This window comes from Lynx canadensis, chromosome D4, assembly GCF_007474595.2.
Source record: "Lynx canadensis isolate LIC74 chromosome D4, mLynCan4.pri.v2, whole genome shotgun sequence".
NCBI classification, from domain to species: Eukaryota; Metazoa; Chordata; class Mammalia; order Carnivora; family Felidae; genus Lynx; species Lynx canadensis.
In genome coordinates, this window is record NC_044315.2 from 1,365,692 (window position 1) to 1,649,488 (window position 283,797).

General features: G+C 51.2%; 2 protein-coding genes and 1 non-coding gene across 7 annotated transcripts; 2 read left to right on the forward strand and 1 right to left on the reverse strand.

Annotated features, from left to right (window-relative positions):
- The first annotated feature begins 55,198 nt into the window (after positions 1–55,198).
- FAM120A (family with sequence similarity 120A) lies at positions 55,199–151,239 on the forward strand. Of its 4 annotated transcripts, XR_003964193.1 has the most exons (19): positions 55,199–55,706; positions 72,495–72,741; positions 76,524–76,606; positions 91,237–91,365; positions 91,897–91,993; positions 103,453–103,550; positions 103,776–104,056; positions 112,677–112,764; positions 114,664–114,891; positions 117,150–117,324; positions 126,371–126,620; positions 133,292–133,406; positions 138,452–138,661; positions 140,084–140,267; positions 140,767–140,904; positions 142,874–143,015; positions 143,451–143,547; positions 143,870–144,155; positions 149,330–149,413. XR_003964193.1 is itself a non-coding variant. In XM_030293668.1 (18 exons), exons 1-18 carry the CDS (start codon positions 55,233–55,235, stop codon positions 149,639–149,641), a joined length of 3,348 nt encoding a protein of 1,115 aa, XP_030149528.1. In that variant the 5' UTR covers positions 55,199–55,232; the 3' UTR covers positions 149,642–151,239. The 4 variants fall into 4 exon arrangements, 3 of the variants coding, with proteins under 3 accessions (XP_030149528.1, XP_030149529.1, XP_035920225.1); XM_030293668.1 differs by lacking the exon at positions 143,870–144,155 and having other exon boundaries at positions 149,330–151,239; XM_036064332.1 differs by lacking the exons at positions 55,199–55,706; positions 143,870–144,155 and adding an exon at positions 56,907–56,978 and having other exon boundaries at positions 149,330–151,239.
- Positions 151,240–160,408: 9,169 nt separating this feature from the next.
- On the forward strand, positions 160,409–237,140 carry PHF2 (PHD finger protein 2). Of its 2 annotated transcripts, none has more exons than XM_030293671.1 (22): positions 160,409–160,539; positions 196,744–196,829; positions 202,281–202,395; positions 211,410–211,570; positions 213,521–213,662; positions 216,285–216,471; positions 217,309–217,471; positions 218,098–218,185; positions 218,547–218,653; positions 219,825–219,916; positions 220,703–220,792; positions 221,608–221,976; positions 222,762–222,881; positions 223,053–223,168; positions 224,647–224,825; positions 224,903–224,973; positions 225,689–225,849; positions 229,950–230,224; positions 231,412–231,507; positions 231,773–231,882; positions 234,296–234,647; positions 235,198–237,140. In XM_030293671.1, the coding sequence occupies exons 1-22, from the start codon at positions 160,442–160,444 to the stop codon at positions 235,284–235,286; spliced, it is 3,267 nt and encodes a 1,088-aa protein (XP_030149531.1). In that variant the 5' UTR covers positions 160,409–160,441; the 3' UTR covers positions 235,287–237,140. The 2 variants fall into 2 exon arrangements, with proteins under 2 accessions (XP_030149531.1, XP_030149532.1); XM_030293672.1 differs by lacking the exon at positions 160,409–160,539 and adding an exon at positions 195,518–195,601.
- A 13,041-nt stretch (positions 237,141–250,181) lies between these two features.
- Positions 250,182–250,266, reverse strand: TRNAG-UCC. Its single transcript has one exon. It is a non-coding gene; the product is annotated as a tRNA-Gly (tRNA).
- Positions 250,267–283,797: the final 33,531 nt, after the last annotated feature.

Below are 283,797 nucleotides of genomic sequence, written 5' to 3' on the forward strand. Positions count from 1 at the left end.
AGGATCGCCTGGGTGATGCAGTCAGTTAAGCATCTGACTCTTGATCTCCGCTCAGGTCATGTCTCACAGTTTGTGAGTTCAAGCCCTGCATCGGGCTCTGCGCTGATGGTGCAGAGCCTGCTTGGGATTCTGTCTGTCCTTCTCTCTGCCCCTCCCCTACTTGTTTTCTCTCTCTCTCTCTCTCTCTCTCTCTCTCACTCACACACACACACACACACACAATACATACATACATAGATACATAGATACATACATACATACATACTTAAAGGTGCAACTTCTTACAAGAGACTCAGTTTAGATCCAAAGACACAAGTAGATTAAAAGTGAAAAGGGGGGAAGATCTATTCTATGTAGGTAATAATTGAAAGAGAGCTGGGGTTGCTACCCTAATATTAGACAATGTAGGCCTTCAGTCAAAAATGATTACATAGGGAAATGAAGGATGTTATATATTAATAAAGGTTCCATACAGCAAGAGGATAAAGAATTAAAAGCATCTGTGAATGTTATGGCCACCCCAGACAAGTCTGCAAGGGTAGGTAATGCTTCCCTATGCAACCCCTAAAAAGACACTGTTATTTCCCATTGAGGTGGGGAAAGGGGCTGGGAGGGCTCTTAGAGCAACAGCAGTTCCTAACAGTTTGTGCATTATTCCCAAGTCTTCCAACTTGGAAGGCCTGATCTCCAGGTCAAACCTCTCCTGTGCGTTTCCAGACCCACAGGTCCAACTGCCTACTCCCCTTCTCCACTCAGACACCTCAAGCCCATCTTAAAGATGTTCAACATTTTCAAGACGAACGCCACCCCCCAAACTCCCCAGAGCCTCCTCCTGATGTCCCCAGTTCCATGGCTGGCACTACCAATAACCCCACTCATTGCTCAAGCCAGGACCTTCCTCTCTCTTTGTTGCTCGTATTTTCCAAATCCAGGGCTGCAACAAGCCCTGTGGACTTTCCTCCTAACCATCTCTTGAAATCCTCCAATCCAGTCTCCCCCTGTGACCTGGGCGGTCCTTCCAGCTTGCAGACAGGATCCTCTGTCTGTCTCAATGATGCTGCAAGACCAGCCTCCCTTCCAGGACCCTGCTCACCGTGCAAGCTCCTGCTTGCTCTGCCGCCCCCTCACTTTTGGAGCCTGGACACCTGGCTGGGTCTCTTTGGCTCCTCAGGGGCCAAGCTCCCTTCTGCCACAGGCCTGCTGTGCCTACAGTGCTGCTGCCCAAGCTCCACGCCCTCGGGAATCCCTCTTGACCCCAAATCTGGGCCAGTGTGCTGTGTGCTGTGCTCCCATATGAGTGTGGTTCTTCCCTTCAGGCCACCAGTCTCAGAGTGTGATGACACACTCTTACTGTGATAGTGTGTAGGGCTTGCCCCTGTCACATAGGACCCCTGGGAGCAGTTCCTGGGTTGGTGCTTCATGTTATTCCGTGGCACCTATTGGATAGATGTTCTGTAAACACCGAGAGTAAGTGGACGGGAAGCTAGAAGGCGCTGGCAGGGAGCGCTGATGCAATGAGGGGTGAGCAGGTAAGCTGGCCACAGCCCAGTTCCTGGGCAGGAGAGAGGAGCTAGATGTGAGAACAGGTGCCTGGGGACCTTGGGCAGGGTTAAGTGAAGCCGTGGCTGCTCAGGGGGTTCAGAGATGCCCGGGTCCTCGTAGAAAGGGCTTTACCTGCAGGCAGCACGGTACTGGAGGGAGCGTGCACGTAGCATGGGCAGCTGCAGACGGAGGGCTGTGTGGAAGAAGGGGTGTGGGTCACAGACCAGAAAGAAGCCAGCACACTGGCACATTCCGCATGTTCTCCTGCAGGCCTGGGCCAATTGGCTGGGTCACGAAGACGTACCCATTACTTAGTTTCAAGAGTTGAAGTTCCGGGAGGTGGAGTGACCGCCTGGTGGTGCCAGAGTCCACGCGGAAAGGCACTCCTGTCTCCAGGTGCTTCCCTCACACCCCATGTCATGGGTAAAATGGGTGGGGTGAAGACGGGACCCCTCCCCACCCTTCCCACCTTCTTCCGCCAGACCTGCTGAGGCAGGTTCTGCCAGCCCTCTCCCTTCACTCTGAGATTTCGGGCTTGAGCAGCGAGGGCTGGAAGCCCTCCCATCGATACCCCAGGTTCCTCCTGTGTCCGTTTCCTGTGGCTGCTCCAACAGGTACCACAGTGTGTTGACTAAACCAATAAAGTTTATTCTCACAGCTCTTCGGGCCAGAGTCTGAACTCAGCATCACTGGGCTGAAGTCAGCGTGCTGGCAGGACCATGCTCCCTCCAGAGGGTCCAGGGGAGGATGTGTGCGGTGCCTCCTCCAGCTTCTGGTGGCTGCCAGTGTTCCTTGGGGTGTGGCCACTCCAGTCTCCAAGGCAAGAATCTCCAAACCGCCCCCTGCACTTCTCCCTGTGTGTCAGGGTCCACCTAGAGAATCCAAGATAGTAACCCCATCTCAAGACCCTTAATTTGATCACACCGTCAAAGTCCCCGCCTCTTTTTGGAGCCATAGAAGGTATTCCGAGTTTCCAGGGATTAGGACGTGGTTATCTTTCGGAGGGCCATTATTTGGCCTTCCACACCTGCTTTATTTTTTTGTATTCTCTGTTGGATGTATCACCACCTGATATAGGGATAGTGTTTTCTGTATATATGGCTAGAATCGACTCTATGGGGGCAGGAACCTTGTCTGTCTCGTTCACTTTGTCTCTAATGACACAGCACCCACACATAGTAGGGTGCTCAATAGATACTAGTTGAAAAAATGCTAGTTGAAAATATAGAGACTAAAACACCATTGGAGCGAATAATGAAAATTCAAACTACAATGAAATGCAAAAAGCAATAGCTCTTCTGTGTGCTACAAATATGCAGTGTCTGTCTGAGGAAGATTACACAACTGTGCCTCGATATTCATGAAATGCACGCGAATAAATGGAGAGACCCTCAAGGTGTCTGAATCAGCAAAGATGCAATATCGTAAAATATCAACTTTTCCTGTGTGGATAAAAATCCCAGAGGAATTTTTCAGGGAAGTTTCATGCGGGAGAATAAATGCAGAGATGAGATGAGATTGTCAGGAAAAGTGGACATTATAGAGCTTACACCACCTGTTGTTGTTAAAACATTTAGTAAACCTATAAAAAACAAAATAGTAGTGTCCATTATTTCACGGAAAATTCCTAAGAAAAATTAATGGAAGTACATATAAAACTTATAATGAAGGTTAATGTTAGAGATCAGAAGTTTAGAGAGAAATGCTTAATGAATGTCTTGAAACATTAAGCAATTCCCTGAGGAAACACAAAAACAAGTGAGACTCACCTCCTGCCGCAATTAATGAAGCAGTTAAGGTATGGGATCTGGGTTCAGACCTCTGCCCCAGGACTTACTCTCTGTGCATCCTTGAGACCACTGACCCCTCATGGCTCAAGTCGTAGTTGCCAGTTCCTAGTAACAGGGAAAAGTCTCAATACGTCCAAGGTAGACTCGGGAGGACGGCAGTTGAGTTGGGGAGCGGAGGCCTAGGTTTAGGGGAGAAGGCACCATATGATTAAACACAGGGACTGTCAGTGAGTTTTGCAGATTAGAGGAGGGAGATTAGGGAGGCAGATTAGAGGTGTGTTTTACATTACGGAAAACATGTACACGTGTACAGAAATATATCTGCCATGCGTGGACCCGTGATGGGATTGTGCCGCGAGTGGGGTACGATTTATTAGATTCTGAGCAATAAAAACCACCGTGGAAAACTCCTTGCAAGTGTCGTAAACATTTAAACATACCCACACTTACTATCCTCAAAAAACCTTGCACAGAAATGTTTACAGCAGCTCCATTTTGACCGCCCCAAACTACAAAGGCCTCCACTGCCCATCACCAGTGAATGGAATGTATGCAATATATCGATAGATCTGCACAACAGAGTGATCGAAACACCGATCTTTTTCAGCCTGAGAAAGCTCTCTGCTTGGAAGGGCTCATAAGATCCAATTGGACACACCCAAATCACTCAGGAAAACATCTCCATTTGAGGGTCCATAACTTTAATTATAGCTGCAAAACCTTGGTTGCCATGCACCACGGAACATTGACGGGTTCTAGGGGATGAGGGCACGGACATCTCTGGGGAGGGGACCTTATTCTGTGCATCAGCCGCACTGTGGTTAAGTCCAGAAGGCACTGCTGGGGAGGCAGCCAAGCCCAGGGCTTTGCACGAGGACGCCGGGTACGGCTTGCGAATGAAAGACAGATCTGCTCTTGGAATAAGTAAAACTGCATTATACAAAACCTGTGCCAAATTACTCAAAAGCGGCCAGCTTCTACCTTGATGTGATTTTTCCTTCCTTCTTTCCATTATTCTTTTTCTCCCTCTCTCCCTCCATCTCTCTCACCTGTCAGGAAGCTTCAGTTCATGATAATCACTACTGTATCCATCCATACTTCCAACCTTTCCACGGAGCACACTGATTATCAGTAAACTGCCATAATCAGTTTGCCTCCTTGGGAAGATGTTTGTTGACTGATAACTGAACTTATCTTCTCAACCCATTTTTTAAATGTGTGCCAAGGGTGACACAGTCAGAGAAACAGATGACGCTGGAAATAAGCTCCTTCGAGGAAGGCTTGTTCACACCAAGGGGCTGCCTACAAATGTATGGGTGTCAGGAACGGTAGCACACACTTGAGCCACTGGGTGGTGGACACAATCATGCGCCCCAGAGACGTCCACATCCTAGCTCCTGACCCTGTGAGTCTATTCCCTCACATACGGCCAAAAGGGCTGTGTAGATGTGGTTAAGGAGAGGATTTGATGGGAGAGTGTCAGGCTTACCAGTTGGGCCTGACGAACTCACAAGGGTCCCTATGGAAGAGAGGCAGCTGGGTCAGAGGAGGAGATGCGATTTCACCCAAGCAGGGATGAGGGAAAAGAGGTGATGTGTTGCTGGCTTGAAGACAGAAGAAGGGGCTGCAGAGAGGAATGCAGGGGCCTGTAGGTTCCAGGCAGGCGGGAAGATCCTGCTACTGGAAAGGACAGGAGGAGCCCCCGAGGGTGTCTGACATCCTCTTCACACCCAGACTGTCGCTCAGTGAGACTGATTTTAGAAATGAAAACTGACGAGCTGATTCTGAGGTTTATAAGGGAAGTCAAAGAACTTGAGTGGCCAAGGAGTTTTCAAAAAAGGAGGAGTTACGCTACCTGACTTGCAGATTCGAAACTTGTTAAAAGGTAACAAATTTGTGTGAAGCTACCAATTTGTAGCTTGTTACAGCAGCAACATGACACTAATACAGGCACGAGCCTGGGGCCAGTGGCAGCCCAGCCATTACGCCTCCTTGCTCGAAGGGACACAGGAAGGTTTGGTGGAGGGACCCTGAGGAGACACTATTTAGACTCAGAACAGAAGATGAACATGGCTTGAAGCCCAAAGACAGAGCCAGTTCAAGGTGACGTTGTCAGCAAGGAACCAGGGGCTAACTTCCCTGGGTCAGACTCCTTCCCTCAGTCTCGCCTCGGCTTCCCCAGAGGCTGAACACAGAGAAAACTGGAAGGAAGGGGACATCCTGGAGGCCAACACTTCACAGCTTCTGCTGGTGGCTCTGGCCTCCCACCTGAGTCCCCGGGCCCAGATGGAAAATGCATAAACGAGCCACATGACACCCCCCACGCCCCGCCGCCAGGTTGTTGGTGACTCTGTGTCTCTGCCTGTACGGTGACTCCTCCCAGACACATTCCTGCCCTCTGCTTTTCAGCCCACTCCAACTCCATAATCCCACTAACATCCTGGAGAGCCCACGTCTGCTCCCAGAATGGACGTCGCCTGGGACAGCACAGGGTCAAAGCCCCACCGAGACCCGCTGAACCGGAATCTGATTGGAACAAGGTGTCCAAGTGATTGCCACGCTGCTAAAGTGCAGACAGTCTTGTAGGCCACACCCCCACCTGGACGTTATGCCACCACCCCAGTCCCCACCCTGCTCTCCTTTGTGTGCCTGTGTAGGGATCTTCGGGGTGTGTTCAAATGGCGTGTGCGGATGTGTCCTTTCCCACATTGCGTATCTAAGTTCTCTCTCAAGACTGAGAGCTGTCTTGGGGGGCCTGGATGGCTCGGTCGGTTAAGGGTCGGTTAAGTGTCCAACTTCGGCTCAGGTCATGATCTCGTGGCTCCTGGGTGTGAGCCCTTTGTCGGGCTCTGTGTTGACAGCTCAGAGCCTGGATCCTGTTTCAGATTCTCTCTTTCCCTCTCTCTCTCTGCCCCTCCCCTGCTTGCTCGCTCTCTCTCTGTCTCTCTCTCAAAAATAAACATTAAAAAAAAAAAAAAAAAAGGCTGAGCTCTCTCTACGTTTCCACCTCGTCTGCACTGTGCCTGTGTGTGCTTGTGTGTGTGGGTGTGTTTGCATCAAGGGAAAAAGTTTCCCTGCGTTAGTTCAGCCACGATGAAACAAAGAACATCTTTGAAGACAACTCGATGTCGAAACATGGAAGGTAGGAAACAAACGCTTGCAAACTAGCAGCTCCCCTAAGGTAATCTGTGAACAGAAGCACTAAACCAATCACAACACGAAGTTGGGATGGAGTGGTTTGTAGTTTATGGACCTTTGCTTGTGTGTTTTCCAAATTCCAAAATCCACGAGTTACGTTTACGTATAGACGGGTAACAACAGCAAGACGGAGTTTGCTGTAAGGGCCCCCTCCCATGTCACACGCCCCGGAAGGTCGCAGCACTGACACTGTGCAGCTCCAGGGGTCACAAGAACCACGCTGACCGAACCTTTATCGGAAACCACCACGTCACACTCATGCGCTCTAGGGGACTGCGCGAAGAACCGTCAGCGTCGCCAAAAGAAAGAAGCACTGCGCTAACCTAAGAGAGCAGTGGGCGTCGCACGGCGGGGGGCGGGGGGGGGGAGAGGAGAGGCGCAGGCGCCGTTGTGCCCTGGCGGCGGGCGTCCAGGGCCCGGCTGCTAGCAAGTTGCGTCAGACCTGCAGGCGACCCCGGCCCTGGAGGCCTCGTGGTGCACCTCCGCTCTCTCCTGGGGCACCGGGGGACGCAGGGCAGCCCGTGGCCCACGCGGACGCCTGGGGGCTGCAGGAGGAGCAGCAGGCGCACGGGGTCCCCGGGGCACGGGCGGGACCGCGGCCCCGAAGGCTCGGCCACCCTCTGCCCGAGGTGGTGGCTTTGCCTCCTCAGCCCGCAGACCTCTCTCTCTCTGCCCGCAGAGCGGCACTCCGGCTCTGCCTCTGCCGAGGAGATCCTCCTGGTCGTGGGAGGAGGTGCTTCTCCGCAGTTCTCTGCGCGGGCCCTCGGCCGTCTTCTCGCAGCGCTCGCCCACGTGACGGGCGACGGCCAGCCCCCGGCACGCCTCCGGAAGCCGCGTCTCCCCGTGCACGTGCTGCGCCTGCGCCCCAGCCCGCTTTCTCTCCAGCTGCGGGACGTGCTCTGCCCGCACGTGGGGCGGGACCGGGAGCGGCAGCTGCAGCTTCTGAGCCTCCCGTGCCAGCTGGGCGTTCTCCCCGTGCAGACTCCTCTCAGCTTGGAGCCGACTGGTTTGTCCCGTGAGCCCCGCGATCCTCCGCTCTCCCTGCCTCATTTCCCCGGACGGCTCTTGTTTCTCTGCTTCGGGAGAGCGCGAGGGTGCTTGGAAGTCACCACGGCCGGCGGGGAGGAGCCGAGGGTGGAGGGACTGCTGACGGGTGGCCGCGGTCGTCTCAGGTCTCTGCCTCCCTGCTCCCCGCTGCTCCCGAGCCCCCCCCCCCCCCCCCGCCTTCCATGTGAGGCCCAGGGAGCCCCGGCCCGGCCAGCATCTTCCGCGTGTTCTGGTCCAGGGGGTGGAGTTGGCTCCAGTCTCGCGGCGACCCGCTGGCCTCCTGGATTCCGCAGCTCCCGGCGTCCTTCGTCCTCCACCTTTGCCTGCGCTCTGCGCCTGCAGCTGGCGGGTTCCTGGGCCCGCGGGTGGGCAAGTCCCTGCGGGTCAGGGCTGTCATTGGAGCCGGCTGTTGTTTTCCTGCCAGGGGGCTCTCCACAGTCCCGTGAGGCTCCTGAGACAGTACTTCCCTCCTTGCCCTGAGAAAGGTTCACAGTCTGGCTCTTCCCGCCTTCCTTAAGCAGTCGCACCACGTGCTGCACTGACCACCCGCTGGGATCTCCAGTCAAGGCAGCCAGAGCCACGATTTGTAATGTGGGAGGGCCGGCCTCCCCCCCCCCCCCCACCCCCACGACCCGAAGGATTCAAGGGCTTGTGTCTCTGACCCGCTCTCTTCCAGGCCTCTCCCGGTCACTTCACCCTGGCACATCGCCTCCCAAGCAGCCCCTTTGCTCTCCTTGAACCGTGTCGACTCGTCACCAGGAGCACCACCACCGCAGTGTGTTCCAGGATGTCCCGGCAAAACCTGAGACTCCCAGCACCTGAGCCACACTTCCGTACATCACCAGAAGGCCAGCCCACAGCTCTTCCAGGACCCGCTGGGGAGACACTTCGGTGGCCACCAGCCGGCCGTCCATGTCCCTCCAGGGCCTCTTAGCTCTGCCTCCCATCACCAGTGTCCTGTGGCCACAACTGGCCACTCTGAACCCCGAGGATGGTTCTGCCGACCATCCTCTTGGCAACCAGGGCTGACCTCATCCCCCCTGTGGAGGGGGCAGCTGGGTTCTAGAAGACCCCGCTTCCTGCCTTTGCTCTGCTCACTGCACAGACAGAAATGGAGACTACTGAACACGGTGAGTGGCGGATGTGGACGTGCTGGCTGCAGCCTGGAGCTCGGGCCTCTCTCGGCCCACTTGGCCCTACAGCACTCCTGGAGGCTCACGGCAGGGCCACGCCTTTCCCCTTCTCTGCACGTGTGTGTGTGTGTGTGTGCGCGTCAGGCAGGGGACTTGTCCCTCGGTGAGGCTAGTTGCCCCCATTCTCAGAAGCCTGGTCCTGCTACAAAGGTCCCAGGGTCTCCCCCTCTGAGGCTCCCTCTGTCGTGGTCTTCGGTGAATGTCAGTGGGGCTGCGGCTCCGGACCGAAGGTTGTCACCAGAGCTACCAACCCAGAGCATAGATTTCCAGTTGTAACGACACACGAGACAAGGTGGAACCGGCAGGCTCTGAGAGTTTTGTGGAAGTTTGGTGCAGCCTGTTTCCCACGTTGAGTCCAAGTGTCCCAGAAGTGGCGATCCACTGTTCTGGGGGTGACACGGTGACCCACCCTCCTTCCCTACTGTGGCCCTGCCATCCTTAGCTCGTTCTTGTCCAGGTGTCCCTGGGGACAGTCTCAGCTCACGGAGTCATCTGTGGAAATGGCCCCTGTGCAGAGTCCGATCCTTCTTGCCTGAATTTGGTGCCTCTCATTTGGTTCGACGACGTCTCCCTGTCCTACCCTCTCTAAAGCAGACCCGGGCTCAGAGCCTCCTGACCCATGCCCTGGATGGAGCCGTGAGGGTCTTGACCCCAGAGCCCTGTCCGCAGAGGAAATGAGAGAAGCTCCAGCTGAGGCCATGGGGGTTTCCTGCGGGGGCCCTGCATGCAGGAGAAGAGAGTCTGCCAACTGGGGTTGAGGGGAAGAAGAGGGCAGAGCCCTGAAGTGAGAGGCATTTCTCCTTCTCTTCGTCTTAAGACTTTTTCATTTAAGTTTACTCATTTATTTCGAGGGAGAGGAACATAAGCAGGGAAGGGGCAGACAGAGGGAGAGAAAGAATCTCAAGCAGGATCTGCACTGTCAACACAAAGCCTGACATGGGTAGTAAACTCATGAACCATAAGATCATGACCTGAGCCAAAATCAAGAGTCAGACTGAGGATGCCTGCGTGGTTCAATCGGTTAAACCTCGGAGTTTGGCTCAGGTCATTAATTTGGCAGTCCATGCGTTCAAGCCCCATATCGGGCTCTGTGCTGACAGCTCAGAGCCCGGAGCCTGCTTCAGATTCTGCGTCTCCCTCTCTCTCTGGCCCTCTTCCACTCATGCACATGCACACGTGCTCTCTCTCACTTTCTGTCTCTCAAAAATAACTAAACATTTTAAAAAAGGGTCAGACCCTGGGGCGCCTGGGTGGCTCAGTCGGTTGAGCGTCCGACTTCGGCTCAGGTCACGATCTCGCGGTCCGTGAGTTCGAGCCCCGTGTCGGGCTCTGGGCTGATAGCTCGGAGCCTGGAGCTTGCTTCTGATTCTATGTCTCCCTCTCTCTCTGCCCCTCCCCCGTTCATGCTGTGTCTCTCTCTGTCTCAAAAATCAATAAACGTTAAAAAAAAATAAAAAAAAAAGGGTCAGACCCTTAACAGACTGAGACACCTACCTGCCCCTATCATGACACTGTTCTTAACAGAAGTTTTAGGTTAAAGGGAAATTGAATGGGAAATACAGTGTTCCCACCTACCACTTTGCTTCCTCACACATTAGGACACCATCTTGTGTGAATGTTACAGTCCTTACAATTGATAGTTCAGTATTGACACATTATTATCAGCTAATGGTCATAGTGTTCAGTAAGGGTCACTGCTTGTGCTGTGCAGGTCAATGAGTTTGAGAAAAGTCCATGTTTATCCTCCATGACAGGATCATAGGGAATAGTTTCATTGCCCAGAACAAGCCCCGTGCTGCACTGCCTCTGCCCTGGCTCTGTCTCCTGCACTCCCCGACCCTCTCCTTGTGTCTTATTACCGGTTTTACTTTCATTTGCTTGACGTTGAGTGATGTTAAGCCTCTTTTCTTCAGGTGTCTGTTGGCCATCTGGATATCTTTTTTGGAGAAATGTCTGTTCATGTTGTCTGCCCATTTTAATTGAATTATTTATTGTGTTTTTTTATTTGTACAAATTCATTAAATATTTTGGATATTAACTCATAATTAGATATACTATTTGCAAATATCTTTGCCTAGTCAGTAAGCATGACTTTTCATCTTGTTAATATTTTCCTTTGCTGTGCAAAAGACTTTCAGTTTGATGTAGTCAGACTTTTTAATTTTTTTCTTTAGTTTCATTTGTCTGAAGATGCATATCCAGAAAAATGTTGGTAATGTTGAGGCCAATAATATTACTGCCTATGTTTTATCTTAGGAGTTTTATAATTTCAAGTTTCACAATTACACCTTTCATCCATTTTGAGTTAATGTTTGTGTATGGCATAAAAACTTAGTCCAGTTTTATACCTTTGAATGTAGCTATCCAGAGTTCCCAGCACCGTTTGTTAAAAGGACTGCCTTTCCCTGTTGTATACTCTTGCTTCATTTGTAGTGGATTAATTGACTGCATAAGTATGGGTTTATTTCTGGGCTCTCTATTCTGTTCTATTGACCTATGTGTCTATTGTTGTGCCAGTACCATACTGTTTTGATCACTACAGCTATGTAATATATCTTGACATCTGAGATTGTGATACCTCCAACTTCCTTATTATATTTCAAGACTGTGTTGGCTATCCAGGATCTTTTTGGTTCCATACAAATTTCAGGATAATTTGTCCTAGTTCTGTGAAAAATATTATTGGTATTTTGATAGGGATTGCATTGAATCTGTAGATTGCTTTGGGGTGGTATGGGCATTCTGACTATTAATTATTCCTATCCATGAGCATGGTATATCGTTCCATTTGTTTGTGACATTTTCAACTACTTTTATCAGTGTTGTATAGTTTTCAGTGTACAGGTCTTCATCTTCTTGGTTAAATTCATTCCTCAGTATTTTATTCATTTTGATGCAATTGTCAGAAAGATTGGTTTCTTATTTCCTCTTTCTGCTACTTCATTATTAGTGTATAGAAATGTAACAGATTTCTGTATATTGATTTGGTATCCTGCAAGTGTACTGAATTTATTAGTTCTAATAGTTTTTTTGTGTGTGGAGTCTTAGAGTTCTCTCTATATGGTATCATGTCATCTTCAAATAGTGATATTTTTACTTCTTTCCTACCAATTTGGATGCCTCTTATTTCTTTTTGCTGTCTGATTGCTGTGGCTAGGTCTTCCAGTACTGTGTTGAATAAAAGCGGTGACAGCAGGAATCCTGGTCCTGTTCCTGATCTTAGAGGAAGAGCTCTCAGTTTTTTACCATTGAGTATGATGTTATCTGTGGGTTTCTCATATATGACCTTTATTAGGTCATTAGGTATGCTTCCTCTAAACACACTTTGTTGAAAGTTTTTGTTGTGAACAGATATTGAATTTCGTCAAATACTTTTTCTGAATTTACTGAGAAGATGAAATGGCTTTTATCATTCATATTGTTAATGTGGTGTATCACATTGATTGATTTGTGGATATTGAATCATTTTTATATCTCTGGAATAAATCCCACTTGATCATTATCAGTGAGCCTTTTAATTTTATTAGTAAATTCATTTTGCTAATGTTTTGTTGAAGATTTTATATTTATGTTCATTAGGGATATTGGCCTTTAGTTTTCTTTTTTTGTAATGTCTTTATCTGGTTTTTGTATCAGGGTAATGTTAGCCTTAGAGAATGAATTTGGAAGATTTCCTTCCTATTCTGTTTTTTTTTGGAATAGTTTGAGGAGGATGGGTATTAACTCTTCTTTACATGTTTGGTAGAGTTCTCTTGTAAAGTCGTCTGGTCCTGGAGTTTTGTTTGTTGGGAGTTTTTTGATTACTGACTCATTTTGTTTTTACTAGTAATCTGTTCAAATTTTCTATTTCTTTTAAATGTATTCTTGTAAGATTGTATGCTTCTGGGAATTTATCCATTTCTTCTAGATTATCTAATTTGTTGGCATACAATTTTTCATAGTAGTCTCTTATAATCCTTCATTTTTTCTTGGTGCCATTTGTTACTACTTTCATTTATTTTTTTAAGTTTATTTATTTTGAGGGGGAATGGGCAGAGAGGTAGGGAGAGAGAGAATCTCAAGCAGGCTCTGTGTGGAGCCCAATGCAGGGCTTAATCCCAGGAACCATGAGATTATGACCCGAGACAAAATCATGAATCAGACGCTTGACTGAGCCATCCAGGTGCCCCACTACTTTTTCATTTCTAATTGTATTTGTTTATATCATCTCTCTTTTTTCTTGGTGAGTCTGTTGGATCTTGGTTTGTCAATGTTGTTGATCTTTTCAAAGCATCAGCTGCTAGTTTCACTGATCTTTTCTATTTTTTTTTGTCTCCATTTCATTAACTTCCCCTTTGATCTTTATTATTTCCTTCTTTCTACTAACTTAGGGTTTTGTTTGTTCTTCTTTTTGTTCTTCTTGTTTGTTCCTTTAGGTGAGGAATAAGCTTGTTTATTTGAGGTTTTTCTTATTTCAAGGTAAGCCCGCATTGCTATTACCTTCCCTCTTACAAGTGCTAAGTGCTATTGCTGTGTCTCAAAGATATTTAACTATTTCATTTTAATTTTCATTTTCCACCATGTATTTTTTTAATTTCCTCTATGAATTTCTTACTGATCCATTGATTATTTAGTAGCATGTTATATAGCCACTATGTATTTGTGTGCTTTCCAGATTTTTCTTTTATAATTGATTTGTAGTTTAATTCCATTGGTTGGAAAAGACACATGATATAATTTCAATCTCTTTTAATTTATTGGGATTTGTTTTGTGGTATAACATGTGATTTATTTTGAAGAGTGTTCCACGAGCGCTTGAAAAGAATGTGTATTCTGCTATTTTGAGATCAAGTTTTCTGAATATATCTGTTAGGTCTATCTGTTCCAATATGTCATTCAAAGCTCCTGATTCCTTGTTGATTTTCTGTTTGGATTATCCATCCACTGATGTTGGTGGGTGTTAAAGTCTTCTACTATTATTCAGGAGTTAAGATAGCAGAGGAACCAGAATTTCCCTTGTCCCTCAAAACACAGCTGTCTTGAGATCAGATCACTTGGAACACACAGGAAATCAATCTGCAGAGTGGCAGAAAGATCTCCACAGGTGGAGGGACACAGCTTGGCAGGATCAAGGTACATGTATGTGAATTGGGGAAGATAAAACAGCGTAGGCATGGAGGGGAGGGTACCCCTTCTGCAGAGAGACGAAAGGGAAAGACAGAGAGTCTGTGGAATTGCTGTATTGAGTTAGTACAAGAGGAAAACCCCTCCAGACCACAGACTGGGGAGCGAGAAATAGGGAGAGTGCCAGGTTCTATTTTGCAGTTTCAGGAGCTGAAGACCAGAGTTTTCAAAAGTACATGACTTTCTCCAGGCTTCTGACTTTCTCTAGACTGAAGTTGCCTTCATGTGTCCATGCCTGGAGGGGAGGGAGCCAGCCCCAGACAAGGTAGTGATCTCAGGGGTGCACTGGGAGAGAACAGTCCTCTTCCTCAAGTACTGTGAGAAGAGGGTTTATTGCCTCCCCAAGGACAAAAGACCCTGCAGGCACCAGCCAAAGTTATTTTATCAGCAGGACAGAGTGGCACTTTTCCAGAACACGTCTGTGGTCTGTACAGTGCAGGGCCCTTTAAGACGTCAGGGTTTGAAACACAGCCAAGTGCCTAGGAGGCGCAGGAGACTGTGGAGCAGGACAGGCCAACAGCCCTGCTACTCGGTGAGGGCTGCCTGAGCAGCATGGGTTGAGACACCTGGTCAGGGGAGGAGAGATTGGGGTGTTGCCATTTTCCTCCCCATCACCAACACAGTGGGGTTTCAGGGAACAGCACAGCTGCCCACAGTGGAGGTGGGACCCACTTATACCAAACCCCGCCCCTCTGTGTCTGGTAACTGCTTATCTAGCGGAGTGAGATTGACCCTGACCCAACCAGGCAGCTTCTCCTCCAGATCAGCACAGGCACCGGTCCCATGTGCCAACAGACAACTGTCCTGGGGTTTTGCATGTTACTCTGTCATTTTCTATTTTTTCTTTTCTTTTCTTTTCTCCTTTTCTTTCTACCTTCTTCTTTTTTTCTTTTGGAATCAGGTTCATAGTTTCTGATTTGGGTTATATATATATAATCTCTTTCTGTTTTGTTTGTTTAACCAGGCATTTATATTCTATTCTTTTTACACTTTTTCTATATCTCCTTCTTCTTTATTTTCCTCTCTCTCTGGATTAAGCCTTATAATTTTTTTTTTATTCTCTACTTGTTCTTTTTCTTGCCCCTTTCATTTTTCTCTTTGTATGGGATCAGGCCTCCCCCCTTTCCTTTTTTCCAGGGTTACTTCAACAAACAATCAAAGCACACCTGCTAGAAGGTCCAAACACTCCACCACTACGAGCAAGGAGGATCTTTGTAGAGGACTGACTAGTGGGATAGAGCAGCCAAATGCAACAAAAGAGTGCATACAACATACTCCAAAAACACTTCCTGAAGTACCAGGCCCTGGACAGTGTATGGTCCCTTTTTAATAGAGCAGTACTCGCAGGTGCAGAACACATTATACGCTATTAAAACACACAAAAGACAAAAACCTAGCCAAAATGATGAGACAGAAGAATTCTCCTCAAAAGAAAATCCAGGAAGAAATGATAGCCAGAGAATTGCTCAAAACAGATATAAACAATGTATCTGAACAAGAATGTAGAATCACAGTCAAAGAGTAATAGCTGGGCTTGAAAAAAGCATAGAAGACAGCAGAGAATCTATCGCTGCAGAGATCAAAATCCTAATAGTCATGATGAATTAAGAATTACTCTAAATAAGAGGCAAAATAAACTAGATGCAGGGACAGTGAGGATGGAAGGAGCAGAGGAGAGAATAGGTAAAATAGAAGGTAAAATTATGAAAAATGATTGAGCTGAAAAAAAGAGGGTAAGGAAATTACTAGACCACGAGGGGAGAATTAGAGAGCTAAGTGACTCCATGAAACAAAATAATATCCATATCATAGGAGTTCCAGAAGAGCGAGAGAAACATACAGAAGGCTTATTTGAACAAATTATAGCTAAGAACTTCCCTAATTTATGGAAGGAAACAGGCATCCAAGTCCAAGAGGCACAGAGAACTCCCTTCAAAATCAACAAAAACAGGTCAACACCATGACATATCATGGTGAAACTGGCAAAATACAAAGATAAAGAGAGAATTCTAAAAGCAGCTAGGGACAAATGGGCCTTAACCTACAAGGGTAGACACATAAGAGTAGCAGCAGACCTGTCCACTGAAACTTGGCAGGCCAGAAGCGAGTGGTAGGAAATATTCAATGTGACAGATAGGAAAAATATGCAACCAGGAATCCTTTATCCAGCAAGGCTGTCACTCAGAATAGAAGGAGAGGTAAAGGCTTTCCCAGACAAACAAAAACTGAAGGAGTTCATGACCACTAAACCAGCCCTGCAGGAAATCCTAAGGAGAACCCTGTGAGCGGAAAACAGTGAAGACTACAAAGGACTAGAGACATAACCACCAACGCAAACCTACAGGTAATACAATGGCACTAAATTCATATCTTTTAATAATCACTCTGAATGTAAATGGACTAAATGCCCCAATCAAAAGACGTAGGGTATCAGAATGGATTAAAAACCAAGATCTATCCAAATGCTGCCTACAAGAGACTCATTTCAGACCTGAGGACACCTACAGACTGAAAGTTACAGGATGGAGAACCATCTATCATGCTAATGGACATCAAAAGAAAGCCAGAGTAGCCATACTTATATCAGACAAACTAGATTCTAAAACAAAGACTGTAACAAAAGATGAAGAAGGGCATTGTATCATAATTAAGGGGACTATTCATCAAGAAGAGCTAACAGTTGTAAATATTTATGCCCCAACTGTGAAAGCACCAAATAGGTAAGTCTTCTACTATTATTGTATTACTTTCTGTTTCTTTCTTTATATCTGTTAAGAGTTGCCTCCATGGTGGGTGCATAAGTATTTACAATTGTTATATCCTCTTGTTGGATTGTTCCCTTTAACATTATGTAGTATTCTTCTTTATATCTTATTACAGTCTTTGTTTTACAGTTTATTTTGTCTGATATAAGTATTGCTATTCCAGCTTTGTTTTTGCTTCCATTTGAATGATAAATGCTTTTCCCAGCCTTCACTTTCAATCTGCATGTGTCTTTGGGTCTAAAGTGAGTTTCTTGTAGGCAGCATATAGATTGGTGTTGCTGTTTTATCCATTCAGTTACCCTGTGGGGTTTTTTTGAACATTAATTTCATATAAATTTAAATAATTTCTTGATAGGCATGTACTTATTACCATTTGTTACTTGCTTTTTGGGTGTTTTTATAGTTCTTCTCTTATTCTCTTCCCTTGTGGTTTGATGGCTTTTTGTGTGTGTGTGATACGTTTGGGTTTCTTTTTCCTAATATTTTGCATATCTATTACAGGTTTTTGAATTATGGTTAATATTTGGTTCACATATAACACCATATGTTTATAGAAGTCAATATTAAGTTGATGGTTGCTTAAGTTTGGAACCCTTCTTAAAGCACTAAATTTTTACTGTTCCTCCTTCCCACCTTTTATGTATATGGTGTCACACTTTACATCCTTTTATTTTGTGAATCCCTTGACTGATTTCTATAGATATAATTGATTTTACTACTTTTGTGCTTTAACCCCTGTACTAGTTTTATAAGTTATTGATCTGCTACATTAATTATGTTTGTATTTATTTTTGATATTTTTTTCCTTTCATAATTTTCTCACTCCTCATTATGGCCTTTTTTTTTCCACTAGAAGAATTCTCTTTAATGTTTCTTATAAAGTTGGTTTAGTGGTGATGAAGTCCTTTAACTTCTGTTTGTCTGGTAAATTCTTTATCTTTCTTTATATTCTGAATGATAGCCTTGCTGGATACAGCATTCTTGGTTGCAGCACTTTGAATATATCATGCCATCCCCTTTTGGCCTGCAAATTTTCTGATGAAAAATCTGTTTATAGCCTTATGTGTTTCCCTTGTATGTAACTGTTTTCTTTTCTCTTCCTGCTTTAAAAGTTCTCTCTTGGGGCGCCTGGGTGGCTCAGTCAGTTGAGCATCCCGCTTCAGCTCAGGTCACGATCTCGCGGTCCGTGAGTTCGAGCCCCGCGTCAGGCTCTAGGCTGATGGCTCAGAGCCTGGAGCCTGCTTCCGATTCTGTGTCTCCCTCTCTCTCTGCCCCTCCCCCATTCATGCTCTGTCTCTCTCTGTCTCAAAAATAAATAAACGTGAAAAAAAATTTAAAAAAAAGTTCTCTCTTTATCATATCCATGAGATACCTAGGGATAAACCTAACCAAAGAGGTAAAATATCTGTACTCTGGAAACTATAAAACACTGATGAAAGAAATGAAGATGACACAAAGAAATGGAAAAACATTCCATGCTCATAGATTGGAAAGAACAAATATTGTTAAAATGTCTACATTACCCAAAGCAATCTACACATTTAATGCAATTCCTATCAAAATACCAACAGCAATTTTTATAGAGCTAGAGAAGAAAATCCTAAAATTTGTATGGAACCACAAAAGACCTTGAATAGTCAATGAAATCTTGAAAAAGAAAAGCAAATATGGAGGCATCACAATTCTGGACTTCAAGTTATATTACAAGCTGTAGTGATAAAGACAGTATGGTACCAGCAGAAAAATAGACACATAGATCAATGGAACAGAATAGAAAACCCAGAAATAAACCCACAACTATAAGGTCAATTAATCTTCAGCAAAGCAGGAAAGAAAATCTCAGGGGAAAAAAGACAGTGTTCAATGAATGGTGTTGGGAAAACTGAACAGCATCATGAAAAAGAATGAAACTGGACCACTTCCTTACACCATACACAAAAATAAATTCAAAATAGATTAAAGACCTAAATGAGACAGGAAATCACCAAAATCCTAAAGGAGAACATAGACAGTAACCTCTTTGACATAAGCCATAGGAACTTCTTACTAAATATGTCTCTTGAGGCAGGGGAAACAAAAGCAAAAATAAACCATTGAAATTTCATCAAAATAAAGTTTCTGCACAGGGAAGGAAACAACAAAACTAACAAGCAACCTATGAAATGGGAGATTTTTGCAAATGACATATCTGATAAAGGGTTAGGATTCAAAATATATAAAGAACTTATAAAACTGAACACCCCAAACCAAATAATCCAGTTAAAAAAATGGGCAGAAGACATGAACAGACAATTTTCCAAGGAAGACGTACAGATGGCTAACAGACACGTGAAAATATGCTCAATATCACTCATATTCAGGGAAATGTAAATCAAACCCACAATGAGATATCACCTCACACCCGTCAGAATGTCTAAAATCAACAATACAGAAAACAACAGGAATTGGCAAGGATGCAGAGAAGTGGGAACTCTTTTGCACTGTTGGTGGGAATGCAAACTGGTGCAGCCATGGGGAAAACAATATGGGAGGTTTCTCAAAAAGTTAAAAATGGAGCTGCTCTACAATCTGGCAATTGAACTACTAGGTATTTACCCTAAGGATACAAAAATACAGATTTGAATGGCTACATGCACCCCAATGTGTATAGCAGCTTATCAACAATAACCAAATTATGGAAAGAGCTCAAATGTCCATTAAGCGATGAATGGATAAAGATGTGGCATATATTCCAATATAATGGAATATTACTCAGCCATTAAAAAGAATAAAATCTTGCCATTTGCACAATGTGGATGGAGCTAGAGAGTATTATGCTAAGTGAAATAAGTCAGAGAAAGATGAATACCATATAATTTCACTCATATGCAGAATTTAAGAAACAAAACAAATGAATGTGGGGGTGGGGAATAGAGGGGCAAATCAAGAAACAGACTCTTAATTTTGGAGAACAAACTGGTGGTTACTGGAGGCAAGGTGGGTGGGGGAGATGGGTTGGACAGGTGATGAATATTAGGGAGGGCATTTGTGATGAGCACCAGGTGTTGTAGGTAAGTGACGAATCACTAAGTTGTACACCTGAAACTAATATTGCATTGTATGTTAATTAGCTGGAATTTAAATAAAAATTTGGAAAAGTAAAAAAAGAGAAAAAGTAATAACTGTAGTATTCACTTTTAAAGCCAAGTCTATACATTCCAATATAATTTGCAAAATAGTCTTTGATTATATTTAGTACAGTATACAAAAACCAATACAACATGAAATATTTTGTTTCAGGACAGTTATTTAATGGAGAGGTATTTGATGAGTATGTCTTTTTTGAAAGACAGATATGGACAATATCAAGCCAATAGGACTCATTATTTTCCCCTTATGATTGATAACACAGTTTGATTGGTTGATAGCACTCTTTATTGGAATTATTTTCTTACATTTAAAAAATATAAACTAAAAATCTTAGCTTTGTCTTATGAAAAATTAACGTTATTTATATTTATTTACAATTTTATTTTTATTTAATAATTACATATTTTTTATGTACTTGTCAATTTTCAGAAGATAGAGAGTATATTCTTCTGGAATTTAGAAGAGAATTTCATGCAGGGCTTATTTAGTGAGGTGTGACAAGTGTTACAGAAATGAAAAAAAGGATGTTGAGGGACCCAGGGACTAGCAAGTGTAGGAAGTTGTTACCAAACATAGCCTGAAAGTGCAAGTGTTGGAAATGATGTTCTTGATCAGTGAGTGCTGGAGCTATTGAAGAGAGTTATTATCTGAGTAGGATTTAGTCCCTGATAGACAGGGAATGTGTGGAGATTGACCCTGAAATCTCTTCCTCTTTCCCTTTGACTTTTACCCATTGACCAAACCCAACCAAAGCAGACAAAGAAGTAAAGCCACTTGATTCAGTCTACAAGGATCAGTCTCTGATGCAATGAGCAAAGTAGAGAAGGACAGAGGATGAACAGAACAGGGAGAGCCAAAAGGAAGTTAGTAAGCTATGTTAAAATACAAAGTTACCTCTGTGGTCTTAATATGAGAGATTTTGAAAATTATTAGGTGGATATTACCAAGATGGTGACCCAGGAAGCTCCTGAATATTCCTCCACCCTTGAAGCAAAAAATACATGGATACACACAAAGAAAATACCTTTAGGAGAAATCCAGAAACTAGCTGAGTGACTCCTACACATCAAGTGACTGAGAAAATACCCACATTGAAATAGGTAGGTAAGGCTAAGACACATTCTTACCATAAACCCTACATCTAGCATAGCACCTTATACTCAGGATGAAACCCACAACTCCCAGCATCTGCCTGAGGAGTGAAGAGTTTGGATCATGCTTCACGCACCCAGCCTTTAAGGTTACCACCTATGGTATGGGCCTTTAAATCACCTAGCTTTGATAGTGAACAGGGCTTGCATTCATGAGTCCCACAGAACCATAGAAAACAAAGAAGTATTTTGTTGTCGTTGTTGAGGTATAACTGACATATAACATCATATCACTTTCAGGTATAAAGAAAGTTGCACTCCCTGCAACTATACCCTTGGGCTCAGTGTAGAGGGAACTGGTAAAAATGTCCATCTCCCCATTTCTCCCTGCAAAGGAATTGATTGCATACTTTTCAAGCTGCTGCTTAAGTCAGGTTTCTCATCTGCCTTTGTGTGGGAGCTCCCTGGGATCCACCCAGAAGCTGAGAGAACTGGTGGTCACCCTCATTTTCCTCTGGCTTATTCCAACAGTAAAACCAAATCTCCAGCTTCTCTCTAGAAAGAGCTTTTCATACATCTAGCACCCCACCTGTTAAGGCTGCCATCTAAATGAAGAAACAAAATGAATATATTATAAATAATAGAGCAAGAAAATCTCTAAAAACTGACCTTAATGAAAGGGAGATAAGTTATTTACCTAACACAGGTCAAGTTAACAGTCATAAAGATGTTTATCAAGGTAAGGATAGAAATGCTTAAACAAAATGAGAATTTAAATGAAGAGAAAATATTAAAAAGTGCCAACAGAGACCATAGTACAAAAGAATGAAAACTACATTGAAAAATTCAATAGAGAGATTCAATAACAAATTAGATCAAGTGGAATAAAGGATCAGTGAACTCAAAGTCCAGTGGAAATCACCCATCAAAGGAGGGAGGAAAATCAAGAAGATAGTTTAAGGGACTTATAGAACACCATGAAATGGATATACACATTATATGTGTCCCAGAAGGAGAAGATAAAGAGAAAGCAGCAGGTAGCTTTTTCAAAGAAATAATGGCTAAAAATTTTCTAAACCAAGGAAAAGAAACAGATATTTAGATTTAGGAAGCTGAAAGACGACAACATTAATACCAATTCTTCTCAAACTCTTCCAAAAACTTGAGGAGGGAACACTTCAGTACTCATTTTATGAGGTCATCATTACCCTGATATGAAGCTAGACAAGGACACTACAAGAAAGAAAATTACAGGTCAATATCTCTGGTGGACATAGTTGCAAAAAATGTTCAACAAACTACTAGGAAACCAAATCCAAGAGTGCATTAAAAGGATTATACACCACAATCAAGTGGTATTTAACCTTGGGATGCAAGGATGGTTCAACATATGCAAATCAATAAATGTGATACACTCCAGTAACAAAATGAGGGATAAAAATCATATGATTATTTCAATAGATGCAGAAGAGGCATCTGACAAAATGCAACATTCTTTAATGATAAAAACTCAGTAAATTAGGTATAGATGGAATGTACCTCAACATAATAAAGGCCATATTTGACAAGTCCACAGCTAACATCATACTCAATGGTGAAAAGCTAAAAGTGTTTCCTCTAAGATCAGGAAGAAGACAAGAACATCCCCTATCCCCACTTCAGTTCAACACAGTACTGGAAATCCTAGCCAGAGTAATTAGGGAAGAAAAGAAATAAAAAGCATCCAAATTTAAAAGGAAGAAGTTAAATTGTCTCTACAGAAGACATGATTTTGTATACAGAAAACTTGAAAGACTCCACTAAAACCCTGTCAGAACTAATAAACTCAGTAAAGTTGTAAGATACAAGATCAGTACACAAAAATTAGTTGTGTTTCTATACACTAACTATCAGAGAGATAAATTAATATAATCCCATTTACAATAGTATCAAAAGCAATATAATACTTTGGAATAAATTTAACCAATGAGGAGAAGGATCTGTACACTGAAAACTATAAAACACTGATGAAAGAAATTGAAGACACAAATAAATGGAAAGATATTCTGTGTTTATGGATTGGAAGAATTAATATTGCTAAAATATCTATACTACTCAAAGAAATCTACAATCCCTAACAAAAGAAGTAGATTCCTATCCTTATCAAAGCAATTCCAATGGCATTTTCTTTTTTTTTTTTTTTTTAATTTTTTTTTCAATGTTTATTTATTTTTGGGACAGAGAGAGACAGAGCATGAACGGGGGAGGGGCAGAGAGAGAGAGGGAGACAGAATCAGAAACAGGCTCCAGGCTCTGAGCCATCAGCCCAGAGCCTGACGCGGGGCTCGAACTCCCGGACCGCGAGATCGTGACCTGGCTGAAGTCGGACGCTTAACCGACTGCGCCACCCAGGCGCCCCCCAATGGCATTTTCAATAGAAATTTCAAAAAATCTAAAATTAATGGAACCAGAAAAGACCCTAAAAATCTCAAGTAATTTTGAGCAAGAAGAGCAAACCTGAAGGTATCACTCTTGCTGACTTCAAAGTATGTTACAAAGCTACAGTGATCAAAACAGCATTATATTTGCATAAAAACAGATGCATACATCAATGAAACAGAATGGAGAACCCAGAAGCAAACCCATTAATTTGCAAAAAAAGATGCCAAGAAAACACATGGCAAAGGATACCCTTTAATAAATGGTGTAGGAAGGGGCACCGGGGTGGCTCAGTCAGTTGAGGGTCCGACTTCAGCCCAGGTCATGATCTCACAGTTCATGGGTTTGAGCCCCATGTTGGGCTATCTGCTGAAAGCTCAGAGCCTGGAGCCTACTTTGGATTCGGTGTCTTCCTCTCTCTCTCTGCCCCTCTCCCGCTCATGCTCTCTTTGTCTCTCAAAAATAAATAAACATTAATAGAAAAAAAATTTTAATGGTGTTGGGAAAACCGTATAACCATATGCAAAAGAAGGAGACTGAATCCCTATCTTATACCATTCACAAAAATCAAGTCAAAATGGATTAACAACTTGAATGTTTACAGTGGATAAGCTTTTTATTTTTTTACAAAAATATTTTATTATTATTTTTTAATATAATTTATTGTCATATACATACAGTGTATACAATGTGCTCTTGGCTTTGGGAGTAGATTCCCATGATTCACCACTTACATACAACACCCAGTGCTCATCCCAACAAGTGCCTTCCTCAATGCCCATCACCCATTTTCCTCTCCCCCGCCCCCCCATCAATTCTCAGTTTGTTCTCTGTATTTAAGAGTCTCTTATGGTTTCTTCCCTCTCTGTTTGAAACTACTTTTTTCCCCTTCCCTTCCCCCATGGTCTTCTGTTAAGTTTCTCAAATTCCACATATGAGTGAAAACATAATGATATGTGTCTTTCTCTGACTCACTTATTTCACTTAGCAAAATACCCTCCAGTTCCATCCACATTGTTGCAAATGGCAAGATTTCATTCTTTCTCAGTTCCAAGTAGTATCCCATTGTATATGTAAACCACATCTTTATCCATTCATCAGTTGATGGACATTTGGGCTCTTTCCATAATTTGACTATTGTTGATAGCGCTGCTGTAAACATTGAGGTACATGTGTCCCTATGAAACAGCACTCATGTATTCATTGGATAAATTCCTAGTAGTGCTATTGCTGGGTCATAGGGTAGTTCTAGTTTTCATTTTTTGAGGAACCTCCACACTGTTTTCCAGAGTAGCTGCACCAGTTTGCATTTGCACTAACAGCACAAGAGGGTTCCTATTTCTCCACATCCTCGCCAGTATCTGTTGTTTCCTGAGTTGTTAATTTTAGCCACTCTGACTGGTGTGTAAGATGGTCTGTCTCAATGTGGTTTTGATTTGTATTTCCCTGATGATGAGCAATGTTGAACATCTTTTCATGTGTCTGTTGGCCATCAGGATGTCTTCTCTGGGAAAGTGTCTATTCATGTCTTCTGCCCATTTCTTCACTGGATTATTTGTTTTCTGGCGGTTGAGTTTGATAAGTCCTTTATAGATTTTGGATACTAACCCTTTGTCTGATATGTCATTTGCAAATATCTTTTCCCATTCTGTCGGTTGCCTTTTAGTTTTGTTGATTGTTTCCTTTGCAGTGCAGAGCTTTTTATCTTGATGAGGTCCCAGTACTTCATTTTTGCCTTTAATTCCCTTGCCTTTGGAGATGTATCAAGTAAGAAATTACTGCAGCTGAGGTCAAAGAGGTTTTTTCCTGTTTTCTCCTCTAGGGTTTTGATGGTTTCCTGTCTCACATTTAGGTCCTTCATCCATTTTGAGTTTGTTTTTGTGTATGGTGTAAGAAAGTGGTCCAGTTTCATTCCAGTTGCTGTCCAGTTCTCCCAGCACCATTTGTAAAAGAGACTGTCCATTTTCCATTGGTTACTCTTTCCTGCTTTGTCAAAGATTAGCCGGCCATACATTTGTGGGTCCAATTCTGGGTTCTCGATTCTATTCCATTGGTCTATGTGTCTGTTTTTGTGCCAATACCATACTGTCTTGAGGATTACAGCTTTGTAGTAGAGGCTAAAGTCTGGGATTGTGATGCCTCCTGCATTGGTTTTCTTTTTTCAACATTACTTTGGCTATTCGGAGTCTTTTGTGGTTCCATACAAATTATAGGATTGTATAATTCAGCTCTGAGAAGAATTCTGGTGCAATTTTGATTGGGATTGAATTGAATGTGTACATCGCTTTGGGTAGTATTGACATTTTAATAGTATTTGTTCTTCCAATCCATGAGCAAGGAATGTTTTTCCATTTCTTTGTGTCTTCTTCAATTTCTTTCATAAGTTTTCTATAGTTTTCAGCATACAGATCTTTTACAACTTTGGTTAGGTTTCTTCCTGGGTATTTTATGGTTCTTGGTGCAATTGTAAATGGGATAGATTTCTGGATTTCTCTTTCTGTTGCTTCATTATTGGTGTATAGAAATGCAACTGATTTCTGTACATTGGTTTTATATCCTGCAACTTTGCTGAAATCATGTATAAGTTCTAGCAGCTTTTTGGTGGAGTCTTTCGGGTTTTCCATGTAGAGTATCATGTCATCTGCGAAAAGTGAGAGTTTGACTTCTTCTTTGCCAATTTGGATGCCTTTTATTTCCTTTTGTTGTCTGATTGCTGAGGCTAAGACTTCCAACACTATGTTAAACAACAATGGTGAGAGTGGACATCCCTGTCATATTCCTGATCTCAGGGGGAAAGCTGTCAGTTTTTCCACACTGAGGATGATATTATCTGTGGATAAGCTTTTTGACATTGGTTTCAGCAATGAGTTTCTGCATTTGGCACCAAAAGCATAGGCAACAAAAGCAAAAATAAACAAGTGGACTACATCAAACCAAAAAGCTTCTGCACAGCAAAGGAAACAATAAAAAATATAAAGGCAATCCATGGAATGGGAGAAAATATTTGCAAACCTCATATATGATATAGAGTTAATATCTAAAATATAAAAGAAACTCATACAACTCAATAGTAATAATAATAATAGTAACCCAATTAAAAAAGAGGCAAAGGACCTGAATACACATTTTTCCAAAGAAGACATACAAATGGCCAATGGGTACATGAAAAGGTGCTCAACTTCACTAATCAGGGAAATGAAAATCAAAAGGAGATATCAACTCACACCTGTTAGGATCTATCATCAAAAAGACAAGAGATAAATTCTGGCGACGATGCAGAGAACAGGAACAGAAACCTTTGCACACCATTGGTGGGAATGTAAACCAGTACAGTCACTATAGAAAATAGTCCGGAGTTTCCTCAAGAAAATAAAAATAGAACTACCATATTTTCCAGCACTTCTGGGTATATATCCAAGGGAAACAAAGTCAATACTTTGAAGAAATATTAGTACTTCTATGTCAACTGCAGCATTATTATAATAGTCAAGGTATAGAAATGGACTATCTATCTATCTGTCTATGAAGGAAACCCTGTCATTTGCAACAACATAGGTGAAACTGGAGGGCATTATGTTAAGTGAAATAAGCCAGACAAAGACAAATAGTTTGGTATCACTTATATGTGGAATTAAAAAAAAAAAGTTGAACTCAGAAACAGAGACTAGAATGGTGATTTCAGGACTAGGAGGTGGGAAATGGGAACAGGTTAGTAAAGGCTACAAATATTGTTATAAGATTAATACATTCTGAAGATTTACTGTACAGCATGGTGACTACAGTTGATATCACTGTATTGTGTAAGTGAAATTTGCTAAGAGGGTATATCTCAAGCACTCTTATAAAGGTAAAGGCAGCTATGTGAGGTGATGGATATGATTGTGGGAATCCTTTGATAATGTATACATATATCTTTTTTTAAAAAAATTATGTTTATTTTTGAAAGAGAAAGAGAGAGAAGAGTGTGAGTTGGGAGGGGCAGAGAGAGAGAGGGAGATACAGAATCTGAAGCAGGCACCAGGCTCTGAGCTGTCAGTGCAGAGCCCAATGTGGGGCTTGAACTCAGGAGCTGTGAGACCATGACCCGAGCCCAAGTCGGATGCTTAACTGACTGAGCCACCCAGGTGCCCTGACAATGTACACATATATCATGCCATCACATTACACACTTTAAGTATATTGCAATTTTATGTGTCAATTTTACCTCAATAATGTTGGAAAAATTATTTAAAATAACACACAGGGGTGCCTGTGTGGCTCAGTTGGTTAAGTGTCTGACTCTTGATTTTGGCTGGGGTCATGATCTCATGGTTCGTGGGTTCAGGCCCCACTTCAGGCTTTCTGCTGTCAGTGCAGAGCCCTCTTTGTATCCTGTGTCCCCCCCCTCTCTGCCCCTCCCCTGCTCACACTCTCTCTCTCCTTCTCTCAAAAATAAATAAACATTAAAGAAAAATTTTTTAAAAACCACCTGCACAAAAAACGAAAATAAAATTCCTTAGTGACCACTGGACTTGGGATAATGCTATCTCCCATTCAAACTATTCTTCAGGTTTTTAATTCAATATTTTCTCTAAATTTAGAAAGGCTATGGGCCAAAGCTACTTGGTGGTTCTGCTTGAAAAGAATCTATATTTACATATTTAAGATTTTCTAAAGAGAGTTGGAACTTTTAACCTCTTCACAACTGAGATAAAACAGGATTATTTTTCTTTAAACACTTTTTCTCTATAGTCTTAGCAATTTAATTTAGGGGAAAGTCTAATTCTTATAACAATACTAAACTTCCCATTCAATTTGCTGAATTCTTTATGCTTCATATCTGAAATTTAACAATGTATTAGTAAAATTTTAGTGTTACTTTCTTTTATTACCTATAAAAGGCAGCATTTTTAGCAAAATGCCTTAAAAGTATTAATAAAAATTGACTTCATTATCATTTTTTACTTTGAGTTCATTGAACCATGTGGGAGTTAATCTTTTGGCCCTTACACATGCAGAACTCTTTAGGGGTCAGTGTGTGTTTTGTGCATGGAAGAATTAGAGAATTGGGCTTTTGGTTTATTTCTCCAACATTCATTTGAATTGCCCTTGCTTCATTTTCAAAAAGTAGTTTCCTGGATCTCTCTTCACTTGTGTACTGCAGTCTCTCTTTCCCTTTGTGAATTTGGACAATTCATACCCCTACCCTGTTGGTTTCCAGAAGTTCTGGTCTAGGAACCATTGTTGCTTAGCAACAGGTTAATGAGCTCTTCTTTTCTGTGGTACACTACAAAAGAGCTGATGAGAACCTCCACATATGCATCAAACAACCACAGACACTGTTTCTTAAGCTGTATTATTGATGGATTGTATGATTTTGTCTATCTTTAAACTGCAGCAAGATAGAAAATGTATGTTTTAAAATCAAGTGTTTCCTATTTACATAACTTGCTTGACTTGATTTTAAAACAATTTTTTTTCTTAAGAAGAATCCTTTTCATTGAAATAACCTAAATCTTTTCTCGCTATGTTTAAACCAAAAAAAACCAGGCATGATTTTAAGCTGATTACAAAAATTCTTCCAGGATACCTTTTCTTACCAAAGTTTGCTTCAAAAAAATAGCATTTTGAATAAAGAAAGTAATGACAAATTAGTCTTTGTATATCTTAAATCAAATTTAAATATACAGCAGAAGCCAACTTGGGATTTGGAAATGCAGTACACCATATTTTGAGAAATCAAAACCTTTTCAAAAACACCTTTAGGAAATGCTAAAGTTAGGTTCTACTGAACTGGGGAGCAAAGGGAGCAAAGGCAAAGTTTGGTGTTTTCTCATTTAGTAATAAAATATCACAACATTGAGGACTCTTCACTTGCCAAACAAACTGTTCTAAAAATCCCTGTTGCTAGGGAAGCACATAAAAAAGAATGCTGAGGGGCGCCTGGGTGGCTCAGTTAGTTAAGCGACTGACTCTTGGTTTCGGCTCAGGTCATGATCTCATGGTTCAGTTCATGAGTTCAAGCCCTGGGCTAGGCTCACTAATGACAGTGCAGAGCCTGCTTGGGATTCTCTCTCTCTCCTTCTGTTTCTGCCCCTCCTCCAGCTCAATCTCTCTCTCTTTCTCTCAAAATAAATAAATAAACTTTAAAAAAAATGCTGAAGTCACTTGGAAAAAATTACTTGTTTATCTAAAAAATAACAATAATAAACTCAAGGGGCACCTGGGTGGCTCAGTTGGTTAAGCGACTGACTTTGGCTCAGGTCATGATCCCACAGTTTGTGAGTTCAATCCCCAGGCTCTGTGCTGATAGCTCGAAACCTGGTGCCTACTTCAGATTCTGTGTCTCCAACTCACGCTCTCACTCTCTCTCTCTCTCAAAAATAAATAAAACATTAAAAATAATAATAATAAACTCAAGCTTAAATTTTATAAGATTTTAAAAGTTTTGATACTTCTTGTGCTGGCCAAGACAGCATAAGCACACTATGGCCTACTTCTCCCACTCATTACAACTAACATTTCTGGACAAAATTATATATCAACTCCCTGTGGACTCTGAAAAGTAAATAGTGACAGAAAAATTGGAGGGTGGGAATCAACACTCAAGAAGAAGTACTCTTTACAGGAATGAGTTTCCCAGACTATTCCAAGCTTTGACATGAAAGTGGTCCCAGTCACAGAACTCCCTCCCCCCTCCCCCGTTGTCACATGCAGCAAGAACTCCAAGAAAAGCCCTGTCTTTCTGGCCAGAGGTCCAGGAAAGGATTTTTTGTGAGCCAAAGAGATTTCAGGGGGAAATCCCTGTGTGTGTTCGCACTCTCTCTCCTTGATAGGTAGATAGATACATAGATGGATGGATGGTTGGATGGATGGATGGATGGATGGATGGATGGATGGATGGTCAGCTAGCTAGCTAGCTAGCTAGCTATAGATATAGGTTTGGTTATAGATAAAAATAGAACGTATCTTGCTCTTTTTTTCTTTCTCAGCCCTACTTGAGGGAGACCCCATTTCTGGAACTATGAAAAGACAGGATGGGCAACAAAAACTCCAAAAAGTTTCCTATGATTCAAACAGTGTATGTTGGGGAATTTATAGGGAAGAGAACTAGATAAGAGGAGCCCTCAATGCTGCACATGACCTGGTGCAAGTCCTGGGCTCAGACCTAAGCTGTACATGCACAGACAGCCCCAAAGATGTGAGCAAAAGCTCTGAAATCAGAGCTGTCATTGGAACCACCATCCACAGAAGGAGACATGGTTTTCAGTCTGTATTTAACTGGGTTAATTGCCTACTTAAATCAATATCCTCCAGGGGATTATAACAGGTTGCAGTGTCTGACAACATAATATTCAAAATGTCCAGGATACAATACAAAATTCCTGGAGACACAAGGAACCAGGGATATATCATTTATTCACAAGGGAAAAGACAACACATGTCAAGCCAAAAATGATACAGATTTTCGATTATCAGGCAAAAACTTGAAAGCAGCTATTATAATTATAATATTATAAGCTCTTAAGATAAATAGGAAGAAATTCTTGGCAGAGACATAGAATTTCCAAGTGGGAATTTTGGAACTGAAAAATATAATTTCTGAAATTAAAAAACATGTAGTATATGGGCTTCATAGCAGAACAGATATCACAGAAGAAAGAGTCTGTGAATTCAAGACAGATCAATACAAATTAACCAATCTGAGAAACACTGAGAAAAAAAAGACAAAATGAACAGAGCTTCAGGAATCTGTGAGACAATGTGAAAAAAACCCCTAGTATTTTTGTCATTTGAGTCTAAGAAAGATGGGGCAGAGGGAATTGGCGCAGAAAAAAATATTTACTTTTTAAAAAAGAAATAATTACTGAAAAGTTAAAATCTGGTGAACAAAATAAATGTACAGGTTCAAGACACCCCGCAAAATCCGAGATGCTCAGTTTGTCATAGTCTAACTGCTTAAAACCAAAGACAAAAAAATCTTGACTGCAACCAGAAAAACAAAACATCACATCCAATACAGGGAATAACAACTTGAATTGCAATAAGCACAGATGTCTAATAAAAAAATCACGTAGGCCAGAACACAGTGCAACAATACCTTTAGAGTATTAGCGGAAAAGAATCATCAGCCCAGAATGATATGCAGCGACAATGGATTTCAGAAATGTGCTGGTTCTAAGACGTGTGCACAGTTTCACTGACACTCTTTCACTTAAATAGTGGAGCCTAATTCCCATCCCCTTGGCAGTGATCCAGTACTGGGGATTCACGTCTAGTTAATGTTACACGGCGGAAGTGACACTTCATGATTGCAAAATTTCAGTTACCACCCTCTAGTTGATAGTGGGCATGGACATCCCTGGAGTTTCAGTTACCACAGCACAGTAACCATGTAACAGCACAAAGCACAAAGTTGCCGCAAACTGCTGTAGCTCCTCGCGAAACTGCTAAAGCCGAATGCTGAACGACATCGAGATAGCTGCACTAACGCTTCAGTGAAGCTTGATTTTAAACCACGGAACCTTTTCCCTCTCTCCCGCAAACCTGCCCATCTCGATTCTTAGCTTTTTGTTCCAGGAACCTGGTACCACCCTGAAGACATGATGAACAAGGCTGACGGCAAGTACGCAATTTGTGTCCAAACCAGCTAGCCCCTGTATTTTTCTGTAAGACCCCAGCCCCTTCCTCCAGGTGGGCTTGCAATTTTGAAGGCCTTAGCCCGCAGCAGCCTCCCTGGCCTGGCCAGGCAATGAAGCCATTATTCCTCTTTGTCCCAAACTCTGTCTTCATGTTATACTTTGGCTCCAAAGCACAGAGGTCGGTTTTTGACGACACTCAGTCCACCCGTCACTGTGTAAATAACAGATGGCGTCATGCTCAGTGACCCGTGAAGTCACTCCTTGCAGAGTCTGTTGGTGACCGGTCACCATGCTCCTCAGTTGACGCACAGACGGTGGAGCATGTGGTTGTGCTGCCCCCTTATCTCCAGGGATAGACCCACATGACAGTTTATAAAAGTGGGTCAGTGAAGGTGAGAATTTGAATCCAACGTAAAGGGGGTCGTTGGAGAAATAGCGGACCATAGCGTGCCAGCGTTGCCGTATTGCAGAGCCCCAGATGTGCTGTCAGAGGGACGAGTCAAGGTGAGGGTATCAAATATGTCAGGAAAGGGCGGTGACAAAACGTGTGAGGATGTCCCGTTCAAGTCACCTGGAGACATTTTATGACGTTAAAAGCACAAAGGAGAAAATGTTGAAAGCAGATCCGGACTTAGAGGATTATGACAAGCTGTCACATAAGTCGTACAACTTATGAAAAAGGCAAGCACTCCTCAAAAGACTCTTAATAAACTTCTTACAAAGACAAAAAACACCACTTTCTCTGTATTGCTAGTGTTTGCAGTTGCAGGGTACAAAATAAATATTAATTTTACTGTCTTATTTTCTTATACATTTATAACTGACAGTATACTTTTTTAATGTTTTTAATTTTAATTTTTAATATTTTCTTTCTTTATTTTTTTGAGAGAGAGAGGGCGCAAGTGAGCGAGGAGCAGAGACAGAGGGGGAGAGAGAGAATCAAGGCTCACCCGAAGCGGGCTCAAGCTCACCCTAAACGGGGCTCAAACTCACAAACAATGAGATCATGACCTGAGCCAAAGTCTGATGCTTAACTGACTGAGCCACCCAGCAGCCCCGAGTTTTTAGTGTTTTTATGAAACTTTCTAGAAGTCACAGAAACTCATAATTTCACTCATTGATTACTACGATTGCACAACACAGTCTAGCATGCCTGGCCATTTTTACAGTTTCATACTGCTGCGTAAAGCAAAGACTGTCTGCTTTATTATGTTGGGAGACTCTGTGTGCTCAAAGTCTAAACAGTTCTCTGGAGGATGCGGATTTTTTTGTTTCAGCCGGCAATCCCTGGGTTAGCCTCACACCACACAGGCCTATCTTGCCCTCTGTTGGCGGTGGTTGCAATGCTGGTTAATTTTCGAAGTGCTGCTGCATGCAGCTCCTGGCTAAGCACGGCCATGTGTTTGCTCGCACACAGAATTGGGGAGCTCCCTTTCCAGCACTCTCCTCTCCAGGATGTCTCCCAGACTCTCTGGCTTCCAGAGGCTGCTTTACCTGGTGTTCTTGCTAGAAAGATGGGGTTTCTCCCTGATTATTACCCGCCAACATGCCCCATGATTTTGTCAAAAGGAACTGCCCTCAGGCAAAATGAAAGAAAACGGAGGAAAAAATAAACACACATTTCATCCACATTCTTCAGACCACAGGTCACTTCTTCCTGCCTTCCGGCTAAAAACACAGTCCTCTCAGGGATGCTTCACAGCTAGGGTAAAGTTCAGGTCAAGACAGAGAGAAAAAAAAATTAGGAAAAGACAGATATCACTGCCATACTGTGTGGCACACAGGAGCCCGATAACCAGACTTTTAAAAGAAAGTTCCAGACTTGTTTCCTATCAACAGTGTGAGAGTTCCAGCTCCTCCACACCTTCATCCTCACTTGGTAATAAGCACTGTTAATTTTAGCTGTTCTAGGAGGGGTGTGGTAGGATCTCATGGTGGTTTTTAAAAAGCTTTACTGAGACCTAATTCACATGTGATTCATCCATTTAAAGCTTGAAATTCAATGGTTTTGGTATATTACAATACTAATTTGTTTTCAATTGTGGTATGGTAAAATACATATCAGATAACATTTCTCATTTAACCGTTTTTAAGCGTACAGTTGGCTAGCTTTAATTGGATTCACAATGGCGTGCAGCCATCACCACTCTCTACTTCCCAGACTTTCATCACCCCAAACAGAAAATGTACCATTAAGCAATAACTCCCATTTCCTCCATCTCCCCAGCTCCTGGTAACCTCTGATCTGACTTCTTTCTCTGTGAATTTGATCATTCTTCATATCTCATTTAAGACAAATTACATAATATCCTTTTGTGTCTCACTACTTTCGCTTTGCATATTTGCTAGGCTCATCCATGTTGTAGCAAGTATCAGTACTTCCTTTTTATAGCAGAATAATATTCCATTGTGTTTATATACCACATGATTGTGGAATGATTGTGTTATCAGTCCATTCATCTGTTGATGGACATTTGTGTTGTTTCCACCTTTTAGCTAGTGTGGATAACTCTGCTGTGAACATTGGCATACCTGTTTGAGTCTATGCTTTGCATTCCTTTGGGTACATACATAGGAGTGGAATGCTGAGTCACATGGTAATTCTATTTTTACCTTTTTTTAACTGTTTATTTGTTTTTGCAAGAGAGAGCACATCGCGGGGGGAGAGGCAGAAAGAAGGGGACAGAGGATCCGAAGCTGGCTCTATGCAGACAGCAGAGAGCCTTATGTGGGACTCGAACTCAAGAATCCACCATGACCTGAGCTGAAATTGGACACTTAACTCACTGAGCCACGCAGGCGCCCCCATTTTTACCTTTTTAAGAAACCAAAAAACTGTTTTCCATTGTGGCTTCAACATTTTTTATTCCCACCAGGGATATATGAGAGTTCTAATTTCTCTACATTCACATCAACATGTAATATTTTCCATTTTTTAAAACTGTAACCATTCTAGTGTGTTTATCTCAGTGTGGTTTTGGATTGCATTTCCATAATGACAAGTGATGTTAAGTATCTTTTCATGCTTATTTTCCATTTGTATATCTTCTTGGGAGAAAATCTATTCAAATCCTTTTTACTTTTGAATTGTGTTTGGGGTTTTTGTTGTTGATTTGTAGGAGGTTTTTTAAGTTTTTATTTAAATTCCAGTTAGTTAACATATAGTGTAATTGATATTAATTTCAGCTGTACAATACAGTGATTCAACACTCCATACAACATGTGGGGCTCATCACAACTGTGCAGTCCTTAATCCCATCACCTATTTCACTCATTCTCCCACCCCACCTCCCCTCTGGTAATGATCAATTTACTCTCTATAGTTAAAAGTCTATTTCTTGGTTTGCCTCTCTCTTTTTTCCCCTTTGCTCATTTGTTTTGTTTCTTAAATTATACATATGAGTGAAATCATATGGTATTTGTCTTTCTCTGATTGACATATTTCACTTAAGTGTTATACTCCCTAGCTCCATCCATGTTGTTCAAATGACAAGATTTCATTCTTTTTTTATGGGTGCATAATATTCTATTTTATATATATATATATTATATATATGTATATATATATAATATATATATATATATATATATATATCACATGTTCTTTGTCCATTCATCAGTCGATGGACACTTGGGCTGTTTCCATAATTAGGCTATTATTTGATAATGCTGATGTAACCATTGGGGTGCATGCATCCCTTTGAATTAGCATTTTTGTATTCTTTGGGTAAAAACCTGGTAGCATAATTACTGGATTGTAGGGTAGTTCTATTTTTAACTTTTTGAGGAAACTTCATAATGTTTTCCAGAGTGGCTGCACCAGTTTGCATTCCTGCCAACAGCATAAGAGAGTTCCCTTTTTCCACATCCTTGTCAATATGTATTGTTTCTTGTGTTGTTTTTAGCCATTCTGACAAGTGTGAGGTGATATCTCATTGTGATTTTGATTTGTATTTTCCTGAAGATGAGTGCTATTGAGCGTCTTTTCATATGTCTGTTGGCCATTTGTATGTCTTCTTTGGAAAAATGTCTGTTCATTTTTTCTATTTTTAATTAGATTATTCATTTTTTTTGGTATTGAGTTGTATAAATGCTTTACATATTTTGAATACTAACCCTTTATCAGATATGTCATTTGCAAATATCTTCTCCCATTCTGTAGGTTGCCTTTTGATTTTGTCGATTGCTTCCCTCGCTGTGCAGCTTTTTTATTTTGATGAAATCCCAATAGTTTATTTTTGCTTTTGTTTCCCTTGCCTCAAGAGACATATCACTAAGAAACTGCTGTGGCCAATGTCAAAGAGGTTACCACCTATGTTCTCTTCTTGGGTTTTTTAAAATTTTTTTTTTTTCAACGTTTTATTTATTTTGGGGACAGAGAGAGACAGAGCATGAACGGGGGAGGGGCAGAGAGAGAGAGGGAGACACAGAATGGGAAACAGGCTCCAGGCTCCGAGCCATTAGCCCAGAGCCTGACGCGGGGCTCGAACCCACGGACCGCGAGATCGTGACCTGGCTGAAGTCGGACGCTTAACCGACTGCGCCACCCAGGCGCCCCTCTTCTTGGGTTTTAATGGTTTTGGGTCTCACATTTAGGTCTTTAATCCATTTTGAATTCATTTTTGTATATGGTGTAAGAAAGTGGTCCAGTTTCATTCTTTTGCATGTTGCTGTCCAGTTTTCCTAACACCATTTGTTGAACACTGTCTTTTTCCCATTGGATTTTCTTTCCTGCTTTGTTGAAGATAAACTGACCATATAGTTGTGGGTTAATTCCTGGGTTTTCTATTCTGTTCTATTGATCTATGTGTCTATTTTTCTACCATTACAATACTGTTATAATCACTACAGCTTTGTAATGTAACTTGAATTCTGGAAGTGTGATGCCTCCAGCTTTGCTTTTCTTTTTAAAGGGCACTTTGGCTATTCAGGGTCTTTTGTGATTCTATGCAAATTTTAGGATTGTTTGTTCTATTTCTGTGAAAAACGCTGCTACTTTTTAAAAGTTTATTTATTTATGTTTGAGAAAGAGACAGCATGAGTAGGGGAGAGGCAGAGAGAGAGAGGGAGACAGAGAATCCCAAGCAGGCTCCACACTGCCAGCGCAGAGTCCGACGCGGGGGCTCGACCCATGAAACTAGGAGATCATGACCTGAGCTGAAACCAAGAGTTGGATGCTTAGCCAACTGAGCCACCCAGGCGCCCCAATGCTGTTGTATTTTGCTAGGACTTGCATTAAATGTGTAGGTTGCTTTGGGTAGTATAGACATTTCAATAACATTTGTTCTTCAAATCCATGAGCGTGGAAGTCTTTCCATTTCTTTGTATTATCTTCTATTTCCTTCATCAGTGCTTTATAGTTTTCAGAGTACAGGTCTTTCACCTCTTAGGTTTATTCCTAGGTATATTATGGTTTATGGTGCAATTGTAAATGGGATTGTTTTCTTAATTTCTCTTTCTGCTGCTTCATTATTAGTGGATAGAAATGCAACAGATTTTTGTAGATCAATACTATATCCTGTGACTTTATTGAATTTGTTTATCAGTTCTGGCAGTTTTTTGGAGGAATCTTTTGGGTTTTCTATATATAGTATCATATAATCTGCAAATAGTGGAAGTTTTACTTCTTCCTTACTTACCTGGATGTATTTTATTTGTTTTTGTTGCCTGATTACTGTGGCCAGGACTTCTCATACTATGTTAAATAAAAATGGTAAGAGTGGAATCACTGTCTTGTTCCTGACTATAGAGGAAAAATTCTCAATTTTTTCCCATTGAGGATAATGTTAGCTATGGGTTTTTCATGTGGCCTTTATTATGTCAAGGCATGTTCCCTCTAAACTTACTTGGTTCAGGGGCGCCTGAGTGGCTGTTGGTTAAGTGTCCGACTCTTGATTTCACCTCAGGTTGTGATCTCACAGTTCATGAGTTCAAGCCCCATGTCAGGCTCTGCTCTGACAGCATGGGGCCTATGTGGGATTTTGTCTCCCTCTCTCTCTTCCCCTCCCCTACTCATGCTTGCCCTTTCTCTCTCTCTCTCTAAAAATAAATAAATAAAACCTGCTTTGTTGATGTTTTTTTAAATCATTAATGGATACTGTATTTTGTTGAATACTTTTTCTGCATCTATTGGAATGATCATCTGGTTCTTATCCTTTCTTTTATTAATGTGATGTATCACATTGATTTGTGAGTATTGAACCTCCTTGCAACCAAGGAATATATCCCACTTGATTGTGGTGAAAGTTTTTTTTAATGTATTGTTACATTCAGTTTGCTAATATTTTGAGAATTTTTGCATCTGTGTTCATCAAGGATATTGGCTGGTAGTTCTCTTTCTCAGTGGTGTCTTTAACTGGCTTTGGTATCAGGGTAATGCTGGCCTCATAGAATGAATTTGGAAGTTTTCCTTCCATTTCTATTTTTTGGAATAGTTTGAGAAGAATAGGTGTTAACTCTTCTTTAAATGTTTGGTAAAATTCCCCTGGGAAAACATTTGGCCCTGGACTTTTGTTTGTTGGGAAATTTTTTTTATTACTGATTCAATTTCTTTGTTGGTTTTACGTCTGTTCAAACTTTCTATTTCTTCATGTTTCAGTTTTGATAATTTATATGTTTCTAGGAAGTTGTCCATTTCTTCCAGGTTGTCTAATTTTTTTGCATATAATTTTTCATAATATTCTCATATAATTGTATTTATTTGGTGTTGGTTATTTCTCCTCTCTCATTTGTGATTTTATTTATTTGGGTCCTTTGTCTTTTGTTTTTGATGTGTCTGGCTAGAGGTTTATCAATTTTATTAATTTTTTCAAAGAACCAGTTCCTGTTTTCATTGATCTGTTCTTTTTAAGTTTCTATATCATTTATATCTGCTCTAATCTTTATTATTTTCTTCCTTCTCCTGGCTTTAGGCTTCATTTATTGTTTTTTTCTAGCTCCTTTAAGTATAAGGTTAAGTTGTTTATTTTAGATATTTCTTTTGTCTTGAGGTAGGCCTATATTATCTATACTTCCCTCTTAGGACCGCTTTTGCTACATCCCAAAGATTTTGTACCATTGTGTTTTCACTTTCATTTGTTTCCATGTTTTTAAAATGTTTTCTTTTATTTCCTGGTTGACCCATTCATTGTTATTTAATCATTGTGTATTTGTGCTCTTTCCAGATTTTATCTTGTGGTTGACTTCTAGTTTCATCGCATTGTGGTCAGAAAAGATGCATGGTATGCCTTTGATCATTTTGTATTTGTTGAGACCTGTTTTGTGACCTAATATGTGATCTATTCTGGAAAATGTTCCATATGCATTTGAAAAGAATGCATATTCTGCTGTTTTAAGATGAAATGTTCTGAATATACCTATTAACTCCATCTGGTCCAATGTGTCATTTAAAGCCAGTATTTCCTTGTTGATTTTCTGTTAGATGATCTATCTATTGATGTAAGTGGTGTGTTAAGGTCCCCTACTATTAATGTATTATTGATTAGTTCCTTTATGTTTGTTATTGTTTTATATTATATATTTGAATGCTTTCATGTTGGGTGCATAAATATTTACAATTGTTGTATCTTCTTGTTGTATTGTCCCCTTTATGATTACATAGTGTCCTTCTTTATCTATTATAGTCTTTGTTTTAAAGTCTATTTTGTACAATGTAAGTATTGCTACTATAGCTTTCTTTTGACATCCATTTGCTTGGTAAATATTTCTCCATCCCCTCACTTTCAATCTACAGGTGTCTTTAGGTCTAGAATGAGTCTCTTGTAGGCAGCATATAGATGGGTCTTGTTTTTTTTTTTTTTTAATTTTTTAAATGATTATTTTTGAGAGAGAGAGAGTGCAATCAGGGGAGGGTCAGAGAGAGAGAGACACACACAGAACCTGAAGCAGTCTGCAGGCTCCGAGCTGTCAGCACAGATTCTGATGCAGGGCCTGATGTAGGACCTGAACTCATGAACTGTGAGACCATGACTTGAGCTGAAGTCTATCACTTAACCACTGAGCCACCCAGGCACCCTGGGTCTTGTTTTTTTAATCCATTCTGTCACCCTATGGCTTTTGATTGCAGCATTTAGTCCATTTACATTCAAAGTAATTATTGATAGATATGTATTTATTGCCATTTTATTACTTGTTTTCTGTTTCTAGAGATTTTCTCTGATCTTTTCTTGTCTTTGTCACTTTTTATCTTTCCTTTCCACTCAAAAAATCCCCTTAATATTTCTTGCAGGACTGTCATGAACACCTTTAGTTCATTTGTCCGGGAAATTCTTTATCTCTCCTTCTATTCTGAATGATAGCCTTCCTGGATAGAGTATTCTTGGCTGCATATTTTCCCCATTCAGCACATTGAATATATCATGCCACTCCCTTCTTGCTTGTGAAATTTTGTTAAGAAATCTCCAGCTAGCCTTATGGTTTCCCTTTGTAAATTGAGGCTTTCTTTTGCTTTCTGCTTTTAATATTTTTTTCTTTATCACTATATTTTGCAAATTTGATTATAATATGTCTTTGTATTGGCTTGCTTTTGTTGAATTTGGTGAGACTTCTTTGTGCCACCTGGATCTGGATGTCTGTTTCCTTCCCCAGATTAAGGAAGTTTTCATCTATTATTTCTTTTTTTTATTAAAAAATGTTTATTTAAGAGAGGGAGAGAGAGAACGAGAGAGTGAGCAGGGGGAGAGGGGGAGCAGAGAGAGAGGGAGAGAGAGAATCCCAAGCAGGCTCTGTGCTCAGTGTGCAGAGCTGGACAGGGGTCTCAATCTTACAACAGTGAGATCATGACCTGAGCCAATATCAAGAGTCGGAGGCTTAACCAACTGAGTCACCCAGGTGCCCCTTAAGCTATTATTTCTTAAAACAGTTTTTCTCCTCTGTTTTCTTTCTCTACTTCTGGGACTCCTATAATATGAATATTATTCTATTTGAGGGAGTCACTGAGTTCCCTAATCCTATTCTTGTGTTGCCTAATTCTCCCTTCTCTCTTTTGTTTAACTTCATTACTTTCCATTACTTTGTCTTCTAGGTCATTAATTCATTCCTCTGCTTCTTTCAGTCTGCTGTTCATTGCATCAAACCTGTTTCTAATCTCATTTATTGCACTCTTCATCTCTGATCATTTCTTTTTTAACTCTTTTATTTCTATGGTAAGAGTCTCACTGATGTCTTCTATTCTTTTCTCAATCCCAGTAGTATCCTTATGATTGTTGATTTAAATTTTCCATCAGGCATGTTACTTATATCTGTTTTGCTTAGATCTCTGACCATGACCTTATCTTGTTCTTTCATTTGGGATAAATTCCTCCATCTTCACATTTTGTCTAAGTCTCTGCCTTCTCTGTGTTAGAAAAGCCAGTTATTTCTCCTCCTCCTGAAAGTAATGGCCTTATGAAGAAGAGGTCATGTAGTGCCCAGGGCCAGGTTCTTCAGGGCGTGTCTCTCTTGTATGCTGCATGCACCCTGCTACTGTGTTGTGGCTGCTCTACCCTTCAGGCCAGTCTTGTGCAGATGTTTGGTCCCTGGAATGAATGTGATGAGTTTTAATTAGGTGTGATTTGGTCTATTTGTGCAATGAGACCTGACACCACTGCCACCATAACAGGCCCTACAGAACTCTCTGTTTGGGAGATGTGGTGTCAGCAGGTGTTTATGCTGGTCTTCTGGGGGAGGGGGTCTGCCACACTGGGACTGAGGTAAGCATGACCAAGAAGGGCAGTCCCGACAGAGCACAAGGGGGTGGGGCTTGGTGTAAGCAAATTAGACTGCCAGTGTCAGCACTATGCTGCTTCCCACAGGTGACTCTGTATTATGCCAAGACGTTAGGGAGGGAAATGATGCTGGCCTGCTCCTTTGTTCCCAGAGAGGCATCTCTGTCTATGCTGCCTCTCAGGGAAGCATTCCGAGAAGAGCTCATAATCTCCCCACTTTGTGCCCCAGGCACCTTCAGATCCCTGTTTCCATGCTGTCTGCCCAGGGTTTGTTTGCCTACCTTCCCTCCAGGAGTAGGGCAGGGCCCTCAGGGTTCTATCCCATCCAAGCCTGCTGACCTTTAGAACTCTGGCTTTAAGACCAGCTGGCTATAAGCACACACAAAATTCAGTCTTTCTTATTTTCCAAGCCAATGGCTTTGGGGAAACATTCTCCTTGTGCATTCTCCTGTGTGCCCCTCTCTCCCTCTCACCCTTTTCCATGACCATGCCTCCCTCCTGTCTTCTCTAGAGCACTCATTATGTTTCTCCCCTAAACCACATCTCTGCACTTCCTACCTTCTTTGATGTGGCCTCTTCTCTCCCTTTAGTTGTGGAGTTTGTTTTTTCAGACTTCAGATCAATTTCTGGGGTATTAGGATGATTTGATAGTCATCTAGTTTTGTTTGTGGGATGAGGCAAGCCAGGGTCATCCTACTATGCCATCATTTTCCTCTACTGAGATCACTCTTGTTTTTCTAAATTTTCTGATTTCTTAACACTTTTGCTGTGTTCCATAAGTTTTTGTCTGTTGTGTTTTCATTTATATCCATCTCTAAATTTTCTCACTTTCCCTTGTGAATTCTTCTTTGATCCATTGGTTGCTGACAAGTGTGCTGTTTTAGTTTCACAATTTGGTGAATTTTCCAGTTTCCTAATGTTGTTGATTTCTGCGTCTATTTCTATTGTGGTTGGTGAAGATACTTTGTATGATATTTATGTTATAAAATCTATTGAGACTTAGTTTATGGCCTGATATATATATATGGTCTGTCCTGGAAAATGTCCCAAGTGCACTGGAGAAGAATGTGTATACTGTTGTTGTGTGGAGTGTTCTGTAGGTGTCTGTTAGATCTATTTGATACATTGTGTCAAGTCCTCTATTTTATTACTTATGTTGTCTTGTTATCCTGTCCATTATGGTGAGTGGGATATTGAAGTCTCCACTTATTATTGTAGAATTCTTTCCTTCTCCTTTCGATTCTGTGAATTTTTGCTTCACATATTTTGATGATCTGTTTGGGTACATAAATGTTTTATGTACCTAATGTTTTATTGAAAATTTTATGAGTATATAATGTTCTTCTTTGTCTCTAATTTTTTTGACTTAAAATTTATTTTGTCTGCTATTGGTATAGTCACTCCTATACTTTTTGATTACTATTTGATTACTTTTTATATAATATCTTTTCCATTCTCACTTTCCAGTTTTGTCTTTGTATCTCCAGTCTCTTATAGAAGCATATAGTTAGATCATGTGTTTTTAATCATCCTTCCAACCTCCATCTGTTGATTGGAGAGTTTAATTCATTTACATTTAAAGTAATTTCTGGGGCTCCTGGCTTGAGCGTCTGACTCAGCGCAGGTCATGATCTCATGGTTTGTGAGTTCTGGTTTGCTGCTGTTAGCATGGAACCCACTTTGGATCCTCTGTCCTGCCCACTCTCTGCCCCTCTCCTGCTCATACTCTCTTTCTCTCAAAAATAAATAAACATTAAAAAAAAATAAAGTAGGGGCACATGGGTGGCTCAGTTGGCTAAGCGTCTGACTCTTGATTTCAGCTCAGGTCATGAAGTCACAGTTCATGAGTTTGAGCCCCACATCAGGATCTGTGTTGACAGGATGGAGCCTGCTTAGGATTCTGTCTTCCTATCTCTCTGCCCCTCCCTAACTTGATCTCTCTCAAATACAAATACACATTTAAAAAATCTTAAAAAAATAATTACTGATAAAAAGGTACTTCTGTCATGCTACTTGTTTTCTCTATGGTGTACAATTTTTGTTGTTATTTTCTGCATTTCTGCCTTCTGTCTTTTGGTTTTTTGTTGTTGTAAAATGCTTAATTTCCTTAATTTCTTTTTGTGCAGTTACCATGGAGATTACATTTATCAGCCTAAAGTTGTGACTTTCTAATTGCAATTTATAGCTGCTTAACTCCAATAACATTCAAAATCTCTGCTCTTTTACAGCTCTATTCTGCCCTTTTTAGGTGTTGATGTCACAAAATTACATCTGTATACATTGCCTGCCACAATATATAGTAATTTTTTCAAATGCGTTACTGTCCTAAATCATGTAGAAAACATTATTTGGAGTTGTAAATCAATGGTACAGTAATACTAGCTTTTACACCAATAACTGTTCTTTCTTTTAATGTATTAGTCTCTTAACTCATGTAAAAACCAAAAAGTACAGTTACAAACCATTATTACAATAACACTACCTTTTAAAGATGCCCCTGTATTTACTTTTATTGAGATCTTTGTTTCTCCATATGGCTTTGAGTTACTATCTAATACCATTTTGCTTCACCTTGCAGGACTCCCTCCAGCAGCTCCTGCAGGGCAGGTCTAATGGTCATAAACCATCTCAGCTTTTATTCTCTGGAAATGTCTTGATTTTCCCCTCATTTTTGAAGAATAGTTTTGCTGGATGTAGGAATCTTGGTTGATAGTATTTTTGAGCACTTTGCATATATTGGCCCACTGTCCTATGACCTCTACAATTTCTGATAAGAAATCTGCAGATAATCTTATTGGAGAACTTGTATGTTATGATTTCTCTTGCTGCTTTCAAGTTTTGTTCTTTGTCTTTGTCTTTTGAGAGTTTGATTATGTGTTTCAATGTGGGTCTGTAGCTTCATCTTACTTGGAGTTTGTTGAGCTCCTTGGATGTTTATATTCATGGCTTTCGTTAAATTTGAGAAGTTTTCAGCCATTATTCAAATGTTCTCTCTGCCTCTTTCACTTTGCTTTCTGGGACTCCCATGATAAGTACGTGGCTACATTTTGTGTTGTCCCATATTTCCTTTAGCTCCATTTCTTTCCTTCAATCTTTTTGCTTCCTGTTCCTCAGCCTGAATAATTTCCATTGTCCTATCTTCAAGTTCACTGATTTTTCCTTTTGCCTGCTCAAATCTATTTTTGAATATTGCTAGTGAATTTTCAATTTCAGTTATTGTACTTTTCAGCTTCAGAATTTCCCCCTTTTTAGGTTTTCTCTTTATAGATATGCCTATTTTGTTCACACCTTGTTTTCTTGATTTTCCCTACAAGTTCCTTTAGTTCCTTGAACATATTAAGACTGTTGTTTTAAAGTATTCGTTTCATATATCTTATTATTTCAGGGGCAAATTGTCAAATTGTTTTTCCTTTGCATGGGCCACACTGTCCCAATTCTTTGTATGCTTTGTGTGGATTTTGGTTGAACGCTGGACTTTTGATTCTAATAATCTGGGAAGTCTGGCAGTCAAGTTTTCCCCTTCCCCCAGGGTTTGCTGGGTTGTTTGTTATTGTTTTGGGGATTTTTGTTTTTGTTTGTTTGTTTGAGGTTGTCTCTGTGCAAAGGATCAGCCTGAGGTATAAATATAATATCTTCTTAGGTCTTTTCTGAGCCTTTCCTTGGGCAAGTGCAATCATTTTTAAATTTTCTCTAGCCATGCAGTTATTTTTGAATATCCAATCTTTAAAGTCTGGCTCATGAAAGGGGAAAGGTGAACATTGAAGGGGTCAGAAAAGAGCACTGGCCATTTAAATTTCCTGGAAGTCAGCTCAGCCAGAGGGGGAGGAGCTTGTAATGGGGGGATCATGAGGGGTATGGGGAGGGGTGCAGCAAAAGTGGCTACCTATCTTTTTGCATCAGAAGCAACAATCAGCAGTGAGAATACAGATCACCAATATTTGGAAGACAGGGCCCTTTTTGTCCACCCTCGCTCCTAGAGGCTGTGTGTAAGCTGCTCCAAGGACATGCACACAGCTGCCTGCCATGTGGCTGGGGTGGGGATGGGGTAGCTGCTACTGTGTTAAGAGCTGAAATTGACCAAAATTAACCAAAATTTACCATCCAAGCCTTCCTTTCTAAGTTGCAATGCTTCAAAACTTCCAGAATTCCAAAATAGTTACATCAGATTCTGCCAGTGCCATTTTTGTCTAGATGGGAGACTGATTCCTGGTGATCCCTACTCCACCATCTCCGTGGAATCATTATCTAGGTTAATTTTATCTTACTATTGAGGGAAGACTTTTTTTCAGTCCTCTAGGTGATGACTTTGGAAGATGTGATTTTCCAATCTGTTGAGAACAGGCACTACTTCTGGTTTTGTGTGAACCTCAGGTACTCTGCCTTCCCACCCTTCCCAAAGTTTTTTCCTCTGCCTTGGGTAGCTTGCTCACATGCATGCACTAGTCAATTCTCAGCTGAATATTTCAAGATGATCACCTGCAGATCTCTCTTTACAGCATTCCTCTCTCCAGTATTCTACCCTGAGAATTCAAGCCACTTTGTCCAACTCAGATTCCCAGTTCTATCCCCTCAACTTGAGGAGGCTACCAGGCTCTGTGGGTTCCCTTACTTATATCATGGCCCAGAAACTTCCACCAGGGCAGTGAACTAAGTCAATTGTTGGGCTCACTCCCTTTGTTCTTCATTTTTCAAAGATCTCTGTTCATCATTGACTAATGTTCAATGTCATAAGAACAACTGTCCCCCTTACTTTGTCTCAGTTTTTTTGGTTGTTGTTGTTTCAGGTGGGAGGATAGTCAGTCCCTATTACTACATCTTGGCTGATAGTGAGGCTGAAGGTCTAATTTGAAATTAGTATCTTCCTCACATGATCTCTTAGGACATATTCTTTGATTTCTCCATTGGTACTAATCAATATCTTTCCCAAAGGTTGGCTTTGGTCAGTCTAACTTTAAGAAAAGGGAAGAGAGATTTAGATAAGGTGATGAGTGTTCTAGAAACCAACGCTGAAATCACAAACCGGGGGCTCGAGGGCAGAATCCAGCCCACAGCCTATTTTGCTTGGCTTAAACAGTATTTTTTAAATGGGATAATTGTAAATAAAGATCTGGATTTCTGGCTTTCCTGAAAAATGTGAAGTCTGGCAATGCTGGCTCAATAGTCCTTTAAGGTTTTTAAAGTTTGTGCATGCACCTCTGCAGGCGCTGGAGAAATTATCGAACACCATGCAGGCATTGAAAAGAATTAGAGGGGTGCCTGGGTGGCTCAGTAGGTTAAGCGTCTGACTTCAGCTCAGGTCATGGTCTGGCAGTTCGTGAGTTCAAGCCCTGCATCGGGCTCTGTGCTGACAGCTCAGAACCTAGAGCCTGCTTCAGATTCTGTGTCTCCCTCTTTGCCCCTCCCCTACTCACACTCTGTCTCTCTCTCTCTCTCTCTCTCTCTCTCTCTCTCAAAAATAAATAAACATTAAAAAAAATCTTTCTTGGTAATAAAAGTTATCTTTATCTTTTATCTTTTATAGTAGACTGTGAACTTTTGGAGAGGAAGCTAGAAATCTGAGTCACAACATGTACTTGACAAATATAAAAAATATGAATGCTTAATAAGCATCTACCTAATGGTTAAATTCTTAAAAGTTAACTTTATTTACCATAGGATTGCTAGACTTATAGGTCATAGAAATGTCATGGAAAAATAGCATATGTTTATAGCTGTAAGGAGTTTCTTAGGAGACCTTTGTGAAAAAATACAGATACTAGTTTCTTAATTAAGTGAATCATGGTGAGTTAAATAAATTAAAAAAAAAAAGACAGATGAATCAAATTTAGACCTGGCCAGTTCCTTACACATGTGGCTCAGCAGTGATGCAGCATATAATTTCACTTAAGATTTAGAAGGCATGGCTTTATAGTAACTGTGTCTTTTAAGGACAGGGTATAGGAAAGGTCTTATCATGTATGTCATGAACACTTGTCTATTTTGGATATTCAGCATTACTTTTCCCTTCCTAAGGTACATAGATGTCGTTCTCAGAAGTTGTATATAGTTTTGGTGAGATGATCAATCCAGGTATACACTTCTTCGTATTAAAATCAAAGGAGCCATATTCTTTTTGCTGTGAGGCTGGAGACATTTGGTCTATTCAACTCTTTTTTTTTTTTCCCCCCTATGATTCTGAATCTTAAGCAAGTGACTACAGGACAAGGGAATATTGGAGTTCATTATGTTACCTTCAGTGCCCCAAATGTATTTTTACATGACTAGTGCTTGCCATCCCTCATTTCTGCCCACTTCTAATCCTGGTTCCCCAACTTTTGTAAATTGACTTCTACTTTTTTTTAAATGTTTTATTTATTTTTGAGACAGAGAGATACAGAGCATGAGTGGGAGAGGGGCAGAGAGAGGGAGACACAGAATCCTTAGCAGGCTCCAGGCTCTGAGCTATCAGCACAGAGCCTGATGCAGGGCTCAAACCCACAATCTGTGAGATCATGACCTGAGCCAAAGTTGGACACTTAACCAACTGAGCCACCCAGGTGCCCCTATAAATTGATTTCTGAGTCCTTAATATCTGTATAGTAAATGCCATTTTGCTTATGTTAGAGGGAGTTGTTTCAGTTGCTTGTAACATAAGAGCCCAAACCCTACAGTGTAATATGTTATCTTGCCTGTCCAGTTGACCAGGCTGTGTAGTTGGCTACAAGTCAATGTGAGCAACGTGGGAGAGAAGTCTGCTACAATGGTTAACACAGGCTTGGGCTGCATTCACAGACCTACCCAGATCTCAGGATGTCAGTCTTGATGTACACTGTGCTGATCAGGCAACAACTTGGGTATCTGGTGTGAGCAAATATTCCTAAGACTACTGACACACTGGAAAGGCATATCTTATGTATGTCCTAGGTGGCAAGAGCTCTACAAACTATGTGATAGAAATAGTGTGGGCTGAAAAATTGAAAATGCAGGGTAGGAGCGTTATAATTTCTATATTTCTGCAAGTGCTAGCCATCCATCAGAGCTGAAGGGATTTTTTTTAAGAGAAGGCAATTTGTAAACTATAAAGCATTGTGCAAATGTGATGTTATGTTGAAGTATTACTAAGTAACTTATTGAACAAATTAAATGTAAGCCAATACGATGCAAGGCTGATGCGATTGCTCAGCTCTTTAGGAATTAAGATCTTTCGATATAGTAGCCACTAGCCACTTGTAGCTATTTAATAAGAATTAGGTGAAATTAGAAATTTAGTTCCTTGGGTTTCCTGGGTAGCTCAGTCAGTTAAATATCTGACTCTTAATTTCGGCTCAGGTCATGAGCTCGTGGTTTGTGAGTTGAAATCCCACATTGGGCTCTGTGCTCATGGTGTGCAGCCTGCTTGGGATTCTCTCTCTCTCCATCTCTTCCCCTTCCCCACTTGTGCATACTCTCTCTCTCTCAAAATAAATAAACTTAAAAAAATTTAGTTCCTCAGTTGTATACATCAAGTGCTCACTAATTACATACAGCTAGCAGTTACCATATTGGACAGGATAGCTCATTTTTCCTCTGTTACAGAAAGTTCTATTGGACAGTACATCTCAAGAAAAACAAATGCTAGGATAAGATTACTGAGTCTATCGTCTCTTCTGTTTTAATGACACGGAATAGTTTATTTTGAAATATAGCGTTTCCTGGTTTGACAAAACTGGAAGTATCTGTACTGAAATCCTTACTCCCAGTTGCACTGACGTGGAGATGGATGCCCTAGCCCTTCAGCCAGGGCTGGGGCTGCCTGTACCCCCATCTGCGACTTGCTGCAGAGAGGGATGGGAAGAGACAGTGGTGAATAGAGAAAGAGCAGCTGTTTCTTGCTTTCAGCTCTTCCCAGGCTCAGGCTACTGCTCCCACCCTGAAGGCATCTGCCTGTAAGGCAGAACTGTCTCCCTGCATTCCCCAGGCACTTGTGCTCTGTAGCTCAGCAGGCAACCCTGACCTCTTCCTTTGGCAGCAGAGTCTGTGCAGGGACCTTGGGCTCAGTTTCCAGAGAATGACTGTGTGTTCCTGTGTTCGAGGCTACAGAGTCTCTGGAGGCAGTGGGGTTCGTGTGTTCCAGCCTGGTCAGGCCTGTGCTCTCCATACTCTGGTGTGAGAGAAGTGCTCCTTTCAGAAACATTTTATATGGTTTGGACAAATGTAACAGATCATTTAATGATGATAACTAGTCTCTAAATAATTAAATCTTCAAATGGTTTTGTACTTAAGAACGGAAATTCTTAGTTTAAAAAAATAAACTTCTCATTTTGGTGTATATCATGCTGGGAAATAAAACTTAGTTTACAAAAAAAAAAATCATAATTTTGAAGATTCCATCAGGCAGTATTTAAGGGATGACTATTAAGGTCTTCCATCCAAATAAGAGAGACTATATGCCCGACCGAGTACTGTCTTCCAAAGCATCCCTTGCATGTTTGTCCCCTTCTCCTCAGCAGCTCCCAGTGGTGAGGGTGGGAGTAAAGACAATTTGATGCCGGAGTGTCCCATGTCAGTAAGGACGGACGTCTGGAGAAAGAGGTCTTTGATGCCCAGGAAGTGTTGGGAAGGTGGCTGGACATTCCCACTAGTGGTGGAGAAAGGACACAGGCAATCAGTCCTTTGCAGACTTCAGAAAGAATGGACACCAACAATTGTAGATTTTCCTGGGAAGGGAAAATTGTGGTGATAAGGAGTGCAGTAGCCCTTCAGCTAAAATGGTCACCAACCGGGGGTGCCTGGGTGGCTCAGTCGGTTGAGCGTCTGACTTCAGCTCAGGTCGTGATCTCACTGTTCGTGGGTTTGAGCCTCGTGTCCGGCTCTGTGCTGACAGCTCGGAACCTGGAGCCTGCTTCGGATTCCGTGTCTCCCTCTCTCTCTGCCCCTCCCCCACATGCACTCTGTCTCTCTCTGCCTCTCAGAAATAAAGAAAACTAATAAAAAAAAAATTAAAAAAAAAAGTCACCAACCGATGATGTAAAATGTTTCTTGCCATGCATTTGGGAACTTCCGCTACACTTGAAGAGTGCTAGAAATGTGAATTTATAGAAATCTGTTTATATTTTCCCATTAACTTACAATTAAAACATTTTTTTTTACAGTTATTTATTTTTGAGACACAGAGACAGAGCACAAGTAGGGAAGGGGGGGGGGGGGGGGGGGGGGGGACACAGAAACCAAAGCAGGCTCCAGGCTCTGAGCTGTCAACACAGAGCGGATGCGGGGCTCGAACCCACAAACTGCCAGATCATGACCCGAACCAAAGTCAGATGCTCAACTGACTGAGCCACCCAGGCACCTGACTTATAATTTAAAACTATAATTGTATATGCCTGTTTAAAAAGTTATGGTTGAGGGGCGCCTGGGTGGCGCAGTCGGTTAAGCGTCCGACTTCAGCCAGGTCACGATCTCGCGGTCCGTGAGTTCGAGCCCCGCGTCGGGCTCTGGGCTGATGGCTCAGAGCCTGGAGCCTGCTTCCGATTCTGTATCTCCCTCTCTCTCTGCGCCTCCCCCGTTCATGCTCTGTCTCTCTCTGTCCCAAAAATAAATAAACGTTGAAAAAAAAAAAATTAAAAAAAAAAAAAAAAAAAGTTATGGTTGAAAGAGAAAATAAATTCACACCTGTGAATGGGACTTTTAATCCATATAACTAAAAACAAAAAGCACTTTCTAATTCCAGAATACTAAAACAACAACAACAACAAAATCTTCAAGACTGTAGATAGATATATATATACACACACACATATATATATATACATATACATACACTTCCAGGTCATTTAAGTTGACAACAGATTAGAGCCTTAGTACTAGGTAAACATTACAGGTTCAAATCCCAAGCAGGGATTAATTTGTTTTCTGCCCAGGTCACGGATTCCATGCTTAGCTGTTCCAGCCTGCTGTTCTCCCAGTATATGCTAGTGATTATACGAGTGGGCGCAGAGCCAACTTTCACCTTCCTTGAAGCAATGAAAACTTACCTTTTATTGCTGGTGGACAGAAGTCTCAACTAGGTAGATTATTAATTAAAGGTGTTATTCTACTATAAAGCACTTTACTTTGGAAAGGATCAGGTAAATAAGACAGACAATATTTTCCTACTTTACGCTGTAGATGAATTGATCAATAATGAATTGGCTGAAAACATGAAAGAGATGAAAATAAGTATTTGTCATTGATTTTCCATGCATTGATAATTTTGCACACCATGGGCTCTTTATCTATTAATCACAACTTTTTTCTGAGATTTCATTTTGTAATTTTTGTGAGGCATAGGGCCTTGTCCTTTTTAGCGTTATCGTTTGTTTTTTCCGATTTTTCCCTCACTTGTATGGCAATCTCCTGGTGAAATTAAAAGTTTTATCATGTGGGGTCTAAGTGAATTGTCCAAAGATAAAGTGGTTGGAAATGAAAGTCCCCAATCATAAGTTGTCATGTGCTGTGAACCCAAGAATATATTATAATTTGTTACTAAATTTTAATTACAGATAATTTACTGTAAAAGTAATGATATTCAAAAAATTTAACTGCAACCAACCCCCAAATCTGAGTTGAGGATGCAGATTACATAAAAGATGTGTCAGCCAAACATTTTAACAGCCACTAATAATGTTAGTCAAAAAGAGAAAAAATTAGTTTTTTAAAAGGTGAACACATAAATAGGGCAAATAAGCATAATGAATTTTATATTTTATACTTATGAAAGTGAATTTTAAAGTTTCAAAAAGTAAAATAACTTGTCCATGTTCTCAAGCATAAAGTCTATATAATTATAGTTACGCAAAAGTATTAAATATAAAAGCCAACATTTACAGAGCATTTGCTGTGTGGTAAGCACACAGATTATCTCATTTAATCCTATAACAATCTGAGAGGTAAGGCCTATTAACATCTTCATTTTACAGATGATAAAAACCGAGGTTTAAAAAGGTTGAGTAATTTGCATAAGGTCACAGAGCTGGAGGAGACAGATGTGGCAGTCTGACTGCAGAATCCTAGTACTTCACACTGTCTTAAGGTGAAAAAAACTTATTCCCTGAATCCCAGATACTGGCACTAAAGCATTTAAAAAATTAAAAGCAGGGGCACCTGGGTGGCTGAGTTGGTTAAGCAGCTGACTTACTGCCCAGCTGGTGAGATCGCTGACAGCCCAGAGTCCGCTTGGAATTCTAGCTTTCTCCTGCCTCTCTCTGCCCCTCCCCCACTCGCACCTTCTCTCTCTCTCTCTCTCTCTCTCTCTCTCTCAAAATAAATAAACTTAAAAAAAAAAAAGGTTGTCTTTATTTATTTTTTTAATGATTATTTATTTTTGAGAGAGAGAAAGAGAGAGAGAGCAAGAAGAAGAGGGGCAGAGAGAGAGGGAGACACAGAATCCAAAGCAGGCTCCAGGCTCTGAGCTGTCAGCACAGAGCCCGACGCGGGGCTCCAACTCAGGAACTGTGAGATCATGATCCTGAGCCGAAGTCCGACGGTTAACCGACTGAGCCACCCGGGTGCCCCTAAAAAAAAAAGGTTGTCTTTAAAAAAATAAATAATTAAAAGCAAGCATGTTTAAAATAAGGGCAGTACATAGTGAAGGTAAACATGGAATGCGGTGCTATAAATGAAAATACAATGAGTGATTGAAACTATCAACCTGGTAAGCCTGCAGTGGGTTACAGAAGGAAATGTGGCTGCTTCTGGGGTGTCAGTATTTAATGTGGCCTTGAATGGCTAACTGCATTTCTAAATAACACGCAATCCTGGCTTCAGCACTAATTTAGTGCATGGGTAAGTGGCTTAGCTTGCACAGTCTGTTTTTAAAAAATTAAACGTTTTTATCAAGATACTAAGAACATTTTACTTATGTATATATCACACTGGCTTGTATTTGAGGTGAAGCTATAAGAAAAGAAATGAAAAAAATCCCACTTGCCTTTTCGGGGACAGAGTTTGGGGGCTTCTTGGAGCCGCATGGGCGCAGGCTCCATCTGCTCTGCACCTGCTGTCTGGGCTCGCTCCTCTACGGAGGTTTCTTCAGAAAAAGAACAGATGGGAGGGCTGGAGGTAAGTAAAAATGCCACTTTCAAACCCTGAAGAGTTCTGAGTTTCCAAATGCTTCATTCTGCAAGACATTAATCTGTTTTTTAAAATGTTTTATTGCAGCGCATATGCTTACAGCGTTAACCTCATTTTACAAGCAATTGCGACAGAGATCTGGGGCAGAAATCACGAAAGGATCTCCTTCCAGAAGATGCTCCCAAAGCGACCGGGGTTTAAACCGCTGTTCTTGCGAGGGGCCGCCCAGCCTCTGGGAAGCCAGGAGGTTCGCAGTTGGCACCAACTAGAAAGGAGGCACTTGGGGCGCTGTGACGGACGTGTCCCCGCTCAGGGGTCGTCAGTGGTCACCTGGCACTAAGCCGCGGGGCTACACCTGACCTGCGAGTCTGGCGTTCAAACCGGCTCCTCGGTGGGTGGGCGGGGTCTGAACCGCCTGTCCCTCCCCCCGCCCCCCCCCCCCCCCCCAGCCCGCTCTCCCCGAGAGGCCGGGGTCCGAGGCCACTCCGGTCGTCAACCGCATCTGCAGGGTCCTGTCCCTCGCTAACCAAAGATGGAGGGAGCCCGTCCCTCCAGCCAGCGCACACGCAGGAGCGCAGGGACCTGGTTGCTCCCTCCACCCTGGACACAGCCACCTGCTGCTCCTCGCTCACCCCGACCTCCAAGCTCTCACCCGCCTGCCCCCTTTCCCTCCGCAGTCACCGGCCACAGCGCTGGTTTCGCCTCGGGGTGACGGCTCCTAGGGACCGGACGGGGTCTCCTCAGGGTGACGGGACCCGCGAATGGGGACGGGGTCTCCTCAGAATGACTGGACCCGGGGACGAGGACTGGGTTTCCTCAGAACGATGAGACAAGCGGACAGGGGTCTCCTCAGAATGACGAGACCCGGGGACGGGGTCTCCTTAGAATGACGGGGCCCGCGGAGGAGGACTGGGTCTTCTCGGACCCGCGGACGGGGGTTTCGTCGGAGTGACGGGACAAGCGGACGGGGGCGGAGGTCTCCTCCGAGTGACGGGACCCGCGCGCCCCGGGACGGCGTTTCCTCAGAACGACGGGACCCGCGGCCGCGGCCGCGAGGCCCCCAGGGCGCCCCTCCCTCCGGGCAGGCCGCGCGCCCCTCCCCGCGGGCCGCCCTCCGCCGCGCGGCCGGGATCCGGGCTGGGTTCGGGCCCCGCAGGCCGCGGCGCCGCCTCTTCCGCCCTCCGCCGGCCCGCGTGCGTCAGCCTGCGCCGCCCCGCCCCGCCGCCGCCGCCGCCGCCGCCGCCGCCGCCGCTGCCGCCGCCGCCCGCGCGAGGCCGCCTCAGCCTGGCCCGGGCCTCGAGCGGCGCACGGCGCAGGTCCCTCCCGCCATGGCCCTGGGAGGCGGCAGCACATGGCGGCCGCAGCGGCCATGAGCGCGCCCGCGGCCCGCCCCGGCCCCCCCTAGAGCCCGCCGCCGCCCCGGCCGCGCCACGGCCCCGCCGCCCCCGGCCCCGCCGCCCCCGGCCCCGCCGCCCCGCCGCCCCGCGCCCGCCGCCGCCGCCATGGGCGTGCAGGGCTTCCAGGACTACATCGAGAAGCACTGCCCGAGCGCCGTGGTGCCGGTGGAGCTGCAGAAGCTGGCCCGGGGCAGCCTGGTGGGCGGCGGGCGGCAGCGGCCCCCGCACACGCCGCTGCGCCTGCTGGTGGACGCCGACAACTGCCTGCACCGCCTGTACGGCGGCTTCTACACCGACTGGGTGAGCGGCGGCCAGTGGAACCACATGCTCGGCTACCTGGCCGCGCTGGCCAAGGCCTGCTTCGGCGGCAACATCGAGCTCTTCGTCTTCTTCAACGGCGCGCTCGAGAAGGCGCGGCTGCACGAGTGGGTCAAGCGGCAGGGCAACGAGCGCCAGACGGCGCAGCAGATCGTCAGCCATGTCCAGAACAAGGGCACCCCGCCGCCCAAGGTCTGGTTCCTGCCGCCCGTCTGCATGGCGCACTGCATCCGCCTGGCGCTCATCCGCTTCCACGTCAAGGTGCGGCCCGCGGGGGCCGGGGCCGGGGTCGCCGCCCCCCCGGGATGGGGGGAGGGGCGGGAGCAGGGCGCAGGCCGGGCGAGTCCGGGGTCGGAGGGCGCGGGGGCGCAAGATGGACGCGCGGCCTGGCGCCCGGCGGGCGGGGGAGCCCGGAGCCCCGGCCGCGCCGCGGGCTTGCGAGGTGCGGGCCCCCCCCCCGCTCCCCCCGCTCCGGGCGCGACGCTCGTCTCGCGGGTGACCGTGCTCGCGCAGCAACAGGTTTTCGGTGCGAGCGAGTGGGCTGCGCGGCCACGCGAGGGGGTCCCGGCGGGGTTGTGCAAGCCGCCCGCTGCTGTCACACGGCGTCCTAGCCGGGGACAGCCTGCCCGGGGCCTGCCGAGGTGCACCGCTTTCGAGAGAGGACACGCGCCTTGGGTCCGGGTTCCCTCCGAGACGACACTTTTGAGAGAAATTGTCCGAGTTTTGTGTGCGCCAGATTTCAAAGAATTGTGAGACCTGACATGACGGAATCTCGTCAGTTCTGGGACTTACAGTCTTGGGTTTTGTGCATCTGTTGCGAAAGGCGTAGCGGCAAGAGTTAGGGCGAAGGGGACTGGGAACCCGATTTCCAAGGGATGATGTCTCCGCACGGCGGGCCTCGGCCACTTTGGGCCGGGCACCCCGGTAATCAGAGCTTCTGCTGTCCCTTTGGCAGAGGGCTCCTCCACGCTGCACCCGGGCCAAGGGCAGCTTCGGGACCCAGCAGCCACTGCAGAGATAACATGCAAATCAATGACCCTAGGCTTCGTTTGGATTGCTTCCTCGTTCATTGCTTTTTGTAAAAAACTGGGGGGCTGTTTTGGTTTTCTGGCTCTTGCCATCGTGTCTGTCTTACAACTTGTTTGTCTTGCCATTATTTCTGCTTGCAACCGCTTGAGCCCAAAGTTTTCTGAAATTCAGTCTTCCTGACTGCCTGAGTTGAGATGGTGGTGGGGAAGCCTAAAGTGATAGCGGAAGTCCCACCCCAATCCTGTTGCAATTGGTGACGGGGTTTGCGAGTCTGCGGGTCGAGGCGGCTGGGAGATCAGGGATTGGTGTGTGGGCCTGGCAGAGACACAGCCAGCGTCCCCTGGGAGTTTGGGTGAGAGCCTAGGGCTGCTGGCATTTTCTGCCCTGGAGCCCGGGCTCAGGGAAGTAAGGCAGCCTGGACTCCCGGCCGCGATCCACCTCCTGAATATGTCGGGGAAGTATTCCGAGAGGAAACTAGCGCTGAAAAGACAGGATGAGCTTTTGGTCAGACGACTTTCAAATACTAGGAAGGATTGGGTTCGGTGTGTCTGTCTTTGAGAGAGCTGCTGAATTCTTTATTTGACTGTAAAAAAGTTTATCTTTGCATCCCTGTGAATGTGTGGCTTGCCTACTAGGTGCTCAGAAGTTTGACCAATGTGTGAATGTTTGGAAACTAGATTTAAGATAATTTCTTCCACTTAGCTTTCCAGAAACAACACGATATTTTTTGCTTTAGTTAAGCTTTTGATTCCCAATATAGAAGCATAGTATAGTTAGTGTTGGTTCCTCAGGTTAGTACAATAATAAGTCGGTTACCTGGAGGCCGCTTGACCTGGCAGTCTCACCGTTTTGGAAGACGTCTAAGAAATTTAGCTACTAGAAATTTCTCAGCAGCCAAACAAGAGGTCAGGAAGTTTTGGTACTGTGACCCCCCTCCCCCCCCCAAAAAAAAACCCCACAAAAAACAAAACCAAAGCTTTCTCTTTCCTCACCGGAGAAGCAAATCTTCTCCTTATAGACTGCCCTCTTCTTTTCAGATGTGGTTCTGATAAGCTTGGTTATCTGTTTCTAAGGTCAGCGTGAGAAAAGGGTGTAGAGAAAAGTCTGCCAGAGGCAGGAGCACCATTAATAGCAAGAAGTGACACTTCAAAAGGGAGAAGATTAAAAAAAGCCGTAAAAACCAGACATAATTCTGGGGCTACTTTGGAATAAGGGGAACAATTTTATGTATTTGAGGAGCCCCTGAGGGTTCTCTTAAGAGAATGGAGCGATGTGTACTATTTTTAAAAGATGCCCATTAAAATGTTTAAGTAAATTAAAAGCATGAGAACATATCACTGTATACCTGTTAGAATGGCTAAAATAAGCCATACCAACACTACTAAGTGCTGGCAAGAATGCTGAACCTCTGGAAGCAGTTCACGTGGCTGGTGGGCATGCATGCGGGCGCACCACCCTGGAAAACAGCTCCGCAGTTAATGTTAAATATACATTCACCCTGCGACCCAGCAGTCCCTCTCCTGGGTAATTACCTAAGGAAACTTTTGTTCATGCAGGAACCCTACTTTGGTGTTCCTGGCAGTTTTATTCATAATAGCTAGTGCTGGAAACAAACGAAATATCCTCTAGTGGGTGACTAAACAAACTGGTCCTTCCATAGGGTGCAGTCTTCCTCACCAATGAGAGGGAGGAAGTATTGATACAGATACAGACAACTACTGGGGTGAATCTCTAAGAATTTATGCTGAGTGAAAGAAGGCAGGCTCAAAAGGTGTGATTCTCTTTCTATGACATTCCCCTGAAGATGAGGCTGCATTGATGGGGACCAGATTAATGGTTGCCAGGGGGGTGGGGTTGGAGTCGGGCGTGGACATAAAGGGACAGCAGGAGCTTTTTGGGGTGATGGAACTTTTCTGTACCCTGATGGTGGTGGCAGTTACGTATTTTAAAACATACAGCTACACATCAGAAGTACGTAAAAGTTCATTTTACTGTATGATAACCACAATTTTTTTCTATATAAATTATATAAAATTGACAAAGGAATTGACGTAAAATCTCACTCTATATAATGTTGGGCACATGAGGCACATGTCTTATAAAAATCTGCCATCTTGTTGGCCTCCTCTGGGCTTTTGTAAACTGGCAGAAAGGCTTAATTTCCTGTCCGTTTTGCTTAGAGAAATCTTTTTTGACTTAGAAGACTATGTCTTTGATAGAGTAATAATTGTAATTTTTTTTTGTACAGTAACAATTACATATTTTTAACCACTAGAAGTTGGCGTATGAATCGGCTAATTTTGTTGAGGTGTTTGAACTGCCTGGCCTGAACTTGGCTTCTGCTAGGTACTGGGAGTGTTTCCTCTTGTGTATTTTGAGTCATCACAACCTTTGAAACTTCAGTGAGGGACTGATTTATTTAAAAATCTTGGTGGCATTAAATCCCTAGACCTTTTCTCAGTGATCCTGCTGCAAGACTGGAGTCGGTGCGCGGGTTTAAAATGAAAACCTTCAGATCTTACCCTGAGTCGGGGCTCTAGCGTGTTTACTTAGAGCCGACATAAGAAAGCCGAGCTGCTGTTTTACGACAGTGGAAGTCTGTGAGTGAGATTCGGCTGTGACTTGAGATTTGGGGGATGACAATCCCTATCCTGGCGTACCTGGTGGGACAGGGACCGACTTGGGGACAGGAACCGACTTGTCGGGTGCCTGCCCTTGCTGGGCCCTTTCACAGAGCTATCTCATTTGGCCTGCGCAGGGTTTTGTTACTCATTTTGTATGGAAAGAGACAGAGTTGCTGAGTAGGCGACATCAGGGGACAAGTAACCAGTAACTTTCTCAAGAGGGAAGTGCGGAGTTGAAGGCAAAGTTCAGTTTCTTTGTGTAAGAATGCCTCGGGGGTGTGCCTGCCTGCAGTTCACTCCCAGGTCAGATCCCATAGCACAGCGCCTCTGCTCTGTTTTCCAGCCACTGTGGGAGTGGGAGCGGCAGGGTTTCTGCCCAGAGACGCTAAAAACCAGCAATACACCTTGTTCTCAAGGACCTCAAATTGACCAGGGAATACTTAGGTTCAAAATTGGCCACATTACAAGTAAAACCAGTCATCCTTTTAAAATCCTTAGTTTAAAATATTTATTTTCTTCCATTGTACGGGTTTTAGGCTGGCTTATCTCAGCCTAAGGTCATCAAGGTTCATCCATGTTGTCATGTTGTGTCAGTTTCCCTCCTTTTTAAAGGCTGAGTAATATTCTGTGGACCGTCCATTTGGTCTGCCCACAGAGGCTTGGGTTGCTTCCCGTTTTGTCTGTTGTGAATAATGAAGAATGCTGCAGTGAACTTGGGTGGGCAAAAATCTGACCGAGTCCCTGCTTTCAATTCTTTTGGAGAAGTGCCCAGAAGTGGAATTGGTCGTTGTATGGTAATTCTGTGTTTAATTTGTTGAGGAATTGCAATGCTGTTTTCCACAGCAGCTGCCTATGTATGTTTTATATTATACTTTGCACAATAATATACTACCAGTAGTTTCAATTTCTTGACATTATGATCACAGACTACATTATTCAGCTACTTGCTTTTTTTTTTTATAAGGATGTAAAAAACTTCCCATGTCTGTATGGTTCTAATTCTTTTATTTTTTATTTTTTTAATGTTTATTTATTTTTGAGAGAGAGAGAGAGACAGAGAGACAGAGAGACAGAGAGACAGAGTGTGAGTAGGGGAGGGGCAAAGAGGGAGACACAGAATCCGAAGCAGGCTCTAGGTTCTGAGCTGTCAGCACAGAGCCCGATGCAGGGCTTGAACTCACGAACTGCCAGATCATGACCTGAGCTGAAGTCAGACGCTTAACCTACTGAGCCACCCAGGCACCCCTCTAATTCTTTTCAATGCCTGCATGGTGTTCGATAATTTCTCCAGCGCCTGCAGAGGTGCATGCACAAACTTTAAAAACCTTAAAGGACTATTGAGCCAGCATTGCCAGACTTCACATTTTTCAGGAAAGCCAGAAATCCAGATCTTTATTTACAATTATCCCATTTAAAAAATACTGTTTAAGCCAAGCAAAATAGGCTGTGGGCTGGATTCTGCCCTCGAGCCCCCGGTTTGTGATTTCAGCGTTGGTTTCTAGAACACTCATCACCTTATCTAAATCTCTCTTCCCTTTTCTTAAAGTTAGACTGACCAAAGCCAACCTTTCCCCTCTGTCTGCCTTGTTCGAACCCTTTTCAGTCATCAAAGTGCTCCCGTTTCCTGGGGCTCCCGAAATAAGATAATAGTCTGGTCCTCTCCATTACATGTTCTTCCTTCTCATAATCCCAGCGTCGCCCCTTTGAGGGTACTGCTGTCCGTGTGCTCATGCGGCACCTGCCTGGTCCCATGGCCTGCACAGACCTGACGGACAGCTGGTGGTATGCGCTTGAGACCGAGTCTACCAAGCCCCATTCACACAGCTGACCACGCGCCCCCTGCCTCCTGTCCTTCACATCCAGTGGCCGTCGTGTTTGTGTTTGTGTTTGCGCTTTAGCCACCCCAGAGCAGGACCCTGTACTCAGTGGGAAGCTTCACTGTTGACTTCAAATGTCATCTCCCCTCTGCAGCCCGACCCCTTTTGAGCTGGTCTTCACCGTGTTTCTGTTCCACCCTTTGTGCACTTGGTCTGATGCTGCTTGTAGCCCTAGCTGGTTTGAGTCTCATGACTGTCCACTTCGAGGTTATGCCCCTTGCCTAGAGTCCCCCCCTGGTATTTTGAGCCCAGCCCGCCTGTCCCTCCACCAGCCCGGCCATCTTCCATGTGCCCCCCTCCTCCTCCTCCTCCTCCTTACTCCAGTACCACCACCATGTTAACTCACCAAGTGGAGCCACTAGGCCTAACAGGCGCTTGTGCAAATGCATTGGTGGTTGTGAAACCAGATTATCACGTGTTTACCACTGTTCAGAAAAAATGATATAGGATAATAAAATTGAGCAAAAAGTACAGTGCAAGACTTCTACTAAGGGTAGATACCGTTTCAGTCACCTGTGTCTGGGCAGTCGTCAGAGTCGCATCTGCATTGTGACTGGCCTCCCACACCTGTCTTCACTGGTGGAACTCATCCTGCACACCATGTCGTGCCGCCTGTGGGCCCCTCAGGTCAGTCATTCCTGCCAATATCTTGAACAAACCATGAATCCAGACTCTGTATTGAGGCTCAGACCCTCCTGTGATCTGAGCTCTTTCCACCTGCCTGCGTGGCTCCCGGTTCCTGTGTTGTGCTTCATCAGTGCTCCAGCCAGCCCACTCACTGCTTCCCCAGAAACGGCCTGCTTCCCTAGAAACGGCCTGCTTCCCCGCTCTTCTCGAGGTGCTCCTTCGTGTCTAACTGCCCACATCTGCTGGTTGGAATTTTGCTCATACTTTAAAGCCAGCCCATCTCAGGCACGACCTTCCTTCACAGAGCCTCTGATGTTCCCAGAGGTAGGCCAGGGACAAGTGCAGCGCCCTGCTTTCCTGTGTTCCACCTTGTTGTGGCTACCTGTGTGCGTATCCCCAGCTGTCAGCTCCTGGAGGGCTGGGACTCCGTTCACTCCTGCGTGGGTTTAGTATGGGTGCCGAACTTTTTAGTCACATATTTGCTTTGTACTATTTATATAGACAGACAAATTTCATTATTTTCTTCTAACATCTGGATCAATGCCATTATGTAAGATTTATTTTCTCACCTTAAATTTCTGATAATCTCTTTTCTGACCGGTTCCCAGTGATGATTCTTCTTCCCTTTGGCAAATATTGAGTGCCTGTTACTGGCCAGGCATGGAGGAGCGACTACATAGGAAAGAAAGGAATCCTCCAAGGAACTTAGTCTACTGACAGGGGCTTGTTCATGAAGACTTCTCGAGTGTCACCATCTTGAAGTAAGGTAGATCGATCTGAGTTTCAACTTCATAAATTCTGAAACTTAAATTTTCATGTATTGGAGGGGCACGTGGGTAGCTCAGTCAGCTAAATGTCTGACTTTGGCTCAGGTTATGACCTCACGGTTCGTGACTTTGGCTAAGGTTATGACCTCACGTTGGGCTCTGTGCTGACAGCTCAGAGCCTGGAGCCTGCTTCGGATGCTGTGTCTCCCTTTTTGCCTCTTCCCTGCTTGCACTCCGTTTGTCTGTCTCTCAAAATAAATAAACATTAAAAAAAGTTAAAGTAAAAATTTTCATGTAATGTATTTTGGAGTAAGATTTTTAACAAGGACAGGATTGCTAGGAGTTAGCTGAAGCTTGAGGAGATTAGTATAGTAGGCTAACTAAACACTGAGGACAAATAATGTTGGTGTTTCTTTTTTTAAAATTTTAAAAAAATTATTAAATTTTTAAAAAGTTTATTTATTTATGAGAGAGAGAGACAGACAGCATGAGTTGGGGAGGGACAGAGAGAGAGGGAGACACAGAATCTGAAGGAGGCTCCAGGCTCTGAGCTGTCAGCCCAGAGCCTGATGGAGAGCTCAAACTCACAAACTGTGAGATCATGACCTGAGCTGATGTCAGATCCTTAACTGACTGAGCCACCCAGGCACCTCAGTTTTTAAAGTTGATAAAGTTTAATTTACATGTTCGTTATGACATCCACACTCTTACTTGTTTTTTTAGTGGAGAAAGAAAACAGTTTTATCATTGGATAAGCGGTGGCATCAAGGCAATCTATTAAAGAGATCGCAACAAAAAAAAGAATCTCAGCCTGTCACATGGCCTGCAGCCACAGTCTGTGCTAATGGTGCGCTCTGATGTTACCATCTAAAGGAAAAGTAAAACCTCTGTCTTTTGACAAGTAGGAAGTTACCTCTTGGAGGCAAGTGTCTAGGCTTCCTGAGAGATTGGGGAGATGGGACACAACCCTCCTTTTATTATTATATGTTTTTAATTTTATTTTTTTTAATTGTGGTAAACTATAAAGTTGGTTTTGTTTTTTTGTTTTTTTGTTTTTTACCGTTTTAACTATTGTTAAATGTACAGTGCAGTGTCACAGAGCACGTTCACTGCTGTGCAACTGTCCTCATCACCCATCTCCAGAACTTCTCATTCTCCCAGACCTAACCTTGTCCCCACCAAACACTAACTTCTGTCCCCCACCCCCTCCCAGCCCCTGGCACCCACCACCTGCTCTCTGTCTCAGAATTTCACTGCTGTAAGGACCTCATGTAAGTGGAGTTGCCCAGTATTTGTCCTTTTATGACCAGCTTACTTCCCTGAGCATAGTGTCCTCAAGGCTCATCCATGTCATAGCAGGTCTCAGGATTTTATTCCTTTATAAGGCTGACTAATATTCCATTGTGTGTACACACCACATTCTCTTTATTTATCTGTCGATGGACACCTAGGTTGCTTTTGGCTATTGTGAATGATCCTGCTACGAAAATGGGTGTACAAATATCTGTTTGAGTTTCTGCTTTCAGTTCTTTGGGAATATGCCTGGGAGTGGAATTCCTGGATTGGAGGGTGGTTCTGTGCACAGGTTTTTGAGGAGTGGTCCTGCTGTTTTCCATGGTAGCTGCGCTATTTTACATTCCCACACCCAATGTGCGAGGCTTCAGTTTCTCCACATCCTCATCAATGCCTGCTTATTTATGTTTTTTTTTTGTGACAGTAGCCATCCTAAATGGGTGTTGAATGGTATCTCATTGTGGTTTTGATTTGCATTTCCTTTATGATTAATGAAGTCGAGAATCTTTTCATGTGCCACTCCCTTATTTAAAAAAAAATTTTTAATGTTTTATTTTATTTTATTTTTATTTTTTATTTTTTTATTATTATTTTTTTAATGTTTTATTTTATATTTGAGAGAGAGAGAGAGACCATAAGCAGGGGAGGGGCAGAGAGAGGGAGACACAGAATCTGAAGCAGGCTCCAGGCTCTGAGCCGTCAGCACAGAGCCCGACGCGGGCTCCAACTCAGGAACTGTGAGATCATGATCCTGAGCCGAAGTCGATGCCCAACCAACTAAGCCACCCAGACGCCCCTCCACTCCCTTATTTTAAAAGAAATTATTTTTCCTGGCTTTTAAGACCTCTGCAACCAATTCTTAGAGAATACAAAAGAGATGTGTAAAGTAAGAAGCTGTTCAGCTCTGATTCCAGATTTCATGATGGGAGAGACATAGTTTTAGACCTCTCTAACATATGTTATAACTTTAAATTGCTCTTTAAACAACAATAAAAACCTTCCACCAAATCGGAGTTAACTTTTATGTCCTTGTTCCTGTGCTGGACTTGAGCAGGATCTCACCCACCAAGGACCTGGTTACTAGAGCTCAGATCAAGGTGTCGTTTTTGAAAAAACAAAAGAATTTAGGTGACTCATATCCTCTTATGTTCAGGTTAACTGACATCTTCGAAATCTCATAGGTGGCAGGAGGGTGTGTCGCATTCTTCCCTAAGCTGGCGTAAAACCATTCTAAACAAAGACCTCACACGGTATTTTTTTTTCTTTATATCAGAAGATCTATTTAAGACAACTCACTGTGTTTCAGGTCCCATATGTTTGAAAAGTGTGAAGAAGCCCATCCTTTCTCACACAGCTTTCTTAAAGACAAATGGTAGCGGACTTTTATCAGCACTTATTGATGAATGACTGAGCTGTTTACGGGTAGTAGCTCATTAACTGTCGCTGCTGCCCTGTGAGGTAGGGAGGGCATGATTTGCAGATCAAGAAGGGAAGGTGCAGGAAGTGTTAGAGCAGTGGGGCTCAACCACCTGGCGCCAGAGACAGAAACCTTCCTGTGCCAAGCGCCTTGACCCTGGAGATTAGGAGTATGTAGCAGTGTGAGCTCGTCATCTGACGGGACCGTCCCCATAGCTGTTGTCAGCATTAACAAGTAGCTATACTCTCAGAGTTAGCTTGGGGAACTTTTTGGTAAGCATTTCTTGTGAAAATACAGAGTTCTAATGGACATGCCTTTTTTAATGACACGCATGAGATGAGAAGATTCACCTGGGGTTCGGAGGCTGGAACACGGCCTCGTCAAGTCACCGGGGCTCAGTGCAGCGTCCCTCACTGGGACCAGCGGTGGGCGTTTTGCCAGCTGCTGAGGCTCTTCCACCCCGATGGTATGTGTTTCTGGAACCAGGTGGGCATGGAGGCAGGTGAGGCGCTTTGTGCTTCCCGCCTGGTTCCCAGCCAGGAGCCAGAGGCGGTGCTTGAGTTGTGCGTGCAGGGGCTCTGGGGTGCACCCCACATCTGCCCAGCAATGGCAGCCACAGCGAGTCAGTGAAGGCCTAGTGCCTTTAAGGTGGTGGTGGTCTCGGGGAGCCAACCCGGGGTTTTCCTTACTGAGGCTATACACAATTCCAAGTTTGGCTCACTCTGGGGGAGGGGAGGCTTTACCCCCTACTACCGCTCGCTTGTAGGTAGGAAGGTCTCAGGGCGTTGTGTTTTAGCTTGCTTTATAGTTTCTTGGAGTTAAGTTGAAATAATTATCCCAGTATTGTATGTGATAATTTTTACTCACTTCTAAAATTAGAATTAAGAACTAGGTGTACCAGTTTCGTTGTATTGCGCCCAGTTTGCGCCTGGAGCTGGAGGCCAGGGAATCAGAGAAGCAGGTGTTGTCCATGGGCAGGTCAGGTGGGAGGCGAGCCCGGGAGCACAGGGTTTGCAGGCTCAGAGAGAAGGTGCTCGGAAGAGAAGGACAGCCAGTGCCTATCAGATCCTGCTTCTCTGAAGCTTAACCTCTGGCATTTAAGTAAAAAGAAATTGTTTTTTAGTTTTTGAGAGAGAGCAAGAGCGAGAGTGAGAGACAGAATCCCGAACAGGCTCCATGCTCAATGTGGAGTCTGACATGGGGGTCCATCCCATGACACTGGGATCATGACCTGAGCTGAGATCAAGAGTCGGACGCTCAACAGACTGAGCCACCGAGAGGCCCGTGTGACATTTAATTTCTATCTTTAATTAAATAATTACTTCTCAAGTCCTGTTTTGATGCAGCCTAGACCCTTGTCCTGTCCCCAGCTGACCTTGCACTGACCCAGTCCTGCACCCCCGCTTTGATCAGGCTCTGTGATGCGGGTCCTGAGGCGTTGTCCACAGGCCCTGGGCAAGTGGACTTGGTTCACGTGGTTGTGGGTCTGTAATGACCCAGGCTCACCTGTGGTGGGCTCTCCTGCTTCCCGAAGCCCCACCATCTGCGGAGAGATATGTTTTCACATAATAGGCTCTTTGACTGTGCTGTTCATGCCCGTTAATGCTTTGTTCACCTGGTGAAGTAGCTTAAAATAGTCTTCCAGCTGGTGTCTTGTAGACTGTTGACTTTTTTCTTTTTAAAATAAACTTCTTACTGTGGAATAATTTTAGGTTTATAGAAAAGTTGCCAAGATGGTACAGAGAGTTCCTGAATATCCTTCCCTTTGCTTCGGTGCGTGGTAACAGCCTGTGAGCACGCACAGTCGTCAAAACTAAGAAGCTCGCATCGGTGTGCACGGTGAACTGGGGTGTGCTTCGTTCCCATCTCTTCCCTCCTTCCACCTGGGGCCTTTTAGGCTCTGGGCTGATCTGGGGTGCCCTGTGGCCTTCAAGTGTCTCGTCTCCCCGGGCCCTTCTGGGCCAGGACAGCTCTCAGCCTCTGCTTCTTTGGTGACCTTGGCACTCTGGATCCCTAAGCAGCTGTTTTGTAGGCTGGCCTCCAGTTTGGGCTGCCTGATGTTTTCTCGTGCTTTTTTTTTGGGGGGGGGGGTGCCCCAGAGGTGCAGTGCCCTTTTGTCGCAGCGTACCATGCTGGAGTCTGCCGGCCTCTGCCCCGGGACACCACTTCATCCTGTTTGCTGGTTTGCTGCTTCGGAAGTGGTCTTTTAGGGCAGCCCCTATTTGAGGGGCTGGTGTGGGTGAGCTTCAGCTGCTGGGGAGGGATTTCACGTTATTGCTGGAATTCTTCTGTAGGGCATCTTCTTCCCCTTTGTTTGGACTCTTATAGGCCCATGTATCTGTCTTATACTTTGGGGGAAAACCCAACATGACATTCTTTATTTTCTTGCGCACGCTGTTCCAGCTTTGGCCATTGGGAGTCTTTCGGGTGGGTTCCTGTGTCCTTCATTTTCTGAGCACCTCTTTCCTTTCTGGTACACAGGTATGTGGCTGCAGGCCTGTCTTGGATTTCCCTGCCCCAGCATCACCCATTTTTCTCAAGGGCCCTGGTTCCATTTAGTGAACGGAATTTAGAAACCAGATGGAGGTGGGGTGTTCTTGCTCCTAAGGTGTGGCTTTTCAGCCCTTGGTTGACAGCTGGGAGCTGTGCATGTGCTCACTTACGTCTGATGATTTCTCTGCCTGTCTGTGTTGTCACCTACACACCAGTTCGTAGGATGTCTCCATGGCTCAGCTGGCACCACAGGGTTGTGCCAGCCTCCTCCCTTTGCCCCAGTGTAACCCCGTTCTCTCACAGTGGGACACCTGGCTCGTCCACCACACATGAAGTGGTCTCAGTGCTGTCACCTGCACCCCTACACCCTCGAGATACACGTTACCAAGAGGGGTCAGTCCTGTCTGATCTGGTTTTAATTTGCATACATTAAAGTTCATTCTCAGTGTGAGATGTGCAGTTGTATGAGTTGGACAGTGCATAGAGTCATGTGTGTCCACCACCCAGACCTCTGGCTCTTATATGTGTCCTCTTGTGGTACGGCCCCAACAGGCTTTCATCACTTGCCTGTTGGGGAGGATTGTGTCTCTGTCACCTTGTGGTCTTGAGGCCATGTTGCCTTTCCTCAGTAAAAGGCATGGTATTTTTTTTTTAAATATAATTTATTGTCAAATTGGTTTCCATACAACACCCAGTGCTCATCCCAACAGGTGCCCTCCTCAATGCCCATCACCCATTTTCCCCTCTGCCCCACCCCGCATCCACCCTCAGTTTGTTCTCAGTATTTAAGAGTCTCTTATAGTTTGCCTCCCTCCCTCTCTGTAACTTTTTTCCCCCCCTACCCATCCCCTATGGTCTTCTGTTAAGTTTCTCAGGATCCACATATGAGTGAAAACATATGGTATCTGTCTTTCTCTGCCTGACTTATTTCACTTAGCATAATACCTTCCAGTTCCATCCATGTTGCTATAAATGGCCAGATTTCATTCTTTCTCATTGCCATGTAGTATCCCATTGTATATACAAACCACATCTTTATCCATTCATCAGTTGATGGACATTTTTTTAAGTTTATTATTTTATTTTATTTTTAAGTTTTATTTTATTTATTTATTTTGAGAGAGAGAGGGACAGAGAGAATCCTAAGCAGGCTCTGTGCTGTCAGCACAGAGCCTGATGTGGGGCTTGAACTCACTAACTGTGAGATCATGACCTGAGCTGAAATCAAGAGTCAGTTGCTTAACTGACTGAACCACCCAGGTGCCCCAAGGCATGGTGGGTTTTAATGGTGGGAGACAATACCAGCATTTTGGAAGTTGAAGGAAACTTAAAGACCTATGAATTGTACATTCCTGGCTTGGCAGATGAACTTCAATCCAGAACTGGGACCTAGGTGTTCTGGTTCTGTCCCCCTTGCCAGCACTCAGGGTGCCTGAGGTGGAACCATGAGCAGAATGGGGGGGGGGTGGCCCTCCTTGCTTGAAGGGTTTGAAGTCTGTGCTCATGGGCTTGGTTCCTTCATCTTTTGTTTTATGAAGTTAATTCTATCGGACAGCTATTTGTCTAATGCTGGGTATACTTTGAGGGAGGATTAAGGTATTGTTAATGATTTGCAGATTAGTGTTGTAGTGAATTAACAAGAACTCATTCACTTTGCCTTTTTTATAACTTTTTATTTTGAGAGAGCTAGAGAGAGAGAGAGAGAGAGCTCTCATGCACGCACTTGAGCAGGGGAGGGGCAGAGAGAGAGGGAGAGAGAGAATTCCAAACAGGCTTTGTGCTAACAGCACGGTATGAACCGTGAGATCATGACTGGAACCGAAACCGAGACTTGGATGCTCAACCAATTGATGAGCCACCCAGGTGCCCCAAGTTGACCAGTTTTTTGGCCATTGAAATATACACACTTACTGGCAGGCTCAGGGGTGAGCAAGGACGTCACTAATACAAACATATCCACTCCTTACATGAATGAGTGGCTTGTAAATTGTCTCTGTCTACCCAGCCATCCTCTTTGCTAGCTATTTATTTATTTATTAAATTAGAAAAAAATGTTTATTTTTGAGAGAGAGAGGGTGTGAGCAGGGGAGGGACAGAGAAAGAAGGAGACACAGAATCCAAAGTAGGCTCTAGGCTCTGAGCTGTCAGTACAGAGCCCAACGCGGGGCTCGAACCCATGAACTGCCGGATCATGACCTGAGCCGAAGTTGGATACTTAACCAACTGAGCCACCTAGGCGCCTATTAATCTTTTTCTTTTAAGGAAGTTTTCATGGAGCATAATTGCACCATCCCGACAGAACTGGTGGCATTTGCTTTCTCCCTCCAGTGCTTTCCCACGGACGCAGCTCTGCGTGGCTGTGCACAGGGGCTTGATTCTGAACGGTTTGCTTGTGGGAAGCCTTCCCCACGTTTGCCTCCAGCACGGTGGACTGCCCTGTTGACCTGGCTCATGGATGTTTACTCCCTTTCTCCTGAGGAAGCCTGTTCCTTGGACCCGTGTTATGCTCCCCACACTTGTTACCAGTGCACTGGTTTCTTAGGCTCCCTTTCATGGAGTAAGGTTACTGGGTCAAATAGTGCGAACGTTTTATGGCTCCGGAAAAATGCAGGTTGTTTCCTCTGAGTTTTACTCCCATGGTCTCCCGTGCTCACCTCGGTCAGTGCACCTGCTCTTCCCCCTGGAGGGCCCGTGTGGGCGATGGCACAGGGCTGGCCCTGCTGCCCTTCCGGGGGGGGGGGGGGGCTGTGACCGGCCTGTGGGTACTCAGGAGCACTGCCCCTGCCTCAGTGTCCCGGGAGAGCGGTTTCATAAACTCCCTCCCGGGACACTCAATATTGAGTGTACGGTGTGCGGCTCCTGCACTTAATTCTGTGCCCTGTCCACAGGGTGCCCGGCTCTGGAGCAGGCAGCCACGCTGCCTCTTCACCTCCTTGGAGGGGTGGGGGGCGAGGGGTGGCCACTCACAGTCTCCTCTCATTTTGGGGCTTCTGGGCAGATTGTGAAGATTTATGATGAAGGATGCCTGGATGGCGGCCGGGGGTCGCTCGTGGTTTAGAAGTACTTTAGGACATCGCTGTCATTAGAAAGTTCTACGTCCTGAAGTGATGGGGGTTGGAGGCTTGGGCTGGGAGATGTGGAGCTGGCCTGATGTCAGAACTTTTTAAAACTATACTTTTCCAGGTTAGTGAAGGGACGAAACTGCGTTCTTCTAAGACCTTGTTGTTAGATGAAGGGACAAAACTGCGTTCTTCTAAGACCTACAAGTGAATTGACTGTATGTTATATTTTTGTTGTGAGGTAAAACATTTTTATCAAAATATTTATCAAGAGAATGCAGGAAGTTACTTTTCCTTTAAGTATGCATATTTCCTTTCAATATGCCTTGCTTCTGAGTGAGATTTCGTTATAACTAACTTTCCAACAAAATATGTGACTACTTGTCCTGTGAAATTTGGTGAGAGATGGGAGAGATTGTATGGCCCTACCCAGCAGGTGACCAGTGAGCATTCACTATTTGCAGGTAATCTAGTTTTAATTTTAATTCAGTATAGCCACTCATTGGACAGTATAGTTCTAGAAATTTATGTTTGAGTAAATTTACATTTATGTTTTTCACCTTTAGGGCTCCTTGGGGAGTTAATTTTCCGTTGTTAGCTGTATCACCGGATTTAGTTTAAAATTCTATTTTCTTTCTTTTTTTTTTACATTTTTAAAGTAGTTTTTTTTTTAAGTTTATTTGTTTTGAGAGAGAGTGTGAGAGTGAGCGAGCACAAGCGTGGGAGGGTGAGAGAGAGAGAGAGAGAGAGAGAGAGAGAGAGAGAGAGAGAATCCTAAGCAGGCTCCACGCTGTTGGCACAAAGCCAGATATGGGGCCCAAACTCATAAACTGTGAGATCATGACCTGAGCTGAAATCAAGAGTCAGACGCCTAACTGACTGAGCTACCCAGGAGTCCCTAAAATTCTGTTTTCTCAAATACCTTAACTATTGTAGAAACAAACAAACAAACAAAAAAAACCCTGCCAGATTTCAGTTGGTTAAATCAGTTTGGGAAACAGGAGAATTGATTGACTTTATATATTTTAGGAAGGTGGTTTTCAATGCCTTTTGGTATGTTTTTGGGAGCAGAGAGATTTGCAGAGCCTTTTACTTTTCTCCTGGTACTGCCACTGCCCTTCCCTTAGCATGCTGCCGACCCGGAGATACGGGGGGCAGACCACTCACAATGAGAGAGCCAGTAAGTACAAGGATAGAGGCCATGGCTTGTAGTTTTCATCACTGAGCAGGCAATGAGGTTAGCCCTGGTCCCCATGGCGGTCCTGTGCTGGGGCTGCACTGCCAGCTCTGGTCCTTTGCACGGGGTAACCACATTACAGTGATGTTTGGGGTAAATGTCCACCCTTACTACTATCCCCATGTGCCAAGTGCTTTAGGGTGTAAATAACTAGTGGATTGGTAGGTGGTGGGTAACATGTGGCTTTTGTGTAAAAGACAAATCCTTCTGATCTATTTGACTTATTCCTACTTGGAAGAAATTATTTGGTTTCCCCAGGGTGGCTGGCTTCTCTCTGTCTCTTGCTTTGACACTTCTTTATTTTCTTCTTCTGTCCCTTTTTTCTCTTTCTGTTTTCCTTCATAATACTGTAAAGGGAATCAACTGGCATTGTGTATTTTGAAGCAGGTGATCTTTGAAACGGAAAATTAATTTGCTGGCTAGCTGGGATTTTGGTTACTGACCAGGAGATGGTTCGCACAGAGATTTCTCATGTGCGCCATGTGGCGTGCCCTTTATTGTGGTTTTTTGACTCTTTGGCCCTTTTGGGTGTTTCTGTGTCTGGGATTTGCAGGTTTTGCACAGGGGAGTCTGTGTGGGTGCTGCAGCGGGGCGGATCTGACCGCGTGCTCTTCTCTCTTGCACAGGTGGCTCAGAGCATTGAGGACCATCACCAGGAAGTGATCGGTTTCTGTCGAGAAAACGGCTTCCACGGCTTGGTCGCCTATGACTCCGATTACGCGCTGTGCAACATCCCCTACTATTTCAGTGCCCATGCCCTCAAACTGAGCCGGAACGGGAAAAGTCTCACCACGAGCCAGTATCTGATGCACGAGGTCGCCAAGCAGCTGGACCTGAACCCAAACCGTTTCCCTATCTTTGCCGCTCTGTTAGGTAGGTGGGCAGTGTGAAAACTGCTTCGTTTGATAGGGTTCTACACTAGAAACACACTAGTATTTAAAAAAAAAAAGTCAGTGTTGGAATGTTGTGGATTATACTTAACCAGGGAATGTGCCCCTCCTCAGTAGTATTCCTTACTCAGTATTATTTTTTGGTGCAATTGATAGTGTGCTTCTTTTGTTCATACGTATTTATTTATGTGTTCTGTTCAGGCTGAAAAACTAATTTTGGGAATAAATTCACTGATACTTTGGGGAAAGTGACATTTTAAAATCACAAATGTTAAGCACATTCTCACTATGGAAATTAGACATTTAACCCTTTGGCACAAATTATGTTTGTTTCAGAAGAAAATACGTTGTGCAGTTAGCACTGTCGCTTTCCTGCATGTTGGGGACGCTTACTGCTTTGAAAGGGAAACAACAGACATAAGCTATCTTGCCTTGTTTCTAACACCTACATTTCAAGTAGATGTATAAATATCTTTAAAAACTTCCTTGGAGGAATGCTTCATGCTGGATGCCTAGAAAAGATGAAATCTTGTTTTGATTAAAATTTGATGCATTTGTTCCTGTAAAAATGACTTTCCGATAGGTATTATATTCTCTGTCACTTTTGTTTGCAGTTTGCAGTTTTTTTCTTTCTTTTCTGTCCATCCTGGTCTGGTACAGCGTGCATATCCACAGCTGCTTGAATACCCAGCTCTAAAGGCTGCTTTTCTAAGAATCATGATCACGGACGGTGTAGGTGGGCGTGCTCCGAGCAAGGCCCTCCTGTGATTGTGGCCTTGGGCCACAGTGGCAGGTAGGGGGCCACTTGGGACACACAGGCGGTGTGTGTGAACGCTACGTGGTCTCCAGATTAGTGGGGTCTTCCTGTGCATTCTGTTTTCTCTGCATTCTGTTTCCTCTGGAGCATGTAAAACGGCAATTATACTGTGGGCTGTTTTTAGATTTCTATGTATCAGATTTTATAAACATTCCAAAAAGTTTTACACAATTAAAAATTACACTGAAGGAGCCACAGTTTTTCATGTATTATTTGGGGTAGCATTTCAAACTGTGTGTAACCACATTAGTCAAAAATTCTGATTTTGAAAATTGTCCTTGTTTGAATCTAATCTCAAATATATGCTGTTCAGTACTTGGTATTTTCTGTCCATTTCTGACTTGGGATTTTGGAGAATTAAAACTAATTTTCTAAGTATAGTTTCATATTTTCAAATATTATAATGTAAAAGGTATTTCTCTGATGTTAAAAGTGATTATGTAGATGGGGATATTATGAAAAACTTTATATTAAATATTATACAAAATGACTGCGGCATATTAATTGAACTTAAATGAGTTGGAAAATTGTATGCTTCTAGAATATTGAATCCCTTAGCTAATTTGCAATATGGGAGGGTATTCATTTATTATATTTAAGAAACGTTGAATATATTTTTGTGGAGATAATTTAAGCTCTGTATTCTTCTAGCTAAATTATTATGTGAAATTTTAAAATAAATGAAAAGCAATAGTTAACATTTTGAATAATCTAATAATGAATTTAGGGCTTGGAGTTTCTATAAAAATTTAGATAAGTTAAAAAAAATTTAGACAAGTTATAGGTAAGTTCTTTTTTTTTTTTTTTAATTTATTTTTTATTTTTTAAAATTTACATCCAAGTTAGTTAGCATATAGTGCAACAATGATTTCAGGAGTAGATTCCTTAGTGCCCCTTACCCATTTAGCCCATTCCCCCTTCCACAACCCCTCCAGTAACCCTCAGTTTGTTCTCCATATTTATGAGTCTCTTCTGTTTTGTCCCCCTCCCTGTTTTCATATTATTTTCGTTTCCCTTCCCTTCCGTTCATCTGTTTTGTCTCTTAAAGTCCTCATATGAGTGAAGTCATAGGATTTTTGTCTGTCTCTGACTGACTAATTTCACTTAGCATAATACCCTACAGTTCCATCCACGTAGTTGCAAGTGGCAAGATTTCATTCTTTCTGATTGCTGAGTAATACTGCATTTTGTGTGTGTGTGTGTGTATGTATGTGTGTGTATATATATATATATATATATATATATATACACACCACATCTTCTTTATCCATTCATCCATCGATGGGCATTTGGGCTCTTGCCATACTTTGGCTATTGTCGATAGTGCTGCTATAAACATGGGGGTGCACGTGTCCCTTCGATACAGCACACCTGTATCCCGTGGGTAAATGCCTTAGCAGTGCAATTGCTGGGTCATAGGGTAGTTCTATTTTTAGTTTTTTGAGGAACCTCCATCCTGTTTCCAGAGTGGCTGCACCAGCTTGCATTCCCAACAGGTAAACTCTTAATCGGGTAAACATTTTTAGTTTAGGTTTGGTGTAAAGGTTTCAGTGTTCTCAACTGAGAAAGGATATTTCCTTTCCCTTGTTGTAACAGGAAGAGCAGCTATAGGAGTTGTTTTGTTGTAGAGGTTGGGTGGAATATTCAATTAAGTATGTGACCCGGATTCTAACAGACTGTTACTGATGTTGGAATTGACTTCATATTTTTTTTCAAATAGAAGCTTCACAAAAATCCAAGACATGTCCTACTGCACAGTGAAGTTCTGTGCAGGTGTGAGCACAGGAAAGCAGTGCGGAGCTCAGTGGGACAGTAGGACTTAACTCTGCTCCTCTGGATTCATGGCAGTTCAGGACTCCTGGATTGTATACTTGTATGCTTAGAATATTAAGATTAATTAATGAAGAACTCACCTTGTTTCGCTTTCCGTTAGCAGGCAGTTAATGAATCCGGCTTCTCCGTGTGGAGGGGACTAAATCATGATCTAAAAAATCACAGAATTATTTAGGAAGTTACCACTTTTAAATGTCACCGAGAGAAGTAACATACAAACGATGTTGGTATGCTGGCATTCGAGAACTACAGTGAAGGGAGAGTGTTCCCCAAAAATGTGGTTTCTCAACTGGATGCAATTCTTATTTTTTTTTTTTTTTTTTTTTTTTATTTTTTGGGACAGAGAGAGACAGAGCATGAACAGGGGAGGGGCAGAGAGAGAGGGAGACACAGAATCGGAAACAGGCTCCAGGCTCCGAGCCATCAGCCCAGAGCCTGACGCGGGGCTCAAACTCACGGACCGCGAGATCGTGACCTGGCTGAAGTCGGACGCTTAACCGACTGCGCCACCCAGGCGCCCCTGCAATTCTTATTTTTGACATAGCCCTGGTGATCGGGCACCCAGCCGAGTGGCATTCCTGGTGGTAGGGTGGGCTGTGCTCCGTCATCTGTTTGCGGGTGGTGGTGGAAGTGACCAGAGGAGGTGTCACAAATCATTAACCTAGCTCAGAACGATTTTGTAACTGTGCACTCTGTCTCTGCTGTGGAGCCCAGGTGACAGAGTGTGGTTTGAAGCCTGGGGTCTCACGAGCAGATGAAAGCTGTATCCGTTACCCCGCATTGTCAGACCGACCTGAGTACCTGGCGGCCAAGCGGCTCAGGTTCTGTACAGTTTGTTCACCTCGAATGCTGTGGGAACTGTCCCGTCCACATCATGCGGCAGCTGCAAGAGATCTGCCTGCTGTGTGTGGTTCTCTAGTAAAAGATGAAGAAGTATTTTCAGTTTTTCTGTGGAAGTTTTACGTGATGTGTCAAAGGAGGCAGTCTTGCGAAGTCCTCGCAAAGTCTGAAGTGAAGCTGCAGAGGTAATCTGCAGATGATGATGCATATGGTGTTGCCGGCTTGCCCCGTGTCGCTGACGCCGTGTTCCTCACTGTGCCGTGTCTGTGTTGCAGGGAATCACATTCTACCTGATGAAGACCTGGCTTCCTTCCACTGGAGCTTGCTTGGCCCAGAGCATCCTCTAGCCTCACTTAAGGTACAAGTTCATTTCTTCTCCAACATGGGTGGTCATCAGCTTTTGAGTTTGCTGTAATTTTAATATGTGAATGACGTTCCTTTATTGTTGAAGGAAACAGCTGCACAGCTAGGATCGCACCCATCCCCTGCCTTCCGGGTCCGCACCGCCTTAGAACACACACACACACAGCCTCCCTTATCTTGTTCCCAACCCTGCACTTTAGGGAAATTCGTGAATGTCCTTAAAAATTCTCTTAGAGGAATTCACACTGTGTTCCTAGGTAGGTGGAGATCTTTTAGCTATAGGTTTTTAATACTGTTTTACAAACATTAATATTTTCAACAGGTGATACAGTTGGCTGTTACTTGGATCATATCTTAGCACATTTTGATAAATTTCATAACTTTCTATAATATTCTAAAATTGTAAAAGTCCAATTAAGGCTTTAATGTTTTTTGAGTGATGGAAGAGACCCAACCAAGTTCATCAGAGAGGTGTTCCCTTTGTACTGGTTTTGAATGCTTCGTCTTTTTTATCTCTCTCACCTTCCTGTTGCGACCATGATGAGCGTGGGAAAGCTGTGCTTCCCGCTTCTCTAACGTGGGAAGTTGGAGTCTAACGTGGACTCAGAGTCCCCTTTCCTGGTGGATCGGCACCGTGACCACAGCTGCCATCTGTCAGGTGCCGATGGGAAGTCTGCTGGGCAGCCTGGGCCTCGGCTCCTGCAGTGAAGGGGGCTACTTGCCATGCTTCCCGGAGGCACAGCTCCCTTGAAATTCTGCCTCCTGTCAGAATTACCTTCCCTTCACAAACTGTCTCCATCCGTGTTTAGGTTCAAATTGCTTTTTGTGATTTAACTTGGAGTGAACTTTGGAGAAACCTGATCATTCAAGGGAAACTCCTTATTGCCTCTTTGCTCTGACTCCTCGCCACCTGGACCCCGCTCTTCGTTGTGCTAATAGTTCTTGGGCCCTGGGTTTTCACCTTCTGTCAAAGTCCGTTTTTCTCCTCTTGTTAGAAATTACTTGTTTTCCTTGCTTTTTCTGTGCTTGAAGGAGAGTAGCTTTCTCCTGCTGTTGGCCGCAGTGCTCTTCCCGTGTCCTCATGGATGAAGTGCTGCGGTCTGTGGTCCAGGTGGCCCCACTGCTGATGTATGGCCTGCAGGCAGGTGCACTTGCGTTAGGTGTTGTGCTCCTCAGGTTTGCCGAACAGGAGCTTTTGTAAGTGGAGATGAAGGGAAGCCTGGCTTAACACAAGGTTCGTGCAGTTGTGGATAGCGGCGGAGAGGCTCCCGGGACCCCAGACCATGTGTGTGAGTCTTGGCCGAGCTGGCCTTGGTCACGTGTCAGAGGTTAGACGGCAGCACTGTTTGTGGGATTATTGGGGAACCAGCTCAGTCTGCTGGCAGGTCACTAACATCATTAGAGTGTGTCTTTCCTAATTTTGTGTTAAGAAAAATGTTAAGTATGTAAAAAATTGAGATGGGCAACGTCCATCCATGTATCTAATTGGTTCTACAGTTAACATTTGGCCAAGAAGTAGATTTACATCTGTCTTCGCTTTTTAACTCCACTATTTGGAAGTTGCAGATACCCTGCTGCTTCACCTGTGAAAACTTCAGTTTATATCATAATTACCTAAAATTAAGGCTAATGTGTCTTAAAGTTTATTTATTTATTTTGAAAGAAAGTGAGAAAGTGTGAGTTGGGGAGAGACAGAGAGAGAGGGAGAGAGCGAGAATCCCCAGCAGGCTTTGTGTTGTCAGTAGTGCAGAGCCCAATGTGGGGCTCGAGCACCTGAACTGTGAGATCCTGACCTGGTCCGAAACCAAGTCACTCGCTTAACTGAGCCACCCAGATACCCCGAGGCCAATCTCTTTCTTACTTCCGTTACTATTATCGTGTCGACTGCATGAACAGGAATTCCCTAATCACTTAGGATTAAGTTCATACTCAAATTTTTCCACTGTTCCTGTAAGGCATTTATGGCGTTGTTTGTTGTTTTCGTTTAGTCAGGATCCAGTCAGGTTTTATGCATTATCATCATGTGTATTTTGAATATCAGCTGGGGGTTTTGTGGTGTGATGGAGAAGCAAGCCGCAGTTAAGTTTTCAAGGACTTGATAAGTTGTGGGCATTTTAAAGTCACATTCTAAAATGCAAGCACATCTGCTTTGAGTTCACATATCGCAGAGCTTTTTTGTGTTAGTCCTTTACACACACCATCTGTGTGCTGCGATGTCATTTAGGCCCCGCGACACATGTTGGGAAGTGGGACGCGATGGTCTCCTTCCTCATGAACATCGCTGCTGGATCCCGCTGTCCGTATCCTGTATGCTTACTCCCACTCGTGAAAGTAACCAGGTGACTTGAGAATTTGGTTAGTTGTTGTGTGTAACCCTTTCTCATGATTTTTAGCAGTCTGTGGTATACACAGCTCTCACAGGCATCTGATTCGTGTCGCCAGGTGCACTTGTTGCCCTTCCTTGTCCTGCTCTGTAGCATTTCGCCAAGGTCATCCCCACCAGATTGTTCTTCACAGAGGGTGGGCATTACATGAACCCGCTGCCTAGTGAGCCCGCAGCACCCCTTGCCGTGGAGCACCACAGTCTTCCCCTTCCCCCTGTGACCTCCCCGTCCACAGCTCCGATTGTTAGGCGAGCACGCCCGGGGTGGGCCTGTGGGTGCAGCATAAGCGCAGACGACCCGGTTGCAGGGTGATCGCTGCAGACAGCAGGCTGGGAGGGGAGCAGAGCTCTGTGTGCCGTATTGATGATCAGGGTTGTGTTCCCCGCAGTGAGAGGGCAGTGGTGGACATACTCAGAACCCGGAATCTCCCGAGGGCAGTAGAAAAGCGGAGGTGAAGCAGCTAGGCAGGATCCTTTTCATTTCTTTCGTTTCCATAGAAGAGGTGCTGGGAAGGTGGCGTCATGTTTCTCAGGTTTGATTTGTCAGTAAAGAATATTTCATTTGTGTTCAGGACAGCAGGAGGCCATGTTATATGATGGAAAATTCCAGAACCCGGGGTGGGGCCTTTGGAGCCCGGGTTAGTCAGCCCTGGCGGGAGTACCCCCTGGCCATAAGCATGTGCTGAGTGGGCTTTCTTTAATGTGCTTTTTGAGTTGTTACTGCTGTATGATTTTGAGTCCTAGTAAGTGGTGGAAGTTTTATTTTGAGTAACCACTTAGTTGTTTTAATTTTAAAAATGTTTTTAGGTCGGACCATTATTTTAATGGTTTTCGTGTTCCTAAACTTCATGTTAATTTTCACGCATTTGGTGTTTTTATCCCTGTCAGTTGTTCTGACCCACAGGTGTCTCCTGCCACAGAGCCCCTTGTCCACCTGTTTGGTTGAGCCCCTTTGCAAGTGTGTGCTGGCCCTTCCTGTCCCCAGACCCCCCTCACGTGTTGGTCTCCCCCGTGGTGGACGGGCCTCTGTTCTGTGTTCGGCACCACACCCCAATTGTGGTCAGTGGGTAGTGCTGGTGTCCCCTACGCCCCCCTTCCTGCGTGGTGCTTGGAACACCCCCATAGCTCCCTGGCTTGCTTCCGCCTCTTGTGGAACTCTGTCCATGTTAGCCTGTGTGTGCCCTCCTTTCTGATTTGAATACCCTGCCTTCCTTCAACCAACGTTACCTCTCTCTGAGGCTTCTGGACACCAGGATGACCTGTCAGGTCACATCAGGAACATTTTATCTTAAATTTTATCTATAGACTTTAACCCAGAGTTCTTTGCTCTGAACATGTGTGCACACGTCTGTTTGGACCCGATTCCCCTTTCTCTCAGGTGTGTGCCTGGGGGCCGGAATTGCTGGTTACGTGAAAGCTCTGTGCTCAGCTTCTCGAGACGCGACCAGGATGCTTTCTGTTAGTGGCTACACCGTTCACTCCCCTCCCAGCGGCCTGTGAGGTTTCTGATTTCCCCGCATCCTCACCAACGCTCGTTATTGGCTCTTTTATTTTTAGCTGTCCCAGTGGGTGTGATGTGGTTTTGATTTGCATTTCTCTGATGAGTAATGATGTTGGACATCTTTTCCTGTGCTCCCTGACCATTTGGTTATCTTCTTTGGATAAATGTCTATTCAAGTCCTTAGTCCATTTTTCAATTGGGTTGTCTTTTATTATTGAGTTGTAAGAGGGGTCTGTGTGTGTGCGCCTTTTTTTTTTTCTTTTGTATTCTGGGTACACAGGTGTCACCGGACACATGATTTGCAAATACTTTCTCCCATCCTGTGGGTTGTGCTTTTAAAAACTTTCTTGATGTGGCTCTTTGATAATTCTTTTGAGATTCAATTCATCTCAATACCACCTTTCACTGCTCCTAGTGACTCCACTCAGTCACTTTCTGTCATTTAGGGGAGCCTTGGGGGACCTTGCCAGTCTTCCTCTTTACCTTGCAGAGCCCTTATGAGCTCAGTGCACAAGGGCAGCCAGACAACTTGGCCACACATCCTCTGCCTCCTGGGCCCAGAGTGCTGCCCTGGGTCTCCTCCCAGAAGAGCTCCGTCTTCCCTCCTAAACTTCACTACCCCTCCCTCTGTTACCACCACCTGCTGCTGGTAGTGTTCTCACGCGCTGACACTCGCTGTTGGGCCTCCGGGGGCCCGCCACTCACCTGCCGGTGTCTCCCTTCCCCCGGGAGCCCGAACCTCCCGGTGGGCCCTCGCCAGCTGGTTGGGCAGCTCCACCTGCCTCGGGCTCCATGTCCACCTCCTCCCTCGATGGGAGTCGTGGGCGGCGCCGTCCCTGGCTGAGACCACACCTGACCTGACAGTGAAAATGTACAGTCGCGGCTGAGGAAGGACCTAAACAAACGGAGATAAGCACTGTGCTCATGGATTCAAAGACTTACTTAGATTTTACTGCTTCCCTATCAGAATCCTAGCAAGCTTGTTTCTTTGTAGAAATTGAAAACTGAGCTTAAAATTCATGTGGAACTGCAGAGGACCTAGAATAAACCACAAGAGTGTTGAGAAGGGACAACAGAGTTGGAGGGCTTCACATCTCCCTGTGAGGCTGTGCTAACCCAGGAGGTGTGGTCCTGACACGGGCCGGTCACTGGGTCAGCAGAGCGCAGTAGAGCCCAGTGGAGGCCTGGACACATGGTCGGAAGGGGGAAGGGCTGGTGTTTTCAGTAACTGGACATCCCTATGCAAAAGTGAAAAGAATATAAAAATCAACTCCAGAGTAAAAATCAACACTAGAGGAAATGTAAGAGGAGATCTTTGTGACCTGGACTGAGGCAAGGATTTCTTAGTGAAGTGCATAAAAAGCAAGTGGCTGAGGGAAAGGAACAGAGTGTGTCTCTGGTAAGGAACCCGTGGCCAGAATTTGTAAGGACAGCACAGTAAGAAGATACAACCCAGCCAGAAAAGATGGGGGGACGTTTGAACAGGCATTTTCTGGAATGTTCAGTAGGTGCACAGAGGCCCTCCGCGTCATTAGGGAATGGCGGTGGGACCGCCACCGTGGCCACTGCTCTGACAGGTGATTGCTGGGAGCACAGCCAAGTGGCCACCTGGATGTGGCCGGGCAGCTTCTTACAACGTTGAGCACGCACCTGCCATGTGACCCACGGGACCTCAGACCGACCCCACGGTCAGCTGGTGAATGGTGGGTGGAAGAGTCACACAGGGAGGCCTGGGAGTGGGGAAGGAGCAGACTTTTCTTCACCGAAATGGCAGATGCCAGACACGAAGGAGCTCTCTGAGACTCCTGTGTGAGCCCAGAAAGAGTGGCGCTCGGAGAGGAAGCAGAGGGCGGTTGCTGTCTGGGGCTGGCTGTGAGGGCACGGGGGCCATGGGGCTGTGGAAGGGCTCTTTCCAACTGTGTGGCGGCGGCACTGAGGTCTGCCTTCCTCAGGACACAGTGACCTGTCTGCCTGAGGCTGATGGGTTTTATTGCACATAAAATACCTCTATAAAACGGATTTGAAAATCACGGTTCCCAGTGTGAACTGGACTGCAGGTGTCCGCAGGTGACCCTCCCTCCTGAACGTGTCGTACACTTGCATTGCTGTCTTCCAGGCTCTCCTGGTTTTACTGCCCCCACTTACAGGCCCTTCGCCCCATGCTGGGGCTGGCCCCGCTGCCCGTTCCCCCGGCCAGGCCCATGGCCATGGCCCTTTTCCGCTCAGTCCAAGGCTGGTCTGTGCTGTGTTCTCATCTGCGGCCCTGCACACCCGCCCCTTTGCTCTCGTGGACCTCGGTTTGTATTTGTGCTCCAGTCTTCCCCACCTCCTCCCAGCTCCCTGTTCCCCCACATGTCTCCTGAAGATGGTCTCTAGTAATGGGTCCAACAGCTTAACCCCGCGCTGAATTTGGGCCGCCACAGTTGGCCTTTGTTCAAGGCTGCTGAGGACACAGTTGACATCCATGAATTAATGAATGGTTTTCACCTCCCGGGGGCATGAAACACTCAACCCTCAGCCCCCCCTGCTCTCCTCACCCTGCAAAGCCCTGCCTTGCTTCCTGGACCCCAGCCTGGTTCTGTGTGCCTCATGTGCCGTGTCCCCTCCCTGACTCCTGTTGTGTGTGGGTTCCCCAGGGTCCACCCGCACCGTGCTGTGGCCTCCTGCTTTCTGGCACATGTCGATGACTATCCAGTGGACCCAGTGTCCAGCGAGACCCCTTCCCCGACTGCAGCGTGTGTCTCACCCCCACCCACCAGGGCATCTCTGTGTGCACACCAGATGTGGCACTCCAGCTTGTCCGTGTGGGTTTATCCTGTTTCTTAGAGAGTGATACCAACTGGCCCTGTGATGTCCAGGGTAGAGTTTGGCGGGTGTCTCTGATTCTTGCCCCCTCCTGCATCTGGTCTGACTCTTCCTGACCCACCCTGCCCTTCCTGACCGCCTCTGGTGGCACTGCTCAGCTGTGTGTGGAGCCCTGGGCCCTTAGGCCCCACTTCCCCACATCTGACATAGTCTGACCTCATACCTCTCCTGTGCCTGGTCTTTCCGTGGCTCCCTTCGTCAGTAGCGTGGATTTGGGTTTCATGGGTCTGTTGAAGAAAAAGGATGGGGGGGGGGAGGGCTACTGTAGTGTTGCCTGTTCTTAATTAACCATTTCAGTAGGAATATCAGAAGGAAAAGAAGCTCGCCACCTGCCATTGCTTCATAGAAAAGACATCTCAACCTTAGAAGAGGTGTCACTTAGAAGGTTGGAGACCAGAGTGTGGTCTGCCTCGGGGCCGTGGCCGCGCCACTCACTGGGTGCTTCCGCGAGTGCTTTGGTGGACCCCTCTGTCCTGTTGGGACATCCAGAGTGCACCACACGGCGGTGACATGAGGGTGAAATGCAGTGATGCTTGTCTGCGGGGTTCTCTGAGGGACCTCCTGGAGCCTGGCCAGCAGGTGTCTCCTTGTGAGCCTCTGACGTCAGGGCGTTGAGACGCTGCTCCGTATGTACCGTCCTCACACTTTGCAGCTTTCCTAATGGTGATGGAGGGGTCAGGTTCTGCTTCAGCAGAGCCGTTAGTGAAACTGGTGCCTTCCTCTCACCTGTCTTCCAGCGTGCGGCCAGGAGGTCGTGTGGGAGCCGCAGTACCAAGCCCCAGAATCATGGTTTTGTGGTGTGTTTATTCAGTTAGTGTGCGAGTCTGTGGGAATTGACATGGCTCTCAGAGCTCAAGCCAGATGCTGTGCAACGACCGGCCTGAGGGGGACCGAGTAGCCATGACAGTCACCCTGTCCTGGCAGGTGATGTAACAGTGATGTGCGTTCCAGTTTGCTTATGGCTTCATGTTGAGCAGTTAGCTGGATGAGAGGATAAAGAATTGAACATCCATGCACTTGCAGAAACATACATGATGGATGGATAGCATTTCCGCAAAGTTTGGACACAAGCTGAGAGAGATCTTCATGAAGGGTTTTTTTGTTCCTGTTTTTTTCACTTAGTCAAAATTTATTTTAGACTAACCAAAATGGTAGCACTGTACCTGTGTAAATGCTTGATGTAAAACTTCTTGAAAATGTTGATGTTATTACCTAATCCCTAACAGCACGCTATAAGATTTTCAAAAGCAAAATAAAATACCAGTGAACCTTGACATAATTATGATGACATAATTATTAGCAGAATAAAAATACAACTGCAGCATTTTCCAAACAAAACAAAGACACGAATCTGTTGTAATTTGCATATTTTTACCTTTGCTTCACTTTCAAGTATTTGGATTTCTAACATTTATATTTTCGAAGTATCTTTATAAAAAAATATTTTAAGTCACAAACTGTATTGTTTACCATAAACTAATGTGCTAGGAAGTCAAACGTCCAGCTACATGCACCCGTCTCCCCATCTGGTGTCCACTTTAGACGACATTTTCAAATGTGCTTTATAAATATTTTCGCTGAAGTCAGCTGTGCAGCCCTTTGTGCAGGTGGGGACAGCGCTTGTTGCTGTGGGTGCTCCGCGAATGTCTTCTTGTTTCCACGAACATCTGAGATTTCAGATTCCCATCACTATAAACAAAGACTTCAGTGGCCCCGGATCATCTATTCTGTATGAAGGAAACAGGATAAAGATTACTTTAAAAAAGTTTTTTAATGTTAATTTTTGAGAGAGAGAGAGAGAGAGAGAGAGAGAGAGAGAGAGAGAGAGAGATGGTGTGAGCAGGGGAGGAGCAGAGAGAGAGGGAGACGCAGAATCCGAAGCGGGCTCCAGGCTTCGAGCTGTCAGCATAGAGCCTGATGCAGGGCTCGAACTCACGAACCGTGAGATCGTGACCTGAGCCGAAGTGGGACACTTAAGTGACTGTTAAGTGCCCCATGTAAAGATTATTTAACCAACAGGTGAAACTTCACTGTTGGCTCTGTTGCCCGGGCCTGGAATACCGCATATCCTGGGGTTCAACTGCATGTGTGCACGCATCTGTGATGCAGTGTAATTGGCTCTTGACTCATTCCCAGGGTGTGTGCGGGGGTACATTTTCCTATTAAGAAGCTGGTGTACGTGAACCTGCTCAGCGAAATCGTATATCAGAATGCTGATGCTCGTTTCCTGAAGATGCGGCAAAGATGCACGTGCCGCACCGCTCACGGAGCAACGGGCGTGGGGCGGTGGGAACACATTGGGGCTCTTGTCAGCATGCTGGCGTGAGGTGCAAAGACAAGAGCCGAAGCGAAGAAAAATTCTCAGAATATTCGTTCTCTAAAAAGGAGAAAAAAGTTATCCAACACAAAAATATAATCTGGATTTGGGAACACCCATTTTCTTTGTTTTAAAAAGCAAACAAAAAACGTGAATGGGATTGAAACCTCCGAGGAGCAGGGCAGGATGTGTACAGAAATGGAGCATGGGCCAGTGCCTTGACCTCGTGAGAGAAACGACTGATTCTACAGCTAGCTTCCCCTTGTCTTTGTGGCTGTGACACCACGCGGGATGCCCCACGTCTACACAAGGTGGCCGAAGCCTTAGCCCACAGGACACTCACCTGCCGGTGTGCTGTCTGTCACCTCTGGAAGGGAGTTGCTGTTTCAGTGGAAACATTTCATTCCATCATGTGAAAGTCAAGGCCCTGTCAAATGATCCTTTCTGGTGGCACATTTCAGAAAGTGTTAGAGGAGCCTTTAGCGTAATCAGCATCCATCTGGGAGAGAGTCTTGGATTTTAGTGGAATCCTTTGCGGCTGTGACATAATGGATTTAATTTAACATTTGAAATGTCATGTGGTAACTGCACTGTGTCATTTATTATTGTTATTTTTTGATGTTTTATTTATTTTGAGAGAGACCACAAGCGGGCTAGGGCTGACAGAGAGAGGGAGGGAGAGAATCCCGAGCAGGCTCCATTCAATCTCCTGAACTGTGGGGCTCGATCTCACCAACTGCAAAATCATGACCTGAGCCGAAGTCAGGAGTTGGATGCTTAACTGACTGAGCCACCCAGACGCCCCTGCTTTGTGCCTTGAAGTGAATTTGTGGAAAAATGTTTGATTTTTTGAAATGTAACCGAGATGACATGACAGACTTACATAAGTAGTGAGACACTAGAACATGGCGGCTTAAAGTTGATTCTGTAGTGGGACCCTCGTTATTTCCTTTTTTAGGGATGGGAAGAGATTGTTTTCTTGCGGTGCCAGATGCTAACTCAGGTTGTGGCCCTTGAATAATTAGTACCATAGGGAGGGGAATCGGGGCCCTAAAGAGTCGGAGCCCATTGCTGCCTGTGACGGCCGCTGCTTGCTGCACTGAGAGGCGTGTGGCGAGGGCTTCCGTGGACTTGGTTGTGTCCCTGCACAGTGGGTGTGTTCTGTGCTGACACCACTGGATTCAGAGCAGCCCCAGCAGGGGCACGGGCCTGTGGGCATGTGAACGAGCTGCCTTCCTGAGCGCCTTCCACACCCTCCACCTGTCCTGACCCACGGGAGAGAGCAGCACAGTAGGAAACGGGCCCGTGGGGGAAAGATGAGGCTCCGTGTAGGCGGCCTCGGCTGAGGGAATTTGTGTGGAGGTGACTGCCAGCTCCCACCAAGCAGTGCCTGCTTATCACTGGTTGTCCTGTCTGGAAGCAGGGAGCCGCTCTGGGAGGTCTTTTCTAGCTCCAAATTTTTGTTCCTTTGCTTGCAAAGCAAGTAACTGACAATCACTGAAATTACTACAAAGTGCTGTAAAAAAGTGTATAATCATAAACGTTTGCTTTTTTAAAAAATATTTATTTATATTGAGAGCAAGAGAGTGGGGGAGGGGCAGAGAGCAAGGGAGACAGAGAATCCCAAGCAGGCTCTGCACAGAGCCCAGCATGGGGCTCTAACTCACAAACTCTGAGATCATGACCTGAAACCAAAATCAAGAGTTGGATGCTTAACCGACAGTCACCCGATTGCGCCAATGTTTGCTTTTTATTTATTTTAAAATTATTATTACTTTTAATTTTCTTAATTTTTTTTTTTTTTTTTTGAGAGAGAGAGAGAGAGAGAGAGAGTGTATGAGCAGGGGAGGGGAGAGAGAAAGGGAGAGAGAAAGAATCCCAAGCAGGTTCCATGCTGCTAGCACAGAGCCCAACGTGGGGCTTGAATCCACAAATCATGAGATCATGACCCGAGCTGAAACCAAGAATGATATGCTTAACCAACTGAGCCACCTAGGGGCCCCTGCTTTTTAATTAAACAGAATTTGCTTTCTATCCTTGGGCACAGAAGGTACATGTTTCCAATTTTAATTTAGGTATACTATTGCATTTTATTTAACTTTTGTCTTTTTTCCTAATGTTAAGCTTTGGGCTAAAGTTAAAGTACAACTGCTGAAAGAAAAGAAAAAAGGAGGGGCGGCTGGGTGGCTCAGTCAGTTAAGCATCCAACTTCGGCTCAGGTCGTGATCTCACGGTCTGCTGACAGCTTGGCGCCTGGAGCCTCCTTCGGATTCTATCTCCCACTCTCTCTGCCCCTCCCCCACTTGTGTGCGTGCGTTCTCTCTCTCTCTCTCTGTCTTTCAAAAATAAATAAACATTAAAAGAAAAAAAAAAAGGAGAAGTGGGACTTGCATTAAAATATTTTGAAGCCCAGGGGCTCCTGGGTGGCTCAGTTAAGCATCCGACTTCAGCTCAGGTCATGATCTCGCCATCTGGGAGTTTGAGCCCTATGTCAGGCTCTGTGCTGACAGCTCAGAGCCTGGAGCCTGCCTCCAGTTCTGTGTCTCCCTCTCTCTCTCTGCCCTTCCCCCGCTCACTCTCTCTCAAAAATGAATAAACATTAAAACTTTTTAAAAATATTTTGAAGCTTGTCGCCAAGGAGCAAACATTTCATTTGTGCGGTTTGAGTGTTAATTTTGATTTAAGATTGACAGTGACATCTTGCTCTAACTCTCCTGTAGTTGCTGCACTGATGGGGGAGCCGCATGCTCTTCTAGAGCATCTTTGGGAAGATTTAGCCGTGTAAAATGATGATGCTTTTTGAGGGTCAGCAAGTCCTGATGCATTTTTTTTTTTTACCAGCTGAGCGTCTGCAGAGATCCCTTTGTGCATGTGGCATGTATAGATCTAGAGAGCCGGGAGCCATATTTGGGGTGGCCAGGATCTTCAGGGACTTTTTTCTTTCTCCATTGGGTTGGTTCTCTTAGGACTCAGTTTGCCAGCCTGTGGGAACATGTGATTTCTCCCATATGTGTCACGGCAAGGTTTTTTCCCTTCATTTTCTTCTTTTTCTTTTTTAATGTTTTTTTGAGAGAGAGAGAGAGAGAGAGAGAGAGAGAGAGAGAGACCGACCATGCACCAGAGCCAGGGAAGGGCGGAGAGAGGGAAAGAGAGCATTCCAAGCAGGCTCCATGCTGTCAGCTCAGAGCCCAACGTGGGGATTGAACCCACAAACCATGAGACCATGATCTGAGCTGAAACCAAGAATTGGGCACTCAACTGACTGAGCCACCCAGGTGCCCCAACGCAATGGCAAGGTTTTTAAGGAAAGTACAAATTAAACATTGTCAAGAGTGTTAGAAGTTTAATGAATGGGATGTTTGCAAATATATCCATATTTAAATGTACCAGGAACCTTGCTACTAAAAGGAATTCTGTGGTAAATCCTTTTGAGAATTCTATAATCTCTCATTCAATGTTTTGAGGTTATAACAGTTCCGTCTGAGTTTTAGAAATTATTTTGTGTGCTCTTTCTTCCCGAATTAAAGCTTCTCATGTGCACTGAGTCCCCCGTTGTGTGCCCTGTGCCGAGCGCACATCATGCCATCCCCTGGGCCTGGCCAGGGCTGCTGGAGTGAGGGCATCCGGGTTGTGGGGACTTCCCTGCCCCTCAGGCAGCCTTGGGGGCGGGCGCAGACCAGGGATGGTCCACAGGAGCAACAGTGACAGATGGTCCCCTTCACTGAGGCAGGGTAGACGGTGTGCACCGAGGAGAGTTGGCCTGTGTTGCCCAAGTGCTCCTCCCCCAAGTGGGGCTAGCCCTTTTCATATTTTGTCCACTTTTGTATCACATTCGTTCTGTTCTCACCATGTCGTCATTGGTCTGTTCTGTATGTAACATCCTCACCCTACAGCCAGCTTGCCATTGTGGTCTGATCGTAGGGTCTCAGGGTGCTGGGTCGCACCTGCTCAGCCAGGCCCACGCCACACGGCTGTCCCTGTTTCCGTGTGCGTTCACCGAGGGGAAGATGTTCCGTGAGGACAGCGTGGGGCTTCTGTTCTGACTCTTCTCTCCTGGGCTGCCACCAGCTGGCCCTGCTCCTGCCCCGCCAGGGGACCATACACCCCGCCAGTGGGAGAGCAGACGGGACTTGTGTTCCTCCCAGACTGGCTGGGATGTGCTGTTTCTGGGGTTTGTCCCCGTGGAGCATGTGCGAGCCAGTGGGCTTTCATTTTCATGGGGTGCTGGGTTTCTAGGACTGAGCATGTGATCTATGTGCACAGATGTGTGCGTGGCTCTCTGCAGGCCTCCTGCTGGGATGTGCCTTCACGAGCACTAACGACCGGCACACTGGGGCCTGAGAACGTGACTCGGACGTGGCAACCAGTGCTTCCAGAAAACCTGTTGCTTGTGTAAAACGAGAGTGATTGTTGTGTGTGCATCTTGAAAATTTTCTTGATGACTTAAAAGTGTAAATGGTTTTCTGGTGGGTCTTCCATGTCATGTGCTCAGGCTCAGGTTTTCTGATTTTCTTCTTTTGTGTGTATGTGTGTTGTGTCTTAAAACAAGTCAGATTTGTTATCTTACGGTGCTGAAGGTCAGAGGTTCACAATCAGTCTCACTGGGCTCAATCAAGGTGTCAGCAGGCCACACTCCTTCTGGAAACTCTGGAAGGGTGTTTCCTGCCTCTTCGAGCATCTGGAGCCACCACACTCCATGGCTCATGGCCCTTCCTCACTTCTTACCTCTGAGGCCAGCTGCCCTGCTCCCCGTGCACCCTAGAGGACTGTGGTGACGCTGGGCTTACCTGGACAGTCCCACGCTGGTGGGCAGGAGTGGACAGCTCTGGAGGCACAGGGTCTTTAGGGGCCTTTGTGGTCTTTGTGGCTACATATAGGAAATCAAGGTTATTTCATGCTGTCGTTCGAGTTTTTTTTAATTGCCAGAAACATAATACCTGATTCATCTTTATTTCTCAGAGAAGGGCATTACTGTAGTTATAGCTGAAATTGAATGTTTTTTTATAGTTTTTTAGTTTTCACGAAAGAGTCTAAAGCCTTTTTTTTTTTTTATTCTGTTTACTTTTTGTAGAATCTGCTATTCTCGGGTAATATAATATTCCGACACTTATTCCGTGTGTCTTTACCAGACATGGCCCTCAGCATTGGCAGTCAGGGACACCCTCCCGTTTCCCTCCCGTTCAGAGCCGACTTGCCTCTCTGTGGTGCTCGGCACCTGGGCTGTGATCACCCAGCACTGCCTCCTTTTGGCTGTGCAGGAAGAACGGAAGTGTCCGTAGCCCAGCCTCTCGCGGCATGTTCACTATGGTGGGGCACAGGGTTCTGGGCTCGGAGTTGACGGGAGCCTGGCTGCAGACATGTCGGAGGTAACGCATGGCTGCCAGGCTCCGTGTGGCCTTGCTGGGTGGAAGTGGCTGGCTTGTATTTAATAGTTCCCGCACCAGTCTTCGGGCCGAGACTCACAGCAGGGTAACGAGGGGCTGTGTAAGGAAGCGCTGCCTGCAGCTTCCGGGCCCTGCATGCGGGATTCATGTGCTGACCCGTGTGCTTGTTTCTCAGGTCCGGGCTCACCAGCTTGTCCTGCCGCCCTGTGATGTGGTAATCAAGGCTGTGGCCGACTACGTCCGCAACATCCAGGACCCCTCAGACTTGGATGCCGTAGCTAAAGATGTGTTCCAGCATTCTCAGGTACGGGCTTGGGAGGACGCCTGTGAGGTCTGCTGCTCCCAGATTCTTTACCATGATCAGGACCTTTCTCCTAAGAAGACAGACCTGTCACGTGGGCTGAGTAGAAGTGTGGACATGACTTGTCCATCCTTTCGGGCGATGGTCAGGGATTTCTTCCACCTTTTTCTGGAAAGGAATGTGAGTGGGTCAGGGTAAATAGAAGATGTGAGGTTGGTGTGAACTCCCTGCCTCTCTGGAAAGGTGAAACCACTGCCCCATTTGCGGGAGATGGGAAGGAAACCCTCTCCCGGCAGCGGGGGAAGCCCGGGACCCCGCGGGCTGCGTTGCAGACCCGGCTCTCCTGACTGCGTGCCAGGAGTCAGTCTGAGTAGCGTTTGATTCATTGATTTTCCAGGAAGATTTTAACGTTATTCTAATCTGTTAGTAACTTGAAAGCTGCAGGTTATGACACATGTGCTGAATTGTGAAAGTATGTTCGTGCACATGACCAGTGGCATGTGATTTACAAAGGTTTTCCTACGTTTATTTCAGTCTAGAACAGATGACAAAGTTATTCGATTTAAGAGAGCAATTGGATATTACTCAGCGACTAGTAAGCCTATGGCATTTCACCCACCACATTACTTAGGTAAGTAAATCAAAGCCTCTGTGAGGGTTGCTGACATGCAGTCATCGAAGAGATTTAAATGTTGGCCCAGTAGTCTTGGAGGTTTCTTCATGTGAAGTGAGGCATCCACAGTTACAGGGACGCATAGAGCCGAGCCCCCTGGGAAGACTCCGTAGGAGCCCCTGCAAGGATTGAGGAGCAGGAGAAACGGACCTGGGAGTAGGGGTGGGCTGGGGGGTGTCCAGGCGTGCTCTGCGGGGATGCCCTCTGGGCCACTTCAGCAAAGCGGATGGCTGTTTTCTGTTTTGTTGCCTAGGTGTTTTTGTTTTTTTGTGAAAGACCAAATTCGACTCAGATTTGAAATCGGGCAATAAAAATAATTATAAGCCATTTGCCTGAGCCTGCTTGGGAGTAATGCTGTCATGGGAGGCTATGAAGCTGAGTGGACGTGCCGGACTCCTTCCTGAGTCCAGTGGCCTTTCTCTGGGCCCAGAGCCATGGAGCTCTGAGAGATTGTGCTGTTTGCCTCCAGTTCCTGGGGTGGTTAGCAAGCTCCACTGTTTACTGGTTTCAAAAGATTAATCCCAGAGTCAGAATGTCCCAGGTAATTGTTCTTTATGTGGTACGTTTGTTGGCTTGCTTAGGCATAGCGCTGCAGCAGTGTGCATGGGGGGCCCATAGGTCACAGGTGAGTGCTGGCTGCTGGTGGCAGTCTCTAGGGTGCCGAGTGGCTGAGGAGGGCGGGTGGCATTGGCTCTTCTGCTGGCCTGTCTGCTGTGACCCACGTAGGGTGGGGCTTGTCTTCCTGTGCCTGGGACATTGCAGTTTCTGAGTGTCACTGTCCAAGGCCATCAGCTACCAGCCATTGTGTCTCAGCACCTCGCTTTAACTCTCTGTGCACCGGCTCCTGCCCCTCCCCTAGCAGTGTCGGGTCGGGGGCAGCCAGGGCCCCACCGGCCACCTTTATCCTCCTGCTCCTTTAGGAAGGTATTTGACCGAGTGATTTAATCCAGGAAGAGCTGTTGAACCAGGACAGTGAGAGGACAGTGGTTTGGGGTCACTCTGCTGGACAGAGGGTGACATGGTGGGGCAAGGTCACATGGGGCCGTGGACACCGCTGGGACAGGTGACAGGCAGGGTCTGACGCCAGGGGCGAACATTCTGACCCCACGGCCTCTGGCCTCAGGCTTCCTGGTTACGGAGATGGCTGCCTGGATGCATGTTAACATGGAAAATATACATGACATGCTCTGTGACACTGTCCTTGTTCTCAGGGGGAGGGGGTCTAGAGAAGACAAGGAGCGGTCTGCAGCCACAGAGCTGAGGAGGAGCTCGCAGAAGGGTGTCCTTGCCCCTTGTGTGTCTGCCCTGACGCCTGGTCCTCGTGTGGCATGGTAGTTGAAATGGTCGCTGCGGTGCACCTGGGACTAGAACGTTGATTCAGGAGGGGGAGGCAGGATGGAGAAAAAGGTACTAGTTGGCGCTGGTCTGAGCTGCTAACAGGGTTGGCAGTGTGCAGAAAGACAGGATGGGTTTTAAATTAGCTTTTAAGTTTGTGCTGCTGAAAAAGTTATAGTGTCATATGAAGTGCTTTCATGTTCTTAAGTCATCAGACAGCACGTGAGGTAAGCATTTTATGGATGAAGGTGACACTCCCGGAACTTAGTTTCACTTCCTCTCAGTGGGTTTTGGAGAGCGGTGGTGGACTGGTGACGAATTTGAGTGTTTGGGGCGGTATTTTCCAGCAGGTCAGTGTGGGCAGTAACCAGCCGTATAAGCCTTCTCTGCAGCGTCTCCTGGTGCTTCTGACTGTGGCAGAGACCTCAGCCACGGGGCAGGGGTTTGGGGCAGCGGAGAGTGTGGGGTGGCAGGAGTGTGGCCTGAAGTGTGTGGTGACTCAGGACAGAAGTCAAGGGAAGACTGGGCAAGGAAGGTGCATTTCAAGTTGCATACACAATTTGGAGCCAGCAGAAACCGAGTCATGCGAAATTGCCTCTGTTGTTTTTTTTCCTGACAAATGTAAAGAAACAGTAATGTGAAGATAGTGCCTTTTGCCTGTTAAGTGCTGTTAGGTTCCCGCTATGGCACTGAGCAGGGAACGGAGAGCCTAGAAGGAGCAACTTGGAACTGGGGAGAGGCTTTCTCTGCAACTCAAGGTAGAACCCAACACATATTTTCCATAAAAATGTTTTTGTAAGCAGTAGACAGATCCGAAATGGTCTTTTTTGACCTTGGCCCGTTACATTATTGTCTAGGAAGACACATTCAGAATTTTCAACAACCACTGTTGGAAGGTAACTTTCTCATTCATTAGAACCTGTCTGTATTAATCATTTTAGAAACAGGAATATGTATAGCTTTATAGATCTTTTAAGCATCATGCTAGCCCTTGGAGGCTGTTGGGAGTGAAGATGGGGAGAGTTGGCTCTAGCCAGAGCTTTCTCAACCTGGTTGGAATCGAGGTTCTACCCCAGAACTGCGATATCCGGGTCTTCGCTGGGCCTCAGGAACCTGTGTCTTCCAAAGGAAAACCTCCCAAGTCTGGCCCAGGTCAGGTGGACCAGCGCTGGGCAGGGCTGCCGGGTTCAGGCATCTTCTTCTGAGCCCTGGTCCTCTGCAGCATCGAGGAAGCCTCTGCTCTCCACACAGGGGCCGAGGGTGTGGAGTTTACAGGGGGAGATGCACACTCACCTGCCCCGTTGCCCCACGGGGCTGGGAGGCCTGGTTTGCACAGTGTGTGGTCCTTTTCAGGGTGAAAGATGGATCCGGGGGCCCCCAGAAACTATCTGTTCTTAGGTGGGTTTTTAAAATCGGTTACAGGTGAAATTAGTATTTACTTTGTGGGAATTTACTTGTCAGAAACACGGTATTGGGACCGGGGACCTAGAGATGGTTATGTTTTGTGCTTTCCGCCCCAGCACACGGTGCCTGCCACGTCCACCAGAGTCCCCAGTCTGAATGTAGGCGCACGTAAGACATGTCAGAATGGAGTTGGCAGCAGCGTGTGTGGTTCCTGGATGAACCATACTCCTTAGACCCTGGCTGTGCTTCAGAATCATTGCTGGAATTTTTGAAAAAAAACGACAGAGCTGCTAGAGGCCCACCCACCTCAGGTCTGTGAATGGAGATGTTGTAGGCTCTAGCGATCCTGGTGTGTTTGTTCAGAGCTATGTGAGTGAAACCGAGGCCCAGTGAGTCTGAAGATACATGTGTGTTGTCTTCCTGGCCTCCCCCGTGAAACGTCGACGAGCTCCTGCTGCACATTCTTCAGAACCGCCGAGGTCTGGAGCACCGACAGCACCACGTGCTGGTGAGGAGGCAGCGCGGCAGGAGCGCCCAGTCACAGCTGCCGGGAACGCAGACCGGCCACCGTGGACGACCACGTGATGGTTTCTTGGGAAACTGCTCATCCTCTTACCATAAGGTTCCAGCAGTCACGCTCTTTGGTATTTACCCAGAGGAATTAAAAGCTTATGTCCACACAAAGCTCTGCACACGATGTATACAGCAGCTGCACTCACAATGCCATGACTTGGAAGTAGCCAAGGTGTCCTTCAGCAGGTCAACGAGTAAATAAACGGTAGGCCCTCCGGGCAATGGAATGTTCTTCAGCGCAAAAGAAAACGGGTTATCAAGTCATAGAGAGACGTGGGTGAACCTCGATTGCATTCACGAAGTGAAAGAAGCTGATCTGAAAAGGATTCCACCTGTGTGACATTCTGGAAAAGGCAGAACTGTGGAGACAGTAAAAAGCCCATGGAGGGATGAACAGGGGGATGATAGGATTTTAGGGCAGTGAGACTATCATGTGTGACGTTGTAGGGGTGGATGCATGTCCGTGTACGTTTGTCCAGCCCGTAGAATGAACACGTAGAGGGAACCCTAATGTAAAATGTGGGCTCTAGTCAATAAGCACGATGTGTCAAAATGGGGTCATCCGCGATGACTGCTGTGTCACACTGACTAGCAAGGTGTATGGTGTGTTTCTTCCCTGAGTTTTCCTTACACTTAAAGCTGCTAAAAAAATAATGTCTTTTAATTGAGAAAAATCTCCTTGATGCATCTGGCCCATGCCAGCACTTGCCGGGTGCTGGGCAGCGTGGCCGCGCAGGCATGCGGTCCGGGCCCTTCCTTGCACATGAGTGAGATGCGGCTCCCATGGCCTGTGAGCAGGTGGTTCAGACTGAACTGATGCTGATGAAGTCAGGCCCTGTTCTGCTTGTGGAACTAGTGTTTGAGCTGAGGTTTGAAAGTAGAGTAGGAGTTGAGCATGGTGATAATGGGGAGGAAGTCTTCCCTCAGAGGAGATGGAGGAGATGCGTGTGCGCCGGCCCTGAGGTGGTGTGCAAGGAGCCCAGGTGGCGGCGAGGGGAGGGGACGGCAGGGGCAGGGGTGCAGTTGGGTCCCGGCATGGCCCAGGCTTTAGACTTACCGTAGGGGCCGTGAAAGAGGGAACGGGTTGTTACAAGTTGCTTTGTAACTGTCACACACCCGTGTGTGTGTGTGTGTGTGTGTGTGTGTGTGTGTGTGCGCGCGCGCGCGCGCGCGTGCGTGCAGTCAAAACCAACTTCAGGGGAATGTTCCTGACGGTCCCTCCCCATCTCTCCATCAGGTTCCCTGCCCACCAGCTCTCCTAATTTTGTATCAGTGGTTCCCTTTGCTTTATCGTGTATACCCCGAGTGCTAAGTGGAGATGTGGAAGAAGGCAGGCTTCCCTGGGGGGCTCTGTGGATGGAGTGGCCCGGGTCAGGGAGCACAGGTGGAGCCAGGAGTAAGGTCGGCTCGTAGGAAATGGGAGCAGTGTGGCAGGAACTTGTGTGGTCGGAGGTGAGGAGGAGGCTCCCGGGGCTCCCCCAGGTGTGTGTGGCCCTCAGCAAGGTGCAGGGAATCGGAGGAGAAACCGGCTGCTACCACCCTGAGGGGCGTGGAAGAGGGTGGGGTAGGCGGCGGGAGCGGCCCACCCCCCAGGCCTAGTGAAGGGTAGGGCTCGGAATGGGAGCGGATCGAGCGGGCTTGCACTGTCAGAAGTGGGGGTCTCGTGGCACCTGGTGCACGCGTGGGGGCTGCGGCAGGGAAGTCGGGGATCTCAGAGGGCTTCGCAAGTCACCGGCCCCAGAGCCTACAGGCCAGGGGAGCCTGCCGGAGCAGGACTGTGCCGGCCTGTCGGAGGCGGTCTCCCGGGGCTGTGCCGGGACGGGAGCTGCCACCAGGAAGCCGAGACCTCTGGGTGCCCACGTCCTTGCTGGCCTCCTTCCACCAGACCGGCCGCAGGCTGTTGACGGCCGGTGATGGGTCTTCAGGAGAGCATACCTGCCTGCTGTCTCACCTGGGAGGAGGGGGACTTGCTGTTGGCGTCTGGGGGCTGGGGCTCGAGAAGGTGCGTGTGCAAATGTGAGGGAGACGAGGGCTGGTCGGTGACGTCATCAGACTGTCCCATCAAGTGGCGCTGGGCTTTCTGTGTTAACAGTCTCTTTGTAAATACAGCTCTACCTCCACACAACATACCTCCCAACACGTCGGGGCAGGGTCAGCAGATGTCACCCCAGAAACGGAGACACTGTGAGTAAAAGGATGTGGTCCCCACAGGACTTCAGCTGGTAAGACAGGTCCATCTCTAGGAAAGCAGGGTCGCCCAGGCATGACCACACAGATGCAACGGTCACGCGACCTGCTAGGAGCAGAGAGTGATGGCATCTTCACCTGCGCCAGTGGAGCGAGTGCGAGTGAGGAGCCCACGCTGCCCCGTTCTGCCCTGTCCGATGCCACCTTGGCTGGCCTGCCACTGCGCTCACCCCTGGGCCTCGGGGCCATGCGGGACGGCCCTACACGCTATACACGACCTGCCTGCTGCCAGTTGGCGGTGCGTGGCTCATGCCCATCGCCCCAATCACCATATGGAGGTCTGCCTTGGTCCCGCGGGGCAGGTGCTGCGCCGTCCTGGCTGCTGCCTGTGCGTGTCCCTTGGAGCACTTCCAGCGTTGTGCTATCGTAACGATCACTTTTTAGCATCCCCAGATGTTCCGCACTGTACTGTTGCTCTACTTTACTAATAAGTTTTTGAAATTTGGCATTTAAAAAAAATTTACGTGATAGTCATATAGTTCTTACTAAAGCCACCATTCCTGTGGTTTTTGCTTAAGCTTTTTTGTTACGGAAAGACTTTAAATGTGACAGTAATACAGAGGGCAGCGTCATGAGCAGCTGTGTGCCCACTGAATGGCTTTAACAGATGATAAAGTTTGTTTCACATCTTTCTTTAAAGAAATACATTATTAGGCTTTTCTGGAAGTCACATCTATCTACCTCAAGCAGGTTTTTATATTTTCCTGCCTCATACATATGGAGTAACAAATGGTGGTGTTAATCTGTAATTAAATGCCGTATTGTACGTGTCATTCTGCCCTTGCTATTTTTGGCGGTGTGTCCATGTTCATCTCTGTTTTTATCTTTTAAAAGCCGATGTGCATGGTATTAACGTCAAGCCCCCAGGGGTCTGACAGCGTATTCTGCCGCAGAGAACCGTGGTGTCTCGTGTGGAACAGAAGGTCTGCTTACTCTTCCTCCCTTTCGAGTCTTGAGCATCGTCCTCAGACTCACAGTCTTTTCCCAGGACCTTTCATTCAGATTTTTGTGAGTTTATTTTAGTCCATGTGCTATGAAGTGATACAGGCCATCTGGTCTCATGTCTTTTTGAAAGGTCATTTTTTTAAAAAACCTGAAAACCAGTCATTTTTTAGGAACAGAAACCGCATCTGCCTTTAGCAGCCACTCGGCAAGGTGTCTTTGGGAGGTGGACCCGCTCTCCGTGGGGTCTCCTGGTGGCTTCTCAGGGCGCGGTGACAGGAGGGCACGGCCTGTCCAGTCCGCAGTGGACAGAGACTGTCTTGTTCTGTCGGGCTCACACAGCCACGTGGATGGTGTGCCTTCCTGCCCCCGTCTCCATCGGCCCACATGCACGGCGTTCTTTGCTGCGGGGCGCTGCCATTCCCGCTCAGAGGGAGAGGGCCAGGGGCTAGACAGATTTGGATATGACTCAGGACACGTCCATCACTCGTGAGACCCCTGCTCTTGAAGACTCGGGCACCGCGTGAGCTTTGGCAGTGCTGCACCCCGTGAGGTCCACGTGTGCTGCCCAGACTCGGCAGTGGTGGAGGTGCTGGGTGAGCACCCCGCTGGCTCCTGGCCCTGGGAGCTCTGTGCCCACAGTGCCGTGGTCAGGAAGGCAGCCCTCGTCCTGGGGAACCGCTCGCGTTCCTGGAGTTTGGGGCTCCTGCTGGCCCGAGTGGCTTCCCCGGGGTCCCTGCTTCTTTCGGGTGCCCGCTTGCTTTCATTAGCAGAGCTGTGTGGAGCCTGCTTCTCTCCGGGTGACAGCCTCTGGCTCCTCTCGGGAAGGCCTTGCCTGGTGTCAGCTGCCCCAGCCGCCCTGAGCTCTGGGAGCTGGTGCTTCTGGAAACTGACAGCGTTCAGCCCCTCCCGCCTCTGCCTTCATGCCGGTCTTTGGCCCGTGGGGCCTGCCTTCCAGAGGTTACTCATCTGGAAGAGGATGGAAATAAGTTACACAAAATTCTCCTTCATGTGGCTTTATGTCTTAACTTCTGTAGAATATCACTATTGAGTAAATACATCCCTTTGAATACAGTTAATGGCGTTGGGAAATTTGACCTTTTTTGTAGGTCTTGAAACCTAGTATTGGTGATAGGGAACATATTGAGTTACTCTTTGAATCTGAATTTTCAAGTCTGTGTTTTTTATGCCACACCTGAAAATCGTGCATCGCGCTCATCGGCATTAGAGAATTTAAAAATTCGTTACTTTGTCACTCTTGTTGGTTTTGGCTAGCGTGGCTTCTCTGTGGTAACGTGCCTGGTGGTCAAGTCCGTGCTGGCTGGCTGGGCTAGCTGGTTCCCGGCAGAGCCTCCCGGTCGACACCGTTCCTTCCAAGATGTGTGTGGTCTTTAGAGGCCGCTGGGTGGCGGGGGGCGGGGGGGGGTTGCTGGCAGCACGTCATCCCGGGTGGCTCCCATGGCACGCTGTCCGGCCGCCGTGTGTGTTTTCCTCATCGTTCGCAAAGAAGTCTCTAAACGTTGTTTTCATCATGAGAACATTTTTCATACGGCGACTAAATGCCTTTTTCACGTGCCTCTCTCAGTCTGTGTAGTCTGCTAACAACAGCTTCTCTTGATAGAGCGTCTGTGACAGGAGAACAAGGACCCCCATGTGTAGCCGGGGTCAGTCCTGAGAGGCGTCCTTGTCACACAGCACAGTGCTCCGCTTAGTGGTGCGAGGGCACTGAGAACCAGAACTGGTGCACAGGGAGGCATGCCGCGCGCAGAGGCAGGCTTGGCTTATCGGGCGGTTCTCCAGCCTTCAGAGAAGTGTAGACAGGTTAATTCACTTATTAGACTGGGTTCTGAGAGATGAGTAGCTCACTTTGCAGGTCCTCAAAGGTTTATTGGAAGTCAGTGACTTCAGTATGATTTTAGAAAATGTTCTTTCTTTGGAAATCTTCGTTCTTAAATTATGGTTCGTTTTTAGGGAAAGTCTGTGCTTTTCAGGAAGTTTGTAGTGCATGATGGTCAAAATTTTAGGGAAACAAAAGGGTCCCCTTCCCTTGAATGCTGCTGTGTATTGGCATAGCCGATGTTCCCTGTGCTTTCTCAGAAGTTTCGTGGAGCAGGTCAGCCACAGGAGGCAGTAAATTGCACTTCTCACAGTAATTTGGGGTGTAGTGTTAGAGCTTGAATGGAGTTCATAGTGTTCTTTGCAACCGAATTTGGCCACAATTCAGAATCACCTGAGAAGGGACTTAACCAGTTACAGCATCGTGAGTCTCAGACTTTGAGGCTCTAATCTCCTGGGTCGGAACTGTTTGATCAGAAGTGTCTCCTCGTATGTTTGCATGTGTATATGTGTATGTGGGGTGAATATGTGTGTATGTGAGGTGAACATGCATGTGCATGTGTGTGTGTTTGGGGTGAGTGCGTGTACATGTCTGTGCAGCGAATGTGTGTGTGTGCACGCATGTGGGATGTGTGTATGGGTGAGGGTGCATGTATTTGTGATGAACACGTGCATGTACGTAGGGTGAGTGCGTATACGTGTATGGTGAATGTGCATATGTATATGCACGTGTGGTGGACGTGTGTGTGAGTGCATGCACATGTATATAGGGTAAGGGCATTTGTGTGTGGTGAATGTGAGCGTGTGCATATGAGTGTATGTGAAGTGAGTGAATGTGCATGTGTTTGCATTGAATGTGTGTGTGTATGTGGGGAGCATGAGTGTATGTGTGGTGAATGTGTGTGCCTGTGCATAAGTGTGTGTGTGGCAAAAATGTGTGCACGTGCACATGTATATGTGGTGAGCATGCGTGTGTGGGGAGTGTGCTCTGTGGTGAATGTGTGTGTGCGTGTGTGGTGAGTGTGTGTGTGGTGTTGATGTGCATGCATATTGAGTGTACTGTGGTGAGTGTGTTGAGTGTGTGTGGTGAGTGTGCTATATGTGTGGTAAGTGCGAGTGCAGGTGCATGTTTTGGTGAGTGTGCTGTGTGGTGGGTGTGAGCGCATGTGGTGAATGTGTGTTTGGTGAGTGAGTGCATGTGGGGAGTGTGAGTGTGGTTGTGTGCGTGTGGTGAGTGCAGGTGTGTTGAGTGTGCTGTGTGGTTAGTGAGTGTGTGTGTGGTGAATGCAAGTGCATGTGTGTGATGAGTGTGCTATGTGTGATGGGTGTGGTGAATGTGTGTGTGGTGTCAGTGCATGTGTGGGGAGTTTGTGAGTGGTGACCATGCGTGTTGTGTGTGTGTGTGTGTGGTGAGTGTGCTGTGTATGTGAGTGCGTATGTGTGGCGTGAGTGTGCATGGTGAGTGCATGTGTGGTGAGTACATGTGTGTGGTACGAGTGTGTGTGTGGTGAATGTGTGTGTGTGGTGTGTGGTGACCACGTGTGTGTGTGTGTGTGTGTGTGGCAAGTGTGCGTGTGTGGTGTGTGTGTGTGGCAAGTGTGCGTGTGTGGTGAGTGTGTGAGGGATATGCACACGTGCCAGCACCGTCACTCTCAGCTAGTTGCCCTGCAGTTGTGGAAGTGACATCTCGAGCTTCCCTCCCAGCAGGCCGTGGGCTAGGCACTCGGAGATGGGCCCTCGCATTGGACCGTGACCGTGGCCTCTGGGTGCGTGGGTACCGTGGGGGGGAGAAGTTAGTCACCGTCCGGTGCTGCCTGGACCGGGGTGGCTCTGGGAGCTCCGGTTAGGCACTGGGGGGAGTTCAGAGAATGGGAGGGAGGGAGGGTTTGGGTTTAGGGATGCTCGTTCGTTCTTATATTTATTTAAATGTGTCTCGGAGAGTTGGCGGGGCGGGGGGGCAGGGAGAGGTAGGGTTTGTGGGCTGCTGGTTTTCCTGGTGTTGCCCAGATTCTGAAGTTGGAGGAACGCTCTACCTGGTAAAGGATGTTGGCGTCCAGGGGTCTCTAGGCTTGGTTTTGTTGGGTTTCCAAACAAAGCTTAAGGAGGAGATGGTGTAGCCTCAGGGCCCCGTGTCTGCTGTCTGTCCCCACTGTTTGGGCTGTGGGGACACTCAGGGCTCAGGTGCCTGAGGCCTGACTTCATAGGCACCCCATCCCTGGCTTGTGTGGGGGAGCAGAGCCTTGAAGGGTGTCCTTCTCATTTTTATTACATTGCTAAGTAGTTTATGATATTTGGAAGTGTTCTGATGCTGAGGCCACGGGCCCCGTCAACACACATTGGTCACCACGTGTCATGCTGGCCGATGGTGCCCTCTCAGACTCCGGGAGACGGAGGTCGTGGGCATGCAGGTGTGCGGGCCCGCGGGCCCAGCCGATCATCCTGCCTCCCGTCTGATGTGGGGCCTGGTCCTCCGCACGCTTGTTCTCGGGGCTGTGCTGGCACGGTCAGCACGAGGGGTGGCAGAGTGAGTGCGGCGTCCGTAGGACAGGTGTATGAAGTCACGTTCTGAGAGCACAGATCCCAAGTTCGGTCCATGATGTATGTGAAGCGTGCGGCCTGGTTGTGGTTTTGCCTAACGGCCGCAAACTAAGTATAGAGGCAGCACCTGCCACATTTCACCGTTTGTATCAAGAAGCTTGTCAATAGCTGAAAACTGAATTTCAGTCTCAATAGGAAGATTCCATTGCCTCACAGACGTGAGGGGAAGGGTCTGTCCCCACTGTGTCCCTTCGGAACCTGTAGTCTTAGGGCTTTGAGAAGCCGGCAAGGGGCGGAGGGAGGGTGGTCCGGATGCCTGCAAGTTAAAATCCTAGCTTCAGTCTGTAATGTTGATCACCGTAAAATTAACTGTGTTTTAATGTTAAACATGAATTTCCAAAGGTGTTTGGGAAGTGGGATCAGTGTTGTGTTATCCCCTGAGGAGGGACAGGGCACATGGGGACATGTGCTTGCCACTCTGGTGTCCTGAGCTCGTGCTCTGCTAACAGCTGCGTCGTTTTCTTTCCTTGTCGACGGAACAGCCAGACCAAATCCGTTCGGAATGCCTGGGATAGTGCCACCGTATGTCCCCCCCCAGATGCTCAACATTCCGCAGACCTCTCTGCAAGCAAAGCCTGTGGTGAGTCCTCCCCCCACCCCCCACTTCCTGCTCCCAACCTGCCTGCCTTGGGGGCTGCTGCCCTTGGAAGCTGCACAGACATCCGATTTTCGCGAAAACTAAGATCATTTCTGAAGCTGTCAAGCTGCTCTGTGGAGCAAGTGCCAGTGTTCGTTGAATTAAAGCTTAGCCGAGACCAGGCAGTGCTGACCGGAGTGCGCGCGTGACCTCTGCCCTCTCTTTCAGGCCCCGCAGGTGCCCAGCCCAGGTGCCGCGGGCCAGGGTCCACACCCGTACAGCCTCGCTGAGCCGGCCCTCGCGTTGGAAACGAGTGGGAAGAGTCTGACCGAGCACAGCACCTACAGCAACATTCCTCACGAAGGAAAGCATACCCCGCTGTATGAACGGTCGTCCCCGATCCACCCAGCTCCAGGCGGCAGCCCCAACCACGTGGATTCAGCCTACTTTCCAGGGTCTTCTACGTCATCGTCTTCCGACAACGATGAAGGCAGTGGAGCGGCTGCAAAGTGAGTGGGTTGTGGAGCAGCTGTGGCTTCCCCGGGGTCGGTTGGCCGTGTCGGGCGCGGCAGGCAACCTGGGCTCTGGGGCGGTCGAGAGCTGAGCACGGAGGCGTGGGGGTGTTGTTTGTTGCAGGAAGGCGATGTCACTGTGCACGGGTTGGGCTTCTTGGACATGGGCGAGGGGCAGTCAGACGCTTCCTTGAGGCTTCACAGGCTGGAAGTCTGTGCTCGTCGGCCGCGGCCTCGGGCCACTCCTCTGCTGCAGTGGAGGTTTAGGAAAATTGGTTCGTGTGACCCCTTAGACGTGGTGAAGTTACCTGGTAAAGTGCTGCTGACTCTTCCTGTCCCCTGGCCTGGGGGACCCCAGTCTCACCCCCGAGAAGCATTTTAAGTTAGACGCTGGTGGCTTCTAGTCTTCGCTCCTGGATTGAGGGGACCTTGAATTTCCTTCCCTCCTGAATTGAATCTAGCAATTCAGATTTCAGCTCAGCAGCTCGTAGACGATTCCTTAAATCATGCTGTTCACCTGACTGGAACCAGAGAAAGCTGCAGTCAATGTTGGAGTCATTGCTGGAGGGGAGTTTTTTTTTTTTTCTTAAGTTTATTTTTGAGAGAGAGAGAGAGTGAGAATGAGAGCAAGTGGGGGAAGGGGCAGAGAGAGAGGGAGATAGAGCATCTCTAGCAGGCTCTGCACTGTCACCACAGAGTCACATGTGGGCTCAATCCCACAACTCTGGGATCGTGACCTGAGCTGAAATCGGGAGTTAGATGTTAAACTGACTGAGCCACCCAGGCTCCCCAGTAGAGAGGAGTGTTTTAAATGTGTGTCCCCGAGTAAATGAATTTTTAAATATGTAACTTGTTAGAGTCTGATCAAGAAAGTTTTCAGTGCACTATCTTCCTTCTCTTCCTAAAAACTCTTGAGTTTTGAGAAACCTGACTCACAAACAAGGAAGAAAAGGGGAAAGGAAAGGAAAGGAAGGCCTTTCTTATTTCTTCATCTCCTCTTCTTCACTGCACTCTGGCTCATGGCTGGACATCCAGGGCCCCTTGGCCCTCCATCCATGGAGATGGTTTCTCGTCTTCTGCAAATTCGCACTAGGCATGAAGGCTGAGGCTAGACGTCCCCTCTCTTGTTCTTTCCTCCATCTGTAGAGTGGATGCAAGTGTCCCCTGACCTCAGGCAGGAGTTACCGAGGGCTTTGCTGCCATGCAGGGGCTGTGTGCTCCGTGGAGCAGTGGTGCATAAGTCCATGCGGTTCTGAAATCCCGATGTGAAGTATTAAGCTGGACTTTGCATTCATTTTTCCCAGTTAACTTTCTGGAAAGGGCGTATAGTGGAGACTGAGTGTGACTGGGCCGGGGCCTGGGATCGTGTGTGTGCAAATGAGAACAGCTGGTCGAGTCTCAGAAGCCCTTCCGCACTGAAATTCTAAGGCACTGAGTTCTCTGTTAATAATTGGTACAGATTTGGTCTAGTGAGAGACATGCTTTCTAGATGGCTGGGAGCAAGGCCCAAAGCAGGAGGGTGTGTGCCTGGGCCACCTGCGGGGTCCCCCACAAGTGTGGCCAGCCGCCTCATGGGGCTGGGAGATGAGGGGGATACTTGCTGGAGGGCCCTCAGCTCTACCCTGACTGTGTCACTTGTCTGGCCCTGCCCTGTGCTTTCACGGTGCTCTTTGGGGGAGCTGCTAGAAGGGGGCTTCGTGTGTGGGGCAAGCATCCTCAGCCTCAAATGCAGACATTGGGAGGCCTTGTCGGCCTGTCACACTTTAGTTTTCTTGAATCTGCTTCGCCTCCCCGTTTATCGTGATCAGCAGACATGTTAAAACAGAGAGGAGGAGGGAGGGAGAGGAGGGGGATGGCAGTTGTGCCCGAGGCTTTGGGGCCAGACGCCAGGCGGAGCAGGACCTGGGTCAGCCCTCACAAACGTCCCTGGCCCGCATTCCTGGTCTCCAGCGTTTGCTCTCCAGCCTGAGCGTGTTGTGTGTTGTGTGCACTGGCCACGAGCACAATGGGGTGTCTCTATTCTGGCTCAAAATCTTGGTAGGAGTGGGAGGTCATGACTTGCTTTGGTTTGGACTTGAATTGGGACCTCTGGACTTGGATCTGTTGTTGGGATGGTCTTCAGGGAAGGAAGTACATTAAGCCAAGGGACACTGAGCACTTGCTATGCGACGGGAACATGGCAGCTGTTGGCATGTTTCTAATGGATGGTGCTGATAGGTGACAGGGAACACTACTGAACAAAAGCGAATCGACCTGTCCCCTCCCCCAAAGCATGCTACAAATGAAAAAGACAAGTATTTCAAGTAGGAAAGAATATAACATGCAGTTCACAGAAGAAACACAGATGATCAGGAAGCATAAAAGATGTTCACCCTCACCAAAGAAGAAAAAAAAAGAATGTTAAAACACAACGAGGTACCTTTTTGTGTAACCTATAAAGTTAGCAAACATTTATTTTGAAAGATAAAGTTCAGGGGATGCAAGGCTTCGGCAGACGGAGAGGCTCTCCTGGCATGTCCGGGGGGCACAGCTCCCTGCCCCGAGGAGGACATGAGGTGCGCCATGAGCACTGCAGGTGGCTGCGCTCACGGCCACTGCTCAGGTTCACACGGTGGCACGTGAACCACGCATGCTCAGCAGGCCCGCCCCTTATCCCCCTGCTTGCATACCTCGGTGGCAATCTTGGCCCTGGAGGCGGAGGGGCCATTGTTGTCACAGGTGCCTGCGGAGCCCCAGGCCAAGGGGAATTGGGCATCCTTAGTAGGCATGGCTGCCGCCCAGGCTGTGCTGGCTCTCTCACTGTGGCCCTGTTTCTGTCGGAGGACAGAGGCATCTGAGGATTATTTTCTTTCTTTTTTTTTTTAATTTTTATTTAAAAAAAAATTTTTTTTTAACATTTATTTATTTTTGAGAGACAGAGCATGAGCAGGGGAGGGGCAGAGAGAGAGGGAGACACAGAATCCGAAGCAGGCTCCAGGCTCCGAGCTGTCAGCACAGAGCCCGACGCGGGGCTCAAACCCACAAACGCGAGTTCATGGCCTGAGCCTAAGTGAGACGCTTAACCGACTGAGCCACCCAGGCACCCCCCCGAAGATTATTTTCAAGTGACGAAAAGAAATATTCTGCTTTCTAACTCCGTGTTTTTTCTCCTGTTTTATTGGAGTGTCATTAGCACGTACTTCTTGCTCTATTCTCGGTTAAGTCTTTGTGAAACGAAAACTAAGGCACTTGTCTTTCTTCCTGGCCTTTGTCAAATCTTTGTAGTGTTCTTTTGGTAGAATTAAAAAGTATGATGGAATCCTTGTGGAGGTGTTTGTCTTATATTATTTTCACATATTCATTGGCTTTTAGATACTGAATCTGTTCTGAGTTTGCTAATTTAAAGTTTTTAGTTCTTTGTTCTATATGTTTTTCTAAGAAATACGGAAATCTCTGTACAAAGTCAGAAAACTGAGACGTTAGAAAATACGGTACAGGAAGTCTCTCAGGAGCCACCTCTAGAGACACAGGTGTTTTCACAGACAGGTGAACACACAGGTACCTTGTTTTTCACTGCGTGTCCTAACGTGCCTTTCTACTCACGGGGTCTGATCTTAGGGTCAGCAGCTTGCCTTCTTTCTTACACGTGGTATGCTTCCGTAATAGTGTGTTCATGATCGTGTGTGGAGATGGGAGTGTGCGTGTGTGCATCGCTTCAATGTTTGGCTCTGATTACTGACATCTTGAAATGGATGTTTGAAAGTCCTGTTAGGAGAGAACATGAATATAACATCTCTGTGCTCTGTGGCGTTGTTTGTATGGATTGCTGTTTCGTGTTCCTGTGCACGTGGGTGTTGGTATGGGGTCAAGGTGGCATCTGTCAGATAAGATTTGCCGGCCCCTGTGAGTCCTGTGGGATCAGATCTGGGCTGTGGAAGGTCCCTGTCGGTGCCGAGGGCCTGCACACCACTGTGGGGACACGGTGCTGTGGGGACCCAGGCCCCAGCCTCCTGTGGCTGGTCGCGCCAGGTTTTGGTGGCCTCGTGGTTGTGTGGCCTGGAACTCACTGGGCCAGGCGTGGATGGAAAGCGTCTAGCGTGTTTGTGAATTGAATCAGCTGATGAGTAACCACAGTAAGTGATAGGTAGCATCACTATTTTTTCGAAACGCCAATTCCATTTTAATGTGAAACACCTCAAGAATTTCATTCTGTGCCCTTGACCTAGTGGCCCAGGAAACGTGCTTCCTCTGCCAGGTGGTAGTGATGTTAGGCTGCTTGTCTCCTATTCTTTGTCCTCTCAGGTTCCTTTCCCAAAGAAACGTGTGGTTCACAGAGAGAGCTACATCTTACCCTGCCTGATCGCCCCCAGCCCCCGACAGGCTCAGCACAGCTGCAGCCTTTTCTGTCCAGATTCTTACCCTCTTTATGTGCTAGACTAGGGCAGCATACCTTGTGTATCCTCATAAAAACAATTCTGAGTCACTTTTATGTGTTGGTCAGGTGTAATCCCGGAGACGGGTGTCTTCACGTGTCCTGGCCGTGCTCTGACATGTATGGGTGTTTTGTGTTGAGCTCGTCCGCCTGTGTTAGGGGTTTGAACCCTCCCTCGATGGCGGAGAGTCGTGAGGAGTCCTGGCAGATGCATGAGAGGCACACATGGACGTCCCTTCTGACTGTTGGGTAGGAATTGGAGCATCACTTTCCGTGTTCCCAACTTCGTGTGTGACAACCTGAACGTGTGACATTAGCTTAAATCAGGGCATTAGGAGAATGTCCTTGCAGGGGTGTTGGGGGTGTGACTCGTGGTCCCCCATCCCGGCGCCCAGTCCCCCGTGCTCTGTGGTGGGAGTCTCAGGCCTCCTCAGGGCTCTGCGGGGCTAGGGTGGGAACAGGTGCGCGTCCAGGCCCCTTCTGTCCCAAGCTGGGGAGCACACAGAAATGAAGATGTGTGCATGCCTGTTGCAGGCTGGCCACACTTGGTCACCACATCTGTGACCTCGTGCATACACTGGATATTTCTACTGGGAGTTTGGTCTTTTCTCTTTCTTTCCTGTTTTGTTGCCTCCCTTCTGGTTTTATTTGCCTTCGCTCCTTCATTCCTGTTGACAAGTCACTCAGCTCGTGGTCAGTGCCCCTTCGGGCAGCCTGCACCCACGTGGTGGTGACGTGAGTGAGAAGTCAGCGTGTGGGCCAGACGCTCTCACCTCCGGTGCACGCAGACACCAGCACCGCGCCAACGAGACCCACAGGCAGGAGGGTCAGGTTTGCTGTCTCCCCCGTGTTCAGTGCAGGATGACCCCAGGTGTTCTGCTGCAAAACGAGGCCCGCAGAGCCAGGTGATGTGTGCTGGCCTCTGTCCTCACCACTGTTCTGGGTGTGCTGATGGCCTGCTGCGACCCAGTCTGTGTACAGTCCCTTGGGATGGCCTCATCCCGTAGCGGCACAGGGTCACTGGAGGGATGGCGGGCCGTGGTTGCCTCCAGTCACTGTTGCCGTGCTGCACATGGGTCCTTTCCCTTCCCTCTGAGCCTGACTCCTGTCAGCAGGATTCAGTGTGAGCTTGCAGGCTTCCTGTGGCCTGTGTGGGTCCCAGCAGGTCTCTCCAAGGCATGGCCGGTGACAGGTCGCCTTTCTGAGCAGTTGTGGAGAGTGAAACCAAAATGTGTGTTCTTCGAGGCAAGGCGTCTGTCATACACCCAGTAGCTCGTTTCAAGTTGTAAAGTGACATAGTCATCCTAGTGAGATGTTCTGGACTTTAGAGAAACTGGCTTTTGACAAGATGCTTTTCAGGCAGAATTTTAGGTTTTATAGTATGGTTATTAGGGTGATTATCTAGATTAGGACATTACTTTTAGTTTGGTAGTGACCTATAAACAGTAACACTGGTAGTATATGTAAATGTAGGTTCTGTGTGATCTTCGGTGGGACAAGCTTTCCACTTCGGTGGCAAGTAGGGCATGGCCGCCCTGCCCCGCCCCGTGCTTGCCGGCGTGGGGCCCATCGTGAGGGTCGCGTGCTTACGGGGCTGTATGTTTGACGAGGCTCTGTGTTGAGCTTCGTGTGGTATGGAGGAGAAGTCAGGCTTATGCCGTCTCCGCCGTATACCTTTTGGCTGTGGTTCCGTGATTCCTTCTTTCAGCCGTTGGCTACCTGCTTGGCAGTGGCGCGAGTGCTTATCTTCACGGCGTGTGTAATCTAGTGATGGAAATGGACGACAATGCAGTGCCAGTGTGACACACGCCGTGAGGGACATGGCCGTGAGAATAGCAGACGGGCTGGGTAGGGAAGCCTGCAATGAGGGGACGTTGCCGCCAAGGCCTGAAAGATGAGGCGTCATAAATAAAAAACTCTTCTGTCGTGAAGAGAGGGGCTGGAAGTCCCGACAGAGTGCGGGGTCCCTCTGCCTCGCCAAGAGCCTGTAGGACACAGGACTTCCTGGAAGTCCGTAAGAAGAACATGGTGCACTTGCCGCGATGAAGGAGGAAGTGTGTGGACTATCTGTGCAGGCGGCCCCAAGAGAAGATGTCACATGTGGAGAGGTGCCTGTCTCCGTCTTCATCAGGGAAGTGCAGACCACCAGACCATGCTGGGGGTCACCGCACCCCAAGAACGACTGCCAGGGGAGCCACAGAAGACTGGGCGCATTCAGGGCGGTAGCTGGACCAGAGCCGCAGCGGCAGTGTGCTGTCCCGGGGGCCCATCTAGCAGGGATGCCGGGTCCAGGCCTCTCGACGCGGGTGGCGGGTTTCCAGGGTACTCAGAGCCTGGGAAAGCCCGAGTGTGCTGTGAGAAGTCTCGTAACCCTTACCCTTGGGAAGGGGTCTGGAGCGGGGCGAGGGGCAGCCTCCGGCCGGTCAGCCATGCCTCAGTTTGGTGACTTGCGTGCGTGCTCAGTTTGTGGACATCCGCTGAGCTGTGCCCTTGTAACTGGTGCATGTTTTTATAGGTATATCCTACTTCCAGTGTCTAGAATTGTGAACGATAGATGTTATGTTTCTTTATAAAACCTGTAAGTATCTGAGTAATTTGTTCTAAAGTTTCACTAGATAAATGTCACTGACTTCTTAGTGAAAAAGTACGTAAGCATCTCTATTTATGCCACGTTTTGGATCACTGCAGTGCCGCTAACCTTTCCTTCCCAGTGCTGGAATGCTCCTGCTGGACGCAGCACAGCTGACAGCTTGTGCGCCGAGCCCTGCTCCAGGCCCCCTGCCCCCACAGTTGGTGCCTTGTTCTTGACTTTAAACAGAATGATCTTGGAATGATCGTTGTGCTCCTGGAATACTCCCGTTCAGTTTGGTGCCTCCTCATCACAAAGGATCCTTCTAGTCTTGCAAAGCTGTGGCCTCAGAGGGTACAGATGACTCGGACCGAGCACTGGTCGCCCTGAGTCCTTGCAGAGGACCAGGAACTGGACGCCGGGCAGCTGCGCAGTGTCCCTTCACATGGCTGGGACCGAGGAGCCGGATCGGGCTCTGAGAGGTGCCGCATGGGGACTCTTGTTTACTGTGGGCGCCTGCTCCTCCTCTCTCCTTCTTTTTGCTGTTTGTTTGGTTTGGTTTGGCTTATTTTATTTTTTTTAGTAGCAGAACTGACATGAAGTCTGTTGGAAGATGGGAGAATTAGTGGGTCTTAAAAAAATCTGTCACTTGAGTCTGTTAGGAGGCAGGTCCAATAAATTGCGCTCTTCCCTGGCCTGCCCTGTGGCCAGCACTGATTTCAGAAGCTGGTTTGGGCGTGGGCCCTGTGGGGAGGGATGGGGGGAGGAGCCCTGCCAGGAGGCAAGGGAGGCCCATCTGCGGGGAGATCCTGTCCCTTCCCCGAGCCCGTGGTGAGCTTCCGTTTATGTTGTGGTCTGCGGTCTACAGATGAACAAAAACGTTTATGAAATAATGCCATGGGTACCCTGTTTACTGCATTCTGTTCCATTTCAGTGTTTATAAAATGCTGGTTGAACTCTTCTGGAGATACTAATGGGTCACAACCTACAGTTTTTAAAAAAATGCCGATTGGAATACCTCAGTCTGGCCTGTGAGATGCTCAGTGCTCTTCCCGCTGTCCCTTTCCACACCCTGATTTTTACTGCTTTCCAGTGGAAGCTGTCCCCCAAATCCCATTCTGCCACCCACTCTCTGAGCGCACTCCCTCTCCTGGGCCACGTCCCTGCGCTCCCAGGGCCTCTCAGAGAACAGGCCGGGCGCCCCGTGTCTGGTTTCAGCACGTGATACGTTACACGTATTTATGAATGATGAGGAATATCCGAGCCAGATAACATTTAATCCTCCTCTGCCTGATATCTCTCAGTGGAGTGTGATTGTTTTATCCTGTTTCTCCAAGACGACTGAACTCCTTGGAGGCAGGGCCGTGCTGCCCGCTCTGTGGCCCACCCTGTCATCTTTGAGGCGGGTGCTGAGGTTGGGTCAGGTGCTCTGTGTTTCCTCTTCCAGGGAGTGGCTGTTGCTGCCCAACCGAGTAGGCCGAAAGCACCCCCAGCGTAGGGCTGTCTCCGGAGGTGGTTTGTTGGGGGAGGCGAGGTCAGTAAAGCTGAGGTGTCACTGAGTCTGTGGGCTCCACATGGGCTACTGTGGTGGAAGGCCCACGCCGTTCAGTAACCATGTTCCTTTTGTTTATGTTCAGCCATATCAGCGGGAACAAAATTGGCTGGGAGAAGACGGGAAACCACTCAGAGCCGCAAGCACGGGGAGACCCAGGAGACCAAACAAAGGTAGCGGGTTGGCATTTATTCCTTCACGTTCTGACTCTTTGAGCCTGTGATGTTAGGAATTGGTTTAAAGCAGAGTACTCTGTCTTTTAAAGCATGTTATGAGTAAGAGACACTGGCATGGGGGTGTCACACATTGGGGGGATGGGAGGGGAAGGGGTCACATTGGTGAGGGGGTCACAGACATGGGGGTGGGGGTCACAGATGTCTGTGCAGGGGAGGAGGTCACAGACATTGGTATGGGGGAAGGGGTCGCAGATGTCAGTGTGTGGGGGGGTTGGGGTCACCAACATGGTGGGGAGGGGTTCATAGAGGTTGGTGTGAGGGATAGGGTCATAGATGTGAGGGGACGGGGTCACAGAGATAGGGAAGGGGAACGGGGGGCATCCTACTGTCTCACGGGGCGGGTTGAGGGCCTGGTGGAAATCCTCCCATCTGCTGGCACATGCTTTTGTCGAGACCCAAAGTCTTGCATGCAGAGTCCTCGCCTCCTGCAGGGTTTTGTGGGGATTAAATGAGAAATCACTTGGGATGTGCACATTAAAGATGAAAATAAAGTAAATTCCATTCCCCCTTTGGTCTGCCTCTGCCTGTTGCTAGTGATATCTAGAAATACCTTTAACTACAGTCACGTCTGTTCCCACATGCGGTCACTTAGGATGTGCCCGTCTCTAGCAGGAGTGGACTTGTTTTCTGCACAAGGTGACACAGTGTAGGAAATTCATTTAAGACTCTGAAATACTCTCGCTTTTGAAGGGTTATCCTATCAATAAGCAACAGAAATGCTTGCTGGATGCTGGTTTTTAGCAAAGCACCTTCCAAAATTTTTAGCTATTATTGTGTCTATATTCTGAATGGAGAGTATAGAAAACACTTATGAGTTATCCTTGAGTTTTTTTTAAGACCAGTTTTGGTGCTTTGTGTTTTAAAGGATAAAGTGAAGCACTTCTATACCATTGTAAAGAATAACGTTTTGTATCAAAACAGAGAAATGTGTATTCCTTAGATTGGCACAAAGTCAAGCAATATGCAATTATTATTTCCAGCATTTATCATGAGAAAGAATAACTCCGTTTATTGTGCAAATAATAATTGGTCTCAGCAAACAGTTTGGACTTGGCTACAGTTTATAAAGACAACAGGAAGGGTGTCCCTTTGCCCTCCATGTCCTTAGCTGCTGCCTGCCACCCTACATCCCTGAGTCCCCCACTCTTTCCTGTGCAGCTTGCACACATTCTGTTTTGGCGGTTGGTTGTTACTGAGTGGGTATTTTTTCATAGTGTTTTACTGTGTACATATTTCTGTCATGTAGGTCTGACTCCTCAGTTTTAATGGAATTAGCTTGTTTTTTGCTTTAATTTTTGGTAAATGGTTTCCTGTGCGTACTTAATTTGGGGCTTTGTAATGACAGAAGAGAATGCCCAAGTTAGGGTTTCTGTTTATTCTCCCACTGCCGGCCGTGGTGGTGAGGAGTAGGTGTGAGCCCCTGTTGTGTGCACTGCTGGGCAGGGACACAGCCTTTCCGGGCACCCCCTTTGTCATCTGGGCAGAGGACCTTGCCTTCTTGGCACTAGGCAGGGTCTCCACGGAACTTGAATCACACGGATGGGCCACATGGGCCACACGGAGCAGGTGGGACAGGGTGGCTTCCCAGGGGTCAGCAACCACAGAATGCCACTTCCCCCCTCAGGGGCCCTGGGGACTAGCCATGTGAGGGGGGTCACCCGGCAGAAGGTGCACCCCACCCTCCCCCCCCCCCCCCCCCCCCCCAGCCGGGCTCGGGGCAGCTCCCATCCCTGTCTTTGGGGAGTGGTCCTTTGCACAGGGGCACGGTGAAAGAAGGGAAAACATGAGCTGACTTGTTCCCCCCCAACCCCCCTTCCCCTGCCTGTGGCTCTGCAGACAGAAGGCTCGTCTACGGCCTCCTCGGGCAGCCAGCTCGCTGAAGGGAAGGGGAGTCAGATGGGCACTGTGCAGCCGATCCCGTGCCTGCTGTCCATGCCCACACGGAACCACATGGACATCACCACACCGCCCCTGCCCCCGGTGGCGCCTGAGGTCCTGAGAGTGGCAGAGCATCGGCACAAGAAGGGGCTGATGTACCCCTACATCTTCCACGTCCTGACCAAGGTACGGCGGGCGTTTTCTGTCTTACCAGGCAGGTATCTGAAATGGAATGCATTTCTGCTTCCCAGACCTGGAAAGGGCGGAAATGTGTACCAGTAAATGCAGTCGGAGAACTTGGGAAAATCTTACTTTCCCTTCCATTTGGTATAAAATACTTTTGAAACTTCAAATTAATGGCACATCGTGTTATTTTCTGACTTGTAAATTTATTTCTAATTTCAACATTTCTTGCACCATGTTGATGCTCTAATGTCAGGTTTAATTTGATGTCACATACAAGACCTGTTCTGTCATGTGTCCTGGAAGTGCCCCTCTGGAGTGGCCTCTGGAGGGCTTGCTTGTCGAGTGCAGCTTCTATGGCACTGAACAGAAAATCCAGTATGGGATTGTGTAACACGTTAGCGGTCAGAAAATGCAGTTTTCTGTTTACACAGTGTCATAATTCCACTTGAGTAACGTCTTAACAAATGTACGCTTAAATATACATCCAGCGTGGCATTGGTTTTGAATCCTGGTGTCTTGAATGGATCTATGTGTCCATTTAAATTTTCTCAGTGATTTGTAGTCTTTATGTTGGTGTTTATAACCCTGGACCCACAATTTAACATGTAACCTTGGTGACCAGATTTTTCATGTAAAATTGGTTTATTGCTATCCTGTATTTTTAACACCTTTTCATCGGTGTCTGTACCACCACAGATCATCAGATGTTTTTCTCCCTGTTTTGCAATCCATCTGTGGTTTGTAAAGCGGGGTCTGTAAGTGCAGAAGCCCCCTGCCCCACAGCAGTTGGACGTGGCTGCGACCGTTAACCGGCCGACCCGAGTGTCGCTCGCTTGTGTCAAAGGGCACCACAGTAACTCAGCTCCTTTCATTTATTTTTGAATTACGGTTGCCTCCAAGTCTCATGTACTATTTGCCATGGGTCTGCACGTATGCTTTCGCTTTTCAGATTATGGTTGTGAAGTAAACATTTTATTTTTCAGGGGCAACGCATATTATAAGGGTAAGTGGAAAGTTCCTCTCGCGGGAGAAGGACTTGTTGAGTTTAAAGGGGCCCAGGTTCGGGGGAAATCGCGCCCTGTGCCGTGGGGTTGTGTGGGCTGTGAGGTCCCGGACCCCTGTGCTTCTGCCCTGCCTGCTGTGGTCTGATTGGGGACGGTCTGAGTGACAGGTGGCCTGTCCTCTTCCACCACTCACTGATCTATCTCAAGGGCAAATAGTAATAAAGTGACTGTAGTTGACAAAAGTAAACAACTATCTTTTCAGATTTTAAAATGCCACCTAAAATTTTTCTGTATGTTAGGGAAAGCTTAGACTGTCAGGCATGCCGTTTCCTGCAAGCTGCGTGGCTCTGGTATTAAATTTTCAGGCCAAGATGTCCTCAGTGGGCGAGGCTTCACGCTCACGCAGGCAGCCAGCCGAGCCAGGGGCCTGGAGAGAGTGCCCGCCACACAGTGGTGCCAGCTTCGTGAGGATAGGGAGAGACCAATTTTGAAATTAAATTTATGTGAACAAAGAGCAAATACTATGGAATTCTTGAAAGATACGTATCGATAAATTTAACAGCCATTGGAGGTCATATGGACGTTCTTACATTAGGAATACAACTGAGTAAAACTCTTGCCGAATCTCTTGATGTATGTTGACTCCCTAGCACATCTGAGACAGACGGGGCCACAGAGGTCCTGCCCCCACGAAGGTGTGGGACACATGGCCCCTCGTCCTGTGCCGAGGCCGGCCACGTGCCAAAGCCTCGCAAATCAGACAGCACTGAAGAGAGTGCCTGCAGGGGGACCGTGCTTGCACGTGGCCGTGTTTTACGGAAGTGCTTAGTGAAGACAATTTGACCATTTTGTTTTCAGGATACTCATTTGTTGGATTGTACATAGGCCATTAAAAATTACGAATTTCATGACTCATAGTAAAGTTTGCAAGTTCTCAGCATTTTCTATTCTATTTGTTGTCTGCTGTTATCTGTCTAGATGGTTTCAAAGACTTGGGGATCGTCTGTGGTTTCTTATGCTTTGGTTCCAGATTCAGGATGAAACCACATAGATTTTATTTTGACTCTCTGAGCATATGTTTTGACAACTGCTAATGAACTCCCTAAACATCCTGCTGCACACAAGTGGTTAAGCATTGATGTGGAATGGAATTGCAATGTCGTTAACTGGAGATAATACAGTATATTTCTGTGAGTTTGTTGTGAATTCAACATGAAAAATGTGCAATATTATTCTGCTTTCTTCCATGCAAAGGGTGAAATCAAAATTGCTGTTTCTATTGAAGATGAAGCCAGCAAAGACCTGCCTCCCGCCGCCCTGCTCTATAGGCCAGTTCGCCAGTATGTTTACGGAGTGCTGTTTAGCTTGGCAGAAAGCAGAAAGAAAACTGAGAGACTTGCTTTTAGAAAGAACAGACTTCCACCAGAATGTATGTACTGTGAAATCCATTGTTTGTTTTCCTCGGTACCTCGTTATCTCTTGTGCATTTTCTAAAGCCTTAGAGGATTGTGACTGAGTTTGCCCTGAGCGTCCCCACGTGAGACGGTGGGCTTCACGGGGCCCTTCGGAGAGGAGGACAGGCCCCGGGCTGTTTTCCTCAGTAACATTCCAGTCATGGTGTCTATTTGGTAAACCGTTTCCACTTTAAACTGGACATTGAGCTGGAAACGGTCTAGACGGGCGCCATCTCGCCGTGGCTAGCGCGTCCCGGCAGGGCGACAGTGGCATCCGCTCTGGTGTCCGCAGGCGCGTCCGGACTACAGAGTCTGTGTTCCCGGGGAGGACCTCACCGCGTTGCAGCTGCTTCTGTGCAGGTGGCGCGTACCTGCGCACTGCGCACGGCCCGCGGCAGACAGGGTCCTGGTAGCGGTCTCCCTCCAGGGCTGTACCCGACCGACCCTGGGGTGGAGGGGAGTGGAGTGGAGGGACACAAGGTGCTGCTTGACATGCTGGCAAAAGCTGAGGTCAGAGCGCGTGTTTTCCATCTTCCAGCGAGTGGGCCGGTGGAATACTCGGGGAGAACTGTGCCTTTCTGTTCTGGGTAATTTTATCTGCTAACGTAGGGAGTGTAAAAGTCACTGTGTATTTCTTAGGAAATATAGGAAAGTTTTCCAAAATGTACAGTCTGAATTAAGAATATCCTCAGCTGTGGAGAGTAGGTCACCAGATCATCCCCTCAGCGCAGGCTGTCTGGGGACGAATCCCCTGCGTGTGTACTGGGGCAGCGTGGGCCTGGTCGTGCTGCAGTCGGGTGGCACTCGGGGACGCAGGTGACAGTGGGTCTTACCTTTGGACTCTAACCTGGAGAGATTCTGGCAACTTTGAAAACTTGATCCGTAGATCCTGATGTCTTGTTTCTGATTACCGTGCCAAAATGTGGTTCTGTAAAAAAATGAAGCCTCTGTCAGTGAGGCCATTTGAGGATGGCCGTTGAGCTCTGCAGCCCCTGCTGACACATCTGCCACTTTGACTGGGGCTGGAGGTGCCACGGGAGACACCGAGCATCGTCAGCCGGCTCTGCGTGGCCGGGACGTTCCTGGTGGACGCATCTCACTTTGCACAGGGCCCCGTAGCTGTGACCTCCCCTCCAGTGTCCACCAGCCCTGAGCACCCTAGGCCCCTTGCTTCTCTCCTGGGCCTGGCCTGCCAGCTGCTGCAGAGCCCTGGGCAGCCCCACTTCCTGCCATGTCCTTGGCTCCAGCGCACCGTTTTGACTTTGGTGGTAAAAGCTGGTCTTTTCCTCATTTGCTTCTGTTCCAGAAACACACCTACTATTATTTAGCACCTTCCCTGGAAGTTTTCAGTGATCACAGCTTGGGACCCTCAGGTGGTCTCCAGGATGGGTCCCCTGTGCAGTGCCCACAGCCTTGTAGAGCAGTCCGGGTGGGTGGGTGTTCTCTGCTCGCGCCCCTCCTTTCCTGGGGGTTCTCTGCCGCCGGTGAGCTGTGGGTGTGGGGGATGGGTGGGAAATGAGAACTGCTCTCCACCTTGCGCGTGCGTTGTGACCCTGGGCGGTGCAGGTGTCGGGCTGGCCTGTGGGCAGGCAGCAGGCGAGCAGGAGGCACGGGACAGCGCTCACCGCACAAACCAGCACCCTCTGGGCATAAGCGAGAGAGCAGCGCACTGTGCTGCAGGCCGGGTGTGTGTGCGCCCCATGTGGTGGGATCTGGCACTGCGGAGGGAGGACGGGTCAGGGCTCGGGGCTAGGACAGTGAAGAGAGGAGGGGGTGGGGGGATGGTACAGATGGGCTCTGCCAGCCCTGAAGCTTTCATGCATGGGGGTGCATGGACCGGTGGACGTTCTGGGGGATGTTGGTGCTGAGCGTGCTGCGGTCTTTCTGCTCAAGTGACGAAAGAAAGTGGGTCCTGACTTCTGCGTCAGCGACCACGGGCAAGCCACTGAAGGTGAGGTAAGAGTGACGTTTCTGTTCAGGAGGATGGGTTGGGTAGGGACAGGTGACGAACTGAGGCAGCGGGAAAAGAGGGGTGCCCCTGCCTACGTGGAGCTGAGGCAGCCCTGGCACGTCGGTGGTACCCAGACAAGTGTGTGACTGATGTGCGTTACAGAGAACCGTGGACCTCTAGGTGGAGAGGTTTGTCCATCTGACCTCTCAGTTTACAAGTAGAGAGGTCTTAGTTCGCTCTCTCAGGAGCAGCTTTGGAACCCAGGCCTGTTTGGTCTTTTCGGGGACCTGTGGATTTGTTTCATGCCTCGGTCGTATTAATAAGGGAAAACAGCCTATGGAGAAGGTTCTTATGTCGGTAATCCGTGCTGCTGTTTGCCGGCTGTCCCGCTAACTGGAGTGCTAGCTCTCCACAGGGAAGAGTTTTGTCCTTCAGAGCTTTTGTGAGCGCTGAGCCCGAACACTGTCCGCTCCCTCGGAGCAAACCTCGTGCAGGAGACGAATGTGCACCGGTGACCTGACGCGGCTCATTGACACTGCGCCATGATAGTTTCCTGAGGCCCACTCCTAGATGCCAGCCGACTCTGAACGCCAGTGTGGTGACACCCCTGCCGTGGACTTCCTGCCTGAGCTGTGTCCTAAGTGACTACATCTCAGTGTCCTTAGGAAGCAAGTTCTCGGGACTCTGGATGAGGTGAGGGTGATAATGCTGGTCGTGCTGGAAGGAGGCAGCTGCTCAGGAGGCCCCGGTCAGCGAGCTTTGACAGAGGAGCCTGTTAAAACCCCGTTTTACCTATGGCCACTCTTAGACTGTGTGCGGATGAAATGAGGTCAGTGGCACTTTGCAGGAGATTCTGAAAGCACTGACTGTGTGCTGTGAGGTCTTTGGGGCAGGTTTGGTTCTCAGATGCCCTCTGGTCCCGCCGTCCGTTCTGTGGGTCCCAGGTGAGCCCGCCTCCTGTGGCAGGTGAGGCTCGTGATCCAGCACGGTGTCAGCATGCTGTGCATGCCAGTGTGGGCTCAGCAGGCTCACCGTGACCACCGGGCTTCCCCAGAACGGCTTTGTTGTCAGAGGACTAGTCCGAGAGCATATGGAAGTCTACAGGGTTGTTTAGAAGTACTGAGCTCTGGTCACATTTAAGACCTATATCCGTTTGGAAATGTGCTCTCTCAATCGGTCTACATACCATACAGTGTACATGACATACGAGTGCTCGTGTGACTTTGCCAAGCTGCCTTTCTAAAGTCATCATATGGTTAAAACAGGACATCCACTCTCGGGTCCCTAAAACTCTGGCCTGTGAAAGTCATACTGAATTACATGCTGGCAGTTTATTTTCTGTGTGCCCATCCCTGGTCTCCATCGTGTTACTGTTAGGAAATTCATCAGGATCTTGTTCATTAGGACAGTAAGCTGCTTGCAGTCACCATCGGGGGCTCTAGGCCCCTCCAGCAGGCCAAGCGGAAGACCACAGACCTGGCATAAGCGCTTTGCCCCGGGTGCTGGATGGGGACAGCGCAGTTGCTCTGGGGCAAGGCGGGACCAGGGCGCTGCCTCTGTGGCTGCTGGCATTTGGGCCTGGGGCCAGCGCCCCGGCTGGAGGCTGGAGGCTTGGAGCGTGACGCTCCTGGCCTGCTGGTGGCTCTGGCCTGGCTGCCCCTCACCCGGCCAAGGGGAACAGGAGGGGCTGGAAGAAAGGGTCAGGTTCCAAAAAGACTGCAGGGTAACGAGACTCCTCAGCTGTAGTTGATGAGGAGAAAACCCAGGAGGTAAAGTTCTGTGCTGTGCACAGTTTAAAATTATTGTCCACTTATGAAAACCGGCCTCTGTTTTCTGTAAAAGACTCCCCAGGACCTCAGAATTAAGTAAATGATAGAGACAGGCTTGTAGAAAACAAGTGGATGTAAATTACAGACACAGGAGATGGATTTGTGGCTGTAGGAAGCAAGTTTATGTACCTGAGTACTATTTTAGAAAGGATTTCCCCAGAGTCTCCATTTTATAAATCATCAGGAAAAGCCAAAGGGAACATGGATTTTTTTGTGTTCCAATTTGCTATAGAAATTTTGTGTCAAATAATTGGGACTGCTGATGAAAAATGAGTAAAATTAAATTGGTTCACATGGATTATATTATAAAATTTTTTAATGTTTACTTTTGAAACAGGCAGACAGAACATGAGCAGGGAGGGGCAGAGAGAGAGGGGGAGACACAGAATCCGAAGCAGGCTCCAGGCTCCGAGCTGTCAGCACAGAGCCTGACGTGGGGCTCGAAGTCATGGACTGCAAGATCGTGACCTGAGCGAGTCAGACGCTTAACTGACTGAGCCACCCAGGCATCCCCACATGGATTATATTATAAAACAAAATAATAGGGCCAACGTCAGTGTGCTGTTTTAGAATGTGTGGAAATTGCTTATCATAAACATTTTCTCCATGATTTTACAAAGGCTGTTTATATTAATCTGAATTTCTTTATTTTATGAAGCTTTCCAGAAGTAGCATTACCAACTCTTTTCCTCACGGACCTCTGAGTACCCGAGCCTGTGGATCAGTGCTGTGGGCCAGTGTTCAGTGGCAGTGTTCAGGGGGGTGTTCGGTGGCAGTGCTGTGGGGCACTTTTTCAGAGCAGTATTTGTCATAGGCCCTTGAACTCCCAAGCTTCTGATGCCCTGGGAATGATGTATGTGGGGAAAGTGAGGACAGGAATAGTTGCGGGCATGGTCTGTAACCACACGTTGTGTGTGGTCTGTGGCTTACGAGTCCTGGAGGGTGTCCCCACACCTGTTCGCACGAGGAAGTGGAGAGCCAGCTGGACTCCACCACCCCCCCGCATGGCAGTGTCCCACGAGACGGAAGGAACAGCCGCCATTGTGCCCAGTTTTCTGTATCTGCGTTGATGCGAAGGAACCAGAGTTTGTTTTTACATATATGTGTGGTTTTGTTGTTTTTCTATGACCTTAGTTAGCGCAGCAGGTAGACCAGGACCCCCCCACCCCCGCCCCGAGCCCCCGATGCACATTTGCACACACGCCCGTATAGAGACCAGAGGTCCAGCCGGTTGCAGTCGTGGGGGGTGTTTGTCTCCATCTTCCCCTCAGCCGCACCTGTGTTGCACACTGGGCCGGTGGCCGGTGTGGCCAGTGCTCACGGTGCTCTGGCACTGAGCTCAGAGATGTCCTTCATCTCGTGGCTTGTAGGCAGCCACCACCGCTTGGTTGAAATTGGCTTGCAGAATGAAACATTTTCGTTATTCCTGGTCTGGGATGGATCCCAAGTCGGCATTATAACATTTATAGCTGGTGGTCATGTGTTTATATGTGATACCGTGGACCGTGGTTAACGTCTGATGGAAACGGGTTCTCACGGACAGCTTAGGTGTAATAGTGTTTTATGTCTCCAAATTGTGTTTTGCAGAGGTACTTTCTGTAAAGAAGGTGCAGTAGCCTCTACTAATACAGAAAACAGATACCTTGGGGTTTTTGCTCTAGCGTAAGCAAAGGAAGATGATCTCATGTTGAGTGTTTTCAAGTCTGCCTGAAATGGTGAGTTTTTTTTGTCAGTGGAAAAGCCGAGATGGGTATTTGTTGATGGTGGCGTGGGTTTATTCACCAATAGCAGCTGGCTTTGCTGACCTCTGGGCGTGAGGTCACATCTTTGAACATGTCTTTCTAAAATGGAGTCGTCATGGACATGCTTTTATATCCCACTGCTCTTGCCTGAATGGCAGACATGTATGCTCACTGTGTTCTTAATGACCCAGTCCCCGTATGCAGTCCCCATATAACCAGTGTTTTTTGCAGACGTAAGAGCCCAGATGGCTTACTGTTAGCTGGCCACTCTCATCTGTTTGTTCTGTGAGTGGAGTCACAGAGCCCGAGCCCTCCGTCCTGGGTGGGGCCGGGGAGGGCTGTACACATTCTGGGGGAGGGGGGCACATACGTGTACACAGAGGCAGCTGTTTGTCACCCTGGAAATGGATGTTCCTGGGATTCTTTATCAGCACTAGTCTTTAATTAGTCAGTCCTGGGTAACGAGCCTGTAGTTGATCTCACACGGTTGTGAATGGCTGCGAGCCTCGTGTGTCCTCATCAAGACTGTGTTAAAGGGAGTCCTTGGCCCTTTTCCCTATCCTGGTCCCAAGGCTGGGCCTCAGGGTTTAAGGAGACCCTGAGTGTGGTGTGGCACATGGGGGTTGGCACCTCAGCCCCATGTCCCCCACCCCTATTTGGTACATAGAAGGTATCCTATAAACGTCTGTTAGGTTTCTCGTCGGAGGTTTCACCACTAGTAAGTGGTGGCATACAAGATCTCCGAAAACAGATACATATAGGTTAAAAATAAAGCAAGTCAGGACAGCTTTGCTTTTGTTTTTGGAACAAAGTTTTGTGTTCCTACACCTTGATTTTCTTAAATTAGACATGCATTTCCAAAATTAGATTTGAGCTGCTCATAAGTAGTGGAGATGAGAGGAAGTGAGTATGCGAGACCCTCCATCACAGGGAGCAAGGCCCCCTCCTGCCTCCCTCTTGGTGGGCGCAGAGCAGGTTCCCTGGATCTCCGGTACTTCCCCGAAGCCTCTGCCGGCTGGGAGTATGTGTGCACAGCAGCTCCCTGAAGGTGTAGGCGCATGTGGGGCCCTTTGAGCCCGCCCTATGCATGGGCTGCTGGGGGGCGGGCCCCCAGGGGAGGGGGACAGGCGCGCGTGAGCAGCTGGCTCAGCCCCCTTCTCTATGGGGCCTGGACCATAAGCATTCTGACCTCAGGAATGAGTATGTGCTCCCCAAACCTGTTTCTAACTTTTTTAATGTTTATTTTTGAGAGAGAGACAGAGACAGAGTGTGGGCAGGGGAGGGGCAGGGAGAGAAGGAGACACAGAATCTGAAGCAGGCTCCAGGCTCCGAGCTGTCAGCACAGAGCCTGACGCGGGGCTCCAACCCATGAACTGCGAGATCATGACCTGAGTCCGTGATCAGGTTCACCAACTGAGCCACCCAGGCGTGCCTCCCCAAACCTGTTTCTAGGTGAAAGCAGGAACTGATAAAGTGGGATGACCATGGAAGGTGTTAGAAAGCAGTGGAGATGGAGCTGATGGAGGGGAAGTCACAGGCGCAGGTAGAGACGGACTTCGTGGGGACGCCTCCAGAGGGGGTCAGATCAGAGACCCGGCACTGGGCACAGGCCAGCACCGGGCACAGGCAGCCAGCCTGTGTGTGTGTGTGCGCGTGTGCACGGGTGTAGGCGTGCACGTGTGGTGGGGAGAAAGGGAGAGGAGCTACATTAGCTAATCCTACAACCAAAGATAAAATCTAATCATCGCCTGTAAGTCTTTGCCACAAAAAGGAGTATGTTACAAAATAGATTTGTTTTTGCTTTTTTGGCATGAAAATTAGCTTTGTGGATCAACCAGTGGACACACAGCCTGCTGGTTAAGGGCTTGTTTTGTGACCAACCTTGGCCTGTTTATCTGGAGCTGATGATTGCCAGCCCCTGACACTAGTTCGGCAGAGGGGACCTCGTGGCGATGATGGCCGCCCTGTGTGTGCCGAGTATGCTGGGGCTTGGCAGGCGTGGGGCTAGATTGTGAGTCCAAGGACAGGGTCGGCTGGGCAGTGGGGACTGCGTGGGGGTGTGGCCGGCATCTAAAAGTAAGGATGAATACAAAGGTGCATGTATTTATATATACATGTGTATCTGTTTGGACTCGATGGACTTTAAAACAATCGTTTTATGTGTTTTAGATTTTCCTTTGACATTTAAACACTAAGATACTCAAATGTGAATGAAAGGGCTTTTTTCCCTGTGACAAAACAGTAACTTTTTTGTAAGAGGACGATTTGGGGGAATTTTGTTGACCTGCACCCCTGCTCCAGCAGCCTGCTTCTGGGGTGGGAGTCCTGGGCTCCTTGCGGCACACTTTCCCTGCCTCGTCTGGGGCTGGGCAGCTGCCGACGACCCGCAGGACCCTATGCCGGTGGGAGGGGTGGGGCTGCAGGTGGGCAGAGTCTGGGCCTTCAGTCTCCTGTCTGCCTTGGGCACTACTTTAGGGAACATGAGCCCCGCCTGGGTGCTGCCATTTGGATAGAACGGCCTTGTGGAAAGTGCCCGGGGAGTCACTGCGCCACCCTGCTTCTGTTCTGACGGTCACGGACCGAAGTGAGCCTTAGTTCCCTGGCAGTGCACACCCCGAGCCCAGCGTCGGCCTGTCCCTTAGCGCCAAGGAGAGGGGCTGGGACGTGCTCTCTCCCTGGTCTGCACTGTCTCTCCTGCCACGCTTCATTTCGACTTCATTCAGAATGATGTGGGGAATGGTGCATGTCGTGGTTTAAGAATTAACTGAACTCAAATAGTGGTAAAGCAACTGTAGATGAGAGGCCACTGTTGTTTCTGTTACATCAACTTGGACCTTCTTGCCTGTTTTGAGATAAAATGGGGAATTTTATGCTTTGTCTTCAGTCTTCCTGAATGGAATTACTGTAAGCTGATGTCACTGGGATTTCAGAACACTGACTGTTGCTCCTGCCGCCTTGCTAGGCTTTTGGGGTCTCACTCTGGGGTAGCTTATGCTTACTAATCAACGTTTGTGGAAGGAGACCTTTACACGAAGTGGCACCAAGTGCAAGTTATTTCTGAAATCTGATTAGTGAAAGTATCTGTTTATGTAGAGAAAGATGAGCTATCTAAATTGGATTTCCCAGGATATGTTGATAATCACATACTTTTGTAAATTTTGCCAGTTGTTACTATTAGAACTTAATGGATTGAAATAATAAAATTTTTCTAACATCTTTGATTTATACGTATTAGTTATATGGGGAAGTCAAGTCATAATTTGATCGAGAAGAAATTTATCGGTAGCCTGACTGGAAATCCGAATGTGCCACGAAAGTGTGCGTAGGGGACAGAATGTTCTAGACCTGAGGACTGGTGGCCGGTGGCTTGCTGATGAGAGAATGCGTTGGTGTGTGAGCAGTGGCACCTTCAGACTGTGATTACTGGAGGGTTGGTTTTGTTTGGCCTCCAGTGGCTGAGCCGGGGTGTAAATGGTCTTCCTCTGCTCTTCCCCTCCAGTTCCCCCCGTGATCATCAAAGAGTGGGCAGCTTACAAAGGGAAGTCTCCGCAGACGCCGGAACTGGTGGAAGCGCTGGCCTTCAGGGAGTGGACCTGCCCCAACCTGAAGCGGCTGTGGCTGGGGAAGGCAGTGGAGGACAAGAACCGCAGGATGAGGGCCTTCCTGGCCTGCATGAGGTCGGACACGCCAGCCATGCTCAACCCGGCCAGCGTGCCCACCCATCTCACGGTGCTGTGCTGCGTCCTACGGTAGGTTAGGTGTGGCGCCCCCCCCCCCCCCCCAGTCGTGTGTGTTGTGGGGACACAGTCTGGGGCAGCATGGCGTGGGTTTGAACTGATCCTGGGTGGTCTGTGTGCAGAACAGGTGTATTTGGTGAACATGTATTTTTTGGAAATAACCATAATGATTTTAAATGTACTTTATCCTCTAAATCTTAAAGATTTTGAAGGCTGTACATATTATGTATTGTTTGGAGCTCTGTAGGGAAAACATATCTCTCCCTGCATGTATTTAATCACGTGTAGATCAGTGTGGACTTGAGGTTATCTGTTTTAATTCCTGGGGTTATAACTTGATGTGTGGTTGATTTGGTTACTCAGATGTTCCAGGTCAGGCTTTGGAGTGCTCATTCCATGGACCCTTGTGTCGTCTGTGCCCCCAGCATATTCTTGCTTTCTGCCCCCCACAAGATTAGCCCTGGACCCTGCCCTTTCTAGGGGGCTGGCTCCTGTCCTTGGAGAAGGATTGAAAGCCGGATTGGGGTGCTGCATGCTTCCGTGCCCTCAGCTGATGGCCCCCTTAAGTCTGTAGACACTGTTGGTGTCTGGGAGTTAATTTGAGTTGGCATGCATACCTGAATTAGATTCAGTAGGTTTTTGAGGGTTTTTTTTTGTTTGTTTGTTTGTTTTTTTTAAATTTTTTTCAACGTTTATTTATTTTTGGGACAGAGAGAAACAGAGCATGAACGGGCGAGGGGCAGAGAGAGAGGGGGACACAGAATCGGAAACAGGCTCCAGGCTCTGAGCCATCAGCCCAGAGCCCGACGCGGGGCTCGAACTCACAGACCGCGAGATCGTGACCTGGCTGAAGTCGGACGCTTAACCGACTGCGCCACCCAGGCGCCCCTTTTGAGGGTTTTTTTGAACCAATTTTCAACTTGGGAAAAGGTTGCAAGGACAATACAAAGAGTTGTTGTTGTTGTTTTTTTTTTTTTTTTTAAAGAGTTCGATTTTTTTTTATCGAAGTGTAACTGATACATAACATTATGTTAGTTTCAGGCATACAACACATTGATTCAGCAGTTGTACAGGACTCCGTGCTCATGGCAAACAAACAGACTCCTATATACAGAGAAGAAGCTGGTGGTTGCAGAATGGGAGGTGGTGGTTGGGGGGCAAAATAGAGCTTTTTTTTTAAACCCACATACTTCAGTGTGACCGTCTAACAAATCAGGACATTTTCTAATACAGTCATCACAGTCAACATCATACCTTCTTTCTGTGTGAACTTCAGGGTCCATTTAAGATTTTCTCTTTGTGTTTGGAGGTGACCAGTCCGATTGGTTTTTCCACCAAACACTGGCCGTCCCTCTGTTGCTGTGGTCTTGTCTGGGCTGTGTGCCTGCACCCTGGCCACTTGGAGAGGCAGATGTTCGCAGGGCTCCTGTGGGGCTGCTCTGTCCCATTTTGTGGGAGGCACTCAGTTTAAACATTCCATCAGCCTCAGCAGACTCACAGCTTCTGTCTTTTTCTGTGGCCCCTAGTCCACTATTGGCAGACTAGATCTGGTGCTTTGTGGTCACCTTCTGGGGTCGTGTCAGGCTGGCCTCCGTTCTTCTGACAGTTCTCCATCATCCTGGGAGCACCTCCCTCCTTCCCTACAGAGATATTATGGCCCCTTTCTCCCAGCAGCCCTGCTTCCTAGTGGTGGAGACAGTCCGCATTTGCCAGTCTCTCCCAGGGTGTTTGCAGTAGGCAGGCACAGTGCACATATGGACCCTACCCCTGTTGGCAACCTTGGGGCCCAGCCCTCTGCGTTTTCCTTCCTGGCCACCAGTTCTCCTGTTCCTCACCCTCAAGGAACAAGATGGAGGACACAGCCGTAGCCGAGCGTTTGTTTCCTGACGTTTCTTAAGCTCCTCACAGGCTTGAAGGCCAGTAACTAATTTAGAAGCCTCTCCTTCAGGCTCTTCCCTTTACCTGCTTTGAAAATTAGCTCGTGGGAGAGACTAGATCTTCGTTTGGAAGCTTCTGGTTTCTCGAATGGAAAGTTCATTTATGGACCTGTTTTTATTAATACAGACCTTATGTAGCCCAACATTAGAGGTGAAGACTTCGGCTGCTCTGAGATCAAATTAGCAAGAATAAATTTGTTCGATTGTACTTCTGTCTTCCAAGTTTAAATTGGTGTGTGGCCTTTACCCCAGCGGATGCTGCCTGCCTCACCTGAGGCTTATGCAGCTGACCTGGACGGAACGGCCGCACTCGGAGCAGGACGAGGCGCTGTGGTGCTGGGGCCTCCCTGGCCATCCGTGCACGCAACCTGGGATGCACCGTGGCCGCCCTCTGCACCTGGTCTGCATCCTGGTCCTCGCCCCTCCTAGGCCGTCTCTCTGGCATTGTTCAGACAGCCCTTGTCAAGCCTTCCAGATTTCAGGATTGTCCTGGTGCCCATTTTTAAGATAGTCGTTACGGTTGATTTTTTTGTGGTTTGTAGAGAATGGAAGGATTAGTAAGTGGGACTGGCCATGTCACCAGAGGCTCTGGCACTGTGGTGGGAGGTGGGTGACCTGATTGGCTATGGAGACAGGCAATCCCCTGGGGTTTCCTGCATGGAAAGCCTCTCGTGGTTTCAGGTCCTGAGGAGGTGGAGCTGGTTGAGGAGAGGGAATCAGGGAGAGGTGAAGGACTGCTGTTCATGGGACAAGTCCCTGGGGGTTTGGGGGCCAGGGCACCAGTAAACGGGCCGATCTGCTTCCACTAAGAGGGTCTGTTCTCCCTTCTACACTCTGGGCTCCAGGATGGGCTGGTGCTGGGGGATGCAGGTGCTCCACGGCACACGCTCTGGTTAAGTGGGTGGGCTGAGTTGGAGGCCTCACGGTTTGGAGGAAGGGGGGGTGCGTGGAGAGACCCGGCAAGGGCGAGTCAGGGTTGATGTGTGCCTCCGCGGCCCTGGGGTTGGGCCTAGGTCCTGGGGTGGGGGGCAGTGAGGTCCTGTGATACCCAGCAGACAACCTATAGCTGGACAGAACTGGTTCCGACCTCAGGCTCGGCTGCTCTCCGCTGGAAAATCAACACTCGAGAGACGAGTGATGGTGGGAAAAGAGAGGTCGCTTTACTCAGGAAGCCGGCAACCTGGGAAGAGGGCAGGCTAATGTCTCCAAGGCCATCTTCCCCGTCCAGGCGAAGCGGGTGGGTTTTTAAGGGGAAAGTGTGGGGAATGGGGAGGGGGCTGCGTGCAGGAGAAGCGGTGCCCAGGCGGTGGGTTCTGTGTCGCCGTGACCCTGGATGGACCTGCTGGCATCCGTGGCAGGTGTTTTCGAGTGTGGTCAGGCCGTATCGTCCTTCACCCTCAAGGTCAGTGGTCTGCAAACCCAAGGCAAGTAGGTTGGTTCTGCTGCAGACCAAGGACTCGGGTCAGCCAACAGGAGCACCTGAGCTCGAGGCCAGCTCCCTGCTAAGGCCGGTGGGAGTGCGGCTACAAACCCTTGGCATTGGTGGCTTGGGGCGGGACGGGGGTGGGCAGGGGCAGGGGCAGAGGTCAGCAGTCACAAGGCCAGGCTGTGGGCCACAAAAGTGTTTCCCTTCCCTTAATTTTCTCTTTCCTTTTTCTCTCTTTCTTTTTGCATAACTTCAAACTTGAACAGACTGCGAGAGGAGTTGAAGGAGTTTGTGGCTGTCCTTCACCCCAACTTCCCACATGTTAGTGTTTTACTGCAGTCGCTCTCCTTGTGTGTCTGTGTGCTCATGCGTCCGGACCCCTTGAGTGGCAGTTTTGGGTGCGACACCTCTACCCCTGAGCTCTTTGGTGTGTGTTTCTAAAAACAAAGACATTGTCAAAATCGGAAAAGTCCTGTCCGTACATCTCGTTTACGCGCCTCACTCAGATTTTGCCACTTGCCCCGTGATGTGCTTTGCTGACAGGAAAACATCGTGGCTCGTGCTTAAGTTTAGTTACCACATCTCATCCAGTCCTGGGTGGCTTCTCGTCTTCCTCTGGGTGGATGTGGCATGAACACCGACTTGTTTGCAGATATCCCATCATGTAGACGGCACATGAACTAACAGGGTGGCAGCCCCTGGAGGCAGTGCTTGCAAACAGGGGACCCGATAGATTTTCAGTCTGCCTGTGCCTGTGTCCCGTGAGGTTCTGTTCCTGCCTCCAGGGCAGGGAGGCAGTGGTGGTCACTTATGCCCCAAACTCAACACTGTGACCGCAGTGGGGGGTGGAGTGGGTGGGGTGCAGACCCGAGCCGAGATTCAGTGTGGGGGTGAAGCTAGTGCCCGAGACAGAGCAGAAAGGGGCCTTCCCAGGGTAGGGCCGAGACCCTCATCCCAGAGAGCTCACGTTCCCCTGAGGAGCCGGCTAGGTTCAGGCCTGGAGATGAGTTAAGGGAATGGAGGGCTTGAGCCCCCTGGCAGGACACAGGCAGCCTGTGGTGCCTGTCCCCATACCCTAAGGAACGCAGCCTTTCTGGGAGGGCCACACAAGGACCTGCCCCGACCCAGCTCCCCAGCATGGACAGGGCAGCAGCGGGCAGTGAAGGGAGCCCCAGACACCTTCCCGCCCCAGGCCCTGAGCAACGGGAGGCAACGGGAACACCGTCTGCCCAGGTGGAGCGGTGTGGCAAGGGGTACAGGCAAGGCCGTCGCCCTGGTACCCTTTACTCCTCACCGTGATGCCCTGGACACGGCCTGAGTGGTGTGAGTTAGTCTGAGCATTTACGTCCAGGAAGCCTTTCTGAGGATAGAAGTGAGAAACGGGTGATGGGTGGTTTTGTTTCAAAAGGACCAGAAAGCCAGGTGGAGGAAACATCAGGCATTCTAACAAAAAGACTGTTTGTTGTTCAGCTAAATTGACTTCTGAGTCTTTGCTGCCAAGACCAAGAAAGATCTTGAGAAAACCAGGCTGTCCCCAAGACAGCCTTTTTTCTCATTCAGGATGTTAAAAGGAACATGTGGCTGGGGTTGGGGGGGGGCGTTAGTGTCTTTTGGGTTCACAGGAGGGAGAGGGCGGGAGGGGGAGGTGCCAAGCAACAGTGTGGGCGGATCTGATGCCCTCACTGTCCACTGGCACGTGGTTAAGGTGGCACATGTTCTGTGTGTTTTATCACAGTTTTTAGGAAGGAAGAACTAAAAATAGTATAGCACAGACATGCAGGCAAAGGACATTGTATGCGGAGCACAGGCGTTCCCACAGTAACTTTCTCAGATGTCGTTGGGGGGCTTCCCTCACACTTGCAGGTTCTTGCACAGAACCCCACAATCAGTAAGACCTTGTGCTGCACATGGCAGGGTCACAAGGTTGGAGGCTTTGTCCTTGCAAGTAGTTTAGTGACGAAAAGCTTTTGCATTTCTTTCAGATACACGCATCTACGTCTAAATACCGTAGAGATTTAAGGTCTACTCTTCGCTTACTTGAAATGACCGTCACTTTCCCCTTGCCCTTTGCAATTTCACTGCGAAGTGCGTAAGCTCTGTGCCTGTGTCTCCCGCCTGTAACGTGGACAGCGGTGGCCCCTCAGGATTATGGGGGCCACGTGACGGGAGGCGGCGTGTGCAGAGGTGGAGAGGCACCGGGCACCTGGCGAACTCTTCCGTGTTTCTCTCAGGCTGTTTTAAAAATACGTGTCTTAGTCAGTCAGCTGGTCAGAGCCCCCTGCTTTGCCCAGTTGTGTGTGCTCCTGTGAAATATTGATTATTTCCACATGAGGTGGGCTCCACACCGACTCGTCCTCTTTTGTCGACTTAGATTTTTCATTTTAAGCTCTGAGAAAACTTCTTTAGCAGACAGGACTGGGAAGAGTTTCGTGAGGCCTGTCGCCGTTCTCTCTGCTCTTTCTGAGCCGTTTGCCAGAGGTCGCAGGGTCCGTCACCATAAGTTAATCAGCGGCAACGTGCTAGGTCATCCTTCAGTCTGCTGAGTGCAGGGCTGGGCCCATGGGCTCTCGGGGACAGCTGGGCCAGGGCCGTAGCGGCCGCCCCTTTGCTCAGTGCCCCAGGGTTGTGATAGAGGCAGTACATGTGGCAAGGTGAGTAAGGGAAGGAGCGTGGGCGCCTGGCAGCTCCCGGGCTGATGGCACACATGGACGTTGCAGATTTATAAATCGATACGCCCCCCCTCCCCCGCCACACTGCTGGCTGCCCTGGGAGGTCGGTGTGTCCAGGGCCTGCGGGCACTGGTTCTGAGGCCACGGCGTTAGTTCTCGTTCCCGGGACCCCTTTCTGGTGCTCACCTGCCGGCGCGGGAGCCTCTTCTGCGCACTCGTCTCCTGCAACACTCGCCCCTTGTCAGGAGACACATCTTCCTTATTTGGACCTAGAGTCTGCCTCCCAGGATTCTGGTCTTGAATTGAAAAAAATAAATCATGTAAATTGATGCTTCCAGTGTGTTTCGAGGGTTTGACTACCTTACAAGAGTGAAGTTGTATCAGAAATCACTGAGCAGCTGGTTTGCAGTCTGTGCAAATGTGGTGTGCTATTTTAATCACTCTGAAAGCAAACGTTCTGTTCAGCCCAGGTGATTAGACACGCATTTGTAGCAGGTGTCATCCGGTGTACATAGAGATGCTGGGGAAGAGCTCTTGGTGCCCCCCAGCTCGTATCATCCCGAGTCCCCTTGGAACCTGGATGCCAGGTTGTGCGTGTGACCGGTGAGCGCTCCATCCTCACACCAGACCCTCTCTGTCCACCCCCTGTAGGTATATGGTGCAGTGGCCTGGAGCACGGATCCTGCGTCGCCAGGAGCTGGACGCCTTCCTGGCTCAGGCGTTGTCCCCCAAACTCTATGAGCCTGACCAGCTGCAGGAGCTCAAGGTAATTGACAAGCCTCATTCCTTGTCTTGGGAAGCGTTGCTTCGGAGTGGTGTGAGGAGGGCCGGCCTCACCGGGCAGCGCCGCTCAGAGTGCCAGGCTAGGAAACCGAGCCGCGGACTCGGGAGCCTTCGGGGCAGAAGCGTATCCATCCCAGTTACGGAAGCGGTCAAGTCTGCTTCTGTCAGATAAAGGTTTTCCCTTGTTACCAGTGGGTGTCTGTTCTTGTGTTCACGTCAGGGTGTAAACTTGCTTTTGTTCCAGGTGGGGACCCCAGACCCTGGGGAGGGCTTGGGCTTCAGGGTTTTCTCACATCTGGCCAGGATTCTTTTCTCGTTTCGTTCTGTTCCTGATTATAGCATTCGTTTCCTCTAAAACATAGTCTTGCCCTCCTAGACCGTAAATCCCTTTACAGACCACTTGAAGAACAATGTTACACCATCATTCCTGAGCCCCTTTTACTTAGCATTTAACATCGTGTTCCTTTTAATTTTTCCTTCCAGTAATTCCTTTTGTTCTTTGTTTTGGCAATGTTAATTTTCTCCAAGTTGTCCCCTGATTTTTCGGGGTGCTTATCTTTTCAATGCACTTTGGTTAGTTGCTGTGTTTGCACGGCTGCACTCGCTTTCTGTAATGTCTGTGCTAAACTTTAGAAAGTTTAAGACTTTCCAGAGTTAGCTAAATCAGGGGATCTGCCTTTTCTTTTGATATACAGGGTTTTGGGGTTTTTTCTTTGCATTTGTTTTTTTTGTTTGTTTGTTTTGTTTTGTTTTTTTTTTTGTAATTATTTGATTTGTAATCAAATAATCTCTTTTGACAAATTGCCTTCACTTTTAGATCTTTTTGCCATTCTTTATGAAGGCATTCTTTCCCCTCAGGAGCATTTGAGGCTCACTTTATAGATTATCAGTATTCTACAGTTGGGGCCCAATCAATTTCTGGTTCCCCTAAACTACTGAGTTAAATTTAGTAATTTGATGTTGAGCGGCCCTTGACTGTGCGGAGCCCAGGTCACGTGTGGTCACCCCAGGCTTCTGATGACTTTGAAACAAGCTGAATAAGACAATAAAACTTAGAATCCACCCCAAATTGTATTCTTTACTTTGTAGATCAAGATTTTCTGTTTGCTAGACGGAAATTATTTTCATTTGTAATGTTTTTGAATCTAAGTTTTCGTTCTAGAGTATTTGGCTGGGTGTCCCCCGAAAGGCTGGCCCTAAGCGCAGGCTCTCGTTCCCGTGCCCCCGGCTGGTGGTGCCGTCACCACTGTCTTCGTCACCAGCCCGTGCTCAGGGGTGTTGTGAATACTTTGACTAGCGTGTGCTGCCATCCCTCTACCTCTACTTCCTGTTTCTCTTATTTAGATTATTACATCAGTATTGACATCCCAGTTCTGAAAATCAGACCGCCAGGTATCAGGTATGCCCACCAAGCCTTACTCACCATCAAGTTGCTTTTCCTCAAAGTTCATCTTCTCTCCCATATCCTTTTCATTTTGGATCAACACACAGGGTATAACTTTTGAAAGACAGCCACACTCTAAGCTTTCATTTTGGTTCTTTTGAGGTCTTAGTGCTTTCATGGTTTTCTCCTGATCCTTCATCTGAAGCCAGGTGTTTCTAGAACTGTGTTTAGAAAGACCTGTTTTATGTGCAGTGACTTGAGGCCACCGTCCCTTCGGCTCTTGCTGGTCTGGAGGCCTGCCTTCCCTTCACCACGGACGGCCTGCACCGCTGGCACCTCACGCACAAGCAGCCTACATTCCGCAGAGCTAGGGGGATAAGAGCATTCGTTGGGGGGAAAGGTAGTTTTTTTGTTTTTGTTTTTTGGTTTGTTTTTGTTTTTGAAGATTGAGGATTCTCTCAGCTATCAGAATGAGAACTAAGAGGAATAATCATTATTTAAATGCTACAAAAGTCCCTACGCAGAGCTGAGAGTCCCCAAATTCAGTGATAGAAAAGTAGACTTTTAAATTGCTTTTTCATTTAACCATTAAAATTTTTTTATATATCGAATGCAATGACGATGCTTTTCCATGAAACGCCATTTCACTGTTTCGGATATAGTCAACTCTTGATTTTGGTGGCTGTCTTAGGGGCCGCTATCCAGTTTGTGGATTGCCCAGACCCTACTTTTCTTCTCCCATTTTTGTCCATTATGTGCTTTGAAAATAAAGAGGAGAAGAAAAGAAAAAGACCCAGTTCTGACAGTTTGGCCTCTCGTTGGCTTTTCTGATTGGGAGATTCGGTGGGGAAAGGTGTTGAAAGTTTTAATTTAGACTGACTTTGTAAGAGTGCTGTCTTGTCTGTGCGTGCTCTGCCTGCCGTGACCGTGAACAGGTGCGTGTTCTATGTGGCTCCTCACAGACCCGTGACAGGGATCCACATGTTTTCCTCATGTTTTCCCTGGTGTATTTTTTAGGCGCTTCTCCTAGGTTCTGAGCATGGATGTAATGACGAAGGTAGATTAGCAATGTTTGGAGGAGGGCGGGGAGAGGGTGAGAAGGACTTTTGTACAGGCTTCATATTTGTCCAGTTTCTTTCTCCCTTGCTCTTGACATCCTTGTAATTGCTTTCAGTTCTTCTCACAGTTTCACTGACTGAGTGCAGAATATAAAAGGTGGAGGAGGAGGGGCTTTAAGACGGTATCAGGCCCCTGTGGCCCCTGAAAGAGTTAGGGCAGGTGCAAGTAAACATGGCCGATCAGAGGAGGGGTCTGCAGTCCAGCGGTGACACGGCGGGCAGTGCACCCTCGCTGGAGTGGTTCTGAAGCTCATTGGGCAGAGATTAAGTTCCAGTTTGTACTGCCTATAAAGTCAGAAAACTGTACTTTCTTTAGTTGAGGAGCTTTGGATAATGCTGATAATTTTATCTTCCTGTGTAGAAGAGAATGAGATTGGACCGTGAATATTGTAGCCATGTCTGTGATCAGGCATTCAGATTCTGGTGCTGCTAGTTAACAGTTTAATGGCATTGAGCTTTCTGTGACTCTTTCTCCATCTGTGACACGGAGTACGAGGAGCAGTACCTGTGTCATACGGTTGCTGAGACATCAGTGAGATAACGTGTGTGGAAATGTGCAGAGTGTACCTGACAACTCCAAGTCTGTGTTAAGTCCCCTGTAGATATTACTTAGTATTATTTGTGTAATTAACATGTAGGGAAAGACACATAAAACACTATGTGAAGTGATTTAGAAAGCTTTTTGGATAAGCCAAGATCTGCATGGCAGAGTTGAGATTTTATGTACATTATTTAAATAGCTTTTATTTTGAGAACTTTTTCTGTGAAATTAATGGTAGTTGCCATTACTAAGCGATAGGATATTCATTTTTGAAACCCATGCAAACAGTTCCTTCGCTGATGGCAAGTCCAGTTAGAATAAACAGATGTGTGTGCATGGCTGAGGCAGACTTCCCCGTGCCCCCTGTCGGCTCACTGGGAGCGCGCTCGTCCTAACCTGGGTACCTCCGCCCCCGGCCCGCCCGCCTGGGCGGCGGGGACTCTGTCTGCTGCGTTGAGGGTCGGCGTGTCCACATGGCCACCTCTGGGGACCAAGCACTGACAACAGCACTGTGCTTCCTGGGCTTCCCTAGAAGGCGCTTGCTGGGCTGCAGGACAACACTGGGTGGCGGAGTGGCCTCCATGCCACCCCTGGTATCCCCTCGCCCCGTGGGTGTCGGGGCCACTTTCCCAACAGTGTCAGCTTTCAGGGAGGAGAAGCTCCCTCTTTCTGCCTTGAGACTCTCAGAGAAGGGAGTTTCCACTTCAAGTGAATTCTTTCTCCATTTTGATTTTCTCTTTCCCCACTTTCTGCTCATAAATATAAAATGCATGCAGCCCCATCACCCAGCCCTGCCTGCCCTCAGCCGAGTGCACTGTCCTTCCCAGCAAGGCTCAGGCTCCGGAGAAGCAGGGGCCAATGGGGCTGGGCGGCAGGCGGGGCCGGGGGTATGGATGGGCTTCTCCAGGTTTGGAAGGTTCTGAACTACATTGACTGAAAATCCAAAAAACCAAGGTTGGAAAACACAGCATTAGCGGATTGTGGGGCATGGTGGCCCCTGAGCACAAAACAGCAGATAGTCAGGAATTCCTCAGTGTCGGGCATGGGAATGACCTTTTTTCTTGTTCATGAAAAGCCGGCGTACCTGCCACATTTAGGCATTGCTTAGGGTGATGCCCCGTAGGGTCTGTGTTCTTGAGATACCCTCGCCTTAGAAAATAAGCGTGAAAGGTGGGAAGACAGGATGCTGGCAGTTAAAACTGCCTTCTGGATAATCCACAAACGAGGTCCTTCACAGACAGACAATCAAGAGTTGACTGTATCTGTCAGTGTTCCTCGCCCTGCGTGTCAGGTGCTAGGAGCCAGGGCCGTGCGCGCAGGGAGGTGCAGCGCCATGAAGGAGGGGGCAGGAGAGATAGTCTGCATGGCCCAGATACCGTGTTTTTGTTGTTGTGTTCTTCCATTTATAAGCTATCCATTTCTCCTGAAGCATTTGACAGTCTCATTAATGAGTTGCTACCTAAAACATTAACGTGAAATAATGTAAACATGAAGTACAGGTTTTAGAATGGAATTACGCTGAGTAATTTTTAATATACTTGAAAAAATGCAGAATCTTAACGGAATGTTGCTTGTTATAATCTTTTTGTTCATACGTTACCAGTGTGTAGAATCTGAAGGCTAACTTATTTTCATAAGCGGATAGTGGACTTCCTAACTGCTAAGGAGACTATTAATAATCTGTTACTTTCTCATGTCAACTTCAATATAGTATTACTTTACGCTCCTATGATGCTTTACAAATTCCAAATTGAAATACTTCAGTATGTTTATAAAACAGTCTCTAAAATTTAAATCTGTTAAATAACATAAAAAGTCTCTGTGTTCAGACAGTGCTAGGTCACTCTAAGGAAATAGCAGGTGTGCGTAGGGAGCGTTTGGTGGAGGGGTGTCCACGCTAACCGTGGAGAGCTGTAGTCAGAAATGGTGAGAATCGGGTTCTGCGGTGTTCTTACTCCATAGAAATCATTCTTTTCCATTTAAAGATTGAGAACCTCGACCCCCGAGGCATTCAGCTGTCAGCTCTCTTCATGAGTGGTGTGGACATGGCCCTGTTTGCAAACGACGCGTGTGGCCAGCCGGTGCCCTGGGAGCACTGCTGCCCTTGGATGTATTTTGATGGGAAGCTCTTCCAGTCCAAACTCCTCAAAGCCAGCCGGGAAAAGACCCCACTCATCGACCTCTGTGATGGTCAGGTCAGTCTCAGGAACGCCGGCCAGCGGGGGGTTGGCGGGTGGGGAGAAGCCTCTGGCCACCTTGGCGGGATGGGAGGAGTGCTTGCAGGTTGGTGAGCTGGGCTGTCTGTGCAGGTTGCAGGCGCACATGTGATGTGCTGCACTCGCCTGGACCTCGCTCCCGGGAGGACCTACAGGCCTGGGTTCCTACCGGCCCCGGCCACATCTTTGTCAGCCACTCAGTACGCTTCCTTGTTTAATGTGTGTTTCTGTTGAAAGTCCTCTTGATGAATACATATTGTATTGTTAAATTACTCACCTTATACGTGTGGTCAGCAGCGCTGGAACAGCCCAAACAAAGCACATGGGACACACGCGGTGTCTCCACAGGGCACATCTCACGACCTGGCACTTAGGGACATGAGCCAGCACTCGGCACTGTGCTTGGGCCCATTTCAAAGAGAATCACCCACAGAAATGTGAAAACTGTGGCACTAAGTGGATGGTGAACAGGACACTTGTTTCCAGTGTAAAGTCTGAAACAAGCGGTGCCCCCTCTGCGTGAGGCCTCGGGCACGATTGTGGGTTACAAGTACATTTCAGCAAGCGGGTGGGTCCACAGACGTGGAGTCATGAATAGCGAGGACTGAGCGCATTAGTTGGAAGTCCTGGCCTGAGCAGAAGGTGCGGTCCACCATCAGACCGTCTTGTTCTCTTGCAGTCGCCTCAGGCTTCTGACGGCACGTTCTGCCCGAGCTGCCGTGACTCTCGGGTCAGGCTCAGCATAAGCACAGATTTGTGGGGTGAGCAGGTTTTCAGATTCTCTGGTTAAGGATCGGTGTTGCTACTTGAATTTACGTATTTATTAACAAAAGACGCTGCGGGTGAATGTCGTACAGGCTCTTTCACAGTGGATCTGGTGCCCACCAGCTGTGTTGTCCGCATCCTTGGGAGCGATGTTGTTCACTGTGATGTTATCCCCTCAGGCAGCCTCCCGCCCCCTGTCAGCACGGTCGCTGGGCCTTGGTGCCCTCTCTGCCGCACGGGGCACACAGCTGGCCGAGTGCTCGGTCGGTGGGCATTGTCTGCGCTGCAGTGGGACCTCTCTGGGCTCAGCTGTTGGCTTCCAGAACCAAAACCACTCTTTCAGTTAGTACCTTCGGTAGTGAATGGTCCTCACCTGGAGATCGGGTGAAAGCTGTGGCTTAAGTTGATGTTGCGTCTGCGGGCATGATGTAACGGAAGCAGGCGGTATGTGTTCGTTGATTGCATTTTCGGTGTGCTTGCCGACTGCACCCAGTGTGGCTGCACAGACCGTGACTGACTCATGGGAAAAGAGCACATGCATCCTGGCAGCTGGTGGGTCTCACTTCTTTCCTGTCCATTTCGATTCGAGCAAAACTCTGTGAACCGAGTTTTCACGTGCCGGCGCTTGACTTGCAGGCCGAGCAAGCCGCCAAGGTGGAGAAGATGCGGCAGAGCATTCTGGAAGGGCTGAACCTCTCCCGGCAGAGCCACCCGCTTCCCTTTCCGCCGCCCACGGCGCTGCCTTTCTACCCTGCCTCCGTGTACCCCCGGCACTTCGGGCCGGTCCCCCCGGCTCAGGGCCGTGGGCGGGGCTTTGCAGGTGAGTGCACAGGCGACGTCGGGAGGGACCGTGGGGTGGTGGGGACGGATGCGCCGTGTCGTGCTGTGCTGGGACCTCGTTCATGGTCAGGCTCATGACGAAGTTTGCAGTATCAGCTCCTCACCATAGACAAACGCAGATCCCCGAAGAGATGCGGGTAAGGGAGAGAGGGAAATACGAAGGCTGTTGCAGAGACTGGATTTTACGATTGGTCGGCACAGCTGAAAACTCCGCTTGTGTTTGTGGTTTACGGTTTGCTCACCTGTGGGGTCAGAGGAGGCCTCTCCACTAAGGCCACCCCCTGCCCCCAGGGATGGTTCAGACGCGCGCTCCAGTGTGGACGGCAGGGGCTGGGAGACCCCTCCCCCCGCCCCGGCAGCCAATGGTATGGGAACAGCAGGTGAAGGAGATGGGGTCGTTCTGCCCAGAGGCCCACCGGTGGCTCCCCTAGAACCTGCTCCTCACAGCTTCTCCGTCTCTCTCCACCCGGGTCCCACAGGAGTCTGTGGCTTTGGAGGCCCCTATGGGGACACTGTAGCGACAGGCGCTTACCGTGCCTTCCGAGTGGCAACAGCAGCGGGACACTGCGGAGCCTTCTCAGGCGGGGACAGCAGCAGGACTAGCAAGTCGCAGGGCGGTAATTATGCCAGCACGCCTTCTCCTAGAGCTTCGCCGCCCCGCCTGGCCCCCCTCCGCGTCCTCCCCGCCAGGCCCGCTCCCGGCCCCGGCCGCCCCCAGGTCTCTGCCTTCCAGTGGGACGGGCGGGTGTCCACGCAGCCCTTGAGCCCGGCCCCAGCGCCGCCTCCCCGAAGGAGCAGGCTGCCCTACAGGGCTCGTTGGCGGGCTCCTTCCCCGACGACGGAGGTCCTGAGGCCATAGCAGTTCCTGGCTTGGAAACTGACCGCAGCTTGTTTCGTAGGCAACGTTTTTGAGAAAGATCTAATAACACATACATAAATGAGCTTATTTTAAATTCCCTTTGCTTCTCTTCTTGTACGTATTGGTTTTACAAGGGAGAAAAAAGACAATGTTTAGTTTTGAAATAATAGTCTTGTGATTTTGCTGTAATTAAAGCCTGTGACTTGTAGTTTTGTCACACGTCCTGTATTTTGGGACCGCAGAGCCAGACGTGGCCATCAGGTCCACACCACAGGGCTGTTCAGATACATTTGTGAGTAACTTTAGGGTGCACAGGCTTTCTATCCTTCCCAGGAATGTTCTTCCAGCTCTGTTCCTTGGGGTTGGCGGGAGACCTCTTTTGCAGCAGTAAGATGCACAGGCTAGCGCAGCCCCCAGAGGGGCTCTGGGGCCGTCTCCCCCTGCACCGGCCCCGCATGCCCTCTCCTGCCTCCCACTGGCTCTTGCAGCTTCCAGGGCGCTTTTCTTCCTGCCCACGCCATGCAGCGTGCAGTGACGCCTGTTCTCTGCTTCACCATCGGCTTCAGCTCCTTGCACCCCTTGCCTGGACACTCACGTCAGCGTGCAGTTGGGATAAACCTATGGGTAGGGTGGTGGCTATAGACATTGTAGGGTCAGAAGTGGTTTTGTAGGCTGAAATGACCAGCGGAACTGCTTTGTAACTTCCCCCAGATTGTGTCTGGAGCTCAGCTCTGCTCTGTCCAGTGTAGTAGCCACCGGCCACTGTGGCTCTTGAGCACTTGACCTTACTATAAAATACACGCCCAGTTTTAGATCTAATATGGAAAAAAGATTGCAAAATATCTAATTAGTAGTTTTTATATTGGTTACATGTTGAAATAATACTATTTTGGATATATTGGGTTAAATAAAACAAATTATCAAAACCTATTTTATCTGTTTTTGTATTATTTCATTGTGGCTACTAGGAATGTAAGGCTTGTAGATTTGGATGTTGGGCAGCGCTGTCTTGCAGCTAGAATGGTCATGGTGAACACCTGGATGATGGAGACTTAATTATAATCCATTCCATCTGCCAGAAGATAGGAAGCTTGAGGTTCTATTCTGTTTGGGTTTTATCAGAAGTTTTGCTATCAGTTACATATTTGAGAATTTTCTTAGTTAAGTCAGAAATCCTTAGAATATGCAGGCTGTTGGTGGTTAATAGAAGTTACTGATACAGTGGTGTTGGTGACCCCACTGATTTAATTTAATTTAATTTAACAATAAGAAATAACAGCCACATTTACTGGTTAACTTCTGTAATGTTTGGTTAAGGCAGGAAACTTGGAAGCAGTTCCCCAAAGAGAAAACATGGAGTTTGCAGGTATCCATGTTGGTAGGGGAGGAGGCCGGCTGTGAGCACCCAGTGGCCACGCTTTATTGAACTGTTTCAGCCAGAAAGCCTTGCACATTTTGCATTTTAAACTCAGATCAGCTGTTGTGGGTTCTCTGAGTGGCCAGCACTTCTGTCTGACTTTCAGGTGTATTTTCAACAACAGTTAAAACCCATAAACAATATGTACATAGATACTTTATGTAATAAATAAGAAGTCTTCACAAAACTTCAGAGAAGGGGGCTTTATATGAAATATAAACCACAATGAAAACAAATCGCTCGCTTGTTTTCTTTTTGCTGTTTTTAATTCTCTGATTGTCAAGATGTATTTTGTCTATTTTTCGTGCAGGAATCCAACCTATACCTTCTCAGGGAGGGAAGCTAGAAATAGCCGGCACCGTGGTTGGCCACTGGGCTGGGAGCAGACGGGGCCGTGGGGGCCGCGGGCCTTTCCCCCTACAGGTAGTTTCTGTTGGAGGACCAGCAAGAGGGTAAGTTCTGAACAGTGAAAACATGTTTGTGTTAATTAGAAAATAGCCTCTTACTTATTTTAGTCATGAGTTTATTAGAAACATTTTTTCATCATTAGATATATTCCTTAATGTCATTGTGGTTATGTAGGATTCCATTGTATATAGCATTATGTAACTAAGCCATTATTAAATAGTTACCCACACATTCAATTAACAGTTTTTTAATATTTAAAAAAGCATTTTGAAGTATATTATTTTTCAAATTGAATGCACTGGATAGGGACCAAAAAACTAAGATTGATTTCTTGGAATCTTGAAATAAGTCCACGATGTGACCATGATTTATTTAATAGACCGGTGCTTTCTACAGCGTGGGATCGGCATCGTTTTAAATGTTCCAGCTGCCTCAACAGATTCAAGCCTGTGTGCTTTTGTCCTCTTTTATCCGTTCAGGCGTCCGAGGGGAGTTATTTCCACCCCGGTGATCAGAACGTTTGGAAGAGGCGGACGGTACTACGGCAGAGGCTATAAAAACCAGGGTGTGATTCAGGTAATCCATGGGGCAGCGGCGCCTCACTCCGGGCTGGTGGCTCAGTGCCTGCGTCCAGAAAGGTCTGCCGGGGCCTCTCTGTAGCTGTCGAGCGCAAGGCAGACGCAGTGGTGGCGCCACTTGCTCGCCGGCTGTGACTCCTCAGCCCACGGTGGCCGGCGTCGTGGGTGCTGAAGAGTATGGTCTCCTGGTCACTGCTGCCCGGGGAGTATTCTGGGGCTGTTAGCGGCAGTTATATTCTAAAATGTTATTTAGGTAAATAGCAGTCAGGATTTAAGAAAAAAACTGACGTCTTTTTCTCCTCCTGGACTGTCTTGACTAGCACTTCGCTGAAAGGCTGAGCCTGTGAGGAGACAAAATCACGTACCCATCTTCATGACCGAGCTGGAGTTTCCTCCCACTTTGGATAGACCATATTGGGACATGGGTCCTGATGAATTTCCCCTTGAGAAGGATCTTTTAGAAATGCCAGGCAGCCTTACTGCTGTGTTTGAGGTTTCATCGAAGTGTGCATTTCTTCCCGTGCTGTGCGTGCAAATGTTCCAGCTCTCCCTTGGCTCCCACATTAGTAGCCCACGTGTGGAAATGTATTGGCCTGCCTTTACCAGGTGATCTCACCACCTTGGGAACTTCTGTGTTGATGAAATGCATCTAGTGAGTCAGGTACAAGGGCAGCCCCCTCTGCAGTGCAGCATGCCCCAGGATGGGGCATGTGCTCGGCTCCCTTTGCCCTCCCCAGGCTCACCTTGACCTTCCTCTGCCTTCTGAGCCCTTTTAAGCTGAAGGCACTCAGCCTCTGAACGGGTTTATAAGGTGGGGGGGGAATGCACCCGTGCTGTGCTCCAGCCCGGAGCCCATCCTGTACAGACAGCCCCTCGTGGAGCCATCACCCGTACGATTAAGGGGGCCTTTCACGTGAAACACAGACACCGGAACCACACAAGACAACTGGGTGGCCTGGCCTCTTTCTTGTTCCCGTCGGGAGCTCACCGTCTTTTATTTTGCTGCATCTTTAAAGTCCCTGAGTCCACTGGCTCCCCTCCCCCATGCCTGTCTCCTTTGCTTTGTGTGTGGAAGGACAGACAACACCGCCTTTTGCGCCCAAACGCCCAGACTTTCTGCATCTTGCCGAGCGTGTGCTGAGCGGGCTGCCCCCCTATGACCTGACCTTTTCTTTCTTGCATCCTGGTAGTGGGTCTGGGCACTGAGCCAGACTCTGCACCGGTCTGCGCCTGTGGCAGGACTGAGGTGGACCTGCGTGCTTTTGTCAGGGGCACGAGTGTCTGCTTCTGCACACTGGGACCCTTCGATGTGTCACAGGCTGGATCCATTCATTCGCTGGAGATTGCCAAAGGAAGATAGTCTTGTTGCATCATTTCTTTTTCGTTATTTATTGGGGTGTTTTTGTAAAGAGACGCTTCCCATTGGCTCCCATTTGGTACCCGAGTATTACAGTGCTTGCAGGACAGATACCTTGCTGCCCTTGGCCACAGGCCCTTTGCGTGGCCTCTGGTCTGCGGTGGCTTTCTCTGTGGGCATCGCCCGGCCCAGCAGAACCACCACATTTCTCTCGATTCCTTGGTCTCTTTAGTGGGAAATGGCATTTGAAAACCACCGTCTGGGCACCCTGAGTGCTGGAGGGCCAGTGACTGTTCCTAGTGTTCCCTGAGCACAGACCTGGACACGCAGTCCTGGTCTTCATGCATGAACACACGGCATGCGAGCTTTTTATTGTCTTTTTCTTTAAAGATAAAATCCTCATAAATTCACACTGACGTTCCCAATTTAAACTGAGGGCTTTTACTTACATCTCTGATGTTACACCTACATGTCCTTTCCTCATGCTGAATCACTGTTTCTGGGCTTCTCTGTGAACAGGGCTAGAGGAGATACGTGTACTCGCGTGCACCAGGCACTCAGACCCGCACATGCTTGTGCTGCTGCACACTCTTGTGTACCACACGCACAGGGGAATATGCATGTGGATGCCGCTGTTTTTATCTCAAGAATTTATAGCGACTCTTCTGAATCAAATTGAACACTTCAGGAATTTGTTTAAACTTTACTGTTCGTGTCCATGTCTATTATCTTCCACCCTGAGAACCGGGGCTCGTTAAGTTAGAGTCAGAGTGCCCCTGGCTGGCCCTTGGCTTCGTCCACAGGCAGTCACGGTGTTGACAGACTCACCCTGTTCTCCCCCCAGCTCTCGTTGTGACAGTAGCTGTGCGGTTATCCGCCGCATTGTCCCAGCGTGCAGCCTCCACCCACCACCCCACCCACGCCTCATTGGCCTGGCCTCTGTGGACCCGCGTCCCCTGCCCGCCGGCCTTGTGCCTCCAGGCTCTCCTCAGGGGACTCCACAGGCAGGACCTCACAGAAACCAGGGGACGTTCAGAAGCACTTTGCTTTCCTAACGGTTGAAAGTGGCGGCTCATACCTCCTTCTCATGCGTCTCACGTATATTGTCATTTTCCTCCGTCATAAGCTTTGTGTCAAAGACCGCTAATAACTGAATTGTCTTTCCCTCAGAAGACATTCGCGGTTTTGGCCTAGATGCCCAAATTGTTTTTGTTTCTCTGCCAAGGTTTCGTGATGCACCCCGCTGCTGGTCATTCTGGGCCGGTGCACTCAGCACACAACGTGTTCTTTCTAAACACAGTTTCATATCTTGTCTGACATCAGAAGCTTTTCTTGAATTACTGGGTTTTCATTTCTGTTGTTCTTCTTTGCTTTGATTTCATCTCTGGTGGTTCCTGTTGAGCTAGTCTTGTGTCTGTCGCCAGTGTTTGGCACATTCTTGACTCCCTTTGATGTCTTCTTCTTTTGAGATAGAACTCACCTACTATGCAGCTCACCTGCTTAGAAAGTACAGCGCGGCCTGTCCTCACTGTCATGCAGGGACACCGCCAATTCCAGAACGTTCATCACCCAGGAAGAAACCCCTTACTCAGTTGCAGCCACATCCCAGCCCCCAGCGGCCACGGATCTGTTTCGCTGTGTATGGACTTGCTCTGTGCCTGTCATGTATGCGCACCTGTCGTGGCGCCACCGGCCCTTGGGTCCTCGGGATTGCTGTGAGGGCTCCACTGAGGGCGAGGCTCGCTTTATCCATTTACCAGTTGCTGGGCATTCAGGTGGTTTGCACGTTTTTGGTTCTGAGTAATGCTGCTGTGAACATACATACGTAGGTTCGGGTTTTCCTCCAGCTTTACTGAGATGTAATCAGTATATACCATCATGTTAGTTCTGGGTGCAGCATAGTGATTTGTATTTGTATGCATTGCAAGATGATCACCACGGGAAGTCTCGTTAACATGCATCTCCTCAAATGGTTACAAACACTTATTTTCTTGTGACGAGAACCTTTGAGGTCTCTCAGCAACTTGCAGATATGCAAGAGTATTGTTAACTACAGTGGTTGTGTTCAGGTGTTTGTGTGGACATATGTTTTCATTCCTCTTGGGTACATACCTGGGAATGAATTCCTGGGTCCTTGTGTATCCTCAGAAAAACAATTCTGAGTTACTTTTTTGTGTTGGCACCCTGGAGATCCTGCTTCAGGCGTTTTGTGTAGCGGCCGGTGGGCTTTCCCCTCCGAGACTGAGGGCTTAGAGGTCTGAGCAAGTACTTGAAATCTTCAGTGTTATTTCCCCCTGCTTTGTCCTCTTATATATTTTAACTTTTCTCAGGATTCCAAGAAAGTGGCAGTAGTGTTGACTTGGGGGAGGGTTTACATGCGTATTTCCGAACTCTGGGATTGAGCACTGAAGTGAGAAGACCTGTGGGAATGGAGCGCAGAGGGGAACAAACGCAGGGACCACTGGTGTGAGACAAGGCATCCCCAAGGCGAGGGTAACACATATCTCCAGCCCCACTTGGCTGAGCAGAGAGGGCCTTCATTTGTAACCAGGCAAAAACCCTGGTTCTCAGCAGGGAGGACTAGAGGCACCCGACACCCTGCCATCTGTGGTTGAAAGGCAGCTTTCCTGTTCTGGGTCTCAGTCTCTTCACTGAAAAATGACCACATAAGGGTAAGACCGTTAAGGTTTCCTTCAGCACTGAGTCCGCCTCCAGCAGTGGTTCTCAGCCCTGGGATGTTGGCCCCAAGGGCCATTGGCTTTGTTTGGGGACATTGTTGATCATCATAGCTCAGTGTGCAAGTGCTTCTGGTGTCTTCTGGGGAGAGGCCAGCGATGCCCACCACTCTGCAACACACAAGACGGCCCGTGACAGAATTACCAGGTCTACAATGTCGAGGTGCCAGGCTGAGAAACCCACGGTCTAAGATGTAAACAGCTGAAAGATCTCGGGCTGTCTTCCTCGTCTCTTACCGAGAGGTCTTGTCTTTCACTCCAAAAGTTCATTTTTTCTAGAATTACTTTTAAGTTTGTTAAGAGGAGCAGGGAGACCTGTTCAGAAGAGATAGGTCACAAACACACCTGGCGATTATCAGCTTAGACTTGTTTCTTGTTGGGTTGTCCAGAGAGGACTTAGGTTTGCTTCCATTTTCCAGTAGAAATGGGCCTCCCACTGCCCGCGACAGACAGATCTGTAAGTTGTCGGTGGACACGTAGTGAGGATGGTGGTTTGTAATTTCAGAGAGGACGTATCGAGGAGCGGTGTTAGCATAGATGACTTGGTGCTGTCCAGAAGGATTAGGTAGACCTCTTCAAGTGGGGTCTACTGCAAGGTCAGGATATTAACTACAGAGAAGTTGGAGGGAAGGGGCCCCAGGATGAACCTGCTGAGACCAGCTTTTGCCAGCTGCAGGTCAGTCAGAAGCAAAACAGAGTGTGTTAGAGTATAGAGTATAGACTAGAGTACAGAATAAACAGATTATAGAGAGTAGATAGACTGTGTGAACTACAGAGAGTATAGACTAGAGCACACAGACCATAGAGAATATGTAGACTGTTCAGGTTATGGAGAGTATAGAGTACACAGACCATAGAGAGTGTGGAGTATAGAGAGTATGTAGACTGTGGAACCCGGAGAGTATAGACGAGAGTACAGAGTACACAGACCGTAGAGAGTATGGGGCATAGAGAGTATATAGACTGGACCACGGAGGGTATAGACCATAGTACAGAGTACACAGGCTGTGGAGAGCATGGGGCCTAGAGAGTATGTAGACTCTGGATTACAGAGAGTATAGACTAGAGTACACAGACCATAGAGAGTATGGGGCGTAGAAAGTATGTAGACTATGGACTACGAGAGTATAGATGAGAGTACAGAGTACACAGACCACAGAGAGTATGTAGACTGTGGACTATGGAGAGTACAGACCAGAGTACAGAGTACACAGTCTGTGGAGAGTATGTGGACTGTACATAGACTGTGGAAAGTATCGAGTGTAGACAGTATAGAGGTTAGAATGTATACACTAGAGTATGTAGATGATGCAAACTATAGAGTACATAGGTGATACTATAGAGAGAGAGAATATATATTACACAGATTACAGAGAATGTAGATTCAAGTATGGAGTACAGAGAGAATACAGACTATCAAATATATACAGTACATAGCCTATAAAGTATATACACGGGTTGTGAAAAATACAGACTGGAGCGTATAGAGGTATAGAGAGTGTAGAGTAACGGACCGTACAGACCACAGAGGATTAAGAGAAGGTATAGAGCAGAGAGTAGAAAGCGTGAGGAACACACCCATGCAGTGTACTGTGCTGTTGGACCTGAAGCACAGGCCTCCATAGGCGTCCCTTCTCCCACTGTGTATCACAGCTGCCTTATTGCTTGTTATCCTTGATTTTGACCAGGGCAAGCCTCCTTATGCTGCTTCAGCAGAAGAAGTGGCCAAAGAACTGAAGTCAAGATCCGGGGAATCCAAGTCATCTGCCGTGTCTTCAGATGGGTCCCTGGCTGAAAACGGAGCGGTGGCTGAGGAGAAGCCTGCTCCCCAGATGAACGGGAGCGCGGGCGATGCCAGGGCCCCCAGCCACTCGGAAAGTGCCTTGAACAATGACTCTAAGACGTGCAATACAAATCCTCACTTAAATGCACTAAGTACAGACAGTGCTTGCCGCAGAGCTGATGCTCTGGAGGCTGCTGTCTTAAAGAAAGAAGAGTAAACTTATTTTTTATAGAGGGTGAAGGATGCTGGAAGGGTAGGATTCAGGAATATCTGGAGAGAAAGAGAGCCTACAGTTACGTACATTTTTTCCTTTCCGTAAGAGAAAAATGAGGACTTTGGAAATTCGGATCCCTCTTTGATATCAGAGATTTAAACAACACATTTTTAGTTTTAACCAGTTGTAGTCAAAATGCTACAATAAAACAAAAAGAGAGAAAGAAAATGAAGAGCATTTGACTCCCACACTTAAAATGAAGTACACACAAAGTTTAAACTGGTTATGACAAAAGCCTATAGTTGTGTTTCTTGAACTATAAAGAAAACAAATTTTGGCAGTCTTTAAGTATATATAGCTTAAAATATCATTTTTAGCATTTGGCACCATATGTATGCCATTATCTTTGATTTTGCATTACTGTTCACAAGGAAGCTTTGTCTAAGGCTTTGATTTTATGATTATGAAAGAAATAAGGCACACCACGGTTTTTCTTTCTTACTTAAATCTCATCACTGTTGATGTGGTTCTTTTGTGTTAAAAAAAAAAGTGCAACTATCAAAACTAAAAAATTATAGAGTAATATTGCCGTTCTGCTGATTTTAAATATGCAGTACATCATACTTACTTTACAAGCAAGTTAAATGGAGATAAAGTTGAAATCATAGAAGATGCAAATGACCTTTCAAAATCAACACAATGTGTTCTGAAACTTTTCGTGACTTAATACCATGCATCTGTGATCAATGAACTATGTGGTTTTGAATCGGATGTAGACCATTAGTGCTACTACTTGAGCTAACCTTCTGCATGGTTCATAATTTTTAAAGTGTGTAGTTAATATTATGCATGTTATTGTCCTTCCATTCTTACCAGTATGTGCCCATTTGCAAAACAAAATGCTAATAATCAGTAATAGTCCTATAAAAGATGTTAACTCTGTTTAGTCACTGACTGATCTTGCTCTAACCTTAAAATTTTGTGATTATTGACCTCTGTTGCATTTATTCTAAAACCCCCCCAAAATTATCTAGCTGTTTCAAATATCAACATTACCCTGGTGTATTCACTGCTGTATGCATTATTGTTCTTTGTTGCTGTTTTATGCCTTCATATTAGCAAAATATGAAATTCTGTGAAAAACAAAAAAAAAAAAATCCCTTTGATCTTAAAAAAAAAAAAACAAAAAAAACAACCCCCCCTTCTGTAGCAGGAAACAAATTGCTTGTTCTTGAGAACTTTCCCATCAAGAATTTAGTAGAAGCAGGTATACTTATATCATTTTGATGTTTTTGTTAATGTTTCCAAACAATGTACTTTGAAATCAGAATCACTTCTTATTCGTTTTCATATAATTCTCCTGATGCTCTTCATCACACATTAGTGATCAGAAATGAGATGTAATTCCCCAATCCCTGCCCGCAAGACCTGAGTAGGATCTTACTGTAAGTTGAAGGGAGTTCTGCCCTAACTCATGGATTGTGCAAGAATGAACTGCTGTTGGGTCTGACTGATTGTAGGTGGGTTGTGGCGTGGTGTATCGAAGGCTATTGAATGCAACTTACAATGCTTAATAAAAATCTTTATTCTTTTAGTATAAAGTACGGTGTCGCTTTTAAATTTCTTGTAGCAACAGATGTTACTGAGACTTAATTCAAGTTGGGACCGCTACCGCAGGCACCAGGCCTTCTCGGTGCGAGGACGAGGTCTGGGGATCCTGACTTTGAGTCCACGCGTGTGTCGGGGGCGAGGGGCAGTGGGAGAGTGGGCTTACATAATTAAAAAGCTCAACAGCTGCCTGAGAGCTCGCTAGAGTGAGTGCAATTCAAAACTGTTCTGCGAGGGGGTTACGGTCTCCAGCCCGAAGGGACTCGCGCTGTCATCCTCGTCCCCATGCTGGGAAGCGGGACTGAACGTGGAGAAAGAAGCCCAAGGAAGAAACGCACCAGATCCCGATAGAAGCACGTGCATTACTGTCCCTACTGACCAGACCCACCCCTCATTGTGGTTTTCTCCGTGTGCACCTCGCGCCCTTGGGCCCACCACCCTCCAGGGCCGACCCTGCGGGGGCCACACGACTCTGACCGCCCGCAGCTGTGGCGTCCCTAGGGTCGCACCGCCGGCAGCAATGGGGACATGCCCCGCCGCGGGGCTTAGAGAAACGGGACAGAAATCCACGTCCCCAGTCTGAGGAGCTGGGCGCTTCCGGTCTATACCAGGGGAGGGACGCAGCCGCCACTGTTTCCGGCCCCAGCTTCAGGCGGGTTGGGGCGGGGCCGTGAGCGCTTCCGGCCTCTGCGCGGGGCGGGAAAAGGACGTGTGCGCTTCCGGCTTCTGTGCGGGGCGGGGCCGCGAGTTGCTTCCGGCCTGTGCGCTGGACGGCGCAGAGAGGTGCCGTGAGGGCTTCCGGATTCTGCGCGGTTCGGGAAAGGGTCGTAGACGCTTCCGGCTTGTGCGAGAGGCGGGGCCGTTTCCGGCCTGTGCTTAGAACGGGGCGGGGCCGTGGCCCGCTTCCGGCTTGCGCGCGGGGCGGGGCCGTGAGTGCTTCCGGCTTGTGCTTGGGACAGCTCGGGGCGGAGCAGTGAGCCCTTCCGGCCTCCTCTCCACCTGCGCTGGTAGTGCGTGCGCACCGTCCACGCCCCGCGGCGGCCCGCGTCGCTCACTCCGCCGCTGGTCGAGCATTCTGGTTCACCGTTTTTTGTTTTCTTTTGTGAAAGAGCTCTTACAGATCTCGTGTGTTTCAAACGTAGTATGTCTATTGTAGAGTTTCAAACACTGCCGGTGCACAGAAAGGACAGAAAACCCCTAGTGATGTACGCATACGGACACACCTGTTCACACCTGGTCCTTGTGCCCCCGCCGGCCTAGCGCGGATGAACCCCGCGCACCTGCCGTTCAGGGCCGCAGGGGCCGCGCCTATTCACGTTTCGGGGCGCAGGACAGGTGTGTACAAGCAAGGCCGTATCAGGTAAGAACACGGGAAATAAAACAGGGAGGGGACTGGGGGGACGGGGGTCTGCAGGGCGAGGCTGGGCTCAGGAAGCAGTGTATAGAGAGAACCCACCAACGAGGGGAGAAGGGTGCTGCTGGCCCCTGGAAGGTGGCTTAACCCTCAGCACTGGGCCAGTGTCACAGGAAAATGGGCTTCCCTCCTTGTCATCTGTCTCCTCCCAGGCCTGTGGGCAGGCATGAGGACACGAGCTCCTTCCTGATGCGCTCCCTGCAGGAGCGGTTCTCCCCTCCAGCGATCTTATTCTCCCGCTGATTCTTTGGAGAATGCCTGTTTACTGTCCTTTCCCCTTTACTGCTTACCCTCACCTGGCAGAGTGAGCTCTGCACAGGTTGCTTCCCTCCAGCCCCAGGACCCTTGGCTGCTGGGCCTCCGCTCCTGTCCCTACCACAGCCGGGGGGGGGGGGGGGCGGCAGGGGCCTCACGGACCCACAGATGGGCCAAAACAGGCTCTGTATTAGGTGCTTTACCCAGTGCTGTGGGCTGGACTGTGCCAGTGAGGTCTTGGAGACTCTATGAGGGGCCACCTGGGGGCTGGCTGGAAATCACTCAGGCAGAGCTCGAGCCACTTAAGGGTGGTGTCTGGGATGGCCTTGGCCTGGTGTGCCCAGAAGGCACCAGCAGCTCATGTGGCAAACAGCTGGAGGCACGGGAGCAGACCTCCCAGACCTCGTCACACCATGTCCACTCCTGGCCATTGTGCATATCCGTCTCTTCAGACATGACTGACCCCAGCATGGGTTATACAAGTGCTACCCTGGTGTTGGTTTTCCCAGAGTGGCCCGTTTGTCTTGTCTTGTTCTGGTGTTTTGTTAATAGCACCCTTAATGTAAATTATATGGTTATTTGGCAGAGGGGCTTTGGTCTATAAACTCATTGCTTCAAAACATCACAGGGCCATCCTCACGATAGTCAACAGAAGGGCACTCTCATAGCTATCAGAAAAACCCAGAAGGCTCCCAAAGTTCCCATGGGTCACTGTTCACTGGGTTCTGGATCAGGTCTCCCAAGGGCCTCCTCTTAGAACTCTCTTGACATTCACCAGATTGCTTCATGTGTCACCAAAGCACACATCCAGCCTTGAGCTAGTGTCTCCTGTCTGTCATCTCTGCCCTATGAACTCCTGGGAGGTGGGACGCGTCTACCTGGTTCACAGCTTTAAAACCTACACTAGTTGTGCACCAACACATTGGACAACCTAGATGAAGTGGACAAACCCACACACACACAACCCGCAACCTGCCCAAACTGAATTACAAAGAAACAGGACATCTTAATATACCTGTAATTATTACAGAGAGTGAGTCAATAATCAAAAGCCTCCCAAAAAGAAAAGCCCATGACCAGATGGCTGGTGAATTTTACCACACATTTAGGGAAAAATTAACAGCGATCCTTAAATTCTTCCCAAATGTTGAAGAGGAGGGAATGCTTCCTGACACTCTCTGAAGCCAGCATTGCCCTGATACCAAAGCCAGACAAAGACTCTACAAGAAGACTACAAAACAGGGGTACCTGGCTGGCTCAGTTGGTAGAACATGTGACTTTTGATCTCAGGGTCATGAATTTGAGCCCCACATTAGGTGTGGAGCCTACAAAAAAAAAAAAAAAAAAACAAAAACAAAAACAAAAAAGGAAAACTACAAAACAGTATCCCTCATGAACCTTGATGCAAAATTCTCAGCAAAATTCCAGGAAACTAAATTCACCAGCGTGTTAAAAAGATTCTACACCTTGATGAAATGGAGTTTGTTCCTGAAATGCAAGGATGGTTCAGTCTCAAAATCAATCAGGGTGAGACATCACACCAACAAAGGGGGAAAAACCCACAGGATCATCTCAACTGATGCAGAAAAAGCATTTGATAAAATTCAACATGTTTTCATGATAAAAATCCTCCATAGGGGGGCACCTGGGTGGTTCAGTAAGTTAAGCATCTGGTTCTTGATTTCAGCCCAGGCCATGATCTCACAGATGGTAAGTATGAGCCCCAAGTCTGGCTCTGTGCTGGCAGGGCACAGCCTGCTTGGGATTCTCTCTCTGCCTTCTCTCTTCGCACCTCCTCCACTTGCATGCACACTCCCTGTCTCAAAATTCAAGAAATTAGAAATAGAAACTTTTTCAGCATAGTAAATGCCACAGATGAAAAGCCCAAAGCAAACATACTTAATGGTGAAAAGATTAAAAAATATATATATCACAAACACATGCCCAAAACCCAAAACAACTTTTCCCCTGACATCAGAAAGGAGAAAGATGCCACTGCCACTTTCACCACTTCTACCCAACACAGTATTGGAAGTTCTAGCAGGAGCAACCAGACGTACCTGCGTAAACAAGCAAATAGCATCCAAATTAGGAAGAAGTAAAATTATCTCTGTTCATAGATAACAAGATGTTATGTAAAATCAAAAAGACTTAGGAACTCTAAAGATTCCACAAAATACTGTTAGCACTAGTAAATTCAAAGTTATAAAACTCATCCTGTAAAGTTGCAGGATAACTAAATAAACACTAAAAAATTAGTTTTGTTTCCAAACACTAAAAATAAACAATCTCAAAAGGAAATCAGGAACACAATTCCATTTACAATAACATTAAAAAAACCCAAAAACCTAGGGGTAGGTTTAACCAAGGAGATAAAAGACTTGTATGCTGAAAACTGTAAGACATTGCTGAAAGCAATTAAAGAAGACAAATAAGTGGAAATATCCCATGTTCACGGATCAGAATACTAATATTGTTACGATGGCAGTACTACCCAAAATGATCTACAGATTCAATGAAATCCCTGTCAAAATTATCATAGTCCCTTTTGCAGAAGTGGAGAAGCCAGTTCTCAAATTCATAACCTCAAATTCATAAAGGGGCCTGGAAGAACCCAAACAGTCCTGAAAAAGAAGTGCAAATTTCGAGTTTCACCCTTCCTGATTCTGAAACTTCCTACAAAGCTACAGAAACCAACACAGTATGGTATAAGGTTAGACATACAGACCAATGAAAGACAATAAGAAGCCCAGAAATAACCCCTTGCCCACATGGTCAAATGATTTTGACAAGGGTGCCATGATCACTCAATGAGGAAAGGACAGTGCTTTCAACAAATGGTGCTGGGAAGACTCCATGTCCACCTGCAAAAGCATGACGTTGACCCTTACCCCAACTCAAAAGTTAACTTAAAATGGATCAAAAGCCTAAACCTAAACCTATACAAATCTTGGAAGGAAACACAGGATGAAATCTTCATGACATTGGATTTGGCAATGGTTTTTTGGATGTGACATCAAAATGCAAGGGCAACAAAAGAAAACAAAATAGATGAACCTGACTTCTTCAAAATTACAACCGTCTGTGCATCAGAGTACATCATCATGGAGTGCAAGGACAACTGACAGCATGTGAGAACATTTGCAAATCACCAATCTGATAAGAGATTAGTATCCAGAATATATAAAGAACTCCTATAATTCAACAACAAGAAAACCCAACCCAAATCAAAATAAGGAAAGGGCTCAAATAGACATTTATCCAAAGAAGATGTACAGATGGCCAATAAACTCATGAGAAGATCCCCAACATCATCAGTCATTAGGGAAATGCAGATCAAAACCACAGTGATCAGAGTTTCAATGGAACCAAATTTTTGCCATCAAAAACTAGCATATTGAACTATACATTGAGAAATTAAGAATTTTTACTTCAAAAAAAAAAACCCACAATGAGATATCACTTCATCCACTTTAGGACAGCTATAATCAACACATGTACACACACACACACACACACATACATACAGAAAATAACAAGTGTTGGTGAGGATGTGGAGAAATTGGGACACTTGTGCACTGTTGGTGGGAATATAAAATGGTGCAGCAGCTGTGGAAAATGACATGGTTCTTAAAAATGTTAAAAATAGAATTATCATATGATTCACCAATCTCACTTCTGGGTACACACACAAAAGAAGTAAAAGCAGGGACACGAACAGATATTTGCACACCCACATTCATAGCAACATTATTCACAACATCCAAAACGTGGGAACGACCCAAGTGTCCTTCAACAATGAATGGAGAAATCAAACATGGATTATAAATACAATGAAATAACAGTCTTAAAAAGGAAGGGAACTCTCACATGTTACAACATGGATGAACCTCGAAGACATGATGCCAGGTGAAGTAAGCCAGTCACAAGAAGGCAAATACTGTAGGATTCCACGGACTTATCTGAGGTCCCTACAGTGGTCAAGTTCATAGAGACAGGAAGTAGCTGGTGGGTGCCTGGGCCTGGGGGAGTAGTGATGGGGGTTAGTGTTTACTGGTGGGACAGTGAAAAACTTGGCGGAGGTGCATGATGGCGGCTGCAAACAGTGTGAACTTACTTCATGCCACATAACCGTACACTCAGAGATGGTCAAAATGGTACGTTTCATCTTGTGCATGTTACCACAATTAAAAGAAAAGCCTGCACTAGCGTTCAGTATATTTTGTCGAGAGGGAGTGAATCAGCAGGTCCTGGAACGTGCTGTTTTTCCATTGGGCAATAAGGTGAATAATACGTGTCTCACTCTTGGGACTGGCTGGGGGATGCGGGGTGCGTGCTGTGGCTGTGCTTCCTTGGAGCAGCGGGGTGGAGGGTGGGGGGCATGCTTCTGGGGAGCCCATCCTCTTACCCCAGCAGCATCCCTGGCCACTCGGGTGGGTGGTGGTCTTGACGCTTAGACACAGACTCAGGAGTGGGGTGGACTCGGTGGGCGTGGAGGCGAAGAGCAGACCATGTGAAAGGGCCAGAGCTTGGGGGACACCTCATTTCAAGGCCACTGCCCCTGCTTCCTGGGGCCTTGAGTCCAGCCCCTGGTGCTCCCCCTCCCTGTGTGACCTGGCCTGCTCCAGGCCTGGGTCCCCAGGGCACTGTGGGGCGTGTGTCACTGTCCCCCTTGACAGCAAAAGGAGCTGCACAGGAGTTGGGCCTGCTACCAAACTGCGAACACAGCAGGCGCTCAGCGCACAATGAGTGAGGACTCAGAAAAGGAGGGCTTTCTGGGGGGTGAGAATGGGGAAGCCCAACAAAGGAGCATTTGGGACCCACGTGGGCCCTTACTTTCGTCTGGAGTTGGCCCACAGCGTCCGAACAGCCTGGAGTAACAGGAAAGCATCTCTGCGGACACACGCAGAGGCCGTGGACACGTACAGACCAGGAGGGCAGGATGGCCAGGTGCCTGGGGGAGTCTGGGCTCCCAGCCCGCTCCTCCCCCTGGTCAGCCAGCTGCCTCCTCTGGGAGGCATTTCACTGCTTCCAGCCTGCGTTTTCTGGAGAATGGCAGGAGTCCCCCCCCCTCCCCGGGACTCCCATTGGTCCTGTATACCTGTCTGTGGAGTGGCAGTGCCGAAGTGTCCCTGCAAGTGCGGAGGGTGGAGTGGTCACCGCCTAGAGCTGATGCTGAGCACGTCCCAGGCACTGCCGGAGTCTGTGGGGAACCAAGCACAGGGCATGGCACCTGGTCAGTGCTTGACACACACCGGTAACTACTGTGCTCGCAGACAAGGACGGGGAAGTGTTGGGTGAGGCCCTGCACCACAGTGGCCTCCAGAAGCTTCTGAGCACACTGGACCACAAGTGGGTGGAGGTGGACACTGCGGGCTTGAGCGTCCCAGTACTGCTGTAGGGGATGGTCACTCAGCAGGGCCCAGGCCAGCCGGACTTGCAGGCCGGGCACCGCTTATCTGAACTGACCCCCACCAGGGTGTTGGTGGGGGACAGTGCTTCCCAGAGCCCTCCGCACCATCTCCAGGAGGAAGGACCCCAGAGGGGAAGGGCAACCACTGCAGTTCAGGTGGGAAGGACTTGAGGTCGAGCTTAGCGAGGTGGGGGCAGTGGCCGAGTGACCTTGTCCCTCTCCCCTCCCCCAGCTTCTGCTGGCTGGTGCCTCCCTGCTAAGACGGGCGCACCTGCCGGGGCGGGAGGCCAGGGGGCAGCTGGCACAGCAGGTTGGCCTCCAGAGGAGGGAGGACTTCAGATGAACTGCTGGCACGTGGGCCAGGTGCCCTGAGGGGCTGCAGGCCTCAGCTGGGCACCTGTCAGGGGTGCTGCTGTGAGGGGCCTGCACCTGGCTTTCCCTCCAGTCTGGCATTCTGTGCTTGAGGTGGCCAGCATCCCCCAGGAGGAGGCTCAGGGGAGGGAACACCTACTGGCCCCTGGCCCCTCACTCCTCACTCCACAGCACATGGATGCAGCTGGGAGCGGGCAGGAGAGGGCTGGCTTCCAGAAGGCGGGGAGGAAGGAGCCCTCAGAGCTGGCCCTTCCCCCACGCACCACAGACCCTGACCACTCAGGTGAGGCTGCAGGGCCCAGGGCAAGGCAGTGGCACTTCTGGCCCATGCCTCCAGCCCCTGCTGTCCTGAAGCCACCAGCAGGGCTCCATAATCCTGACTTGGACTGGAGGCCTGGGGGCTCCTTGGGGGAGGAGGGAAGGGGGCTCAAATTCTAGGTAATCACTCCCTTTACAGAGCTGACCTGTGCCAGCGTGCTCCTGGCTCCCCAGAAATCTGTCCTCTAGGGGCTCGGCAACAGGAGAGTCAAGGATCCTGTGTGGGAGGGCTAGCTGTTCCCAGGAATCAGGGGGAAAGGGAGCAGGAAGGAAGAAACAGGAGGAAACCCCAGCTGCCCCCTGTCCCTCTGCTGGTGGGGGTCCCTGACCACCTTCTCAGAGGAAGCCGGGCCTGCCTTCACCCAGAGGCTCCCACCTTTCCCCTGGAGGGTCCTCCTGCCCACCTTCTCCCCCAGAGTGATCTCCAGCCTACCTTCTCCCCCAGAGGGGTCCCTTTGCCCTCCTTCACCCTGGCCCACCTTCTCTCCAGGAGGGGTCCCTTGGCCCACCTTCTCCCCGGCAGGTCCCCCCACCCTCCTCTTCCCCCAGAGGGCTCCCCCGGCTCACTGTTTCCCCAGCAGGTACTCCCCCCTCCCTCGGAGGGGTCCCCAGGCCCATCTTTTCTCCGGGAGGGGTCTCCCGGCCCACATCCCCGGCAGGTCCCCCTGCCCTCCTCTCCCCCAGAGAAGTCTCCCCGAGCCTCTTCCTCCCCCGGAGAGATTCCCCCGGCCCACCTTCTCTCCAGGAGGGGTCCCCTGACCCACCTTCTCACGGCAGGTCTCCCCGCCCTCCTCTCACCCCAGAGGGGTCCACTGATCAACTGCTTCCCCGGCAGGTATCCCCCACTCCCCTTCCCCCAGAGGGGTCCCCCGGCCCACCGTTTCCCCGGCAGGGTCCCTCCGGCTCTCCTACTCCCCCAGAGGAGTCCTCCGGCCCACCTTCTCCCCGACAGATCCCACCGGCCCTCCTCCTCCCCAGGAGGGAACCCCCCAGGCCCACCTTCTCCCCGCGGTCCCCGGCCCGCCTTCCCTCGGCGGGAGCGGCGGCCCAGGCCGGCGGGCGGAGGCGGCGCCACCCGGGGCGCTGACGTAGAGGCCGCTCGGCGGCCGGGGGTCCCTTCGGTGGGGCCGCGGCTCCCCGCCCGCCGCCCCCGCGCGTCCATTCCCTTTTGTGTCCCGCGCGCGGCCCGGCCCCGCGCACACTCGCGCCCTGCGCCCCGGGGCCGGCGGGCGGCTCCCGGCGCGGCCCTGCTCCGCGCGCCCCGCTTTGTGTGGACGCGCCGGCCGGGTGCGCGCGGGCTGTCGTGCGCCCCCGGCCCCGTCCCGGCCCCGGCCCGGCGCGGCCCCCCGCCCGGCCCGCCCGGCCCGCCCGGCCCCGACCCGGAGCGCAGCGCGGGCCGAGGGCGGGCGGGCGGCGCGCGAACATGGCGACGGTGCCCGTGTACTGCGTGTGCCGGCTCCCCTACGACGTTACCCGCTTCATGATCGAGTGCGACGCCTGCAAGGACTGGTTCCACGGCAGGTGAGCGCGCGGGCCCGCGGGCCCGGCCCGGCCCCCCGGCGCCCCGGCGCCCCGGCCCCCGGCCCGCCCGGCCCCCCGGCCCGGTGCGCGCCCGCCCGCCGCAGGCCCCGCCGCCGCCGCCGCCGCCGCCGCCGCCGCCCGCCGGCCGCGCGCCCTTTTGTGCCCGGGGCGGGGGCCGGGCGGGCAGGCGCCCCTCGCGCGGCGCACAAAGCGGGCCCGGGGGCCGGGGGACCGGGGAGTTGGGGCGCCGCGGGCCGGGCCGCTGACAGCGGGGCCGCGGGGAGGCCGGCTCCAGGCCCAGGCCCGGCCCGCCGCCTCCCCCGCGAAGTTGCAGGAACTTTCCCCGCGCGGGCCCCGGAGAGGCGCGAGCGGCGGCCCGGACGCCGGCGGCCCCGGCCAGGGGTGGGGGGTGGGGGGCGTCCGGCGCGCCCACCCTCCGCCGCAGCCCCCGAGCCCCCTGACCCCGGCCGGCGCCCCCTAACCCCCCGCGGGGGTGGGTGACAGGACGGCGTCGGTGCGGGTGGGGGTGTCGCGGCTTTGCCGCCTCCTCCCGGGGGCCGGCGTGGTGCCCCGTTTCCCCCTTCTCCGCTCCCGACGGGGACGCCCCCCCTCCCCCGGGGCCGGACTTGACCTTATGCTCTCTGGGGGACGTGGGGTGGGGGGAGGTAAAGCTGGGCCTTTGCCCCGGGCTGTGACCTGGCCCTGCGCCTAGTTTTCAAAGCGAGGCCCCTTCCCACCCAGAAGTAGATGGGGAGGAGGAAGAGATGGTGATTGCGGTGTCCGAACTGCTCCAACAGGTTCTCACGTGTTTGGGCCTGGGCAGGACCCGGTTGCCCTCCTGGATACCGCCTCAGACCCACCAGGAGCAGGGCAGGGGGCACGGGGTGGGGGGAGTGTGTGGTGGCGGCTGGTCCCTGATCCCCCAGAGAGGAGAACCTCCCGCTCATTTTAAGGGTGGATGTTGGGGAGCCAGGCAGCCGGATGTGACAGGACCTGTTCAGGTTGGTCAGCGCCCAGCCAGGGTCCCAGCCCAGTGCCTGTGACAGGGACCCTACGGGGCAGGGACACCACTGAAATCCCCTGGGCCTCTGGGGCTGCCTTCCTGTGGATGCCCAGGGCAGCAGAGCCCCTGCCCCGGGGTGCAAACACTGGACTCCCCAGAACGGTGTGTGTGCAAGTTGCTGCTATGCACACCCACCAACTGGCATCCTCTGCAAGTTCATGGCCGGACCAAGGGTGAGAGCTGCCATCTGATCCTTCAGGGCTCCTCAGTTCCAGACATGCTGAGAAGCTGACCCTGAGCGCCCTGGATGTGGAGGGCACTCTCTCTCCTCCCCCGCCCCACCCAGGGCCTGCTGAGCTCCCTGGGTGCCCAGGCTTGGGGAAGGCCTGGAAGGACCTTTGGCTGCCCAGGGGCCAAAGGTCGGGAAGGAGGAAGGCAGGCCAGTTCTGAGCTAGGCTCTGAGGTGGGGGGGAACCCTAGGAGTGAGGGGCAGGCAGGGGAGAAGCTGAGGGCTGGCATGCCTGGTGGGTGGCATTTGCTGGACTGGCCAGGGCAGAGTTGGGGAGAGGGATGCATCCTGACACCTTAAAGGGGACATTTGGGGACATCTTCTCTCCTCATCGCCCATTTGTCTCTGGAGGTCCTTGATTTGACCCGACATGAGTACAGGTCCTTCCCTCAGCCCAGACTCCTCTCCACCCACACAGGGCGGCCCTGGCATCTGAAAGGGGCTCTGCTTTCCCTGCCGTGGGCACATTTTCTGTGCATGTGATCGAGGGCCCCTTGCAGGAGTGAGCCCTGAGCTGTAGCATTCCCAGGTGGCTCAGGGCAGGAGACCGGATGGGGAATGTTAGGGTTGGGATGGGCCTCACAGCCCTGGGCACGCTTTCTCCCTGCCCCTGCACCGACCCCCTCGGCTTTAACGGGAAGGTGTGTGACATGAGCCCTGTGCTTCCCCACCCCCAGGTGCTTTGGGGCTGCCCCAAGACTTTTCAGATCCAATGTCCCCTGTATCCTTGTTTACTTTGTATTCAACAGCTCATTTTTTAAAAGTTTGAATACTTTATAACTTTTTATTTTAGAGAATTTTAGACTTAAAGAGTTACAAGACTGGTTCAGTGTCTGTTCGCCAGTCACGCTGACTCCTCTGGATGGAAACTGAGGCAGAAACACAGGGGCGGTGCTGTGAGCCATAGCACAGACCTCAGCAGGTTTTTCCCTGTACTGTCCCTTTTCTGCTCCAGGACCCCGCAGTGTATTTCACTCTCCTGTTTCTTTCAGAAGGAAACCTCCTATCGTTCCCTGAAATAGCGCATTAGTATAGCTTGTCGTAGCCGGTGCATGTCAAAATAAACACAACCGTTAAACTAACAGGCTCCAACTTGTCCCACCTGTGATCCGTCACGTCCCTCCTGAGCACCTTATTTTGGTAGGACTGGGAAGGGTCTCTGAGGTTGCACACGCTCACAGCGGCTCAGGATTTGCTGGAGGGCTCCAGCGGGGTTGGTGGGTGAAGATGTGGCTGGGACGGCTGCATTTTAGGGGCAGAACCCTCTCCCGGTGTGTTTGCTCCCCAGCAGCCCTCTCTGCTGTGCTGGGCCGGAAGCACAGGCAGCCAGGAAAGCGGGAGCCCGCGTTGCACCCCATCTCCGGGGCTGGGGCACCTCGGCAGCCCAGCTGGCCTTCACCGCTGGCACGTAAGGTGGCTTTGCCTAGGGAGGGACGGAGCGTGTGGCCATCCGCCTTCCGAACTGTCTTGTCTGTGTGTCCGGTAGGGAGGGTGGCGACCCATGGGCACCGGGGGCCTTCCTCCTCCATCCAGGTGCCGCAGAGCCAGTGTCCGCCGCCCCTGCCCACAGGGAGGCGCGTGGCTGCCTGGGCCCGTCGCAGTAGGAGCCACCCAGCGTCTCACCTTGTCACCACCCTGGTGTGAGGAGTCTCTGTCTCTGGGCAGTAGGGAAGATTCTATTAAGGTATCAGGCACTCTAGAGCTTCCTGGTGCCCTTTCAGTTGCCTGTTCTGTCGACTCCAAGGGGCTTTGGAGACGTAATTGGCAAAATTGATTTTAAGGAGCTCGAAAGCTGGAGGTGCAGTGCGAGTGCTTTGGTGACGGAAGTTTCACTGACTTCTTGGTAAATGTTTCTGGGCGTGCGTTCTTCATGGGGCGCCGTGCTGGCCGCAGAGGCTCCTGGGGTCACAAGGCAGATCCCGTCTCCTCTTGCGGGGTTTCCTCGACCAGAGTCAGACCTGTAGATGAGGAGATCCGTGCCACCCTGGGGGACCCTGTCCAGTCCCGAGGCAGCACTGTGGGGGCAAGAGCGGGCGAGGAGTCCGCATCAGGGACAGCCAGGGGGTCTGTCTGTCCTGGAGGGGGAGCGGAGGAGGGGAGGGGAATGTGATGGGCTCCTCTGGCTGTCAGGGAGATGCGGGGGACAAGGGCAGGGCCCAGAGCCACTTCCAGGTGACGGGTGGTGGGCAGGTGGGGGTGGGGCTGCTGTGGGTTCTGGAGTGGATCTCCTCGGATTCCTGCTTGTCCGTCTGTCTGACTGGGTTCCTCCTCGCAGGGTCCCTGTCTCTGTGCTCACCTCCCCGGGGCTGGTTGGCTCTTGTGAGCTCTTGCCATGCCCCCCTCCCACCCAGCCGTAAGCTTTTTGGGGCAGAGCCACACCTGGGGGTCCACGGCCTCCACGGGTGCCTGGTGACACTGAGCACGGCCAGCGGAACGTGTGCGCGTGGAGGGAAAGGAGGGCCCGCCGGGAATCAAGCTTCAGCGTTGCAGCCTCTACAATTAAGTCCTTGATCTGGGGATTCCCAAGTACAGGGGAAGGGGCCATGCACGTGGAGATGGAGTCGCGGTGTGTTTGACACGGTTGGGGAGACGATTAATCATCTTGGAACAAGGAATTCCCACCGTGTGAGTTCAAGAACCCCAAGCAGGTGGGGGCAGTATGCTGCCAGCGTCTAGAGGGCAGAGCGGAGGCCCCGTCCCTCAGGCCTAAGGGGGTGACACGGAGTCGGGCTCACTGTAATGGCCAGAGTGCGTGCGTTGCTAGAAGCCGTAGGCTGGAGGAGGGCGTGCCGTGAGCCTCTGGACCGCAGCCGCGTTCATCGGGGTCGCTGGGATTCGGGCCCGGCCGCAGGTGGCCTGAGATCGGGCCAGGGTTTCGGGGGCTTGGTGTGGACCCAGCCCTCTCCCCCAAGACACCCTCTCTCCTGGGCCATCCCCTCGCCTCTGTGCACATAGCACCTGGCCATGTGGCAGGACTTGATTCCAAAAGAACGAGGGGACTGAGGGCGAGAGTTGGCCAGGAAATAACGTCCCTCGATGGAGTGTGCTGGGAGAGTGGAGCTCCTGGAAGTCCTGGTGTGGGGGAAGCCAGCCCCTCGGTTGGCTTCTGAACGGCTGCCGTGGCTACGGGGCTGACCCTCGCGCTGGCCTCTATGGCGTCAGGGTTAGATCTCTGGTGGTTCCCACAGGGACCTGGCTGGTCGCTGGGCCGGCCACCTCGCCCTCTCCCTTCAAGCAGAGAGGGGACTCTGGGCTCCTCACACGCGGCAGGTGGACACGTTCGGCCTCAGTCACTCTGGCTCAAGGGCCCGAACAAACTCCAGGCACTGGCGACCCCGTGCCTGTCAGCGGCTTCGCAGACACAGCAAGGGTGGAAACGCCTTTGCCAGCGGAAAGCCGCTTGTGGTGTCAGGTGGGGACGCTGGGCTCTGTGCTGTGCCCTCTGCATCTGGGCGTCTGCCCCACCGGGCCCGCTGGGAGCCGCGTCTCCATCTCGGCCGCTCTCCCCCTTGCTCCGTCTTCTTTCCTGCCTGTCTTGGTCCTCAGCTTTTTGGTTTGGTGGTGGGTGACCCTAACCCCGCATTCTGGAACGGGGCTTGGCTCTGAGTCTGTTCACTTTCCCGCAAAGTGCTGGGTCATCTGCAGGAGAGCAGAGTTCCGGCCAGTGATTGGCTTTGACCTCAGAGCGTAAGGACTGAAGGTCCTTGTGGTGTTTGTCCCGGCGAATGGAGAAACCAGACTTTTATCTTTTCTTAAAAGTTGGGAGTGAAATTTATATATGGTGGTAATAACTATTTTATTTATTTTATCTTATTATTTTATTTTATTTTAATTTAATTTAATTTTATTTTTAAGTGTTTATTTTGAGAGAGAGAGAGAGTAGGTGTGCATATGTTCATGGGAGAAGGACAGAGAGAGACTGAAAGAGAGAGAGACAGAGAGAATCCCAAACAGCTTCTGGGCTGTTAGCACAAAGCCTGACATGGGGCTCGAACTCATGAACCATGAGATCATGACCTGAGCCAAAATCAAGAGTCATACTCTTAACTGATTGAGCCACTGGGCACCACAATAATTATTTTAAAGTGCACAGTTTGTGGCGTTTAGTGCATTCAGAATAGTGTGCAATAGTCACTTCTGTGGTTCCCACACATTTTCATCACATGAAAGGAGACTCTGAACCCATCAAACAACAGCCCCCAGCCCCATATACCACCCGCCCCCCCCGCCCCAGTCCTGGACAGCCATGTGTTTTCTGTGTCCTGATGGATGTAACTGTTCTGGACGTTTCTGATAAATGGGATCATACGATATGTAACTTTTGTGTGTGGCTTCCTCCACTCAGCACAATGTCTTTAGGTCCATCCAGGCTGCGGCAGGTGTCGGAACATGGTTTTTTTATGGCCAAATACTGCTCCGTTGGGTGGACATACCACGTCTGTTTGTGCATTCACCTGCCTGCACATCTGGGGTTTTCCCGCCTGTTTGTCAGTCGTGCCGCTATGAACGCTCGAGGACAGATATCTGTTTGAAGACCTGTTTTCATTTCTTTCGGGAATTGTCGTGTCATATGGTTATTCTGTGTTTCACTTTTTAACTAACCACAAGCTGTTTTCCACAGCGGCTGCACCATTTTACGTTCCCACCGCCAATGTGGGAGCCGTCTGATAGCACTTCATCTTCGCTAACACCTGTTATTTTCCACTTTTCAAATCATGGGTGTCCTAAGGGGTGTGGAGTAGGATCTCATTATTGCTTTGATATACATCTTCCTAAAGGCTGATGGCGTTGAAAGTGGTTAAGCCATCTTTGGCGCAATGTCTGTTGAAATACTTTGCACATATTTAAATTGGGTTATTTGTCCCTTTATTGTTGAATTGTGAGAGTGCTTTATATATTTTGGACACTTACCAGATACACAATTTGCCGATATTTTCCCCTTCCGTGGACTGTCTTTTCACTTGTGTGGTAACGTCCATTGACGCACAAAAGTTTTCGTCCTGATGACTTCCGGTTTGACTTTTTCTTCTGTTGCTTGCGCTTTTGGTGTCATATCTACAAATCCACTGTCAAATCCAAGGTCGTGAAGATCTGCCCCTTTGATTTCTTGTAAGAGTTTTAGAATTTTAGCTCTCATCTTTGGTTTTTGATTCAGTTATTTTTTAATATATGATTTGAGGTAGGGATCCAGCTGCATTGGTTTGCAAGTGGCTATCCGGTTGCCCCTGACCTATTGTTTAAAGGCTGTTCTTCCCCTACTGAGCGTCTTGGTAACCTTGTTGAAAATCATTTGACCGTGTACGTGAGTGTTTATTTCTGGACTCTATTCCGTTCCATGGTCCGCCTGTCTCCCCTACACCACTGCCACGCCGTGTCAATGACTGTAGCTTTGTTGGAAGTTTTGAAACCAGAAAACGTGACGCCTCCACCTTTTTCTTTTTAAGATGTTGTTTCAACTTTTCAGGGTTCCTTGCGATTCCGACTGAATTTAAGGATTGGCTTCTCCGTTTCTTCGGAAACTCCTGTTGGGATTTTGACAGGGATGGTGTTGACTCTAGATTGCTGGCCGTGGGTTGTACTGACGCCTGAACAGTGTTCCGTTGGCTGATCCCTGACCCCCAGACCAAAGTGCACCTCACTGGGGATGCCAGCTGACACCTGGAGCTCCTCCTGTGACTCTGCCACTTGGGCCATCATTTTTGCCTCCCCTTAGAAACCCCGTCGAGCCACAGCCTGGGTATGAATCTCGGGAAGCCGGGCTGAGCGGGAGGGCTGCGAGAACATGCTTCAGGGGAGTATTAGCACATCCCTGGGAGGCACAGGGCTGTCACTGTCCAGGCCCCACCTCACCACCCTCTGGGCTGACCCGCCAGGGGCTGGAGAGATGGCTCCCGCAGGAGTGACTGAGGCCTGGGGTCTTGCAGGATGACACTTGGCATCCTGGAAAAATCCAGAAACTGTTGCCTGACCCAGTGTGCCTCCCGGATGAACAGGGCGTGAGGGAGGGGGGTGGGGCGCTCCTGAGAGCTCCCCAGACCTTTGGGGAGGCAGCGGTGTGGGGCCTGCTGGAGCCGAGCTGGGTTCGCACTAAACCTTCCGTTGGGAGCTTGCATCTAGTACACAGTCTGAGTCTCCCAGCGGCTGTTCCTGACGGAGGCTTGTGACAGTGGCATGCGGGAGGTGAGGGCGTTTCCTTCCACTTGCTGGGAGAGGACCACCCAGCCCCCTCTGCGCTGCAGCCAGTGAAAGCCAGTAGTTTTGTGCCACAGGCAGCGAGGTGGCTCAGACACGGGTGGCTAGGTGCTGGGCGCTGGGGTGGCTCCTTGCCCGCCAAGCGGGGCAGCTGTCTGGTCGTCCATGAGCACCTCGGGTAGCGCCAGGCACCCTCGTGCTGGGGCACCCAGAGTGCCTGTGCGGGAGGGAAGGTTGGTGGGGAGGCGCCCTGGCATGTGGGCCGGGGGTGCGAGTTCCCACTTCATCCTCAACACAGTAGGATCAGGACGGATCGGGATGTTCCCTGATGTACATCTGGTTCACCAGGTTCTGTCCCAGTGCTTCAGGCTGTGGGTGGAGGGGCAGGAGGGGGAGAGCCAGCTGCAGGGGCGTGGGGGTGGGGCAGGGGGATGGGGGCCCTGGAGGGAGGGGGATCCTGGGGGGAGGGATGGGGGACCAATGGGGGAGGGAAAGGGAGAGCAGTGGGGCCACAGATGACAGAAGCTGTGTTTGGAGACCGAACAGTGGACCCGTCTGGGCCTGTCACCCTGCCGGAGCCTCGGTAGGGTCGGGGTTTCCCAGGCACTGCTCCTGCCCTGAGCTCCATCCAGGCTCTGGAGAGCGAAAGCGTGAGCTGCTGTCTGGTCTCCCGGCACTGTGTCAGGGTGACCCGTGGATCCTGGTCTGGATGTTCTAGATGCCCGTGTGACAGGCCTGGCCTGGTCCAGGTGTGGGTGGGACCTCTCCAGTGTCCCTGTCCCCGGCAGCCTGGGCCCCTGTCTGTGCAGGCGGCAGGTGTTTATGTTTTGGTCCCAGGCCCAGGATGTGGAGGTGGACGCATGAGTGACCTGCCCCGGCCCGGGGGGGCATGAGACAGAGGTGGGACCGCGTGTCTAGGGGCCCTGCCACATCTCTTCCCCTTCCCTGAGCCGCAGCTGGGCACGGTGCACCTGGCTCCCGCCTCAGAGGACAGGTACAGGTGCTTTCTGACTGACCTGGGGCAGTGGGGCGTGTCCGCTGGGCCCCCTCCCGGCCCTGCCGTGTCCTCTCCCTACTCCTCTCCCCAGACTGAAACTTCTGTGGGGCGCCCCAGGCGATGCCAGCAGTGACCAGCGGGGTTCCCCTCAGGGGTGGGTGAGGGACTGGCGGGAGCACGGTCTGCCCTGCTCCCTGCCCTCCTCCCTGCCCCGCCCGCTGCCTTTCCTCCCTGGACACTGGGAGGTGGGCGGTGGTGGGATGGAGCGTGCCCTGTGGTCCCCACCGCAAGTGCCGAACGACAGCTGGGGAAAGGAGGCAGGCAGAGCTGGGGTCAGGCTGAGAAGAGACTTCCAGGTAACTGAAACCGACCCCAGACAGGACGCATCGGGGACAGCGTGGCACTGGGGCAGCGTTGGCCGGCCTGGGCCCTGAGCACGGGGGGAGCAGCACCCCCGGGCGCCCACTGGCAGGTTTGGGGCATGGCTTGGGGGACACCGTGGTGCCCAGGGGCGGGGCGGAGGCAGCTGAACGTCTGTGGGTGTATCTGCCATCATCAGGTGGGAGTCCGAGCTTCTGACTTTTCTCGAATTTATTGCCGGGAGAAGGGACAACTGCTTTTGTCTGCGCACGAATGGGGAGCGGGACGGATCTGCAAGTGGAGTGCTAGCGCCTGGTCTGTTCAGATGGAGAGCCAGTGAGAATTGGTCACGAAAAGCCCGTCTTCTCCCCGGACCCAGCCTGATTCCAACTTCTGGTGCGGAACCCGGGAGAGACTCCTGTCTGTGCAGCACTGTGTTCCACTGCCCCCCCCGCCCCCCCACCTCTCATGCCCTGTGACCTCCGGGCTGCATCCCGTCTGCCTCCCGCTGCTGGCCTCCCGGTTGGCCGTCAGCTCGCTTCTCAGCTTGAGCTCCCGTTTTGTGCAGGGACTGTCCGGGCTCCTGCGGCTGCCGGTGGTGGGGCCACTGTCCGCCCTGCACCTGTGGGGTTTCCTAAGTAGCCGAGTGCTTTCGGACGACGTCAGAGAGAGCAGGTCGGGCCTGAGAAGTGAAGTGAGAGGCTGCTTCCTCGGGTGGATGGGGGCGCCGTCCGCGGCTGCCTCCTGCTCCGTAGGCCGCGGGCCTCCAGGGTTGCCAGAGGGTTACTAAGTATCCCCTTCCCCGTCCTTTTCGGGGCTGGTGTGAGGCCAGGCAGTTTGCTTTTTTTCCCCCTGTAAACTTTTTATTTTACACTTGTTTTAGGTTTACGGAAGAATTGCAGACACGGCAGCATTAGTGCATGCCCCTGACTCAGTTTCCGTGACCGTCAGCACCTCACGTCACTGCCGTGCCCCGGTCACAGCTCCCTGGGCAGCGACCTCTGTCCTGGTCCTCCCCACCGTCCAATCTCCTCGGCCCCTTGTTCCCAAGCTGGCTTCTCAGACTGACCCCTCTGTGCTGCGGTCCTGACACCAGAGACTCTTTATGGCTGGTGCACCATGGAGGAGCCACGCCTCACCTCCCCCTGCTGTGCCCTCCCCCCCCCCCCAGAGGGCAGCCTGACCGCGGCAGTCCCAGTCCCTGGGGCACTGGCTCCCCGTGGCCCTGATCACAAGGGCGCAGGGTCCTGATGCTTCCCCTTCAGGGGTTCTTCCAGTTCCCAAGCTTGTTGTGGGGTTTCGATCTGCTGTTTGGAAAAGAAGGATGTCATTAGACTGGTCTACGGACTGTCCTGTCCTCGGAGGAGCCAACCAAGAGAGCAGCCTGGGCCTCAGGCTCTGCCTCTGGGCAGGTGTGTGAGTAGAGGGGCCCCAAGCCCCTCTTTCCCACGGTGGCGGGGGGGGGGGGGACCATCTGGCGTGTCCAGAACCTGGGGCGTCCTTGCGAAGGGCCCGGGCCCTTGGCTGGTGCTGACCTCGGGGACAGTCCCCTGAGCCCATGTGGGGCGGGAGGAGGCAGCTGGACGCCGGTCCAGGTTATCTGGCCAGAGCCCCCCGCGCAGGGCCTCTGTGTGACCCAGGGACCTGGCCGCCTCCCAGAGGCCCCTTTGTGGGTCAGGAGCCAGGGTTGCCAGCCTCCTCTGGAGGCCCGAGGGGGAGGGGCGACGGGCCAGCCGGATGTCTCCCTCTGGGCACTCTGGGAGTGGGGTTCACTTTCCAGCTCCTGTGGGGTCCCTGCCCCCGTTGCGCGGGAGGGTGCTTGCCGTGGGGAGCGTGCAGCCACCGCCCGCAGGGCGCACGGCTAGTTAGCAGTGGAAAAGCCTCTTGCGGAGATAGCCCACGGCACTTGGCAGCCTGCCCTTCTTACCTTCCTCAGCGAGGGAATCCTTGAGGCCTTCCCGGAAGCGTGCCGTCTGGGTGGAAGTCACTGACGAGGCAGGAGTGCGTGCTCCTGCCTCTGTGCTCGCTGGGGGTCCATCCGTATGAGTTCGCCAGGTCCAGTGCGCCCCGCGCAGTGAGGGCTGCGGTTCTCGGAAGCGCTCCGGGTGCCAGGCGGGGTCCCCGATTACGGGGACGACACTGATGCTTAGTGTTCCAAGCACACCGCTAGGCTGCAGGTGGCCAAGCCCGGCCAGTGCCCCTCTCTGAGCTCACAGCCCTCAGGCCATGCCAGCTGCTGCTGCTGTGTGTCTGGAGGTCTGGTTCGGAGTCCCTGCTCCAGGCCCCACACACCGCTGTCGTGGCCCCTGGGGGTCTGGGGCAAGGCCCTCCGGGTTTCCATATCCCAATCTTTGCATTTCTTGGCATTTATGGTTTTAAAAAACTGGCAAAGAACAGATCTGAGAATGTTCCAGCAGGACAGGACCTCGTGGTGCACCAGTCTCTGTTCCTTCCAGAGACACAGCCCTGGGAACCACGCACCTTGCACCAGAGCACCCCACACACCCTCCAGGCTGATGCCCTCAGGGGTGCAGTGGGTGGGGACTGAGGACAGGCCTCACCTCCCTTGGTCTAGAGTCATATTTCTGTTAATATGACCTTGACTGCTTTTGCTGTCTGGTCAAACTTGTCTTCCCAGCCACCTTGTGGGTCTCTGAGAGGTTACGAGAGGGAAGGTTGCAATTCCCAGAGATTCCGACAGGGGCACTGGCTCTACATCTGCACACAGTTGGTTTCCCTAGAAACTGCTGGAGTAGACTCCAAAACCTGCTTCTGACTTTTAAAGGGACCATGCCCTTTATCTGGAGGATCTGTTGCAAATCCAGTGGAACAGGTTTCGGAGTGCGTACAGAGACGTTGTGAATGTTCCTTTAATCTGTCAAGAACCCTAGACTCTTAGGCAATGAGGTACATTGCAGCGCGCGCGAGCGCACACACACACACACACACACACACACACACACAGTCATCAGCAGTGATGGTCACCGGGAAATGTTTATGCTGCTACCCAGGAATAAAAGCAGGATTCAGGCTTGCCTACACAGTGTGATAAATATGCCAACGTGCTAAACGGGTTAAGAGAGTTTTCTTCCTGCTGCTTTTTTATACTTTTCTGCACTTTCCAACTCGTTTTCTAGGATCATAATATTGCTTCTTTTTTTTTAAACTTATTTTTTAATGTTTTTTTATTTTTGAGAGAGAGACAGAGCATGAACAGGGGAGGGGCAGAGAGAGAGGGAGACATAGAATCTGAAGCAGGCTCTAGGCTCTGAGCTGTCGGCACAGAACCCAACACAGGGCTCGAACTCAGGAACCGTGAGATCATGACCTGAGCCCAAGTTGGACGCTTAACTGACTGAACCACCCAGACGCCCCATAACATTGCTTCTTCTAATCTGAGATAAAGTACGTGGGGAATAAGATTGCCAGAGGCTAGAGACCATTCTGCCCTGGCCCATTTCACAGGCTTTGTGGAGTCTGGGTTTGAGGGTTTCCCCACGGCACTCTCACTCTCTCCCGGACCCTGACTCTGGGGTGTCTCCGCCCCTCCGGCACCCCCACTGCTGACCTGACCCCCAGGGCCTGCAGCCCCCAGGGCCCTGCCCAATCTGAGCCCCTCCTGTGAGGGGACCTGAGGGCACATGCCACCAGCGTTGGGGGACAGCAGGCTCCCTCTGTCAGGTCCTGACACTTATATCCTGCCGGCCAGCAGCTCCACTTGAGGGAAGACGTGCGGGTTTCGAGGCCTATGGGGATGTGACCCGAAGAGGGGCCATTGGGCAGTGCCTGCGGATACGAGCCTCGCCAGACAGGTGGAGGGCATGGCCAGCGTGGTCTCGGTCGGTTCCAGTCTGAGAAGCTGACGCTGCTCTGCAGCCGGGGGTCCTCCTGCTCGGAGTTTTAAATCAGCCCTTGCATGTCCCACGTTGTCTGTGGGCCAGGAGGAGAGTGACCTAAGGTCAGAGTAGGAGGAGCTTTTCAGTTGGACCTATTTCATCTTTATTTCTATAAATAAACATGAACATCTATTCACGTTTATTTATCTTGAGAGAGAGTGTGAGTGGAGGAGGGGCAGGGAGAGAGGGAGACCCAGATTCGGAAGCAGGCTCCAGGCTCTGTGCTGACAGCTCAGCGGGGCTCGAACTCACTAAGCGCGGAATCGTGACCTGAGCCAGAGTCGGCTGCTGAACCTACCGAGCCGCCCTGGCGCCCTGCAGTTAATTGTTTCCCAGCATCCGTCTTCTTGGGTGAGCTGCCCCCCGAGCTTTCTGTCAGGAAGAGCTGCTCCTGTCCTGTTTTTTGGGTCTGGGGTCTTTGCTGAGGCAGCTCCGGGGAAGAAGCCGAGGAAAAGGCAGAACCCGGTATGGAGTGGTGGTTTTGACTTTGAACAGCTGTGAGCGGGTAGAAGCCGTGGCAGGCCCCCTTGTTTCTGTCCTCATCCCATGCCAGGAGGGGACTCATGGGGGAGGTCTGGGGCTGACTGCCACGAACCAGGGCCAGACCCACCTCGAGATGCCACCTTGCTCAGGACCCCTGGCCCTGCGCAGGGTGGAGCCTGGGCCGGGGAGGGCAGTGGTGTGACGGCTGGGAGGGAGAGCAGAGGCTGCCAGCCCCGGGGAGCCATTTGCGGGCGTGTGGGTGGGGGTGGTGGACTTGCAGGGCCGACGGAGACGGGGCTCGGCCCCTCCTGTGTGTGTTTGGGATGCTGGAGGTGCTCACGTGTGTTGGAACCTGCTGGGAGAGTTCCGTGCCGTCCTGCCCCATGAGGGCCCTGGCGCGTCCTCCTGGGGGGCTAGAACCTGTCCGCAGGCAGCATTCAGGTTGTCCTGCTGTGGAGACATCCGTCCCCTACCTTGCTGGGCTCCTTCTGTGACCTTTCCATGCAGTGTGGGAAGCCTCCATATAGCCCCGCTTGGGGGGTTTGAAGAATGCTGTCTTCCTGGCCCTCGGTGTTTGCACTTTTCCAAGCCCCTTCCCTCCCGGGGACAGCATCTCGCCTGACATCCTCGTCCTCCAGACGCCCAGAGCGAGCTCAGTGGACTGGCTGGTGACCACTCCCCAGGGGCCCAGAGGTCCCGACGCCCTCAGGGGAGGCGGGAGGGCCTGACCCAAGAGGGCGCAGCTCTGGGAACCCCACTTTCACTCACAGGTGAAAGCCAGTCCCTGTGAAAGTGGCCGTGCTCTGCATCCCCAAAACTTGGAGACTTGGCTCCCAGCCCCCCAGAAAGGCCGTGGAGGAGGCACTGGGTGCTTGCAGGCCGAGCTGCCAAGCCCACCCTGAAGCGGCCGGGCCATGCTGGTCCTGGCACCTCTTGGCCATGACAAGGCCCAGGACGCTGGGCCTGAGGCCAGGGTGGGCCCCCAGCTGGGGAGGTGGGCTTCCTCGTCATCTAGCACAGGGGCCCCAATGGTGGCCCACTGTCCTCTCGAGCAAGCTACAGCAGGTGCACCGTGGGGGTGTTTGGGCAGCACGGCCACCCGGAGTCCCGGAGGGGGGCACAGGGCAGCGTTCCCCATGCAGGGAGCTTGTAGTCACCACCAGCTGACACGGGCGGGCATTTCCCTGAGAAGCCGCATTCAGTGCTGTCCTGTGTCCTTGCCCTGCCCCCACAGCACTGGGGGTCTGACACGAGCCCCCCACCTTTCCTGTGGGTTCGCACCTGCATCCTTGGAAACGGTTTTTATTGTGTGTGCTCTTTGTAAGCGGTTTCATTCGTACCCGTTTCGTAGTGGGTTCGTCCCTCAGCACAGGCCTCAGTGAACTGACCCTGTTGGACACCCTCAGATGTTGTGGGTCCTCAGGGTGAGGCCCCCTGGGAGGACAGGCGTCCCCGCGCCCTGCAGGGGCTCCCAACGGTAGGGCGGGCTTGCGCTCAGGCCTGCCTTTTATGTCCAGGGCCAGTGACGGGAGGGTCAGGTAGCCCCGGTCTGGCTGGAGCGTGGCAGTGCCTGAAGGCACCCGTGAAGGCCTTTCCGCAGCCCTGGGTCAGCCCCTCCACTCCCAGGGTCCAAGAAGCGTGCCCCAGTGGGCCCCAGGCAGGCCCAGGCTAATTGCAGCTGGGGTGGGGAGCGGGCGGCCAGTAAGGGGATCAGGAAGCGCTCTGCTCTGTGTTTGAGCACCGCTAGACCAGCAGGCACCTGACTGCTGGCCGTCATCTCTGGGTTCCCGGGCCCTGGGCCTGCGGAGGCACCGAAGGCCGCAGCTGGGGCGGGTGGGCCCAGTCTTCCTTCAGTGTGTTGATGTGGTAAAGATCAGCCAACTCTCCAAGGGGCGGTTGTGTGCAGCTGGAGGGTCTGCCCGGCCCTGAGAATCAGTGACTTGCAGCCGGTCCTGCCCGGCCTGTGCTTCTGGGTGCTGAGCTGGCCGTGTCCCCGTCCGCTCACGCTCAGCCCATTCCCTGTCCCGCCGCGTGCCGCGTGCTCGGGGCTCTGGTCCACTTTCCTTGAACCGAAGTATTAGACAAATGTGTCTAATTTGCTGCTTAAAGTGTTGGTGGAGTTTTAGATTTTAGCGCCATTGTTCATTCCCAGAAGTTCTCGTTTTGCAGAGTTGTTTGATCATTTGTTTCTTCCCGTGCGTGTACGAGTGTGTGTCACACTTCGGAATCCTCGCTTTCCTGCGGCTGTTCACGAGGACTGTGTGTTCCGTGAGGTGGTGACATGGCTGTCTTGTGTGACGTATGAGGGCTCAGTCCTCCTTTCCCTCGGGTGGGTGGACCACCTCCCGAGTTTGGAAATTTGAGCTGGGGTCCCAGGCATGTGCGCGCTGCCCCTTGGGCAGAAGCCTCTGGGATGGCCCTCCCCTCCCCGCCACTCCCCTCCCCACCCACAGCCTGCCCCCCCCCCCCCCCCCCCCCCCCCCCCGTGCAGCCTCCAGCCGGCAACCGCCAACCTTCCTGCTTCGGGGCCTGCCCCAGATGGCCTCCCTGGGCCCACTGTCCAGCCTCCCGCAGCCTCCTCCGAACGAGGCCCGGCAGCCCACTCCCACTCCCAGGGCTGCCCTGGACCCAGACAGAAACAGGTCCCCGTATGGTGGCCTCACATCTGCCGGGCGTGCTGCCCACAGTCCCTTGGTTGGTGGCGTTGCCCCCTCAGGCCTCCTGCGTATGCAGGAACACGTGTTTGGGGCAGAATCCAGCAGATGGCTGTTTCGGTTAAGGGTCCAAGACGCATTGTGTGGCTCACCTCCCCGGACGTTGCCCCTCAGGGGCGGCTGCCGCGCTGGGCAGATGGGCGAGGCCCCAGGAGACCCAGCCGTTGGGTTGTTCAGCCGCTTCCCCTCCGAGGCCCCCGTGTGGGTGCCCTGATCACGTGGCACAGGTCGGGCGTGGCCCCACCAGCCGCACCTGCTCCCCCGCTCCCAGGGCGGGAAGAGACCCCCGGCTCCTAGCCGGGGTGGGTGTTTCCAGCTGCAGAGCACAGAGCGTTCACAACCACGGACACAGTCTGTAGCTGTTCCTGAGAAGCCGTGGTCCCCGCAAAACCCTGCTGGGGCTGGACTCCTCCTGCCCACACAGCTGAGGTCACGGACTGTCGCTCGTGCTCCCCCAGGCCAGCCCTCGCTTGCGCTTCTGGGGACTGGCCAGCTGGGATCTGAGTGCACCCGCGGCCCAACCTTCACATGCAGGGCCCACCTCGTGGGGCCCAGGCGCCCCCCGGACCTGCAGACCCAAGCGGGAACCCACAGCCTGAGTCGGGGCACTCTGGGTGCGCCCTGAGACCCTGCTGGCCTGTCGTGAGCCAGGACCTTTTCCCAGCCTGCCCTCACCTGCCCACCTACATGTAGGAAGAAGCCTTACCGCCCCCGTCAGGGTGGCCTCCTCCCACGATGCCTCTTGGATGGCATCCCCAGGGGGCTGTGTGTGGGCCCGGCACATGCGCCCACCTTTAAGCCCACCTTGAGCGGCCCCATGGTCAGCACCTGTGGAGCCCCAGCCCTTGGCTGGCTCTGGCCCTGATGGACCCCAGTGGCACGTGACTGGGTCTGGGGTGGGCCGGCCTGTGCACGTAGGACCCACGGGACTCTGCCAGGCTGTCCGTGGTCTGCCTGGACACCTGTCGGCCAAGGGGACATTTTTGCTGACTGGGAGGACACCCCAGCCCTGACCCGGGGAGCAGATGCAGGGGCACTGGGTGCCCCGGGGGGAGGACCCCGAGATCAGGAGACCCCTCCAAGGTGGGAGAGGGCAGATGGTGCTCCAGAGATCAGACCAAGAGGTGGGTGGTGGGTGGTGGAGGGAGGCTGAGGGCCTGGAGCCTGGACTCCATCCCCGCATCCAGGAATCACAGGGTGGGGCTGGCGTGCGGGGGAGCAGGAAGCCGTGCTTCCCGATCAGCAGAGCCGGTTCTGAGGTTGAGTGGAGTGAGCCTCCGACCGCATCACCAAGCACCCAGCTTCCCGCATCCTCGCGCCTGTCCGCGTGCTCATCGCTTATTTACACGGCATCTGTGACACATGCTGTTGCCATAGGCTTTATTAGCGTTCCCGCCATAGGGTTTCCGTGTCGGGCAGCTTGTCCCCAGGATTCTCAAAGACACGCATGGAACTTTTCTGATTAAAAAAATATATATACATGGGCTTTACTTTTAGAGCAGTTTTAGATGAAAGATGGAGTGGAAAATGGGGAAGGTCCCCATGTGCCCCCTCACCGCCTGCAGCCCGTTGTGAACGTCTCTCACCGGTGTGGTGCGAGTTACGTCCGATGAGCCGATCTGGTGCATTGTCATTAATAACTGAGGTCCATAGTTGACCTTGGGGTTCACTCTTAGTGCTGAGCCTGGGTACCCTATGGAGTTTGAAAATGTGTGGGGACAAATACTCCATTGTAATAGAAAAGAGTAGTTTTACTCTCTAAAAATCTTCGGTGTTCCACCTCTTACTCCCTCCCTCTTCCCCATCCCTTGGCCACTACTGATCTTTCCACTGGCTGCGTGGTTTTGTCTTTCCCAGAATGTCGTACAGTTGGAATCGGACAGTATTAACCTTTTCAGACTGGCTTTTTTTCCACTTGGTCATGTGCATTTACGGTTCCTCCGTGTCTTTCCATGATAGCCCCTTCTTCTCAGCGCTAGTAATATCCCCTTGTCTGGAGGGTCACAGTGTATTTGTCCCTCCCCCACTGCAGGACGTCTTGGATGCTTCCAAGTTTTGGCAATTATGAGTAAAGCTGCTGTAGACATCCGTGTGCAGGTTTTGTGTGGACTTAAGTTTTTAACTCATTCAGGTCAATACCTTGGGTTCGCTCGGCGGATCAAATGGTAAGAGCATGTTCAGGTTTGTAAGAAGAGGCCTTCCCATGTGGCTCCGCCGCTCTGTGTTCCCTGCAGCCATGACCAGGCGCCCCTGCCACCGCGTGTCCTCGCCAGCACATGGTATTCCGTGGTCTGGATTTCGGCCTTTCTAGTAGGTGCACAGTGGATGGAATCTTGTTTGCATTTGCATCTCCCTGATGACGCGTGACGCCGAGTGTGCTTGCTTGCCGTGTGTGTGTCTTCTCTGGGGAGGTGTCTGTAGATCCTTTGCCCATTTTTAAATTGGGTTGTTAGTTTTTAAGAGTTGGGTTTTTAAGAGTTGTATATTTTGGATACAGTCATTTATCAGATACATGTTTTGCAAAGATTTTCACTTAGTCTGTGGCTAATCTTTTCATTCCTTTAAAAGCGTCTTTCACAGAGCAGAAGTTTTAAAAAATGTCAATCACGTCCAGGTTATCAGTTTTTTCTTTCATGGATAGGGTCTTGGTATCTGTACCTAACAAGGCGTCACCACACCCATGTTTTCTCCTGTGTCATCTTCTAGGAGATTTATAGTTTTGCGTTTTACATTTTGGTCTAGGATCCATTTTGAGTTAATTTTTTTAAAAAAATTTTTTAACGTTTATTTATTTTTGAGACAGAGAGAGACAGAGCATGAACAGGGGAGGGTCAGAGAGAGAGGGAGACACAGAATCTGAAACTGTCAGCACAGAGCCTGACACGGGGCTTGAACTCACGGACCGTGAGATCATGACCTGAGCCGAAGTCGGACGCTTAACCGACTGAGCCACCCAGGGGCCCCATTTTGAGTTAATTTTTGTAAAGCTGTTAGATCTATGTCTGAATTCTTTGTGTGTGTGTATGTGTGTGCATACATGTGTATGTGCATGTGTGTGCATTGTGTATGTGTGTGCATGCACGTGTGCATGCACGTGTGCGTGTGTGTGCGTGTGTGTGTGTGTGTGTGTGTGTGTGTGTGTGGTTGTTCCGGCACCATATGCCTCCATGGCTCCTTTGTAAGAGGTCAGTTGACCGTACTTACATGGGTCTATTCCTGGGTTCTCCATTCTTTTCCACTGATCTTTTTGTCTGTTTTTTCATCAAAACCACACTGCCTTGATTAGCATAGCTTTCTGGTAAGTCTTGAGGTTGGGTAGTGTCAGTCCTCCAGCTTTATTCTTTTCCTTTAGTATTGTGTTGGTTGTGCTGGGTCTTTATCTCTCCATATAAATTTCAGAATCAGTTTGTTGATATCCAAGAAATCACTTGATTGGGATTTTAATTGAGATACCAATGAGTCTATAGATCAAGTTGGGAAGCACTGACATCTTGACAGTATCGAGACTTCCTGTCTATGAACATGAAATATCTTTCTATTTATTTAATTCCTTAATTTCCTTCATCAGAATTTTGTGGTTTTCCTCATGTAGATCTTGCACATGTTTTGTTAGATTTATACCTAAGTATTTCTTATTTTTGAGTGTTAATAGTGTGTGTTTTTTATTTCAAATTCTAATGTTCATTGCTGGTGTATGAGAAAAGCAATTTACTTTTGTATATTAACTTCATATCCTGCAACCTTGCTATGACCACTTATAGCTCCAGGAGTTCTTTTGTTGATTGCTTGGGATTTTCTGCATTAGACAATCATGTCTTCTGCAAACAAAGACAGTTGTATTTCTTCCTTCCCAATACGCATATCTTTTATTTCCTTTTCCTATCTTATTGCATTAGTAGGGCTTCCCATACAGTGTTGAATAGGAGTGGTGAGAGTGGACGTCCTTGTCTTGTTCCTGATCTTAGCAGAAAAACATCTAGTTTCTCACATTAAGTATGATGTTAGCTGTAAGTTTTGTTGAGCTTTATTCTTTATCAAGTAGAGGGAGTTCCTCTCTGTTCCTAGTTGGCTGTGAATTTTTATCATGAAGGAATATTGGATTTTGTCGAATACTTTTTCTTCATTTATGGATATGATCATATTATTTTTCTTCTCTACTCTGCTTCTGTGGTGGATTGCATTAATTCATTTTTGAGTATTGAACCAGCCTTGCATACCTGGAATAAATCCCTGTGGGTCATGGTGTATAATTCTTTTTATACACTGTTGAATTTAATTTGCTAATGTTTTCTAGAAGAGTTTTTTTTTTTTTTTTTTTGCATCTGTGTTTATGAGAGATGTCAGTCTGCAATTTTCCTTTCTTATAATATCTTTGTCTGGCTTTGGTATTAAGGTAATGCTGGCCTCATAGAATGAGTTAGGAAGTATTTCCTCTACTAATTCCTAGAAGAGATTATAGAAAATTGATGTAATATCTTTCATAAATGTTTGGTAAAATTCATCAGTGAACCTGTTGGGCCTGGTATTTTCTGTTTTGGAGAGTTACTATCGATTCAATTTCTTTGACAAATGTAGACCAATTCGATTACTTATTTCTCTTTGTGTGAGTTTTGGTAGATTGAATCCTTTAAGGAATAGGTTTTTTATTTATTTATTTTTTTTAAATTTTTTTTTCAACGTTTATTTATTTTTGGGACACAGAGAGACAGAGCATGAACGGGGGAGGGGCAGAGAGAAAGGGAGACACAGAATCGGAAACAGGCTCCAGGCTCTGAGCCATCAGCCCAGAGCCTGACGCGGGGCTCGAACTCACGGACCGCGAGATCGTGACCTGGCTGAAGTCGGACGCTTAATCGACTGCGCCACCCAGGCGCCCCAAGGAATAGGTTTTTTAATCTAGGTTATTAAATGTGTGGGCATAGAGTTGTTCATAATGTTCCTTTACTGTCCTTTTAATGTCTGCGGGATCTGTAGTGATGGCCTCTCTTGCATTTCTGATATTAGTAATATAGGTCTTCTATCTTTTTCTGTTACCTTGGATAGAGGCATATCAATGTATTGATCTTTTCAAAGAATCATATGTTGCTTTCTTTGACCTTTCTCTATTTGCTGTTTTCAATTTCATTGATTTCTGCTCTAATTTTCATTATGTCTTCTGCTTATTTTGGATTTTCTTTTCTTTTTCTAGTTTCCTCTGGTGTAAGTGATGATTGATTTTAGACCTTCTTTTGTAACATTTGCATTCAATGCTGTAAATCACCCTTTAAGCACTGCTTTCACTGAATCCCATAAATTTTGGTAAGTATGTCATTTCCCTTTAGTTAGAAATATTTTAAAATTTTTCCTCAAATTTTATCTCTGTGTTATTTGGAAGTGTGTTAATCAGTCTCAAAGTTTAGAATTATCCAGATATCTCCCTATTATTGATTTCTTAGTGTAATTCCATTGTGGTGTGAGAGTATCTTTTCAAAGTTTCTTTTAAATTTGTTCAGGTGTGTTTTATGGCTCAGAACGTGATCTCTTTTGGTAAATGTTCTGTGTGAGCTTGTGAGGAATGTTTATTCTGCTTTTGTTGGTTAAGTATTCTATAAATATCAATTAGATCCAGTTGATTGATGGTGTTGTTCAGTTCAGCTGTGCCCTTACTGTTATTTGTCTGCTGAACCTGTTAATGGTTGATAGAGGATGTGCACGTTGCCCGTACAGTAGTGTCTTCATCTATTTTTCCTTTCTATAGTTTTTGCCTCATATAGCTTGATGCTCTGTTATTAGGTGCATGAAGGATTTTAATGTCCTCTTGGAAAATTAGCCCCTTTCTCGTTATATAACGCCCCACTTTATCCCAGTTATTTTTCTTGCTCCAAAGTTTACTTTGAGATTAATATGGTTACTCTGGCTTTCTTGTTATTAGTATAAGCATGGTTTAACTCTCTTCATCCCCTTCCCCCCCCCCCCAATTAAACAGTTTTTATTTTTATTTATTTTTTAACAGTTTTTTAAATAATTCTTTTTTAAAAAAGATTTTATTTTTAAGTAATCTCTACACCCATCATGGGGCTCGAACTTACAACCCTGTGATCAAGAGTCACATGCTCTGCTGACTGGACCAGCCAAGGACAGCCAAACTTGTTGTTGTTTTTTTTCATCCCACAAGCACAGAGAGCTTCCCCTTCCCTCCCCCACACTATGCCTTTACTTTTAGTCTATATGTATTTTTATATTTAAAGCAGATTTCTGATAGTCTGTGTATGGTAGGGTCTTGCTTTTTTCTTCTCAACCTTAGAGTCTCTTTTAATTTGTATGTTTAGACCACTGGTAATTAAGGTGATCACTGATGATGCTGGATTAATATCTACTGTATTTGTCTCTTTTTTCTATTTGTTGTCCCTGTTCTTTGTTTTGGTTTTTGTCTTCTGCTCTTTTTCTTCCTGTTCTGGTTTTAACTGAGCATTTTACACAATTTCATTTCTTTTTCCTCTTCTAGTATATCAATAATACTTCTTTTTTAACTTTTTTTTTTTTTTTTAGCAGCTGCCCTTGTGTTTGCAACATATAGTTATGGCTAGGTCAGGCCCACTTGCAAATACATGGTTATGGGCAGATAAGCTCCTTCTTTTTAATTTTTTTTTTAATGTTTATTTATTTTTGAGAGAGAGAAAGAGATAGCGTGAGTGGGGGAGGGGCAGAGAGAGAGGGAGACACAGAATCCAAAGTGGGCTCCAGGCTCCGAGCTGTCAGCCCAGAGCCCGATATGGGGCTCAAACTCACGAACCTTGAGATCATGACCTGAGCCGACGTCGGAGGCTTAACCAACTGAGCCACCAAAGTGCCTCAGTTTAAGCTCCTTCTAACAGCATTCCCAGATTTTCCTTCCGTTCCTTATGCAAGAGCTGTCATTCATATCATTAGCCCTAAGCTATAATCAAGTACACTGTGGCTATTTTATTTTGAACAAACTATTATTTGTTATAGCAATAAGAATAAGAAAATAAAATATTTTACATCTCCTTAATTTACGCCCTAACACTCTTCATTTCTGTATGGAAGATCTAAATCTGTGACCTATATTCTTTCCTTCTCTCTGAAGATATTTAACATTTCTTGAAGCCTGGCCTTCTGGTGACAAATTCCCTCAATTGTTTGTCTGAGAAAGTCTTTATTTTTCACCTTTGAAGGATAATTTTTCAGGATACAAATTCTAGCTTGGTATTTTTTTTTCTATCAACACTTAAAATGTTTCATTCTACTCCTCCTGTTTGCATGTTTCTAAGCAGAAGTTTGCTCTAATTCTTACCTTTGCTCTTCTTTAGATAAGGTATTTTCCCCACTCTGGCTTTTTTTATTTTCAAGATTTTCTCTTTTTGATTTTCTGGAGTTTGAATGTGATACGCTGAGGTGCAGATTTATTTGGCATATATCCTTGGTGTTCTCTGAGCTTCCTGGATCTGGGCTTGGTGTCTAAAATTAATTTTGGAAAATTCTCAGCCATTATTACTTGAGATCTATCCTCAATTCCTCTCTCTTTTGTCTCCTTATGGCCTTGCCATCACACGTATGTTACTCCTTTTGTAGTCATCCCACAGTCCTTGGATTTTCTGGTCTGTGTTTTTCTTCCTTTTCCCTCTTTGCTCTTTAGTTTTGGAAGTTTCTGTTGACCTGTCTTCATGCTCACAGATCCTTATGCTGGCCTTGGCCAATAGATGCCGAGCCCCTTGAGTGCATTTTTCGTTGCAGTGGTTTTGATTGTTAGCATTTCCTCTTGTTTCCTTCTTTGACTTTCCATCTTTCTGTTTACATTGCCCATCTGTTCTCACATGCTGTCCACCTTTTCCGCCAAAGCCCTCGCGTATTAATCCTGGTCATTGTAGATTCCTGATCTGATCGTTCTGAGATCTCTGCTATAGCTGGGTTCTTATGCTTTCTCTGTGTCTTCAGACTTTATTTTTATCTTCTAGGCCTTGTAATTTTGTTGCAAAAAACGATTTTAAAGACAAGAAAACTGTCCCCCTTATATGCCACCGTCTTAGAGGTGCTCCCTCGTAAACTTTGTACGTGTTTGCCTCTCTCCTGAGTGAGTTGGTGTGCTTTTCCCCCGTATCACAGCATAAGTGTGTCCCCATCAGTACCACATTTGGGTGCGTAATGGTCTGTTAGGTGGGTCCTGACCTAACAGTTCCCCTGTTGTTGGATACTTTGGTCTGTGAGGTTTTGGTCTCTGCTGTTCCCAGGAGGCTGCTGGGCAGGTTTTCTTGCTATAGCTTGTGGACAGGGCTGCTGAGGGAGGCCGAGAGGGGCAGTGCCCAGGCCAGCTTCCTCCCCTGCCTGCCCCAGCCATCCTGATGCTACTGAGGCCCGGATTGGCGCCCGACTAATGGTGTCCTGTGGCTGCACACCAGCCAAGCGGATGTCCCAGAGAGGCCCCAGCCTGGCATCTGCTAGGACACATGTGATCCCCAGGCCGCTGGACTGCCTCTTGGTCAGGGTGTGTGCAGACCCTGTGTTGGCTGGGGAGGAGGCCTGGCACCCCAGATGTCACCACTGAGGCCCGACCGTGAAGGGAAGGCTTGAAGGCCTCAGAGACTGGAAGGATCTCTCACCACCAGGCTGCAGAGGGAGGCTCAGGTGGGCGGGGCATGCTGCTCAGGTGACTCCCAAGGGGAAGTGGCGTAGAGGTTGCAAACTGCCCGCCAGCCCCAGCACAACTGTTGGGCTCGTGATGTTGGTCCATGCCGGTTTTCAAAAGCAGTTCCATTAACTGTGATACATGAAAATCAGGAGATTTCGCCTAAAGATGTGCATTTGCAGATTTTCTTGAGAAACCAGGGGATCTGACAGTGGTCAGTGCACATCTGCAGGGTGTCCGATGGGCCTATGCTGCCCTCTGCTGTCATACCCTCTTCTCTGCTCCTGGCTGGGCTGAGTGGGGACCGCGCCTCTGTTCCCACACCTGTCCGCTCCCTCCCTGTGGGCTGCGTGCTGTGTCCCATGCACAGATGGTCAGGGCCTGTTTGGCAGGTTGTCCTAGATGACCCCCAGGTCCCTGCTGTGCACAAACATGGTTGGTCTCTGGGGGCCTGTGATCACAGGGGCTTCTGAGGCCTCCCTCCTCCCTTGGGGCCCCAGAATAGCACCAACCATGATTTGTAGAAGGTGTGAACATGGGCTGGGTGGGCCCCCTGTCCACACTGGGCCTCAGTGTCTCCATCTCACAGATGAGTGGCCTGGACAGGATGGAGTTTTGCTAAGTGTCCTTTCACTTCTCGTTCCATGGGAGCCTTAGCTTCTCACCCACTGGAAACCACTCTCAGAAAGTTCTGGCCACTTACCACGAGCATAGATCAGCACTTGCACTTGACCTGCATGCTATACAGGTTTATTTTTGAGAGTCAGAGAGTATTTTTTAAAGACCGCACGTATAAGAGTTTAAAAGGCTCTGCTTTGAATCGAATCAGCTTATTGTGATTATAGTTGTTCTTTAAATTTTTTTAAGGAGGACAGTAATATGCACACACAGGAAAATATTCAACAATCAAAAACTTGTCTCCAGTGATGAGTCTGTCCCTTCCCTGCTGACCACCAGTCCTCAAGAGATGGCCACTGGGGTCAGGTTTCTGAGTCTTCCCAGAACATTCTGGTCACAGAGGGGCATGTTTATGCATTTCTAACAGTACCCAGCCAAAAAAAAATGGGTGTGCACCATATACACTGCAACTTATGCTCTTTGTTGAACAGTATGTCCTAGAGACTGTTCCGGGTCAGCACGGGAAGGGCCAGTGCATCCTGGAGACTGTTCCGGGTCAGCACGGGAAGGGCCACTGCGTCCTGGAGACCGTTCCGGGTCAGCACGGGAAGGGCCAGTGCATCCTGGAGACCGTTCCGGGTCAGCACGGGAAAGGCCAGTGCATCCTGGAGACTGTTCCGGGTCAGCACGGGAAGGGCCAGTGCATCCTGGAGACCGTTCCGGGTCAGCACGGGAAGGGCCACTGCATCCTGGAGATCGTTCTGGGTCAGCATGGGAAGGGCCACTGCATCCTGGAGACTGTTCTGGGTCAGCACGGGAAGGGCCAGTGCATCCTGAAGACTGTTCCGGGTCAGCACGGGAAGGGCCAGTGCATCCTGGAGACTGTTCTAGGTCAGCACGGGAAGGGCCAGTGCATCCTGGAGACCGTTCCGGGTCAGCACGGGAAAGGCCAGTGCATCCTGGAGACCGTTCCGGGTCAGCACGGGAAGGGCCAGTGCATCCTGGAGACCGTTCCGGGTCAGCACGGAAGGGCCAGTGCATCCTGGAGACCGTTCCGGGTCAGCACGGGAAGGGCCAGTGCATCCTGGAGACCGTTCCGGGTCAGCACGGGAAGGGCCAGTGCATCCTGGAGACCGTTCCGGGTCAGCACGGGAAGGGCCAGTGCATCCTGGAGACCGTTCCGGGTCAGCACGGGAAGGGTCAGTGCATCCTGGAGACCGTTCCGGGTCAGCACGGGAAGGGCCACTGCATCCTGGAGACCGTTCCGGGTCAGCACGGGAAGGGCCACTGCATCCTGGAGACCGTTCCGGGTCAGCACGGGAAGGGCCAGTGCATCCTGGAGACTGTTCTAGGTCAGCACGGGAAGGGCCAGTGCATCCTGGAGACTGTTCTAGGTCAGCACGGGAAGGGCCAGTGCATCCTGGAGACTGTTCCGGGTCAGCACGGGAAGGGCCACTGCATCCTGGAGATCGTTCTGGGTCAGCACGGGAAGGGCCAGTGCATCCTGGAGACTGTTCCGGGTCAGCACGGGAAGGGTCAGTGCATCCTGGAGACCGTTCCGGGTCAGCAAGGGTAGAGTTTGTACTTCTTGGCATTCCATATATTTACCTAAGCTTTTCATGGATGGACACCTGGTTGCTGCTGCTGTAAATGTCCAGGTCACTCCTGCACCTGTGTACCTGGGCATTTCTGGAGGAGGACCGCAGACAAGGGTATGTGTACTTTCTGTCAGCTGCTCCCACCCCAGAGGCTGTGCCACTGTGTTTCTGCTGAGGACACATGAGGATGCCTGTGTGTGTGTCACGCCACCACGTCCCTTGCAGCCCCTCAGGCTGTGCAGCAGATGGGTGGAAAGCTTCTCACAGTTGGGTTGCATATCTCACTACGGTGCTGTTGCATTTCTTCCCATGTTTAAAGGCCATTTGTGTTTTTTTCTGTGAAGTATTTACTTAAAGTCATGATTTAGATCACTGGTCAGGCATAGTTTTGTGTTTTCCCACCTCTTCCCATGTGGTCCCGGCAGGCTCAGGCCTCTCCGGGCCTCAGTTCCCCTTGCACATGGTGCTGAGGCTCTCAGGGTGGAGTCAGCAAATTCAATGGACAGTCGCTGCCCAGCAGCGTCCCGAGCGGGCCCTGCTCACTGTGTGTGGCCTGGGGGCTGTCATGTCCCTTCTCACGCTGTGGTCCATCCGTTCACATGGAGAGGGTCCTGTGGCACCTGGGCCAGTGGCTGACTGCTAAGGGACTTAGCTGCTGTTGGCACAGTTAGGGTCTCAGGGACTGTGTTGAATATGGCACAGGGCAAATGGCCATCTTGAAGCTGAGTGATGACCAAGTTGTGTCCCCATGGCTGCTCCCTGTGGAAGTTGTTAATGGCCAGTTTCTGGGCATCTCTGGAGACCCAGAATGGGTCAGCAGGCAGGAATGGGGGGAGCAGAGCAGTCCTGAAAGGGGGCGGCTTGACATGGGGTGAGGTTGCCACGAGGGAGAGGGCAGGAGGAGGGAAGGGAGTCACTGTGGCCGGTGATGGGCGTTCGGGACACCCCCACCGTGCCTTCTGGTACTCCCTGGCTGCAAGCGTCTGCTGGCCTGGCCCTCCCCCAGCAGGCCCTCCAGGGGCCACCCAGCAGCCCTCAGCCGTCCCCAAGGTGGGTGTCCCAGCCTCTCTGCGGGGCGCACAGCTCGGGAGGCCTCTGTGCGGCCCCAGGACCTGGGAAAGATGGGAGGGGCTGAGCTAGGGAGGGGCGCTGGGAAGCCCTCCCGACCTTCAGAATAAAGCGGGACCTTGCTGCCTCTCACAAAGGGAATGCGTGCTCGTTTCCCGAGAGTGTGAAGAGAAAACAAGCTTGCCGTCACCTGGAGTGAGGCGTGGGGAGCCCTCCTGGGTGCGGCTGTGCACCAGGCTATAGTTTCAGTGTCTGCAGCTCTTAAATGTCTAAACCCAAACACGTGTGCGACCTGAGTTTGAACGGCTGCGTAACATTTCCGCTGTGAGAGCGCAGCGTGCCCGGGTGCCCGACCTCCTGGTGGCGGGTTTGCTGCTCCTGATTTCTGCTATTTTAAGTAATCATGGACGACCCACTTTGCGCGTCAATCTTGTGTGCATTTCTTTTTGCCTTAGAACAGGTGTGTAGGTGTGGAGTCCTGGCCTGGAGAGTAGCAACCTTTAGGAAGCTCGTGGCCGTAGCTCAGGAGGCGCCCTCCCACGTGGGTCCTGCCACGGCAGGTGCACGACCAGCACCTGCAGCCCCGCCCGTGTCGTGACAGCTCGGCATTGCCACTGCTGAGCTCCCGGGAGCCGCATGAGGGCAGGCTGTGCCCGCCCCTCCCCGCTGCAGTTGAAAGGGGCCACTTCTTTCCCCCCCCGCCCCCAGGCTCCTCCTGTAATTTAAACAGTAAACGTCAAGACAGGGCTACAGAAGTTGTGGCTTATGTTAAATCAACACTCTTGACAGCAATAATAGGAAAAGCCATGATGCAATTTAATTGTGGGTTCAGGACATAATTCATAAACCCTAGCAGTGTGGTGTGGGGTGTCCAGGCTGGGCGGGAGCTCTGTGTGCAGGGTCCTAACCCTGGGTTCCACAAAGTCTGCAGGCTGGAGGGCAGAATGGGGGGGGGGGGGGGGTCCCTTGGGACGATCTTGGAAAAGCCCCTTCCTCCCTGGGCCCCTTGTTGCCATGAGGGCCTCATAGCCAGAGCAGCTCCACGGGGTACATGTGGGTTTTGCAGGAGGAGCCGAGAGCCCAGGCCTCCCCGGGGAGGACAGCTGCTGTACGGAGTGTCTATCGTCCCCTCCGCCCCTCAGGGCCTCCTCTTGGCCTTCTTCTTCGCTGTTTTGTCCCCCGCACCCCCCACCTGCTGTCTTTCTACTTACTGGGCTCTTGGCGCCACATCAGCTTGAACCTGTTTGGGGCAGACTCTGTGCCAGATGTGGGGTCACTGGTGGCTCAGGTAAACCAGCCTCCGGCTCACGGGTCACACGCCTTGGAAATGCGCCTTCTGCCTTCTGCCCTCAGTGGGTGTCACCGCTGGCTTCCAAGCCAGTGGTCGAAGGAGCTCTGACAGGAGCACAGCCACACATACGTGTACACACACACACACACACACACACACACACACACACACACATGCAGGTGCACTCTTGGGCATACAGCACACACACACACACACACACACACACACCCCACCTATATGTACATGCACACCCGCAGATGCATGTACACACACCTACATGCATGTATACATGCAGACAACATATACGCATTCGCCCACGCATGTACACATGCATGCACACCCACCCACGCACATGCATGCACACACCACACGTGCATGCACACACATGCATTCATGCACACACATGCATGTACACACTCAGGCACATGTACACACTCACCCACACATGCATGTACACACCCACACGTGCATGTACACACATATGCATGCACACACTCACCCACATGTACACACACACATGCATGTACACACTCAGGCACATATGTACACACCCACACATGCATATACACACACATGCATGTACACACTCAGGCATGCAACACACATGCATACACACCCCCACATGTACACACACACCCTCATATACATGTACACACACCCACACAGAGCACACGTGCAGCCCCACATATACACATACACCATGCATGTACACAACACTAACATACATGTATCTACCCGTGCATGCACACACCCCACACATGTACACACATGCACGCACCCATGCCTGTACACACTAACATGCATGTACACACCATGCTCACATGCATGTGCACACGTGTATACACTCACACACAAGTACACACACAGCACCACACACATGTAACACCAGGCACACATGTACACACACACACAGTCACACACACAGACATAATTTTGTTCTGGGTTCTCCACCAGAAGGAGCTGTGCACACCTTGTGCTCCAATGTGTGTTTTCCACTTCAGGACACACTGGATTCTTTCCTCCTCAGCATGTAAAGATGTACTTTGTTCTTCTGAAGATGGTCCGGTGGCATCCCGGCCACACAGAGCACCGAGCACATGGTGACGGGTTTGTTTCCTTGACTCTCAGTGTTTGTGTGGCCACACGCCAAGTGGCCAGCCCCAGCTCTGGCCTGTGGCCCGTGGCCCGTGGCTCTTGCTGTGTGGGGCCCCGGTCTGTGTCCTGGATGTGCATTGAGCATCTCACCCCAGTGAGGGCCGCTGGCTGGGCCTGTGGCCTCCGCTCCTCTAGGCTCCGGGCCTGGGTCCATGCTCCGTGCTGCCTGTCCTCTCACTCTGCTGTCACAGCACTGCCGCCCTGCGCCCCAGGGGCCTGCAAGTTGTGGAGATGCTCACTCCCGGAGCCTGTGTCCTGGGGTCCCAGGAGGGAGGGCAGGGTCAGCAGGGCCTGAGGCCATGTCTTAGGTATGCTCCTGAACCCACGCTCCTGCCTGTTGCCCACCACCTGGGTGCCTGGCCTCCCACCAGGGCCCCTGGGGCTAGGTCACCTGGGTGGCCCCGAGGCCCCTGTCCACCTGGGAATGCTGCGCACACAACAGACAGATGATGCCGCTGTGTGGCTGCCCTGTCCCTGCCGCCGAGGCTGTTCTTGTTCTGTTATAGAACCGATGTCCTAGGGTCTTATCCTGTGAACCCATGACACCCCTCCAGCCCCTGGTTTGCTGTCTCTGTCCCGCTCCTGTCAACTACCCTGCTCGCCTCCTCCCTGTGTCCCCCTGTCCTCCCCTCCCACTTCTCCCTCCTCCCCTCCCCCTCCCTTCTTTTTCTCCCCTCCCTCTCCCCTCCGCCTTACCTCCCCTCCTCCTTCCCCTCTCCCCTCCCCTTCCTTTCCCTCCCCCCTCCTCCTTCCTCCCTCCCTCCTCTTCTCTCCCTCCCCTCCTTCTCCTTCCTCCCCTTACCCTCCCTCTCCCTTCCCTTCCTCTCCTCCTCTCCCCCTCCCCTCCCCCCTTCCCTCCCTTCCCAACTCCTCTCTCCCTTCTCCCTTCCTCCCTCCCTTCCCTTCTTCTCCCTCCCCTCCTTTCCTTCCCCATCCTCCTTCCCCCTTTCCCCTCCCCCTTCCCCTCCCCTTCCCTCCCCTCCCCCTGCCACCCCCTTCTCCCTCCCTTCTCTCCTCCTCCCTCCCCTCCCTCCCTTCCCCATTGTCCTCCCCCCCCCCCGTTCCCCTCCTCTCCCCCTCCCCCCTCCCCCCTCTCCCCTCTCTCTATCCCTCTGTGCTCTCTTCCCTGCTCCCCCAGGCACCACAGCTGCTCTCACTTGGTTCACAGCTCCCAGCCTCACAGACCTTCCGAGGTCACAGTCTCCGCAGGGCCAGTGTCCCGTGGGACTGCCTTGTACAGATGCCATGTGAGCGCAATGTGGGGACGGGACACAGCAGACCGGCTCTCAGCTTATCCACACCCCTTGTCCTGAATCCGTCCCTGGACCTCAGCCGGTAACTTTGAACCCCTGCTTGGGGCCGGAGCATGGGGAGGCTCTAGTGCCCGCTTCTCATGCCCACCTTTGGTGGAGAAGCCGGAGTCAGGTGTCTCCTCACCCCCCCTTGGCACACCAGGCCCTCCTGAGCCTCTGTCCGCTGCAGCTCTGCACGAGCACCCACACGGGCAGGGTCAGGCGAGGCCTCAGGCGTCCCCTTCAGACGCGCGGCAGGACGGAGGGGCGGCGGGCAAGCCGAGCCCCCACATCCGCCCAGCGAAGTCCTTGGGCGCCCAGCTCTTGTCCTGACCCAGTAGCCGTCTCCACAGGGAGGTGATCTCCGAATCAGGGGGCCCTTACAGGGTGGGGGTGGGGGGTGCTACAGAGGACGTGGTGTGGAGCCCACCTTCAGGCGTGTGCATGTTGGGGGTTTTCTTCCCTCTCGGACCACCTGCCGGCTGAATCTCGCCTTGGGCCGGGCAGGTTAATGAGGTGGTTGCTTCTGTTTTGCCTTTAACATGAGGATTGCTCACCTAAGGAGATTTGAAGGCACACACCCGGGGCCTGGGCCCTAGGGAGTCTCCTCCAGACTCCATATCTTTGCTGCTGGCTTTAGGGCGGGGAAAATGCTTGTAGCTTGTCCACAGCTGTTGTTCTTTTAGATTTTGGGGTGATTTCCCCAGTAATTTCTCGGGAGGTACTGGGGAAGCCCTAACTTTGGGGTAATAAAGTAGGCGAGCTGTTTCAGGAGAACTGCTGCCGGGCAGTTCACACTGACTGTGGGGTCCTAGGACCCTGAGACACCGGAGTTAGGAGGTGTCTCGCACACACACAGCCAGGGGGCTGGCTCTGGGACCTTGGTTTCCACACTCAGGTGGCCCTTGTCAGGGTTACAGGCACAGGTGTCAGGGCCCGGGTGGTGGCACATGCCAGTCGTGGGGGAGTTGCTGGCATCACCCATTAGGGGAGAGGCCTTGGCTGTGGCCGCAGCACCTGCCCTGGGTCCAGGCCCTGGGTGGCCCTCCCAGGTGAGGGGCAGCCCCGAGGTGTCTTGGGCGGAACAAGGGACCCACACCCCCACCCCCCACTCTCCCTTTTGGTCTGGCCTCCCTGTGCAGGGCAGCAGATGGCCAGCCCATCTGGGCTCAGGTTGACCAGCACCCCTAAGTGGTGGTGTGGTAAAGAAGGAGCCCCCAGGGCTGGAAAGGGGTATTGGCATGCACATTTGTGACCCCTGGGCCTCAGCTCCCCCTCCTGTCGTGTGGTTCGTGCCATGGCCCTTCCAGGGCATGATGGGGCTTCTGGACACGTGGGACCAGCAGGTGGTGATTGGGTTGGGGGAGGTTAAGGTATGTTGATGTCAGCCCCCATTCCCTCTGCTCTCTTAGAGCTAGGGTGGAGCCCCCTTCCACCGTGGATCTGACCCCTGACCAATGAAAGGGCCCCCGTCTGTGTGGCTGAGTTTGATCTGACCTCAGACATCCTATGTGCATGGTGGGCTCCTTGTGTGTCCCTAGAGTCTTGTGGCCAGGCAGGAGTACGTGATGGGACGTAGGGTACCCATGGCCATCCTGGACATCTGTCTGTTCCAGGAGCTGCCAGTGGCAGGCAGCCTAGAGCAGTGTGGACTCAGGGCAGGGACTCCAGGTGTGGACACGCGGTGTGGATGTGGGGTTTGGCCATGAGGTGTGGCTCTGGGTGTGGCTAAAGGATGTAGAGTCAGGGCATAGACCTGGAGTGTGGACTCTGGGTGTGGATGCAGGGTGTAGAATTGGCAAGTAGACATAAGGTGTGGACGTGGGATGTGCACATGGGGGTGGGTTTGGGGTCCAGTTTCTAGACCCAACGGGACCTGAATGTCTGCAGGGCTCTGCCTCTTGCTCAAGCGCGCAACTGCTAGAGGGTGCGGGCGATGGGGGCTCACCGCGTGCCCAGCTGTGCCGTTGCCCAGCCCCTGCTGGCCTCACACCAGTGTGATCTCTGATCGACGGATGAGCACACCGAGGCCAGCTGACCCAGGGTCCGGGGTGCAGAGCTCCCGCTCCCGGGGGAGGGGGCCGAGTGAGCCGCCAGGCTGCCGAGGTGGGTCTGAGGCCCAGGAGGGAGCTGGCTGCCCATAGGGGGTGGGGACAGCGTGGGAGATGTGCCGTCGCTCGCTGGGGCACTGGTGGGCAGGGTGGGCTGTGGAGACAGACCAGGGGTGATCTGGCTGTTTGCTGTCCCCAGGGTGCCCCCCGCCTGCAGTGTTTCCAGATCAGAGTGTCTGGTCTGGTGCATCTGCCGGGTGGCTGACCCGGTAATGTGGGTCTCGCTCCCCCCTCTCCTGGTGGTTAGTGGGCCGCAGACGTGTTCTTCCACTGGGGAAATGCGCCTCCTGCATGGTTCCTGGCGGGCAGGTAGGGACACCGAGTATTTGCTGCAGGTGTTTTCCGTAGTTAGGACTTCAAAGTTTGCCGTGGGCTTGGAGCTCTCTCTCAGCTCGGCAGTGTCCTCTCCGATTTGCTTTGTGTTTGTTTGTTTAGAAAGCGAGCAGACAAACGCACCCTCATAGCCTCTCTGGACAGGTTTGTCTTTTACACCCGACTCTTTAGGCCGCGGGGACTTCAGCTCCATTTGTGTTCTGAGGTGAAGAGTAGACTCCATGTGTTCAAAAGCATTTGCCAGGGCCTTTCTGGGCTCAGGCTCTGCTCCCGGGATGGTGGCCCGTGGCAGCTGTGGCAGGCAGTGTCTAGGGCCCTGGGGGCTGCAGTGGCTGCGGAGGGTCTTGTGCGCGGAGCGCCCCCCTGGGCCAGGGGGCAGGGGCCACAGTGAGGGGGCGCTTGGGGTCTGGGCAGCAGCCTTACCTGGAGCACCCGGGCTCCTCCTCGTGATGGGGCGAGTGATGGTCATTGCCGCCGCGGGATCGCACGCGTCCAGTACAGTCCTCGATGCTGCCCGGTACAGAGGGAGCGCTCAGCCAGCCTTAGTGATGGCTGGGTGACGGTGGTGACCAATGACATGGGCACAGGCAGGTCCGTTGTCTTTTTGATTGACATAAAATTCACATAACGTGAAACTTAACCATTTTAAAGTGAACGCTTTAGTGGCATTTAGTACCTTCCCCGTGTTGTGCAGACATTGCCTCCACCCAGTTCCAAAATATTTGACCCCAAAAATGGACCCCATGTCCACTGAACCGTCACTGTGGCTCCGCTGGTCGGTCCTCTACCTCCTCCGAGCACTGCATACGGATGGGGTCGTCCCACACATGACCTTCTGTGTCTGGCTTCTTTCACTCAGCTTGAGTTTCTGGGGTTCACCCGTGCTGCAGCAGGTGCCAGCACCCCTTCCTTTTCAGGGCTGAGTACTGCTCCGTCATGTGGACGTGCCATACGTGTCATCGATTCATCAGCTGATGGACATTTTGGCCATTGGGATCAACACTGCCGTGAACATTGGTGTTGGAGTCCCCATTCCCAGGTCTTTGGGGCACAGACTCAGGAGTGGGATTGCTGGGGCCTCTCATGATTCTGTGTGTAAAATTTTGGGGGACCGTCAAACCACTTCCATAGATGCTGTGCCATCTTTATATCCTCGCCAGCGATGCAAGAGGGTTCTCATTTTACCGCATCCCCACCGGCACTTGCTGTCTTCCCCGTGTTTTATTCTTGTGAAAATTGTAGCCATTCTCATGGGTGTGGGCCGCATCTCATGGTTTTGATGCACATTCCGGTGACTTTAGATGACTAAGGATGATGAGCGTCTTTCCTGAGCTTGTGGGCCGTTTGCATCTCACCTTTGGAGAAATGCCTGTTCAGGCCCTTTGCCCGTTTAATAGTTGATTTCTGGTTCCTTTTGTTGCTGAGCTGTAAAGCTCGTTGTGCCTTTTGGACGCTAGTACTTTGCAAATACTTTCTCCCATTCTTTATGTTACCTTTTTACTGTCTTTGTGGTGACCTTTAATGCACGAGAGTTCTACATTTTGATGATACCCAGTTTATTTTTTGTTTTGTTGCTTGTGTTTTTGGTGTCCTATTTAGGAATCCATGACCAAATCCATGGTCATGAGGGTCTACCATGTCCTCTTCTTAGAGCTTTACAGTGCTAGGCCTTGTATTTAGGTTGTTGATCCACGTTTAGTTAATTTTTTATATGGTGTGAGGTAGGGATTCAACTTCATTCTTTTGATACTCAGTTGTCCCAGCACTGTAGTACCACCCCCTGGGACAGGAGCCCCCCATGGGGTCAGGAGGGGCCTAACCCATGGCCCCGAGCTGCCCCCGGTGAAGTGGTGGGGGCAGCCCACCTCCGAGACACCCTTGGCCTCTCTGGTTCTAGGTGACAGGATAGCGGTGGCCTCATGCAGGCAGGCCTGTTGGACGGCCTGGTCCCTCTGTGTGTGCTGGTCATGCGTAGCAAGACCGTCCTTGCCCCTGCCTCCTTCCTCCTCCTCTTCCCCTGTCCTGTCCTTGTGGGCCACTGTCCTCACACATGGTCTGCTCCGTCTGCACTCACACCACTGCGGGCCCCTCCTGTGGGCTGAGCAGGAGTTGCCTGAAGTTCTGCTGGGCAAGTACTTGAGGCATTGAATGCTGGCCACATCTGTGTTTCCTCTGTTTCAGCTGTGTGGGAGTGGAAGAGGAGGAGGCCCCAGACATCGACATATACCACTGCCCCAACTGCGAGAAAACCCACGGGAAGTCTACCCGTAAGTAGGGGCTGTGCTGCTGACCCTCAGTTTGCACTCGCCCTGGCCTGGCTTTCTGGGTGCACGCCCTGGGTAGTTGCACACTGGTGCCTGGGACCACTGCCGGCCCTGCTCACTGCCCCTATGGACCTGTCACTGCCCCTCCCGACCTGCTCCTGCCCCTGTGGACCTGTCACTGACCTCCCGATCGGCTCCTGCCCGTGGGTGCAACTGAAGCCACCCAGGTCGTGCTCTCAGAGGGGCCAGGCCCGTCTGAGATGGGAACACCACACAAGGTCTGGGAGTGCCTGTGTTGGGGATCTGCTGTCCCTTCTCCAGTGCCCTCTGCTGGGAGAGGCCCTTTCTCAAACTGCCTGCTGGTCCTGTGGGGGGGGTGTGGCACATCCTGTGGGGGCTCCTTAGGGAGCAGGTTCATCCATGGTGGCTCCTTGGGGGGCTGTGTCCCTGCTAGGAGGGGAGTTCTGAGGCTGAGCCACATAGGGGGTGTGCCCTGGTCTGCAGGTGTCTTGGGAGGGGCCTGGCCTGGGGACAAGACAAACGGCATGGGGGTATTAACGTGGCCTCAGGTTTCTGGCCTGGGCTGGGGGGCGTGGGTGCTCATAGAAGGTGCGGGCTGGACACTGACCCTGGCTGGGTGGCTGATGACAGCCCTGTCATCCTGAGCCCTGGGTTAACTGGGGGAGGAGGGTGGGGGCCACATTTGGCCCCAGGCACCAGGAGGCCTTTCACCCCCTTCAAAGGGAGCGCCCCTCCCGGTGTCCAGTCACAAGGCAGAGACTGGATCCCCAGCTCCTGGGGGGTGATTACTGTGGATCCAGCGTGGGTAAGCGAGGGTGCCAGCGCCCTGTTCTGTGGGGTGGGGCTGGCCCTGGCGGTCTCGGGGGCTGTGCCCTGGTCACTTGGGAAGCTGGGAGAGGCAGGTGGGGTCACCTCTGGCCTGTGCGCCACGGTCACCAGGTGGCCGTGGGGCTGCATCGGCCGGGCTCTCATTCTCCAGCCCCTGGCACATGGTCATCACGCGGTAAAGCACCAATGCGTGAGAGCAGCAGGAAGGTTCCCGGGTCCCTGAATTATCCTCGTCCCCCAGGAGCTGGCGCTCACAGTCTGCTGTGATTACCTGGACATCATTCTGGTCACTGCTTTACAGCAGATGTGGGAGGGTAACCTGTGGGTTAACCGACATCTCCCAACACTTCATGAGCCACAGAGGAGGCTCAGGGCCTGGGGGGATGAACAGGGTGGGGACTGGGCGGTCACACCACGTGGTCCTGGGGCAGGGCAGGGACAGAGCAGGACTGGAGCTAGGAGACCCCGCCTGCCCCACAACAGAGCTGAGTGGCCTGAGGGAGGGTGGGGCAAGGCCCTGAGGTCTGGGGGCTCTTCCATGAATCGGGGCTCAAGTTGGGCGACAGTGGGGTGCCGAGGTGCGTGTTGGTGCTCACATACAATGTGACTTCCACATCACCGCGTGTCCCGGAACCCCCTTTCCCTGACTGTGAGCTTACCCACTGTTGAGGGCATGTGTGCCTGCTGACTGAGACCCTGCCCCTGCGCTGGGGAGTCCCAGCTGCCCTGTACGGGGGCCCTGTACCGATGCTGAAAGCCAAGTGCGGGCGACCCTTCCTGGCACTTCTAGCCAGGTAGCCGCCGGGGCATGTGGGCACCGCGGCCCCTCCCTGGCTCTGCGTGTGTGCGCACATGCATGTTATGTGTGTGCGTGAATGTGCGCAGAAATGTTCACATGTGCGTCCACGTGTGTGGGTGTGTGCATGAACGTGGGCACACGTGTGCATGAGTGTCATGTGCGCACAAGAATATGCGTGTGCGTTTGCACGTGTGTACATGTGTGTGCCTGTGCACGTGTGTTTTACAAATCTTGTCGCTACTGGAGGCCACGTGTCCACGAGGGACAGAGGTGCAGAGGCTAGGACTTCCCACCAGTGTGCACACCGGTCACCGTCAGTCTGCACTTGAGGTGTGTCTGTGCCCAGACCGGAGCGCGTCACTGTCCGTGCGTGACACGCTGGTCAGTTTGCTGCATCTGCTCCAGTCAGACCCTCCACGGTGAGGGCTCCCGCTGTCCCCATGTCCCCAGGGGGCCCCCCAAGCCTGTGGGCTGCGCCGGGGGGGGGCCCTGGGTGGGTTTGGGGTGGGCACTGAGATGAGGGTGGGGGCTCACAGGTTTACCCCGATTCACCAGATCTGGGGCCTGGCAAGGAGTCAGGAGGGCTCCCAGGAGTGGGGGGCTCGGCCCTTACAGCAGCTCTGACCCTGCACTGCGTGTCCAGCTCTGACTGCTCCCTGATGCTTACACACCCCCCGCCCCGGGCCCATGAGGCTGTGCTGCCCTGGGGGGCGGGCACCTGGCACCCCCACGCTCCAGCCTCCCGCTGGGCAGATGTCCCAGGTGCCTTGTCAGGGGGGGTGGGGTGCCACGACAAGAGGACCCTGGCCTCTGGGCCCCGGGGAGGGAGGGAGCCCGCCGGCCAGGGCTGCGCGAGGAGCGCCCAGAGCTCACCCGCCTCCCTCGCGGTTCCGCGTCTGGCTGTTATCCTGGCCACACGCTCCGCCACAGCGTCACGTGGGCCAGTCCCTCCTCCAGGTGCTCCTCGATGCTCAGTCCGGAGTTAGGGCCCAGGAAGGCCGCCAGCCCGGTCAGCCCCTGCTTCCCAGGCCTGGGTCCTGGCAGGAGTGTGGGGGCGCCGCTGCTTCCCCCACTGCTCTTTACATCTGCACCCCCATCACCCGGCCGCACCTGCCCTCCAAGGCTTGGTTTCCCCACACGGCCCCTGGGGCCAGGGCCCTGGTGCCAGGCATCTGTGTCCTCTTGCCTCCGCACACCTGCTGGGGAGACCTTGGGATGTGGGGAGTGGGGCAGATGCAGGTGCCAGCCTGGGGGACCTCGAAGGCCCCGTGGGGTCCCCTCCGCAGCGCCTCCCTTCTCCCGACCTCAGCTGCCCCCCAGACGGCACTGGGGGGTATCTGTCCTCCCCGCTGGTCCTCCCCCACCTGCTGGTGTCACCCATGGCGGCCAGTGTGCGGGCTGGCTGCCCCTTCCACCCCCGCCTTGATCCCTGGACGCGTGGGACCCCTGGTAGTTGGCGGGAGCCAGGCTCGCCTCCCACCAGAGGCAGCCCCATCGCCGAGGCCCACAACGCTCCTCTGTGGCCGTGCACGGCTGCCCTCGCTCCCCGGGCCCTTCGGTGGGGGGCACCTGGTAAAGTCTAAAGCCCGGGGCCTGAGAGGCGGCCCAGGGTCATGTCCTGATGCAGCTGTGGGCCCAGAAGGAAGGATGATGATATTGAGGCTGGTTTCAGAGTCAGGGTGACCTGGGCCATCGTCAGAGTTGTGTCCCCGCCCCGAGGCCCTGCCTTGGCCGTGAGCACCCTCTCCCTCTGAGCCTGCTGGCTCTTCAGGAAGCAGGGATGGCTCTCAGGCCAGCTGTGGCTTTGGTGACCCCCGTGCGGAGCTGGGCTGCTCAGCACGCACTTGGCAAACCGCTGAGAAGAAAAGGCCTGAGCCAGGGTAACCAGAGGGAGGAGGGTGGGCACTGAGGTGCCAGTGCAGTGCCCAGGAGACCAGCCATTCACAGACATCCTGCATGCCCACTAGTGCTGGGCTGTGCCAGGCACCGTGGGCGTGTGGGGAGAGCCCAAGGGTCCAGAGTGGGACTGAGCCCTGTGAACAAATGGTTTCAGCCCGAGCAGCCTTGCCAAGAGGAGGGGCCGTGCGCGCAGTGGGCCCCACAGAGCTCCTGGGGTGGACGGGGCACCGTACACCCTTCCCCTCCTGCAGCTCATGAGGGCCCCGGACCTCGCCGTTAAAGATGCAGCACAGAGATGCCCAGTAACTTGCCCAAGGTCACACAGTTACAGGCTGGTGGGGCAAGAAAGATTTGGACAAGCGGTGGAGCCCTTCCGTCTCTCGTCTGTGCCTCGGGCCACCACCAGAACCCCCAGTTCGAGTCCCCCCTCTACAGGATCTTGCCGGGTTTCCGTAACGTCCACTCACACCCTGGCCACGGCAAACCAAGGGCGATGGAAATGCCACACCATTGTTGGAGGCAGGCTCAAGGGCCATTGGTGGCAGCCCCCTCCCTGTCCCTGTCTGTGAGGGATGGGCATCCTGAGGGTCCTCTGGCAGTCCCTCAGACCCAGTCTCATGTCTGTCATGGGGCCAGCCTGTTTCACAGCCCACCCAGCAGCTGCCAGGGACAGGTCTCTGTGCCAGTGCCGTCCTCACTCACCGAGTCACCAGGGGCTGCCCTGGGCAGAGGCTGGGGCCACAAGGAAATTGCTTCCCTCCCCCCCAGGGGCTTGCAGTCCAGTAGGAGTGTGTGAGTGCGTGTGTATGTGTGTGTGCACGTGCACGTTCTGGGTGCACCGCGTGGGCGTGCACACGGGTATGTCCTTGTGCGTGCGCACACGTGTGTGCACATGCACATGTGTGCAAGTGCACCACAGTCCAGTAGGTGTGGTATGTGTGTGCACGTGCATGTACTGTGTGCACTGCATGGGTGTGCACATGGGTGTGTGCTTGTGGGTCCAAAGGCACGCATGTGTGCGTATGCATGCGTGTACAAATGCACCACAGTCCAGTAAGTATGTGTGCAAATGTGTGTTCTGTGTGCACCTCATGGGTGTGCACACGGGTGATTGTGTGTGCATACCTGTGCACATGTATGTGTGTGCAAATGTGTCAGTCCAGTAGGTGTGTGAATGTGTGTATACATGTGTGTGCACACGAATGTTCTGTGTCCGCTGCGTGGGCATGCACACGGGTGTGTGCTTGTACGTGTATAGGTACATGTGTGTGCATGTGCACATGTGTGCGAATGTGTCGCAGTCCACTAGGGGTGTGTGCACGCACTTGCGTGTAAAGAGTCCAGGGTGGGGTTCCCGGTGCCCTGGGAGCACACACGAGGAAAGGAGAGTTGGAGTCAGCGGTCAGGGTGGCGGTGTCAGAGGGGGACACACAGGAGTACAAGGTGGCACAGGCGGGGTGTGGGAAGGGCGGGAGCTACAGAGGGCAGTGCCAGCCTGCTCCTGCCCCGGTGGTGGGCTTCGGGCAGCAAACGTTGCAGCAGCGAGGTGACAAGCTTGAGGGGAGGCGTCCCCTTGGTGGGACCTCCCGGTAGGTGCCTCTGACGCGCTCTCAGCGGACTGGGTGCTAATGGGAAGGGTCCCGGGCTCCCCCGGCTTTGGGGTCGGCTGAGCCAGAGGAGTGGGAGGGGCAGGGCAGGGGTGGGGGCCGTTGACCCAAGGAGGGTGGGAGGTCACAGGGGCGGGGGGTGGGTGGGTGGGTGGCCCCCAGGGGACATCGGGGGCGCTGCCTCTGCGGAGGCTGGAGTCTCAGTGTTCACAGCTCCTCAGCTGCCCTCTGGGCCCGGCCCCTGTGGTGCGGGGAGGGGAGGGCCCACGCTGGGTGCCATCTGCCCCTGTCTCCCCACAGTGAAGAAGAAGCGGGCCTGGCACAAACACGGCCCAGGGCAGACGCCCGACGTGAAGCCCGTCCAGAACGGCAGCCAGCTCTTCATCAAGGAGCTGCGGAGTCGGACCTTCCCCAGGTGGGCGGTGGCGGCCTCGTCCTGGGGGGCTCAGGGGCACAGCCTTCCCTCCAGGGGAGCGGCACAGCCCCCCTAAGCCCTAGGCGCTCCCAGCTCTGGGGCTGACCTCTTCCTTCTCAGCACCTGCAGGTCAGGTGTTGGGGACCCTCTTCCTCTGGGCTCATGTATCCCCCCACCACCTGGTGTGGCCCTTCCCACGGAACCTTCCTGAGGGGGAGGCTGCTGAACTCAGGTTCTGGCGGGCGAGGAGTGGGGGCCGGGGTCCTGCCCAAGACCACCCTCCAGACGTGGCCCTCTGCCCCTGGGCCTGACGGGCTGTCCCCAGGTCCCCTTCTCAGAGACCGCCTGCCCGCACCCATGTGCCGCGTGCGGGTCGAGGGCAGAGGGCAGGGGCAGGGCTGCGGGGACCCTGACTCGTGGACATGTGCTCTTCAAGCTGCTCTGCGCCCCCTCAGCCCCTCACAGCCGGAAGACTTTTGTTTGTCCGACAAGGTTTCTTCTCTACTTTTAAAGAGTAACTCACTGGACCCAGCATCCTACGTGGTGGGTCCTTTTCCTTTTAGCACTTCAAATATTTTGCCCCGCTGTCTTCTTGCATGCACAGTGTCTCATGAGGGACCCAGTATGACTCTTACCCGTGAGCCTCCACAGACAAGCTACCTCCCTCCTCTGGCTTCTTTCCTTTCCGCGGCTTTTACTGAGATACAACTCACAGACCTGACAGTTCGCCCATTTCAAGGGTACAACTCCGTGGTCTTCGGTGCGTTCACAGACGTGTGCGCCACCAGCAGCCGGTTTAGAATGTTTGCATCCCCCTCCCCCCCCCCGCCCCGGTGTCTGTTTAACATTCTGTTGTGTGGACAGACCCCACGTTGTTTATCCATTCGTCAGCTGACACGCTGGGGTTCTGATGTTTGGCTACTGCAGATAGTTCTGCTATAAACGTTCTTATACGGGATTCTGGGGGACATGTGTTTCCATGTTTTTAGGAGCAGTGGCTCCATGTTCAGTTGTCTGAGAAACTGCTGGACTGGTCTCCACAGTGGTTATTAACGCCACTGTCCGTTCCCACCAGCAGAGCGTGAGGGTCCCAGTTTCTGATACCCTTGCCGGCCCTTGCGAGTTGTCTGGCATTTTGATTCGAACCATCCTTACAGGTGTGAGGCTTCTCTCTCTCTGGTCTGACCTGCATTTCCCTCATGAAAAGTCATGTTGAGCATCTTTTCATGTGCGTGGTAGTCATTTGTGTGTCTTCCTTGGAGGAATGTCAGTTCGGACCCTTTGCCTATTTTTAATTTTTGTGTCTTTTAATTATTAAGAGAGTTTTTTTTTTTATATATTTTAGATACAAGTCTCAACAGATAAATAATTTTTGAATACTTTATCCTGTTTTGTAGACATTTCACTTTCTTGATCATGTCCTTTGAAGCACCAACATTTGTAATTTTGACAGAGTCCAGTTTATCCGTTTTTTATTTGTTACTTGTGCTTTTGTGTCATAGCTGAGGATCATTTGCCAGATCCACACCCCAGGTCATGAAAATTACCTTCCTACAAAACTTCTAAGGGTTTTGTAGGTTTTAGGTCTTACGGTTTTTGTTTTTGATACATTTTGAGTTAATTTCTTCATATAGGGTGAGATAAGGATCTAACTTTTTTTTTTTTTTTTTGCACGCATCTCTCCATTTGTCCCTGCACTGTTTGTAAAAAGACCACTCTTTTTCTATTAAATGGTCTTGGCTCTTAGCTGTCAGTATATGCATTTATTTCTGGACACTCAGTTCTGTTCCACCAATCTGTTTATCCTTAGGCTGGTCTACTGTGCTTTGCAGTACGTTTTGAAATGAAGAAGTATGAGTCCTCCAGCTTTTCTTTTCTCTTTCTTTCTTTCTTTCTTTCTTTCTTTCTTTCTTTCCTTCTTTCCTTCTTTCTTTCTTCCTTTCTATTGAATATTTTTAATGTTTATTATTTTTGAGAGAGTAGAGAGAGTACGAGCCGGGGGAGGAGCAGAGAGAGAGGGAGTCACAGAATCCCAGGCAGGCGCCAGGCTCTGAGCTCTTAGCACAGAGCCTGACATGGGGCTCGAACTCACGAACCGTGGGATCATGACCTCATTTGAAGGAGGACGCTTAACTGACTGAGCCACCCAGGTGCCCCTCCCGCTTTGTTTTTCTTTTTAAAAATCCTTCTGGCCATTCTTGGTCTGCTGGAATTCCATATGAATTTTAGAATCAGCTTGTCAGGCCTACAGAGAAGTCAGCTGATACGGATTGTGTTGAATCTGCACATCAGTAGAATCGAAGTATTGCCATCTGAAAAATGCAAGGTCTTCTGACCTATGAACATGGGTATTCTTCCATTTATTAAGATGTTTTATGTTTCCTTCAATAGCGTTTTGTAGTTTTCAGAGTTTGTACTTCCTTTGTTAAGTTTATTCCTAAGTAATTTATTCCTTTTGATGCTCTTTTAAATGAAATTGTTTTCTTAATTTTATTTCCAGAGGGTTCATTGCTACGGTACTGAAATCGAGTTCAAGTATATTCATCTTGTATCCTGCAACCTTGCTGAGCTGGTTTATTAGTTCTGATAGCTTTTTAGTAGATTCCTTACAACTTTCTATATATGAGATCATGTCATCTGTGAATAGTTTCCTTTCTTCGCTTCCAATCTGTGTTACCTTTTTTTTTCTTGCTTGATTGCTCTGGCTAGGACTTCTAGTAGAATGTTAAGTAGAAGAGACAAAGATGATCAGGGCCCCATCATTTTCAGGGTGCCACGCTTGGGGTACAGCCTGAGTTCCACAAGTGTGGGCCAAGGGGAAGAAGGGAGCCCCCCCACGTCTCGTCTGCCCTTGCGTGAGACTGAGAATCAGGAACAGACAGCTGGTGCAGGATGAGAAAGGCTGCCGTCCTGTTCCTCCTGGACGAAGCCCTCTGCTCGGAAGCTGGGGAGAGCTCCCACTCAGCTTTCCTGTGTCCTTGGCCGCGGCCTTCCTGAGGGAGGTCTCCTCGCCGATCCAGTGGGGTAGAGGGAAGAATGGCCTCGGCCCATATATCACAGGCACATGCCTTTCCTGCCAGGTTTTCATAGATTTTCTAGACCTGATGTTTCTCCATTTGCTATTTGCTCTTAGAACCATTTCCAGAGGTTTCGAATAGTTGTTTTTCACAGTAATTTTCACCAGTTTCATTGGGTTTTGGGTCCTCAGGGCTCTTCACGCTGTCATGCCAGAGGTAGACCTTTCTCATGTGGCCTCTGTCAGGATATTGCCTCTCCTGTTTTGCAGTTTGATTAGGACGTGTCCAGGTATAGTTTTCAAGTATTTAATCCTACTTGGTGTGGTCTCAGTTTTCTGGATCTGTGGTTTCACATCTGCCATTAATTTTAGAAAATTCTCAGCCAGTATTACTTCCAACATTTCTCCTGCTTCAAACACTGCTCCTTTCTCTCTCTTTTATTTTTGGTGTTCTCGTCATGCCCACGTTGCTCTTCCTGCAATTGTTCTGTATATTCTTGGATATTCTGTTCCCTGCTTGTTTCATTCTTTTTTCTCTTTATGCTTCAGGCTGAGCAGATGTTATTAACTTCAAGCTTACTGAGTCTTTTCTTAGCCACATCCAGTCTACCAATGAGCCCATCAAAGGCATTCTTCATTTCTCTTACCATTTTCAATTATTTCTATCATTTCCTTTTGATTCTTAGAGTGTTCACTTCTCTGCTTACATTTTCTTCTGTCCTTGCATGTTTTCCACTTTTTCCATTAGCACTCCTAACATATTAATCATAATTTTAAAAAATTTCCTATCTTATACTTTCAAATTCTGTGCTATAGCTGAGCTGTGTCCTGATATTTTTAAAACGTTTTATTTTTTAATTGAGGTATAATTAACATACATTGTTATATTAGTTTCAGGTGTACAATATAATGACTCAGTACTTCTGTACATGAGCAGAAGTATCATCTTCTGCACATGAGTATCACTCAGTGCTCATCATGATAAACGTACCCTCAACCCCCTTCACCTGTTTCACCCATCCCCCCACAGACAGACTTCCCTCTGGTAACCACCAGTTTGTCCTCTGTATTTAAGAGTCTGCCTTTTTTGTTTCTTTCTTCTTCTTGTTTTTTTTTTTTAATTATTTTAATGTTTTATTTATTTTGAGAGAGAGAGAGAGAACAAGTCGGGGAGGGGCAGAGAGAGAGGAAGACAGAGAATGCACGAAGCAGGCTCCAGGCTCCGACCTGTCAGCACAGAGCCTGACATGGGGCTCGAACACGTGAACTGTGAGATCATGACCTGAGCCGAAGTCGGACGCTTAACTGACTGAGCCACCCAGACTCCCCATTCTTTGTTCATTTCTTTTGTTTCTTAAATTCCACATATGAGTGAAATCATATGGTATTTGTCTTTCTCTGCCTTATTTTTATTATACCTAACATTATACTCTCTAGCTCCATCCATGTTGTTGCAAATGGCAAGATTTCATTTGTTTTATGTCTGAGTAATATTCCATCGTGTGTGTATGTGTGTGTGTATATGTGTGTGTGTATACACACCACATCTTCTTTGTCCATTTATCAGTCGATGGACATTTGGCCTTTCTGTATCTTGGCTGCTTCTGATAGTGCTGCTATAAACTTCAGGACGTGTCTTTTTGAATTAGTGTTTTCATTTTCTTTAGGTAAATACCCAGTAGTGGAATTACTGGGCCACCACATAATTCTATTTTTAATTGTTTAAGGACCCTCCACGCTGTTCTCCAGAGAGGTTGCACAGTTTGCATTCCCACCAGCAATGCAAGAAGGTTCCTTTTTCTCCACATCCTCGGCGACACCTGTTGTTTCTCGTCTTTTTGATTTCAGCTGTTCTGACAGGGGTGAGGTGATTTGCTTTGTGTCTTAAGACTATGGTTTTTTGCTGTTTAGCACATCTTGTGATTTTTTTGGTGAAAGCTGGACATGATGTATTGAGTCAAAGGAACTGAGGTGATTATGCATTTAGAGTGAGGTTTTGTGTTGACCAGACCAGGGACTCGGTTGTGTTGCTGTAGCTGTAGGTGCCAGACACATGACTTTCTCCTAGTTTCCTTGTGTTTTCCTCCTCTCCTGTTCTTGCTGGGTGTCCCTAACAACTCCTTCTTAAATAGAATCTGTCCTGCAGCTGTCTTGGCTATACTCAGCTACCGTTATACTGTTGTATGGTAGTAGGATTGGGGTAGGGGAAGTGTCCTGTAATTGAATAACACACCTCACTGTTTCAGTGGGCCCGAGGCTCTGGGCTGTTACCTTTGGAAGCATTTCTTGGCCTTCGCTTTTGCTCTTCTTCCCTAAGACAGGAAGCTAGTGGCATCAGGGGTGTGGGTGGGCACTTGCCCTTCCCCCATCAGAGGAGGGTCTGGTTAAGTAAGTGCTCCTGGAAGGTAGACTTTTGTTATGGAGAACACTCGGAGTATATTTACACATAATTGCTCTCCCCCAACCGTGTCTGAAATAGGACAGATCTTCACCAGGAGAACCTGTGGGTAGAACCCATGAAGGTGGGTCTCCTCTGAGGCTGGGCCCCATGAGTTCTTAACTCTGAAGCTAGTTCACACTCAGCCTCTGCACTTTGTCAGAAATCACTTTAATTATCCTCTCAGTTACCGCCTCCAGCCGCTTCTGCCTCAGGTAAGGTCCTCTCGGTGGTGATTCTCTGTGTTTGCCTGTCTCCCCAGATTCTGGGGGTGACTGTTTGCCCTGTAACCCTAATGTTCAGTGAATCTAAGAAAATTCCTTGGTATTCAGTCCGTTCAGCTTTTTTCTTGTTGTGAGGACAGGAATGACCATTTCCAAGCTCTTTACATGTTGGAGTTGAAGCCATTAGTCCAGTTCCACTTACTTGAACCCCTTCTCATTAGTTGGGTTGTCTTTTTCTTGCCTACGTATTCTAGGTACTTGCCACCGATCAGATACTTTCTCCTGTCCCGTGATTGCCTTTCCACTTTCTTCATGGTGTCCTTTGAAACGCAAGTCTCAACTGAGTTTGTCAGTTGTCAGTTTGTCAAGTCTTCAACTCAGTTTGAGTTAGTTTTTGTCTACGTGAGATAGGGTCCCGCTTAATTCTTTTGCATGTGGACGTCCAGTTCTCTCACGCACCATTTATTGAAATGACTGTTTTTTTTTTCTCCATTGAGTTGTCCTGGCGTTCCTGATGAAAGAGCAGTTGGCCACAGATGTTTGGGTGTATTTCTGGACACTCGGTTCTGCCGCACCGATCCATACGTCTCTTCTCTCTTCTCATGCCGGCACCACACGGTCTTGATTACTGTAGCTTTGGAGTGAATTTTGAAGTTGGTCAGTGTCCTCAACTTTGTTCTTTGTAAAGACTGTTTTGGTCATCTGGGGGCTTTGCACTTCCCGTCAGCTTTCCAAGTTCAGCTTGTCCATTTCTGCAAAGACGTCAACAGGTGTTCTGACAGGGATTGTATGAAATCCGTAGCTCAATTTTCTCTCATTTCTTGAGTCCCATTTCTTTCTTCTAGATTTGATTTCTCTCTTACTGAATTATATCCTTTAGTGGTTTAGTAAAGGCCTATAGAAATATTCTATTTTTGAAAATGTTTTCATTTCATTTGTGTTCTTAAATGATTCTAATTTTCTCAAATGGGCCTAAAATTTTAGAGTAAATTTATTTTCCTTGAATTCTTTGAAGATACTGTTATTCTGTTGTCATTTAGCATCTCTTGTTGTTCACAAGATGTCTGTTGTCAGCCTAGTGGCTGGTGTTTGTTCATCTGTTTACTGTTTGGTTTTGGCAAATAATCTGTTTTTTTATCTGAAGACTTTTCAGATTGCCTCCTTGTCTCTGATGTTCCACAGGTATGCTACAGTGCATCTGGATGTGCTTTGTTTTTATCAGTTCTACTCAGGACTCAGTAAGATCTTTTAATTTGAGGAATTGTATCTTATCTCAGTTCTGAAAAATGGCCTGTTTTCTTTTTAAGTAGCATTTCACCCCCTTTCTCTGTATTATTTTTCAAGTATTCCATCAAATTGACCATTTTGGGGGGGGGGTGCAGCTACTATTGAATGCATCTGTTGAGTTTTTAAATTTTTTCAAAAGTGACGTTTTTCACGTCTAGAATTTCCGCTAGGTCATTGTCAATGTTGCTTGCTCTGTTGTCCTCCCTCCCTGCCCTCTGCTGCGTCCTCTCATTATCCCTGTGAATGTGGTTAGTATGTTTCCCAGCCGTCCATTGTGCTCAGTCCCCGGACCCGTGCTCTGGCGGATGTGTCTTCCGTCATTCTGTGAGGCGGCCTGTCTGCCCTGGGCCCAGAGGTGTCCCCGCAGAACCGGTGTGTGTTTGTCTTTGCTGGGTCCTCATGGATTTTGCAGTCCCAGACCTGGTACGTGGGGCTGTGTGACATGAGGGCATGGGATCCCGGTTTGTCCGGACACCGTCTCCCTCTGGCTACCCCGGGGCTTCCACAGATGACCCTGCACTGTCCCAGTGCTGCCGCTCACACACCCGCCACCCACTCCTGGCCTGAACCTAATGCTCTGTCAGCACTGGTCCCACCCGAAGGTCCCTGCTCCGTCCTCACCCTAACTGCCCCACGTGCTCCCTCTTGGTGGGACGTGGCCTTGCAGCTCCTTCCTCTCGAGCACTGTCTTCCTTGGAGCCACAACCCCGTGCTCCCCTGGCTGTCCTCCACCTGCCTGGCCTCCTCTCCTGCTGACCACTCTCCCTGGGAGTTGTGGGGACTCTGCTCTCACCCCTGGCCCTCGGAGTTTACACCTCCCCCTGATCCCCCGCCCCGCCCAGGCTGTCTCTTGGCCGGCGGCTTCAGCCTCCCTCTGCAGCCTCTGAGCTCCTGACCCGTCCTCAGTCCAAGTCTGTCCCAAGTCAGCTGCGGATCTGTCCCCCGCACACGCCTGCTCTCCTCCAGCCCTTAGTCCCTCAGCTGTCTGCCGTCACCTCCCTGTTCCTCCACCCTTTCGCCCACCACTGCCTCCTGGTCCGTAAGCTGAGCCCCCTCCCCGGTCGCGGTGTCCAGCCCGCTCCCGCGGCAGCTCCCCGTCCGTCCGCACAGCCATTGGATTGACCTCCAGCTGTTGTTGCCCTGCTCAAGCCGTCCAGTGGCTCCCCAGTGCTCTCGGCACGAGGCAGAGGCCCACCGCTGGGCAGATAGGCCACCTCAGCTGCTGCGCACTCAGCCCGCTCACCCCCTACCCCCGGCTGCTGGGCTCCTTCGCCCTCCCCACCCCTGGCCACATTCTCCCCACTCCAGGGCTTGGCCGGCACCCCCCTTCTGCCCGGGACGTGTGCCTCTCAATCCTGCCCCTCCAGGCCTGGACAGGCTGCTCTGACGCTGACCCCTGCTGTCTTCCCCCTGAGCTCTGCTCTCAGCGGTGGGCTTACGGCCTTGCATGCTTGTCTGATGGAGGCCCATCTCCAGCGTCACCACGGGGGCTCTCCAGCTGGGCCTCAAAGGTCCCTGGTGCCCCGGGCAGTGCCCAGCACGCAGCTGGGCAAGCTGGGCAGGGGAGCCACTGACCGCAGCACCCCAGGTTGCCCTCGGACCCTGTGCTTGGCTTGTGCAGGGAGTGGATTCTCCCTGGAAAGGGTTTGTCTCTATCTGCTGTGTCCTCAGGCCCAGCCCCAGCGCCGTGCAGGATCTAATCTCTGCGCACATGGGAGGAATGTTATGGAGGGTGGGCAGGTAGGGCAAGGGGCAGGGGAGGGATCCTGCCCACGCTCTGCCTTTCTCTGCCGTGGTAGGAGGGCTGGTCTCTGTGTTTCCCCTTCCTGGGCCTCCTGGACCTTGAGGTCCAACGTCTGTGATGGATGTGGGTCCAAGCCACGTCGCTCCCCCAGGACCCCTGGGCATGGTGCTGGGGACGAGCCCTCCTCCCAGGGCGTGGGAGCCCGGGTTGCATGTCTCCGGCTCTGAGGCCCTATCCAGGCCTGTCCCGGTGCTGCGGGGCCGGGACCCTGGCCGGCGTGACCTCCGACCCCCACTTTTCCCGCAGCGCGGAAGACGTGGTGGTCCGTGTGCCCGGCAGCCAGCTCACGCTGGGCTACATGGAGGAGCACGGCTTCACTGAGCCCATCCTCGTACCCAAGAAAGACGGGCTGGGCCTGGCAGTCCCAGCCCCCACCTTCTATGTCAGTGACGTCGAGAACTACGTGGGTGAGTGGCCACCCTGGAGCCTGCTCGCCTTAGGCCCTGGCTGGTCCCCATGCTGTGTGAGCGCTGTGATTCGGGGTCTCCGTGTACGTTCAGGGCACTCTTCTTAGAATCAGACCCCATGTCCCGCTGAAATGACACGTGACCCTGGCCGTCCCCCCAGTCAGTTATTCTGACTGCGAAGGGGCCTGTCTTGGGACCCTTTCATTCTGCAAGCTGCAAAACCCATTCTGTTGGGTGCTGATGGCGGTAATGGAGGGCCCCTGCCTTTGAGGTTTGTGCTGTGCCCCCCTCAGCCTCTCCTGGGCCAGCCTGGGGCACCCTTGGTCTGCCCCAGGACCCTTCCTCTCTGGATCCCTCCGGCTCCCGCTGGTGCTGCCCTGTCCAGCCTGTCTCCTGTCCCCTTGGCAGCAACCAGCACTGTGGGCACCCTCAGTCGGGACACCTCCGGGTGGAGGGAAGAAACTGTATGCTTGGGCATCGTCTGTGAGGCGGGGCCACACGGCCCAGACTCTGAGGCCCCAAGGTGGCTGGGGCTCGGGGGTGTGGCCCGTGCAAGAGAGGACAGAGCCCGAGAAGGCTGGTGCCCAGGCCCCCTGTGGCAGGGCAGAGAGAAGGGAGCCCCATCGGGGCCCTCTGTGCCCGGCCGCAGCCCCTAGAGTAACAGCTAAGATCTAGTTCACGCCTGCCAGGTGCCGGGCGTCACCGGTAGCTAGCGTCATCTTGCCACAGCTGGCACCCAGGCCCTGGCTCAGCTGGCCACAGAGAGCACAGAGGGCCGGCCCCAGGCACTGCCCGCTCGACCACAGCGCTGTCTGCGGGAGCTGGAAGCAGCTTAGCCGACGGGGAGGCATGTCTTAGAGGCTTGTGTTGTAAACGCTCTCCCTTCTCCTTACTTGTTTTATTACGGACGGTTTCACACACACACGCACACACACACGCACATGCACCCCAAGGGAAGTAAACTCCCCTGTGCCCAGTACTGGCCACAAAACCACAAGATCTTGGCCGGCTTTCTGTGTCTGCACCCCCAAATTTAAAGCAAAGCTGTGGCACGTACATCACTTCTCCCACGGAAACCCGGGCACGGGCTCTGACGTCGTTGCAGCCGCGGGCTGCTCAGTAGCGTCAGAGCCCCGCCTCAGTCACCCCAGGCGCCCCAGACGCCCCTTCCAGTTCGCTGTTTGAATCAGAGCCCAGACCAGACCGACACACTGCGTGTGGTTTTTATGCCTCTCAGCATCTCCCCATTCCCGAGGCTGTGGGAGGGTTGGGGTTGCTGGTCCTAGAGAACGTCCCACGTGGGGGATCTGGCCAACAGTGTACCCGTGGTGTCGTGTAACTCGCTCCTCTGTCCCCAGTGGTTCCTGCACCACCTGGACAGACACTCAGATTCACATTCAGGGGACGGCAGCCGCTTCGGGGCTGGGGCGCTCCCGCCCGTCAGCCTGTGGTGCCTGGCCACCCGCACAGAAGGGCCCGTCTGCCCGCAGCCCGGGTCTGAGCGGCCCCTGGGGACTGTTGGGAGGGACGAGGCCGTTAGTCCTGTGCGCCTTTCTCCCACTACTAATTAGGAGTCAGTGTGAGGAGCTCACCCTCGCCAGTTCCTTAAGGAACGGTCTTCGGTGATTTTCACCCTGAACTTTTCCTCATCAACTACAGAACACGTGGGGAAAATGTTTTTCCTTTAACTTACCGGATAACTTATTTCAGGATAATAAGTTGGAGCCCTAGAAGTGTAGGAGTTTTTGATTTTTTGATTTTTAAAATGTGTGTCCCATGTTGTTTATGTGGGGTTCCCGTCTGCCGGGCCCCCTCCCGCGGAGGCTTGGGTCTCAGCCGCCTCCCTGCACCCCTGCCTCTCAGCGGGGAGCCCACAGGGCAGCCCGGTGCGGCGGGGGGCGGGCTGCACGCCCTGGCCCCTCACGGCCCCACCCCCTGCCCTGCCCGCAGGCCCAGAGCGGAGCGTGGACGTGACGGATGTCGCCAAGCAGAAGGACTGCAAGATGAAGCTGAAAGAGTTTGTGGACTATTACTACAGCACCAACCGCAAGCGGGTCCTCAACCTCACCAGCCTGGAGTTCTCCGACACCAGGTGAGGGCCCCCGGGCCGGGACTGCGGCTGCTGGGGGAGCCCGCACACAGGAGCGAAAGCGGCATGCGGTGCTGGTCTGTTTCTCTTCTCAAGACCGGAAGTGATGCACTGTGACAAATTCAAACGGAACATAAGCAGCAAGACGCGGACTCCTCTGGCCTGCCCCCACCCCGTTCCCCAGAAAGAGCCACAGGCCACACCGCGGCATAGATTCTTCCGGAACGCACGTGCTCATGCTCGTGCGTGACGTTCCTTGCGACACTGACGCTTGTGCACACACCACACCCCCACACGCTCCCACACGTGCCTGCACACATTCACAGGTGCACTCTCCAGTGCACACTGTGGGCACAGCAGGGTCGCACTCTGCACCTGCTCTCCCTGCGGCCCCAGCCTGAGCTCCTTGAGCCAGGCCTGCCCTGCTTGCTGCTGTTCTCAGGGTGGAGGGTCCTGCACCGTGGCCGTCCGGACCTGCCTAGCCCAGCTTCTGTGTGGTCGGGGGGCTGGTCAGCCACCAGCACTGCCCCTTGTGCCATGGCCCTGCTCTCCAGGACCACTGCTCTGCTGTGGCGTGGCCAGCGCCTGCCCTGGCCCTGCCTTTCCTGCCCCTCTGTCAGATCCTCGCTGTTCTCCAGCTGGCCCTTTGCTCGGCACAAGACCTGAGTTGTGGCTGGTTTAGTTTAAGCATGATTTTACTTTCAGACCCTTTCCACCCTTGCCAACTTCTGAAAAGCACATGTGATAGCCAGATAGCTTGTGTGCAGAAGGGCAGGTAGGAAAAAAGAGTTACTGAAGACCACACTGAGAAAGGGGATATAGAACTGTGCCAGGAGCCCAGACAGGATATTGTAACTGGATGCTGGGGTCTGTTTGAGCCTCCCGACAGCATAGGCGTAAAGGGAAATAGGATAGATTAGCGTGTCGAGAGAAAGCTATCTCCTGCGGCTTCACAAGCGGGATTGTCCCCCAGGCTGGGTTCTGGTGAGAGCACATTCAGGAGCTTGGTCTGCTGGCCAACCTGGGGGCTTCAGAGAGAGCTGCCCGCGTGGCAGAGCTGGGGAGCTGGTGCTTCGGTGTGTGGTTTCCCCTTGGGCCTCTCGGGGCCAGCCCTCTGCTGGCAGAAAATGTGTGGTGCCGCCGGTGTCCCCAGGCCCGGTCCAAGGATCACAGGGGTCGGGAACACGTCACACCAGGCCATTTGTGGGCTTGGTGCCAGGGCTGTCGAGGGGGAGAGGGTGGCTTCCACGTCATCAGTGCTGTCTGTCCCTGAAGACGCCAGCTGGGGCTGCAGGGGCCAGGCCTGATCACAGTCTGTCTGTGGCCATGTTAGGGTCTGTGGGGATCCGGCCGTGACTCCCGTGTCCCCTGATCCCAGAGGCGCCTGCTGTGACAGTGACGTGTCAATTATGTGGACGTACGCCGTCACCTCTGCACTGTCACCCACGGTGGCCTCAGGTGCCTGGGGGCCCTGGGACCCAGCCTGTCCACTCTGGGAGGCTGCAGGGAGCAGTGAGCCTCGGTGGCAGGAGGGCAGGCTGGCTGTGTGCTCGAGGAGCCGTCCAGCGAGGAAGTGAGGGCGTCCGTGGCCGTGGGGGGAAGCGCTCGTGTGTGGTGTGCAGAGGTCTTCTCTCCTGTGGCAGCAGGGGGCCCGGGAGCCACCGTGGGTATGGACGGTGGGGAGGGGGGCTCAGGGGACAGAGAGGAACACCAGCTTGGGACAAGCCGGAGATGTCAAGAGGGTCTGCTGTTGAGGTCTGGAGGGCGGAGTGGCGGGGCCTAGCTTGTGGTTTGTGACACTCTTGTCTGGGCCGGCACGGCCTTCCGTGTGGAGCTGTGCGGTTCTGTCCTGCCTGAGGCGGCCAGCATGTGGATGTGTCACCGCGCAGGGCTGCTGACCTGGACGACTTTGATGCCATACTGGCATTTTTTATTAATTTTTTTTTAATGTTTATCTATTTTTGAGAGGGACGGAGACAGAATGGGAATTGTTTAGGGGCAGAGAGACAGGGAGACAGAATCCAAAGCAGGCTCCAGGCTCCGAGCTGTCAGCACAGAGCCCAGCGCGGGGCTCGAACTCACGAGCTGCGAGATCGTGACCTGAGCTGAAGTCGGACGCTCAACCGACTGAGCCACCCAGACGCCCCCATACTGGCATTTTAATCAGGCCAGTGACATTTAATTGAAAAGGCCACCTTTGCCTGTCTGTGTCTTCCTTGAAGACGAGTTAGCTGGTCTGACAACGACCGATGTGGCTCCAGGCTCCAGGTCCCCTGTGGTCTGCTCTGGAGACCAGTGGCTTCTCACCAAGCGATATCCAGCAGCACCCTCATGGGCCCACCTGGGCCATCCCCTTCTGGGTCCCCAGGGAGGGGCGTTCTCTGGCCTTCCCCCACCCCCAGCTTCGGATGGACAGACCCCATGTTAGGCACCTGCCGTGGCTGCACCCGGCGGCCAGCTGCGATCTGCCCCCGCAAACCTTAGTTTGCTCATCTGTAAAATGGCCGTGTCCCATAGCCCCGGGTGGAGAACTGCTGAGGGACGTGCACCACCTTTCCCGCCTGGGGGCCCGGCAGGTGCGGGGGAGCTTCCTGCCGCCGATGCCCCTCCTCCTGTCTCCCCCAGGATGTCCAGCTTCGTGGAGCCGCCTGACATCGTCAAGAAGCTGTCCTGGGTGGAGACCTGCTGGCCGGACGACGCACTGCTGGCCAAGCCCAAGGTGACCAAGTACTGCCTGATCTGCGTGAAGGACAGCTACACTGACTTTCACATCGACTCGGGGGGCGCCTCCGCCTGGTACCACGTGCTCAAGGTGGGCACACCCGCCTCCACGAGCAAGGCCGCCTGCGGTCCCCACGGCCCCCATGGGGCCAGCACCTGGCGGGGCATGGGCATGTGTTTCTCCGGTCCTCGGGAGGTGGGGGTGGGGGAGCCTCGGGGCCAGAGTGGCCCAGATGTGTTGCCTTTTTCTGGGGAAGGGTGAGGCTCATGAAGCCCACTGGAGGGGGCCTGGCGCTCTGCATTCCGGACCCCTAAGGAGGGGAGTGCGGTGCTGGGAGGGCTTCCTGGAAGAGGGGGCGAGGGAACGTGTGTGGGGGCCCCCACAAGAGCGGGGAGGGCTGGGGGCCCCTGCCAGGGGACAAGGGAGATGTGAAGACAAACAGAGAAGGAGACCCCACGTCTTGGGCTCAGGCACCGGCCCTGGGTCTCCCTGCACCTGCCTGAGCCTGACTCGTGGGGCGGCGGGGCTCATGGTCCTGGCCCTGTGGAGTGCTGAGTGTGGGGCGGGCCGGAGCCTGGCCACGGGGGCCATCCTTCCATCTGCAGCCCAGACGCAGGAGGCTCTCAGGAGTGGAGCACGTCATGACACAGCGGGGCTGCCCCTGCCACACGTGGCATTCCCAGTGTCACGCAAGCATGGCGTGTGGGGTGCCCGGGCTCTGGTGCCCATAACCTTTCCACAAACAGACTCCTGAACTGCAAGGCCCGTGTGGCCCCAACATCTCAGGGAAGGGACGGTGTCCCTGGGTGTCCACGGTTCCTGGGCAGTGGCCGGCTCTGCCCCCCAGCGGTGTCCCCTGCCTGTGGTGCCCCCGCCCCCCAGCGTCCTGGGCGGTGGCGGGCTCTGCCAGTGGCCTCTTGTTGGCAGGGGGAGAAGATCTTCTATCTCATCAAGCCGGCTTCGGCCAACATCTCCCTGTACGAGCGCTGGCAGTCGGCCGCGAACCACAGCGAGATGTTCTTTGCAGACCAGGTGGACAGGTGTTATAAATGCACCCTCAAGCAGGGCCAGACGCTCTTCATCCCCTCAGGTGAGCATCCGCGGGGCTGTCCGCCTTGTCCTGGGGCCCTGAGAGCCGGCCCTGCGCCCCACGTTTTTGCTCATCTGGACAGTTCAGCCCTGAGGAGGAGGAAGGGCCTTACAGGCCTCATGCTGCTTCACCCTGAGACGTTCCTCCTTCTCCAGAAGGCCTCTTGCACGTAGCATGATGTCAATACCTAAGCAGCCGCTGCTCACATTTCCTAATTGCAGATATTTTTCCCCCATTTTCAATCAGGATTGAATAAGGCCTCATACTCCTATTCGTTTAGGTGTTCGGAGTCCTTCCTGAGAGACCCCTTCCTCCCCTGGGTTCCCCCCTTCCTCCCGGCCACGGTGACATCCCCATGTGGCCCAGGTTCCCCTCTGAGGACGATCCGGGGACCAGCCCAGCTCTCCCAGGGCTATGGCAGCTCGGCTTGGGCCCCCCACACCCACCCCCACGCCCATGTGTGGAGTTCGGGGTGCTGGGCAGCCCAGGCCTGGGTGGGAAGCTCCTGGGCCTGGGCCAGGCAGGAAGTGCACTGAGCAGCCCGGCCAGCTTGGACGGGGGCAGCAGGACAGGCTGGAAGGAGCCTCGAGTACCACGAAGGGCTGGCCACCTCCCTGTCTCCCCAGGCTGGATTTACGCCACGCTCACGCCTGTGGACTGCCTGGCCTTCGCGGGACATTTCCTCCACAGCCTGAGCGTGGAGATGCAGATGAGGTAGGGCCACGCCGGCCTGGGTTCCACCAGGCAGGTCCCCTGCTGCCAGGCCGGTGTGGTGGCGTCTCCCCTGAGTTCTGGGTGTGCCGTTAGCCTCTTCCTTGGGAGGTGGGCTGTGATCTCGCAGGGGCCCCTGAGCGGCCCGGTCCCTGCGTAGCCCCAGTGGCCCTGGCCCATGGAGCTCGTTCCCATGTGGTCCCCTACTCCTCCCTGCTGCGCTGGGCCCGTTGTGGAGGCTGGGGCAGCATAGCCGCGCTGTGGCCTTGTCACAGCTGTGACTCGTGACTCTGGCGTGGGCTCACGCTTAGTGTCGCCCCCTCAGAGCTCAGTGCTCTGGACAGTTCTTTGCTATGGTTTCCAGAGCATATGAAGTGGAAAGGAGATTGAAACTTGGCAGCCTGACTCAGTTTCCCAACTTTGAAACTGCCTGCTGGTACATGGGAAAGCATTTGCTGGAGGCGTTTAAAGGTACGGATGTCCAGGTTGGCGTCTCTGCCTGTGGGTGGAGCACAGCCTTCGAGGGGCCTGAGCCCTGCTCTGCAGTGTGGGGCTGGGGGGTGCTGGGCAGGGTGGTTCATGTTTTGGAAAGAACGCCGGTGTGTGTCCCCGGGCCTGGTGTGCGCGGCCTTCTTGGCTCCTGGTGGGGCTAAGTTGGGATGTCACGAGGCCTGAGGGTCTGCCTGGCTCCCAGCGGCCAGCTGAGGACCACTGCAACGTCCCTGCCGTCCTAGGGGTGGGTGTGCCTGTTGGGGTCCCCGCGGAGGCTTGTGGAAAGGGGTGGGCCCCTTGGGTCCCTGCTCTCCGTGGACACCCAGCTGCCTTGCTCCCCAGGCCCTCAGGGTCAGTGCCTGGCTCCTACAGCCAGCTGAGACCCCTTCCTCAAGGCAGGGGCTCTGGCTCCTGTTAGAGACGGGAAAGCTAGAAACTGACCTGAGTCCTGGCTGGCCAGGTTTCAATGAAATTCATCCATTGGGCCCCAAATGCAGAGCACTTCACCCTGGCAGGGGCGTGTCTAGGAGGGAGTCCAGTCCTGCCCCCGGGGCTCATGGTAGGGAGGTGAGACGGGGGCAGCGTAGGCAGAGTCCCCCCCCCCCCGCTGGAGACAGCCTGATGGGGTGACCACTGACCATGGACCCGCACGTCTGTCATGTGGTGGCTCGGAGATCAGGCCGCTCGGCCTCTGCAGCGAGCTACCCGGCCGGAAAGGGGGTACTCTGTCCCCTTCCTGGGGGCTCACACAGCCCCCCAGGGCGTCTCTGAGACCGTGCTTGCCCTGGCCCACCACCGCAGGGACACCCCGTACCGCAGCTATGCAGGGGCAGCGTGAGGTGTGGGTGCGCCTGTGGCCCCTCACTGAGGTGGGCGGGGAGCCACGTGGAGGGGGGACACCTGGACCCTGCGGGTGGACGGTGGGGGTGGGGGGAGCGCCAGTCCTGCCCTCGCGGGGCACCTGGATTGGGTCCCCGAGGTTCCGAGAGCAACCGTTGGCAGTTGGGCAGGTGGCAGTGGGCAGAGGTCCGGCCGGACTCCGCCCCTGCCCCGCCCACCGCGTGAAGTAGCCCGCAGGCGGTGGGCGGGGAGGGGAGGGGCGGGGCGGGCACACGCCCACCAGATCAAATCCCTCTGCCTCCCCACCCAGGTTCTCACAAATCTGGGAAGCAGCTGCCCCCTCATCTAGTCCAAGGAGCTAAAATTCTCAATGGTGCTTTTAGATCATGGACGAAAAAGCAGGTAGGGAGATGTGCCCCATGTGAGCGGGCAGAGGGGTGGGTCCGGGCGGGGAGCCTTTCCTCTAGTGGGAGCCAGCCTGTGAAGAGCTCACCTGTAGCGGGGTAGGGGGAGCAGTGCCCGGCCCGAGGCGCAGCGGGGGGGCCCAGGGGCCTGGAGAGTCTGCAGGGGGTAAGGTGGGTGGTGGAGATACCAAGGAGTGCCCCTGAGGGGGCAGGGCGGGGTGGTGAGCTGGGATCAGCCTCTTGGCCCTGGGCCCATCTAGGCATCAGCTCATCAGCTCAGAAGTGGCCTTTGCTCTGTGATGTGGGCATCCCTTTACACTGTGTCCCCACATTGTGCCCTCCACAGCAACAGACCTTTTACCCTACAAGGTGCCCCCAGCAGCACTGCCCTGTCCCGCACCCCCTGCCCCCGCCGTGTCCCCCAGCAGCACTGTCTGGTGATCCCCCAGGGCTGTCCTGTATCCACATCTCTGGCTTCAAGGCCTGGAACAGTATCTGGTGTCCATCCCACCTCCCCTCAGCCACATGGCCAGGTGTAGCAGCCTTGTGCCCAGGAAGAAGGGACCGCCCACGTCCACTCTCCAGCCAGTGGTGCCCTCGGGCATGTCGTCCTTTCTGGGACTTTGTTTCTCCACCTGTGGAGTGGGGTCATTACAGAGCCTTCCCCCTGCCTGTCTGATGGGGCCTGGGTTGGAGGGCCCCTGTGGGTGGGAAGGGGTGGGGTGGCGTGGCCTAGACGGTAGACAGCAGCACCCAGCCCGGGCCTGTGTGTGTTGTCCTTCAGGCTTTGGCGGAGCATGAGGACGAACTCCCAGAGCACTTCAAACCTTCCCAGCTCATCAAAGACCTCGCCAAAGAGATCCGGCTCAGCGAGGTAGGGCGGACCCCCGGAGGCCGCCGACCCTGGCAGGGGGACCCTCTGCCTGCCTTCCCTGGCCCTCCCCAGAGCTGCCCGCCAGGGACAGTGGTGTCTGAGATGGCTCCTCCCCCAGCCCTCTGGGGCAGGGTCACCGGCACGGTGCAAACTCCTAGGCACCTGTGGCTGCCTGTGACCTCCTGGCAGGAGCCCTGGGAAAACGGGATGGGGCTCCTCTGCAGCTTTCCCAAGGGGCGGGGAGGAGACTGGAGGAAGGACAGTTCCAGCCTCTGGAGACCCTGCTTGCGTGAGCCCGGACTGCCCCCAGCTTCTCTGTGCTGCAGGGCGGGACAGCAGTTCCCACCAAGGAGGCGGAGGGGTCAGGTAGCTGATGGTGTAGACGAACGGCATCCTGTCATGTGGGTACTGTAGATGGATGTGTCACATGATGGTGTAGACAGATGTGAGGGTGTCCTATGGATACTGTAGGGCAGACACGAACATGTCTGGTAGATGGTGTAGCCAGGTGTATCCTACGGACCCTGTAGGACAGACGTGAGTGTGACCCATAGGTGGTGTAGACGGGTGTATCCTATGGACACTGTAGGACAGACGTGAGTGTGACCCGTAGGTGGTGTAGATGGGTGTATCGTATGGATGCTGTAGGACAGACGTGAGTGTGAGGTGGTGTAGATGGGTGTGTCCTACGGATGCCATAGGACAGATGCAAGCATGTAGACGGATGCTCTTTTCTGCTGGGTTGTCTCCCACGGCCTGGGCTGAGGCCCTCCTGGCAGGAGGTGGTTGACCACCTCTTCTTGTCCTTGCCCCAGAATGCCTCCAAGGCCACCCGACCTGAAGTGACCCCGGCCATCTCCTCGGATGAGGTCTGTTTTGGGGACCGGGAGAAGGAGGAGCCCCCATCCCCTATTGAGGCCAGCCCTCCTCGGTCCTTCCTGGAGAAAGTGTCCAAGAAAAAGACTCCCAAAACCATGAAGATGCCCAAACCGTCCAAAGTCCCCAAACCCCCCAAGCCTCCGAAGCCCCCAAAGCCCCCCAAGCCCCTAAAGCTCAAGGATGGGGGCAAGAAGAAAGGGAAGAAGTGCAGGGGGGCAGCCTCTCCCACCATCCCCAACCTGGACCTGCTGGAGGCCCACACCAAGGAGGCGCTTACCAAGATCGAGCCACCCAAGAAAGGCAAGGTGGGTGGTCTCACCCTCCTGTCAGAGGGTCCACAGACACCTCAGAGGCTGGCCTGCGGCCCAGAACCAGGGCTGCCGTGTCCTTGTACTAGGGGCCGGGGGCAGGTGGGCTGTGCCCAACGAGCTTGGCGCAGTGGGGACAGAGCCTCCCAGTGAAGGCAGTGGTGTCTGTGCTGGGACGGGGGTCCCACACGGGGTCTCGCGGGGGGACGAGCTGGCTGAGTCTTCTCTGGGACCTGAAGGTGGGCCAGGCACCCACGAGAGCAGTCGGGGGGGGGGGGGTAGAAGGGGGACTGGCAATGTGGGCAGTTACTTGAGGGGCAAAGTGAGAGCCCCTGCCTCCTGCTGGCTCACATGCAGCAGCTCAGCTACCCATCCACTCACCCCATCTATCCACTCATCACCCATTCATCCACCCCATTCACCCACGATCCCATCCCCTCCATCCATCCATCCACCCCAAACACCCACCCATCCACCCACCCACCCACCATCGTAACCATCCATCCATCCATCCATCCATCCATCCGCCCACCACCCCATCTATCCACCCACCTATCGGCTCATTCATGTACCCTCCCCCCCCTCATGCCCTCCCTCCCTCTCCCTGCCATCCATCCACCTGTTCATTTGTTCATTCATCCACCCTCTCTGCCTCAAGGAAAGGAAAACCAATGTGCCCCACTGGAGCCCTGTGAGAGTGTGGCTCTCACTTTGCCCTGTAGCCTCAGAGATCCTTGACCCTCTCCTGTGTCCACTGCTGGGTCATGACTGCTATTTTCTAGGCCACAAAGGGTGTCCTGAGTGTGCCCAACAAGGAGGTGATCAGTTCACAGAATGATGTGGAGAGGCTGGAAATCCGAGAACAAACTAAGAGCAAGTCAGAAGCCAAGTGGAAGTACAAGGTGAGGAGTGTGTGCGTGTGTGCGCACGTTTGCACACACGTGAGCCTAGGCGCTACAGAGAATGGGGTTCCTGGATGATGTGGTCCGAGGGAGGAGGCCGGCCAGTCCCAACACCTCCGCCCACTGGCTGCCTGCATGCAGCCCAGTGACAGCCCTGGGTTTGCTTTTCAGAACAGCAAACCCGACTCCCTGCTGAAGATGGAGGAGGAACAGAAGCTGGAGAAGTCTCCTCTCTCAGGAAACAAGGACACCAAGTTCTCGTTTTCTTTCAACAAGAGACTGCTGGGGTACGTGCACACTCAGCCTGCAGGGGCAGGCGCACACGCTTGCACACAGCACACGCACAGAAACGCACCCCACATCGCACGGGCTCGTACACGCTACACACACACCCCACATGCACACACACGACCTCCTGGAGGGGTCCCCAGGTGAGCTCCCCCACCCCTTCCAGAGCTGGCTGACATCACCAGGCAGAACCTTTGCCCGCCTCCCAACCTGATAGCTCTGGTGGGTGGAGAGGGGCCAGCTGGTGTGTGCTTGCAGAGGGGAGAGCGTGACTGGGTGGCCTCCAGCCCAGTTGCTGCCCTGGGCTGGCACAGAACGCGTAGGGTGGGTCAGGGTCCTGGCCTCGGGGCTCAGAGGCCTGTGTGAACCCATCGTTCTCAAATGTGCCCCAAATTATGGCTGTGATGGAGGCCGTGGAGGATAGAAGTGCAGGGCTTGTGGGGCCCGAGAAATCGGGAGGGCTTCCTGGCGGAGGTGGCACTGAGCCGAGAGGCAGGAAGGGTGTGTGTGGGAGTGGGCGTGGCGGTGTTCCAGACGGCGGAAGGGGTCTGTGTCTGCTGAGCAGCTTGGCAGCCGAGAAGCCCCTTGTCAGCCAGGGTCCCACGCGCGGTTGCTCGCTGAGTCTGAGGTTGGGGTGGGCGCCCCCCGGCTGGGAAGCAGTACATCCCAGTGGGAATGGGGCCAGTTTTCTGCCATGGGCTTCAGTTTCCTTGTTGCAGGTGGTGGGGAAGCAGGGCGGGGCAACGTCCAGTGCCGTGCAGAGCCCGGCCCGACATCCCGTTAGTCCCAAGACCTCTAGACAGTGTGCCGAGACTGCTCAGTGAGCAGGGGCCTGGGTCTGGTCTGGGTGGTCTTAGGGCCCAGAGGCCTGTGGGGAAGGGCCCGTCGCCTGGACCTCGTGGCCCCGAGCACATGCTTGATTGTCTGAAGCTCGGTTGCTGGGCGCCGAAGCTTTGGAAATGGAGAAGGTGGATGGGACTCTGTGCGTGCACACGTGTGCGTGGACGCCATATCACAGCCGTGCGTGCACACGTCTGCGTGGACGCCATATCACAGCCGTGCGTGCACACGTCTGCGTGGACGCCATATCACAGCTCTGTGTGCATGCCGGTGTGCACATCCAGCAGGGCTCCCTGCCGCCTGGTGTGTATGCTTCAGATGCTGGCAGTTGGAGCTGCCCTGTGGGGAGCAGCGGAAGGCCCAGCCCTGGCTTACTGTCCCCATTGCTGGACGCGTCGGAGCCCCGCCTCACCCGACTTGAATGATAGCTTTTAGAACATTGTGTCTGCACCGCAGTCGGAATTAATTTTTCCAGCACGGCTCCACGGGGACCCCAGGCCGTGGGTGCTGGCTGCCTCTGAAATCGAGCTGGGATCAGAGCCTCGGGGGGGGGAGGGGGGGGAGCACACCCTCCAACAGCTGGAGGACGGGCCGGCCGCTGTCCCATGGTACTGACCGGCCCGCGTGTGCGCCGCAGCTCCAAGGCCCTGAAGCCGCAGCCTGGCCCCGGCGTGTTTGGGGCCGTGCAGAGCTTCAAGGAGGACAAGCCCCAGCCCGTGCGGGACGAGTACGAGTATGTGTCCGATGATGGGGAGCTCAAGATTGACGAGTTCCCCATCAGGAGGAAGCGGAGCGCCCCCAAGAGAGACTTGTCCTGTGAGTGAGGGCGCAGGGGGTGGGGGGCGGCCGTGCTCCCGTGGCCTCTGCCAGACGCATCTCTGCTGTGCTTTCAGTCTTACTGGACGGGAAGGAGCCGCTGCCCACGCCCGTTACGAAGCCAAAGCTGGACTCGGCACTCTACAAGGTGTGTCTGCCCCGGGTCCCCGGGAGGCCAGGCCACGCGCCCATCCCTGTCTCTGGCCGTCCTGCTTCGCAGGGGACGTGGCTCATCTTCATGCTCCCCGGGCGTTTCCTTGGGGGTTGGCCTGGGTTCTGGAGTGGGGCCACGTGCCATAGGACCCACAGGGAGGGATGAACGCAGGGGTGGGACTCAAGGAGGGTCTTCGGGTCTCTGTGGGTGGCTGTGCCACCATGAAGATGATGAATGGTGGGGGGAGCGGGGCCAGGCCTGCCGGGGGTCCTGCACCGTGGTTGGGGGGTGGTTAAGTTAGGCTGCGTCCAGCCCAGGACACGGTGGCTGTGCGCGAGGAGGCCAGGGGTCCCCAGAGCTACCTGCCAGTGGCTGTTAACGGGCGCTGCGTGTGGGCCCGTGCTCCCACCGGCTCCCTGCCCACCCACACGGGCCCTCCTCCCATCTGTTGTCAGTACCGGCGCTCCTGTGGAAGGCTCGGTGAACCAGGGTTTCCTGGGGGAAATAGGGCAGCCTTCCGGGACAGGCCCCTGGGGCCCGACAGAAAGCTCTGGGGTCTAGCCGTTTTGTGTGTGTCTGGCCAGCGGGCCCCGCAGTGCTTGTTCTAAGGGCCGGCTCTTGAAAGACTGTGGGAAACCTGTTTGTGGCCAGAGGGAGACAATAGCTGTCCCTCAAGCCCTGTCTGATCCGGGCTCTATCCCCGCGGCAGAGTGACGAGTCCTCTGATGAGGGCTCGCTGCACATCGACACGGACACCAAGCCTGCCCGCAACGCCAAAGTGAAGAAAGACAGCGGGGGCTCGGCCGCGGGCATCCTGGACCTGCTGCAGGCCAGTGAGGAGGTTGGAGCGCTCGAGTACAACCCCAACAGGTAGGCCTGCAGGGCACACGTGGGCTCTCTGGGCCTACGTCCCAGAGGTGGGCTGGCCAGGGAGGTGCGTGGGCGCTGGCCTGCTGTTCTCGAAGGTCTGTGGAGCCCCTGAGTAAGGGCACGGAGCTCCCCCCGACCCTGCCACTCAGAGGAGGCTGAGCGGCTGCCCTCCTCGGGGGAATGCGCAGAACCGGGGCTGGGCTGGGCTCCTGGCTGGGAGGTCTAGCAGTCTCTATCTAGACGCTTCCCAAATGCTGTGAAGGAATGTAGGAGATTCTCCATGGCCTGTGCCCAGCCTCCGGGTCAAGGGCACCTGGTGTCTCTGGGACCCAGGGCCTCAGAGACCTCACCCTGCAGGGAGAGAGAAGGTCGTTTCAGAGCCTGGGGACAGGAGAGGCGTGCCCTGGGAGGGGCCACACCTGCCAGGTCCCCAGATGACCGCACCCATCCGGGGGCACGTGCAGACCCACCCAAATTGCCGTTGACCCCTGTGTGCAAACAGACATGCACTTGCCTGGCAGGGTTGGGAGCCCACTTGCGGCTGCGGGGGCCCCTGGATGCCGAGATTCCTCCTGCCCAGGCCTGCTGGGCCCCAGACCTGCGATCCGAGAGACACGGATTAACCCCTCTGGGCTCGTTTCTCTGGTGATGGTCCCAGCTGAATTCCCTGCCCATCCGGCTAATTTTGTTTTTAAGCGTTGTGGTCATTTTTTGCTCACGTGGAATTGCCACAAGTACCACAGACAGATAACCGAGGGGTCAGGGCCTCCCACCTGGGAGTCTGTCCCCTGCCCGTCCCCACGACGGCAGCACGTTCCGGCGGCCCAGGAGACACTGAGGCAGCACAAGTGGTGGAGGCCAGAATCCCTGTCCTGCCTGATGACAGAGCTTGGTGGGGGCCCGGGACGGTGGGCTGTGCCGGGCGGTGACATCCAGGCAGGAAGGGCTGGGCCTGAGGAAGGCAGGGCGCACGTGGCCTGCCCAGAACCCGGTCCCCTAGCTCTGCCCCCGAGACCGTGTTCCCAAAATCGCAGTCCCAGCGCTACATGAGCTGTGGGGAGGCCGCAGGGCCCCCAGGAAGCGCATTAGGCTGCGATCGGAGAGGATTCTGGCTAAGTCACTTGCTGTGTTTTCTTTCACGAATCACGGTGTTTTGCGCAATACTGTGTTCACAGGCAGCTGTAGGTGCTTTGTCTCGGCGCGTGGCCGGCAGTGTCTGCTGCCCTTCGGGGTATGCGTTTCCTGCTTGGCATTGAGTGGTTTCCGTGCACGCACAGATATGAGTCCCTCACGACAGAAATGCCCTGTGGCCTTTGCTATGGCGGGACCCTGGCCTGAGGCTTGGCCAGGAGAAGTCTGGCTGTGACCCCCTTTCCAGGAGGGCACTGGCCCCACGCGGCCTGGGGGCGCCCTTCTTCCGGAAAGAACCCTGGCTGGCTGATGCTTGGACTCTGGAGGGAGGGCTGCCGGTCCGAGGCGCACCGCTGACTGCCCTGCACCCCCACACCCACCCGCACGTGCACACGTGCCCGCCAGGCCCACCCGGACCGCCTGCTGCAGGCAGTCCCTCTGCCCAGTCTCCCATTTGGAGAGCGGGTCAGTTTTTGATGGTCCATTTGCTCTGTTTTAAGTATCTGCTGCTGGGAAAAAACAGCTGAAAAAAAATGGAGGGAAATATGTTAATTTCTTGTGGATGGTTTGCTTAGCGTTTACCGCTGGGGATTGGGGGGAGGATTCTGGTATGATAATTGGAGGATTAAGAGATGAGTTTCCATGTGCACTGGCTAGACTTTGCTCCTTGGTGCGCCCGCCCTGCGTGGACTGACCGCTGGCCCGGGGAAGCGTGCAGCCCTGGGCTCCACAGGCCTCCCTCCTGGGTGCAGCAGAGCTGGGCTGGGACCACGCCAGTTCCCCAGGGGAAGCTCCCGGTGGGTGTCCTGCCCCCCCTGCCCTCCTGTCCCTGTGGGAAGCCTGGTGTCTGCCCAGCCTTGAGGCTGCGTGAGGGGGCCCAGAGCTTTGGGACGGGGCCGGACAGGGCCACATCCATGCCCCAGAGAGCCTGGTGCAGAGGGTGGCGGGCCAGCCATTGGCTCCTGCTGTCTCCCCTGCAGGTCGGGGGTCTGTGCTGCTCAGAGACCACCGGTGACCGTGGCATAGCCGTGGTATACTGTGTGCTCCTGGCTAGGTCTGGACAAGCCTTTGCCTGTGCAGTGTGGACGGGGCAGAGGGTCCAGGAGCTCCCGATTCTGACCATCCGACTCGATTTTCCTATCGTTTTGGCTTTGGAACTGCAGTCCTGTTTGGTTGCAGCAGAAGCCAGGACATTGTGGTCCAGGGTATCTGGGGCAGAGCCCGAATGGCGGTATTTGTGGGGATGCTGCTTGGAGAGCCCTCCCCAGCCCCCTCCTCCCTGCTCCAGACAGAATCCCTGGCCTAGAGCCCAGCAGTGACCCAGCAGGACTACGTGTGTCCAAGCTTGTCTCACTGGGCCCCTGGGACCTGCAGGGACGCTCTGTGTCTGTTCTCCCTGGGGGCCGACTATATCTCCCCCAGCCTGCCGGCCCTCCGTTTGAGAAGTTCTCACTTCTGAGCCGGGACTTGTGGCTCCTTCTTGTTATAATGGTCTTACTACTAAATGTGTTTCCAACACTTCTGGAAGATGGGGTGGGGGAGGGGGGCAGCATGAGAGAGGACGAGGCAGAGCCCCCAGCAGGGCCTGTGTGGACTGACACCCTGGGTGCTGCTTTGGGGTCACAGTAGCCTCGAGTGGGTCCATCCCCCAGGGCACATGGGGCAGGCAGGAGAAGCATGGATGTCAGACACCAGGGCTGGACCCTGCAGCCGCTGCCCGGGCCTTCTGGGTCTGTGATGGGGAGGAGGGCTAAGCGCCTGTGGCTTCCCCACCCCATTCGGGACTCCTGGTCCTGTCTCCCAGGGAGGGTCAGCTCAGGAGTGCCTGACACAGTGGTTTGGCTGGGGGCCCACAGGTCAGGGTGGGCTGTCCTGTCCCACGGGGGTGAGGCCAAGGGCCAGAAACGGCCCCTGAAGGGAGATGCCTGCTGGGCCAGGCCCACTGGGAGTTTCCTGGGCTGGGTGTTGGTTGCCTTGCAGGGAGATGTGGAGGGTTGACCAGGGTGAGCTGTCTGTCCTGGTGCAGATAGGCTAGGGGGGGAGCGGGGCGGGGGGTGCTGGCTGCAAGGAGGCATGGGCTGGGGCAGGGGCAGGAAAGCAGGCCTGGCGGGGGGGGGTGGGACATGGAGCTGAGGTCCCTGAGAAGGCCCAGACAGACCCTATGCGGGGGTCTGTGGGGACGGGGAGGAGAGCACAGCACCTGGAGGAGCCCAGGCCTTGGCGGTGAGAGCTGTCCCCATCCAGCCTCGTCCAGGCCTCTGTTCTGTTGGGGGGGAGGGGGGCTGCCACCCACCCCTCCCAGAGCCCAGGCCAGCGGAGGACGCAGCGTCAGTCAGCGGCACAGCCTCACTGGGTATCTGGAGGGAGGGGAGTCAGTTCAGCTGGGAGGAGGTGATGGCGGGGGTGGGGGTGGGGGGGGGGGGCGCAGGCGAAGAGAATGTGGCAAGGGGGCCCGGCACTGCCCAGAGCCGGAGGGTGACAGGTGCCCGGATCAGGTCAGCAGAGGGTGGTGTTGGGAAGGCTGCCTGAGGGGGCGGCTGAGCGGAGCCGAGCTCAGGCCGGGCTGAGGTGTGGCCAGCAGGTAAAGAGCCGGTGGGAGAGAGCAGGCGCGATCAGAGGCCGGTACAGGCCCGTCCATCTGCCACCCTTCTCTCTCTGCCCCCTCTGCTCCCTCTCTTCTCCTGTGTCCCCTCACCATGCCCTCTCTGACCCTGCAGCGTGTGGGGGCAAAGGGCTGGAGAAGGGGGTGGTTGGCTCTTTCGGAGAGGGAGTCATCGGCTACTGCTGTGCTCCACCCTGTGCCCTGTGCCACTGCGGGGTGGGGCTACGTGGGCTGCGGACCATGGCCTATGGACTGCTTGCTGTGGGCTGAGTGCTGTGGGACGTGGGCCACGGGTCATAAGCCGTGGGCTCAGTGCTGTGGGCCGCGGCCTGTGGGCTGAGCGCCGCCTTTCTCTCTGTGTCTCCAGCCAGCCCCCGGCCTCCCCCAGCACGCAGGAAGCAATTCAGGGAATGCTGTCCATGGCCAACCTGCAGGCCTCCGACTCCTGCCTGCAGACCACGTGGGGCGCCGGCCAGGCCAAGGGCAGCTCGCTGGTGGCTCACGGTGCCCGGAAGAACGGGGGTGGTGGCAAGGGCGCCGGCAAGCGGCTGCTGAAGAGGGCAGCGAAGAACAGCGTGGACCTGGATGATTACGAGGAGGAGCAGGACCATCTGGATGCCTGCTTCAAGGACTCAGACTACGGTGAGGCCCTGGGGGTGCGGGCGGGTGCCGGCAGTGCCCCCGGGCTTCCGCCCCTGCCGGGAGCTGGGCCGTCTTCAGGAGACAGGAAAGTCGGCCTCAGAAGCATATGGTCGCCACCCAGAAAGAGCCCCTCCCCGGCCCGTAGCCCACAGAGTCTCTCCGTCTGTGTGCGTCACGTCCTGGGCACAGACCTTCCTTCTCGCGTGCTCTGCCGTGGCTGCCTCACGTGTTGGCCCCTTCCAGCCACTCTCGGCCGCCTGCTGGCTTCCGCCTCTCAGCCACCACGGACGCCGCTGCTGGGAACGTTAGTGCAGGGGTGCCGTGCGGCCACGTTTGCCGTGCCTCTGGCGTGGACCTGGGACGGGGCGTTGCTGGGTCGGAGGTCCACGGCTGTTCTACCCTCTGAGGACCGGCCCCGCTCCCCCCCCCTCTGCGGCCACACTGTGGCGTGCTCACAGACATGTTGAGACCACGGCCGTCCCGTCTGTCTCTGTGTGGGTCACAACACTGAGGCCCAGAGTGACCCACATCCAAGGTGGGCAGTGAGCAGGGGGCCTTAGGGCGTGACCCTCCCCCCCAGCCCTCCAGGCCCTGCTCTCCGGGCTCCGGGCAGCTCTGGGGAGCTGCTGTTGGCCGCAGGGGAGGGCTCAGGAGTGAGGACCTGCCTCCACACCTTGGCCTGCCCCCCTGGGGATGTCTGGGGCCCAGGGGTGTGCTACCCTAGTGATGCGGGGTCTGCCTTCGGCACGGTCCCCACGGCCCAAGGGCCTCAACTCCCCCCTCCTGCCCCTGGAGAGCCCTCCCGAGGGGAGGTTGGCCCTGCCGTGTCGGGTGGACACCCGCGGGCCTGGATGTGGGGCCCGCCCTATTCTGACAGACTGACAGCAGTGAGCGCCGTGGTGGGGGCACCCGGGAATCCCCCCAGAGCTGCTGTGCGGGGCTTCCTCATCAAAGACTCGCCGGGGCAGGCCTGGGAGCTCTTGTCTGGCCAGTCCCTGCCCTTGCTGTGCCGCAGGGGGCCTGGGCTGGATGGCTCCCAGGGGGCTTGTGCCCTCGCACGCGCGCGCGCGCGCGCGCGCGCGCGCGCCTGTGTGTGTGGCAGCCATGACAGGAGGGACAGTGCTCTGCAGCTTGAAGTCCCCCGCTCTCAGCAGGGGCTCAGCCTCCCCCCCGCCTCCACCTCCTAGTTTACCCCTCCCTGGAGTCTGACGAGGACAGTCCGGTCTTCAAGTCCCGGTCCAAGAAGAGGAAGGGCTCGGACGACGCCCCCTACAGCCCCACAGGTAGTGCAGGAGCCGGGGTTGGGGGACTGCCTGCGGGGGGCCGGCCCCTCACCTACATTGTCAGGATGAGCAGCCCTGGGGGGGTGTCTCTGCACCTGGCCTGGGGTGGGGGTCTGAGTCCACCTTCCGTGTGGCCCCTGCCTGCTGTCCCCTGTCTTGCTGGCGTGGGGCCCCTCCCTGAGTTGTAAGGTGTCGGACACAGACTGACGCAGGGGTGCACAGGCGTAGGTGGCCATTCGAGGCAGGCTGACGTTCTCTCCTGCAGCGAGGGTCGGCCCATCGGTGCCAAGGCAGGACAGGCCTGTGCGTGAGGGCACCAGAGTGGCCTCCATCGAGACTGGGCTGGCAGCTGCCGCAGCCAAGCTGTCCCAGCAGGTGAGACGGGCCCTGCCTGGGCTCAGCTCCCCAGATGCCTCTGCTCCTCACCCCAGCCCCCTGCCCGGGCCTCTGCTCCCCCCAGCCCCTTACCCAGGCCTCTGCTCCCCCCCCCCCCAGCCCCGCCCAGCCTCTGCCCCCCCCCAGCCCCGTCCCAGGCCTCTGTCCACCCCCAGCCCCCTACCCGGGCCTCTGCTCCCCCCCCGCTGCCCCCGTGCCCAGAGGCCTCTGCTCCCCCCCCCCCCCGTGCCCCGTGCCCAGGCCTCTGCTCCCCCCCCCCCCCCGCTGCCCCCTCCCGGGCCTCTGTCCCCCCAGCCCCTTCCCAGGCCTCCTCCCCCCAGCCCTGTGCAGGCCTCTGTCCACCCCCAGCCCTTACCCAGGCCTCTGTCCCCCCCCCCCGCTGCCCCTTCCCGGGCCTGCTCGCCGCCCCCAGCCCTTACCCGGGCCTCTCGCCCCAGCCCCTTACCCAGGCCTCTGCTCCCCCCCCCCCCGCTGCCCCTGCCCGGGCCTCTGCTCGCCCCCCCAGCCCCTTACCCGGGCCTCTGCTCCCCCCCCCCCCTGCCCCCTGCCCGGGCCTCTGCTCCCCCGCCCCAGCCCTGTGCCCGGGCCTCTGCTCCCCGCCAGCCCCTTACCCAGGCCTCTGCTCCCCCCCAGCCCCTTACCCAGGCCTCTGCTCTGCACCCCCAGCCCTGTGCCCAGGCCTCTGTCCACCCCCAGCCCCCTGCCCAGGCCTCTGCTCGCCCCCCCCGCTGCCCCCTGCCCAGGCCTCTGCTCTGCTCCCCCCAGCCTTGTGCCCAGGCCTCTGCTCCCCCCCCCTGCCCCGTGCCCAGCCTCTGCTCCCCCCCCCCCTCTGCCCCCGTGCCCAGGCCTCTGCTCCCCCCCCCCCCCGCTGCCCCCTGCCCGGGCCTCTGTCCACCCCCATCCCCTGCCGGGCCTCTGCTCCCCCCCGCCCTTACCCAGGCCTCTGCTCCCCCCCCCCAGCCCCCTGCCCAGGCCTCTGCTCCCCCCCCACCCCGCTGCCCCCGTGCCCAGGCTCTGCTCCCCCCCCCCCCGCTGCCCCCGTGCCCAGGCCTCTGCCCCCCCCCCCCCCCGCTGCCCCCTGCCCGGGCCTCTGTCCACCCCCAGCCCCCTGCCCAGGCCTCTGCTCCCCCCAGCCCTGTGCTCAGGCCTCTGTCCACCCCCCGCCCCTTACCCAGGCCTCTGCTCCCCCCCCCCCCCCGCTGCCCCCTGCCCGGGCCTCTGTCCACCCCCAGCCCCCTGCCCAGGCCTCTGCTCCCCCCAGCCCTGTGCTCAGGCCTCTGTCCACCCCCAGCCCCTTACCCAGGCCTCTGCTCCCCCCCCCCCCCCCCCCCCGCTGCCCCCGTGACCAGGCCTCTGCTCCCCCCCCCCGCTGCCCCCTGCCCGTGCCTCTGTCCACCCCCAGCCCCCTGCCCAGGACTCTGCTCCCCCCAGCCCTGTGCCCAGGCCTCTGTCCACCCCCAGCCCCTTACCCGGGCCTCTGCTCCCCCCCCCCCCCCGCTGCCCCCGTGCCCAGGCCTCTGCTCCCCCCCCCCCCGCTGCCCCCTGCCCGGGCCTCTGTCCACCCCCAGCCCCCTGCCCAGGCCTCTGCTCCCCCCAGCCCTGTGCTCAGGCCTCTGTCCACCCCCAGCCCCTTACCCGGGCCTCTGCTCGCCCCCCCAGCCCCTTACCCGGGCCTCTGCTCCCCCCCCCCCAGCCCCCTGCCCGGGCCTCTGCTCCCCCGCCCCAGCCCTGTGCCCAGGCCTCTGCTCCCCCCCCCCCCCGCTGCCCCCTGCCCGGGCCTCTGCTCCCCCGCCCCAGCCCTGTGCCCGGGCCTCTGCTCCCCGCCAGCCCCTTACCCAGGCCTCTGCTCCCCCCCAGCCCCTTACCCAGGCCTCTGCTCTGCACCCCCAGCCCTGTGCCCAGGCCTCTGTCCACCCCCAGCCCCTTACCCGGGCCTCTGCTCCCCCCCCCCCCGCTGCCCCCTGCCCGGGCCTCTGCTCGCCCCCCCAGCCCCCTGCCCAAACTGCCCAGTCTGGAGTCTTGCTGATCCCTGTTCACGAGTTCCTGGGAGCGAAGGGGGTTGGGGAGGGGGGTACTGATGGCACAGTCCCCCCCTCGGCCGGGAGTCAGGCTACGGGCGGAGGAATGGGCCAGGGGGCACGTCCACTGCAGCTGAGTGGTGGTGCCGCCTTCCATGTGTCCCCACGTCCAGGGCAGCTCACCCGCACGGGGGCAACGGTGGTCCCCGCTCGGGTCCCGGTGCTGCTCGGGTTCACGGTGGGGGGGGGCGCGGGGCTAGGTGTGGACCCAGCCACGTCTCCTGGGGGCCAGCTGGCCCAACGCCAGGGGAGTGGCCTCGCACAAGAGGGACCAGCCCCTGCGTCTGAGGCCCGGCCGCATGCTCTGTCCGAAGGAGGAGCAAAAGAGCAGGAAGAAGAAGAGCACCAAAAGGAAGCTGGCCCCCAACACCCCCTCGCCCTCCGCCTCGGCCTCCGCCTCTGCCAGCACCACCCCGGCCTCCGCCACCCCGGCCTCCGCCACCCCGGCCTCCGCCAGCACGGCCAGCAGCCAGGCCTCGCAGGAGGGCAGCTCGCCCGAGCCCCCGCCTGAATCACACAGCAGCAGCCTGGCGGACCACGAGTACACTGCGGCCGGAGCCTTTGCAGGGGCCCAGGCCAGCCGCGCCTCCCAGCCCATGGCCCCCGGGGTCTTCCTCGCGCAGAGGCGGCCCTCCGCGTCATCCCCCAACAATACTGCCGCCAAAGGTACCGCGCCCGCGTGCCCCCAGACTGCACGCTAGAGGACCGCAGGTCCCCTCTGTCCCCAGGTGGCCACGTCGACGGCCACGTGCTCGGCCAGGGCCCCTCTCGGTGCGAAAGCTGCTCCTGCTCGCCTTGGCTTTGGGGCCCAGCTTAGAGCTGGGTGTCGTCGGCAGTGTGCCGAGGGGCCCGGGGTGATCCAGGCTCCCTGGGTGGTCCGGGGGCAGGACGGCTGGCTGCGTCCCCAGGTCCCCACTCTCACCCCCAGACCCCCGATCTGCCTGCACCCTGGCCCCCAGGCCCAGCTGGCTGTGGACAGGAGTGTGGCTCCCGCCGCCAGGAGGAGGGCTAGGCCTCACTCCCTTGTGGTGCCGGCCCCCCACCCTCATCCCACAGCCTCGCGGCAGGGCACTTGGGTGACCACCGGTGGGTCCGCGGAGTCTGGAGCCCCGGGGCTCAGGCCCGCAGGCCTGTCTTACAGAGAAGATGGGGGCTCCCGGAGGGGAGGTTCCTCTCGAGCTCTCACACCCGCCACTTTTGTGTCTCTGGCCTGCAGGAAAACGTACAAAAAAGGGCATGGCCACCGCCAAGCAGAGGCTTGGGAAAATTTTGAAAATTCATCGGAATGGAAAACTACTCCTTTAAAGTTTGGAAAGCCAGGATCCTTCCGCTCCGCTCAGGACCCCCGGAGCCCCGCTAGAACATCCGCCCCCAGGAGGGTGGCCGCGCTGCCTCACCCCAGGGAGGGCCTGGCCCCCTCCCGGCCACCACTCCCCCCCCACACGAGCATCTGTTGCTTCAGCAGGCGGAGCTCACCAACGTGGACAGATGTCCTTTCTCAAGTTGCTTAGAGTGACCAGTTCCCGAAACTCGGCCCTGCCCACGTGAGGACCATTCCAGTTTCAGGACAGCCTCCAGGCACCCCTGAGTGTGGGTGTGATTGCAGGGCCTCCGCAGCTCTGCTGGGAGCATGAGTCCTTCGAGGAAGGAGGAGTGAGCCAACGCTCACCAGGCCCAGAGTCTGAGCTGGCCACAGGCTGGTAGCCTCCAGAGGCTTAAAAAAGGCAAAGAACACTAGAGAGGAAGAGGAGGAGAAAATGGGATCTTGTGTGCCCCCCTACTCTTCCTGAGTGATTCTCAGTCCAGAGAGCGTTCGGCCCGGCCAGGAGAGGGGCCTCTATGCTCCGTGGCCGGCAGGTGGCGGGCCGGATGGTGGATGTCGTGCCCTGACCTGCCGGCGCGTTTGTCGGGATGCTGGGGCCGGCGGCAGGGTCTGTGTTAGTGGGTGGGGGCGCTATCGTGGGGTCCCCCTGGAAGGGTCGGGCCCAGCCACGACCTAGGGCCTGGGAGCCCAGGCTAAGCCATGTGGGCGGGCCCCGTCCAGCCCCACCGGCTACACTCGGAGAAGCACTTGTCAGCCGAGGCACCTGCCTGGCGGGGCTGACGGCGGCTGGGCGGCCCAGGGACGCAGGGCCCGCACTTCTGTCTTGTCACCTGTCGGTGTTTGGTGTCGAGGCCACGGGCGGACCCCGGACCGCACGTCCTCCGCCCAGTGACACGGAGGGGCTGGATTTGTTTCTCAGGCAATCCTGTATTTTAATTTTAGATGTATCTCCTGAAGCATATTTTTCATAGAATGTAGCGTGTAAATAGCTTTTTAAATAACTTCTTTTTTATAAGAGTAAAAGTATCTTTAGGAATTTCTTTCTAGAGAGTCCTTCATTAACATTTATACGAGTTTTTTGCCGAGTCTGATGAGCAGTTGGGTTTCCAATGCTTCTCCTCTCCTTCTTTCTTTCTACTGTTATCGTCGGTATTCTTTCTTTCTCTTAGGAACTAAGGTATTGCCTGAAAAACAAGTGATGTCTGTGCAGCCTTATATCTGTCTTTACAGAAGCAAACCGCACGCACGAGACCTGTTCCAGACGCGATCAGAGAGGGGTCTTCGACTCGAATACCAGCTCTTTCTTTCCTTCTTGTTGGCGAAGGGGGTGGGGACGCCGCTATTTTACTAGCACCTTGTGAAGTGTTTCTGTGTTTTGTGATGCTGTAATTTATTAATGTTTGTAGCTTTTTATATTTGTACATTTCTTATGAGCTTCGTTTATACGCCCGTCCCAGGGCGCTGTGTCCATGCGCAGAAGTGGCCCGCGCTGCGGAGGGTGGGGGGGGTGCGGCCCCGCCCCCAGGCTGGCGGGCAAGGTCGCCGCCGGCCCCGGCGGAGCCGCCCTGGCGTCTGCGAGGTTTCCTTTCCCGTCCTTGTTGAACATTTATATAATCTAACCCGGCCATCAAGCTGTTCTCTTTCTCTCTCTCTCTTTTATTTTTTAAAGTTTATTATTATTATTTGGCAACATGTACATTTCTAACAAAGTTTACCGTGGCTATTAAAGTGTTTTATTTCCCGATTCATATTACTCTTGTATCGAGTCCATGAGGTCTAAGGCAGCTTAGATCAAAGTTTTAAAAGAGTAAAAATATTTCAGGTTTTGTACAGAACCATGTCTGTGTCATTCCTGCTCATCCGCGGGAGGGGTGGCGGGAGGGGTGGCGGGAGGGGAGCGCGGGGCTGGGGCGAGGGTGGGCAGGCAGGCCAGCCTTCTCGGAAAGCCTTTGGATTGCCCGCGGAAAGCCAGAGTGCCCCAAGCCAGCCTGCAGGAGCGGCCGCCACGGCCCCGAGCACCGCCCCCCCCCCCCCGAGCCTCTAGAACCACGTAGGGTTCACAGGTGAACGGTTTAGCTGAGTCAGTGAGCCCAGGGCCCGCACCCTGGGGTGTCAGCATGTGGGATCTGAGAGTTATTCACAACAGGTCCTGCCTGGACCCCCTCCACATGCACAGCGCACGGCAGCTGAGGAGGGAGGGCATGGGCAGCTGCAGAAAAACCAGCCGCTGCTCTGGGAGAGGTGCCTGCGCCCACCCCCACCCCCGCACCTGCTGAGTATCCCTGGGCCCGTCATGGGGCATGGTGGAGGGACGGTGGGTGGTCCTTGTGCGCCCGCTTCCCAGATGGCCGTGGCCCAGGGCATCGGCTTCCCAGGTAGCTGAGCAGCTGCCTGTGGATGTGCCCACCAGGCCACTGTGACCACACAGCTGAACACGCATCGGTGGGCGGCAGTGTGTTCAGGTGACGTGTTGGTGCCATTTGCCACGGGGCATAGAAATGCAATGCACAGCATCCTCGTCCCCCTCTCTGAGCTTTGGTTTCCTCCACCCTGTTGGGTGCCCAGCGTGCACATCCTCTGTCCCGCTCAGCGGCTGAATGCCTCTGGGGCCTCGGCTGAGCTAAGGGAGGCCGGGGGTGGGGGCTCCGGGCCCCCCTCCTGCCTGGAAGGTACTGCCACCAAATGATGCCCCGGGTCAGGCCAGGGCTGCCCCTCCGCCGGGCCCGTGCATGTGACGTTCTCCCAGAGCGGCCCCAAAGCCCAGTCCCCTCCATCAGATCCCACGAGAGATAGTGGCCTTGGCACACCCCCCCCCCCGGCCAGGCCCTCCCCCTGCTTGCGCTGTCCCATCCCTGCCCAGATCCAGCCCAGTTCTTCCCTGTGGCTCCCCCGGGGGTACCCGCAGCCACCAGGTACCTGTGCCCAACCCTGTCCTTCAGGCCTCACTCTGGAGCCCCACCAAATCCAGATTGGTGGGTCCTGAGCCCACATCCTGGAGGCTGGGCCGTCTGGGCACTCCTCAGGTCCCCCCACCTTTGTGGGGCTCTCGGGACTGGGCCTTCAGAGGTCGTCTGGGGGCTGGGGCCCGGGCGTGCCCTGTGCCCTCACTGTGGCCCTGACAGCCTGTGTGAGGCATCCCCACGAGGTCCCTGCCCGGCCATGTCTGTGCGCGGGCTCGGGACGTGCGTCTCTGGGTAGGCCAGGCGGGCCCGTGCCGGGGCCTCCCCAGGTCGTCTCCCCTTCTCTGTGGGAGGCCAACAGCCCCACGCTGGTAAGCTGGGAGGGCGGGGGCCCAGTGAGCCCCCAGTACAGCCTGCAGATAGCCCGCGGGCCCCTTGGGGGCCAGCGGCTGGGCTCCTGGGTTCCCCCCACCCCAGGAGGGCCTCCCTGGAGATAGCTGCTTGACTGCAGAACACTTTGCTAGAGCAACGGGCGAGCTGCACGTCAGGCCTCTGCGACGCTGAGCCGTTTGTTACTGCTGTCTGACAGGCACAGGCGGCGCACCGAACACTAAGTTCCACACGCTGCTCAACTAGTTTTCCCAAAGTTCAGCTGGATCCCCTGGTCACAAACTGAACACCTGCTGTGTGCCGGTTGCTGTGCTGAGAACCTTCCGGAGCCGTCATGAAGGCCGACCAGAAGCTCATTTTACTGAGGAGGTCACCGCGTTTGGAGGAGGGACCCGCTCTCCTGCCTCGGGGAGAGCCCCAGCCTTGCCAGCGCCGGGATCACAGCGTGACCAGCTCCCTCACACGGGTTGGCCATGCAGGGACAAACCCCAGTGTCCGTGCACACCGCAGGCAGAAGGGGTGTCTGAGAGGTTCCCTGGAGCACCTGCAGGAGATGAAAATGTCTTTAGCAACCTGAGCAAAGGCCCCGGGGCAGGAGGCATCCCTCTGGAATATCGTCCTCCTGCCCCTCGAGGCTCCCCTCCCCTGAGGGTCCCCTGCGCCCTGGCCCTGTGCCCAGCAGGCACATGTTTCTGTCGTCTCCACGCGGGCGGGAACCCAGTGCCTCGGGCAGCTGGTCTGTTTTGCGTGGCCGCCTCTCCGGGTGCCTGGAACCTGGGGACCAAGCCAGTCCCAAAATGGTCAGGAAATACCTTGGGGAAGTACCAAGAGTGACCACCAGGGGGCAGGGGAGGTCCGAGAACCGGCCGGCGGCCGCGGGCAATGGAGGCGGGAGCTCCTTCCCAGCCCTGGGATGGCGGCCTAGGGGACGCAAGGCCTAGGGGACGCAACCGCCGCCGCCGGAGAGGTGAGTGAGCAGCGCCTGAAGTGCCAGGAAGGAGAGAACAATAATCCCATCAGCGTCGTCGGCACCAGCCACCTATGGGTAGGTTCACACTCACCACCGTCCTCTGTTGAAGGTCTGGGGACTGTCTTTATCTTATCAATGGGGAAAGTGAGGCACGCAGTCTCACAGCTTGTGGAGCTGGGGTTCAAGTCCTAGCAGAACAATTCCTGGGTCCCAAAGGGAGGAACTGTGCCAGAGCAGAGGGCAGGGGCTGTTGTGCAAAGGCCCTGATGTGTGGGGTCAGGGTGAGGTGCACGTGAGGACAGCTAGGAGCAGGGGCTCGAATGCAGGGGAGGCAGCAGGGAGCCGTGCTGTGGCACCTAGAGCTGTGTGAAGGGCCTGGCTCTCCCCTTCACCACGAGGGTCTCTTCGGTTCCGCAGGCTGCATGAGAACTTCCACCCTGCCTCCCCCTCTGAGCCCTGCCTACCCTGCCTCTCTCTGCACAGCCCCAAGCAAAGAGCCCTCTCTGCACATAGGGACACTGAGGCAGGTCTTCTGCAGGAAACATGGCTGCAGGAGGTCTCTGCCCCCACCTCGTTCGCAGTACTGAGTCTCTGGATGGGGTGTAGGAAGGAGAGTCAAGAGGCCTCTCCATTCAGGGTTTGCAAAAGGATGTTACCGGCATAAGAATCCAGGCTGGTTCCCAGCCCCGTGGAAGCAAGGCTCCTTAACAGTAACTCCCAGTGATAACCGTGGCGTGGCGTAAGATTTGTATCAAAGACTATGCCGCCAGTGTGGCTGCATTTCCCGAGCTCCTACTGTGTGCCGGGCAGGGTGCTTCGAGCTTTCCCACAGCCAATTGCCTACCACTGCGCCTTGGCCTCAGCCTGTGGAGGAGAGGAGGCTTGGACCCTGGGGCCGAGAGGCCTCTTTGAGGAGATGGCCTGAAGGAAGTGTTGGGGTTGAGGGTACAGCCTGTGCAAAGGCCCTGGGGTAGGGGTGGCTCCCTGAGGAACAGTGGGGCGTAGCGTGGGTGGGGAACAAGGGGTGGGGAGCTCACCGGGGCCAGGGTTCCAGCAAGGTCTCGTGTCCTCCGGGCCTCGGCCTAGGACGCCTGTCTTGGTGAGGGGCTATAGCACGGGCCTGAGGAGCCCTTGGCAGGCTCCCCTTGCCTGCTGCCTGGCTGTGGGACCTCAGGGAGGGCCTCAGCTCCGTCCTCGCACAGAGCGGCCACCGGCCTGCCTACCCCGGGGCCTGTTGGCTGCGTGATCTTGGGCAGTCGTGTCCTCTCTCTGGGCCTCTTCTTCTGCCTGCCGACAGCGAGCAGCTGTCGCTGAGTGGGAGTGCGTCCCCCCTGCTCTTCCCTGCACCCTCTCTGCGGAAGAGTGCCCACGTGGGGGTCCGGCCACGGCAGGACACGGACGGCCTCAGGCGGCCGAGAGGCCTGCTGCTGGGCGCGCCCGCTTGGCCTGTGTCCACTGGTGGGGATGCTCAGTCAGACTCACTTCCAGTTTGCAGTCTCCTATTTTGGAGTGGGTCGCTGCTTTTCACATCCCCCGAGCTTGGTGGACAGAGGGACCTGGGTGGGGCGGCCGGGCTGTCGGGCAGCCTGACAAATGATCTCCCTCCTCAGCCGCTGGCCTGCCTTTCCCAGACCGAGTCCCGCCGGCCGCCTCATCCAAACATCCCTGGGGATGCCACCTCGGCAGAAAAATGATGCTGTTCCATTAACATCTGACACGGATTTGCAGGCCCCAAACAGACGAGCGAGCATGTAAACACCCGGCCTGGCTGGGCCCTCGCCCGGCTCAGAGCGGGATCCTCGTAATTAATTGTCCGCCGGCTCGCCTGCTGGCCCGCCGGCCTCCCCCCAGCTCCAGCCAGTGTGGTTTCACGATTGCGTTCCCTCCGGGCCCCCCCACCCCCCCAGCCCCGCAAACTGCATTTCCCAAACGGCGGATGTGCTTGCTTTTAGGAAGGAGGAGAGGGAGGGTCCTGGTTCTGCGAGCCTCGACTTCCTCCCTGTCACGCGGACGCTCCTCCAGGGTGCCCCACGGCCACGGCCGCTCAGCTGCCCCTGGCCCCTCGCTCTTTTGTCCTTTGGATCCCGTGGGTCCTTCTCGCCTGACTTCTCCCCGGACCCCGGGCCTGGGTTGGTTCTGGCTCTATCGGATCACGGCACCAGCTGGATCCCTCAGCTGCCCCCAGGAGCCCCCACAGTGGCCCCTCGTAGCCCTCCCCAGGACCCCCCACATGAGCCCCCTCAACACCCCCTAGCACCCCAACACTGGCTCTCCCTGTCTTTGTCCCTCTGATTTCCTTCTTCCTGATCTCCACATTCAGCCCAGACACTCTCTGTGTGTGCTGTCCAGCTCAGTCCCTTTCTGTGGCTCCCTACTAACTGCCTGCGGGGTTCCCCACATCCCTCCGTCCTCTCAGGGCATCCGATGGGTGGTCAGAGCGGCCCTTGTGCCTCCTGAGGACAGTCTCCAGCCCCACCCTCCGCTCAGTGCTGGGGTCCAGGGCAGCAAGGGCGCCAGTGGCCACAGGGCAGTGGGCCAGACAGGTGGACCGAAAGACCCAGGGCCAGGGAGGAGGGAGGGGCAGGAAGGTTGGGGGGTGGGTTGTGCAGAAGGGGGGCTCCAGGCGGAGGGGTGTGTGGTGTGAGGGGTGGGGAGGGCTGCACAGACAGGCCAGGGGCAGGAGTGGAGGGGGCTGGGTTGAGCCCTGCCCTGCAGGGTGGATTAGGACAGAGCATCAGGGGGTGGCCCTTCTGGAGCCTGGGGTTATCACTGCTTCCTCCTGTGAGGCCACTGTGATTCATGTCTTGGCGGGTGAAGGGCAGGCTGTCAGGGGCATGGCTAGGTCGGCAGGGAGAGGTGGCAGCCAGTCCTTCTGTAACTGGCCGGACTGACCTGTCCAGGTAGGCCCGGGGCCCCTGGAAGCGCAGATGGACAAGCGTAAGAGCCCGGGTTCTGCTACGTAGTCCCCGAGCCCGTTCCAGACGAGTGTCCTCCACCTCTCCCCCCGTGACGGGGAGCTCATGCCCAGATCTTGGTCTCACATCCCAAATGCGGCTGGTCTCAGAAAGCAGGAACCTGTTTCCCTAGGTGGCCCTGAGGCTTAGGACATGGACCAGCCCAAGAGAAATGAGCAGGCCACCCCGCGGCTAGTAGCACTGTCCCTCCTCTCTGTCCCCCTGCAGACCAGGGGGAGACCAGGAAGTGACACCAGTGGCTCAGCAGCCCGTCCACACCAGGGTGCAGGCTTGTGGGGGACACAGGTCACACCCCACTAGGGAATCCTGTGGGACCGCAGGCAACGGGGCCATTGCCATTTTAGCAGGCTGGTGCAGGGGCAGGTGTCTCAGTTGGAGGCTCCTTCAGGAAGCAGAGATGGGGAAGACAGTCAGGGCTGGAAGGAGGCAGAGGAACAGGATGAAGACCCGAGCTGGGGCCAAGGCCACGTTCATCAAGAGAACAGGATGGACCAGAAGACCACTTGACCTGCCCATGAAGCTTTGAGAAACGCCTTGCTAAGAGAGATGCAGCCAACTGAGGACTAGACCTCCCACCCCCAGCACAGGGCCATCCGGTGGAATTATTTCCAAAGATATGAATGTTCATATAATGCAGTTGAGCACTTGAAATGTAGCTAGTGTGACTGAGTGCTGAATTCTTAACTATACTCAAGTTTAACTGCTTTAAGCTTAAGTTTAAATATTCACATAAAAAAGCAATGAAATAGATAAGCAATAGAGAAAATTAATGAAACCAAAAATTGGTTCTTTGGGAAGATCAGTAACATTGACACGCATCTAGCTAGACAGACTCAGACAAAAACGGGGAAGGTACCAACTCCTAAAATCACAGATGGAAAAGTGGTCATTACTACAGACCCTGCAGACATTGAAAGAATAAAAGAATATTATGATCAACTTTATGAAATAAGTTCTACAGGTAACGTGGACAAGGGACCTAAGTAACCACAGCTACAAGAAGAGATAGGAAATCTGATTAGCCCTCTGTGTGTAAAAAATCTGAACTGGGGCACCTGGGTGGCTCAGTTGGTTAAGCGTCAGACTTCAGCTCAGGTCATGATCTCGCAGTTTGTGAGTTCGAGCCCCGCGTCGGGCTCTGTGCTGACAGCTCGGAGCCTGGAGCCTGCTTCGGATTCCGTGTCTCCCTCTCTCTCTGCCCCTCCCCCGCTCACACTCTGTCTCTCTCTCAAAAATAAACATTAATTTAAAAAATTTTTTTTAAATCTGAATTAAAAAGAAAATCTGAATTCACAATTAAAAAACCTGTCCCCACCAAAAAAAAAAATCCCAGGCCCTGGTGGCTTTAATGGTGGAACCTAGAGACATTTTAGAAAGACTTATAAAGTCTTTCAAGAAATATAGGATAAGGCAATGCTCCTTCTTATCTCATTTTATGGGGTCAGCATTACCCTGGTATCAAAACTAGAGATATTACAAAGAAATTACAAAGAAAACTATAAACACAATGTCTTTTCTGAATAAAAACATGAGATTCTCCATAAAGTATCAGCAATCAAATCCAGCAATATGTATTTAAAAATCATCTTGTTTAGATGGGGTTTATCTCAGGAAGATGAAGTTGGTTTAATATTCTCAAATCAATCAATGTAATTCATCATATTAAAAGAATAAAGACAACTATATGATCATTTCAACAGACTAAAAGAAAAAGGAAAAACAAACAAACCCTTTGATAAAATGGAGTACCCGTTGAGAACAAAAAATTTTCAGGAAACTGGAAATAGAAGGTAATGTCTTCAACAGATGTCTTGATTAAGGACATTATTATTTACAGTGAGAAGACTGGATATTTTCTCCCAAAACAGAATGGCACACTCTCACCACTTCTATTCATTAGTGTACTTAGCCAGTGTGATAAGGCAAGAGAGAAAAATAAAAGGCCTATGGATTAGAGAACATTCATAGATGGCATTATCATGTACATAATAATCCCTAAGGAATCTAAAAAAAAGCTACTGGAACTGATCTGAGCAAAGACCGGTGCATAAATCAGTTTTATGTGTAATGACCAACGAAGGAGAGAAAGAGGAAAAAGTGGCGAGTGGACAGGTTGGGAAAGGCCAGTTTGTCAGGGTCCCAAGATACAAGATCAGTATTTAGAAATCAATCATATTTCTATGTGCTAGCAATTAACAACCGGAAAGTTAAATTATAAAGCAGTACTTTCCACAGTGGTGTAAAAACACGAAATACTTGGGAATAAATTTAACAAAAATATTTGCAAGACCTATGTATGGAGAACTTCAAAAACTGCTGAGAGAAATCAAAGATTTGAATGAATGAACAAAATTAGACTTACACTGGATGATTGTAAAACGTGGCATAAAGTTATAAAGCCTTATTTTCCAGCTAAGTACACAAAACAATGTAGTAGATACAGAAAAATGGAACTTGGTGAAAGGTCTAGAAATGAATCCACGTGTCAAGTGATTTTCCATAGAGGTACCGTGGCAATTCAACATGGAAAGGAAAGTCTTTCCAAGAGATGTTATTGGAAAAGCTAGATGTCTGAGCCTTGGGTCTTATCTCATTCATACACAAAAGTTAAGGCCAAAGGGATCAGAAACTTAACTTAAAAGCTAAAAGTATACATTTTATGGAAGAAAACATAGGAGAAGTTCATCACATACTCGTGTAGGCAAAGATTTCTTAGACTGGACACAAAAGGAATAAAACATAACATTAAAAAACTGAAAAAATTCATCAAAATAAAAATATTTTGCTTTTTGTAAGTTTTGATAAGAAAAGGCAAACACTGGCTACGTGAAAGACATAAACCTGAAGCTTCAAGAGGCCGAGCAAATGCCAGGCAAGATAAACCGAAAGAAATCCACGCCAACCAGGACAAGTTAAACTTGTGGCAAGTAAAGACAGAGAAAAGGCCTTTTTCAGGAGCCAGAGAGAAATGGCGTGTTGCCCACAGGGGAGCGCCACCCCGGGTGACAGCGGAGTCCCTGGAGTCCTGGCTGAAACGGGCTCAGGAGGGGGCAGCCTGATTTTCAAGAGCGGGAGGAAAGGGCCCTCCGTCCGCCTCGTGTTGGCGCCCCTACAGGAAGCGCTCCAAGGAAGGAGGAGGGACAGAGCAGGTGAAAATACAAGGCAAGAAGCAATCGTTTCACCTCAAGAGTTTCATTCATCACACACCCCTGAATGCCGTGCCCCAAGCCTGTAGAGGTAATAAGTAGGAAAACTGCATTCTAAAATTTGGGAGAGGAGAGGAAATCTGAATGGCAATAAGGTTTGTGCACGTCCCTCAAACTGGTAAAATCTCTCCACCGCTAGGTAGTGAGGGCCATGTCAGTGTGTGCTCGTACCACAAGCAGCCATTAACAAAGCTACGTAGACTCACAATCGTCATAAGACATAAAACGGAGCCCACAAAAATGTCAAGTAACCCACAGAAAGGCAAGGAAAAAGGAGAAATGGGAACAGACACGAAAGGAACAAACAGAAAATAATAATACAATGGCAAATGTAAGCCCTAGCTTGTCAATAATTGCTTTACATGAAAGTGATCTTAATACCATACATCAGTTAAAAAACACAGATTGACAGAATGGATAAAAACGATTCCAGTTATAGGCTGTCATCCAGAAACTCGCTTCAAACATAATGACACAGACAGGTTGAAAGTTAAAGGATGGAAAAAGACATGTATCCCCAGCATTCATTTATAAAAAGATAACCGGTTACGTTAATGTCACATAAAGTAGAAGGCAGAGCAACAAAAATCACCAGCGGCAAAGAGACACTTTACATAACGACAGAAGCACCAATGCACTAGAAAGACAAGGCAATCCTGAAGGTTGATGCACTAAGCCACATGTCTCCCAAGTACACGGAGCGAAGCCTGGAGGGGCTGAAGGAGAAACAGACAAAGCCACAGTCGTGGCCGGGACGCCACCACGTGCCTCGCAGCAGCTGAGAGGACCTAGAGCTGCCTACCAAACCACAGCGGGACACACATCCTTTTCACATAGCCGAGGGCATTTCCCAAGACAGACCATAACACAGACCTCGACACGTTTGAAAGAATGGAAATGGTATAGAGCATGTTCTCTGACCATAACTGATTTACCTTAGAAATCAATACGGTGAAGACAGAAGAAACACTTGAGAAGTGATCAGCGCTTTTCTAAGTAATCCATGTGACACACAGGAAGTGCTAAGGAAAATACACAAGTAGGTTGAACCCGGTAAAAGGCAAAAATATGGCATGTCAAAATTTGCAGGATCCAGCAACGGCCATGCTGACAGGGAAATTTGTAACACAAAATGCTTACGGTAGAAATGAGAGAAGTTCTCAGGGAAACAATCTATGTTTGTGCCTCCAGAAATGAAAAAAAGAAGAGCAAAATATATCCAAGGCAATCTGAAGAGAGGAAATAATAGGATGAGGATAAGAGCAGAAATCTATGAGCTTGAAAAGAGGAAAGCAATGCAGAAAATCAACGAAAAGGATCATAAAAGCTGATGGGGCCTTCTAGCAAGATTGACTGTGTGGAACAGAGAGAAGACCCAAATCACCGGCCAAACAATGAAACGTCACCAGAGGTTCTATTATTTAAAACATAATAGGAAATACTGTACAAAACTTATGATCATGAATCTGACCGCTTAGAAGAAATGGACCAATTCCTCCAACTTCACAAGTGACCAAAGTTCAACCAACATGAATGAGACAGCTGACTAGTCCTCTAACCATTGGATAAATTGAATGGGTGATTTAAAAGCTCCTGAAAAAGAAATCTTCAGGCCAAAATGATTTCACTGGAAAATTCTAGCAAACATTTGAAAAAGAATTAGCACCATTTCTGCACAATCTCTTTTAGAAAAGACAAGAGGAGAGAACACTTCCCAGTTCATTTTATGAGGCTGGGAGCACCCTGGTACCAACAGAGATAGTGTGATAGAACACAACTAAAAACTAGTATTGCTTATGACTTTAGAAGCAAAAACCCTCAACAAAACATGACCAAATCAAATTTGGTGGTGCAAAACAAAAATCACACACCCGCAGTGGGATTATTCCAGAAACGCAAGGTTGGTTCTGTATTGTAAAATCAGTCAACACAGTCCACATCAACTGGTTAAAGACGAAAAATCATATGATGATATCAATCGAGGCAGAAAAATCACTTGACAAAATTTAACACACATTCATGATTTAAAAAACTTCAGCAAACTAGAAAGAGAGGGGGGAACTTCCTCAACTCTCTAAAGAACACTTACAAAACCCCTACAGCTAACATCATACTTGATGGTGAACGACTGGATGCTCTCCTTCTGAGTGTGGGGACAAGGAAGAGATGCCTGCTGTTCCTGCTGTCCCCCGTCATCTCACCCAGCCACTGTGATAAGGCAAGGGGGAGACAGGCACACAGATAGGAGGGTGGAAGACATTCAGCTGACTCTATTTGCAGATGATGCGATGGTCTATGTAGACAATCGAGAGGAGTCTACAGAAAGCAAACAAACCTTTAGAAGTAACAAGTGGGTTCAGCAAGGTCGGAGGATAAAAAGATCAAAACACAAAAGTCAATTGCGTATCTGTATAGTAACGATGAACGTTTGAAAATTGAAATTAAAAACGACACCATTTACACTCACTCTGAAGAGAACAACATACTCAGGTGTAAGTGTGATGAACGCGTATCGGATCAAAATGCTGACAAGTGTAAAATGTGGGTGGAAGAAACCAAGACCTACACGACTGGAGAGAGCCACGCCGGGTTTGTGGACCAGAAGGCTCAGCCTGGTGCAGAAGCCAGTCCTCCCAAATCGATCTGCAGACTTCTTGCGGCCCCTGGCAAAGCCTCAAGAAAGTTTTTGGTAGACACAGACAAGCTGTTCTAAAATTCACACGGAGAAGCACAGACCTTAAAGTAGTGTCGGGGGTTGCATTGTGCCCCCTCAGAGTCATGTGTGGACGTCCTTACCCCTCGTACCTCAGAATGTGGCCTTATTCAGAATAAGAGGTGACCGAATTACATAGAGGTGATTAGGTGGCTGGAACCCAGTACAACTGGTGTCCTTATAAAAAGGGGAAAGTTGGAGACAGACATGGGACAAGGACACCGTCGACAAGCCAAGGGGAGCACAGGCCTCCCTCTCAGCCGCCGAAGAAACCAATTCTGACCTTGGGTTCCCAGCCTCCAGAACTCCAGAGAACAAATTCTCCTTTAAGCCTCTCTCTCATGACATTTTGTTACGGCCGCCCTGCCCCCGGGAACAAATATGAGCAGCAGGTGGCCGTGAGCAGGCGGACGACGCTGGAGGAGCCCCTGGCCCCACAGTAAGGTCCCTCTGTAGCCACGGCAAAGGGGACAGGGTGGCGCCGGGGGGACACACACAGGCATCGACGGGGCACAGCGGGAGCCCCACCGCGGGGGCGGGGGGGGAGGGGGCTGCCAACCGTGCGAAGGGAGGAAAAAGAGCCTGTCCACAAATGGCCTCGGAGGACGGGACCTCCACAGGCAAACAAGAAACCCGACCTAAACCACACGCCTGATACACACACCAGCACAAAGTGGGTCATAGATGTAAACGTAAAATGTAAACCGTCAAACGTCAAAAAAAAAAAAAAAATAGGGGAACATCTTTGGCACGTAGGCTAGTCACAGCGTTCTTGGGCTTCCTAGCAAAAGAATGATCCCTAAAAGGAAAATTGATCAAAAGTAGAAACTTGTGCTCCTCTGTGAAAGATACTCCATCAGCAGGGTGACCAGGTATCCAGAGACGGAGAGAACGTGCTTGCAGGCCACACAGGTGGCCAAAGCCCAGTGTCTGCAATACGCACAGACTCCTCAGTATCCCAGAGTGAGAACAAACCGTCCCGTCAGGACGTGGGCACAACGCTTGGGCAGAAGTTGAGAAGAGATGATACGCAGAAGGCAAATACGCTTTGTGAAAAGACCCTTGACCCCAGGGGCCGTCCGGGGACACGCTGTGACTCCACGCCTGTCAGGACAGCTGAGACAAAATCTGGTGAGGACACCAAGCACGGTGAGGGCGCAGGGACCCCGGGCCCCTCCCACGCTCCTGGCGGGAGCACCGGGCAGTGTGCGGCTGCCTGCAAACTGCTCGGGCGGTTCCTGTTAAACCTATTAACGGAATTACTAGAAGACCCGGCAATTACCCTTTTGGGCATTTATCCCAGAAAATGGACATTTATTTTCACACAGAAGTTTGGACAGGAATGTTCATATCAACTTTATTCGTAATAGCTAACGTCTGGAAACAGCCCAGTGACCTTCACCACGTGGAGTGGGAATGCTGGTACATCCAGACTTTGGAATGCTGCTCTTGGAGAAAAGGGGATAAATACTGATGCACACGGAAACGTGGGCCAGTTTCTCGGGGACCACATGGAGGGAAAGAGCCTGTGTCAAAAGGGCACACGTGGCGTGGGTCCTTTCATGTCGCATGTATCGAACAATGTAATTTTTTAAAAAATTGTTTCATGCTTATTTATTTTTGAGAGAGAGACAGACAGACAGAGTGTGAGCAGGGGAGGGGCAGACAGAGAGGGAGACACAGAGTCCGAAGCAGGCTCCAGGCTCCGAGCCGTCAGCACAGAGCCCGACGCGGGGCTCGAACCCACGAATCACGAGATCATGACCTGAGCGGAAGTCAGACGCTCAACCGACTGAGCCACCCAGGCGTTCCTATTGAACAATGTAATTATGGAGTTGGAGCAGAGATGAGTGGTTGCGGGGGTTAGGGGTGCAGTGGCTGTAAAGGGTGGCATGAGGGAGTCTTCTGGGGCTGGCACAGAGCGTCTCCACTCCGTGCTGGCTGCATTAGGCACAGAGCGATTCGAGTGCAGCCGCAGAGATGAGTGGCTCGGGGCACGGGCCCCCTCTTGTTCCAGTGTGGCTCTACCGCAGGGCTGTGTGCTAGCGTTGAAGGGTCTGGGAGAGGGGCGTGTTGCACCTCCTCTTACATTTGTTTTTGCAACTTGCTTTGAATCTACAATTATTTCAAAGTAAATAGTTAAAAAGGAGGGGGCGTCTGGGTGGGTCAATCGGTTGAACGTCCAACTCTTGATTTCAGCTCAGGTCATGATCTCACGGTTCATGGGATGGAGCCCCATGTCGGGCTCTGCGCTGACGGCACGGAGCCTGCTTGGGATTCTCTCCCTCTCCCTCTCTCTCCCTGCCCCTCCCTCACTTGTGTCCGTTCTCTCTTTCCCTCTCAAAATAAATAAATAAACATTTAAAAAAAAGGTAAAAGCCAAGTTGAAGTTCAGAGGGAAAAAGATCTAAACAGGACTTATATACCCAAAACATAGACATCTTAAGTATTTTTTTAACTTTTAAAATTTTTATTATTATTTTGTAAAGTTTATTTATTTTTTTGAGAGAGACAGAGCCCACACAGGGGAGGGGCAGAGAGAGAGGGAGACACAGAATCCGAAGCAGGCTCCAGGCTCTGAGCCGCCAGCACAGAGCCCGACGTGGGTCTCGAACCCGTGAACCGTGAGGTCATGACCTGAGCTGAAGTCAGACGCTTAACCGACTGAGCCACCCGGGTGCCCCTTGGAACATAGAAGTCTTAAATTCAATAAGACAAACACAGAAAAAGGGGTAAAGGATTCGAAAAATCTTTCTCAAGAGAGGGTATTCAAGTGGCCACTAAGCGCATGGAATAGTGCTCGTGGAGAAGCACAGACCACACCTGTGACAAGATGCTCGAGGGTGCGGTTACGAAGCCGGGTCATACCGGACTTGACGGGAATGTGGGGCGGCCGGGACTCCAGCCCCCGCGGGCGGTGTAAGGTGGGCCTCACGGGGTGACAGCACTTTGGCAGTTTCTCGTGACGTTGAGCACTCAGTTACCGTTAAGACTGGCCAAGCTTCCTCGTCTTAGACACCTACCGAGAAGCCAGCGGCCGGGGCGGCGGCCTCGGTGAGGACTCGCTTGAACAGGAAGCAGCCCGAATGTGAGCAGTGGGCTCCCAGACCCCGGGGCCCCGCTCGGCAGCACGGGGAGTGAAGACCAGGCACACGCAGACGCGGGGGACACGGGGGGTGCCCGCCCCCCATGCGGCAGGCCACTGGGCCGGGACGAGGACACGTGTCAGGATGGCGGAAATGCCAGATCCTTGCTGCCCCGGGGGCCACAGGTGCCCAGCCGTGTATGTCAAGTGGGGGAGCTCCATGCACTGGGGGGGAGGGGGTGACTGAAAAACACCTGCCACGCACCCCTCATCGGAGGCTGACACCCTGCCCCGTGAACACCAGCGGCCCTGCCCGGCGCTCCAGAATGGAATCTTCCACGTGAGGACTTTCCCTCCCGTCTGCCTGGGGCTGCTGTGCATGACCCACAGACCCTCCGCAGGCCCGTGTCCGGTCCCCTCTCAGGGCTGCCCTCACTGCCGCTCTGTCCACTCCTCCTTTTCCTTCCGGTCTCTGGCTCAGGCACTTCCTTCCCTGATTCCTCAGGCTGCGTGGGCCTCCCGCGGGTCCCTTGCGGTCCCTCACCTCACTGCCCCCCGCCAGATTTCCTCCCGGGGATCCTCCACCCCAGCTGGCACAGGCCTGTCCCGGAGGGCGCCGGGGACTTCCGCTCCCCAGAGGGCGGAAACCTGCCTCCAATCTCCTGAGCAGCCGTACCTACGTTTGGAAACGCGAGTCTGACAGGTGGGGTGGGCCTGGCGTGCGGGTTCAGGGCTGATTCGTTAAAAGGTTTTATGAAAGCATGCTAAATAGACCGTGCAATTGCAAGAGTGGGTCCTTCTCTGGTGGAGATTACTCAGCCATTTGGTTTTTATTTTTGCAAACGCGGTTCGGCCCTTTTGAACACTCACTCGATATGCCTTCGCTGCCAGAGATGCTTTGAGTTCCCTGTGAGGCCCCCGTGTAAACACCAGGCTTACGGGTAATTGCAACACACAGCCGGCTCCGGGGGCCTTCCTGCGGCCTTTCCTCCGTCTCCTGCCCCAACCCCCGCCCCACAGCTCACAGGGTCAATGTGCCAGCCAGGGCCCCACCCCAGACGGAGGGGCAAGGCTTCTGGAAGGCTTTTCTCTGCGGGGAAAGGGAGCTTCCGTGGGCCCCTGGCCTTCAGACGTGACGTCCCTCCCACTTAGCTCTTACTTGTCCCTTGTCCTGCGTCCGCCGGGGTCGGTCCCGACTGGGCTCCGCCTCAGCAGCTTCTGTCGAGCCTGTGAGCCGCTGCCCTGGCCCCACGGCCCGCTGCTGCACACACCGCTGGGCCTGTGCTCTGTGACGCCCAGCCTGGGACTCGCTGCGACCTGCATTCCTGCCACACCTCAAAGCAGCCTTTCCGGAGCTCCAGGGGGACGACTTCTTTCTCCACAACTTTCCGGAAACTTCCAAGGCTGGTGCTGGTATATGTGCCTTTGTCCACTAGGATGGAGCCCGTGCCGTCTGGAGAACCTGGGCCTGTGTGCAGGGCATTCTAATGGATGTTTTCACCAGAGCCCCAGACCGGCCATTCCGGTTCCAGAGGCAGGTCCGGAATTCACACAACTCGGCCCCGTGCAGTCAAGCAAAAGGAGTCAGGGCTCCTGTGGGGCTTGAGGGGCTCATCTCTGCCCCTGGGAGGCCCCTAGCCTGAAGGAACAGAGGGGGTCACCGGGGCCACTGGACGGAATCTCCTGGCCAGGCCAAGTGCGGTGACTGGCCTGGGGATCCCACTTGGCTTCCCAGCGCCCCCACCCTGCTCTGGACACAGTGTCAGGTTCCCGAGTAGAAACCAGAGGGACTGTGGGATGGCTTTGTCCCCTTGGGGACCTGGGGCAATGTGGACGGGCCAGCGTCCAGCCTCTACCGAATACCAGAAGCTTTCATCCTGTGTAGGCACTGCCTCCCCTGCTTGAATGCCAGTGATGCCCCTCTGCACCCCGGGGATCTCCCTCCATTCCGCTGAGCTGTCCCAGGAGGACCCCGCTCACAAGAGCCACCAGGGCCTGAGCTGGGCAGGAAAGGATCTCCCGGCACTGGGGCTGTGGACTCGGCCAGGTGCTGGCCAGAACTGTCCTCGTGCTGTTTGTGCCTCAGTTTCCTTGTTTGTATAAAGATGGGGGCTGTTCTATCTGAACTTGCAGGACCGTGGTGGGTGCTAGGAAGAATACCGTGTGGGGACCTCCTGGCAATTCTGGGTACAGGATGGTTGTGAGTTACTGCCATGGTGCTTGGTTCCGGAAATGCCCTCCACACTCTCCAGCCACGGTCCTGCCTCTTGGGTCAGCCTGAGGGGTGCAGGCCTTCTGGCCCACCGCCCGAAAGGCCACGGGCACGGCCCACAGAGGCCATGAGCCCTCTTCCAGGCGGCGCTGTGCCCGAGCAGACCTGAACTGTGTGGTGGCCCTGGGAGAGGCCCCCGGCCCAGGGTCCCGGGGTCACTGGGGTCCAGGTGGACCAGCCTTGGAGGGCAGCCTTGACCCATCACGGTGAACCCCAGTCACCCGTTCTTACATGCGCTGCCAGGAGCCGAACGCAGGCCAGCCAGACTGCACCGAGGGAGAGTGGCTGGCCTTCGGCCCCTGGAGGGCACATGGCTGACAGAGGCCCTGTCGCCTGTCACGTGGGGCTTACGGATGGGTCTCAAGAGGCAAGAACCCAGCCAGGACAGGGTCCCATGGCAGGGGGAGTACAGCGAGGCCAGTCCCGCAGAGTGGCCTTGCATCTGGCCAGCCACGGACGGAAGGCCTGAGGCCCACACCTGGGCCGGGACCGTCCAGGCCTGCAGAGCAGTTCTGGACTGGGAGTGTCTGGGGCTCGAGGAGTGACCCGGGAGAGGTCACCTGGACGGTAGGTCTTGGGGACCTGACAGTCGCAGGGAATGTAAGCTCGAGTCCCACAGACCCCTCCCTCCCCACCCCAGGCCACACGGGAGGTCTGCAGGGCCAGGCCCTGCCGTCCCCAGGGGGACCTGGGGGGCCAGGCCATGGCCACTCCCAGCCTCTGCTCCTGGATCCCCATGGGAGCGAGGGCAGGCAGGCGCAGTGAGGAACCGATCAAAGGCCCCCCGCCCGGCCTCGCCCATCAGGGAAACATCAGTCTGCTCTGGAATGAGGTGGTTTCGAGCAGCCAACGTGAGGAAATGGGTATTTATGTAACGGTGGGCATGGTTTTTATTTTCCCTAATTTTCAGATTACTTTCGATTAGGCCTCTTCGGCGTAGACAAGGCTTGAGGTGAAATAGATCCTGCCTAAATCATTACTGCCCCCGCCCCAGGGCCGCCTCTGCAGACAATTACCCCGACCCAGGGGTTAGGGGCAGACTCCAGGCCGGGCACTTCCTCAGCGCGCACACGGCCCGGAGGACCCGGGGCCTGGCCATACCGGCCTTTTGTGCTCCCGAGGACACACAGTGGCCATTGATTCCAACGTCCCTCTGGCCGGAGGGGCTGGGGGAGGGAGAGAAGAGAGCGATTCCCACCAACATCTGGACTCTATCTCTTCTCCCCGCCCCAAACTCAGGACAAGGCGGGGGAGGAGGGGAGAGGGAAAAAGGGGGAAAAAAAAAATGCCCAGGCCAAATTCAAATGCTTTCATAAATTTTGCGCCAGAAATGTTTTGACATGAATATTTTTGTCAGTCTCCAGCGTTTGCCAAAAGAAACTCAACTCCACACGACAGCTCGAATATATTCTCTAGATGACTCTGGAGCCGCTGGACCCCAGCACCTGCGAGGCACGCGGGGTGGGCGGAGGGGCTGAGCTGGGACACACGAGCTCTTCATCCAGTCTCTGTCTAGGGAAGGCCTGGTGTGGCCCCCGAGGCAGGGGGCACTCTCCTGACGCCGCCCTCCGGGAAGGTCCACGTAGGAGCCCGGCTGAGCCAGGACAGACAGCTGCCCACAAGGAAGGCAGACAGGAGCGGAACTGGACGGACAGAGGGAGTGGAGGCGTGTTCACACCTCCAGAGGGAACCACACACATGCGAATAGCTGTTTCCTTCTGCAAAGCTGAAAAAACAGTCATTTTGGGGTTTCTCTTTTTCTTGACTATACTTCTCCTACTTTTCTATATAATTGATGTGAATTACCAAAAATGCCACTTAGTAACACGTGTCTCTCTTCCTCAAAAACTTGAACACGGGATTGTTGTGAGACAATAACCGTACTTCTGGGTGTACCCCCCAAGAACCGAGGGCAGATGTTTGCACACCCCTGTTCGTGGCACCGCTGCTCACAAGAGCTGAAATGTGGACGCAGCCCAGTGTCCCTCCGTGGCCGAACGGGCAAGCCAGCTGTGGTGTGTGCGGATGATGGACGGTTACCCGGCCTGACACGAGGGGGACACCCTGTCCCCGGCTCCAGCATGGATGGAACTCGCGGACACTGGCGGGCGAAATAGCCAGTCACAGAAGGACAAATGCTGCAGGAATCCACTCGTACAACGGTGAGCGGTAATCTAATCATGCAGAGAGCAGGGCAGGTGCCAGGGCGGGGGCGTGAGTGCTTGGTAGGGACAGATCTTGTTCTGCAGGATGAGAAAGCTGTGGAGACGGGGTGGGGGTGGGGGGCGCGACACGACTCTGAGAATGCACTTCATGCCACTCACCTGTACACTTAAAAATGGTTAAAACGGTACATTTTATGTGTATTTTAGCACACACGCGATCCAGTGGATAGGGGTCCCGTCTCCCCAGATCAGTTGTCCCCGTGGTGCAGTGACCCTGCCCAGAGTCGTCCACTAGGGACAGTGGTCTGGCTGGAAGGCGGCTCCCTTGCGTGCTGGCCCCATGGCCTTGGACTGCTCACCTGTGAAGTGGGTCCCTGCCTCTCCTCAGCACGAGGCTCCGAGGAGGGTAGAGGTGTCCCCCAGCAGGTGTCCGGGGGCCGATCTGGCTTCCAGGAGCCGAGTTCCCCTGCAGACGCCCAGGGCACTGGGAGATGGAACCAGGCAGCATTCTGAGCCTGGAGGTGAGAGGAGCACGCCCCCCATCCCCCCACCGTGGCGGGCAAAGCCAGCCGCGGCAGGTGCAGCCAAGCCCCACCTTGTCCCGTGATGGCTGAGGGCAAGCTCCTAACTCTTCTGTGACTCAGTTTCCCCATCCATAGACGGCGATGATGATGCCCAAGTGCTGACCTCGGGGCTGCCACGGGGACGAGTGAGGGTGATTCCCGTCACATGGCACCGTGCCTGGCACAGGGGGATTAGCCAGCACCTTGTCGCAGAACCTGGCATGTGCACGTGGGAAGCAGTGTTGTCTGAAGTCGTTTTTATCTGAAAAATGGAGCCCCCACGCGTTCACGTGTTGTTTCTTCCAAAATATTCTGAGTACCTGCCCTGTGCACCTGATGGCCCTGGACAGAAAGGATAGGGCAGGAGGTGAAGTGAGGCGTCTGAGAGCAGGGGCAGAGCCCGCGAGGCCAGCGGCTTTGGGAGAGGCAGCACCTGAGGGAGGGCAGGGGAGCAGTGCAGGCGGGCTCGGGCGGAGATGGCCGCGTGGGCTCAGCTGGCTATCAGCACCTGGCCTCCAGGGCCTCTCACCACTGGCTCGCGGTCGCGGTGCACAGCCTACCCGCAGGCGGGCTCTGTGCGGCCCACGCGCGGAGCAAGATGGTCTGGCGTCAGCTGCCAGTGTTACACATCAGGAGGCAGGCGGCCGGCTGTGCTGTGTGCTTGGCAGGGACTTCCCGCCATGTTTGTCCGAGTGCCATGGTTGTCTCCAAAGTCAGCCGAGTCGGGTGAGCAGAGGACCGGGACTGGGCATTTGGCAGCGGAGGTGGGGTGGGGTGGGGAGTGGCCTCCAGAGCTCTGTGCTTGCCGTGGGGACACCTGAGACGGGGAATCTCCTCCAGCTGGTGTCCGTGAGTCCAGCCCCCACAAATCCCCCTGGTGAGTCACATAGGACATGATGACGGTGACCAGGGGCCCTTGAAGACTATGTGGGACAGAGTGTAGCTGAGCAACAAAAAAATCTTTTCCTTTCATCTGCTGAGGTCCGGGTTTGCTTGTTACTGCAGCAGAACCCAGACGGTCCTGACTGCTACATACATTTCACTCAAGTATGGGCATATTTGGGTTTTCTAGAAAAAAATAGGAGCTCTGGCCACGTGGGCCCAAGCTCCTGCATGGCAACCACTGGCTGGACTGAGTGGCGGCTTCATTTGGGGGCAGGGTCACTCTGCTTTGCCTCAGTTTCCCCTTGGTGCATTCTCTCATGCTACCACTCTGCATTAGCATTCGTTTCCCCTCAGGGCCTCCGTCTCTGAGTCTCCCCACCACCGTGAGCTCCTTCTCCAGGGAGGGCCTTAGACCCAGCCCCCCTGGTGTATGGGAGGCTGTTACCTTCTACGGACGCTTGCATTCAATGCTTGGCAGCCTGGCGGGGACTGGTGTTCATGATGCACCTGCCGACTAACAAGCCCTATTCTCAAGGAATGACATCAGGGGGTTGGAGCCCCCCAGCATGGAAGCCTGACCACACACTCTGTTGGCCACAGTGGGAAGATTTTGTTCTAATGGCTCCTAGGCACCTGGAGTAAGAGGCTCGGGGAGGGGGTGAACGGACCAAAGGCACACGGCTAGCGGAGCCCAAGCCAGCGCTCACCTTTACTCACAGGGTTTCTTTGTGCGGCTCCCCAGGGGGACTCCAAGCTCTCCTGGCTTCTCCACCTGCTTTCCTCAAGGGTCATCAGGCTTCCTACGGTTTTCTTTATTTTTTTTCAGGGTTTAACATATGCTTGGGGCTTTTTGTTTTTGTTTTTAAATTTAAATTTTAGTTAGTTAACGTGTAGTGCAATAGCGGTTTCAGGAGTAGAACTCCATGATTCATCACTTACAACACCCAGTGCTCATCCCAACAAGTGCCCTCCTTCGCACCCATCCCCCATCATGTTCTCAGCTTGTTCTCTATTGAGAACAACTCTCAGCTTGTTCTCTATTGTTAAGAGTCTCTCATGGTTTGTTTCCCTCTCTTCTCTATTCCCCCCCCTCCCATATATTCATCTGTTTTGTTTCTTAAACTCCACATATGAGTGAAATCATATGGTATTTGTCTTTCTCTGATTGGCTTATTTCACTTTGCCTAATACATTGTAGCTCTATCCACATCATTGTAAATGGCAGCCTTTCATTCTTTTTCATGGCCGAGTAATATTCCATTATGTATATACATATACCATACCTTCTTTATCCATTCATCAGTCAGTGGACTGTACTCTCTCCACAGTTTGGCTATTGTCGATAATGCTGCTATAAACATTGGGGTGCATGTACCCCTTGGATGAAAGACCTAAATGTGAGACAAGATTTTCAAAGAATATTTGGTCTTACACCTTTCCAGAAGAGAAATCACCCCGTATGCTGTTTGTCCTGGCTGTTTGTCCAGCTACGAGTGGATTTTCACTCCCTTTGGAAAGCCTATTTCATTACACTTCCATCTTAACATTTTAGGAAGAAAAATATATCAGACCAAGAGAATGTGCCTCTCCCAGGGTGCCCACCTCAAGCAGAGGGAAGGAATCAGAGCAGGCACCATAAATCTCCCCTGAATGAGTCCTATAGGCTATCACCACAGTGACTCAAGCCCATGCCCCTGAAAGGCAGACGTTCAGATCCTCCTTTTGCTGACAAAGAAAATAAAGCACAAGGAGGTGGAAAGACTGGACCAAACACATACAGTGTGTTGGGGCCAAAGCCTGGGAGGTGAACCTTCCGCTTCCGAATCCAACATTTCTCTGCCTCTGCCCTGATGAAACCTCCCTTCCATTCCTAGGAATCAGGAGAAAAGATTCAGGGTCCATTCTCGGCTCTCCTATGTATCATAACTATGAGACCTGGGGCCAATTCATGGATTCTGTGTCCGTGGTCGGGGCAAGCACCCACTCCTGATGGGGGCAATGACGACCAGGAGAGGCTCATGCGTGGATAGTCATAACTGCTCGCTCACAACCCTGGCTTCCTCCTAGAGCTACTTCACGTGAGAAGTAGGCTCTTCCTGGTGAGGAGCCGGAGGAGAAACCTGCCCCTCCCTCAGCTTCCTTCTCTGGGATTCAAGCATCCTTCTGCTTACTCTGGAAACGAGCATGCCCACGGGAGAGCCCGGTTCAAATGCAGGCTGATCGGCACTGGGAAGGGGAAGCCCAGTTGTCTGGGGCCATCAGGCTGGGGAACAGCCAGGATGGCCGGGATGCTGAGCCTCCTCCCCCCCTCCCTTCTTTCCTTTCTTTTCCGATTATTTTTTTTTTTCAACATTTATTTATTTTTGGGACAGAGAGAGACAGAGCATGAACGGGGGAGGGGCAGAGAGAGAGGGAGACACAGAATCGGAAACAGGCTCCAGGCTCTGAGCCATCAGCCCAGAGCCCGACGCGGGGCTCGAACTCACGGACCGCGAGATCGTGACCTGGCTGAAGTCGGACGCTTAACCGACTGCGCCACCCAGGCGCCCCCTTTTCCGATTATTTTTTATTGTAGACAAAATACATATAAAATTTACCATTTTAACTATTTTAAGAGACAACTCAGTGATGGCGTTAAGTACATTTGCAGGGTTATATGACCATCGCTGTGACGCACCCACGGAACTACTTCATCGTCCCTAAGAGAAACCTGCCGTCCCTGTCTGCCAGCCCTTGGTGACCACCATTGTACTCTCTGCCTGAATTTCCCTATTCTAGGGGCTTCGTCTATGTAGAATCAGAATACGTGCCCTTTTGCGACTGGCTTACTTCACTTAGCGGTGACACCTTGAGGTTCATCCACGTGGTAGCAGGTATCAGAATTTCCTTCCTTTTAGTGATATCCCTTTATACGCATGTATCGTGTTTTGCTATCCAATCACCTGGTGGTGGACATCTGGCTTGCTTCTACCTTTTGGCTTGTGAATAAAGCTTCAGTGAACATGGCTATGCAAGCATGTGCGTGAGTCTTTCAGTTTGAGTATGTACTGAGGAGTGGGATGGCGGGATCATATAGTAATTCTATGTTTAACTTTTTGAGGGACCACCATCCTGTTTTCATTTGACTTCCAATCAGTAATGTGTGAGGGTTCTAGCTTCTCCACACCACCACCAACCACACTTGTTATTTTCTGTGTGTGCGTGTTTTATTATAGCTGTCCCAGTAGATAGAAGGCGATACCTAATTGTGGTTTTGACTTGCGTTTATCTGATGACTAATTGATGTTGAACGTTTTTGCATGTGTTGTTTAGCCATGTGCATGTCTTTGAAAAATAGATCTATTCATTGCCCATTTTTGAATTGAGTTGTTTGTTTTTTGTTGTTGAGTACTAGGAGTTCTTTGTGTTTTTTTGATATTAATTCCTAATCAGATAGATGATTTGGAAATATTTTCTTCCATTCTGTGGGTTGTCTTTTCACTTTCCTAATTTTGCCTTTTGATGCACACACACAAAAAGTCCTACTTAGTTTTTCTTTTGTTGCCTGTGCTTTGGGAGACATATCCAAGGTATCATTGCTGTATCTGATAGCATGAAGATTATTCCCTATGTTTCTTACTAACAGCCTTATACTTTCAGCTCTTATGTTTAGGTCTTGATCTGCTTTGAGTTAATTTTTGTATATAGGGTAAAGGAAGGGTCTTTTGTATGTGTATAAGCAGTTTTCCTACCACCATTTGTTGAAAAGAACTGTCTTTTCCCCATTGAATGGTCATGACTCCCTTTTTGGAAATCATTTGGCCATATATGTGAGGGTCTATTTCTGGATCTCCATTCTATTCCATCACTCGATATGTCTATCTTTATGCCAGATCATACTGTTTTTATCACTGTAGTTTTTTTAGTAAGATTTGAAATAAGGAAGTGTGAGTCCTCCAACTTTACTCTTCTTTTTTAAGATTCTTTGGCTATTTAGGCTTACTTGAGACTCCATATGAATTTTAGGGTAGGTTTTTTTTTTTTAATTTCTGAAAAACAAGTGCTGTAGAGATATTGATAGAGATTGCATCGAATCTGTAGATCCTTTTGGTAGTATTGTCACCTTGACAATTTAAGTTTCCTGATCCATGAACATGGGATATCGTAACATTGATGTCTGCTTTAATTTCTTTCAGTCATGTTTTATAGTTTTCTGTGTACAAATTGTTTGTATACTTTGTTAAATTTATTCCTAAGCATTTTATTCTTTTTGATGCTGTTGTAGATAGAATTATTTTTGTAATTCCCTTTTTATCATTAGTGTACAGAAATGCAACTAATTTTGGCCTGTTGATTTGTTATCCTGCAACTTTTCTGGATTCATTGATTAGCTCTGACAGCTTTGTTTGTGTATAGATTCTTTAGTGTTTGTACATATAACATGTACATAAATATGTCATATTTGGACAGAAATAATTTGACTTCTTCCTTTCCAATTTTGACTGTTTTCCTTTTTTATTCTTTTATTTCTTTTTCTTGCCTTTTTTTATGTTGAACAGGGTGGTGAGAGTGGGTAATTTTGTCCTATTCCTGATCTTAGAGGAAACCCTTACACTCTTTTACAATTGAGTATTAGGTAAGTTGTGGTTTTTCATACACAATCTTTCATGTTGAGGAAATTCCATTCCATTCTTCATTTACTGAGTATTTTTAATCATCAAGGAGTATTGGATTTTTCTACATTGATTGAGATGATCATGTAGTTTTTCCTGTCATCCTATTAATGTAGGGTATTGCATTGATTGATTTTCACATGTTGAACTTCCCTTGCCTTCCTGGGATAAATCTCATTTTGTCATAGTAATAATTATTTTTTTTTAATTTTTTTTTCAACGTTTATTTATTTTTGGGACAGAGAGAGACAGAGCATGAACGGGGGAGGGGCAGAGAGAGAGGGAGACACAGAATCGGAAACAGGCTCCAGGCTCTGAGCCATCAGCCCAGAGTCCGACGCGGGGCTCGAACTCACGGACCGTGAGATCGTGACCTGGCTGAAGTCGGACGCTTAACCGACTGCGCCACCCAGGCGCCCCAGTAATAATTATTTTTATATGCTGCTGGATTTGGTATGCTAGTATTTTGATGAAGATTTTTGCATTTATATTCATAAGGGATATTGGTCTATAGTTTTCCTCTTTTGTAGTGTATTTGTTTGGCTTTGGTATCAGGGTAATGTTGGCTTCATGAAATGAGTTAGGAACTATTTCTTCTCTTAAATTTCTGAAAAAGGTTGGGGAAGATTGGCATAATTCCTCCTTAATGTTTGTTAGAATTCACAAGGAAGCCATCTGGCCCTGGATATTTCTTTTTTTTTTTTTTTTTTTAATTTTTTTAAAAATTTATTTATTTTTGAGACAGAGAGAGACAGAGCATGAACGGGAGAGGGTCAGAGAGAGAGGGAGACACAGAATCTGAAACAGGCTCCAGGCTCTGAGCAGTCAGCACAGAGCCTGACGCGGGGCTCGAACTCACATACCGTGAGATCGTGACCTGAGCCAAAGTCGGATGCTTAACCGACTGAGCCACCCAGGCGCCCCCCTGGATATTTCTTTATTGGGAGATTTTAAACCACTGATTCAATTTCCTTACTAGCTATAGTCCTATTCAGATTTTCTATTTCTTCACAAGTCAGTTTTGGTACACTGTGTGTTTCTAGGAATTAGTCAATTCTTCTAGGTTTCATCCAATGTGTTGGTATGTAATTGTTCACAGCATTCTTTTAAATTCTAATTCTTATAATTCTATTCATTTCTGTAAAATCAGTGGTATCCTCACTTTCATTTCTGAATTTGAAAGCCAAACCTTCACTCTTCTCTGTCAGTTTAGCTAAAGGTCTGTCAATTTGGCTGATCTTTTCAAAGAACAACTTTTGGTTTCATTGATTTTTCTCTATTGTGTTTCTATTCTGTAGTGTATTTATCTCTGCCTTAATCTTTATTATTTCATTCCTTCTTCTCACATTGGGTTTAATTTGTGTTTCTTTTTCTAGTTTTTTAAGGTCTGGGGTTAGGTTATTGATTTGAGATCTTTTTTCAATGTACGTATTCACTGCTATAAATTTTCCTGTCCGTCCTGCTTTCTCCATGACCCATAAATTTTGGTATGTTGTATTTTTTTTATTTTATTCATCTCAAGGTATTTTCCTATTTTCCTTTTTTTTTTTATCATTGGTTGTTTAGGAGTAAGTTGTTTAATTTTAACATATTTGTGGATATTCCAGTTTTCCTTCTGTTATTGACTTCTAGTTTCATTCCTTGTGATCAGTAAAGATATTTGTATCATTTCAATTTTTTTAAATGTGTTGGGACTTGTTTTGTGGCCCAACTTATTTTGTGGCTCTCTCTCTCTGTGGCTTAACCTTCCTCTTAGCATGTTCTATCATGGAGAATGTTCCATGTCTACTTGAGAAGGACGTGCATTCTGCTGTTGTTGGGTGGAGGGTTCTGTACATGTCTTATAGGGCTAATTGGCTTATAGTGTTGTTCAAGTCCTCTATTTCCTATTTATGTTCTGCCTGGTTGTTCCGTCCACTATTGAAAGTTGGGTATGACATCTCCAACTATTATTGTTGAGTTGTCTGTTTCCCTTTGATTCTGTCACTGCTTCGTATATTTGGAGGCTCTGTAGTTTGGTGCATATATGTTTACAATTATTTTATATTCTTTGTGAATCGACTCTTTCATCAATATATAATGTAATGTCCTTGCCCCTTATAATAGTTTTTGACCTAAAGTCCATTTGTGATATCAGTATAGCTACCCCAGCTCTACTTTGTCTACTATTTGTATGAAATATCTCTTCATTCTGACTTTTGATCTATTTGTATCTTTAGATCTAGAGTGAGTCTCTTGTGACAGTATATAGTTAGATCACTTTTCTATTCATTCTGTTAATTTTCCCAGTGTTCAATGATCTTGTATTCGAATGACGTTTTGCATAGAAAACCACCCCAAACTTTGTGGTTTAATACAAGAACAATTTTATTATTCCCACAGATTCTGTGGATCAGAAATTCAAACGGCACAGTGGGGACAGCTTGTCTCTGTTCCACAGTGTCTAGTGCTTCAGCTGAGAAGATTCAAAGAGTTTTATGTGACTGAAACAGCTACAGGCTGGACAAGAGGGGTGAAGATGGCATGCTGCTGTCAACAGTGCTGGGATGGCTGGGGTACAGGCCCTGTGGGGACTGTCAACTGCCGTGGCTTTCTGTGTGGCATGGTGGCCTCAAGGGATGAGACTTTTTTCGTGGCAGACCAGGGATCCAAGGTGGGTGTTCCAGCGAGCAAGGTGGAAGTCACATGGCATCCTGTGACTCAGACTCAGATTCTAAGACTTTCCCCAAGTTATTTTCTAGAAGCTTTACAGTTTACATTTTACATTTAAATCTATGATCCCTTTCTGAGCTGGTGTTTGTATCAGGCATGCAGTTTAGGTCAGGTTTCTTGTTTGCCTGTGTAGGTCCCATCCTCAGAGGCCATTTGTGGGAAGGCTCTTTTTCCTCCTTTTGCATAGTTGGCAGCCCTTCCCACCACCACCCCGCCTCGTGGTGGGGCTCCTTCTGGGCTCCCTGCTGTGCCCTGTTGAAGTCTGTGTCTGTACCCCGCCCCCCATCATCATCCAGCCCTTTTTGCTGTGGCTACAGAGAGACCTTACTGTGGGACCAGGGGCTCCTCCGGTGTCATCCTGCCTGCTCACAGCCACTAGCTGCCCGGGGGCCCATGCCCTCCAGGTACATTCTGGAATGAGCTTATTTACATGGACCAAAAATCTATTTGGAGTTTTTATAGGAATTGCATCAATACTATATGTCAGTTGAGACTGACTTCTTTACCATGCTGAGTCTTTAAATTCATGAGCATGGTATGGCTCTCTGTTTAGTTAGGTCTTTTGGGGGTTTTAAAATCAACATATTGTAATTGTCAGATCCTGTACATATTTGTTACACTTTATAACTTTTGGGGGGGCATGTAAATGATATATCTTTAATCTCTATGTTCACATATTTATTGGGAGTATATAGCAGTGTGGTTGATTTTTTTATGTGTTGGTCTTGTGTCCTCTGGCCCCACTGAGCTCACTTAGTGCTAAGAAATTTTTTTGTATATTCCTTTGAGTTTTCCACATAGACAGTCATGTCATCTGCAAATAGGGAAGGTTTAAATTCTTCCTTTCCAATCTGTGTGCCTTTTCCCCCTTGCCTTAAGGCAGCGGCTAGAACTTCCAGGACTATGTGAAGTGATAGTGGTGATTGTCCCCAAATTTAGGGGCAGAGAACCCAGCCCTTCACCATGAAGTATGATGTCAGCTGTAGAGTTTTTGTAGGCATTCTTGGGCAAGCTGAGGGGGTTCTCCCTCTATTCCTAGTTCCTTAAGTTTTTATCATGAGTGGGTTTTGGATTGTATCAAATGTTTTTTCTGTTTCAATTGATGTGATCATTTGACTTTTCTCCCTTAATCTTTGGATGCAGTGTATTATATTGATTTTAGAATACTGAACCAGCTTTGTATTCCCAGAATAAATCTCACTTGGTTATGGTGTGTAATGTTTTGTGTCATAATGCTAGATTCAGTTGGCTCATATTTTGTTGAGAATCTTTGCGTCTGAGTTTGTGAGAGATCTTGGTCTATTGTTTTCCTTTCTTCCTTTTTTTGAAGCAGTCCTTGTCTGATTCTGGTGTCAGGAAAGTGATGGGTCTTCTAACAGAAGTTGGGAAGTACTCCCTTCTCTATTTTCTGAACCACATTGAGTAGACATGCTTTCCATTCTTCTTTAAATGTTTGTTAGAATTCTCTAGCAAAACATCTGGGTCTGGAGACATTTTTCTCAGGAGCTTACAAATTACAAAGTCAATTTGTTAAAGATTATAGCATTATATAGTTGGTCTCATTTATCTGGTTGAGTTTTCATTGTTTGTGGTATTTGAGAAAATACTCTCTTGTTCTTTCTCTCCATTTCTTCTCAGTTGTTGAATTTAGGAGGCTCAAGCTGTTTGTAAAACTCCCCATCATCATGTGAGTGGTTTCAGGACTTTTATAGTGATAGTGCCCTTTTCGTTCCTGGTGTTGGTTACTGGTATCTGTTCTCTTGCTCTCTTGGCACCTTTAGTCTTGCTAGATAGAGGATTATCTTTTTTTTTTAAGTGGTATCAATCTTTTTTTTTTTTTTTGAGAGAACAACAGAGTGCAAGTGGGAGAGGGGCAGAGAGAGAGGGAGACACAGAATCCGAAGCAAGCTTCAGGCTCTGAGCTGTCAGCACCAAGCCCAAATGCGGGGCTCGTACTCATGAGCTCTGAGATCATGACCTGAGCCGAAGTCAGGCGCTTAACCAAATGAGCCACCCAGGCACCCCTGATTTGTACCTTTAAAAATTTATTTTTATTTTATTTTATTTATTTATTTTTTTTTGAGAGAAGGGAAGATATGGGGAGGGGCAAAGGAAGAGAGAGAGAATCCCAACCAGGCTCCACACCTAGTGTGGAGTCCAACATGGGGCTCAGTCTCGGGATTTTGAGATCACAACCTGAGCCGAAATCAAGAGTCAGATGGTTAACTGCCTGAGTCACCCAGGTGTCCCAAGGATTATCTGTTTTATTGGTTTTCTCAAAGAATCAGCTTTTTTTCCATTAAATTTTTATATTGTTTCCCTGTTTATTTTTTTATCAATTTCTAAGCTTTATTTTTAAGTTAAAAAATTTTTAATTGAAGTGTAGCTTATGTGTGATATTAAAGTAGTGTCAGGTGTACAACATAGTACAACAATGATTCAACAATTATCCATGTTATGAAATGCTCACCATGTAAGTGCATTACAATATTACTGGCTGTATTCTCTATGCTGTACTTTTCACCTCATGACTTACTTATTTTATAACTGGAAGTCTGTACATCTTTTTTATAAATTTATTTATTTATTTTGAGAGAGAGAGAATGAGCTCTCTCAAAGGGGCAGAAAGGGCATGGGACAGAGGGTCTGAAGCAGCTCTGTGTTGACAGCGGAGATCCCAATGTGGGGCTCAAACTCACGAATTGCGAGATCCTGACCTGAGCTCAAGTCAGATGCTTAACCGACTGAGCCACCCAGGTACCCCTGGAAGTCTGTACATCTTAATCCCCTTCACCTAGCTCGCCCACCTTTCTTTGGCAACTGCCAGTTTGTTCTCTCTGAGTCTATTTCTTTCTCTCTTTTTAGTTGTTACTTATTTGTTCATTTGTTTTGTTTTGTTTTGTTTTTAGATTCCACATATAAATGAAATTATATGGTATTCGTCTTTCTCTGTCTTGCTTATTTCAATCAGCACAATACCTTCTAGGTCCATATTGTCACAGATGACAAGATTATATCTGATAAGGGGTTAATATCCAAAATATATAAAGAATTCATACAACTCAACACCAAAAACAAAACAAAACGAAACCAGATAATCCTATTAAAAATGGGCAGAAGACACGAACAGACGTTTCTCCAAAGAAGACATCAGATGGCCAACAGACACATGAAAAGATGGCTCAACATCACTCATCATTGGGGAAATGCAAATCAAAACCACAGTGAGACACTACCTCACACCTGTCAGAATGGCTAACGTTAACAACACAAGAAACAACAGGTGTTGCCAGGATGCGGAGAAAGGAGAACCCTCTTGAACTGTTGGCGGGGAGGCAAACTGGTGCAGCCAATTTATGTATGTTCAACATATTTTGGATATATTGTGAAGTGTAGAAAACTTAATTCCTTTTAGGTTCATTACCTGTCCCATTTAGAAAAACAGATGTTCAGTATTTCTTCTTCGTACGTTGAGCGCCACACCGGATTACAATTTTTGCTTCACTCATCAAATATGACTTAAAAACTAATGAGAAGGTAGTTTATTACATTTGCTTCTATTTTTAGCCATTTCAGTGTTGTTCTTTCCTTTTCGACATTACGAACTTTTGTTGTTCTCAGCTGCTAAGTTGGGGTAATTTGTTTCACAGCCACAGCTGACTGCCACAGATGAGGGGAGGGAGGAGTGCTCTGGGCATGGGGAAGAGTCTTAGCAAAGACCTTGTGACGGGGCCAGGTCTGGGACGCCCTTGCGGACATGTCATGGGATGAGGCCAGAGCAGCTGGTGCGCCTTCCTGACCAGCCCGGCCCCCAGAAACCCTCCCTAAACAGAGCGGCTGGGGAGACGTTTCTCAGAGCAAGCTCCGATGGTGCCTCTCCCCTGGCTTTCACATGTGTCAGGGAAGCGTCTACCCTGCGTGCAGGACGGGGGCGTCCGGTTGGCCCTCCCCAAGCTGCCTCTTGTTTATGTTGTGTTTTGTTTTTTCTGGGTTCCTCATTTACAGCCACCAGATGTTGGCTGCTTTCAGACGCGCTGGCTGGCGCTCCTGGGGCTCTGCAGAGAGACGCTGCCCGGTGATGCAGAGAGTTATAAATGAGTCCATTAAGGGAGGTGGATTTGCTAAAAGGTTGTCTCCGTTCCACCTGGTCCTAAGCAGTCCTCACGTGATGGATGGTTTCAGAGCCTCGGACACGTCTTAAAGCTCGGCGCAGTCTTAATGCCTCAAAAGTTTCCAATTAAAGTCAAATGGCTCTTGGCAAAGTCCAAGGCATTTTCACTAACTAAAATAAATACCTGGGCAAGCTCCATGGTTTATGCCTTCTTCACGCGGTTGAGGATAAACAGCTAGAGGCTGGGGTTAGAGGCGTGTCAGGGACAGGAGGCCCGGCCAGCCTACGGAAGTCACCGAGAGCCCCAAGCCCCTGTGGGCCCAGCAGGGAGTCGCGTCCCCACAGGCTCTGGGCTCAGGAGTCCTGTCATCCCATCCCTGTGGGGAAACCAAGGTCAGAGGCAGGCATGAGCAGGGGCCATGTGGAGCGGGGCGGTGGGCAGGAGGAAGGGGCCCACAGTCGGCCCCGGCTCGGCTCCCTCCTGCCCCCCGTGTCGTCCTCTGAGCCTGCCTGCACTGCCCCCTACCCCCCTCCCCGGGCCAGGGGCCGAACAGGTGTGTGAAATCTCCCTCGTGGGGAGCCCACGGGCACGCCAGTCAGTACCACCTGCTTGGCCACCTCCCGGTGTGGGCGGGCCCTCCGCCTGCCCCCCAGAATGCCTCGGCCTCTCGCCTCCTTCTTGCCCCTCTGGGGGCCTCTCGGCCATCCCATCACCCCAGGGCACACGCGGGGTCACTTCTGCAGCAGCTGGGCTCTTGGGGTGCTGTGAGGCCGGGCGCGGCTCAGGAGAGCTGGCGTCCCATCCTGGAATCACGGTGACCCTGCCTTGGAGGGGTGAGCAGGCACACCCTGGACACTCCACAGGAGGGCCGCCCCTACCCCCTCTCCTGGTCCCAGGGATTCCTCTCTTCTTCCTCCGTGAGGCTCCGCTGCCCACTGCATACATGGGCCTCTGAGGGCACTGGGGGTTCCCCACGGACACCCCCAGACAGTGGCAGCTGCCGCTCCTCAGTGCCAAGGAGCATGGAGAGTCCCGACTGAGCCCCTGTTCTGTGATGGCCACCGTCTCAGGTGCTCCCGAGGTCTTGGAGCAACATGGTCACCGCCTCTTCCAGGGGACAAGGACTGAACCCTGGCTCCAGCCTGCCGGCCTGACCCCAAAACCTGCCCTCATCGCCCAGCCCCTCATGCTGCAGCCTGGAGCCCCCGAGACCTCAGTGTCCTTGCGGGATGGCCTTTCGGGGCCTGCCCCACGCATCCCCAGAGCAGGAAGACAACAGGAGCCCAGGCCGGGACCCCGAGGGCATCACAGAGAACACAGTGGTGGTTCCAGAGGAAGGCGGCGGCTGTGGGCCTTACGGCAAGAACGAGCGTGAAAAACACGGTCTCGTTTCCTCCCCACGGAGCCCTTGGTCAGATCCGCCAATGGGGTTATTCTGTGATGTTGGTGAGCAGTATTCTGGCAGTTATGAAAAGCACGGGACACGGACCCCAGAGTCTGAGGGCCGGGGAGCCGAGGGCGTGCGGGTGGACCTGCCCAAGGCACCTGGGTCGCCGGTTCAGCATCAGTGGGCAAGACTGAGCGAGGCCCGCCCTGCTCCTGGGCGAGCGTCTGCGCACCAGCACCGCGACCCTGGCAAAGGAGCGTCCCCAAGACCTTTCTCGTGGCAGTGACGCTGTGGGGCAGCCACGTGTCCCGTGACCAGAGAATGGACACACTGCTTGTACTCACGCAATGAAAACAGTAGGGCCTCGAGGACGAGTTCACCACGGCTCTGTGCTCGGCCATCCGAGGGGCGAGTCACGGAAGGATGCGTTCAGTGAGCCTGGGAGCAAGAAGTCTGCGTGCGGGTGGGATGGTGGACGGCGGTCGGGGGCGCACGCTGGGTGCTGAGATGCGGGTGCAGGAAAGGAGGAGGCTGACACAGTGCTCCGGGCGGGTCATGGGTGGCGGGGCGGTACCTGGAGGCCCTGAGGGACCGGCAGCACTCATTTTCTCTACGCCTCACACACTTCACAAGTAATCACTTCTGCGAACAGTGTTGCCACAAGTAGTGTCTGAAGCTGTCCGGAGACAGCCCCCTGCTCCTGCCCGCCTGTGGCTGTCTGTCTGCGCCCCCGGCGGGGTTCCACGCCCCCCACTGCCCCGTTGTGCTGGCCCCAGATGCTGGTGTCTGTACTCCTCCCTGCCCAGCTCCTGCCCTCCCCAGTCACCCCGCCACAGGTGTCCTGGTGGCTTGCGGTTACCAGTGTGGACGGAGGCATTGGCAGTCAGATCCCTGCCTGGCGCCCTCTGCCCTCTTGCCCTGGATGCAGCCTCCACCTGGCCTGGCCAGCTTCTCCTCTGTGGAGCGGGTCCCTCTTCTCCGTGGAGGGCTCTGCGGTTGGGACACCGCCTGGGGGCTCCCCCAGCACGGGGTGGCTGTGACTCTAGGGACACAGGAGGGTCGGTCTCCAAGGCGCGGACGGTCCTGACCCCTGGAACCTCAGGATGTCAATTAAGACGAGGTCACACCGGAGCAGGAGGGGCCTAATCCCACACGACTGGTGTCCCTCTGAGAAGGAGACGTGGCCACTGACGCAGAGGACAGGCGCCAAGTGATGACTGAGGAGATCAGAGTGAGGCCGCCAGCCACGCCTGGGGCCACCGGAGTGGAAGGGGCAGGAAGGAGCCTCCCTGGAGAGAGCAGAGAGAGTGGACACCTGTCCTTGGAGCCGCCTGTCCGCTTCCGGCAGCCGTGGGGGCCGCACACACGGGGTATCGTCCCAGAGTGAAGACAAAACACCTGCAAAACCATCACCCAGAGGAGACGCAGCGATGCTTCTGACGGCCACCCCTCTAGCAGTTTCTGTGCACAGAGTCGGCGCTGACGGACGGCGCTCTGACACCTGCTCTGACACGGACCTGCACGTGCGGGTCTGCACGACCTTTCGTGGAGCAGACTTCCACAAAGCCCTTTAGCAGGGTACTCGGGTCATTCCCTTGTCCCCCTTCCTCCTGCCTCTCCCCCCCTCCCCTCCCCCTCTTCCCTCCTCCTCTTCCCTCCTCCTCTTCCCTCCTCCTCTTCCCTCCTCCTCTCCCTCCTCCTTCCTCCTCTTCCCTCCTCCTCTTCCCTCCTCCTCCCCCTCCCCCTTCCTCCTCCCTCCTCTCCCTCCTCCTCTCCCTCCTCCTTCCTCTCCCTCCTCCCTCCTCTCCCTCCTCCTCTCCCTCCTCCTCTCCCTCCTCCTCTCCCTCCTCCTCTCCATCCTCCTCTCCCTCCTCCTCCCTCCTCCCCCTCCTCTTCCCTCCCCTTTCTTCCTCCCTCCCTCCTCCTCTCCTTCCTCCCTCCTCCCTCCTCCTCTCCCTCCTCCCCCTCCTCTTCTCTCTCCTTTCTTCCTCCCTCCCTCCTCCTCTCCCTCCTCCCTCCTCTCCCTCCTCCCCCTCCTCTTCCCTCTCCTTTCTTCCTCCCTCCTCCCTCCTCTCCCTCCTCCCTCGTCCCCTCCTCCCTCCTTCCCCTCCTCCCTCCTCCCCCTCCCTCCTCCCTCCCCCTTCCTCCTCCCTCCCTCCTCCTCTCCTTCCTCCCTCCTCCCTCCTCCTCTCCCTCCTCCCCCTCCTCTTCCCTCTCCTTTCTTCCTCCCTCCCTCCTCTTCTCCCTCCTCCTCTCCTTCCTCCCTCCTCCCTCCTCCTCTCCCTCCTCCCCCTCCTCTTCCCTCTCCTTTCTTCCTCCCTCCCTCCTCCTCTCCCTCCTCCTTCCTTCCCCTCCTCCCTCCTCCCCCTCCCTCCTCCCTCCCCTTCCTCCTCCCTCCCCCTTCCTCCTCCCTCCCTGCCTCTTCTTTCCCTCCTGCCTCCTCATCCTCCCTCTTGCCTCCCTCCTGCCCCCCTCCTCCCCTTTCCCTTCCCCCTCCCTCCTCCCTCCCACTCTCCTCACTCCCTCACTCAAATCTCCTGACACTGTAAAGAAATGAGAAAACACAGACCTTTCTGATCACAAATGTTTTAAAATGCCTGCTTAGTAATGACTGGTGAGTATGTGTATTGGCGAGCAGAGGGCAATCTTTCTTGTCTTAAATGAGAAAAAGTCATAGGAAAAATGGGCTTTGTGTTGTCAAACATTAGCCTGAGCAGACACTCTCTGAGAGCTGGACCCCAAGGCCTTCCTGAGACCAAGTGCATTTGTCCTGAAGGAGTGTGTTTAACGTCAGCACCCTGAGGAGCTTGGCCGAGGAGAGTCCCGGAGGCCAAATATTTACACAGCCAACCCCAACGCCCGTGGACCTGACCTCATACGACGCGGTGATAAACGGGACGATGGCTGTGTCTGACATGCACTGCTGGGCAGTGGAAGTGGGGGCCCGGGCTCCCGGAGGCAGGGGGGAGGGCCAGGGGGAGGGCCCGGTGCAGGTGGATGGGCGTCGGCACTGACTGCAGCCACCTCCGAGGCCCGAGTGGCCAGACGTAGGCCACAGCAGCACTCAGCACCCCCCCCCCCCATGGAGTGTAGTCAGGAATGCGAGTGGACCCCTCTGCCTGCAGATCTCTCAGGGCCGGGGGCCTGTGTCCACCGATGAGGTCTTGGCAAAGAGTCACCACGCCCTGACCAGGGTGAAATGAGGCAGTGGGAGCTTCCAGGCAAACAGCCAAGCCAACAGGAGGTATCAGAGGTGCCCTCTCTCCCTCCCAAATTTGGAAGCTCGTGGAGGGCTGATGGGTGACTGTTGTCTGGTCCACCACCTGGCACCTGCCCCCATCCATTTGGACCTCAACAGCCTACCACCAGCTGCCAGCACCTGCGTCTCCGCCTGGGGCCACCTGCCCCCAGGGCCCTGCCCTAGCCTGGGGGAGGCCGGCCAGCAGAGCCTGCGGGTGAATGCCCGGGACCAGCCCTCAGCCCCTGGCTGGCTCCCTTTCCCCTGTCCCGTCCCCTGGGGTTGGCTGCCTCGCGTGTTCCCCCAGGGCTTCCGGGATTCTTGGGCAGGGGAGACGCCCACTGCCGTGGTGCTAACCCTTACATCACCCCTGCGTCTGCCTGCCTTCCTCCCCTGCCTTCCATCCCTTTCCCGTTCTGTGCTGCCTGGATCACCTCTCAAGCTGCTCGCCCTGTAATTTCTGTCCATGACTCTGCTGAGGCAGCCTGAGGGACACAGCTCCTTCACTGAACCGACCAGACCGCGATTCCTCACAGCATGTACCAGCTGCCTTCCCCACAACCCGCACCCCATCTTTCCAGCTGTTCAAGCTCAGACTCCTGGCAACATCTTTGATCCCTTCAGCATCCCCAACGACCTGCTGGCTCTGACTTCAAAACGTGTCCAGTGGCTTCATGTTCCATAACCGTATTTCTTTAAAATCGTTATAAAGGAAAGACCATAAGAGAGAAGAAACATTGTCTAAGAAAACAGTGGACTTCTTGTCAGAACCTGTGCAAGCCAGAGAGTAATGGAGACACATCTTTAAAGTACGGAAAGAAAAAAAATTGTCAATCTAGAGTCCTACACCCAGCAGAAATGTATTTGAAAGTGAAGGCAAAGACGACACCAAATTCTCATTTGCTGCTGGTGGGAATGCAAAATGGTGCAGCCGCTCTGGGAGCCGGTTTGGCGGTTTCTCACAAATTGAGCGCGTTCTTACATACCATCCAGCGATCACTCCCCTAGGCACTTAACGACCTGAGAACTTATTTTCACACCAAACCCTGCACATCAATGTTTGTACCAGCTTTATCTCTAACTGCCAAAAACTGGAAACAACCAAGACGTCCTCCAGTACGGGGAATATCGTCCAGCACTGACAAGGAAGGGGCCGTCAAGCCACGCAGAGATGTGGAGGAGCCCTGAATGCCTGGTGCAAGGTGATAAAAGCCAATCTGAAAAGATCACGTGCTGTGTGATTCCCAGTACGTGACATCGTGGAAAGGCAGAGCCATGGAGGCAGTAATCAGAGGTCACGGGGCAAACGGCTCCCCTGAAGACTGGAGTATTGGGCAGACGCACGGAATCGCAGCTTGCCGTGAGCTGAAGCCACACTCGAGCCCGCACCTGGGGGAGCACCGGGGGCAAGGGACCAGCCGCCAGGGCCCGAGCATGGGCTCGCGGAGAGATGCAACGTTCGCTTTTAGGAGTTCCTTCTCCCGGAGCCGCACCAGGCCCTCAGGACGAAGAGCAGAGAAGGGAAGGGGAAGGACAACCCAGAGCTCTCTGTTTCCCCTGACAGTGAAAAAATTATTAAACTTCCAGAAGATGACATAGGAGAAAAATCTCGATGACTTTGAGTTTGGTGAAGAGTCTTTAGATACAGTACCACAGGCATGGTCCTTGAAAGAAAAGCATAGTAAGTTGGATTTCATCGACGTTAAAAACTTCTGATCGGCGGAAGACACTGTTCAGAGGAAAGACAAGCACACACTCAGAGAAGACATTTGGAAAAAAAAAAAAAAAAAAAAAAACAACCCACAGGGCGCCTGGGTTCCTCGGTCGGGTGAGCATCGGGACTCTTGACCTCGGCTCGGGTCTTGATCTCAGGGTCCCGGGTTCAGGCCCTGCGCCGGGCTCTGTGCTGGGCATGAAGCCTACTTAAAGAAACCCAGCAAACTGTTTTTTAAAGGACTTGCGTCTGAAATACACAAGGAGCTCTTACAAGTCAACAGTGAGAAAACACACACCCCAGCTAAGAGAAAGGAGCAGAATATCAACACACGACTCACCAGAGAAGACGACAGATGGCGAAGAGGCGTGAGAACATGGTTAGAATCACACGTGATTCAGAGCTGCACCTTCAAAGAAGGAGACTCCACTGCTCACCCGCCAGAACGGCTAAACTCCAGAGCTCCGCCAGCACCACGGAGCGGCGAGAGCGCCCGGTCACGGCTGGTGGGGACACAGACCCGAGCAGCTGCTTCGGAGGACAGTTTGGCGCTTTCTTAGAAGCCCAAACATTTCCTTTTCCTACAGCCCAGCCATTGTGCTCCTCGATACTTTTCCCCAGCTTTATGGACATATTACTGACATCTAACATATGTAAGTTTAAAACATACAAGGTGATGTTTTATTACATGTATGCATTGCAAAATGATTCTTACGATAAGGTTAGGTAAGACCTCCAGCCCCTCACATAAATGCCATTTATCTTTTGGCGGTGATAACATTTAAGACCTACTCTTTTAACACCTTTGAAGTACACAGTGCAGTGTTGTTAACTGCCGTCATCACGCTGTACATTAGAGCCCCAAAACTTAGCATCTTATAACTGAAAGTTTGTCCCCTTTGAGCAACATCTCCCTCACTCTCCAGCCTCTGGCAACCGCCATTCTGTCTGACTTATTTCACTTGGTGTAACTCCCTCACACTCCATCCACGTTGTTTCAAATGGCAAGCTTTGCTTCATTTTTATGGCTGGATAATATTCCATTGTATACATATGCACTCAGGTTCTTTAACCGTTCATCCATCAGCGGACACAGGTGTTTCCATGTCGTGGCTATTGTGAGTAATGCTGCGATAAACATGGGGGTACAGATATGTCTCCAAGGTAGAGACTTTATTTCCTCAAGATATATATCCAGAAGCAGGGTTGCGGGATCACATGGTAGTTCTATCTCCATTTTTTTTTTTTTGAAGAACCTCCATACTGTTTTCCAGAGTGGCTGCACCCGTTTTCATTCCCACCAACAGTGCAACAAGGTTCCCCTTTCTCCATGTCCTCACCGACACCTGCTGTTTCTTGGGTTGTTGATTTTAGCCACTCTGACAGGTGTGAGATGGTATCTCGTTGTGGTTTTGATTTGTATTTCCCTGATGAGGAGTGATGTTGAGCATCTTTTCAGTGTCTGTTGGCCATCTGGGTGTCTTCTTTGGAAAATGTCTCTTCAAGCCTTTTGCCCATTTTTTAATCTGATTTTGTTGTTATTGAGTTGAAGGAGTTCCTAATGTACTCTAGATATTAGTCCCTTATCAGACAGATGGTTTGCAAACATTTTCTCCCATTCTGTAAGTTGTGTGTTCGTTCTGCTGGCCGTCTCTTTTGGACTGCAGAAGTTTTGTGGTTTGATGTGGTTCCACGTGTTTATTTTTGCTCTCACTGCTTCTGATTTGGTGTCATATTCAAAAAAATCTTTGCAAAGATTAGTGTCAGTGAGGCTTTCGCCTATATTTTCTTCTAGTTGTTTTACAGTTCTGGGTCTTACATTTAAGTTTTTAGTCCATTTTAAGTTAATTTTTGTGAGTTGTGTAAGACAGTGTTCCAACTGCATTCTCCTGCGTGGTTATCTGTTTCTCCCATCGTCATTTTTTGGAAAGACTATTATTTCCCCCATTGAGTCTTCTTGGCTCTCTTGTCAAATATTTGTTGACTACATGCATGGGTTTTGTGGGTCCCTCAATTATTTTCTATTGGTCTGTGTTTATTTTTATCCCGGTACTATACTGTTTTGATTAGCATATAGCTTCATAATAAAGTTTAAAATCAGGAATTGTGATACCTTGAACTTTGTTCCTTCTCTGGATTGCTTTGGCTACTCTGTAGTCTTTGGTTGTTTTATATAAATTTTAGGATGTTTTTTCTATTTCTGTGGAAAATATTGGAACTTTGATAGGGATTACATTGAACCTATAGATAGCTTTAGGAAGTATGGACATTTTAACAGTATTAATTTTTCTGATCCACAAACATAGCTTGTATTTATTTGTGTCTCTTAACATTTCTTTCATCAATATCTTGTAGTTTTTAGCGTAAAGATAATTCACCTCCTTGGTTAAATTGATTTCTAAGTATTTTTTGGATGTTATTATAAATGAGATTGTTTCCTTTATTTCTTTTTCAGAGAGTTTGTTGTTAGTGTATAGAAATGCAGTTGACTTTTGTGTGTTGCTTTTGTATCTTGCAACTTTAGTGAATTTGTTGATTAGTGGCAATTGGTTTTTGTGGAGTCTTTAGGGTTTTCCATCTAAAAAATCATAATATCTTCAGACAGAGACAGTTTTACTTTTTCCTTTCCAATTTGGATGTCTTTTATTTCTTTTTCTTACCTAATTGGCTAGGGCTTTTAAACAGGAGTGATGAGAGGGAATTCTTGTCTTATTCCTTATCTTCCCAGGAAAACTTTTAATCTCTCACCTTTGAGTATCATATGTTCTGTGGGTTTGTCATATATGACCTTTATTATGTTAGGGACATTCCTTATATACCCAATTTGTTAAAGGTTTTTTTAAAAATCATGTTCGAAAAAAAAATAATAAAAAAAAATCATGTTCAATTTTGTCAAATGCATTTTCTGCATGTATTGAGATAATAATATGATTTTTATCTTCCATTATATTATTGTGGTATATCCGTTTCTTGACTTGCATCTGCTGAAATATCGTTGCTCCTGAGGATAAACCCCATTTGATCAAGCTGTATGACCCATTTATTGTACTGTTGGATTTGGTTTGCTAGTATTTTACTGAGTATTTTTTTGCATCTATTATCATCAGGGATATTAGCCTGTAGTCTTCTTATAACATCCTTATCTGGCTTTGGCATCAGAGTAATTTTGGCCTCATAAAATGAGCTTGGGAGTGTTCTTTCCTTTTCAGTTTTTTTGGAAGAGTTTGAGAAGGATTGAGAAGTATTCGTTCTTCTTCAAATGTTCGGTAGAATTCACCAGTGAAATTATCTAGTCCAGGATTGTTCTATGATGGGAGGTTTTCGATCACTGTTTCAATCTCTTTATTCATTGTTGGTCTGTTCAAATTTTCTATCTCTTCATGATTCAGTATTGCTCTAGTATCTCAATAAAGCTGATTTAAAAAACCCTACCCAGAATCCACCCCCTTACTGCCGAGTTACTGCTGCAGCCCGGGCTCTCTCAGAACAACTGAATTTGCCCCCACAGTGCAGGTCTGTTCTCTGCACACACCAGAGGGCCCTTCAACACTGCAGGACGGTGAAACGGGTCTCTGTAAACAGACCTCAAAATTTCATAATCTCTTCATTTAAATCCCCAGAGCAGCTTCTTATTAACTTCGGAGCAAACCCACACTGGCCTGTGGCCTCCCCTCCCTCTCCTCTCCCACCTGTTCGCTGCCCGTCACCCACACTAGCTGCAGGTGACTTCAGGGCATTGTGACATGCCATCTTCCTGCTGCCATTTTGGCCCCGGCCTCGGCCCCTCACCTTCATGACTCAGGCCAGCTGGCGCCACTTCCAAAACCTTTCGGTTGGCGTTTCCCACACGTGACCCATTTGTGAAATTTCCTCCTGATTTTTGCTATCTTAACGCCCATACTGTCATTTTGTAATATTTTACTGAAACCTATTCCATTTTTATTGAAACAAGTGTACTTCAAAGAGGAAACTGGTGTGTGGGGGGAGGAGGAAACCGGACGTGGCTCGGAAAGGGCCACGTGAGGGGTCCCGGTGGTGGAAATGCTCTGCGGCCGGTGACCGGTGACAGCATCCTGCTTGTCATCAGCCGGAGAACCGGGGAGACGTGTACCCCAGATCTCTACTTCACGCACCTGTAAGAGACTACCATCATCTCGAAATGAAAAGTTCACATGAAAACACGTAGCGTGAATGTGTGCGGCAACACTGATACAGGAGACGGAGGGGGGTCAGTGGAGTTCATGTGTTGTAAGATCCTGGTGCTGCCTAGCAACTGGTAAAAATACAAATTTAAATGAGATTTTCATAAAATAGTGTTACATGTTGTCATCTCTATGGTTACTATGAAACGAGCAATAACAAATGTAGAAGAAGCTCATAGAGGGGAAAAACGGGGAAATAAAATCCAGAAGAAAGCCGAGAAATAACACAGAACAGGTGAGAAAAATAAGAGTAAATGGTAGACGTAGACCCGAATATATCAGTAAATATATTAAATTACACCAAATCTAAGTGGGCTGAATATCCTAAGTAAACGGTAAAAGCGTCAGACTGGATTTTTAAAAAGTCAACAACATGTTGCTTACAACAAATATGTGTTGGTTATAAGGTTAACCAGTAAAAGGATGTAAAAAGTGTATCTTTCAAGCTATTCAAAAATGAGCCAACGCCAGACAAGACACGCGTTAAGTAACAAGATAAAACACGAGGGGCGATATCACAGAATTCAATTGTACTGTTTTACGTTTACATGCACCTTATTAATAGAGCCTCCAAATATCGAATGCTCAAGAGTAACAAAACAGAAAGACGAGACGAGCCCACCACCGTAGTGGGAGGTTTTCAGGCATCTGTCCCAGTGACTGGTGGAGCGTAAGCACGTCTGGACGTGTAGGAGAGACTGCAACAGCACGAGCACCGTAGTGTTGCTTGCAAGGACAACGAGACGTAGTTCATCTTTATCGGGTGAAGCGTTCGACCGTGTTTTCCCTGGGAAGCGCCAGAGAAGAGAGTGTGCAGGAGTAGGGTGGGTGTACGGCTGGGGGCGCCTCGGGACCGAGACTCTCAGGTCACGTTCCTGGTTCAGCTCCTGTTCCCTGTAAATCCAGTATGAGCAACACCAGTGATGACAGAATCAGATTCGCAGGCTCTTCTGATGGTTGGAAACACTGGCAGCTTGGGTTGAGACCGAGTCGAAAACTTAGCTGTAAAAAAGCAAAGTCTCGTATGTCGCTTCGTCGGTGTGACGACAGTTGCGTGTGTTAAGACGTGGGGAAAGAGCGTACACATATACAAAAGTGCCCAGCTCGGTGCCTTTTCCTGGTGTGCGCACTCATGGAACCCAGACAGAGACTGCTCCCAGCACCCTGGAAAGCTCCCCCTGCCTCTTCCCAGCCAGCACCCTGCCCTACAGCAGGGACCAGCGCTCTGCCTTCTTACCATTTAGTGTTGCCTGTTCTTCAAATTCGATAAATGGAGTGTCTCCAACATCTGTGTCCATGTGTGATGTGCATGAGTGAACATCTGAATCTCTACCTACCTACTTCTATCGTCTATCTCCCTATCTTGGTAGCTGTTTACCTGTGTGTCTGTCCGTCTGCCCATCAGTCTATCTATCTGAAGGAAACCAGGTCATGCTCATAAGCAAGCAGCGGCACTTTCCAGGACCTGCAGTCACCTGTCACGAGAGCCAGCGGAGAGTCTGGGCTGAGTGAGCGAGGGGTGCTCCTTCTGCTCCAGACGACCAGAGAGGTGCTCAGGAGGACGCTGTCACCCAGCTGAGCATGTCTCCCCGGTGCGACCAGAAACAGGACAACAGACCTGCGAGTGCTTTTGCCGGGTGACGCTAAGTTTTAACTCCACATCCAGGACACTTGAAAGTATCTGGCCTGCCTTGAGGGCGCGTGTCCCACTCGCCGGGAGTCGCTGCTTGGCGTTTCTCCCGTGTTCTGGTGAGGGGCTCGGGGCTGAGACCCCTCAGTAGGCACCTCCTCCTCTGGGTCGGCCTCCGTCTCAGCAGGCCTTGGGATCTCAACTGTGCGTCCACACCGCACCCTAACGCTGCCGGACAGGGCTGCACCCCGTCTCCCCGGCCCGGCCCTGTGCTTTCCGGTAGGGCAGAGCCGTGACCTGTCCCAGGCCCAGCTCCCTAACTCCGGTCAGCATGTCCAGAGAAGAGATGCGATTTTATCCTGGATGGGCACATCTGAAGACCCCCACCCCACCCCAGGCTTCGAGGTCACATGCCGAGGAACCCTCCCTGGCAGGGCCTGGTGCTCCTCTGATCCCAGCAGCCCCTTACACACCCCACAATGTGGGCCTCTCTGGACGGGGAGCTGGGGGCTCCACGAAGGCCAGAGCCTGGCCAGGGGCCACTGGGGCTCATTTCCTCCTCTGTGTAAGACACTGAGCTCCCTGGGAGCGGCAGCCACGCCCCAGGGAGCCCGGCCAGCCAGGCCTCAGCGGGGGCCGCGAGGGGAGCGGACGCCGACCCACTGCCTTGCCTGGTTGACACCTCTTCTGAGCCAGGGAGGCTCACCAGCCATCCCAATGTGCCCCTCCTGGTGTGTGAGCTGCAGGGGCAACGCCCCCACCTCCTCTCTGACCTCAGTGCCCCACCTGCAACATGGGGTCATAATGATCCGAGATAATGCATCGAGCACGCAGCGCACATCAGTCCTCACTGCACGTCCTCGTTGCCCACAGGGATCGAGGTGGACAGGAGTCCTGGCACCTGCAGGTGCAGGGGGCGCCCGGCCTGTGCCGGGGGCTTTGCTGGGGCCTCTCCCTGCAGCTACTTAGGAGCCAGCGGCTGGCAGCGCGAGGCTGGCTCCCCCTCTCTCACTGCCCCTGGCAGGCGGCATGTGTTCATGCCCAGAGAAGTGCCCGCAGCCTTCTTCCCGTAAGGGTGCCGTGGGGCAGCCTGCAGGGAGAGAGGCCCAGGGATGGCCCCCCTCTCCCCCGGGGCCAGGTCTCGCAGGTGTGGGGCCGTGTTGGGGGGGGCAGGTGGGGCCGCGGAGCGGAGCAGACCCCGGCTCACCGTGGGCTCCACCTCGGCTATGAGGCCACTCTGTGTCCGCCCCACAGACCTCACGTGGGCCTACACTGGGCGGCAGGCCTGGCGGGAGCCCGCTTCCCTCCATTTTGCCCACGGTAGTAATCACGAGAGCCGTGGTGGCCGCCAGCCAGCCTCACACAGCGCTACCCAGGTTCCAGGCCCCGTTCGGGAGCGCCGTTAACGTCATGTCACGAGCCCTGGGAAGCAGAAGCAGATAGGTCTGCCTTTTCAGATGAGGACGCAGGTGGGGGGGGGGCCTCGCCTCAGGTCCCCCCAACCACCCCTTGTGAACCGCCCCCCGGGGGTGGCAAAAGCACTGTCCTCACCTCGGTCACTCGGTCACCCGATCCCCGGGTCGGGGACAGGTGTGAAGGGTCAGACAAAGAAAGCAGGGCTGAGAAGGCCAGCGGGCCCCCCACTCTGCAGACCGCAGGGAAGGGCGGTCTCTGTGCTCCGGCTGCTGAGGGAAGAGAGGTCACGCGCAGTCAAGCCCGTGGCGGCAGCAGTGGCTGTCATGGTAACCGCAGGTAGGTCCCACGTCCAGCATGTGCCGCCCTGGCACCTTCCTGAAGCTTCTCTCAAAGCCCACGTGACCTTCAGGGACGACATCCTCAGGCCCTGCCTCCTCTTGCCCTGTGATGGGTCCACTCGGGGTCCACGGGGTGAGTGTGCTTGCTGGGGAAGTCTGTGACCCCGGGCCATCAGTAGCGGGGCCCCCGGCTCCCCCAGCCCCAGAGGCACACGTCCCAAGGAGGACCCGCATTTGGGGTCGGTGCCGCCTCCCTGGGCTGCCCCTCTGTGCCACCCCCGGGCTCTCACCCAGGGACGGTGAGCTCCGGACTCTGAGGTAGGACCCGCTCCCATGTCTACGCCTCGGTGTTCTTGTGTAAGCTTGCTGTGCCGCACCAGGAGGGGGGCTACAGGAGCACCTGTTAGCTGTCGTGGAGCGGATTTCGGAGAGGGCTGTGACGGGCCCACGGTCACACCGCAGGCAGGTGGTGGTCCAGGAATCGAGCCCAGGTTTATCTGACTTGATGATGCCAGGCTCCCTCTGACCCAGGCGGGGCTCACTGTGTTCAAAGTACTTTATATAGATTATATTATTCAATCCTTGCAATGGACTGAATGCCGTGTCCCCCCAAACCACCCCTCAGCGGTATGGTGTCTGGAGGGGATCGTTGGGGGCAATCAGGGTAAGATGAGGTCACGAGTCTGGGGCCCACGGTGGGATCGGTGGCCTCGGGAGAAGGGGCACCAGAGCCTGCCCTCCCCACGCTGGCCTCCACAGCCGTGAGAGATGAATGGAAATGTCTATGGTTCAAGTCCCCCATCTATGGTATCTTGTCACTGCACTCGAGCTAAGACAATCCTTGTTAATGACTCCGAGGAAGGCATCGTGCCATTTTATAAATGAAGAGTCTGGGTCCCAGGAGACTCAGCCATTGGCCCTGAGTGCACAGCTTGTAAGGGTGGAGCTGGGGACGCGACACGGGGGC

What these genes read in the sequence shown, in the direction of transcription:
- FAM120A (XM_030293668.1), top strand. Translation starts at nt 55,233, where the DNA reads ATGGGCGTGCAGGGCTTCCAGGACTACATCGAGAAGCACTGCCCGAGC. An exon ending in ATCCTCTAGCCTCACTTAAG is followed by an intron (nt 76,607 to 91,236) that starts GTACAAGTTCAT and finishes CTTGTTTCTCAG; the next exon opens with GTCCGGGCTCACCAGCTTGT. An exon ending in GTGCTGTGCTGCGTCCTACG is followed by an intron (nt 126,621 to 133,291) that starts GTAGGTTAGGTG and finishes CACCCCCTGTAG; the next exon opens with GTATATGGTGCAGTGGCCTG.
- PHF2 (XM_030293671.1), top strand. Translation starts at nt 160,442, where the DNA reads ATGGCGACGGTGCCCGTGTACTGCGTGTGCCGGCTCCCCTACGACGTT. An exon ending in CTGGAGTTCTCCGACACCAG is followed by an intron (nt 213,663 to 216,284) that starts GTGAGGGCCCCC and finishes TGTCTCCCCCAG; the next exon opens with GATGTCCAGCTTCGTGGAGC. An exon ending in GATCATGGACGAAAAAGCAG is followed by an intron (nt 219,917 to 220,702) that starts GTAGGGAGATGT and finishes GTTGTCCTTCAG; the next exon opens with GCTTTGGCGGAGCATGAGGA.